Consider the following 268,580-nt stretch of genomic DNA (forward strand, 5'->3'; position numbering starts at 1 on the left):
TTTTATGGTAATGAATGACAAAGATATTTTAAATATGTTCATAAAAAATTAATACAATAATCACAAATGATGGAAAGGCCCTCTTGATAAAATTCCAATGTCAAGATAAAAAAACAAATAGCCTGAGACTGAGCAGTGAGCTCCAAGGACTTTGTTGCTGCTGTGAGCACATCTGGAACTGATTCAGTTCAAGGGAGTATTTTCAAAACCTTTGTAAAAAGGAAACACCTTTTTTGCTTTTAAAATTGTTAAATATTGTTGAAGAGTTTTTAAATATTCATTATTATAAACATAACCTTTTGTTGTGTTATTACATGACATGCATTCCTTGCTTCTCATGTGCATGAGGGTTCATTTTTCTAAGCTAAAGCGATGCATATTAATTGCAGCATGGCTCTTCTGAGCGGAGCCTGGCTCTAGCCCAAGAAACAAAATGTACTTGAACTCATTCCAGCAAAAGTTAACTACAGTGCAAAGTAAATTTAATCTCCTAAAAAGATTCACCACACCGAAAAAAATGTGTCAACTTTAAAGTTAACTCCCTCCAAAGTCTTCCAAATGGTTTGGCTTTAAATTGCATCAGACATCTTGACAATTATGAGCAGCAAGCTAGCAGTTTTGCCAGGGTAATTTTCAAATTCAGGAAGCATTTCTGAATGTTAAAGAATAATATTGCAATCTAATTATCATCCAGCTATGTTTAATCTAGGGTGGAAGTATTTGTTTTTCCATTTTGAAGGGTAAGGTATTAGTCACTTTTCATGCCAGAGGCAGATGCATATAAACAGAAATGAGTGGTTAACAGTTTAGATAGAGACTTTGAGGTCTATTTCTGGAGAAAGGAATTACTGTATATTTAAATATAGGTATTCAGATAATGTTTATTTCCAGCAAAACGTATGTATGAGGATAAACATATTGTATGCATTGTATGTACAGTATGTATTTAGTAGATATTACAAGACATTTACCATGTTATTACAGGCATTCACTTATTACTATAGTTCTAATGCTTTTTCTGATGCATACTAGTACAGTAACTACAAAATCAAAATCAACTAACCTAAAGAAATATTTTGTTTTAAACTGATAACTTTGCATGGCCCTGGACTATTGATAACCTACTGAGATCTGTGCTACTTCTACTGTTTGGAGGGCTCTTCATCCCCAAAAAGAAAAAAATAAATTATGATGCTCATTCTACTATTTCATTCCCCCTTGACCTTATTAACTTGTATTTGTATATCATTATTTATTGTTCTTTTTAATAAAGCAACATCGCAAGAAAGTGAACTTGTGGAAGTGACAGAGAAGATGACTTAGACAGCGGCATGCCACTGTTAGTTGTTCCATGATAATGAGAAGCTGGGATGGAGGGCATGGCTTTCATTTCGTTTTGCCCTTACTGTAACATTGAGTAAAACAAAGTGCATAATAAAGCTTACTTCTAATGAAGGTGTCAACACAGGCTGCATAGCATAAACCAGATTTATTGTTTTGTTTTTGCACTGACTACAAAACTCAGTCCACTGAAGAGGTAAATAGTGCTATCACACTGTTCACATTTGCAATGCATTTAAGAGTTTTGAGGCTAGTTAAGTAGAAAATAATCTAAAATTCATCTAAGCAATTAATCTAGTTAATTAAGGCTATTTTATTCCATCTATTGTACCTTTTTCCTTTCTTCATCAGGAAACAAAATTGTCTGGGCAATTATTTCACTTCGAAGTAGAAGTTATGCACATAGAATCGTCTATACAGCATTCTGAAAAAAAGAAAACAGTTTATTCATTTTGTCCATGTGGGAGAATAAAAGTGTATATGTTGCTAAAAAACAAACAAACAAAGCTTTCATCCTGTGGGAATCTGTCCTTCTTGGCAACTAGTCACTCACAAAACTTCATCATGCTATTTTTGGCTGATCACCCTTTGTGAGAATTCAACTCTCCTCTGAATTTTGCAATCTGGGATAGATTTGTATCTCAGAATAAGACTGGGCCCTCTTTTGATTTTACAGGAGGTTGTCTAGTTTATTTACATTTTAGGAAGATTAAAGGCTTATGCTGCCTGTGAGGCTCAGTCAGTGATGTCTAATTGAGCGATTCAGGTCAGAAGAAGCCTGCTGTCTAGTCTTTGTGTAAAACCCTGCCATGCAGGACCTTTGACTCCATTACTGCATCATGGAAGATGACATCTGATATATGGTCTTTAATTGTTTTCTGCCCTACTTAATTGGACCCCCTTATGAAATAATATTTAAGAGGATTAGAGCATTTTTCATTGTAATACAGTAATAACCCACTAAACGGTATTACAAAACTATGGGTGCAACTAACCCTCATTATTACATCTTTGGCATCGACTCTATCCATTATTAAAGTCACGCTTCATACACACTGCCTTCTAATTGTGAGCAAATTAGGACATTTAAACACCCAGTTTACCACAGATGTGGGAAAAAAGTAGGCTCTCCTCTTCTGGTTTTTTGTATAGTTAGTTTCATGGTAGTAATAACAGAATCCATACTTACAAGTGTATCAACGTCTCATACCTAACAGAAATACATTTTGTTCAAGGTTTCAAGTGACCCAATTTTAATTTCAAGATCTGGAACCTTAGTACACACTAAAAAAGAAAGGCTAACTGGCAAATCTCAGTTGTATAAAAGGTGTAAGATCATTGATAAACATAGCCACCACATAAATTATCCCTTGATACAGCTATTGATATACTGTACTGTAGTTTCAGAAAACAGATTAAGTGATTAAGTGCAAGCTTTAACAGCTCTAAACTTACTTTTGGGAGTGGTGTGTTGAGAACAAAATCTTATAAAATGTGTTGAGGAGCAGGTTATTTCATGTTATGATTATATTTTGTAAATCTGTTCTCCAGAAAGAAAGATTACTATCAAAATGTCATACTGTATTACGTCTAGATTACTTTCTTCCATATTAAATGATCGAAATAACTAAGATCTTGAATGGAACAAGAGGGATAAAATCAAATTTCTTAGATATGAGTGAATTTTTTAAGCTGACTGAAATCAGAAATCCGTTTACATAACCGGGAAAATTTAATTATTGTTTAGTAAACTTCAAGTGTTTTAATGCACTTTCTCAACCACATACAGTACAGGCTTGAGTAAAGATAGGAAAGAAATCGTGCACCATCACCATCACGTACAATATTGCTTATATACCGTATAAAGAACGATATCCAGATTTTGGGTCACCAGACCAACCAATCTTTTAAAAAAGAAATCCTTTAAAAAGATCATTTAAAAAAGAAAATTATGATTCAAATGCATGTTGACTCTTCGAACTCATTAAAACCATTGCCTTTTAATAAAGATGCAATTTAATCTGTTCCGTAAGATATTCTATTTATATAACGTCTATTCTTTTCCACGTATTTGAAAAATTGAAGTTGCGTAACTAATGAACGTGTACACAACTGTCATTTCAGAAAGAAAGATGTGAGACAAGAAAGTCAAGTCTGATGTGTCAGCAGCGCCACCATTTGGCTTTTGCATGAATTTCAGTTTTGTGCACAAAAACGGAATGTTACTGTAAATACACTGGTACTGCAGTTAATCGAAATCGAAAGTATTTATACTTGCTTAATTAGCTATTTCTGATAAGAACCCCCGTTTTTCTAGGTTATTGTCTAAAGAAGTTATTATCTGTATTATAAGTTATATTATATATTTATAAGTATTTTATAAATATTTTGAGAGTCAGGGTGCACATCTGACCATTTTCAATGTGACTTACACTGTATTGACCCAAGGGCCCCAGGGCGGTGAAGCTGCAATGTTAAACACTCCACCACCAAACCACCAATAAAGAGAAAATGTGTGGTGAAAAGAGGGTAACATTTAAATTAAATAAACAGTGTCAATTAGGACACAGCACATCACAGAGCTTTGGATATGACTGACCTTAAACCTATTAAAAATTACACTTAAAGTTACAGGAAACAAGTTGCAAAAATGTTGTCTGCTTCAAACAGGCACATACTGTATTATGTAGTAAATCAGTACAGAAATGGGCCACAATTGCATCAGGAGATCATTGAAAGTTAAATTTCTCAAAATGTCGCAGAATAACTTTAAAGAAATAAGAGGTATACTCCTATGAAAGCACTTCCAAATGCATTGCATGTTTCTGTAAAAGGGGCACTCATCCCATTATTGCTGGAGGATACTGCATGTCTAGTGACTTTTTCCAGTTTCCCTAAAATCACAAATTTTAGTTGGGGCCTTTGTCCCTCTAATGCATGTACTTAATTAAATTAACCAAAAATAATCTATTTACATAGCAGAAAGACTACTGAAACAGAGTTGAATTAATGAATACAATGTAATCTAAAGGGGATTACTAAGAATTAGACATTAGGCAAAATTAACATACTGTAAAATCATTTACTCTGTCAAGAGAGGATTTCTTCAGCAGGGCTGTCTCATGCTAGTTTAAGCTGTGCTGCTACTCTCTGAAGTAAATGATCTTTAATCTATTTTACAATAGTAATCAATTTTGGTTTTTACAAGGTTATCATAACATTTTTTTAAGAAGAATTCAGAGGCAGCATTACTGTAAAACATGTAAAACATGACTTACAATAATAATTTTTGCAGTATCCAAAAATTGTGAGGTTCTGTAATCGCATAAGCAAGTGTAGTATCCTTTTCTTAAGGACTGTTGTTAAGACTTGTTAAGACTTGTCTGCAGGTAAACAAGCTACGTATTTACTGTAAATGTGAAGTGAAGGAATTAGAAGTACAAAGAAACTGTTAACATGACATTTAGAAAATTATCTTTAATCTTGAGCTAGTGTTCTACTGTATTATTTTTAGAAACTGTCAGATTGTATCTCCAAAATATGACCCGATCATGAAGCAAGATTGAAAAAAAATATGTCCCTGTAAGATATGCAGAACCTCTTCATTCTGCGTTTGTGAGATGTCTGATTAACACAATTTCAGGGCAGAATGTGATCTGAACAAAAAAAAACAGTAAAGTTTGCAAACAAAGTGACCATTCCGTCCAAACAGCTTATTTGGTTACTTGCAATTGTGTTTTTCTTATTGAAAGTATCAATAGAATCAGTTTCAACACCACGATTGGTTTAATGTAAGTCAGAATCAGAAACTATATAAAGTACTTTTACTTTTCTCTTTTTTTTTTGCTGTTTACATAGAAAAGAACCAAAAGAACTACAGTAGATGCACACAACTGCCGCCTCTCATTTTACTTTTTTTTAGGTTCCAAGCAGAAGTCAAGAAGGTGGATAATCAATTCAGGAGAGGCTGTTGCATTTTAAATATTGTAATTTTGATGTCTGATTTGTCAGGTACAGTAACTGACAGTATGAATCTGAAGCAAATGCTATTTTAGTAATTGCCTGGAGGCCTGATATGGCTTGGTATTGTAATAGCAGACAGGGGAGAAAATGCGGTGGAGAATGTCAATTATTCAATACTGTATATCTGGCTCTTTTGGCTTTGTAGCACTAGGTGTTTCTGATGAAGATCAAAAGTCATGTCTTTATGACACTGAAGGTGATATAGATCCCTCTGATGGACACAGTTCCTGACTTTTATTTAACAGCTGTGCATCATCTGCAGAAATTATTATTCACCGGTTGGTGTTAAAATATGATGTTCTATTCATCAAAACATTGAATTTTCTTGATTCTACCCTTTGCAAGGTCTTAACTATTAAAACTGTCAAAAATATTATCTTTTTATCTTTCACTTACAGTATAGCTAGTTAATTTATTATAAAAAATAAAAATAATATTTAAAATAATGTAATAAAAAGCTGGGCCTATGTAACTTGTATTATATTCTTATTTCTTCAAATGAATCAGATTAGTTGTAAAACCCATAACCACAAATACAACCCTGGTAATTAATCCTGGATTAATACTATTTCATGGTTCATATTTGAAACATTTCTTTAACATTATCTTTCTGTCACATGAAGACATCTAGTGGTATGTTGAATATTACAGTAGTTCTTTACAAAATCAATGTGGTATTTTAGAAAACTCCAGAATGTACAGCATATACTGTACAGTGCGTTCCCATGCAAATTCACTTTTAAAACCACAAGCTCTGAGGAACTACTCTGCAGTATTGTATAAATCAATGTAGTATTGTTTTAAATCTTCTTCCTCCCCATAACAAAAAGCTGAGCAGAACCATGGGAATTAATAAACTAGATACATACAGTACCTCATAAACAACACTACAGAATAATAAAGTCATGCAGTATAGTCCAGGCAGATTGGGAAATTATTGGTGGAAGGAGTCATAACCCCAGAGGTTAAATATATATCCATCCATATATTTTCTAGCTGCTTTATCCAATATGAGGTACTAGGGGAGCTAGAGCCAATCCTGGCAAGCAATACAGTACTGTAAGTGCAAGAGGATACACTCTGGACAGGACACCAGTCTACCACAGTGCACACACTCAAAATAATTTTCCAAGAAGCCAATCAACCTACCAGTATGTCTTTGGATACTGGGAAGAAACTAGAACAACTGGAGGAAACCCATGCAAACACAGGGGGAACATACAGTACAGACTCCATGCAGATATCACCTTAGGTCTAGAATTGAACCCATTGCCCCAGGGACATGAGGCAGTAAAGCTAACCACTGCACCATGGTGTTGCCCATTAGCAAAACCTTAAAAAAGTGATTAGCAACACTATGGCTACATTTGTTTCCAAACTGCAGAATATGGATTTTAGTCTGAGATGTCCAGAAACAAAAGATATTTTAATCATTTAATCCTTGTGCACAACATAAAAACTTATTTTTCTTTTAAAAACACACACAAATAAAATTAGTGCCCTTCTGTGGTTGCAATTAACTTCCACCATACCTGGAAGGGACAACTGATCAAAGGTACAGTAGCTACAGTATGTCATGCTAATAAGTCCTAATCAAGGCAAAACACCTGTCTGTGGCTGCTGATATTGAATTTAAAGTGCCATGCAAGAGCATTCAGACTCTTGAACAGTTTTTGCATTTCGTTGCTTAAAAACTAGTAGTCTTGAAAAGTAGTAATTAATAATTGTTATGTACTGTACACAACCTGCATATTCAAAGCAAACCTAAACTAGGTGGTAAACCTAAATTACACCTATTCCTACGTATAGTATACCTGTCTTAGTGTACCCTCAGTCAGGTAGAGCATTTCAAGCAAAGATTCAACAATTGAGACAAAGGAGCTTTCAAAACCATTCAGAGATATACTGTAGATAGCTGAAAAATATAATAACATTTCAAAGACTGTTAATATCTCATTGAACTTAAAGTTATTAAGTAGTAAAAGCCACCCTGATACTACCAAGATCAGGCTATTACTCCAAAGTGAGTAGCCAGGCAAGGAGGAAACTGGTTAGGGATGCCACTGTGAAGAGGCTCCTTTGAAAGAGTTACAGTTCAGTGGACGAGATGGGACAAAATGTACTTGGGTCAACAATATCCTTGTTACTTCACATACTATAGGTGGCTTGTATGCAACTGGGAAGAAAACCTGCATTAGGTTTGAAACAAAGCACTTAAATGATACTGAAAACTTGAGGAATAAGGTTGTGTGGTCAGATAAAATAAGAACTGTTTTAGTTTAAATGCAAACCATTGCATCAGACACAAACACAACATCACCCAGTCAAAACCATCCCTGCAGTTAAACAAGCGATGGGGATGCTTGTCCTCAGCAGGGACTGGGAAGGTTGTAAAGACTGAAAGAAAAATTGACGGAACTAAGTACTAAAATAAAACCAGTTTTGGTCTACGAAGGACTTAAAACACAGGAGCAAAAATTTACCTTTTAGCAGAACAATGACCCAAAGGCCACAGCTACACTGTAGTAACTTCAGAGTACGAAAGTGAATGTTCATCAGTGACCTAGTTAAGGTCCTGACTCGAATCCTATTGAGAATCTGTGAAAAGGCTTGGTAGAGATTTTCCCACAACATCTGTGGCTGTAATTGCAGTCAAGATTCAAATTTTTCCCCCTCTGAGCACAAAGTATCCGTATAACTGCAATATCACTTACTCTACCACTCAATCCAGAAGTTATATCCACATGTTGTCTTCATCTCTTCTGTCACAACTTAAAGCAGAAATCTGAGATAATTAACAACCAGAAAAAATTTAAACTGGCCATTTTTGAAAAAGGTTATTTCTAAGAAATACCATTTGGTAAATTTCCGTGTTGGCCATACAGTATACTGTAACTGGATGTAAAAATAAGACCATTAATTCCATGACACACTAACATTATGACCAAAAGGGCTTTATCAGAGTGGTTTCCTCAGAGTAATAGCAAGTATTGCATGTGGTAGAATCTTATTTTTATTTAAACTTCTTTCTAAAATATTGCATTGAATATTTCTAAGCCTTGGTAGCCATTTAGGGAAAACTTCAGAGGTTATCCAGTTTTTGACTGTATATCACCAAAACGGTAACACAATAGTAGCAATAACGTTGTAAATTGTGAAATTACCATAATGGAAAAAGGGGTTTTTGATTTTAGCTCACAGCAATAATCCCAGGAAGGACTTTATGGCCACTCTTTCTTTATGGTTCAGAGACTCATACTGTACATACATAGTTTGTACTTCTACTTTTTGTTTCAGCTTCTGCTTTTGTACTTCCCTCCTTTTTTGTACTTCCACAAAAAAACTTGAATCAGTTTATTTCAATATTGAAAAATGACATGAGGATGGCTGCTCTCGGTCTATCTATTTTTTCAATGCTTTTGTCCCAATGAATCAGACCCGCTCTCAGGAATGTCAGGTGTTGAGGTAGGTACTCAAAAATAAAAATCTTTTGTTCTACTTTTCTAATGCAGTATTGTACGTAAGAATTGTTGAGAATGTTAAAGTCACAAAGATGTATTAAAAAGCCATTTACTATAAACAATTTTTAGAAATTATAGTTGAAATGTGAATAATAAATCCATAATCCGTAATTGTTCAACACTGCTTGTATATTGCAATATATGTTATATACAGTATAAAGGTGCATACTGTATAATATATAGTTTTGTGTCTTTAAAGGAAAGATCACAGATAAGTTGCATTTTTTAGATAAATATGTCAAACAAGTAGCTTGAGTCAAGGCAAAAAAAAATTGAAATGAATGGTACTTTGCTTATAAATGAGGTAATTTTCAAGATTTTAGATTCTATTGGTAGATTCTAAAAAAACTGATTGATCAACACAAGCTTTCAAAAAGTGATTAAAATTGTATTTTTCATTGTATAATATACAGTAATTGCTGAAAATATAAACTACTTAAAAACATATGTATACATTTTAGCTACAGGTCTCTGGCAGATCTGATAGCCAGCATCTACTACTGTATGACAACATTCAGCTGCAAAGGACAGCGTGTTCAGCCCTTTTGGTCATAATAGTGTGTTTTTTGTAACCTTTTGGGCTTTATGAGTTATGGGGTACCTGCATCACACTAACTTCCTGTAAAGTAAAGACCCCCCTGAGAGATACTGTTCAGGAGAGAGCACCCCCAATGTAAACTATTCAAATGATGCTCTCTCACTACAGAGCTGTCTCTGATCAACTTGGGTAGTATTTTCACCCCAAGTATCATATCACAGCACATTTTGGCCATGCATTGTTTGTATACAAGTTTTTGACAGGAGAGGTTGTCAGCAGAATTGTTGAGTACAATGAGACAGAAATCAGGGATGTGTTAATGTTGAAATCAGTCAAACGGATCTTGTATTGCAAGTACCTGTAATTACAGTGATAAAACCCTTACATTTCTGCCCAAGTTAGTCTTTTATATAGTCAAATCTTGCAGAAAATCTTTCATCCAATCAGACAGATGCATTGTTCTGAACAGGTGGTCCCTGGCACTGAAAACGATTGCAGTGGTCATGGGATGCAACATATTCCCAAAGAAATTCCGCCATCTACTAAATCTCTGGATTTTAGCTTCAACTATCTTCCCTCCATTTACAGCTCCATGTTTATCAAACTGAACGGTCTCAACTCCCTGGATTTAACAAGGTAAACCGCAGGTTTTGCTAAATTAACAGAGCAAATCAAACAGACCCTATTCTGAAAATAAACATAAAAGCTGACCCTACAGGTTTCAGGTGCAGGGTTGTGGTGCCTGTAAGATGTTAAGAAAAACCACTGGCTCAAAGAAGGGCAGGTTGATCTACATACAGTCCCAGGGATCATAGCTGTGAGCCACGATGTGAGAAACACACTTCCAGACCAGATTTACAGATTTAACAGAATTAATATAGGACAGAGTAATATGAAAATGCTACAATGTAAACCTAGTTCCTCATAATGTATTATGTTGGCGATCCGCATTCACAAAAAAAGGTAGAAAATAACATTTTTAAAACAAAATATTGCTTTTCTTGTATATTCCTACAGTATGTCCTAAGTAGCAAGTAGCTGTCAATGTAACTGTATAATACATACCAGACACAAGGTTAAAACCTAGAACAGAATGGATCCCAGAGTTCCAATGCTGGTGTAGTCCATGCACAATATACTGACACAGACAAGTCACAACATTTGAGACTGTTTTGCTTTTTTAAATTTTTGTCTTTCTGAGAACAAATAAAGTATTGTACTGAATTACATTTTTGAGGCTACAGAATTCTAAGCTGAAGGAAATTAAAGAAGGCACCACCAGGAAACCATTAAAAGTAGAGCTGGGGTGCCCTGTGACTGCGGAGAGTGACAGAAACATCATTGGTGTGCAGGAATTGGCCTTGTAACATCAGTTTATTATGTGTTGCAGCTGATCAGACTTTATTTTACAATACTGAGTTTAGTCCTTGCAGTGTTGCAAATTTTCATCTCAAAAAATACCAGACCATTTCCTTTATTCATAGTCTACTGTTTAAAGTGTTTTATAAGCACCAACTATAACAATACTATACCTCAACTCTTTGTACTACTTATTATACTGTACAACTGCCAGTTTTATTTTAAACTGTTAACAATGTTACAGAAAAGCAATGTGCAAGGAAAGAGAACAGAACTAAACACGCTGGAATGATATCTGACAAGTTTAGACTTCATTGTTCGTTTTTTACAACAGAAGCAATCTTAAAGTTTAGAAGAAAAGTATTGTACAGTAGGTTTGTTTGCATTTTAGGAGAATGTTGCATCAAGGAGAATGTTATCTTTTCATGAAAGGTAATATTCTTTTTTCCAAAAGTGGAGTTTTTGTGTAAGCCATTTTTTTTAAATTGAGAAGAGTAGATTATTTTGGTTCATGTACAGTAGTACCACCATCTTGGCTGATTTATTTTCAATCAGTATTTAATAGAAGCATCAGGATTCTGTTCTAATGTTGTTTTTTCTTTCTTCCATGACATACAGTATGCTGTTATGAATGTCAGATGTGGCATTAACTGGATAACAACATAAACTCCTCGCAGAACCTCAGTAGTTTCACTATGCAAAGGCTAAAGAGTCTTGATTTCCAGATTAATGATATTCAGAGAATATCAGATGTTGAGGTATCTACACCACTGGTCTCACATTGAACTTTAGGGGCAATAACATTGTTTGTATTGAGCCAAACACATTTGAATCATGAAATTTCAACGGTTTAGATGTCAGTGGTGGCTTTGCAGGGTCTCCATAATTTTAACAGGGTTAAAGGGACTGAGCACTAATATCCTTAATCTTGGATCCTATGTGCAAGTCAAGAGAGCCCATATCGCTCCTGATTCTCTTCAGGGTTTATGTAATATAACTGTAAAGGAGCTTAATTTGAGGTTGCAGTATTTTGAAACCTTCAGCAACGAAACCTTTTAAGTGCTTCAGTGGAGTTCAAAAGCTAGACCTCATTAGTGCATTTCCCCATATCATCAGAAACATGGAATTTCTCACTCATTTAATATTAAATGAAAACAGTTTTGTTGATATCTATTCAGCCTCTGCTCACAACATTCCTGCTCTGACATATCTTTCCATAAGAGGGATTCAGAAAAATGGAAGGGTAAAATTCCAGAAAAGCTGTTTGAAGGAGCTTTCTAAACTTGAATACCTACAGTAGATATCAGCCACAATGACCTTCACACAGGTGCACAATGCTGTGGTAGGCAACTTGAAGGTCTGGTAAATCATCTTTTGAATCTTAGCTATAACAGAAAGATAGTATTAGAAGATCTCCCATTCAGCCAAACTCTAGAACTAAGGATTCTAGAATTACTGTAAGTCATTTAACAGTGACCTTCAACTCAAGGGCCTTTTTTCAAATTTGCACAAGCTCCAGACTCTTAACTTTTCATGGACTGAGGTTAATATGAGCAATACATACATTCTGGAAGGCCTGCAAAACCTACAACTTCTCAGTCTGCAGGGTAACTTATTTGTGTCTGGGGCCTTAACTGACAAAGGGATATTTAAGCATGTTCCTAAATTGGAGGTGTTAATCTTATCTGAATGTCAAATCACAGTCATTGCAGACAAAATATCTGATACCCTTACACATCCCAGGTATGCTGACCTCAGCAAGAACTGTCTTGTTACATTTAATGGCAATGCCTTCTACTCTCTGAAAAATATAAATTTGAATTTTGCAACAAACCAGATAGAAATTATAGCAGTTGACAACATCAAAGGCATTGAGAAAACTAGTAAAATTTTTCTTAGCTACAATTGTCTAGTATACAATTGTTCCAATGTTGATTTTATCAGCTGGTATGAGCACAACCTTGATAAAATGATAAATTCTGAAGACACAGTATGTGGTCTACCTGTGACAAACTTTTGCACCTGTAGTGCTGGCTGCCCTAATCCTTGTCATAGTTTTAGTTTGCCTTGTAGCAAAACCTTGACAAATATTCCACACTAGAGTACTTTCTCTTAACCACAGCACGCACTCATATGAAGGATTACGTTTGTTGATGAATTAGGTTTGTGGGATACAAAACATGTAGCCAGGTAATGAAATCAGAGATTGCAAATTGTCTTTATTCCTTTTGTTCCAAGAGCAACTTTGAATTCCTACTGTAAAATAATTCAAAAGGGTATACCAGTTTTTTTAATACTTCAGAATGAAACAGAGTACTTATTGTACATTATTTTTTATTTAATAGAAAAATACTCTTTTTTTAACTTCAAAAGTAGTATACAGTAACTGTGCGTGTATGTTTTAGAGAAATAAAGTATACAGTCTATTTTTGGTGTCATTTTGATTATCAGTCCTGACTAAATATCTTTTTTTTTAACACTTGAATGACTCTGTTACATACAGTAAACCATAAATCAAATTATCTGTAAATAGATTCAGCACAGGTGATGAGGGGACCTGTTGAATGTCAAGCCTGGTGAAAATTACAGAAAGAAAACAATACACCCCATTTATCAAGAGAACGTCAATGTTGTGGAGGCTGGAATATTTTGAAATAACAATCAGCACACTGTTATTCGCCATTTGGGGTATTCACACCAATTTCTAACCTGGCAAGATGTTACTGTCAAATACAGAAACGGGCAATGATGTGTCAAGACTGACATATTATCATGATCTACTGCAACAGAAAAAACAGCTCACAAGTCATCGATGTCAACATGCCTGCACAGCTCAGCACTGTTCTCATCTGGGGCCTCACTTGCTGTTCGTCCTCGCAGTTGCTTCCACTAGAGGCCGCCTCAGAAACAGTTTTAAGCTATACATTTGCAAATAAAGCTCACTTGATGTATTAAAAATGATGTAATACACATTGTTAGTAGTGTGAGGGCACTGTGCAGTAGTAAATGTTAGAATATTTGAGGAGTGGTGATATCCACTGTCTTTTAAGCTCGTATCGTTTGTCATTTTTACTAATTATTTTTAATGTGTTAGAATTTCTTTAAAAATAAAGCAGGGATACTTCATGGACCACTAAACATTTGAGTTCAGAGTATTTCATGTGTAGTTGTTCCCAGTGTCAGATAGCAAAAGGTAGGATTTTCTGCAATATATAGTATATTCCTTTCACTGGTTATGTGACACTAACGAACAAAACAGGTATTTGTGGCTGCACATAATGGCTTTATACTGTATATGTGAAGTGGAATTTGAAGTCTGTTTAGATGGTTCAGAATCCTAAACTTCTGATACTAACAATTTTTATGTCTGAAGTCATGTCTTTTGATTTAATAAAGAATAAGTTTACTTAAATTTCAAAACATGTACCATTTATGATAGCCTTTGATCAGATTTAATGTCCAGTGGACATTTAACTGAACTGAAAAAAATGGCTTACACTAGTTACACTAGTGATGGATTATGTGTTTGCTCTTTTTTTATTTACAACACAAAACCTTCTTGGAACGTCACAGGCAAAACCTCAATTTTAAGATTTAATTCTCTCTTTTGGTAAGTGAAGCTAGGAAGTACAGTATGTATCACTTCAGTAATGAGTAACAGTACCTGTGTATTTACAGTATATCGGCAGGAGCTCATTGTGGGCAGTTAGACAGAATAAATCAAACGGATACGAATGAAGAAAAAAACAGTATGAAGCAATAAATATGGATATAGAACACCCACACTGATATAAATCAAAACTGACATCAACAGTACAAAAGTTCTCTGCAACAGCTAATATTTTGTTGAGCTGAGAGTGACAAATTATTTTTCAGTTCATTTTCTTTCACAGGCTTCTCCATGAAGAATGTTCCCCAGAATGTTGTGCAGAGTGAGATGCCGCCCTCTGTCATCTCAATAGTTGTGAGAAGATGACTGGTCAATTAATTAATTTTGAAAATTAGGAAGTTGATGCTTCCAAATGTCGGTTTTGATCAGCCATCTGAGGACAAAGGGAAGATCCTCTGGGTGCAACATCCACCAGAGGGAAGTGCAAAGGAAGAAACCAACCAAAGGACCAAGGAAAGTGTCATTTAAAGTTTGGAAGAACAGCCTTGGGGAGAGACTGAAATTTGGGAGAGACTGTTTCGGAAATTTGATGTTTTAGGATGCCAGCAAGCAGCTTAGCTGCCTGGGTACCTAAAGCACAAGACTTGTGTAGAGTCAAGGTAGTAACTCAAAAAGGAAACTGTAAATAAAGTTCACTGGTTTTTACCTGACTGCTACATTTATGCATTTTCCTTTTCTAAAATTCCTGTTACAACACACATGCCCTGTTGTGTCACAAGTTGTACAACCGTAGATGAGATAGTGTCACTCTTCAGCCCAAAATTTTATGATTGCATAATGAACATACTGTAAGTCATGAAAACAATTTCTCCATTGAAATAATGCCTATATTATAAAGGTGAGTGCAGTTCCTAATCACGCACTTGATAAAAATGACTTACTGTAAATACAATTTAAAATATGCACTGTACTTTCACTGTACTTGGATATTTAAAATAATTCTTTTTAAAAATATTGAGTGATGTATGTAAATTACAGTGGTTTGTTTTAAAGACCTATATAACCGTTAAAGACCTATAACGGAATGTACATATAAAAAATGAGCACAAATCAGACGAGGCCATGTGAATTCTTCATGCTTTTTATTTTTAGTGTTATGCGACTTTAGAAGTATAAATATTTGTTTAATATACAACATCTATGACATCCATAGAGATTTCCTTGGGGAAAATACAAAATGCAAACACTTTTATTGCACAGATCGTAAAAGACAAAGCATTTATAAGCTGGTTCATCTAATACTAGTCAACACGTTGAGAAAGCGAAAAAAAACATTTATAACATGACGGATCATTACACAGAGACTTGAACTGGATACCACACAGACCAACACAGTCTTTTACTTAACAGCTGGCTGGTAAAATGAATCACAGACTATACTATCACACGACACTTTCTGTGAAATTTTCAAATGCAGCACAGAGATTTGGCAAAGTAATAATGCAATATACAAATTGTACATCCATGATGTATCTGTAAACAAATGTAAAATGTGCTTTAAGAATTTAAACAGGACAATCTTCAAAACATAGGCATGGGAACCAAAAGGAGACATCCTAATGTTCTGATGACATTTAAATCAGCATTATTGTGCTACCTTTTTGTGATGTAGTAATTAAATAAAAATGCCTTTTTCCCTTCAAGCGGAAAAACAGATGATAGAAATAGATACAGTACAAATATACCCTACGGGACTTTTATCTTGTTTCTACATAATTGTCTGTTAAAGAATTGAAGTAGGACAGAAATTTATCATTAAATGAATATCACTATATTTTCAACTAAGGTGCATTGCTACAGTTCACCCATGATCAAGATACAAGGGGTCTTAAGTAAAGATGGTCCTAAAATGAAGTATAATGAAAACTACAACTACACCTGCCCTCTGAAATGTTCAGTTAAATATTTTTTTCTTAAGAGTGCATTTCTAAAATGCTACATGCCAGTTTTATGTAGTATTCTTTATTTTTTGCTCTACCAAAGTACAATTAATACCTGCATAATCACTAATGTGTCTAATATACTGGAAATATGTGTTTAATCTTTACTCCTCTCTCTAATTACAATAAAATATTGAAGGAAATCTCTTTTTAAAGGGATGTTTAAACAACCAAATGAATATCAACAAAGCACAAACCAGAACAAAAATGAATAATTATTTCCTTCCTCTTATTTTTCATCTGAATAGTTGTAAACTTAAACTGGCACACCCTCCTATCTTTGCAACCCAGATAGCTTTAAATTGGGAACATTTATTGCAATTGCAGGAAATGCTTCTCATCTAGTTTGAAAGTATTAATACATGTTGTGAACTACTTTTACTCATTTTACTTTAATCACATTTTGGCTTAATAAATTCAGATGTTTAAAAACAGTAGTTCTTAGCATAAATCAAAACTATATTTACTGAGAAGATTTCTTCATGTACTGTACATCACAAGCATTTCCTAAGCGGTGACAGAGTTTGGCGCATTGAAAAGACAGAGTAGGCCAATATTTTTCTATTACTGCACCTACAGTACCTTCCCTACTGGTGTAACTAAAACACATTCTTGTAAAACATTGCATTTTATTTTTTTGAAAGCAAGAGCCTGTACACTAGGAAATCTGTGACTCCCTCAACTATCCACTTCTTTACCATTATGATCAGCCCCGGCAACCTCTGAGCTTCCATTTCAGTTGTCATGACAATGAGCAACTTGTATATGAAATGAGTCACTAAAGGCTCTGTTCAGTTCACTTTAAACCAGGTGTCTGTCTTTAGGAGATCTGTGTATTTATTGCGCTTTTAAAGGAGATGAATGAATAGTTTCCCACAATGTTTCAGATAAGCGTAAAAATAATATGAACATTGGTTTTGCAGTATGTCCTGCTTCAATACAAGTAAAAATCAAAAGTCAAAGCTACAAAGTGCTAAAAATTGACCAATTCATATAGCTCTCCTTGACTCTGATGTTGTTTTCAAACAGAAGTGAAACTTACAATAGCAAAGGAACAAAAAGGCCAAGAATAAGAAGGAATATGGCAGAACTAATTAGTTCCTTAATATACAGTACAAACATAAAAGCTAGCAAAATATATATAAAAAGAAACAAAAAACATTCAAGCTTGAAGTAAGCCCATTAACCCCGTTTTATACAATTAGTAGTGTCTTATTTACATTATTTTGCATAAAAATTAAACTTTTAGAAATGTAAAAGAGATGTATGTGAAAGGAATGTGAATTTCACCAAAACTTGCTAAAAACAGCAAGTACCACACCCCAAAACCATAAGGCCTCTTCCACTACATACAGTAGGTTTCAATGAACTAAAAGAAAATTAACATGATTCGATATTAAATTGTTCCAGGTGAGTGACACAGTAAACTGTGGCTTCCTTTTGCTATACTACTACGAAAAGCAAAACTACTTTCTTTTCGAGAGAAAAACACAGTAATGAATGAAAACAGTTTGGTGACATTCTCTTTATTTTATTTGTATAATTCCCTGACTGATGATTGCAAACAATGACATATTTAGTCTCTTGATGGTTCAAAAGTTTAAGAACACTGCAATTTTACAACCAGGAAAGTTTTTCCAAGTGAAAATAACCTAAAGTGATTAATCGGGACTGAAATGGATTTTGACAACTCAAATGCTGTAGTTTGTATTTCAGGTGGTCCCAGACAAGTGCTCAAGAGTGCAATTCAAAAAACAACTCAGCATTGGCACAATTGTTTTAAACCTTAAAAAGGCCCCTTCAGAATGCAGGTAACAAACCAATTACGCAAACTTCTGACATCACTAAAATATATTTTCTTTCGCAATACAAATTTGACACAGTTTTGACCTCCCCCCCTCAGCAGAGTACTTTTTTTAAAGGAACTAAGTTACCAACATTAAAAATAAAAATTTGGTAAATGATGAAAATCAGCAGCAAATTATGTAATCTACATTCAGTTTTAAATTCAATAGTCTTGTTTCGTATATTTACAGAAAACTCTCCTTATGCACACACACACGCACACGCGCAGATATCATGCAGACTCTGGCATATTGGTTATGCTGTACAAATACTATATGGTAACAGTTTCACCGGTTCTTAATAAAGAAGGCATGTTGAAAGAGTGAATTTTTACTACTACAATTAAAATGATACTGTGCAACAAAAACTGCTAGTCCTGTTTGTTTTCTCGTACAGCACAGTACAGGAAAAAGAAGAATAAATACACATGACAGCTGACCTGGCTGATCTTATTTCTCTTCTTCTCTTTTTTACTAAGATTTTTTGTGTGCACTGCCACGTGCTGGTTCTTTAAGTTGTTTCTGCCGACCAGAGTCTTTCTCTGAAGATGTACCATCTTGTAAAGAAGAGGACATTTTTTTTGACTCAGGTGTCTGCTCTTGGGCCACTTCTTTTCCTCTAAGCTCAACTGTTTCTTTTTTATGAGGGGTCAAAACCTTATCAGAGCACCCTGTTTTAGAGTCAGAAGCCCCTTGCTTTAGTTCACATTTTGCAGTGCTGGGAGCTCCCCGCATTTCTCCAGTGTGTCTCTGAGAATCCCACTTAGGGCCTTCAGCATGGCTTCTGACAACGCCTTCCTTGCCCATATGTGCACATTTATCGTCTATTGTGTTAACCTTGACTGAAAGTGCTTCATTGTGCATCTGTGCTTCTTTTTTTTTCTCCCCAGATGCCGGCTTCTGCAGAGGTGCCACATTTGGAAAAACAGTTTGCCCACTGCAGGGCAGCTTTGTTGACTCTTTCTGAGGAGGCATCTTACTGGGGATTAACGAAGACGTTGGCTCCTTCTGTTTCGCGTCAAGCACCTCCTTAACTGTTGACTTTTCTGCACTTTTTGCATCACAAATCCTGGACTCCCCCTCTGCTTTACTGGCACTGCTTGGAGTACACAACATTTCAACTCTCGTCTTGGTTTTGGAACTTTTTTCCTTTAAATTTGCCTGCCTCCCAGCATCTGTCCCAGACCGTGATTGACCATCTGCTGTAGAATGACATTTTATTGTTTGCACATGAGATAGAGGCTCCTTATTTTTAATGTCGGGTGTTTGCCTTTTCTGTAATGGGCTTTCATTATCAAGTCCTACCACTTTAGTTGCACAGTGCTTTACCTGAGCCCTTGACTCTACTGTTTTAGCTTTCATTTCTTCTCCAGTCTCTCCTGCCTTAGTACTACATGTCTTTGTCTTTGGTGGATTGTTTTGCCTCAAGATCACATTGGCCTCTGCCTGATTAACACTGCTACAGGTGTCTTTCTTTTGATCAGACACCATTTTGAGCGAATTACATGATGGGGTACTGCAGCTCTCTTTAGATTTAGTGCATTTTCCTTCTGACTTTGTATTTTGCTCTTTGACTTCAGCCTTCCTATCCCCAGAACCTTTAGAGACTTTTGGTTCTTTTATAAAAGACAAACTAGCAGAACCAGTGTCATCTTTTAAAACTGATGTGCTTGTTTGGAATTTGTCGGTGCTTTGAGCTTTGGAATTACTATGTTGTTCCTGTAAGGCATGTGTAGTACCTGTTCTGTCTGCAGAGCCTACATCTGAAATAAAAGAAGTCCTTTGGGGTACTAGGGTTTTTGTATTACTTCTAACAGATTTGTGTTGTGTTTGGCTCTGTGCTGTCACTTCAGATGTCACTTCTGAGAGAAATCTCTGTTTCTCATTGTTTTTTTCCTGTCTTGCAGGAGAAAGCTTAGAACTGAGCATAGTGGTTGGTAAATCTTTTATAGTGGGCTCCTCACTGTTAATACCTGTCTGTGTATTAATGCACTGCTTATTTGTGCTTAGCTGCTGGATAGATGTTTCATGCTTCATGCAGGTATTGGATATCTCACTCTTAGCAGACAGCTGTCCTTTTGGACTTCCTGATTTAGAAGTACTTGGAACAGAGGTCTGTTTAGAAGCCTCTTTGATGTTTTCAGTCTTTAAATGAAGTCTTTCCTGGGGCTTCAGTTCTGCCACTTTTCCAACTTGCATTTCATTATGAGCCTCTGTTGCTGAAGGGCTTTTCCCAGGGCAAGACTGCCCTGCAGGGCTAGAAGCATACAGATCGTGTACACCTCTCTGGTTTGCTTTTGTGTTAATCTGGGTGTCTCTGTTTGCATGTGTTTGACCTATATCAGAAGTCTCTTTCTTTGGAGGACAACTGGCTATCTCACTTGTTTGATCAATTGTTCTTCTGCTGCTATTAGACTGCCTCTTATGCTCGATGCTTCCTTTTTCAATTTTAGATTCTTCGTTTAAAGGGCTTTTGCAGATCATTGTTACTGAAGGCTCAGTGCTCACAAAACACACTGAAACTCCTAACTGCTTCTCCGCCTTTGGCTTCTGTTGTGACAATTCCCTCTCACTGCAGCCCTGCTTTGGCACCACTGAGGCCGCAAGAGTGCTGCCATTTTGGTTTTCTGCCATTTTAGACAAACAGGTTTCAGTTTTTGATGTCCTTGGCCCAGAGAGCATTCCAATGTCCAGTGTGCCTTCTAGTGGTTTTAAAGATGAGACTAACCGCCCCTCTAGTTTATACTCAGAGGAAGTCTTCCTGATGGGGCCCTCAGTAGATGAGATTAACTGAAGCTTTTCCACAGCACTTTCACCTCTCGCACTCATCAATTTTGGAGCCAATGATTCAGTGTTAATCACAGGAGCTGTGTGGACACTGCCGATTGCTCCTTTAACATGGTCCAGAACCGAAGAAGAGTCTAGTTGCAAGCTTTTGGATCTTGTTGCACTGAGATGAAGACCATCATGAACTGTGGGAGTTATCCTGCTCTTAGGGACAGGGCAGATACAGTCCTCTCTTTCATCAAAAGACTGCTTCTTTCTGGCAAGTTCGATATTAGGAACCTTGATATCCAATCTTTCAGATTTGTTGCTTTCCTTTGCTTGTCTTGATAACATCTCCACATGGTCTCTGTATTGTCTCTCTGCTTTTGAAGGGGTCCAGTCTTGCAGCACTGAACTTGATGGGGATCTACTACACTCATTAAGCATGGATACAGACTCATTTCCCCTGCTCAAAACAACACAGTATGAGCCTTGTGTTTCAGGAATATTTTCACTCACTCTTGTGTTCAATTTCTTATACAGAGTGTCTTTCAGTGTATTACTGGCCATGTGAGGTTCACACATAACTGCTTCGGGACTGCCCATTGTTCTGCTACTAGCTCTTTGAGAAAAGCATTTGTCTTTATCATCTGAACAAGTGGAGGACACATGCTCAGGTTCAAAACTGGATTCTTGCAGGGCATCCTGTTTCTGCAAGGACTCACGCCTCTCCGTCCAGTCTTGTCTCTTCATAACCACCTTCGCCTTCAGCTTTTCCTTGTCCAGGTCATCAATGGATTCTTGCCTCCCTATTTTGCGGGTGGCTGGGCGCTTCAAACAGCCTTGCTCTGCAGGCCGGACGCGTGTCACCGTGGGAGTCTCACATGCCGTCTCCTCCAGATTCTGCAAACTGGGGTCTTTCTGAACGGGTTCTTTCTGGGACTCTTCCTGGGTCACCTCCAGGCTGTGCTTGCGAGGGCACAAGTGCTTTTTATCACTGCTGTAGGAAGGGGAGAGTTTCTCCTCAGACTGTACACGCTTGAGCAGGGGGGACCTTGGAGGCTCGGCACTTTTGGGCCTCACCATATGTCTGACAATAGTTGGGGGGGAATGCATCTTCCCCGGGAAGGTTTGTGTCGTCTTGGAGCTTCCAACTGAGTGCCCCAGCAGAGGGGAGGGTGATCGCTGAGGAGAAGTGGGCTGAGGTGTCGGGGAAGGCGTGCGGGCCAGCGGAGAAAGGGGAATGCTGCCGGCGGACTTTCGCCGCCCTTGCCTGTACCTCTGCCCAGTCAGCTTTGGACCCAGGCCATGGAGAGTGCTCGGTCTGATGTGGCCAGAGCCAGCAGGAGAGTTTGGAGCACTTGAACTGGGAGAGCTGCTCTGGGAGGAGGTAGCACCTGCATAGAGGGAAAAAAAAACAGAATAGAATAGAATGATATACCCTGGTATCAACAGAAATCTTTTAGTTTTGTTCATCAATTATTACAGAATTGCAAGTTATTTATAGCTTCATTTATTATTAATGTATTTTATTAATTACATTTTATTAAATTAATAATTAGGTTATTAATTGAGGTAGAAAATGGCAGTTTAAGTAGTATCTCAAATGAGAAAGGCATTGTAAAAATGTAACATTTTTAAACAACTTAGCAGCATTGGTTATAATTGAATTCATAACTACAGAACATTTGAACTGGACGAATAATGAAGGAACATTGACTATAGTGCTCCTGCGCACACACCTGACTGACTGAAGTCTGGGGTGGAGCGGAAGGCTGTAGTGGGAGATCTGGGAGACAGGCTGTGTGTCGGGGAGCCAGGCAGACTCTCTCCTGAAGACAGCGAGCGGTTCAGTGAGGAGAAACTCCGACTGGTGTGCAGCAAAGGTGAAGGCTGCATGGCGAAGCGCCGAAAAAGGGAACGTCTCCTGTAACAGAGAAATTTTAATTGGCTTTTTTTTCACAGAACTGAAAAGAGTGAAAAAAAAGAGATATCTCCATAATTCTCCCAACTCACGGTCTAGCAAATAAACATTTCATTTTATTATTTGAAAATAACTACATTTTACTGAAAGCTACAGTACAGTGACACCCTGTGGGAAGAAAAAAAGAAAAAACAGCACACAGTTTTAAAAGAGAGCAGCACTAAATTTCTTCCATATTTTGGTGACATCGGGAAGAACACTGCACATAATGTAGCGAGAAATGACTACTGTTATTTCTTCATCTCCTAGTGCCATTTACAGATGTGCGGTAACAGACCAATATACTGCACAGTTACACTAATATTTCAACACTGATTTAAATGCGTAAACATTTTCCTTGTTACTGCTCTTACTATCAGGACAACTTAAATTTAAGATAGCATACTAAATTTTGTTTAGTCCTCAAATGTGCATACGGGGTTGCAGTTGATTATTTTTTACATGAACCACCCAAAAGGTTGTGCTAACCTTTCCTGAGTCTCCTTCTTCTTGGGTTTCTTGCTGCGACGCACCATCTTGCTTCTGTAACTGTTTCTCCGTGCAGGGCCAGTTTTGATGGAGGTATTCTCAAATGGAGTTGTTGTGATGGCTACTTTGCTTCCACTCTGCAACAAAGTGCAATAAAAGTAGCTGATGATGCTATGATAATATGGCACGCTGCACTTTCCCAAAAACAAAAGGTGCATATTATAAAACATATACCCTGGAGACTCCCTTTTCTTGTTTAAGATATGAAAACTACCTCACCTTTAACAGCAGCTCCACAACTTCAGTATGAACAAGTCCGTGCACAGGTTCCCCATTCACGTGAGTGATGAGGTCTCCAGCTTTCAGCCCAGCTAAGTGGGCTGGGCCGCCATCCTCCACATTCTGAAACAGTAGCGTAATGCACAAGTGATCAGCTGCTTCCATCCCTTGTTATTCCTAATTAGCTTTCATTATCAATCAAACCTTTATTGGCTATAGTGCCCTTTGCCACATTTAACCACAGAGTGTTATATAGAATTCCATAATGGCTAATAATATTGCACAGCCGCAGCTGACCATGTGGGCAATGAGGAGAGACATTGTCACTAGGCATTGCGATTTCTTATGACTTTCATAGAGACTGATTAAAGTGACAAATTGCTCCTAATTGCATCCTATGCCATCTGTAGCAAGCTGTTTACTGCAGTGTTTTTTCACAGGTGATTATTTTAATGTTTTTCACACGGGAGTCTCCTTAAGTTTCCATACTTCAGAATTTGGCAGCTGGAATACTGACTACAGTAGGTCATGTGCATTCAATGTGCTTTCACTGGCTTCCTGTCAGATTTCAAATTCATTTTCAAGTACTTTTACTGCTCTTGAAAGTCGTTCTTTTATTTATTTATATCCCATCATGTGACCGTCATTCTAATTGCGGTTTATCATTTGTTCTCAGAATTCATTTATATTCTGTGGGTGATGGGGTCTTTGACTGTTATGCCCTGAAGCTCTAGGACACCTTCCTAAAAGAAATCAGGGACTCAGATCCAGTCTGAAAAAACATTCAGAAATAAGTTATACAGTATCTACTGTATGCCTGCTTTGTTTTCACATGTAGGTCAATAATCTTACTTTTTATTTTAAGAGGTTTGCAATAATGCTGTCAGATGACTGCTTATAAAGGCATTATGTAAAATAAAGATTTTAACACTGAACGTGATGAACAGCAGGGTTTTGCTACTGTTAGTCATGTTTTCTATAGCCAGAAATCATGTATCCATGTAATGGTACTGCTACAGGATGTAATGGTAAAAGATTGGAGAGTGATTTTTAATATTGTGTACTTATTGTATTTTAATAAGTACAGTTTGTAAACCAGAGGATATTTTTTAGACTTTTTTCCCAACAAGCTACCTCAAGATAAATCTCTGAAAGTTTCATCTGTTAAAATAACTTGCAATCTACTTTTTTTTTTCGTTCACAGCCTCCAAATTTGAATTTATTATTGAATTAATTAGTTTAATATATGTACGTTTAAAAACAAAGGTTATGAAATACAAACAGTAAAATTGTCATGTTAACATTAAGCAGTTCAGGTGGGTAGCTGCGTCAGCATGTGTAGGGTGCAAAGGAACAAGTAATAGATTTATTCCATGCTGAAAAAAAAGAAGAAAGAAAACACAACGTTTTGGCCGTGGAGCCTTCTTCAGGTGTTTTACCTTCCTAAAGGCTCCACGGCTGAAACATTGTGTTTTCTTTCTTCTTTTTTTCAGCATGGAATAAACTTATTACATGTTAACATTAATCTGAGTGAAAAGATAGATCACTAAAATATACACACACAAGGAGACACAACAGCTAGCCTCCTTACCCAGACCATGTGGTACACTGTATAGATGTCACTGTCACAGGCGTATACTCGGATGGCGCGCAGCGTGAAGCCAAACTTCTTGCCAGAGCTGTGAATGACGACAGGCTGCCGAGGACTGACTGCGCAGAGGGACGAATCCCGGCTAGGAGACGAGTCTCTTGAGGAAGGGTCCGAGGACAGGGAATGAGGGGACATTGGGCTGCCAAGAGGGGACACACCAAAAACATCTACGGGCGCAAGGGAAGGCAAAAGGAAAGGAAACGCCGTTGTGTAATTGCAAAGGTTTTGAAAAAAAAACTCAATAAAACATTACTATGAAGATGACACATCAAAGTACATAAAAATGTTCCCATTCCATAACTTCAGATTACTGTATATTATAAATAAATCCACTGAGAAAGATTTGACCAATTAATATTAGAAAAAGTAAAAGGAGAACTGGTAGAGACATACAGTACCAAGAAAAATATTTGTTGGCTCCTTTAGAGTCAGTCTCAAATAAATTAAGTCATTGTCCACAATATACTGTATAATTCAAACCTGCTCCCCCTTTCTGACGGATGTTTGTTCTAACTGCAACTGAGACCAATGGATATATTTTTTCTCTCCGCACAAATGTGAAATGAAGACTCTTTTCATTCCGTTTTCAGTGAACTGTGATTTTGCACCAGCAAAGGTGACTCTTCAGAAGTTCGAACATGCATTTTAATAAAGGGCTTCTAAAGGGAGTCATACAGTAGCATGCGATTTCATGGCTTATATATTTCTCCTCACCTCCTGGGATCATAAGGGAGAGAGCGCTGGCGGAGACAGACTTGGTGACTTTGGTGGGGATTTTCTGTTTCTCTGTGCTTTCCGGACACTGATGAGCCAAGTGAGAACCCAGAGCTCCCGATGCCTTTGAAGCGTTATCTGGGCTTTCCACACCTTCTCCACGTGTATGGATCTGATCAAGATGTTCAGAGAAGCTGCCTACTAAAAAGAGGTTTAGAAACAAAGGCAATATCAAAATAAATCAGAGTGGCATTCTTTGTAACTTCTTGAAACCCTAACGAAATGCTGCCTTTAACGAGTCCTTTGAAACATGCACTTAACATAACCATGTCATTCAACTTTAAGGATTAGTTATTTTAAGATGGGGAGGACTTTCAGTATGAGATTCTTCTCTTCTACCAAATTATTTATTAAGCCAGCACACACTTTTTCATGAGATCCCAAACATTTGGAAATGGTGTCTGAGCAGTTTGTGTGCAAGTTCCCCAGTACAAAGGTGTTCAAACAACACTCGGTTATTAGGCAGGGAAGTGAGAGGTCAATGTACCAGAGAGAGTGGAGCCACTCAAGGTGCTGGCAGGAGTGGTGGCTTCGGGCTCATCCTGCGGCGGCTCACCGATGGTGAAAGCTACTTTCTGAGCGTCACCAAGGGCCACGGACTCGTCACCCTCCTCCATCTCAGCGGAGATGGCAAACTTCGGCAGCAGCCCCGAGCGCCGGCTGAGACTGGTGCTCTCAGCGTCCGAGGAATGAGACAAAGAGGGCCTGTGAAGGAGAGGTCGTGTTGAAAAACAAAACAAATTCAAGTCGAAACTTCACTTTTGTACGCCAGACTTACTCTAGAAGTCAAACTTTTATTTACCAAACGCCCTCCATTCTATAAATGCTTCATTTATAACCTGTTTTACATTATTTCAGAGCCTTTCAGACTATATAAATCAGAGTGAAACATACAGTATGTTTCTTCCTTCAGAGGTGGATCTAGAAAGATTTTGTCTATACAGTTGTAAAACTAGGAATCTTGCTGCACTGGTCGTCAGCATCGCAGAGACCATGATCTCCTGAAGAAATTTTGAAGTGTCTCCAGTGCCAGTATGAACACCCTTTTATCTGCAATATAATGTAAAAGACTATGGCAATAGCACAATTATGCTGCACTCAATATTTGGTGCCAAGGTACTCATGTCTATTATACTATTGCAAAAATATTAAAAACTGCCATTCAAGTTAAACTTTCTTAGTGGCAGGCAACATGTGGAGAACAAAGAGGTAGACCTTTACTGGCCAGAACATTCCTTAAATCTTAACACTGAAGAACTGATGAGATATAAATTTCATATCACTAGCCCCTCCCTATACTGTAAGCATGGTTTAAAAACATCCTTCAAGAATAATGGTATTGTCCCACTAATTTAATGTAGACCAAGCCGACTTGAAATACATAGATGCAACTCCATCTTGCAAAAAGCCAAACGCAGTTTATACATTGAAGTCTGCTAGAACATCACTTTGGATTAATCTGCACTTGTATTCCAGATCTGGAAAACTCAAGGATTCCAATATATTGTTTAATGTAATGGTGGATTTATACCCATTTAAAAAAATAGATAGTATAGTATGTCTGCTCACAGACATATGCTGCCATGGCCATCTGCATTTTGGTAAAAATTTGCTCACATTACACAAACATGCTGGTGCTGTAGTGTGACATCAAGACAGAGCACAGTAAACGTACCAAAATGATATCAGAAGTTTAGATATCATAATAAATAGCAGTTACATTAAATATCATATATGCCATTGGGGTATAGCTCAGTGGTAGAGCATTTGACTGTAGATCAAGAGGTCCCTGGTTCAAATCCAGGTGCCCCCTCTGTATGTGACTCTTGTTTCCTACCTGTGAACACCTTGTTCATCAATTTCCCTTCGGGATCAATAAAGTCTTACCTATCTATATCTTTTCATTTTATAATAATGAGATAACGTTGAAATGGCCTTTTAAATTGAAGCTCCTCTTTGAAATCAAGTGTCAGAGTGAATTAGGTGATGAAAGTAATGTGACGGTGTTGCTCGTTGGTGTACCTCACCCCAGAGAAACTCTCAACTTGATCTGGAAGTTCAGACTACAGACTTTTAGAAGTTACAGACTTGTTCCAGTAAATCCAACTGTAACAAGATGCATCTTCAGATTTTGTGGAGGTAAAAAGGATGCAGAAAACATTTAGTAATGTAATTGTTCAAGTGGGAGATCAGGCCTATATTTCTGTGACTTACATTTCACTGAACTCGGGCGTCCAGCTGAGAGAGTCCACAGTCAGAGGACTTCCGCTCTTCGTCTTCTCACCCAGCTCTCCCTTCTCCTCTACTTGGCTGCGGGACACCAAGTCCATGCTGCTGAAGACCTGGCATCGAAATCAGACAAAAAAGCAAGACTACAGCTTTGGAGAGCAATGATATTGCCCATTTCTAAAAAGACTGATCAGAAGGATAAAAACAATTGCTGATAAAATGAAAAGCAGTCTTTGATAAGAGCTAGGACTTACTTAGCACTTATGGGTATAAGCACCCACACTGTATTACTGCTAGAAACACATCTAATAATCAGTATTAGCTTAGCAGGTTTCATACAGTATACCTCTTAGATTGTAATAATTGTAACTAGGAGATCTTTGATTTGACATGTTTCTATTCCTGATAAAGTTTCAGTCTAAATTAATCTCAAATTAAGCAAATGTCACTTTCTCACTTTGCACTGCTGTAAAGAGGACGATTGTGTTAAAACTTTGGATGCACATATATCTTAAAATTTATCATCCTGTGTGGTTGACTGTAAATTAATTCTCTCAAGCATTCAAAAAACAATACCTTATGCATGTGATAGTACATACAAGTCAGTGATTTATAGTTCATCTAGTTAACATATTGCATAACTACTGCTCAATTCAAAGAGAATAACATGTCATACCAATATATAACTACAGACATGTTTCTGTAGCTGTAATGTTTTATGCAAAAGAAAACACAAGCTGTGCTTAAAACATGACTTACTTTAGAGAATCTGTGAGAGCAGGAGGAGAATTGCCTTATCTCCACATTAAAGTCTTCATCATTTGTGTCATCCTCCTCCTCAGTTTCCAAATGATGGTACCTTTCTGATCGAGCTGTGTGTAGGAATGGAGTTGGTTCAAAGAACTGCTTACAGTACGCAACAAAAATGTGAAGAACTAGCAGTAACTTATTTTGTGCTCATCAGACCTTATTGTGGAACTTGTCTCAGAAAGGAATTGCAAAACTAGATAACCACAGCATGTTGTAAAGGAAACTGAGGACCAACTCTACACACAGGTACTTACTATCAAAATAGCTGGTGTCATCTTCTGACTCCAGTTGTGGGATGAACTCAGCCTTCTGTCTCAGAAGACTGTTCCAGTCCAGATTGTGAAAAAACTGATGCTGCTTAACTTCATAGGCTCCACCTCAAAGAAGAACAAAGCAAACAAAGCAATTTCAGCAGTGTGGTAACTTAAATGAAGAAATGTGAAGAGACGTGCAGGTGATTCTTCTAAATATTTAGGAACTGAAAGAAAAAAAAACAGAAAACATATACTGTATATATATTATGGATTAATCCAGTAAAACACACAGTTGTAAAACTGGGTACCTGTATATATGGAAGTCACATAGAATAAAACAATCAGCCAAATACATTCTTTAACACAATATTATTCAAAAATAACTGAAATGCCACTGCTCTTAAAAGGTTAATATTCCTGAAAATGTCTCTTTTTAAAGAGAAGGGTCTCCATTTGAACACAGATTCTGTTAAATCTTAAATCTTCTCATAAGATTAAAATACATGCTTATTGGTTTTGATTTAATCAAGTTTAAGGCAGACAGCTGACAAAGTGGCAATCTTTTTGCTTACACTCAGGTCAGGCTTAAGCATACAAAATATTTCTTCCACCAGCATGACGTACATTAATGCTGTCTATGATGATCTTATCTGTTTTATGAATGGAAAAGGGAAATTCTAAAAACAACCCCCTATGGAAACAGTTCCCAATGTAATTGCAGCATATATAAAAGGATTCCAGTAAACCCAAGAAAACTGAGAACCTGGGTCTTGACTGCAGTTTTTTACCTCAGTGAGTGTCAATTAACAATTAACTGATCACAAGAATGACACTAATAAATACAGCATGTATTTATAATAAAAACATAATCAGTACAACATATTTTGAAGATATCAAACTTACAACAGACTTTTATAAGCTTGACCTTGGTAAGTGATAAATGCCGTGAACAGAACAGCTGTATGTAATTTTGAGGTAATGGATATAATCACAGATATGTCCATTACAGTTAATCCTAGCATCCCTGTTGGTTGTTTTGGTACAGTGGGAGTTGTGAAATATACTGCAGCTGCACTTGCATGACAGTCCAGACTTACCTGTGCCCATTCTCTCCAGGGGGTTCTGTCTGAGCAGCAGCGTGATGAGTTCCTGGGCATCAGGGGGAGGAGCTTCCTCCCCTTCAGGCCAGTTAATCTCATCTGGTTGAGGACAGGCAGGGCAAAGGATGTAATTACAAAACACCCGGTTACTGGTGTGGAGAAAATCATCTTAAGCGACTTTCAAATTAGAAAAAAAGCAATGGTACAGTGCTATATATCATAACATTGTAGAAGGAAGCCCATAGTATTCAATTCAGCTACCTTAGATTCAGTTAGAAATTCACTGGGAATTTTTTCTACTTTGCTCAAACTAAAGCAGTCTGAATCCTTTTATTTCCACTTCACAGGCTTCGTTACTATCTTCCTGTGGTCATGGGTGAGTGGCATGTTCCGTTCCTGTGTTTTTCACACTGAAATTACCATTGTTCACTTCTGAAACACAGAGATCTCATTACTACTTTACTTCTTTTATCTCAAGACTGACTTAGTTCCTGACTTAGGTCACTCTCCAGTGCATGAACCTTTTAAATATCTTCTGGCATCCAGAAATGCAAGAAGACATTAGGTTATATGTATGCTGTGATACTCGACTGATTTCTGAACAATGAAGAATCACTAAATTAATAAAACATGCAGTTTAAACAACAGAAATAGGGCCCTTTTATATTTACTGTAGCAAACAGGAAAGCATTTGTATGCACTTGTGAAAGAGTGCCTGAGGACGTGTGAGGCAAACCAATTAGAAAATTGAGTTATTTCCATGATTGTCTAGCCAGCAGCTTGTACCACAGATTTTAATCAGATTTGGAAGAAAAACATGAATATGCATTTGAACCTTAAGGCCATGGCAGCAGTTCTAAGTGCGTTCTTCTTCCCTTAATTAACCATCTATTCCCTTGCCCTTTAAAGCCAAACTAAAAAAATACAATATAAATCCATTCATTTACATAGTGCTGCATAATAGGGAGCTAAACTCTGTTCCCTGTTTATACAGTTGCTTGCTGTGCTTAATGAATCTCAGTACAGCAACTGAGTTGACTTCAAAAAATTGATGGGGATTGCCCACATCGCCTTCAGGAGGACTCTAAAGATACCCGTGCTGTTTTCAAAAACACAACCAGGACAGCTCAAAGTACAAACCGCTTGTGGAACACATCATTACGAGGAAAATAATTGGGCTTTTATTTCCTTCTGAACTTTGGGGGGCATACAATGGAAAGCTGGGGATTTCAAAAACTGTGAGGGAACTCTGAAAACAGCAGGTGAGAGGGCTGGGGAGTCTATTCAATTACCATCTAGCTTCGCTGCAAGGCCTCCACAGCCATACGGGTTGGCTTAGGGGCTTATGTTTGAAAGGTTATTGAATTTTAGATGTGGAGGGAACAGCTGCTCCATCTTCAAACAAACAGCACTACACCCCTTTCCTTTTATACATTAAATAAACACATACTGTTTTTTTTATTTAGCAAAGAAATCTTTTAGTGATGGCTAAAGAATACAGAATTGAAATCCAGTGTTTTAAGTGCAGTTTGATTTGTATTTTATCCCTTTTTAAGAGATCATTTGCAGGAACTGAATATTCAGTTAACCTTGATCATACTTTCAACGAGTACTTAACATCCTTCTTTTTAATTACGAGTCTAAATTGTTTAACCAAAGGAAATGTAAGGAATAAAGCAGTTTTTGGTCTTGAAGTAAAAAGTATGTACTTCTCTTCATGGACTGTTTATCTTGAAATAAAAAATGTGAAACTTAATCTCCCCAAAATGAATACGTGCAAGAGAACAAATACAGTTTTTGTTCAGGTGGGTAGCTGTGTCAGCATGCGTAGGCAGCAAAGGAACAAGTAATGTCAGTGTCAGGTGTGCCACACACCTGAAGAAGGCTCCACGGCTGAAACGTTGTGTTTTCTTTCTTCTCCTCTCAGCATGGAATTAACCTATTACTTGTTCAAATACAGTTTTTGCCACACTAGTCTAAGTCTCTGAAACCTGAGGCCTGGAATGGTGCTTCAAGCCCTATTGCTTTAGCTCTTGTCTGGAACCTTCCAGATCAGCGATTAGAATTCAGGCCTCATAAGTGACACTAAAGGCACAATTATTTAACCTGCTAGAATATAGACATACTACACCTTTAGAAATGATCATCTTTGCATAGCAATTACCCCAAATACACACTAGAGTACATATTATTTTAGTCTACCATCTGTACAGTACACGTACATATTCTCTGGAAAGCTTGATCTGCATAATGAACAAGAAATGCACTTGCCACTAATAACTTGTCCAAACAGTTCTTCGGGAGTGTCTCCAAAGAAGGGCACACAGCCAACCAGAAATTCATACAGGATGATTCCCATGGCCCACCAGTCGACTGGTTTTCCATAACCCTGCCGCAGAATCACCTCTGGAGCTATGTACTCTGGAGTTCCACACACCTGCAAACAACACAACAACACAACATTTACAACAAGGGAAGAGCTGGCACTTATGGGCTCTTTCATAAACATGGAGGAGTTTCTTTGTACAGTATCTTTGAGAGTGATAAGACCAATATCTTACCCCTCATACCACAGCCATTTCTTAACTAGTAAAATCTAAAGAAGGAAAATGTTCCAGAAGAATCTTGTGGAGTATTAAAAAACAATGGCAAGTGCAGTGCCTGCTGCTAATTAAGATGTATGGAGGAACCCAATCATTTTGGAATTCCATTGTAGGCTCATTCGTAATAATTTAGCGGGACAAAACATTTATAAAAGCATTCCATTTCTAGGTGCTGTTTATTAATGAAAAACTGCACTGCATTTAAATCTGAAATATACACTAACATTCACAGCACTCAAAATCACAATACCAGCAGTTTTATCAGTTACTTTCTTGCAAGGACATTTAGAGTGTCGTTTCTACTTTTAGCAGTGCAAATAACTGTATGGTGTCTAATTTGCAATACCATTTATATACTGAAAGCAAAAGTGTGATGTGCACTAGATGGCACTTATACCTTTTAACTGGAAGTTGAAATATAATATTTGTATAATGTGCATTGCTGAAAACTGTGTGGTTAGGAGAAGAATACAGACTATAGCCAATGGATGCAAAGGGAATCGATTCTCTGATGGACAGACTAGATTAATGAAGCATGGCCCAGCGTCAAAGTGTTGAACTCTTCCAGTCAACATTACGAGTGCCTTAGATTATCTTAGATGTGAACTGAAAAACTCTGTTTTTTTTAAAGAGTTTTGAATAGCTCTGTAAATAACCTTGTAAAGCAAGTCTGTGTGACCTTGTTTGGTCTCTGTGACAGGTGCAATCATAGCCATCAGCCAGGATTCAGTTTGCATCTTGTCTAAGCCAGCATACCCCACACATGAAGCAGGTGCACTTGGTGAAGTTGGACTGTAAAGTAGTGTAGTCTTGTAGTCAACGCTGCAATCTACAGCAACAGCGAGTCCAGCGCATTAGCAGTGCAGCAGAGTGAGAGACCCCACTTTTATGTGTCTATGCAAATTGAGTGGAACATAAAAAATGCATACAATAACTGCAGAATGCAATGCAGATATTTCTATTTTTTATTATACCATCCAATGATCATGTCCTAATAGTCCGGTACCCCAAACATTCTAGGATGCTTTCAAGGGTGTTAATAGTTTCCCTAAGCTGTCATTTCAGAATCTTGTGGATACAGTGCTTGATCAGCTGATGAGGTCACAGACCAGGTAGACAATGATAATGTGTGAAACTACATCTTGGATCCTGAAGGAATGGGATCTCGTAGACAGTTGGTGAGTTTCATTCTGAAAACTAGCTTATTAAGTATGCAAGCAGAATGCACATGTACCAGAAGCAGTGAATTTTGCTTAACAGTTTTGTATACTTGCCATTCCCTTTGGTTCTCTGGCTCTGTTCAATCCTGACTGATATCAGAGATCTGGGTTAGAGGAGCATGTCTTTGTACTGTACACACACTTTCTCATAACTCCTAGTACAATACAACAGGCATCTACTGTACTCCCCAAAGAACAACAGCAATAGTTATAGAAGTTAATTTATTGCTGTTTTTTAATACTGCTATCTACCAAATAAAGCAGTTCACATTTTAAATTTTTTTTGGGGGGGGAACACAACAATTCTTTAACATTGCCTTCTGCTGATTCAATTTCATTCAAAGACAGGGTGAATGATAACTAATTATACAGTAAGTTAGTGTTACCTGTCCCTTAAGCAGAGTATATACAGTAGGCGATTCTGATCACTAATCCCAGATGGAATATAATTTGCATTTCAGTCTTGCAGTTTACCAACTGATACACATATTCGCTCATCTCTTTCTCTATATTAGGTCATTTGTCCCTCAAAACTGTTCATTATAAGAAATTTCATACATTAAAAATGAAATTCTTTAACACTTTTAGGTTTATGATAATTAGTTTGTTTAACTTAGTATAGCAGTTAACATTATACATGAAATGCAGGAAAAGTGTAACTTTTGTTGAAAAGATACCATACAACTATGTTCGAAGTAACGCAAATGCATTTTGAACACTCAGGTTTTACAGTCAGTGAAAATGCTTTGCTTATTTTCTTTTCTTTTGTGAAGTCTGAGGCATTGGCAACATGCTCTGCTCACATAATGTTAAAAATAAGAACTATGTTCAATGATAAGAATCACTAAGTTAGATAAATGGAAGGTAGCTACAAGGAGAGAAGGCTTGAAAATAACTGTCAATTATTCAACTGTAAAGAACTGTCAAATGTCAGAGGGGTGAAGGTACATAGTTTTAATTTCATTTTTGACAGTTCTTGAATGAAACATCTCAACAATATTATTTTCAACATAACAGAGGTAATCTTGAATAGTCACAAACTAAAATGTTTAAATATAGCTAATAATCGCACATATCCTGTAGCCAGAATTCAAGAAGCAAACTAAAATGGCATGTAGTGAAGATGCAATAGATGCTTATTGGTACAGTAGGTATCATTGTATCATACACACCAACACACCACTGATAGATATATTACAGTATGTAATGTTTATTCCTAGTATTTTAATAATTTATAGTACGAACATCCTGTTTGAAGTACTGTACATTAAAATCAAATCTGGCACACACTACCCAGATTTTGAAACTCTTAATATAATTTGCTCTGGGATGCTGTAGCACACAGAGCATTTTATAAAATGTGCAGAAGACAATCACTTGTCGCATTTTTCTGTTTTACAACTATACTGTACCTTAAGTCATTTACACAACATACAAAGGTATTAAGAAAGATTTTGTAATACTCTTGACTTGTCTTATTGAATTAAGAGAATTCTAATCTAAAACTATATTTAAAATATTAGCTATACCCACATACCTGTTTGTCTAGAAACTCTCTTGCGTCTTTCTCAATGTGCCCCTCATACAGGTTAGTTGTCATGTTCATTAATCCCACCTTGGACAGTCCAAAGTCTGTGAGCTTGATGTGCCCCATGGATGTTACTAGCAAACTAAGAAAGAAAAAAAAAGATTATTATGTTAGAAAAATGAGAAATGGCTGCATAGAGCTGATGAGGCTAAATGAACATCTTTATACATGCATCCGTTAGGGCTAATTTCATCATCTAGGGTGAAGTGGTTGAATAATTGTGAACTGTGCTCATTAAAACTGTGCTGACTCACTCTAAAGCTGCTTTAAAACTCAGGAGCACCATAGCTTAGAGAAAGCAGTATTGTACAAGCTGTTTATCCTCCTGTCATGAAGCAGAGAGACCCTGCTTCAAACTTCAAACCAGTTTCATAACCTTCGTGGTAAAAAAATAAAAAAAATGTTCCTATTGAAAAGACAAGCAGTCTATTGAATAGAAGCAATTTATATACTCATGAGAATCCCATACTGGCTAAAATAAATTGCCTCAGGAGTGTGACTAATACAATCAGAGATGGAACATTTCAAAGAGTGCATTTAATGTTTTTAGTTCAATTTAAAATATAATTCATAACAGCATCACGCCTAATAGAAATAAGGTTAATTCAAGGGTAGCTCTCAAAAAGGCTGAAATGTGACAGTATTATTCCAGTTCTGCCTACATGTAAAACTTAGCTCATAACTCAATAAGATGATTCCAAATGAAACCATTACAAAATTACTGATTTCACAGAAATGTAATTTCCTGTGTGAATGTAAGTACTAAGAACTCAGATATTTTAAATTAACAGATTAATATATGTAATTACACTGCCATGGTCTTCAAAAGAAGAAAAACATCAAAAATTACTTAACCCAAACCCAAACATACAGTGCCTTAAAGAGTATTCAGATCTTTGTACAGTTTTCACATTTAGTTGCTTTAAAGCTTACAGTCACAACACTTTGAAGTAGCAATTAATGTTAGTTATACTGTATATACAGAAGTATTCAAACACTTTGATGTAGCAATCCTAAATTAATTTAGGTGAACAAAATTAATCCACAGAATTACAGTAGGTCTGTTGTCTCTGTGTTCAATAATAGCAGTTTTCATTAGTTCAGAATAAAAACTGGGAGGTTCCTTGGTCAGATAGAGCATTTTAAGCAAAGTCCCACCCATGAACACTAAGGATCTTTTAAAGCAAGGCACTGTCATTGAAAAGCACTGATCATGAGAAGAGTGCAAAAATGTTTATGTCACACTGGCGTATTCTTCAAATCATCAAGAACAGAAAGGTGCATTACATTACTGAGATCCTGCTTAATCACATCTTTTCTCTAAACTGAGCAGCCAGGTTAGAAAGATGAGGAGTTACTTAGTTCAATGGCTGAGATGGGGAATAATGTGCATCAGTCAGTAATATCCCAGTCACACCACAAAATTGTACGGCATAGTGAAAAACCCATCTGATATCCTGAACGAGGTTGGCAACAAATCACCTATGTCATCCTGCAAAAATGTGGCAAGAGGTATTGTGTTCAAATTAGATTAAATTGGCACTTTGTGCTCTAAATACCAAGTGTTATGTTTGGTGCAGACCCAAAAGAACATGTCTTCCAGTCAACACCATTCCTACAGATATGGTTGTGTCGGCATCACTTTATGCAAATGCTTCTCCTCAGCAGGGACTGGAAAGCTTATTCGGATTGAAGGAAAAATGGACAGAACGAAGCATAGACAAATACTAAAGGAGAACCTGTTTCAGTGTACTAAAGGCTTAAAACTAAAGGCTTGGGGTGAAAATACACCTAACAGTAAGACGGATGATTCAAAGCATAAGGCCAAAGCTTCATTGGAGTGGCATACTCTAGGAATAAGAAAGTGAAAGTCCTTGACCAGCCCAGTCAAAGTCTCGACTTCAGTCCTATTGGGAATCTGCAGAATGGTTGGAAAACTGCCTCAAGGTCTCTCAAGTTGCTTGGGGATCACTTAAGAATAGCAACTTTGTTAGGAAGGATAGGCAGAAATTGCACCAACACAGCACACAGTTGGTAGAGACTTAGCCAAAAAGACTTGCAACTATAATTGCTGCCAAAGGTGCTTCCAACATATATTGAGTTTTTAGGTCTAAAAACTTATCAACAGAAACAGTTTCTCTTTTGTTTTTAGTCTTTAGACTCAAAGACAGTTTGAGCATCCAGGTTTAGAATAAAAAATAATATTTTAAAGTACATGTATCATTTTGTAATTTTACTAAATTGGACACCATAGCAAGGGTCTGAATATTTTTTGCAAGCCACTGTATATGGGAATGGCAAGATTAAACAGGGCTGCAAGTAAACAACCTAAAATGCAGACTCATTTTATTTCCAGCACTTTTTGTCTAATAAGAATACATTAAAAGAAGAAAACGGCCAACTATTTAGCAGTTCAGTTGTTTGTTTTAAGCCAGTGAGTTAAAAATCTGTGACAATACCGTTGAACAAATATTAAACAAGAACACAAAGACTCCAATTTATACTGTACTAAAAATAAGACCTTTAATGTATCAAAACGTTCTTGACATTGGTAAAGAAATGGGTTTCTAGCACATCTCAGCTTTGTTTTTTCTCTAATCAAAGAATATAAGGAATGCTTATTTACGTACTTGTCTGGCTTCAAATCTCTGTGGACTATTCCATAATTATGGAGGTACTCAAGGGCCAGAACTGTCTCTGCAAAATACATCCTGGCCATATCCACTGGCAGAGGGCCCATGTTCTTTAATAAAGTGGCACAGTCACCTCCTGTGGCACAAGAAAGAGAGAGGTCATTTTAGCTGTGGGCATGACTTTGCTAAAACACAAATCTAATAGGTTTCAGCAGTCTGTGAGACCACACATTATAAGATTCCAAAACGTACTGCAAGACACTCAAAAGAAAATAAAAATACATCCTATACAACAATCTTCATTTTCATATAACAATATAAACATTACATTTTCAGATCGCAATACTATCATTTCTACCAAAAGAAAAAAACATCACTGCATTATATGTTTAAAAATGTGACTGTGATAGAAGTGCTTTGTGTATCTCCTGTTTAAAGTTCCCATATTCTTTTCAGCACTTGTATGCTTTAATTGTACATAAAACTGCAGAAGCAGATAATAATGGATCTTTAAAATTAATAGTACAGTTTCTGGTGACACCAAATGCCATATGCTGTAAAAAAAGACAAGAAACAGAAAATCTGACAAACCTTCAACATATTCCATCACCATACAAAGGTGTCGCTTGGTCTCAAAGGAGCAATACATGCTCACTACAAATGGATTTTCTGCAAATGTCAAGATGTCTCTTTCTACAAAGGCTTGCTGGATCTGGTTTCTCAGGATTAGATTTTGCTTATTAATTTTCTTCATTGCAAATCGCTGTTTTGTCTCCTTGTGACGAACTAAATAAACAGCACTGCGTAAAAAGAAAAAAAATACACATTTTAAGTTCGCCTTTACCTACTTATTCTATTTCGATTGTTTCCTTAGTTATCTCTTATAAGACAAAATAGCAACATCTGAACAATTTGACAACATTTTCATCCCACTTTTTCCACATAAAACGTCAATTTTCAAAGTGCCTGTTCACTTCCTATTTCCACTTCACTTGTACACAAATGTGAAAAAAATATTTTAAGCAGTGAGCAAAATCAATTAATCTACATCTTGAAATATTTTATTTCAGGTACAGAAATTCTGGGGTCCAATTTCTGCAACTCATGAATAACCAGCTGAAAAATAGTGGTTAGGCTCCAGAACTTGCTGGCAGAGTCCATCCTCTATGTTTTTGTTGCCTAAATGAAAAGTACTACAGTACCTTGCCCCACTAACAAATATAAACTACCCCTAATAGTGGATCAGTCCATCTCCATTATGAATTACATTTGCACACACTGCATGTTTTATTCCACCAGATGATTTCAGAAATCTATGGAGATATGAACACACTGTAGCCAGCAACAATTGACATAGCTCTGCATGGAAATGAGAGTAGCGTATCCACCATACACTGCATTGCCTATTGCCAGTAAACCCTGAGGCTGTCTGAATTGACATATTAGCCAAATCGGCTTTTTCCTTCAGCGATACATACTGTACACAAAGAATCATTATTCATGCAAGGTCATTTACAGCAGCCTTGCTTTCCATAACAAAGCACACTGAAGAAAAGCCTGGTCTGCTGTTACTTTGCAGTCCTTAAGGATCATTGTACTTACCACATGTTGGCCAATTATGTAGTGTAGAAGAAATTGGGTCACTCTTTCGCAACATGGCATTCACTAATATTTTGACGGGGGTCACTTTTTTGGAACATGGTATTCTCTAATACTGTATTTTGATGGGGGCAGTGTGTCTAGTACTTTACATTAGGAGTGTCAGAATCATATTTATTATACTAGCAAATTAACAGGTAAAATCAATGTTTATTTTTTGAAGCATTAACCACTGCTGTGCAGTAGTTATTTTTTTGTTCGATCAATGAATCGGTGAAATCAACATTTGATGCTCTTAAAGCAACTTTTTACTGTATCCTACTTGGAAACATCTCATTTAATAACATTTTAAACAACCATCATGAAATTAAAACACGTCTATCAACAGTCTAATTTAACATCTATTTTATTAATAATATCAGTTATCCTTATTATCATTGTTATCATCCAATTACTTAGCTGTGCTTTTTTTTATAGGTAATTATTCAAATACTGTACAGTGTTAATTTACACAACCTTGGGTACAACAAAGTTAAAGATTCAACTATGTAAAATAAAAAAAAATCCCACATTTAAATGCATACATGTTTTTGTACTTCAAATGTATTAGTGACTTCTAAATCACCAATGAAAAAACATACTATGTAAATACAAGGAACTTTGTAGAGATGCAGTTTCTTCTTACCCATAAGCGCCATTGCTAATCAGTTTGATCATTTCAAAATCCGTTTCACAGGGCTTACGTCGAGACTTTAGTGGTACACTAACACTCTGGGAACACAGAAACCAAACAATACACAGCAGTATATCAAAACATCTTACAGTATCTGAGATATATTTGGAGCAATACTTTAAATACTGTATTTAGTCTCTTTACTCACAAAGGATCTAATCCTAAATCACAGGTACAGTATATGCAGATTATAATCAGATGTACTATTCATACAGACTCTCTGGATGTGCTCATTTTTGGACAATATATCACAGAAACATTTGAGCAAAACTCAGTTACTTTGGTGGAACACAGTTCTATAACTGAAAGCTGAAATCTTAAAGCTGTTATAAATCACAAAACATATTTTTGAGCTGCACTTCACAGTACAATTCCCGTGAATTGCTGCTCTTGTCTAAGAAGCAGTTCTTAGAATGTAGTACGACAACATACGTCTTCTTGTCTGCTTTAATCTCTGATTTTGCAAGGCACCGTTATTACACTTCAAGACCAAGGTGTCTAAGCTACTTACACTCAAAGATTCATCAGTCTCAGGAGTTTCTGCAATTCCGCTGTCATAGCTGGCCAACTGTGCAATTTCTGAGGAAGAGTTGCAAAAGTCAATATTGGTCTCATATTATAAAAACATCTCATAGAAACATTTAGGTTTAGAAAAAAAATCTCAAATCTAATATCCCACTTACTAATAATCTGTCACCAATATTTCTGTAAAAATGGCATTACTATCATTTTTACAGATAATAAAATAACTTCTAGAAATAAACAGTTTCTACTTTAACCTGCAATAATTCGATCTTGCTGAATCCTATGATTTACCCTAGTGCAGAAAACAGATATTCAATGTACAGACTGAAATCCATCCAAGACTATTTCATGACCCACACTGCATACAGTATCTCTTAATTAGCCCGTCTTTTTGATATCCTAGACATAACGCTTTCAAAAAGAGCCGTATTTTTACTTTTTCAAAGCACTGAGCTAGAGAAGCTGACGTCAAAGCTCTTCTCAATGAGCGCAATGGGGTGGAAAAGAGCTGAACACGTGTAGAATATCTTTAAGAAAATCACAACTCCAGAACAAATCATTATCACAAATTATCTAAAGTCTAATAGTCTGCAAACTGTAGGGAGTAATAGATGTGCTGCAGGAGTCAGCAATGCGAGTGCCAAGTTAAACGACCATTTTACTGTCCCCACAGAGACTAATATACATTTAAAATGCCATTAACCATCTGTCCCCTTTTTATTCAGTTGATTTCTGCCCTTTTGTGAAAGCTGTGCTGAAAAAGAAGACAGAAACACTCATTTGAAAAGAATGGAGAAATCTCTCTCATGGGAGCTGGAGAGCTGCAGTGCTACTTGTCCGGTAGTGTGTGAATCTGTTGAGGTATTTCTTTTTGTGGAAAGCAAATTTACAATTACCAATAATTAATGCAGCATTTCACAAGCAGAGATGAAGTGCAGTGTCAGTAACAATCTGTTCAACACAATACGCACAAAATCGCTATTCACCAAGTGCTCATGCTTTCAGACTAGACACTATTCAGTCTGCAAACCTTAGCAGCTTCTGTCCACCAAAACTCAAGAGGAACACAATATGGGAGTAAACTGAAACTGTATAATTAAGCATTTTTAATCAGGAAACCTAACACTTAAAATTACTATTGGATTTCATTAGAACAGTAATACGATCGGACTCCAAGAGCAGCAATTCACAATATAAAGAAACAGCCAGTAGAATACATGGTTTTCTTTACTCCATCCTGGTGAAGTATAACACTGCAAACCTGAAGGACATGAACTTAAACTGCAATTTAATGTTTATAGCATTTTCTAATATAAAGAAATACAGGTATGTGGTTTAAAGTTTAACAAGATGTTTTTGGCTATTCTTAAATTTAGCTCCACAAAAATAGTTTAACTACAGTGAAACTCTACTTGCAGATAGAACACGGGTTTTGAAATTTATTTCATAACACTCGGCTCTTGGCATAGTGCGTAAGCCATGTTCATAACCAAAATGAACTTGGCTTACGATTTTGCTAAATACAGTAGCTTAATTAATTATTAAGCCTTCAATGAATATAAATAAAACTGACCTCAGACATTTTAGTAGTGTTAATGATGTTATCAATATTGTTTTCAATTGCCAACAATTTTAATTATGTTATTTTACTATTTTACTTTACTATATTTTATATTTTATATATTACTATTTTACTATTACTATTTTACTATTTTACTAGAACTATTGTTAGACTCCCCCCATAAAAAAGCAGAGACACTGATCATCAATTCAGGTGGTCCAGGTTCCAGCAGAAACTGCGAACAGCCGATCAGTACTAGTTTTACCGGTTTGGACGATTAGAACCAACATGAGTTTAGCAAATACATAAAGCTTTATTTATACACAAATGCTTTTCAGTTCAAAATCCCATCTCAAACAGTTACGGAGCAAACAAGCCACATGGAAGTGTGATACTGCAGTTTTAGCTATTGCAATTCTGAAGTGATAAATTCAGCCCTTTTCCACACTGAAAACTATTTTTAAACCTTGGAAGAATCAAGCTGTGCCACATTCACCACAAAAACTGACTTAGTCCCCATAATGTCCTCTCTGCAGATCACTCAGAGGCGTCTTTACCTTCCAGGGGGTCCCTGGTGAGGCCGAGCTGACTGATGATGTAGCGCGGGATGTCTGTCTTGATCCCTTGCCCTTCTTTGGCGTGACCTTCCGCTGCTTCCAGAAGGTGGTAAAACTCTTCAGGGTCAAACTCCTGAAAAGATGACAACAAAATAAGTTAGAAGAACAGGCCAGTCAGTATAGTTTGGGATTCATGTGGAACATAGATCAGAGCAGAGTATCTTTTACAAATGCCCAAATGCAACAACTGTTTTTCACACTGTACTGTAAATGGGACAAGAGCTAAACAATGCTATCACAGTGGTAAGTAAAAAAAACAACAACTCAAAAACTGTTAAGTGAATGAGGTTGAAAGTGAGGTTGCCCAGCAGCTTTGCACAGTGCACTGTTACAGGATTGTGTGGATCGTCCTGAGCCTGTAAACGAACATGCCACCTGGTCATAGGAGCTGGCATAGCACATAGTAGATTAACAATAGCTGATCAGCTCCTGGAGACACACAGCCTTCATTTCATGTCACAAAGAGAAGAGTGGTGCAATGCTTTCAATCACGGTGTGAGGCCTCCTGGCACTCAGTGATTTTGATCTCTTTCTATGATTTCTATCGACTGACAGGGACATGCAGTAGGTAGGTAAGTCCTGGCTCCAGGCTTGACAAGGATTTCTACTATGCAGGATTCAATGAGTTACTGTGTCCTTGGGTTAAAGTCTCCATACTGGTTTAGACATATGTGGAAAAGGAGATGTGTGCTGTTTCCTAAATATTGATTATACACAAGGCTATACACAGTGCATTTCTGCAAGGACTCATTAACCTTACTTATTGCAATCTCATAGTAAGAGGAGCAGCCTATCAAATTGAATTCATAATACTTACAATTTAAGCAGGATCCATTGTTAAAACCACAGTTATTATTATCATTATTGTTGTTACCATTATTATTTACATAGTTACTTTATCCGATATTAGATGTACTGTAGTTTATTATTAATGCTAACTTTTACTACAGAAGTAGTAGTAGATAAGGAAAAACCTTAGAAGCAAAAGCAGTGGGGAGATGAAAGGAGAAATTAAGCTCATATTCCTGAAGCAGCGCTGTACTGCCACTCTGTACTGCACTGTACACCAGCAGCCTGTGTGGAGGAGGAATCCTCATTCTGCCATCTCTCAGAGAGCTCAAATGAAAGAGCATGGTAATCTGCTGCTCACTGAGAGAGCCGCGTGTAGGATGCAATTCAGCACATGGCCCAGGGCCATAACGATAGGTGCTGGGGTATAATACAATTTCTACCAGGCTCTTTTGATTTTTTTGGATTTATGTCAACACAAAATCACAGATTATCAAGTGCATTTATATTGATTTTATAAAAGAAAACTGACATACTCGGAATTCAAACTAAAACCGCTGTGCAATAATAATGTGGCAGAATGTGGAATGTATTCAAGGTTCATATGAATAAGTAAAATCTGGAAGAAGTACTTTTATAAGATTGACTGCTGTGCACTACCAGAAAGCCTTTAATTTAAAGAACAAAGAAGGGCTGTAAGTACAGTATATGACTAGAAATCATGGAGAAGAAGCATTACAGATGTCCATTGCACCACTCTCAATGTATAGTACCGTAATAATTCTTTATATAATAGATCAGGTAGCGCTTTAATTGTTTTGTAGCTATAATGGAAATTAGCATGTTATATCAGACACTAAAGAAGTAAAGGCTGATACAGGGTATATGCAAATTCATTTAAATGGAATGCTTACTAATTGAACACTTACCAAACACTCAAGAAGACGAGCAGGTCTGGCGATTACTATTAGAATCTTCTTAACCAGTTCTTTGATAAAAGTTACCTCTCCACTCTCTGAACGCTCGTGTGACTATGCAGTGAAATAAGAACAAAAAAAAACCCAAAAAATTATACTTCCAGCATCAAATCTTAGGTTACATGAACATTTTCTTATTGGGTTTCATAAAATTAGGAAAGAGATCCCCTCAATATCTCGGTTTGTCACAGACTTTTTAAATCAAAGTACTTGCACATTTGTGATTTACTAATCCAATTAATGGTGAAGTTGGAAGGTCAGGAGTTTCCTTGTCTATCCTCTAACCTTCCCACCCAATATATCATTTAGTTTCTAGCACCTGATAGGAGGGTTAGTGTCGCCTGCAGCAGCAGAGATTCCCTCACTGATGTCACTGCAAACCTGAAGTTGCACAAGAAGTTGCAGGACTTGGGTTTCTTCATTAACTGAAAAGAACCTGGATGACTTATCTCAAACCTACCTGTGGTACTGCAGAGTCATGGTAAAAAACTTTTAGGGGACAGTAAAATTGTATTAAGAAAAAGCAGGTTTTACTTAACTAACTTTTTAGAGGGTTTTCAACAGCAGCAGCAATAGATACAAACAGAGCATATGAAATAGTTTATTCTTTCACAAGACTTTTGAAATTCCTAAATTGCAAGTGGTACACAAGGTAATGAACATATCTGAACTGAATTTAATGAATTGACAAAAGAATAATAAGGGGAAAAGGCTCAAATTTGAGTTATAAAATTTGCTGGAGTACTGCAGGGATCAATAATAGGAACACTGCTGTTTTTTCACTTCAATATGTGATTTAGACTCTGAAATAGTTAATAAACTAGTAAAGTTTGCAACTTAAGATTTAACCAGTCATTGAAAAGTAGTTGCAAAGGAAAGTTCTTCATTCATATAACTAGACCATCTCTCAAATAAATTAGGTTTAGCCAAACTATCAATAAATTGAAACATTTTTTAAATTAAATAATTTCATCAATAAATGCTCTTTCTTTTGCAAATGTATTATTTGATTTTGTCAGCATCTTCTGAGTGCACATTATCAGTAATGTTTGCTAGCTTTACACTACAACATTGTCTATGACAATAACATCATATTAGCCTTTCTGTGGTAAATAAGGATTTAAATTATTAAGTTAACATAAATGTGGAGTATTGTTTATGGCTATGGTTCCCAGATTGCAGTATTGTGGATTCAAATCCCAGGTGGAATGCTGCTGTTGTGCCCTTCAGCCCAAAATCACTCCATTAAGTTCCTACAGAGAAATGGTTCTTAAATTACTCACCTTGATAAAAATGAATTAAAAAAAACTATTTCTTATGCCCAAAGACACAAATGTATAGTATGTGTGAGAAAGAACATTTTGAACTAAAAATGCATAATTAAATTGCCATGATTTATGCAACCTTTTTTCCTGAGCAAGCAAGCACAGTTACTAAACAGGCAGAACTGCTGTTTTATTTCAGTTGTTGCAGAATGTGGTGACAAAGTTTGACGGCATAAAAAAGATGCACTTGCATAATTTGGGGAAGGCCTGGTGCTCAGGGACTAAATCACAGAACAGCATTAACTCTTGCCATTGAAAAGAAGGTTTTACAAAAAGAGAAAAATACATTGGTGGAGGTTGGGGGGGGGGGGTGTTGGTCTTTCATTTCAAATCGACCTTGATCCATGAAAAGCAAAGACTGGCACTTAAATGGAGCTCTGCAGTTCACCAGGGATTACTTCCCTTTTTCATCCCAGCAGAAATTGTGATGAACCCAGAGCAACCACAGACAGGAGGGAGAACAGTTCAATGTCATTGTGAGATGAAACAGAGGCATCAAACAGCATACACGAATCTTCAGCGGGGGCATACCAGCTTTCCGCACAAGGAATCTGTAAATAGGGGCTACAGAAAAGTCTTTCACCAGACAATTCTGCTTGTTTTTTTATTCTAAAAGTTTGTCCTTCCCACAAAAAAAGGCTGGCCACCCCACTTGTTTTAAATATCCTGTTGGTTCCCAGGCTTTATGATAAAAGAATCTGTGAACTGGTAAATATCATGATCTTAAAATTGATTTTCATCAGTCCCGTTTTCCAACATTTAGATAACTATTATTAGCCAACTATATTTTTACACACCCACCCAATGCGAAATCGTCAGTTGTATCTTAATGCAGTATCTCAGCTCACACTAATAACCCCTGTACGTACACTTGGAGAAAGAAGGGTTCTCCGAAAAGCCTACACATGAAGCCATTCACCCTTTAGCTCAAGCTTCTTAGCAACTGACAGGAGCACAGACGAGAGGCCAGGTGTGTCACCCTTGCATTTCACATCAAGTCTATAGGTGCATCAAAGGGCGCAGGGGTCATGGTGTCACTAGGAGCAGAGAAAGTCCTGGCTGACTAATCTCAACCCAACCCCGAGTGGAGCTGAGCCTACTGTTACTGCCACTTGGTGATTTCTGTTCTCAGATCAACAGTGACATGACCCAAGCTTGTACTGTCTGCATCACAGAGCTCGTCCTGTGCCTGGAGTTAGCATATTTTTTTTTCGCCGAGTCATTCAGAAGGCCTTAATTCCATGTCAGAACCATTAAATACCGTACATTTGAAAACAGCCTCTTCAGGGAGTTGGGTTATAAGTTATTAATCAATACTAGAACATGGATAGGAACATCTATTTAACAAACCTTACAAGAAAATGTTCCATTAAGTAAAAGAACACATTTGAATGCAAATAAGTAACACATTTTACAGTTTATGAGTCAGAAACATACGGAAACATGGTCTATGGTACAAATTTAAAAAGCCTAGAGTACAAATTAGAATGACTATTACAAGAAATCACTGCATTTTAAAGAAATGTTCTTCAAAAAAGTGTCTCTCTTCTGACTGACCTAGTTTCACAGCCAACTGGGACCAACACATTACAGGTGCATATGAAAATCTGACCAGGCACATGTAGGCTACCAGCTGCCACAATTTGAGGAAAGGGATTTTTTTTTATTTTAATTTAAATCTTTCATAGTCTTTTATTTTCCATAAACGAATCACTGTCCCGAGACTTAATTCATAAATGCCGACACAAGGAATTTGTTCTATCTTTGGTCACAGAACATTGACACGAACCTCTTGGTACAACTTTTCCAGTTTCTCCTGCAGCTCACAGAAGTACCGAGATGTGATGAGTCCCTGGCGGGATTTATCCAGGCAGTCTCGTGCCAGCTCAATGATCTGATGGTGAGCAAAGCTGAGGACTCCATCTGCCAAGGGGAGCACACTGTCTGGGGAGTTGGTTCGGATAATTTCCTGGATTCTCTCTTCCATTTGAGCAGTCGCCTAATTGAAAATTAAATATATATATATATAAAAAAACATAGGGTAAAATATACCTCAAAGATCATAACATCCTAAAATGTATGTGTGATTAAAAACCTCTATAACATGGACCATTAAAACACTACCACCTTCATGGTACAAAGCCGTGTTTTTCATTCAAATTGAAGAGAAACAAATTAAGAAAAGCTTATTTAACAAAAAGAAAATGTGAAAAATTTCATTTTAAAGTACCAGCATTTGCACTGCATTCCAGGTGCCACTCAGACCCAAAATAATGCCAGGCCGTGAGTTAAGAAAGTTTGCTCCCTATACAGCAAGTGTAAAAGATGTTTCTTTAGCGGAAGGTAATAGCAGTGATTCAAGGGCAGATGTAGGTGACACATTTTATAAATTACATCCATCCACTGCTTGAAATCTTTTGGAAAATGCTAGCTGTAAAGAAATTCAATAAATGCTGATACATAGTTCCATACTATGTAATACACATAAATCTCTTTCATAATCTTTACAGAAAAAAATAATGATAGATTCTTCTAGATGTGTCTTCTAGTTGTACCATCTTCCAGAATAATGTCCTTATAACTCTTTATTTACATTCTTGTCTTCAAATTCAAATTCAGAGGCCAGCACATCCCTGTAATGTTTTTTTCCAGCTTTATCCTACAAACCCCTTTGCCTTCATATTCATTTGAGCTGTAATTTGATTTCAAGTTAGAGAAGCTAAAGTAACTTGCAGTAAGTTAAGATCAGCTATACAAAATCCATCACTTTACACCTCAAAGTTCATTGTTTTAATTGCAAAGTACTGTATAATCGAACCTGATGCAAAACCTTTTTTTCTTCATCATACTGACTATAACATCTCACCTCATCTTATATTATTTTGCAACTAATATTATTAGGATAGTTTTCACTATCAACATGAACCTTCTACAAGTTTCAATTGTGGTCTTTAATATTAGACTGCAAGGGAAAGCATCAACAGTCCTAGCTTGATATTGAAATGAGGATCTTTTCACAAAATCTTAGTAGTAAAAATAGTAGTAAAATAGTATTAAATATAGAGTTGTTAAAATCACAAAAGTGGGTCATGCATTAGAGATGTCTCTTTAAGAACTCAACTGCAAGGCTCTTGACAGAAGAAAATGTATCCATTTACCTAATAAGTATTTTCAAGACTTTTATCCAAAAAATACATTTTTTTTACATTTTTTGTGCATTTCACAAAAAACACTTATAAAAGAAAATAGAAAACAGGTCCCCCATCTTCTACTTAAGAAGAATTCTAGTACCGTTTAAACCCTGTAGGAATGTATAACTATAGCAAACAGAGTACATTGTTGTGTACATAAATAACATGTTAAGACACTTTTTCAAGGTGATTTAGCAATCAAAGTTTTAAGAAATTCAAGTTCAATGGCAATTTGGATAACTGTAAATAATTTTGATAAAGTAAAATAAGTAAAATGTGGCTGCCTGGTGGTGTGTAAGATTCTTTAAGATGGTTTCCAGCTTTATGGTTTTATTAGGAAAATAATGCTCACCTTAGGAAACCTTTCTTTGTAGACATGATTCATCATAATAATTTCATGATCACAGCATGATGGAGATCGTCCAGGACTAGAAAGACACAAAAACAGCACATACATTCAAATTAAATATTTATTAATGAGTTAGGAGATCTAGCCATGTTTGTTTCCATATTTGTATTCTACTGTAGATGTTGTAGCACTTACATGGGGTTCATACAGATTTTTTTTTCTTTGTGCATGAAATGGAATTTATAAAGGCAGGATTCTCTTACTAATGGACACTGCTTAGCATTTGTTTCATATAGTCAAAAGGGGGCTTTGATTGTTTTAATGATCAAAGAGCAATTTAACTACCAGTTTTAGAATAAAGATTAAAACCAAGTTATGATTGTCATCCAGTAAATACTGGCAAGGATAGACATTGCCAGTATTTACAGTATTAGAATATATTTAGCAGTTTGTTTTAAATATTCAAATTAGGTAATTATCAAACGGTCCTAATTATGGTAACTTCTGGTTCTCCAGGTTATGTATGTGCCTTGTTACTTCAAGTTGCCACTGTAGTTTATTATACCAGTCCACACAAATAAAGACAGAGCAGCTAGGATTTATTTTCTGTAGGGACTTGTTTTAACGAATCTCCAGCACAATTTCCAAATAATAAGTACTTAAATGATTTCCTGTGTCAGGCTAAATCATATACAACATTTACAGCTTGACAGTTAAAAATAAACTATTTCTGACAAATAAATAAGGAAGAAGAAAATATTACACCATACACAATATACTGTATCTCAAAAGCCTTTACCAACAGATTTCTAGACTGAAGTACAATTACTTTCTGAAAAGTTATTTGATAGCAATTACAACTGTTGTAAAAATTGTTATTCCCCATCTTGTTTTTCGAAAGGACAGTGAATTATTTACTTCCTCTACCCCAACTTCACTGACAAATTAACACTATGTTATACATACTGTAAGCTCAGGTAATAGAATCCTGGTTTTAATAGCATTAAATAAGGGATCCAGGGGGAAGAAAACTGTAATATCTTTGCAGCACTTCCGACTTTTCCATGACAGTGTGAAAAAATAAAATTATCTTTACGTTTCAGTTTGTCAGTTTTTTAATCGTGAAACCCTCTATACTATACTGTACATGTACTGTATGGGACCTTTTATTGTCACAATAAGGTAGCTGCAGCTTTCGTGTCATCGTTAATAAAGCTTTTATTTCTTGGTACCTGAGGCTCCTGGACCGCGGACGCATTGGAGTGGCTCTCCTTCGGTCATCACCGGTGATGCTCTCGGTGCAGAAATGCTTGGAAAGGAAGTGCAGCTCATCGGGCGTAGGCTGAAATGGCAGCTGGTGCAGTTTCTCCTGTGATGAACAGGATGACTGGAAATGAAATGAAAATATATTGAAAAAGAAAAGAAAAAAGCTGACTACAGTGTGGACTTGTTTCCTGGTCTGGCTAATATGTCCGAGGTACAGTATGCAGGAGCAGAGAGAGAACTGCGTGAGCAGGGCCACAGATAACAGTGTTACTGTGTGAATTCCAGCCCCCTCCTTAATTACCGGTACTATCGTAGGCCTCCAAATGGTTTAACTAAAAAAGGGATTCTTTCCAGTACGTAGGCTGGGCCCTACAGTCCACAGACCACTGGGCCACATGATTAACTAGTCAAGTCCAGCTAGTCTAGGCCTCTTTGGTTTGCCACACAACAGAGACCTCTGCGGCTGCCCAGGCATCTAGGAAATTGCAATGTCTTCAGCAACAGGTGTTCAAATGCCCAGCACTGTTGTTTACTCTGGAGGCAAATTTACTGACAGTATGTTTAGGCCAATGTGTATTTGATATCTTTCCATCCTGTGCTGGTCAACTGTATAGGATTTGTGGACAGAGAACCAAGTGGAGTAATTCCTAGGGATTTGTAAATTGAGAAGAAAAAAAAAGAATATTGCATTCACTGTTGTCTATTCAAATTTAATATTACAGTATCTGGACTTTTCAGCTTGGCCAAATAAAAGGCTTGGGCCAAGTAGGCAGGTTTCTGTATTGAATTATTTTCTCTGTGAACAGTTTTATATATGTTTTTCTCATACATTTTTGTTCCTGTCAAGCTCTGCCACTGCAGTTTCAAGACACAATGAAACACGTTTTTGAAAAAGACCCTTTGGACATCCATATAATGTATGACATATTGAATATTTACAATAAAGCTTTCATCAACACATTTCTTTTTAAGTGTATGTTTTTATATTATTGTGTTTCATGAAGCCCTGATATTAGAACACCAAGCCCCATGAGAACCAATTATTTCTATCTACTGTCTACCTAATAAGCAACATTTGCAGTCCACAGATACTCAATCCCAGGCAGCTGTAGCAGAAACTGCAGTGGCAGAAATGATAGGCCAGTTCCTTATACTTTTAACTCAAAATCAGATAAAAAAAATATCACCAATGATATTTTTTTAATGATAATCACCATACAAACATGAATTGTATTACAGTTGTCATTCTTTTATTAGAATATTATTTTTTATCAATTTTTATTAGAATATTATTTTTATCAATTTTGACTGCTGTTACCTTAACTAATAGAAGACAAGATGAAACTGATTACATTTTTTAGTAGTGGTGTTTTCATTAATGTCATATTTTGTACTGTTTTTTTTATTTAAAGTGTGTTAAAAGAAAATATTTTCATACTGAATAGGAAGAAGTATTTGATTGTATGCCATCTCTGCAACCTCAGTTTTTGTACCGACAATAAACAAATCAGAGGAGCTATAGAGGAGAGTACTAAGAGTGGGTTGGTTGGCTGAAAGAGAATATCTTCCAAAAAATGTTATTCCACAACAAAGCTGCTGGTGGGATGATTCACTCTTATTGAACTTCATGCTACAATCTGTTATAGAAACATCAAATCTAGAGCACAACATTGCTTACATAGTGTAGTCCATAGACATGCTGAACAATACTAGTTAAATATCTCATAACTAAAGCATTTTCCATTTAATGTTTTCTATAGTACTCTTAGACTACAATCTGAATAATAATAATAATAATAATAATAATAATAATAATAATAATAGAATAACTTTCTTTCTTACTTTCTTTCTCTGTATGAATTTGATCACACATGACTATGCTCTTCTGTGAGACAGGCATGCTAAAGTAATTTGTCAAAACGCTGACATGAAAAACAAAATTATCACAGTCGGTGGGTGTGCATATGGCATTACTGCCACACATACAGTACATACAGTATTGTAACAGGAACACAAACATGTTTAGTCTGTTGGGAAGCTTTCAATATGTCAAGAAGCATGTAGGATACACATGAATGTTATAATATGAGCTGTAAATCCCAACTCTAATCTTCAGCAAAGACATGGGATGATTTTTTAATCAATCTACAATGGCCAACCATTTTCTCAAAGCTGTAGACTCATAAATAATGTTTCCACCCTTGTGTTGTTTATGCTGAAGGAATAGTATGGGAATCATATTTTGACTCATAGTTAATACAAATGCCATTTCCCAACCTCTGTCATAATGGTGCAAATGTTGTCATTTGCTATTCAGGTCACTTGCTGTCTTGCATTTGGAAATCTGGACTGAAAGTCACAGCAGTTAAACATGGCAGTAATTGCAAAATACTATAGGTCAGTTATGTGGAAATAATTCACAATGAGCAATGAGAAGGGCAACAAAATTCGTCTACTTGCAAATGAGCAATTTTAGGTTGAATACTTATCAACATAAAACTGGTGATTAATTCCCTTTTAATGATTTCTTAAGTAATATATAAACTACACACAGCTGCCTCAGTCATAAAATGCATATCTCAGTCTTCACAGAGCAGTGACTCCCAGTTTTGTTTTCCTAACTAAAGAAGGTCTCCGTCACAGCTACTGGACTAGAAATAATATCAGACTTACAGAAACAGTAGAGCTTGGGGTGTTGGTCCCATAACCTGAAGAGGGAAGAGATGCCAAAGACCAGCGGCGCCCATCAGTCCTATTCGGAGAAGACAAGTGTCTCATTAATGACTCCCCCCCATGAAAAAGCCTGACACAAAGGATGGCAGAACATAGGGAAACACCAATGGCCATGTTGCGAGCTTTGTTAAGGTTTTTTGTTTTTGTTTTTCATTAGTTTCCTTAGACATGGCTCTGCAGCTTTGAAGAATGAACAATGATTTTCTGTAAGACTAACCCAATGGGTGTGATACACCCTGTGTGGGAATGTGTCAATCCGTCCATTATCAGAAAGGTCTTATTCTTGGATATACTAATATCCAAACTAATAGCTTTGTTAAGGTTTTTTGTTTTTCATTAGTTTCCTTAGACAAATGCTCTGTAGCTTTGAGGAATAAACAATGATTTTCTGTAAGACTAATCCAATGGGTGTGATACACCCTGTGTGGGAATGTGTCAATCCATCCACTATCAGAAAGTTCTTATTCTTGGAAAGAATACCCTACCGTACCTTTAGTGTGAGCCTATACAGTACATACAAGCACACAGTGACAATTCAGAGATCCCAGCTAACCTAACCACAAAGGTAAGAGGAAACAAAGATTGAAAAACATGTAAGCTCCGCACAGAAGGTAGCCCTAGCCACAGTAAGGCAGTTCTACACTAAATGCCATTCCATCCTGCCTCCTGGAACAAACCAAAATCTTGGTAAAACATTGATTAAAATAAAAAGAGATAAGAGGATAAAGATGTATAGTTGACAACACTGAAAATATTACTTTTAACATTCTTGCAGATGATTTAGGTACTGTACACTATACAGAATTAAAAACGCAGTTCAACATAACATACTGTACGCACTACTGCACATGCCGTATATAAATCTATACTGTTTTTTCTTATCTTTGTACTATGGAACACTACATTCTGGAGACTCAAATGCTTATGCCACACAGATAATATAGCTGCAGGCAACACAAATATTTAAAAAAGAACTACTAACAGAGAAGATAAAAGAGTGATTATCATGCTAATAAACTAAATGAAAACAAATGAAAGAAAATACACAGCTGTAATCATACTAAGTAGTTTGTTTCCAAGGAGAGAATTTTGAAAATGAAATGATAAAGTGAAACACAAGAAAACTATGCATGTACAATATACAGTATACAGAAACAAACAAGACAAAAATTTACTAAGGGACCACACCGTATTTACCTGTCAGGTCTGTGGCCATGACTGACGAAAATCATCAAAATCACGATAAATTGGAAGAATGAGGGGAAAAAGAGAACAAGTAATTCTAAGCCATTCAATAAACTACAAGAGCCCTTTAAACGCAAGTTTAACTTTTAAAACAACTTGTGTTTTTGTATGGTTTGAAAATCAATACAAACCATACCGTGTAGCAGAAAATACAAATGTAGAGACTTTAATTGGTCAAAATCCTGAATCCACTTCACTCAAATTAAAACTTAATTATCCCCCTTTGTCTTTCTACAATTTGAAAGAACCTGTCTGGTATACTTTTTCATTATCAGGTCCTTACAGATGACAACAGCATAACATTGAATACTAATTACAAATACTGCAGCTTCATAACATAGTTGTCTATTTCCTGCCTATAAAAATATGAGGTAACAGTGAAAGGGATGAGAAACTACTTGGAAAAGAACAAAGCATTTCCAATGGGCAATTCATGATTCATGATTCAACACAAACCACTGCTCTAAAAATTCCAATTTAAGAAAAATAAAATCTCATTAATTTGTAGAAACAATAAAGTCTTTCAGCAGTATATTCTGCTAAAAGCAATGTTTTCTTCAGATTTTGTGGCAGAATAGAATCTTAAATACCTGTATGCAAATTTAATGAGAAAATGAGAAAATGGAGATGTGGAAAAGGAAAATAGAAATCTATTATGAAAATATTTGAAAATTGCAGATGCCTGCCACTGCCCAAGTTCTATTATTTATTATTATAAGTTATTACTGATAATTACTATTAGGAGTAGCAAATTACATTATTAAGTTAACTTTTATCCTCTCACGCTACCTACCTGAAGACTTGACCAGAAAGTTTGTACCAATGTTTTGCAACCTCTTATCATCAACTAGCTACTAGAAACGAAACATGCTACAGTAGATACAGTAGGCTAAATGTTCTCTTGTCCTTCATGATGTTCATGTTATTAACTTACATTCTTAACTCCTTGTGAGGGTTGAGGGTGTGTGTGGGTAAAATATGTGTGCCCACTGTGTGGCATGAGCTGGTACAGGGACGTACTGTAACTTGACTGGCCTGGTCAAGTACCGTGTATGCAAATTCCTGTAAAAGCAAACAAGACAAAAATACCAGCTACTGGCATTCAGTCCCTCAACTAATGTATGGAGGTAGGAGAAAGGTACAGTATGACTAGTGTGCCCTTCTTTGATTCTGACATGCGAGAGAAAGAGCAAGTAAATGTACAATACATTGAAGGAGGGGAGGGACTTCTCTTCCTTTCTATGGGAAGCTACAGTAAATAGATGTATTTGCTTGAGACCAGTCCCGTGAATCCAAGCGGCTTTTCTATTCCCATTTACCAGGATGAGTTCTGGATTTAAGACACTGATATAAACTGTACAGTAGAATACAAACAGGGAAATGGTCTACACATCTCAAGAATTGAGACCTTGACAAGTACTATCAGACATAAGGGATCATTATGCTATCAGATTGATGTGAGGATTTCAGGATGACTAAATGCATGTAAAAAGATGCTTGCCCCGCTATATATTTAGATGTCAGTTTAACCCATCTTAATTTCTTCAAAACTATTTTGCATGAAATGTCTAAACAGACATTTATGTTAAGTGGCTTTGTGTTTGTTATTTTACATTAAATCACTTGTAAAGTACATACTTCAAAAATAAAATAATTTTGACAAGTTTTCCCAGGCTCAGTTAAAGTTATTTGGAAACATTTAATGAACATTAAATGGAAAATGTTAATGTTAAAGTTATCTTATCATCAATATTGGAAATGTGTAAGCAGGATTATGTAGTCTGTAGACTGCTAAAAAAAACTCACATTCTTGTTAGTGATATAAATTCAACAGAGTCAAATTCTGTTTCATTACATAATGAAAAGTGAGAATAAATCAGCAGGTTTGAAGTTTAACCTGGTTTTATTTTCTATCATAATTCTAGCCTTCTGCAGGTCTTTGATAAACTTAAAGAAGAAATAATGACAACTGAGGGAAAGTATACATGGGTCTTAGGGCTCCAATTAATTGCTTTTGATAATTGATATAGCCCATCTGATAAAGCAGAAGTGGATTTCTATTGACAAGTGGAATTCTGCATTCTGATAAATTAAAATGTGTTTAAGGATAAGGATATTAAGGATACAATATTATCAGTATAGTTGAAAGTTTTGAAGGAATCTTAAAGCCCACTCTATCAGGACGCATCACAAGGAGGCAGTGTTGTCCTGAGGGGACAGGGCCAGTTTATATATACTATTACATTTCCACACTTTTTCTTTCATATAAATACATTCCCCCTACTACTTTAAGAAAAAAACTAAACTGATTCAGAGGCCCCCCACGTCAGATATGACATCAAAGTAGTCATTCTTTTATGTTAGATGTACTTTAGTGTAATTCAACAACTATTCTTCGTTGACTGCTCACTTTTGGTGCACTTAATACAATTTGCTAAGAAAATGTCTGAACACTATTTGGAACATTCTTAAAATCCTCAAAAGGAGGAGAAAAGCTTTTTCTTACCTCCGAGCAAAGGAGAAATGGGCTGAGGCACTAGGAGAGAAATTCCTTGGACTGTCTTGAGGACTGGTTCCTACAGGATGAAGCAATCAAAAAAGGCAAAAAGATTAAACTAGAAGGCTCTGAGTGTAAAACTGTACTGTAAACATCCCAATAGATTTGATATGGCATCATAACATTTTTATTACAGAAAAACATAAAAAAACACTGTAGTATGTAGATATATACTATATTCTTAGGTTTATTCCATGCTGAAAAGAGAAGAAAGTAAACACAACGTTTCGGCCGTAGAGCCTTTTTCGGGTGTGAGCTCTATACTAGGGATTCTATATTATATTTTTTTCTGTATATTCAGTTGGTTGTGTGCTTCTTTCCCTGCACAGTCTGTCAATGGACCTCCCAGCACTTCACAGGGAAAAAAAAGCTTTTTTCCCCCAAGTTTCTAAACTTTTAATGAAAGTAAATAGGAAAATGTACCATAAATTAATCCTTAGCTTATGCAAACTAATCTGACATATTAATTTAAAAACATCTTATCTATCTTGTGAGTACAGTTACTGATTTGGAATATGAAATTCCACTCAAATTATTCTCAGACTCAACAGCATAATGGATTTATATGCTGAAATATATGCTGTCAAACATTTCTACAATGTTTCTACAACAAAAGTGGCACCTACTTTGTTTTCCATAATAAGTATTCTAGGTACTAAAAAGAACATGAAAAATTGAATGTTTCGTTTCAATATTTCTTTTATTTTCATTGTTAATTAAAGGCTCCCCCTGGTCAAAAGGGTCCATTTCCATGTCATTTAGCTGGAATATCCAACAGCCAATACCTTCATCACCTGACCTTGGTCAGTCACAGTGGTAACTCTCCTCAGGACCGTGACTAACACAAAATAAATGTCCAGCACACAGATTTCCTTTCACTTGCTTTTTCTTTATGAAGATACCATATGTAAGGACACATTTTGCCTAAAATTTTCATTTTCATAGGTACCCATTTCATTAAAAAATGTATTGTGCTGTTTAACCTTGACCTTCAACTTTTATCATCAGAATTGACTCTAGTCTTTACACTTCATCAGTGGCCTTAGCTTGACAATTTTATACCAAACTGCAATTTTATTAGTTGCAGGAAAACCTCATTGTCCTTTTGATTGAGTACATAGCTTAAAGCTAGGAAAAACCTAAACAAAATCAAAGGTTTATAACTCTTAACATGTACTCTCCAGGCAATAATTTAATTTCACCTTGAAGACCTAGAGGTCTTCATCATATCATCATATCTTTACCCAGAGGTCTTCAATATATCTTGCTACCACTTCATTATTAATCAGACAACATGATCTGATACAGACTGCAGAATACCCATCTGCCTTCAAAATATTGTCCTGTCAGAAATCTGTAGATCAGGCTTTTACTGCAACTACAGACATTAAATTTGTGAAGATGTACCTTGACGTTTAGTAACAGAATTCCACACCACGCAAATCAGCTTCAAGACAGAACTCACTGAAGTCTGCAGCCAAATTATACACTATCAAGCAGAGATTAGGTTTACCTCCCTTATGTCATGAAAATGCATCAATACAGAGAGAGACGCACAGACATATTTACATTTGGCAATAATATCACATTCAATCCACAGACTTTTAAAAAAACATTTGGAAATAGTATTGTTCTCTTTGTTAAGTTTCACAAAAGATATAGTATGAATCATCCCTGCACACAATTTCTGAAAAAAAAAACAGGCAGATTCAAAGGCTACTTTTTTTCTGCAGTGCAAAAAGAGTCCCACTGCTTCCACCTAAATCTGAGTGAAATTATCCCTTCTATATTACCATTTTCCATATGTGTGCTATGTCTTTTGCTAAATTTGTACTTTGAAATATTTCCAAGCACTTGCAGAACACAGAGCAGCAAACTCTTTTGAAAAACTCCTTGTTATCAAACTAACACACCATTTGTATGCAGGATAACAAAATGAGAGCATATAATGTAAAAAAAAACCCAGAAAAAAACTCTTCTTTGGATCGTTATTTACAGGTTTCACTGTGCCCTGATTCTAGAGAAATCCACATCAGTGCCTTTGTGTTGTTCGTTACTCCCATGAGGAAAGAAGCCTGCTTTACCTGTCAAGAACCCCTGACTTTCTGTTCCCCCTATTTATCACAACTAAATTAAGTTCTTTCTTTACAGGTCCAGATATGGCTTTTTATACACCTCAGGGCAACAGAATTTTCCAGTCGTCCCCACACCCCTCCCCTCCTGTTTCCTTCTGCCGCTGGCAGCCTATGACAGAAATCTCAAGACAGAATTATTGCCTTAAGAAATTCAGGGTAAATTCTCATTCATTTAATGACATGGCTGATATTTGTGGATCAGAGGTCACGTCCACTTTCAGAGGATTAAAAGATTAAACAGAAGTGCAGTCTTTCCTATTTCAAGCCAATTAGTACCATTTTCCCCACACGCAAAAATAATAGCATAGATCCTGGATTTCAGCCTATAGTACCAGCGTCTTGTTCTCATAAGCTTAGGAAAAGCATAAGCAGAACCTGTTCTGTTGTAACAACGTCATTTTTTTCTTTATTAACATCTTAGAACCACAGCCAAAATGTGAAATCTAACCAAAAACTGAAAGCATTTTAACATTTTTAACAATATGTGCTAGTGTAGTGCTGATTTGAATGCAGTTTGCCATCATTGACAGAAATATAATAGAAAATAGAAGAATAAAGCGTAATGTTGTCACAGATGAGAACTTAACTTTGACTTAACAGGTCAAAAATATTGCCTACTTCTAGCATTGTACTGTGTGTAACCATGTTGTGAAGAGGTAACAGGCAGAACTACAGAAGCTCATGTGAATAAGAATATAATGCTGATATTTGTATGCCTGCAAATAGATGGGTAAGAAAAGAACTCTGCAAGCTAAACAGTTCAGAGGAAACAAAAATAATAGATTTCATTGCCTAGTGTGACTACAATAACCCATCGACCAGGTTTAAAACAATGCCAAACTATTCATTCATTTCTGGTCCCAGAGCCTCCACAGTTTAGAAATACTACATTTACATTATATCTATCAATAACAGACAATAAATAAAACCTGTTCATTAAATATTAAAGGATATTTTCATTAACTGGGGCTCAGAGCAGTAGCATGAGGGCATTGAGTGATGGTCAATCAGCAGGAATAAAACACAAAATGAGTACCGCAAGCTTTTTGCCCAGGAGTAAACAGTGACTAATCAGTTGAAAGCCGGGTATGTTGAACCTAAGACTTTATGCACCCTTCATTTCTTCCAGCTGGGCTTGATGCATTTATCCACCCATCTGCAATTGCATACTGTACCTGGGAGACTTTAAAATGGAAAACCTGCATCTTCTAATTCTCTGTCCATATGTGCTGTACTCTCTTATTAGTAGAACCCCACTGCTTCTAGGGATTATGTCTGGCAATTTAACATTTCTAGCTCCGGATGTTTAATGCACTGCAGTGATTAGGGCGGGTGTTCCTTCCCTGATAAAGTAAGCCTTACTGCTCGCCCAACATTAAGAAAGTAATTAACTCTACTGCCATGGGGAGCAAACAGTTAATTAGCATATAAAAACAATAGCACTCCCCATAGTAGTAAAGAGGGTTCCTCATTTTTACATGCCTACTGATCAAGGGGGCCATATTATATTTTGATTAATTCAAGTCTTTTAATTGAGCTGTGATTCATATTTATGTATACCTCATGTAGAATATATTGACTGGATTAAGAGGAAGGCTAAAGAGTTTATCATGATTGGAGCGATTTTAAAGATGTCTTTAGAGAAATTGTTTTAATGTACAGTATATTCTATGTCGAGTTTGACTGATCTGTGATGCACTTCTAATCATGCATTAACAATGCTCACTACTGAAAGATTATAAAGAAAATGAATGTCTGTCTCTGGCAAACACATTCAGATATTGGACACAGAATAGTATTTCCCTTAAAATATTCTTCTGAACTAATGTTTTGCAGTGAGGCTGTGCTTCCTTGTAAACTATAATAAAAAATGCACTGCAAAAATATCAAAAGATGTTGCGCACCATATGTAGCAATGATCAATGTGAGCAAGAGTACTCATGGGGAATACTGTAATCTGCACACACTTCAACATTTGATGCTTTTACTTGCATAAAAAGACTTGAGAAAACTTTGTATCTCATTGAAATTCGATGGCTGGCATCCACTGAGGGTGGATGAGATTCTAGAGTTTAGAGAAACCTTCTGAATGTGCTGAAAAGGTAACTATCACAATGGAAGAACATTCTTTCCTGATTGATTGTGTGATGCAGAATTAAGTACTGTATATTCCAAATACAATCTTTATACTGCACATATTGCTATAGTTACAAAACCCACACTTGTTCTAGATGTGGCCAGTTTAATAAAGTTCCAAATCCATTGTCTAATCCCCTAAGGCAACTCCGAGCCATAAACAGACAAATAAATAATAATGTGCACTGTGCTATATAATATTTCATTGATAAGAGTCTAAAAAATTATGCTACTAAACAAAAGACTGCTTCTGTTAACATAAGCCGGAAAGTAACTCCCTTTCAAAAGTCACTTCTGCTCCTTCCTGCTCTTTCTAACAAACACATCCTGTAAACATTCAGGAGAAAACGTATTCAGGAGAAGCAGTGGAGAACAGTGACCAGGGCTTTAGACTCCCAGGTGAACTGCTGCAATGCCTTTGGTTAAGATTGCTCCAGCTGAATGAATGGATGCAAACTGTACATCAATTTGAATAAAAGCATCAGGCAAATAAATTATGTCTTTTCACATCTAAATAGCGATAAAGTACCACAGTACAGAATTCTCGCCAAGGTGCTCTGCTGCTCTTAACATTCTACGTACACATTTGAGCAACCTACAGAACTATATATAAAAACTTCAAATATAAGAGGGAGCAGTTTTCTCCTTTGATCTATTGATATCCTTTCACAATCGAGTTCATTTACATTTAAAATGAATTCAGAGGCTATGCATGCTGCTTCTCTTCAGTCGTGGTTTCTAAGAGCAAAAAAATGTACAGTACAGATAGTTGAAAAATCTGAGAATAAAATAGTTTTTTGAAGCAAAGCTGAAAAACTGTGCAGGTGCACTGAATAAGATTAAGATTAAGTTCAAGATTAATAATGGAAGAAACAAATGGATTTACAAACTGCAACGTTTTTTGAATAAGTTATTCTAAATTATTTTTGTGTTTATATATAGAAAAAATTCAGGTAATGGATTTTTTTTTACAAATTTTGCTAACAACATTTCTCTAAACAGAAGTAAAATAACATGATACAAAACTGTTAGAGAGTATGTCTTTTGTACACAGAAAATACAGGCAATTTAGGAATAAACTGAGCCAACAATTCTGTGACTATCAAGCCTGTCAAGTCCTACTTAATTTCCTTCAGACAACAGCACATTTTTCATTTATGATATGTGAATGATACGGTATGTGTTGATTTGAATGTATAAGCATTCTTTTTTAACAGGAACACTCTCGAGTGACAGAGACACACACCATGACTCAAGAGCTCTGTACCTGTATGTGCAGACAGTGGTGAATGTGGTCGGGGAAGAGCTGAAGACTGGCCGCTTCCAATCAGACTTTTTCTATTATTCGTCCTGCAGCTGAAAAACAAAGAAAGGTGTCAGTTGGACAGCAAGGAGAAAACATCATAGTGCTTCTCTCATAAAAGGTGAAGCTGAAAACCTATAGGAATTATTCTAAGACACACATTTTGTAATAATCTGACTGATAACACTGATGCTTCTCTTTCTTAATTCAACACAAAAATGGCAAATTGATTTGTCCTGTTCATTTGTAGCAAAAGCTTAGCAAAATTGTGGATCGACAGTGTCTTGTTTGGGGATCTATATTTTCCACTGAAGAAACATCATTTTCAGAAAAATGCCCAGCTATTTAATGGGTACCAATGTATGCTGCTTTGTAAAAAATGATATAATTGCATTTTTAATTATAACTATTTGTGGGAGTATTGAACAAGATACCCAGCAATATTGCTGAAGCTGATACCCTAGTTTCTTTGAGGGAATGTATCACTTATCTAGCCCATTCAGTTGCAGGAGATGGATTGCAGTATAATCCCATACCTAACACTGATGAGTGTGCAAGTACAAAAAGTCTTGGAAAAATTGAAAAAAAATGTTCTTAAGAAATGTGTCACACTCTGGTGTTATATGCAAGTACAACATGTGAATGCATCATGAAGAACTGATACACAAAAAATAGAAACCTATTAATTTAAAAACATAACGTATCTACAGTACGGCAAATTAACAACTGTATGCATGTGTGCGAGGGGTTTTGAAGTAATTGGTTTTCATTAGCCAACAAATCGATCAACACAACATGCATCACCACTTACATAATTACTTGGATTATTTTTCCTCCCTGGGTTGAAAAATAAATACAGTTTCAAAACAGGTGCACATATGATTGTTTCTTTTTTACTTTTAAACCATAAAGATGTTTTAAATTTAACTGAATACAAGAATTTCCCTAAGGATTTTCATTAAGTGCTGCCAGGGCCTGTCTCCTTTCATTGCCCTGTGTCAACATACTGAATATTTACAGATCTGTTTGCACACCATGCCCTGTTAGAATTTCACCAAAAAGACGGACGTATCAGCAGAAGAATGCGTTTAAAAACATATTATTTGAATACATGATGTTATTACAGTTTAATAGCTTCCAACAAATGTCTCTTTTGCACTGTGTTCATTTTGAAGCTACAGTAAATAGAGTACATTAAGCAGTAAGAAATGTAAAATCTAAAAGCCTTTTGGATCCAGGTAATATATTGTTGAATCAATTTCTAACAAAATGTTAGCCACATAGAAGCCAAAAGTGCATAGAGAATGAGCTGGTACTAAGTAATGTATGTCACAGGTAGAAAATGAGATATACAGGTACAGTATGTGTTCTAACCCATGTCTAATTTGTATAATTCACTAAACACTAATCTCTCATTAATACATCTAATTTTGCATAAGTAAACAAAATATGTAATATTCCACTGTATCCTTCAGACCATAAACCATAATTCAGTTTATAAAAGTAGAGACAGATACAGTATCCTTCCTCTGAGGAGCCATTGTTTTAAAATACAGTATAAATCGGCATATAAGTGCTAATGCTATAAATGTACATTACAAGTACATTGCTACTCTTACATTCACAATATTATATACAGGTTATAAAATATACCGAACAATTCCGCAAATTAGAATGGATATTGTGACTATCCAGAAAAGAGGAATCTTTTGTAAAATGTTTGGGGGGGGGGGGCAGAATAAAGGAGGAAACAGTACGAATGCAAGATAGGCAAAATTTTCTAAATTTTGATTTTACAACTATGGGAAATCTCCATCTGGGTCTTCAAAAGCCTGTGCGCGCACACAGTTTATAGTCATGAGCCGCATTAACAGCCTTGTCATTATGACTGATTAAACAGCTTCCAACATCAGGTGACCCTGTTCTTAATCATCATTTGAATTATTAATTAGCTTGTGTCAGCTTACACTGAGCTCAGATTTTTAAATATAGCAATCAGAAATATAGAAATATGTTCTACCACTTAGAACTGAAGCCAGGATTTCTATGAAATAGAAGTGATCAAATAAGGCCACTTTTCTTGCCTAGTTGCTATGATACAGGTTGAACATTTGTGTTTGACTATAGAAATAGTATATTAGAGGATAACAGGTCTTTTCTACTAATGCAGTAACACTATTACTTCATTTAACATCACCATTATTATTCACTGGGATTACTCCATGAGTAATTTACAACTAGTGGGTGTCATTTTAACGTTATTAGCGTGGATAAAGGACTTTATTTTTTTGGCAGAATTATCTACACCATTAAGCTGTGAATACAAAACTCATTAAAATTCATTCTGTATGGTGGGGATGCTCCAAATAGTTCCCCTTACTTCCTAATGTAAGAATTAAGAAGAGTAAAATGAAAAAAAACACTGTTTACTAAAATGAATACTTACCAAACCTACAGTACGAATTACTCTACATCATTTGGTAATGAGGACAAACTGAGCAGGCGACATCACAAAATTAATTTCTGTTGAAAACCCAATGAGTTTTTCTTTGATCACGTTTTTATTATCCCTTCTAAAATAAGAGTTACAACCTTATTTACCAACAAAATTAAAAGCTGCAATAACTCCAATTGAAAGAAAAACATTTTGTAAAGAACCTGCTGCCCTGGTTTTTCAATAAAACACTCAGTGCAAACGAATGTCTTACCGTCTAACTGTCCTTTTCCACAGCTTGTGCCACTTAGCATATCCTGTGTATTGCATTTCTCCAAATAAAGCTAGCCAAAACTGGAACCCAACACTTCAAGACTTCCTCCTCCCCAAAAAAAGTATATTGGTCCATTCAATTACAAATGTCTAGATTGCCTTCAAAAGAATGTTCAGTGTTTTTTTAAACAAGAAACACTCAATTACGCTCAGCTAACAAAACTGCAACATTCACAGTCTGTACTTCCCCTGAAGGACAGAGGCTGTGAACAGCAGTGTGTTTTAATAACATGCTTACTGTTCACAAAACAGATCCTCTTAGTTCCCAATAGGCTACACTGGATTAAAATGAAAAATTAAAATATGGCATTGCATAAACAAATTGCTCAGAACTTTATGAGTAACCACTTCTGAATTTATAATAGACAAAGTTTTAGCTAAGAACGTAAGGGAGCCCAGGGAGGAAAATAAAAAATCTACATCAATGACAAAGCACAAAATAATGCTTCACTCTCTAATCCTGTACCTTTCCAAATGAGAGACCAGCAGCTGGACTTGATTAAATATTTCAGGATTTTGATGAAAGTGTACTATGTTAAAGGATAACTTTAAGACAGAGAAACCCTAAGTGTTAAAAGCATATCATTAAAAAAACAAACTAAAAATTTTGTTTTGTAGTGTAAAACAGTCAAGCTAAAGTACTTTATTTACGAAGTCTGCCACATCATTTCTAGCCAATATTTATAACTTAAAATTCCAATTTGAAATCAATAAAATGATTTTCTTGGTGATTTTCAAACAAATTAGTGGAAACCTTAAAAAACGGGAGTCTGCATATTATGTTATGTACAGCAAACTAAATTTGATTCCATTGAACAAAGAAACCTTTACTGAGAAAGCACTGTGTTAAAATAACTAAAATTAGGGCTCATTCAGTGCTACTGTTTATAGATGATCACCGCATCTCCGAAAGGGAAAAGGCCAATTAATTATCAAAGACATCATGCTTAAAAGACTCCTGATCCTCTTGCCCATGCCAGATTATAACTGATACCCTTCTTACATCACTGGTGTCTGTTGACCTAGAAAACCAATACTGCCTGTTGCTGACATGCGTTTTAAAAAATGCAGTTCCTTCTTTGCTGTGACAATGAACCCTAACTTCTATTTATCTGTGTATTTCGTCAGTGTCAAATGTTCTAGCTCTTAAATATGAATATAATCTAGGGCAGTGTTTCACAGTCAACTACATGTAAGTAGGGAGAACTTTCGTGCTTGGATTTTTACCAAACATGAAACTTCTTGTTTCCACACACTTTAAAAAAAACAGCCCTTTGAAAATAATTTCTATTTACTGTACATACAGTATATAACTTTTGGAGGTGGCTGAAGTGCAGTGTACATATATTTAATTGAAAAAGATTTTTGATGTTGTAAACAAGGGCTTGTCCTCAATTTAAATTTTTCCTTTAATGGATTTGTTTTACGCTCAAGTTACAGGTATCAGGTTAGGAGCTACAAATTAGTTACAGATAGAGAACGTTTAACCAACAGTAAGAAACTCACAGACAACATTATTCCTCTAGTCCTCAATTACCATCCCACTAACAGAAAAGTAGAGATAATTATACAAAAAAAAATCAAATGCTACAGCAGCCATTATTAAACCACCACAGAGAAATGTCTCGCAGAAGGCCCAAGAACTTACATGAATACGTGGTCCATTTATAAAGCTTTTGAAAAGCACTTTTCCATTAAATAAACCAAGATGTACCACCTGCAACTACATCAGTCTCTCCACAGAAATCAAGGCTTTAAATCCTGTCGCCACTGCAAAACATTTATGCATGTTTAAAGGAGCACTTCACTTCACTACCTGTAAAAATTAAAATGCCGAAGGAGCTAAAAGGCCACTCATGGAACTACTGTATACAAACATTTAAATTAATCTTACAGCATTTTTTGTTTCCTGACACCTCAATAATGATAATCTCATGGCTGAAGACATCATCTGTGGAGTGAGTCAGTGTTATGGAACAAATGCTTCGCACAAACAAAAGAAGTGAGAACTGATCTTCAAACTGAGGACACTGGGAACATCTGGTGTTATATAAAGTAATTTTTTGAACAACACAAGCTATAGTTATATTTCATTCCAAACATTTTAAGAATGACTTTTAAATTATTTTAACCTAGTGTGCAATATGAAAATCTTTTATGAAAGTAGTTTCCCCAACTTTAACAAATTAAACAAAACAAAACACAAACCAAAACAAATTTCTTTAACAAAATTAACTTATTCATTCTAACCAAATTGTGAATACTGTAGGCAGTGAGCTACTTTCAGGCAAAGTATTTTTTTTATGATGAAGATCAGCATTGCACTGCTTTTATATCAAATTGTAGCTTAGTACATTAGCATTTAAATTACGCATGTTTGTGGGAGTGATTAGTATTTTTAAATTTAGCTTTACACATTGATTTCCTTGATTTTATCAAATCTTCACTTAGGCTTTGATTTCATAACTGACAATGAACAGAATTGTGATGGTGTAGAAATGAGTTTATGATGGAACAGCATTGCAAATTATTTTGGAGTTATATATATGCGCAGATCACTTAAGAGTTTAGTCACAGACAAAAGCTTAAGAAACACTAATATTTGACACTGATGCTATTGTCAACCTCAATATCACATTGCACAGTATTCTCCTGAATTCATCATTTTTGCCATGGGTTGTGACTGTAACAGTGGTACAAGGGTTTACAATGATTTGTCCTCCTTTTTATACTGAGTATAGCAAGAAAATCAGAGAAAATAATATGGATATCATCAAGCACAAAATATTATGCAACCAGTTCTGCACAGTATATTTACAGCTTAACCAATGTAGTGGATATCAGTCTTGTTTCTAACAAATATCTACAGCATATGGGGATGCCATAAAGCCATTTTCTGCACATTTGTGTATATACTATACAAGTACAAATCTTTATGAGAGTTGTACAGTATATTAGCTTAATGGAGAAAGAACAATTGTACAGTACAAAATGAAGGTGAAGAAAATTCTTTCCACAGTTGTTGGAAAGAGCACTGTAGTATTATGTACTGTATTCCTAACACTGGGCAGCATAGACATTTTTAGCTACTTTCACCAGATTTGTCCAGCGTGTAAGAATGTGCACATCACATTATGTATATATGTGCACATCACACGTATTTCTACACTTTTCTTCAGTCTTTTCCACATGTTAGCAGTTTAAATGCATATACTGTGGATATGCTTATTTAGAAAATAACTGCATAAAGATACTGAGGTTAATAAAATGTTCAGCTAAGGTGCCATACACTTTCTTTAAATATACAGTATAAAGTATAAGGTTGAATTACATATAGTAATACACAGCAGGAGACTCCTAATGAAGACAACAGAGAACCTGTTACTTCACTGCACTTTCCTACTCTTTTGAAATTCACAGCCTTTTTGCTTCCTATTTCAAAATATTGCTTGACTCTCTGTGATCCATGTAGCTTGTACTGTATATGAGCTTACCTCACAGATAAAATAGAATGAAACTTTATAAAGCAGGCCATTCTGCCCAGGTTTTTAGTTGCTAGATGCCTGTATAAATCCATTAAATTTATCTATTTAAAGTATGCTTATTCTCTTCTCACACCAGAAGAAGGTTCCACAGCTGAAACGTTGTGTTTTCTTCTCTTTTCAGCATGGAATAAACCCATTACTTATTTCTGCGTATTATTATTTAAAAAGACAGATTCCAGTGAATCAGATCCCAAAGTTGTTTTTTATGCTACCAGCTGAAATCATTACAAAGTGCCACACATCTGCAGTCCAAAAGGACAGCAAATTACTTGTTTGATCACAGGCATTACAATAAATTGAGAAAATTTGAAAGGAAATAAAAGGAGGAAGGCAAATTAGAAATTCATTTAATTAAATGTCCACACAATTTTGTTCCTTAATACGAAGCTGAGAATAAAATGGCAACAAATCTGTCCTGTTTCTCAACGTCAAAAAGACTGCAGTTTAACTGTACAGGTTCAAACTGAAGCTGTCCTTTTGTCCGAATGCACCAGCAATCGATCAAATGTCTGCAGCTCCCTAGAGCTGGTCTTTTTGGCCCTGCGGCACAAAGAAATGACTTTCCAGAGCCCTTGTGATTTTGATCTTAATGTCCCTACTACAAAGATCTATTGACACTTACAGTACTGAGACCCCTAGATTTCAGACAGCTTTTTTCTACTTTGTTACAATACTTTTGCATTCACATCTTACATTAGTGCTCATGCTCAACTGGCCACTGGGAAAATTAGCCCTGGTGTGAGTAAGAGAGTGTAAGAGAAAATGGGAGGCATCCTGTCTAGGGTGGATCCTGCCTTGCACCTGTTGCTTGACCCCGAAATGGATAAAGGAGTTAGAAAATGAATAGATAAATCAGAAACATTTAATAGGACATCAATGGATAGTAAATGTATAAATAATAGAATATTTATTAAACCTCAATATATAAAACTTAGTCTTAATCATGACTCAAACTGAAGTTCCTGTGGATCTCACAACATCATTAAAATAATCAGAAATAGTTATAAAATAATATACAGTAGTGATGGCCTGCTTGTAATCTTTTTAGTATCAAGAATTTGTATCTGGACATTTAAAAACTAATTTACATAACTGGTGACCCTGAATATAGTTAAATACAATTGCATATACATTTTGTATAGGTAGTTAAAAAGTATATATACTGTACATTTATTTAGACATGAAAAGCATATCATCAGTCATGCCTGACATGAGACAGAACACTTATGTAAAACATATCACAATCTTTTTTACAACATGATCCCCTTTCCTTTTCAGAAACAAATCTGCAAGTGTAACTGGGTAGAACCTACACAGAAACAAATGTTCTTTTGCAGTAGGAATTACAGCTCTTATTCCACACCACAGCTAAATTCGCAGATATACATTAAAGATTGAAAGTACTTTAGAAATTCCAAAATTAATTATATCAAAGTACTACAAGCAGGACTGTAACTCAAGGCAATAATGCATATTTGGAAGATTAATGTCCTTTCTTGAACTGAATTTAGATATCTACAACAAGTCCATGACTACCCTAGGCTGTAATTTAAAAAAGATGCTAATTAAAACCACAGATATCCCTTTCTATGGACAACCTGAACATAGAGTCTTTTGGTTATAAAACTGTTTAAAACACTTACATTTTATTGACTGAAACAGACAAATACTGTAGGAAAAATTGCTTTAAGATGATAGCTTTCCATCACTATAAATTTGGAATGATGATTTATAACCACGTTGTCAATAATGCAGATACAGTACTTTGTCACTGTCATTGAAAATCTAAAGCAACAACGAAAGGGTGTTAAGGTATTGTATACAGTATACACTATGCTTGAGTGAATAAATGTTAGGACACAGTTTAGCAATCTTCACAGTTTAAACATGTAAACAGAATACCTTCAGTAAAAAAAAAACAAACAAGAAATTTGATTCCAGTGATACCATTACACAAGCTGCCTCAAAATCAAACAACAAATCAAACACTTTTAACCACAACTGTGGGAAATTAAAATGTCTATGTAGATATTTTGGCATGTACTGTACTGTATGTTGATGCAAAACTGAAAATACTAAAAGCATCTGCTTCATGAATGACTGAACAACTCAAGATTTCAACATTACTTGAGAATATTTCAGGATATCCATTGCGACATATTTGAATCTCCTGTGAATTCCTGTAACATTGTTAAACAGCAGATTACAGCTGATCTTGGCTCCACATCCATACAAATGAAAGTCAATTACTCTCGTAAAACACTTATAAAAGTACTAAAAGACAGTCCTTTGCTGGACAATCCTGTAAACACTGCATTTTGTTCCAAAGAAGATTAATATGGTCTGACACGTTTCAATATATTTTGAAACTCTTTTAAAAAAGAAAACAATAGATGCTTATCATACAGTATGTTTATCAAAGACAAGGAAGAAAACTCAAAACAGTCATTAAGTGCTTCATACACTGAATGTCACATGTGGCTGAATCATTCAGACAACAGGAAGTAAGGTCAGTGACATCAGAAACCATAATGTCTCAAAATTGTTATCTTTAAAAGAAAGTACAACTTGCAATAGGGCTGTTCTCCAACCTGAATATGAAATTCACAGGAGAATTTCACATATAGCATCATCTTAGAAATAACATACAGTACAATAATGTTCTGCAAAGTGCAAGTGCATAATCAGCAATCAATTTGAATGATATACAAGTATGAGAATAACAACATGAACTTTGAAATGAATGAGGGCATATAGTAGCTAAACATCTCAAAAACAAATAATGCATTAAAATCAACCAAGATTCTACAGAGGAACCTAAAAAATTATTCAGTAACTGAAAAACAACACATACAGTATGCCAAATTAATTAAATAGGCCTACTTGAAGATTGACAGTAGGGATAGTAAGATTGGAATGACAGTATTTCCCAACACTGTCTACAGGCATGTATCTGACTGATCGGAGATTCAGTTAGTATTCTACAGGCAGATACTGTGACTCACTAACCCAGTTGCTCAGACACAAGCACTGCGAGTTGAGTCTTCTTCTAGCAAGGACTTATGATAAAGACTCAGGCTCATCAAGAACCAGGATGGACCCAACGCAGACTACACAGGGTCAGAGAGATTTCTACAATACAAAAAAAAAGGTTTCATAAATATCCTACAAAAAACTCAAATTCAATAAATTGAACTGAATAATTAAACTACAGGGGGCACAATGGATATTGTATTAATAATAATTTCTGAATTAAAAAATGTAATCTGGGAATTGTTTTAAAAGGGTATCTATACAATGATATGCTTATCTTTATTACAGAAATAACCAAAAGGACTGCTCCCAGGGGGAGGACTTGAAGCTAGCCCCTGTCTGCCCCCAGGATAAATCCTGTATTCCTAAAGTTTTAATCAAGTTTTATTTTGACTGACAAATAAACTGGATAGAGCATAAGAAAATTAGGATCATATCTAGAACATGAAAATGATGTGTCAACAACATATTTTTTAAAGGTAGCTTCTTTAAAATCAGGTTTTTTTTATAGGTTATGCTTTTGCTACCATTATGTACAGTACCTCTCTGCATCATCTGCTGGGTGTTTGGATAGTCCTTTTATTCTATCATTTTTTTTTTTGCTGAGTTTGTTTCAACTTCTACAGTGTTTGCCAATCCTCCTCTTTTGGTATCATACAGTATCTTAAGTTGACAGGAACTTTCACACCAGAATCTAAATCACTGATATAAATTGTAAGAACAGTCCTAATATAGATCCGAGTGGCAGTCCTGTCATTTTACCATCTCAGCAGGAGCAATCATCCCTTCTTCTCTGTAATTATTTAACTATTAAGCCATTTTTTTCAAATAAATATACAGTATCACATGCTCTGTGTCTGTCACTTACTGACGTTGCTTACTCATAAGCTAGATGATCTAATTTAGTTACAATTATTGTTTCTACAATCTAAAACCCTGATATGTAGAAGTAATTTTTTTGGTGTATAACCACTTGGTTTAGTTTTGTAAATTGCCTATGTATAAAATATATTGTCAGTTACTCTAGAAATGATATTTCTGAATTACATTTCACTATTATATAATTTAATCACATTTTATACGCAGTGTAAGAGTGCAACTAATATTTGTACCAGAATATTTGGTCTTTTCCCAAGGCATATAACATTGTCTGGTTATAAACAAAAAGCTTGTAATTTGAATTTATCCAATGAGTTAGTTGTTTATGGAAGAGAGTAATGCAATATTAATGTAATCAAGCAATTGTGTCAAGAAATATTTCAATAAGCGGTTATTTGTTAATTAATTTTATTGTATGGTGTCTTAAAAGGCTAAAATGTGTTCTGTTCTTCCATACTTCAGTGCACAAACAACCTCTAAACTACATAACTACAGCTTTCAGTTTTGATTCTGAGCAACACTGCCAATAAGTAAAATGTTATATGAAGTGCAAAAGCCTGAGGACAAAAGTTGATGTTCAAGTTCTCTTTAATCAGTTGCTGGATATAACAGAATGAATATTACATTTGGCACTGTAATTGCAGTACAATGTAGAAAGCAAAGTGTATGCATGGTTGTCTGGTAACCTGAAGCCCTTTCCAAACTTCCTCTTCACTATACAAGTGAAGAACAATGGAACAGCTTGTATACGCCCTATTGATTATTTTTCAACCTCAGGCAAAGAAAGGACTGACTTTCTCAAACGTCTGCTGAAATTTTCCATTCTCTTCTACTGATTTATGCAGCCACTATTTTGTGGAGATGATGCCAAGTTTCAGTTGTCAATGTCGCATCTTCAAATATATTCCTAGACACTTATGACTTTCATTTCCAGAGCGGCTGAAGTCTGTCTCATACTAACACCTTGGCAGACAAATGAGTCGTTCAGTTCAGAGGACTGTAAACGTCAATTTCTTAATCAAAAAGGAAAGTATTTTCCTCCTTTCTTGCCTATGATATGACTGGCAATTATAATACAATGTTAAATCTTGTTACAGACTTGTGAATTATCTGTGTTCTACTAGCCAAACAACAATGTGAAAATATGAAAACAAATGTTCACTTACTCCGTTTCATGTTGAATCTCTTTCAACTTACGGATCCATACATATTCTTAATCAGAAACTAAAGCACAAAATAATCAGTATAAAACCCCATCATCTACAGTATATAATAAGTAATGAAAACACATGAAACTTCACATACTGTAGTTTTTTTAGATGTATACCCATACCAATAAAGTGGTCACCAAACAGAATAAGTGCAGATCTGATTTAGACTCATGACTTAAATGATGATTTATGGCTCAGTGCTCAAAGATTATCTTAATAAAATTGAATGAAACGGAAACATCATACAGTATATAATTTACCCTGATGCTCATTATGAAAGTAAACATGACCATTAACCTGTCCATGAAACTCCAGATATGACTATTTTTTAGAGAAAAAAACTCATTCTTTTTTAAAGTAACCTGATATTAAAGTATATTTTGCATGATATTTAAGCACGAGAAAGAAATCTTTAATGTACGATGGCACCTAAGTGTGAAGACCAATACTTTTTTTTTTTACACTGGTCAGTGTGATACATTTATTGGTCACAGTGTCAGATGAGTTTAACCCCAAATACACTGTAAGTGACCCTGAGTTGTCATGGTTTTGTTCCCACCAGAAGATATCTCTATGCCAGATCAAAGTCATCATAATGTAAATGCAAACCAACCTAAGGCTGGTTCATACAAACGGGGTGATTCAAAACATGCCTTAAGCATGCATTAAAACTATTCAGATCACAACGCCTATTTCTTTGTCATATTTTTTGATGATATTTTTTTTCTGTGTTCTCCCCTAGCAATGGCAGGCTGTCTCTGTTTTTGGTGTTGACCAAATGTTACCTTTTTCAAATGAATACACAGTTAAAGAAACAGTCTTTATTATACTGTTAATATAATAAAAGTCTTCTCCACTTTTATAGGATACAATAGCAAGCTGCTATTTTTCCACCTTTGTGTTTTGGGTAAGAGTTGAGCCTTTCTTTCAGAGGGGTGAATATGATGTCTGCTTGTGTGTACTTTAATTAAGAGGATGTGTGCACACAGCTAAGCTAACCTACACTAAGATAGCTCAGTGACCCTACAGTGTAAATACAGCTACAAAAGTTGTAAAGACCCTTGCTATCAGTCAAACCTAAGCCAACTTTGGTCTAGGTTCACAGTACAGACACAGTATCAATGTGATCAATCTCATGTCAAAGCAGGGATTTTACAAACTGTCAAGTTTAGAAAGGAATTAGACACTTAAATATAAAAACAGAACCAGAATCTGGAGGTGCCTTTGTGCCAGCTCAAACTTAAAGGCAAACCAACCTAAAACACCATGTCCTGTAAAATATACCCATAATAAATTATGTTGTGGACTACAAAGAGAGATGTTAAAGGTATACAATTTTACAATTACACCTATGGATCCCAAAGTATTCTGCACAATTAAACCCCAACAATTACGAATACAGCTCAAAATGGTGGGGAAGACACTTGTATCTATGTTTGACTTCCACTCCATTTTTAAACATATAAAGGTACATCTATTTTTTGTCTGACCATTAAAATGTTGGCTAGTAACTTGTGTAGCCACTTCTGGAAGCAACACAATCCTTATATCGGTGACATACCTTTGACATACCTGTTTGCACATACAGTCACATAAGATTCTGTACCATTCCTGTACAAGCTTGTCCAGGCTCTGTGGGAAGACTTCACAATATTTCTGTTACAGTAACTGGTCTCTTGAGTCCTAGATGTCCCTTGTCTCCCAAGCTAATCCCACATAGGCACAATTGGGCTATTTGTGAGCATGTCATGTCTATTACAACAAAAGATAAATATTGGATCAAAGACATGAAACTAGTACAGAATGATAGAATGGTTCCCAGGTAATACTTATTAATACAAACTACATCTAATCCTGATAATTAAAAATACGAAATCCCTTACAAGAAAATGGCAGGTTACATCTTAACTTGTTAATTCTGTTCACTTTACAACAAGATCTTTCCATCAAAACCTACCCACACAGTATGGATAAAAGACAAATGACATACATACTGTACAGTACATTGTTTTAGAGGAATACAGCAATATGTATTTGAAAGGGAATTTATATGTCATATTATTGTTGTTTCCCTTAATTTAAACAATAAAGCAAAAACAAATGAGAACATTGCTTACAATGAGTGCAATATTTAGGTTAATTATTTCCACCCAGTTTCCTGATTTTGTTAGATCTCAGATGATATGCCAGCTTAGGCCTGGTCAAAAGTATGTGCATATGGGAGACCTCTATGGAAAACCAGTTTGGTGTTACCAGTGCAATTGGTGGAACAGTATACCACTCCATTCTCTGGATAACGTCCTGTGCTGTATGAGGTCCCGTCCTTCAGATACTATAAAGAAATCCCAACAACTCGGTTATTAGAGATCCCAACACACTAAATGCAAGACGATGACTCTTAACCCTGGTGTCCTAGATAAACTTCACTCTAGGCTTCTACAATCTGGCTTATTTAAACTTCTGATATTATTCAATTGGTGAAGAAATATGCAAACTTTTCTAACTTTCTACCTGTTGTGCTGTATAATGGAGCGGCCGATACATGTCGCTCTAATACAGTAGGTACTGCACTTTAGAAGTGGATGAACTCAGTTTCCACCTATTTTTGGGGGGTTTTGAGATCCCACCTAAGCATTCTGGAAAGGCAAGGAATTTAACAATAATAGTAGTCTTAACAGTAATATTATGTGGAATGTTCACAACAAAACCTTTATTTGAACTACATATAAGATGAGACAAAGGCTTTGACTGTAACTTTTTTTACAGAAGTCATTTGATTTAATAGTCTCAGCGTGTCTGCTGAAAACATGTGATAAAACCATATCCTGGTAATGACTGAAATAAATTAAAAGACAGAAAAACACAGCAGGAGTAGGAGCTGTAGCAAAAGGAGGGATACAAATTGGTACAGCTCTGCTTGTTCACGTTGTCTAAGTTAAGACATTACTATTGACTATGACTGTATTTTTATCAAACATTTTATTTTGCTCTCTGAATATTATTCAAACTATAACACAACTAAGCTCTAAAGTTCTAACCTATAATAGCAATAAACCCTGATTTAAGAGACACCATAAATAAGAATATCAATCTAAGGCCTAAACATTGGTTTAAGGCAGTAATTGAGCAGTAAAATAGAATTGATTTTACATTAACTTATACAATACTCGTGGTTCTTCACAACAGAATCTCGTAAAAATGCAGTAAAATGCCAAATGACCGAAACACCCATTATTGTTCCTATGAAATATTTTATGAGTAAAACTATAAAGTGTTTCCAAGGCATCCATTACCTATGAGGTGTACATCCTAAAAACCAGCAGTCAACTTAATAAAATCGGCAATACAGCTTATAACTGACCATCAAAACCTTTACTGGGAAGTAAAATGGGGATAAATTGACAGGAGATATTGCTTTTTACTTTATCCCTGGAAAAAGTACTTTGTTATTGCTGATATAAAGTCATGTTCCATATTTAAAGTGCTTCAATGTGTTTACTCTAGTAGCTGCTGCAGCACAACGCTAGATTTTTACTAAGAAATATTAACTTCAAAAGTATCAGAGAAGTGTTTCACCAGCTGGGAGAAAAATATCATACTTGACATCACCTGCCACTACAAAAGCAAGTTGTGATAAAAGAGATGCACATCTAAATGAGGTCTTACACTGAAATGAGGAAAAAAATAATTTAGCATCCTTCACCGAGGCATGATTTGAGTTTTGCCTCTTTTGTGAAACAAAGCAAAGACAAAATCATTTTAGGTGATTTTGAGATTTTAGGTGAGATTTTTTTCAGTAACTTTTTTGCCACAACAAACAATGTCTCCAACTGAAGAAAATGCACTTACAGAAAGAAGTTGAGTCCATCTTTCCTAAAATGTATCCTCCCACAATTTTAATAATTTGGATTTGCAAATTGTGGGCATTTTTTATGTTTGACTTTTGTTTTAACTAAGATTGTTATTTGATAAAATTGGCTTCTAGAAAGAGTTAACCAATCTGAAAATGGTATACAGAGCAAGAAAATTAGCAGGGAACATACAGTAGCTACTGTACTAAAAAAAATCCATAGAAAGTCTTGGATTGAAAGAAAGAATCAGTGTGAGAATGTGCGACTGACTTGCTGGCTAAAAGGTCCAATGGTAAAAATTGAGTTTAGTGAAAAGTTACCAGTGCATTTCAGCTCTGAGAAGTCCATTTCTTAAGTGTTTACCATTATAGTTATTTAAAAAGAAATAATCTGAAACAAATGCAAAAGATTAATGTAGATTCCTCTAAATAAGACAAAGCAAGAAAGAAGTAACTCCAGAACATTGTTTTTGTGAAAATGTCATTCTTTGTCCTTGTATCTGATGAAGGTGTTCCTATACTTAATGTAAATAAAGTCAATAAAAAAGTTGTAATAATTGTGATGGTGAACATGAAAGTGCTAATGTTGAAAATGTATATAATGGTAGTTCATTATACCTAGTTGTTTGCCAAACACACAATACAAAAATCACAAATGTTTATCTCTTGCATCAGGTGAAAAAGAAGTGTAAACCGCCTGAAGAAAAATAATTTAAGTTCTTTTGCTAAGTTGGGCAGAGCAAACCAGTGTGTAAGATCTACTGAAAGGTCCATGAAACATTCAACACAACAGCAGATAACGTCCTGTTTAAACGCATGGTGTTAAATGTTTAAAGCAGTCTAAAAATAAACAGCACACTGACCAGGATTAAGTCAGTCATCTTATTAAACAATATTTCAGAATACTTGTACCTACTATTAAATCTCACAATGTCATTTTTGCAACATCAATTAAGCACCTGTTAATTAAATCACGGAACACATGAAAAGAAATAAGCATCAGTAATTAACATTAAGCACTAGAGAAGAAAAACACCTCATTCTTTATTCTTCGAAAAGACATTGAAAATTCATCCTCTCCCTGACCACAGCAGGGTCTGTTAAAGTCCCACTTCATCTGCCTTAATAAAGCTGCCAGGTTCACAAAGCAGAAACAGCTACACATGCTTAACGAGCACACACCAGCTCAAATGTGCGGCTTCACCAGTTTGAAGGAAAAAAAAATGGGTTATGGACCACGTCTCATCTCTTTACCTTCAGTGGTTCTGAAGATGCATCTTTAATTGTCTAGCAAAATGCAGTTTAAATGGAAAAGTACTAAGACACCTTGGGCTCACATGATAATTGATATTTATAACACATTTAGCAGCAGGCAGAACCTCTCTGTCACACCAGAGGCTTTAAAATTAGAATGACTCCATGCATAACGTAATCCACACAGGCAAAGTCTATTTACCCAACTACAGTTTTACTCAAAATGTCTTTTTTATTTAAGGCCCTGACATACTGTACTATGCACTGTTGCAAGCATACAGTATAAGCAGTCTATCTTAATAGTGCATTGACCTTCATGGTTATTATTACTTCAAGCCCTTCTATCAAGGATTTACAGTTAGCTGAAAGAATAAAAACATTTCCTGACATTAAAATTAGTGCCGGTGACTCAACTCTATTAAAAAAAAGCCAGTAAAATCTTTGCACAAGCTTCTTTTAGAAGAAAAAAAAACTTCCGTCAGGAAAATGATTACACAACAGAGAAAAACAGAGACAATATGAATAAAGTAAATGAAAAAACTGTCATTACTTCCTAAGGAGTAATTAAGTATGACTGCCTAGGACAAACTCGTCAAACTGTAATAAGAGTTTAAAGAGACCAATGATTTTACTTTGTTTTTTGTACAGTAAGGCAAACAAATCCGTGACCAATTTGGTCTTAAAGGAAAAGGTTTACCCTTTTTTTTTCCATTTGAGGGAAACAAACATGTTGTATATTTCAAGTTATATCTTAAATAATATTTGAACTCAGAGCTGAAATTGATAAAAAAAATGCTTATCACAGATTACTAAATGTCAAATAAAGTAAAATGAAGGCATCTATCACTTTTAAGAAATCCATCTTATTTTTCGTATAATTTTAAATTTAGTATTGTTATTACTAACAGATAGTATAAAATCATTCACTTTTTAGAGATCTTAACTATGTTATTTGGAAACTACAAAAGGGAAGGTTGGTATAAAAAAACTTCTCTTCATCAGTGTTACAAGCTGATGTGTGCTTACTAACTTATTATTATTATTATTATTATTATTATTATTATTATTAAATCTCAGCTCGCTTCTAATACTTCATGCCATTATCACCAATACGTAGCAGTGAGGTCAGAGGGATTATTAGCCTGTGGACGTGGACGAAGGATTCCTGCACGCTTACTCGGACTCACAATTCTTTATTATTAAGGCTTAGCACACTGAGTAATAGGCTGGAGTTCTAGATGCTCTAAAGCACGCTTGAGACAAAGGTCAATGGGATTCCTGTCTTATGAATATTTTATAAATAACAGCTTGAGTGAGAAAGGATGCAGGAAGCAATCAGCAAATGTCCCCTGCACCATTTCATGCTGAAGTACTTTTTCAGGATAAGCAGGTGTCACTAACAGGCCCAAAGAATATCTTCTCAGAAAGAGATAAGGCAAATGTTTTGTCATTATTATTGCAGCTCTATGGTTATACAGTATGCAACATTTAACCCATTCTTCACATAACCTTTTGTAAACTACTTCTCAGACATATACAATATTTATAGTTTATGAATAGTGCTGTAACAAAAAAGCTTCATTCTGGCTTTTAACTGTTGACAACGTTTTTCAGAATAGAGGTTCATCTCAACAGAAATCTGAGTGTCTGGAGCACTATTTCATATAATAAGTGAAAAAATATGCAATCATGATGTATGTAAAATGTAATACATGTAAATGATTTAATACAAGAAAAATGTTTGGTTCATGCTGAGATACAGTACCTACAGTGATCAAAACCACTTCAAATAGCTCAAATCCTTGCTTCAGTTTCAGGAGGGACTGTGGCCAGGTAAAATAAAGACAATTTGTAAAAAAATCACTATTTCACTGGATGGATATTATTTTTCTTTCAATTTTATATACATATATTTGAGATATTTAATTAACCACATGTAGAATGTTTCCTTAAGAATTGCTAACACAAAACAAGCTAACATTTCTGTTTCCAAAGCATAACATGGATTAAATAAACTAATTGATTCCACATATTGGTTTGTTCAACTGAAACAGAACTTGCTCAACAGTGCCAGTCATTGAAACAATGATCACACCCGGGCCCAGCCAAATGCAAAAACATCCCATCTGCTAAAAATTACAAGTACACAACTCAACAATGACCTTCTTTTTGCCAGAACTTTGCTTTTTCCACTCAATGAAAGACCACCATCAAGAACTGGGTCTGCAAGTTAAACTGACTTTTTCATTTAAACCCGTCACTCAGGAAAATACAAGCAATTGACTATTCCCATACAGTAAGATTTAAAATGAATGCTTATAAGAGCATTTCAGGTATTGTAAAGTTGTTATAAAATGACTGTCCCTGGGGGACTCATCAAAATTCCCACTTCTGTTTTACCAAGTTTAAAACCGAGGCAGAAAAGGGCTCTCCTCAAAGGCCATAACCTAGAAAATTTTAAAGGTTTCCTCATATCATCAACACATAAAGACATTTGAAAAATGTTAAAATCTTAAATCGGTCCAATTAATTTAATGAATAATTCATCTATGCATTAAAAATCTGAATGGAGAGGGCTCAACCTGAAGAGACTGTGACCATCAGGGACCTGAGTCGTCCACCACACCACATGCGAAAGTTCATCAGGTTCACACAATGGGCATAACTTTATAAAGGGTCCAATCATTAGAAAATGAGGATCTGGGGGGAGGGGCTAATTCTAAAACATTAGAATTAGGTGGGAGGCCCACACAGAAAACTCTTAGGCTAGGCTTTGCATGGAAACACCAAATACTGCACATACGTGAAATGCATGGGCTATAGTTGCCCAGGTTTTTTAGATCACTTACAAAAAAGGTCAAGAAGGTTGGAGAAGGGTTGCCACTCTGACCACCCTTTCATACTATAGATGCATTCAAGGCCTGGCTACCTAGAGAAACTTTGAAACATCAAAATCATTCTTGAAACAAGATCACCAATATAATCAGTCTTGTAAATGCAGTTAGCAGAGCTACAACAATAAAGAAATGCAAAAAGAAATCATATATACATTAGAATTTAATTCAAGGTTGCATTGAACTTTGCAGACAAAACAATTTCTTTTGTAATTGCTTAATGGAAAATTACATACTCTATATTGTGTTCTATTAACGTTTTCTTATATCTTTATTATGCCATAATAGCCCCACCTTTCATGACTGTTTCTAAACACAAGAATTTAACAGTTACAAATGAGAGGAGGCCATTCTAGAGCATTAGTTTTGGTAGTTAAGTGCTTTAAGCACATCATCCAGCTGTTTCTTGAAGGAATTCAGGGTATGAAGCTTAGCAACATGGCTGGGCAGGTTGAGCCATAATTGCACAACCATTTAATACTTACCTGTAGGTGAACCTATACAAAACAAATGCCATTATAATATACTGTACTCTGGAAAATATGGAATATAACCTAAAATATAAAAACACTACATTATAATTTAGCCCACTTTCCTTTTCAGTATAAGCAGAGGGAGGTTGCCAGAGTCTTGGACTATAGGACTGATACACACAAATAAAAGTACTGATCAAATACAATTAACTTATTCACTACTAAAGGTGAAAGTGACGTGGAGGCAGGACAGCGGCAGTTACTTCCAAGTGTTTGTCTTGGATAGAAAGTACTAACTGCTCTCTTTAAGCGAATCAGAGCTTTTCTTTCTAAAGAAACGCTTTATTTTAAGTTTAAGGCACCTGTTCAGCATTTGTTAGGTGAAAATATATTGCAGCGTAAGTGTCAGAACTGTTCATGCTACAAAACAAATATTGGTCATACTAACTAAAAAAAGCATACTGGTCCTGCTTTGTTTTAAGCAACTGCATAACTCAATATTTTATACTGTACAGTACGTGCTCAAATCAGTGAATAGAATTTAACACCCCTCACCCCTCAAACAAATGGTACAATTACATAGAGTGTGTTAACCATTACCTTTTAGACCGACGGAGTCTTGTTCCTGTGAGGAAATGAGGCATAGAAAAGTTGGAGAGAACAGTCCAAAAGCTCGAGTCAGACATGACCAAACTTCATACCAGCCCAAGTTCAAGGGGATTTAAAAGCCACAGGATGAAACGCGTCCAGCGTTTGTAAGCGGAACGCCACCAACACTCCCCGCAGAACAATCAAAGAGCAACTTGATCTGTCTACGCACATCTGCAGCCAGCTATATGGTACAAGGCTTGTCAGAAGGGACACAGCGTCCTTTATTATCCTGTAATTGCTTCCAATGAATACCCAGCGGACGACAGCTACATGTTCTTGCCCTTTCTGTTGGACCCTCACCAGCTATACCACCAGCAGAGAACCACAACTAATTACTGATTTTTCTTTTTCTTTCTCCTTCTGAAAGGGAACTGCACTGTATCTCTGGGACTGCTTCTGCCAAACATACTCCATATCATCTAACAGGCAGCTACCACTTCACATCCTCAAGAGGGGGGTGGGGGGGTGGAGACACAGAGTAACACTGCATCACCACCAGCTGTTGCAAAGCATATCCAGCTTAGATAACCTGGTTCCTCTTTCCTCTTTCCTGACCGCTCTTTTAAATGCATTTAATACTTAAATGTGGTGTTTCTTTGCCGTCTTCTGTGCAAAACTTCTCTCCCCCCCTACAAACTATAAAAGAATATGCTGCTCTGCTGCAGGAGAGCTCATAGTAATTCAAGCACCTTTGATCTCCATTTACTCTCACTCTCCTGGCTTTTTGGCAGATAAGAAGCAAAACAATGTGAATCCAACTTAAAGGAGGAAGGGAAAAAGAAAAAGTTTGATATCCCTTAACAAGGCTGTTGTTAAATGATCCATCGTAATGCCCCATCTGCTGTTAAGCAAAGACAGCAGCAGGAAGGGTTTGTGGTTAAGAGAGCAGGCAGCAACATGCTTCTTTTCAGATGACAAGACAAGGGTGCACACAATGATCTCATCCTGGCTCTTACTGATGCCTTTCAAAGAAATAAAATGATCAGAGGAAAATGGCTTTAGAAAAAAAGTTAAATACAAATTTGGTGCCCGATGCAACAAAATACTATTTACAGCATTGGCATTCCGTAGTGAATTAGGACATATTTAAGGCCAGTGTCGTAACATGGCTTTTAAGTACTCTTTTTGGCCCCCAGTCTGTGAATTACACAATGAAATCTAAACTTGGCTGATGTTATACCTATCCTTGATTCTTTCTCAAGTTCCAAACACTCTGGAGGATTAGGCTGGCAGAGTGTGCTCTAATTAGGCTCCAGTGTAATTTCTTTGTTCTGATTAAAAAGGATAAGTCAAAGACACCTTTTACCAAGATGCCGAAGGTGGATGGTGTGAACTCCCACAACTTTCCGTTTTGAAAAATGTGGATGCTGAGGAGTGGAGACTCAAATGGAACATAAAATTCATTCTGATAGAGTGTCTGTATGCTTTGCAAACACTATGTGCCTATAAAAAACTACAATGAATAGTGCATAATGTTGACTATGAATTTGAATGATACATCTAAGTATAATATAGACCATTTAAAATGAGAAGTCCTGATAAGATACAACTGATCCAGATACAGAGTTGACAAGATTTTCTTGTCAGCATAAAAATAAAAATATTTTAAGTAAAAGAACAACGGTTTCCTGTCAAAATCCGAAAGAGAGGTACAGTATGTGAGCAGTTGGAGGAGTTAGTGAAGAAAGGAAGGACATGTGACTGAATTTAAAAGTCATACTGCAGTTGGAATGATTACATCTCACCTGACAAAAAACTGCAGCTGTACGGTATAACTTCTAGTGGAAACAGAGATCAACTTTTCTTTTGAAGCTGTACATTTTCTCAAAAAAAGAAAAGAGTTGGGATTTGGAAATCCACCCATATAAAAACTTTTTTTATGTGTTTGGGATGGCTGAACAGGGTCTTTGAAAACCCCCCCACAACTTATGAACATGTGGAATATGAATTAAAGATGCCCTGGGCTATGATTAGGGTGGTCCTTAGTCTGGTACAACTCCAGCATTGCACATCTTTCAGAAATCTTTGAATCTCTAAAGAACTTTGATTTCAGCCCCCAGAGGGCCTATTTCAATTTGGGCAGTCATTTCTACATCCTGAATGGATGAAAGTCTTATCATTGTTCCAATATCTCAAGAAAGATTTGTAGGACAGAGGTTTTTATGACACCTACAGAGCATTAGAATGTGAACAGATGGTTCCATCATATTGTTATGTTAAAGAAAAGTATTGTAACGCAACGGGGGCTCAGGCGGGCGCCCTTGCCGCATTAGGTCGGCCCCGCACTGTCCGGGGCTCGAACCCGGGACTCCCGCGTCACTCTGCAGCGACCCAGCCCGGTGAGCCAAAGAGAGATCTCTCTACAGCCCAGTAACTGTAGTCCTGCTATCACAGGGAAGGGCGGTGACGTCACCTGCTCTGGTACGCCGGCTCTTACACAGTGCCTGTCGGCCGTAAGCGTTACAGTATTTATTTTCGAAAACCCCAAGTAACACCAAAAACAAATCCAGAATTCAACACCTCAGTAGGAACAGATATGTGTCCATATCAAGCAAGTGGAAAGCTCAAAGATTTTGTTTTTATCCTTAAAATTAATCTTGGCTTCCCAAGCGATTTGTAAAGCCTTCTCTCAAAATGCTATGGCTGGCTTGTTATGGTTACATGTACTGTATCCTTTCGGGAACAAGCAGTGTGCGTGAATAAAAATTACAGAGCATTAAGCAAAAACATTTGTGTGAGTGTGTGGAAGCTGTGGTGTGTGGGTGTATCTGTGGCTCATCAAACTACTCCTCTGTCACCACTGTGTTGCAACTCTCTCTCTTCTCCATTTCAATGACCAGCAGGGGGAGGCACACCTGATAAGGTGGAAACTTGGTTCAAGCAATCTCTGTAATGAAATTCTGAATGCAACACATTGCTTTTAAAAAAATAGTTTAAGTGAAAGAAAACAACACATCTTTGTTTTGCTTTAGAACAGTTCCCAGCTTACCGAAAAATTGTCCCAAAAAAGGTTGTGCATATTTTTCTTAACTAGGCTGTCAAATATCTGGCTATTTTCGTGTAATCAACTGGGAAGAAAGATACAAATCTGTATGAGACTAGATATAAATATTTCAATTATTCCTTGTAATCCTTAACATTTTAAAAGCACATAATTCTTTTCCAGACTTTTACTGAATACTGTAGTTGTATGTATAAATGCTTGCATTATTTTATTCTGTTCCTTCAGTTATGTGAAACATGTACAGTATGTCCATAGTAAACTATCATTTTTCGAGTGTAATGTAATCTTCTCTTCTTTCTGCCTAATCTGTTCAAAAGTTTGAATTTATTGTCTTATATACAGTACCAGAGTACAGTTAAATGTTCATGTGTGTTTTCCTCACATTACAAAAGACATAGCACATGACAAAAAACTTGAACAATGCACTACCACAAAGGTGCTGAATGAAAAACTATATACAATAATAATATTTATTGTAAATAATATATATTTATTTACTATTTTTAAAAAGCTGTCATGCATAGACAACTGCACACAAAGAGCCTCCCTTTGGCCTTTATTTCTTACATTGCAAAATATTTATTGCATCTATCATACACATTTTATTTTCCCATTTCATTCCAATTCCATGTGTGTCGTATTTCACTACACTTCTTTCAATTTTGCAACTAGTTCCATCCTGTGAAGAACTAAAGTAGGTTTATAGCTTGAAAAGCCACTTTGCCTGAGGTACAGTATAATGCTATAGGACTTTCTTTTTCAGTTCTATATGAACCTTGGTCTCTGCTTTAGAAAATGGTCTCTTTATGACTCATCAGAACACTATCAACAAACAAATCAGGCCAGGCTAAGATATTTTTTTTTGTTATACTTCACACAGTCTGTGTTTAGCTGGAGTGTGCTCTCTCCAGAAGAAGACTACATATAGGCCTAAACCCTTTTCAGGTATTACTCCCTACTTTTATACACAGATGGTCACAAATACTTTCACAATTTCTCTGCAGCTAGCTGGAAAGTAGATCATTGCAGAAAAAATCAGGAGGGATTAGTCTTCCTCTTTTTACGGATACTTAAAAACAGGTGTTAATGATCTGGCAAGGATCCTGACTATACCAGTTTACTGAGTAATCGGCGAGTTTATTGATGTTCTCAGATCACCAAACATTCATGTTCACCTTTATTACCCTGGATTATCCTTATTTTGAATAATTTCAAGGAAATGTAATACTTTTATCTTTCAGCCTTGTGAGCCATTATAAACTTCGAAACTCCTGAATTTCAGAAACTGATCTGCTCTTTAATAAAGAACAATGTGTTGCTATGTGCGGAAAACAAACCTTGCATGAAAAGTACAAAGGGGGGTTCAAAATGCAGGCAAGCTGTTAAAAAAACAGAAGATGTTTTTATGTCGCACACATTTATTTGGAGACGTCCAAAGTTGTTGAGCCATCAGTAAGAAGAAATAACAAATAAGTGTTTCTCAGAGAACGATAATTTAAGAAAACTGCAGGCTCAAAGTTTATTTCCTCCTCACGCAACAATCTTGGCAACTTCCATACCTTTTCCATAACGTTTTCAAAATTGCCATTTTATTACCCATCTGCAAGTCATCCCGCTTCTGCTATACTCTTGGAGTATGGGAGGCCCATTCCTGGGACACATCATGGGAATATGGTACAAACTAACTGGCCATGTTGTTGAAGCAGATACCCTGGCTTCTTTCAAGAAAGAGCAGGATGAGATCCTTGGATCAGTTAATTACTAACAAACCAAATGTTCTCCTCTCGATAGAAACCTTTTTAAAGTTCTTATATGTATATATATTTTTTAATTTATCTTTTATTCTGCTAAGCACAGGTAGATCAGTGAGAGGAGTGGAATATAGCTGGTTTTGGTTCCATGCTGCTTATTCATGTTGTTAATCTAAAATTGAAAACGTTGTTTATACAAAACAAAATCAGATCTTTGAAAGGCAACAAGGTGAGCAAAAAATGAGAGAAAGTGACAGTAAATAATATACATTTATTGATTTTTATGATTAATACTTTTGGGTTGCAAGGTGGCACAGTGGTCAGCATTGGTACTTCGCAGTGGTGGGGTCCTGGGTTCAATTTTAGGGGTGCTGTTTGCATGGTGTTGGTACTGTATGTTCTCCCTATACTCGCATGAGATTTCTCTGAGTGCTGAGGTTTCCTCTCACAATCCAAAGCCATTATGGTACAGTAGGTTATTTGGCCTCTGGGGAAGTTGGCCCTGGTGTGAGTGTACGGTATGCATTTGTATGTCTGTCTGTATCCTGCAATGGACTGGTATCCCGCCCGGGTTGTATCCTGACCAGTGCCAAATGCTTCTAGGGTAGGCTCCAGACTATCAAGAGCCTGAACTGCATAAGCAGATACTGAAAATGATGATGTGATGCTAATTTAAAAGTATAAGCTCTATAGTAAATTAGTCAAAGTTCTCGAGGCACAACAGCATGGATTGTTTACATGCCACAAGACATTACTAATTAAGCAATACTAAACTAACGACACTTTGGAGAGGGGACCTGAAAAAGACGGTAGAACTCATCAGTATTTGGCAGCCATCCCTTTCTGCGGTCTTTCACCTTGCTGCACTCCATTTATCTGCAAGCTCGTGCCTGTGACTTTGACATTTCCCTCTTAACATTATCCCACAGGGGGATCAACTTGAGAAAAAAAAGTACCAAAGACATGGCGAGCTAGAGGAGAAAAGAATTCATATGAATTAATAACCTAGAAATTGAAAATGTGGCTCAATGTGAATTCCACTGAAAACTGACTAACTTAGAACTCTTTTTAAAGTATAAAGTTTCAGTATTTTCAGAGTATAAAGTCACAGTAAAAAGTAATGCAATGAGATTGCAACATGTCTCACTATACAATCATGCAGTAGCTGGAAAAAAATAGTAATTCTAAATTTGCTACTATATAAGCCCAAAAGACAGGAATACAGTAAGCACAAATATTAAAACGTATGTAAATGTAACTTAAGAAATGGTCAATATAATGTCCTTTATATACCATATATATGGTCCCAGCATGTAACCGGTGCTACAAAGAAGGCACAATAGCACCTTTACTTCCTCAGACAGTTGAAAAAATGTGGTCTATCTTCAACTGTCCTTACCACATTTTACTATTGAGAGAGTGTGCTCACGTGTGGTATTACAGTGTGGTTTGGCAGCAGCTGTTTGTCTGACAGGAAGGCATTACAGGGGGGTGATCAGGTCAGCCTAATCCATCATTAGAGTACAGCTCCCCTCTATTGTGGACATGTTTACAACTCGCTGTCTCAGGAAGGCTGGAAGTATTGCTAAGGATACCAGTCACCCTGGTTTTTCGTTTTTCTTCCCCCTTCCCTCTGGTAAGCGTTATAGGAGCATAAAGTTTCTTCCCACAGGCTGTCAGATTACTGAACTCTACCCCTTCTACTGACTCAGACTGATGGTTTTTTTTCAAGATGTATGTTATTTAACTTGTTGTTGTTGCTGGCACTGTTCTGTGTTTATGTTATTGGTGTTTCTTTAATGTCTTTTTATTGAAGCATACATTCAAATAAGCATTTTATAGCACTTCATAAGCAATGTATACGCATTGATTTTCATTTATATGCTCTTAATGATAACCATCAATGTAATTTTCCAAAAAGCTGGGGTAAGTATAACTCTAACACGAATCCTCTTTCTTAACAGAAGAATAGTACTGAGATGAGGTATAGTGCAGGACAATTTTTCCTTCATCATTTATCTTATTTTAGCCCTCCTTATATGAAACTCTTGCAGATTAGAATTAATTTGAAATTAATTAGTAACTGACACTTAATAAAGCTCCATTTTGAACAAAGGTCTTTTAGAGTTAATTGGACTTGAGGGTGTCTCAATTTTTGACGTCCTTTCAAAAATTAGTCAGATACTTCTTATAATCATCTTGAAAGTTTTCAATTTTAGCAAAAGACGCATTATTAGCAAAGTATGATAATTGTCCATTAAGTGAAAACCTTAAATTTGTTCACATATTACCTCTACGGTGATTCACTGAGCACAAAAAATTCTTTAAGGTGTTAAAGGCCCAGGAAGAGTAATACTTATTGATAATGGTGATGAGTATTAACATTTTAGTTTTGTGATATTTTGATATTGACCTCAGCCTAACAATTAAGAAAGAAAATGCATACAGTATACAGTATATATATAATACAGGTATATAAAAATACCTGCTGCATGAATATTCCTGGGAGAACAACGTACTAAAAACAAAATAGAAAAAAACTTCAACAATATTTTAATATTGATTATGGATCTAGAGTCAACATTTGCTCCAAAGCAAACACCACACAGGGACTATATATATGTATATAACATATACTGTGTTATACTGTATTTCCTGTGTCACAGTGAGATACAATTGTGTTAAAAACAACAATGTTTCATTGGTATATTAAGGGGCAGCATGGCGGCGAAGTGGTTTGCTCTGCTGTTTCGCCATTCTGGGGCTCTGGGTTCAATTACAGACCTAGAGTCTGCATGTTCACTCTATGTTTGTGTGGATTTTCGCCAGGTGCTCTGGTTTCTTCCCACAGTCCAAAGACATACTGTACTGGTACTGCAGGTTAATTGGCTTCTGTGAAAATTGGTGTAAGTGTGCATATCTGTGACTTTGAACGTTCTATGATATACTGGCATCCAGTCCTGGGTGTATCCTGCCTTGCATCCATTGTTTGCCAGGATAGACTCCGGCTTCCTCGTGAACTTGAATTGGATGAAGCAGTTAGAAAATAGATGGAGGGCATATTTAGGTATACCTGTATAGTGTTTATTCAGTAGCTTACAATTCAGCATGCTGAAATGAGCCAAAACCATGTTAACTATATGTTTATGTAATCAAATTAATTCTATACACTTTCACGTCACTGACAAAGAGCACATGCAAGAAAAAACCCTGCAATTTTTTTAAAGCTTTTGCCTGTTATCCTTTTCAACTTCAAACAGCAGTCAGTAACATATGCACATCAAAACTAATCTCATAAAATAAAACAAAGACAGAATTGTCTCTTATAAAAAGCAGCAAGTCAAGAAAAGTTTAGATTTACAAAAATTAACCAAGTTCATGAAAACTGATATTGTAGGTAATGCCAATGAACCACACTTAGTAAACTGTCAAACTCAAGAATAAGGAAACAAAAATGAGCTGTGGTATAGTATTTCCCTGGAAATCACACATGGTAGAATGCTTTAAAAATCAACCAACAGAAAACCTAAAAATTAAGTCCTATTCTTCTCACCCTAAGGCCATGTGGCTGACCCTCAGTCAAGCGAGTTAAGTCAAAACATATCATTCCTAACATTTAAGTAAACATTCTTCAGTGACTTTTCTTGATGGGAAATTTGTGAGGCGGTTGGGCACTAATCAGGAGAACAACACCTTCATAAGATCACTATGCTGGAGGCTGGACTAATTATAATGTATAGTGAAAGGCCCTATACAGTACACTATAAAATAAAGCTTATTAGTGTTATTATATTTATTTTTCATGATTAATTATATCACAAGTTGGATGTTCACAGTCAGCAGTTTTTATGCAGTCCATCAGCATTACATCACTCTGGGAGACCCTGAGCCAGGACACCTTGCCAAGATCGATAGGGAGGTTCAAGTGTGAGAGTCTGGGCAGGAGTGCCTGTTCGCCCCAGAACCCAGATGCAGTGAAGTGATTGATGATGACGTGGCTGCACAGCACCTATATTGATCACATCCTTTGTCCATACTTGCGACTCTGTCTGCGGACTCATCGCGACATGACACCACTCCAACAGGAAAGCACACCCTGTCTTGTGTAATAACGGCTTTCGTCTGAGATGAGAATGGGACAGCTATGCTACAGATGCACTAATTGCCAATCCTGAGCCCCGATGAACATTTGTGGGATGAGCTGGTATGATGTGGCATTTAGGGTTCAGAAAACAGTGAACAGGCATAGGCTTGTCCAGGATTAACAAGAATGATTTAGATTCCCACAGGACAGAACTGGCAACCTGGTATAACGCATGTCTCACACGGAAATCTTACATGATTTCCAATGGTGACCACACATGCTACTAAGCCTGTGACTGTCACAGTAGACTTCCCTGCTCATTACCAATATTAATCAGCATAATGAATTTTCCTTCTGCTCTGCCTGGTAAATAAAATGTCAGCCCACCTGTTGCAAATAACATTTGTCATTTTCCTAATAATAACTTTTGGAATTTGTTGCGATTTATTGGAAATTTGATTCTTTTTAGGTTCAGGATAGAAAATCACATTGAGAAAATTATAATGGAAATTTCAACAGAATAGCGAGTGTTCTGTTCCAGCTGTGCTGCTGAACCTGTTTGATTCTGAAAAGTTGCACTCTGCCTTCTTTCAGGAAAGACAGATACAGCTGGAAAATAAGGCGAGATGAAGCTGTGCAAACAAAACTGAAATTAGTATATAGAAAAGTAATCGATTAATATGTAATTTTTCCCAGCTGGGGGAAACCTATACAAATCACTGATAGTATACTAGGAAGGTCTTCAAAGGAAATGAAGGTAAGTATGCCAGTGACAGGCACATTATACATTATAATGACATTCCTTAAAACAACATTAATAAATAAAAAGGATAGGGGAAAGAGATACTGTATACATTATGTGTGACATTAATGCAATCCAGTCAAAAGATTTAATATCTAATTTTTAAAACTGGTGAATTCAAACAAATAAAATGTGTTCTTGAAAACTGCATTATCATTCACAAGACTAAAAAAACACTTAAAACAAGACTTTCACTGTAAATTAGCATTAATATATTTGAATGACTGAATAGTACTTCATAATAGTATTTCATAATTAATACAACTGATACTGTATATATATATTAAATTGATTTTATTTTTCAGTCACCTTTCGTGGAATTTCCCAACACTTCCAAAATTCAACACAAACTGTTGATTTTATTATTTTTTTCATTATTGTAACCAGTAATTACACAAAAAAATAACGGCAACAAAAGACCAAGGTTTCATAATCCATGTCATTTGCCCAAGGCCCGCTAGTCTGAAAGCAAAATGACTGCTTAGAGGAAGAAAAGGATTTTCTCTGGGACATTTACTGCATCAAACAACTACATCCTCACTGACTAGGCAAGACAAACCTAAGGCGTCCTGATAACTCAGCTTGTAACAATCAAACTCCATTGTTTTGACTTCCGATGCACACTTTATCATCAGCTGGTGATTGAGAGCTTCGTAATATGTTTACAACTTAGAAAAAAAACATATAATGTAGACCTGTTTGCTTTGCCGGGTATATAAAACCAGATGGTACACACCCACTTTTGACATACAATAATATCTTTGTCTAATATATCCACATATCCTACAGAAAAGACTAAAAAGGGGACCTGATATACAGTAATATACTAAATCCTAAAATGCATAGATAAAGTCAATCCAGCAGATGTCTTCAGAATGAATGTGGAAATACAAACCAAATATGAATGGGCACCAGTGGGAAATATGTGGGAGTTTAAAATGGAGAACTGAAGAACTTCTTTACCCAAAGGGTTGTAGGAGCATGTAACAAGTTACACAGCCATGCTGAAAAATCCATTACCCTGGTTTCTTTGAAGGAACAGTGGATGAAATCCTTGGATTAAATTACTATCAAATAGCCACAACTTATTTGCAGGCTTTCTTCGTTCTTAAGTATAGACACCAAGTAAAGACTGTAGAAATGCTCATAGAGCATTATTTCAGTGGTGGGTAAGTCTTTTTAAGGTGGGGCTGTTTATGTTTTATGAACCATATTGCAGGGTAAAATATTATTTCTCCCTAATTCTCACATGTCCAACACTATTACAGCATTTAATGATACTTTCATTTATGGTTTGTAATGAAAAGGAGCTCCACGTCATTTTATGAATAGAACCACGGAAAAGGAAAGAGAAAGGAAATGGCATCATGTGCCCTATCCTGCCGTTTTAAATCTGGATTTATAAGAATTTAGAAATCAAATATAATTGCCGCAATGCCAGAAGGGGAAAGTCAGGACAGTAACCACAAAAATTCGAATTCTCAGTCTGAAAGCATCTGGCAGCCGGCAAACTAACACCCCTTCCCTGACATTATCTTATAGCACATGAATAATTCCTTTGCTAAATACCAAGAGCAGCTTTGGAGAAGAATCTAAAGTTAATTCTTTACATTTGGACGCAGATGTCGAATGCTCTGTACAAATCCTACTTTTCACAAAAGATAGACTAGAAATAGATTTCAAATAGAAACAGAGGGAGAGGGAGAAAGTACCAAGACCAATTTAAAAGCACGGTGACCCCCCTCCCCTCATACCCACAACTCATCAAAGCAATCTCCAATGTTTATTTTTTTGCCTGTGGTTGCAGTTTTCCCGGCAAAGTCGAGAATAAAAAAAAGCCACTGTTTTCGATTCCACCAGTCACTACACAGTTCCATTCCAGTTCCATCGACAGCAGCTGTGCATGCATGGGCTTCGCTGCTCATCCTTTAACTGCTCCAAAACAAAATGGCTATTTTGTTGAGCTCTTACCTCCAGAAATGAAATGCGTGCAGGGGGCTGCATGGGCTGCAAGGACTTGTGGGAGTTGGGCTCAAGCTTCTTGGAGTGAGGCTGCAAGTTAAATTGAATTTAATAAACACGAAATCTCTTTGCAAAATCCCTGTAAGCTACATGCGCAGGAAGCTCTCTAGGTGGAGGGAGTTAAGCTTCCTGCAGCACAATGCAATTCCAAAAACGGCGTACCTGATATAATCAAGCACAATGAATCAGGGTGTAAAGCTCACTTTCACATGATGGTATGGCCCATTCTCAGAGAAATAAAACTTTAAAAAAAGCAATACTCCTTTCTTTGAGATCTCAGATGTGGATAGATCACTTTTTACTCTCAGGGGCAAAGACCATTTTGGCACTACTGAGTCAATTCTGTGGGACACAATTAAGGCGATTGAGGTCTTCTGTATTATCATCACAGAAAGAAGAGCTGAGAGATCAATATTAGGACATTTCCATTCATATGTCTGCAGAGCCTGTACAATTCATAAGCTACTTTGTGTAAGAAAAAAAAAACGAAACAGGTTTAACACTTGACCAAGGAATAAGACATACAGTACCTAGGATAAGACAGACAACTTTGACACTGTGCTGAAAATCACACAATTTAGTAGCTTTTTCAGGCCCATATAAATGGGAATATTTTATTATTGACTACTGATCCATAAATCCTTTATTAATACTGCCTTGTTTAAAAGCTAACAGTGATAAAACCACAATTTCGAAGGTTACTCAAGTCAATATTTTTCCTTAATTTATAACTCTAAAATAATGTGACTGAACATAAAAATATGCTAAAGAAAACATGTGACATCTTTACTTGTTTTGCTTGTGATTTTAACAAAATGTATCTCTTTTGGCTCGATATGAAACTGAATATTATTTCTAATGAGTTTTATTTTCCCAGACAGTGGCCTTATTATGGTAACCTACTGTATCTGAACTATTTACTAGAAACAGAAGACCTTTTGTTAGAGTCCTCCACATGCTAGAAACACAGTAACCGTGGCCTACCAAACAAGTAGTTTAACAACACACTGTCAAGATGATTATGCACTGTGCGTCTGTATCATTACCGGTAAACAGTGATGTTATTGTTGTGCCTCTGCTGCAGTATCCTGGCTTTAGGCTGCCATACACAGGCAAACAGACTGGCTGATGCTAGCTGCAGTGCATTTTAAATTACTCTTCCGCCACTCGCATCTGCTGTACTTGCTGATATCGGCACTGCTGACAACATTCACAAACGCTCACGGTTTTACAAAGGTACAGGAGGCAAGGAAACAAATATGAATCCTTAAAATGTTGAAGAAAGGGAAATACTTACTCCAAGGTCAGCCCCGGAATTCGCAGTCTCTCCCGCTGGGCTTTCATGGCTGCAGTATGTTAGCTCGCTCTATTGTAACCATAATGTATTCACTGCCAGCATCCAGGCACTGACAAAGAGCCAAAATGAACTACTATAAAGGAATGGACTAACAATCTCTCCAGGGGAGGGGGTGCAAGTTTGGGTCCTTCCACTTCCACCTCTAGCTGTCAGATAAGAATGTCAACTGCCTGTAGAGGCAGGAGATCCCCCCCCCCCCCCAACCAACACACACACACACCTCCCCCCAGCGGTGATTCTCTCCATCAACACAGCAGAGCCCAAGGCACTCTGAACCCTCATACTATATGCTTATCTAAAAACTGACATATTCACACGTATGCCAGATACTTCAGTCACTGCACGCATGCACAATTCTGCTCGGACAAATGAAAAGTCCTCTTCATCATGAAGACTGACAGCACTCCAGAGAGCAATTACAACACAATTGCAAGCTCCAGCGCTTTGCATTCCAACCTCTTCTAGAATCAACCATTTAACAGCCGTCTCTTTGCACTTCTCTTTCAATTGAATTTTCTATTGCTGCTTCCACCATTAAAGATTCAAAGGCTGTAATGGGAGACAGTTCCATGTGGGCACTTACATGTGTGCTTTTTTGAGTAGACATGAAATTTCCCCAAGCTTCTCACTCTCTTTTTCTTCCTAATGTTTGCAATGCTGACCCTTTAGCTTTCTTACATTTAAAACTATTAAACAACTTAAGCAGGGGTGGATATACTGTAAAGCACAAGTGCGAAAAATGGTCATTATCCCCATCACTTATATTGTCATTTCCACATATGGTTGAATATATTTGCTTGTGCACTTTTTCACTTTGTGTCTCCTTCCACGGTCCCTTTGGATTACCTCATGATATACAGAAGGAGAATTTGGGTTATTATCTGTCAAGTAAAGGGTTACATTGCAGGGGGTGGAAGTGACAGACAACAGCCCAAGGTTTCTGAGTTTGTAGGACTCATTCTATGGGATATCTGACAAATGTCCAAGAATCTCTCACTACTGATCTTAAAAAAGCAGAAAGCAGTGTTTATGTCTCTGTCTGTGATGGCACCGAATTCAAATGACATTTTTCTCATGTATTTCAAAACTTGAAAAATAACGTTATAATCTGTATAATTAGTTGGTTGAGAGCAGCTGTAAGAAGAGTGGAATTATCATTTCCCTAATGCTCTGATCAAACCCATCACTGCATTATCTTTGACTTATGTCTGCTCAAGATCCATTTCGTCTGTATTGACATCAAAATGCTGGAACAAGACATTGCAATTTGCCTTGCCAAAGTCTCAGAACTCTCTAACCCTGAACCTAAATATTCTTTGTCTTGAAGCTTGCGAGACAGACATTACTTATTTTTAATCATTCTAAATTAATCTAAACTTTAAATTAAAAGAAATGCAAACTACTCTCCCTGTGTTCGTTGGTACTACTTGGCCTACTTTCTGAAAAACTGTACTGGTTATAATCAGTTAATTTTAAAACCTTTTGGAAGCGGTTGTGGAAAAAACCTGGCAGATTTACAGATACATAGATAAAAAGGGTGTGGCTTCTAAGAAGGCAAACTCCATGGAATAATCTTTGTTTAATAGGTTTGTACATAATTAAACATATACTGTATGAATAAATGCAGCAGCATACCTATTTTATTCTAGTTACTGGAACTAAATTTACACAATTTCGTGTTTATTGTTTTCTGAATAGAATCTGGCAACTGAAAAGGAAGCGAAAGTTCATTTACAAGAAAACAGAAATAATATTCTGCACACAACACAAAACCAAGTAAGGCACCTGTTATAACTGAATGGCTATCAAAAGAGCCAGGCATAGAGAACGTCAGTCAAGGACTTGAGTTGGGGAGTCATGCTCATCCAGCATTTCTGGTGGAGAGGACTCAACAACAACAAAGAAAACCTGAACTCGATCCTGCACAGCTCTGGGACTCGGGATCTTGAAGATACTTTTATTTCCCATTCAGATCTAGTGTAAAATTTTGACTCTGAGGGAAGACCGGGAAAACATGACCAGTACATATTAAAAAGGCTTTGAACTACTGTAAGCTAATGATGTATTTCTCTACACTTTATGCCAGTCGTTACTGATTACAAGCAACATCAATGATGAAAAAGATGAAAATGTGTTAAAATCATATGAAAGAAATACTGATTAACAGAGAATGCCAGTGGATTGTACGCTACTAAACATTAGTTTTCAAAAAATAATATTTTAATATTTTTTGTGATCTGAACACCCATACAAACTATTGCACAATTACTAACCTAGCAGCAACTATAGTAAACTATTTTTTCCATTTCATTATCATTCAAATTCAGATCTTACAAGATAATAAGAAAAATCAGAGCACCAGCAGAAATCACATTAAAAGTAAAAGTCAGAAAAAAATATAAAAGTAGAAAAGTTACAGTATGTAAAGTATTTCTGATAGACGCCTCTCTCTTAAAAACATCTGAGATTGATCCACATACAGTAGATACAGTATCAACTATTCAGAAGGGTTTCCCGATGAATAGTAAAGTTCTGGTGATGATTCAAGCATTATATTCTCCTTTCAATCCTTTCATCTCTTCACTTTCTGTAGTAAATTCAAAATATTTTCCATAAATTTGATGCTGTAATATTTTTTTCTGAAGGATATTAAGTCATTAAACAACATAGTCATGCGTATAGTGTCAATAAAATAAACGTGGACAGACTGTGACCTAACAATGCAAAATTCAATTTCTTTGCATTTATTATATTAACAGTTTAATGAATGCTTCTAGTTAAATTTGTTAAGCGAATCAGGATTGCTGGAAAAAAATCCATAATATTTGTATTCTTTAAGACAAGAAGGATAAATGGAGAAGAAGGAAATGTCAATTACTATAGGTAAACTGTCCCACACAATTACTGCCAAAAACATTTAAAAAAAGAAATAATGCAGTACATTTATATTGTATTTTAATAGAAAGCCCATGCTGACTGTGGTGCCTCAGAATGTAGGTTGGACTTGAGAATTTATGGGTTGACTACAAGCATAAGAAGACCACAAAAAGAGTTTAAAATGCCAATTTTAAACAGATATGTTCTTTGACTATGTTCTTTAAAAAACAACACAAATGCTGCAGCACCTACACTACCTGGGCCAAGAACCAGAAGCAAGTAAGGCTGATGTTTACTGTAAGACCTATGAGAATTACAGTATCAATACATTACAACTCAGCTATCTGTTTCAGTAACTTTATCACTGGGCTGTGCAAGAAAAGTCTGCATTCTGAAATTTATGCACAGAATCTTATCTTCTTCATGCTATCTGGTCCGTGTCATCAACATATACATAAAGGGAAGAACTGAACTTGTTAAAAGATTTTGTTCATTTTATTTGCCCCTTTAATTAAATTACACCAGTTAAATTTAAGAACCTGTTCGCAGGTTTTGTACCGATGTGTGAAATTATTCAGAAGACTAGCAGATGTAAAGATAAGTGCAAACAGACACAGTAAATATGCGAAAAATAACAAATCTGGGAAAACGAGTCACAAATGTGGAAAGCGGAGCATGACATTTTAAATGAATGGCGAAATGACCAATGATCACTAGCCCTTCTCCAGACATGAGTTAAACTCGGCTCAAATTTGCATCCGATCCAGACTGAATTGCTCTATTTTAGTAGTGGCCACTTACCTTACCTATAAAAATTTCCAATGACTGCTTACCTCTCCTACTCTTTTTTTTTCTCCAACCTGGGATAGTCGTTGTTTCGGTACAGAGAACCCTGCATGCATTTCTACTGCAGAAGCATGTCTGCAAGAGTCTCACGGCATCTGGGCAAGAGTGTTGGTAACAAAAGACGGGGTCATGAAGCTCTAAACGGCATCAACACAAGCTCCCAGGCACCTCCCTAATCACAGGGGTCACTCTCATACAGCATATAAGGATATCCTGTTAAGACTCCAGGCCACCCAATGCCAGCAGTGCTTGACCAGTTGTGTACCACTAGTTAGCCACTGCCACAGCTCAAGCTCTAACCTGCAATGGTTGGCCTACAGGGTTCTGACCACATTCCAAACTAATATTTATTATTTAAGCCCCTTACATCTATGAAGCCTATAACCTGATAGAAAATCCTCTTATCTATGCTTTATGGAAATTTGCATGTTCAATTTCTCATTAAAAGAAAAACAACCTTAAACCTTCATGTTAACATGCCCAGGTTGTACTGCAGACACTTAAAAGCAGTGGTTCTCAAACTGTGGTATGCGTACCGGCAGTGGTACATGGAGTGCCGCCAGGTGGTACGCCAAATGACCCTGGAACTGAAAAATCGGGACGGGTTTTCATATTTTGTATTTTAATACGTGTCGAATACGCAGCCTACGTACTACGATACAGTGCGCGCTAATACTTCAGTGGACACAAGAGATACTCTGTAATTCTATACCACTCTATAGGAATGCGTGCTACAGATGCAAGTGACCAATTGTATTTAAAAAAAGCTACTGTATCTCCAGCAAATAGGGAGAAAGGAGAATGTGCGTGATTTTGGAACAATGCCAACGTTGTAAACACAGGAACGCATAGAAATACGTGCTACGAACGCAGGTAATCTTGTGAGCACACGAAAGCGTGATAACAGAAAAATATTTAAGAACTGTTCTAATTTGAGAAAAATACCCCGAGCGTCTCTGTTTCGCTCCCATGCGCATGAAATAAAAACTTTAAATAAATACGGAAATAAAAACGGAAACGCGGAAAAATGCAAGCTTGCGGATTGCTAAAGCAGGTAAGCTACACTATTTTTGAAGAACCTTATTTACCGTTGGCAAAAGAGCTGACACGTATTATGTGTAGAGAAAAAGCTGCTAAACAGCTCGACCTGCTGCCCCCCTCCCCCTGAAAGACACAGTCATTCATAGAATTACTGAAATGAAGGATTATATCAAAAGTACACTGATAGAGCGCGTTAAGATGAGCAGATGTTTTTCACTGCAATTAGATGAGTCTGTAGTCGATTTGGCCAATTTGCTCGTTTACGTTAGATACGAGTTTGAGGGCATGTCCCATGAAGACTTTCTGTTCTGTAAACCGCTACCAACAGGAACTACAGGAGAGCACATATTTCAGCTTCTGAATGAATTTATCGAAGAGAATGGCCTCGACTGGATAAAATGCGTCTGAGTTTGTACAGACGGTGCTAGAGCAATGACAAGCCGACATAACGGTGTAGTTGCACGAATTAGACAGGTTGCTCCAGAAATTAATGTACGCATTACAACATCCACCGCGAGACCTTTGCCGTCAAGAAAATGCCTGACGATTTAATATCTGTTCGACTCTGTTGTGAATTGTATCAAAGCTCGAAAAATTAATTCACATCTGCTTTGCTCAACTAAACAGGCTCACCCCTCTCACTGAAATGGTGCTTTTTTATTAGTTGTTGTTAATGTTTTTTTCTGTAAAACACTTTGAGAAGCCACCTTTAAAGGCGCTATATCATATAAAGTTTATTATTATAATATTTATTATATGTATGTGTGAGTGTGTGTGCACATGCGCTCATGTTGGTCATTGAGAATTTCTGGGGTCCTATGAGATGATGACTTGTAGGTGGTACTTGGATGCTTTGGTTGGATTAGGGGTGGTACTTGGTCCAAAAAGTTTGAGAACCACTGCTTTAAAGTATCTGTGAATCTTTGAGAGACAGGAAAAGACTGTTTTGCAAAACAAACAGCAGATGACAATCAATACAAACAAAAAAACATGGCAGCTTCTACAAACAACAATGGCTAAGGAAGGAGGAAAAAAAAAAAACTAAATGTCCAAAGCAAATAACTCATCAACTACCAATTTCATGTCTTGCCAAATCACCCGTGGGCAAAAACAGGAAAGTTTACAAAAATAGATATCATGTTAAAAAATATTTATATTAGAGAAATAAAAAACACCTAATATCGCCACTAAAACAAAAATATTCAATCCAAAATGTGTTAGTGAAGATTTGTACCCCGTTTCTGTTACCAGATGGATGTGTCCATCCTTGGCCTCATCGTCCACAGCCAGCCACTGGTGTATGGTTGGGCCCACACAGTTAATTTTTTTGGATTTTTTCAGCTCCAACAGACATAGGTAAGTGGGTGAACATGATGAGACTGTCAAGATTATGTGTAGTGCCCACAGTAAAAAATGAAGGTGAAAAAGTGAAAGTGTACCATTTTGCTATATATACAATAAATACTGTACTTTACAGACAAAATCACTCCACTGCTAAGTAAGTTTACATGCACCATCTTTGTTGTTGTTTACATTCCACCTACGGCAAACACAGAGGCAGCATGTGACGTCATAAACACAGTCACAGCCAGGCTACAAACAAAGCAACCTAGCGCTTTATAGCTATTTCAGGGGACTTTAAACACGTCTCTATTTCCACCACTTTGCCTACTTTCCACCAGTTTGTTAAGTGCCCGACCAGAGAAAACAAAACACTGTACTTATTATATGCCAATGCTAAGGATGCATATAGTTCCACAGCCCTTCCCCCCTTGGCAGATCAGATCACAACCTTGTCTTTCTTACACCACTATACACGCCTATTGTCCAGTGTCAACCTGCGACCATGAGGACTGTGAGGAGATGGTCTCAGGGGGCTATGGAGGATCTACGTGGTGCTTTGGAGGCTACCGACTGGGATGTGCTGTGCGAACCACATGGGGACAACATAGACAGCATGATGGACTGTGTCACTGACTACATTAACTTCTGCGTAGACAACACCATCCCCACCAAAGATGTACACTGCTTTTCCAATAACAAACCCTGGATCACCAGAGACCTGAAGGCTCTTCTGAATGACAAGAAGAGAGCCTTTAGGAGGGGGGATAAGGAAGAGGTCAAGCGTGTACAGAGGGAACTAAAGCAGAAGTTAAGAGAGAGCAAGGACGCCTACAGGAGGAAGGTAGAGGACAAGCTGCAAAGGAATAGGGTGAGAGATATATGGAGCAGCATGAGAGAGATCACTGGCTTCAAACAGGCTGGGGGTGCAACGGAGGGGAACCTGGAAATGGCCAACGAGTTGAACCAGTTTTTTAACAGGTTTGATTCAGGGCCCTCTGTGGATCAACACCCATCCCCCCACAGCCACATGCTCCCTAACCCTTCACAGCTGCGACTGCCCAACACCTCCTCCATCCCCCCACAATCATGGCCGCCTACAGCTACGACCCCCAACAGCTACTCACCCCCCCATCCCCCACAGCTGCCATTCTCCAACACCTCCACCATTAACACCTGCAGCACTGACAGCGCTATGAGCACCATCCCCCAGGCCAGGCTGACCATCACAGCTGACCAGGTGAAGAAGGAGCTGAAGAGGCTGCACCAGGGTAAGGCCAGAGTTCTGAGGGCCTGTGCTGATCAGCTGAGTGGAGTGCTCCAGCGACTGTTCAACCTGGGCCTGCGCTTGGAGAGAGTCCCTGTGCTCTGGAAGGCATCATGCCTGGTCCCGGTACCAAAGAAAGGGCGCCCCTCTGTCCTCAACGACTACAGACCAGTTGCACTGACTTCTCACATCATGAAGACACTGGAGAGGCTGGTCTTATCCCACCTGAGACCCCTGGTTAGCTCATCAGTGGACACCCCACAGTTTGCCTACCAGCCCAATGTTGGTGTGGAGGATACGATCATCTACATGCTGCAAAGGGCCTACTCACACCTGGACAGGGCTGGCAACACTGTAAGGATCATGTTTTTCGACTTCTCCAGTGCCTTCTATACCATCCAGCCCTTACTTCTAAGGAGGAAGCTGGAGGAGATGCAAGTCGATGCTTCCATGACTTCAGAACTGTGTGTCTGAACAGGTAGTATGTAACACAGGGGCTCCTCAGGGGACAGTTCTTTCTCCATTCCTCTTCACCCTCTATACTTCGGACTTTAAGTACAACTCAAAGTCATGGCACCTGCAGAATTTCTCAGATGACTCTGCAATTGTGGGATGCATCAAGGGTGGGCAGGAGGAGGAGTACAGAGGACTGGTCAGCAGCTTTGTGGAGTGGTGTGGGGAGAACCACTTGGAACTGAATGTAACAAAGACAAAGGAACTGGAGGTAGATTTCAGGAGGAAAAAGGTCAAACCTACGCCTGTCTAAATCCATGGGAGTGGCGTGGAGATGGTGGACTCAAGAACCTGGGAGTGCACATCGATGATAGACTGGAATGGTCTAAGAACATCGAGGCCATCTATAAGAAGGGACAGAGCCGACTTTACTTCTCGAGGAGGCTCAGGTCCTTCAACGTATGTAATAAGATGCTACATATGTTCTACCAGTCGGTGGTAGCGAGCGCCATTTTCTACGCAGTGGTATGCTGGGGCCCTGGGATAAGAGCAGTGGATTCTAAAAGGCTGAACAAGCTCATCAGGAGAGCAAGCTCTGTTATTGGGTCTGACCTGGACCCTTTGGAGGTAGTGGCTGAGAGGAGAATGGTGTCCAAACTAGAGGCCATCATGGACAACATCTCCCATCCCCTCTATGACAGGCTTTTAGAAATGAAGAGCATGTTCAGCAATAGAATGATTCATCCATGGTGCGACAGGGAGCGCTACAGGAGGTCATTCTTGCCTTTTGTCATTAGACTGTACAATGTATCCACCTTGCGTCTGGGCAGAGGCAACATTGACAGTGACCTGTTTCTGGACTGAACACATCTACACATCTACTGCTACATCTGTTCTTTTTCTTTTCCCGTTTACATCCGTTTTTTGTGCAATATATGCCAGGGACCCGTGCAATACATTTATATTTATATTATATATCTATATTTACATTCATATGTGCAATATGATTTTTCTACATACAGTACTGTTCTTTTCTAGTTTGTTCTTTGTGTGTCCTGGACTGTGAGTAACTCTTTTAGTGCACCCCTCACTGTACAGATTGTACTGTATTATTATTATTATTATTATTATTATTGTATCATTCGTTACACTGTGGCTGTGTTGTCTGTATTAAGCTGCTGTTGCACTGCAATTTCCCTCACGGGATCAATAAAGTATCTATCTAAAATAGAGTATCCCTCAGAATAATAACTTCTTAATTAAAGGCCTGTTTACCAGCATCATAATGTTCTTCAGCCTAGTGCACGCATGAAAAAAAAACCATGTGAAATGTATAAGCCAACTACTTTCTCATCTGACAAGGAAAGTCCAGTTTCTTTTATTATTAGGATAACTCCAGTATTTAAAAAGTGTTGCAATGCTCCAACATTACTCAGAAGGCTGTGTGTCACGAAGTGATCTTGTACCCTGCTTTGCAATGCCTTTACGAATCTATGGCTGTACTGTCATCCCACGTTTTGGGGTGGGAGCATTTTTAGAAAAGGATTCAAACATAATTGCATAGGGCTGGTTGAATCTTAGCACAAGAAAATCCTGCAACTCACTCTTGATGTCAAAACAACATGCAAAATAGATCTTAACACAGTTATTAACAATCTTGATAACTTAGTTACTTCATATACAGTAGCAGTCCTTGCTTTTCCTATGTTGTTGTATTATAAGAAGAGGCAATGCAGGCTGTCAAAGGACTATTATCTGTAAAGTTTGTTACTTTCCAATGTCATATTCATTATCACTATTTTTATTGCAAGTACTTATATTTATTCATCCATCCATTCATTTATTTTTGTTCCCTTTTCCTTGTCCTGGCGAAGATAACAGCGTGATCTATTCTAAACTATCGCATATTGAGCTTTGGTATTATTAAATTAAGTCCTTTTTAAAAATTAGGAATTACTCCTCAAATAAAAATAAAAAGGCAGTGGATTTTAAGGATGCTGACATTGCTATTGTGAATTCTCATTCACATTGCTATAATATTTTCTGCAGCAATAAGCCATTATAGCTTGTCATGCTGAAGAGGAGAGATCTTAACTCTGTAACAGCATACCCATACTAGAGTATTTTCAGGACTCTAAAAGGGTAGCAGCCTCCTTCATCTAATTCATTGCTTCATTCATCAGGTCACACAACTTAAACCCTGCTCTCCCTGACCCAGTGCTCTGCAGCTACTGAGATGCCTGCAGACAAGGTAGTGCACTCAGTAATAATAACCTGTGTCACCGAAGGATACTCTGCCTGAATCAGCCCAAAATATTGTTAGTCTGTTCAATTTCAATTTCCTTCTCGGCACTGGACCAGTGACACGGTTGAATGCCAGAATCCCACACAGGGGTTCAGCCCCCAAACCCCTCCCGCAATCTGCATCTGCCTCGAAAACGCAGTTCACCTCCAGCCCTGTCAGATCCTGACTGCCATCCTTCTTCCATTACTTCGGCCCGTCATCAGGCCATTTTGGCAATCTCCATCACTGTCCATGCACCTACTTGCTTCGACTATCTCTGCCTGCCTCATACTTTCTCCAAGCCCCACTGGGCTATTGCACTTGGATTTTCCATAAACACAGAAGTGTCTGTCTTCATGGGCAAGCCACATCATAACACATATGGTATACAACACCTCTGAAACTTTATTAAACACAACTTTATTATTCCTTAGGCCTTTCTAATAATAAAACCTCACTAGGTCACTTTGTATTTCCCAAAATTCATGCTGCAACTACAAACAAGAGGCAGTAAGCTAAGATTTGGGATTAAGAGCTTTAATAAAGAATTAATACTTTTTAATTGTGTAATTTATTACATAATTAATGTTTTTTTTAATTAATCAAGCCATTAAAATAGCATTTACAAGTTTACAACCATGCATGCTAACGTTGATAAATTACAATAAATAATTCACCTGTCTAATAACCATTATTTTTCAGATCATCTCCAATGTTTTTTCTACTTGCAAACAGACCTTTGGTCACTCATAAGCTTTGTTTCTTTATTCAATTTTGGTTTTGTGTTGGTTTTCTGCACTAGATCGCACTAAATCAATACAAAGTCTCCATTCATTCACAACAACTATATTCTTTACTGGCATGTCAATGTTTAGAAACAAGTATCTCTGCTGGTTGCATATTTCAGTCCTGCTAATTGCTGATTGGTCAGTACACTTCAGACAGATCTTGCTTTAGGCACTAAAACCTTCCAAAATGACATCAGTGCTATCAGTGGTTCAATGGAAGGCACAAAAACATCCTTGTGGGTTTTACCACACTCTAAAACAGTGGAGCACATTTTAAGTAAACTCACACAGTGATGGACAGGCCCCAGAGAAACAAACCACTTATAAAACCATAAAGCACAACAGATAAATGTCTATCTTTATTTTGAAACATTTAGTTGATAACAATAATGATTCCTACTGCAGGTTAAACCATTTCTTTCTACACCATGTTTAGATCAATCTTTTACTCATCATTGCCCAAAGACAACTATACGAATTAAATTGAATTATTTAATTATTGAATTAAAGCATGACTCACCTGTGGACAAGATTTAGCATCTCAGCACTGGGAACAATACTAATTACATTATAAAGCTGATGTGTGTCACAAAGAATTCATTACCTCTGATGTATTCTAATCACTATGCCTAGTGCTTGGTTATCTCAAAAGCTCTCAGGTTTGAATAATGTGGGTTCTCCAAGTTATTCTGAATTAAAGGTTCAAAGGGATACTCAATTCTTCTTAAGAGACCAAACTAGTGTTTTAAATACTAATTCTCATAAAACACTGCACTGCTAATTTGAGGTAATTTTAAATTTCTTATGCAAAGAGAAAGATGAGCAATTATACAGCTAAATATTATATTTAGTATGATTTTTTTACAGTATTTTAAAAATTGATATTAATAACTTATTTTTAATTACCCTTTCCAAAGGCTGCTTTCAAGGATGCTGTAAATAAAGAACAAAAGACAAAGTACAATAAAGTAGAATTAAAAAATAAACAAGAGCATACAGGACAGAGTATAGGGCAATCAGACATACAGTAGGCTCTGATACACAGGTGAATTTTAAGTTTATATTTTAAGAGAGTCAAAGAATTTGTCTCTTGAAGTGCCAGAGGAAGGACATTCCATAACAATGGAGCAGCAACAGAAAAGACACTGTCATCAAAAGTTCAAGATTTAGACCTGGGTACAGTGAGCAAAGGACCAGCCTCAACTAAACGGAGCCTATGGTAGGTAGTGTGAACATGGAGGAGTTCAGAGATGTATGATGGAGGCAGATTATTTAAAGCTTTAAAAGCCAGTAACAAAATTTTGTATTGTATACGGGACTTCATAGGCAGCCAATGTAGAGACTTCCAATGTAGATGTCTTTAGCAATTTTTTTACATGGGGTTCAAAAGACAGGAAAGGACCAAGTGTGACTGCTAGATTCCTACAACTACAGCTGATATGTGACTAGGGAAGCCATCCACAATTATTGCAAAGCTCTCCCGGCTTTCCAGCTAGCATTTCCTTCTCACCAGTACAATTTCTGATTTTTGTCAATATTTAGCTTCAGAGAATGTCAACTAGAGCTTGATGTCATGCAAACAAGAGGGAATTGACAGAGGAGGGGACTGGGGGGGACAAAGTTTTAACTTAAATGTAAATATAATCTGCATAACAATGAAACTGAAGTTAAAACTGTAACTGTCAAGATCAGTCAAAACGATCCAGCAGGAAAACTGACTGTGACACATCCAAAGGTCATCAAATAGAAAGCAATAAAAAGTACCACATACAGTATATATATAGGTGAAAGGCCACGAAAGTTAATTAGGTTACAAGGCTCACTCCAAATTGTTACTTACAGCTGATAAACTAGGAACTTGTGCAAAGCATATTAGAAAAGATGTATTGTATTGAATGGAACTACTGTAAGTATATTTAAATGGAACAAGCTAAGGAAGGCAAAAAGGGAATAGCAGCTGATTTAACTGAGAGAAATTATTCAAACTATACTGCCACTACTGAATTGCTGAGCATTGGACATGAAAAGCAGAATATTTAACATGAAATAAAACATAGAGCAGTAGTAGATACATTTCACATACTATGTGAAGGTCCTGAATAAGACAAGAAATGAAAATCACAAAACAAAGACATCATTACTAGGGAATACATTCAAAACCATCATTTCAGAGAAATACAGTATATACTGTATACTGTATAATTTGTATGGCTTCTGACAGTTAAGTGTGCTTAAAAATGTATTTCACCATCTGAAGAGGATGAACACAATGGGGCACAACTTGAGCTGCCCTGCTTTGCAAGTTCTTACAGCATGAGCAAAGAATGATTTCAAAGAATGAATAAAGCTATTAATAAGATTAATTTCTAATTCATACTTTGTAGCAGTTACCATGTGAAGCTTTTCTGAAGCAAAAGGGCACCATTAAACTGGTTTTCTGCTTCAGCAATAAAAATGTTAATGTTCTCTCAAGCGGATTGAAACAGTTTGCTGCTTCCACCTGCATCTCTGGGGGGCAAAACACACAGGCAGTTAACTTTTTTTCAGACAGAAAATTATCCACAATCTTCTAAAAAATTATAATTTTTAAATGCTTTAAGAAGAGTAGTCATAATGACCTACACCCACACAGTATACAGTACATTGTCAGATAATGAAAAAACAAAAGTACTGTGACATATTTTGGGCCTTTTAAAGTTTAAAGGATGAAGGAATATCCTTATACTGTATGATTAATTTCTTTGACATTTCACAATATGTTAAAACTTCCATTTTTCCTCTTCACATTGGAAAAATTTTCAGACACCCCTACTTACATTAAAACTGTACAAAAAGCAGACAGGTACCTCAGTTACCAGTGTTTTGAATGTCCTAGTCGCTATCCTTCCTTATCAAAGAACTATAATTTTGAAAAAAAATGAACTAAGCTAAGGTGCTTATATTCACTCCAAGCAGAACACCATATAGACTCTTCATAACATTTATCAGTTAACACTCTAGAAAAATTTTAGTCGAAATTACATCATGTACACTAGTCCAATTATGTTCTAAAAAACAATTTTTATATCAGCAGTGGAAAATCAAACAAAGGCTTAAGCAGCACCTCTGTGTGAAGGTACAGTATGAGGAAAGTAGTACTCTATATATACAAGGAATTGATACATGCAGAATCAGCCCTTTAGACTTGGCACAAGAGATGATACTTAAGAACTTAAGATCAACATAAAAACAGGTGGCAATAAGAGCTAAAGATAGGACAGAAGAGGTCAAACATCAAACAAGGCACATTACATGGGATTGAAGTATACAATGTTTTTTTCCCATCAAAGCCTGGGACAGATTCCAGTATAAATACATAAACCAAATAAAATAATTCACTATTGCAGAATTACTTGATGAAAAAAGAGCAAAGCAAAAAAAAAAGTCCAAATAAAGCCCTGGTACCAGCTGTTATGCTGGGAAGCTCTTGTAAGTTTTATTTTTTAAGGTGGGCAATGGTGGGGGGTGATGGCTACAGCACTTTCCTGGAAAAGCAGGTCTAAATATCGCTTCTCACCCCCTCACCCCCACTCCATAATTGGGCCCACTTCAAGATTTGTCCCGAGGGCTACAGTATTTAGATCCATTGCTTGCCAGCCCCTTGATGTCAACACTGTGGCAAAATAAATGCGACAATGCCATGTTTCTGTGTGAAAAGAAACTCCACCACTTGGTGTCAGGAGTGGGATGGGAAAGCCCTTCACCGGGGACAGCGAATTAAGTGGGGGAGAGTGTAACACATATGGCCAACATTACAGGCTATGCGAGCTGCCTTGCCAGTGCAGTGACGTAAATAGCAGGGACCTCAGCCACCATGCTGAAGGGAGTTCTCCATTTAGCTCTATTGGTTCGAGCCCCAGCAATGGAGGGCCGACCTGAGGTGGGAGCGGCGAGGGCGCTCACCCACAGGAACCTAACAGCACTACATCGGACCCGGAGCGGTAGCATTGTGGATAAGGATCTGCGCCGGTGGCTGGAAGGTTGCCAGTTCAAATCCCGCGGCCAGCAGAGGATTCCTACTCCGTTGGGCCCCTGAGCAAGGCCCTTAACCCCAGCTGCTCCAGGGGTGCCATATAAATGGCCACTCCCCAGTGCTCATACCTCAGATGATGTCTACACTCAGACCCTCCCCACACAGAAAATATCAAAGCAGCTATAGATATTGTAAATACATTTCTTAAACAGTAGAATATTACAAACAGAACTTCAGAGCAATCAATCAAAATGGGCTTCTGAGTTAAGCATTTATGTTTGTTGCTTGAGTGTTATATTCTGTTAATCCTAGGGCTGAATTATTTTCATTTTTTCCTAGGAAAAAAGTCAGTCTTAACTGTAGTCCCTGGATCTGAAGTTAAGAATCCCTCATGCTTGAGTGCATCTGTGCCACAGACCTAGGCACAGATGATACGTCAAGACCCGAGTCATCTTTGATAAGGACTTGTTCACCTGAACACAAAGAAATTTCACTTAGTGAAGGTGTACAGCAATAGCAGGTGGTACCAGTAAACGGCAATGCAATCCACAAAGGATTACTGTATTAACGAAATGAGAACCTGAATAAGTGGCTAAGATATCCTGCTCCGTTGTTGTACAAGAAAAGCCCCTAGCATCCAGTTTGCGATAATGTATGACCACATTTGTATTAAAAGTGTACGTGTTGTACCACACTGGCTTAGTACACTGTGTGCTCATAATGTTTGGTCTGCATAACCTGATAAACTGCTTTGAAAATCTGCTCAATGCACCACTGATGTAGACAGAATTGACTGAATTACAGTGCCTTGCGAAAGTATTCGGCCCCCTTGAACTTTTCAACCTTTTTCCACATTTCAGGCTTCAAACATAAAGATATAAATTTTTTATTTTATGTGAAGAATCACCAACAAGTGGGACACAATTGTGAAGTGGAACGAAATCTATTGGATTTTTGAAACTTTTTTAACTAATAAAAAAATGAAAAGTGGGGCGTGCAAAATTATTCGGCCCCTTTACTTTCAGTGCAGCAAACTCACTCCAGAAGTTCAGCGAGGATCTCTGAATGATCCAATGTTGTCCTAAATGACTGATGGTGATAAATAGAATCCACCTGTGTGTAATCAAGTCTCTGTATAAATGCACCTGCTCTGTGATAGTCTCAAGGTTCTGTTGAAAGCGCAGAGAGCATCATGAAGACCAAGGAACACACCAGGCAGGTCCGTAATACTGTTGTGGAGAAGTTTAAAGCCGGATTTGGATACAAAAAGATTTCCCAAGCTTCAAACATCCCAAGGAGCACTGTGCAAGCGATCATCTTGAAATGGAAGGAGTATCAGACCACTGCAAATCTACCAAGACCTGGCCGTCCCTCTAAACTTTCAGCTCAGACAAGGAGAAGACTGATCAGAGATGCAGCCAAGAGGCCCATGATCACTCTGGATGAACTGCAGAGAACTACAGCTAAGGTGGGAGAGTCTGTCCATAGGACAACAATCAGTCTTACACTGCACAAATCTGGCCTTTATGGAAGAGTGGCAAGAAGAAAGCCATTTCTCAAAGATATCCATAAAAAGTCTCGTCTAAAGTTTGCCACAAGCCACCTGGGAGACACCCCAAACATGTGGAAGAAGGTGCTCTGGTCAGATGAAACCAAAATCGAACTTTTTGGCCACAATGCAAAACGATATGTTTGGCGTAAAAGCAACACAGCTCATCACCCTCAACACACCATCCCCACTGTCAAACATGGTGGTGGCAGCATCATGGTTTGGGCCTGCTTTTCTTCAGCAGGGACAGGGAAGATGGTTAAAATTGAGGGGAAGATGGATGCAGCCAAATACAGGACCATTCTGGATGAAAACCTGTTGGAGTCTGCAAAAGACCTGAGACTGGGACGGAGATTTATCTTCCAACAAGACAGTGATCCCAAACATACAGCAAAATCTACAAAGGAATGGTTCACAAATAAACGTATCCAGGTGTTTGAATGGCCAAGTCAAAGTCCAGACCTGAATCCAATCGAGAATCTGTGGAAAGAGCTGAAAACTGCTGTTCACAAACGCTCTCCATCCAACCTCACTGAGCTCGAGCTGTTTTGCAAGGAAGAATGGGCAAGAATTTCAGTCTCTCGATGTGCAAAACTGATAGAGACATACCCCAAGCGACTTGCAGCTGTAATCGCAGCAAAAGGTGGCTCTACAAAGTATTAACGCAAGGGGGCCAAATAATTTTGCACGCCCCACTTTTCATTTTTTTATTAGTTAAAAAAGTTTCAAAAATCCAATAGATTTCGTTCCACTTCACAATTGTGTCCCACTTGTTGGTGATTCTTCACATAAAATAAAAAATTTATATCTTTATGTTTGAAGCCTGAAATGTGGCAAAAGGTTGAAAAGTTCAAGGGGGCCGAATACTTTCGCAAGGCACTGTATGCTCTACTCGACACCTACTCCCAGTCCATTTGGAGGTGATAACTTTAGGCAGTCAAGGACAGTTCTTTTCTATTGGTACAGTAGCACTTACTGTACCATGCTAACTTACAGGCATTTAGCAGCCACATTCTTGCAAACATATGAAATAAACTGCCGCACAGACATGGTAACAGCATGCAGAATGTAACAGCATGCAGACAATACGCCTGTAACCCAGATCATCTCACTTTCCATAACATGACCAAAATCAGCATGAATCAATACTGGTTATTCTAAATAGGTCATTTGAGGAAAAAAAGTGTGTCTAAAGCTGGTCACTTTGCTTTCTAGTACATTATCACTTAATGTATATGACAGTAGGCTCAGTTAAATTTATGTTTAATTCCCGCAGGTTTTAAATTCAACCAGCTGAGATTATCTTTATATTCCCATATGCAGTTTTTATGTACTAGAGGTAAAGATGAATTATATGATTCTTTTTTAAAAAGTGAGGTAAAGAAAAAATGTATGCACATTTAAGATGTCTTTAGTTTAAGGAGAACTGATAGCCCATAGAATATACACACCCTGGAGAAAAGATATGATATCATGCCATTTCCATGGCAACTTCAGAATCACAGGTTCTGGACTTCAAAGATATGCCATTTACAAAGGAGAGTTTTGTGCTTAGGCTGGGGTCATCGCTGCCTGGGGTTAGAACCCTTCTGCAAGAGTACTTACCCATGAAGCCAACAGACAGACAACGGGAAAGACAGTAAATCATAAGAGTGTGTTAAAGTGCTCAGGCAAAAACACACTCCATTGAAAAAGGCCTGGAATGCACAAGAATCAGCACTGATAGAGGATTTATAGCTGGAACCCAAACAGTCCACAGAGAGTCACTTTTATAGCACGATCTAGCCCCTGAACATAAAAGCTGATATTCCCTAATTTTTCACAGAATTTCGAGGCATAGGACTGCTTCTCTTTTTCCCACTCCCACCTTTGACATTAATGAATGAAACATCTAAAAGCTGAGCTATTCCATTAATTTCACTTGCCTAAGGTGCAAGAAACCATTCCACAAAGTCACCTATCCAACTATAGGCTAAAAAACACCCGGATTTTCATGACTGGTAGTTTAATTAAAATTCTTTGCTTTCTCTTGGCCCTCTTCCAAAAGTGTCAAAAATAATATATTCAGGACAGAGCACAGCAATAGGGACAGCATCTAAAGCATGGGTGAAATATATTAATAAACACTGATGTCATACACACAATATGGATTACCTGTCAACACAAAACACAATTTTGATCATTAAATATGTCATATATATGTAGATACTTTGTCTTTGTAACACCCCTTTCACATTACAACAATTAAGCTAAATATTAATATATAAGCTGTAAGATTTCACATTTTACTGCAACTCCTGACAGATCATCAGTCTCCAGACTTATCTCATGATTAAAAAGAGATTAACCTCTGCTGGTAAGCACTGTACCAGATAAGAGACACTGCAATTAATTTACTGTGGTTGTAAATGAAGGGCCAAGGACATTATAATGAAATGTTTTGGTTGTCATTTCCTGTTTATATTGCAAGACAGACACTAATCCAAGAAATTAAATAAGACTAACATTTTCTTTTCTGTACAATATAAGACTAAATTAAGTTAAATGTGTTCTAACACATATAGTCACTCAAATACATACTAAATTCAAGCTTTCCAGTAACGATGACATAATAACAAATTTTACTGGATTTAGTTTCATATGACTATGTGCTGATTTACGTTTAGCAAAAAAGTAAATTAAGAATAATAATTATAATAATTAATTGCTTACACTTATATAGCACTTTTCTGGACACTCCACTCAAAGCGCTTTACAGGTAATGGGGTCTCCCCTCCACCACCACCACCAATGTGCAGCATCCACCTGGATGATGCGACGGCAGCCATAGTGCGCCAGAACACTCACCACACATCAGCTATTAGTGGGGAGGAGAGCAGAGAGTAATGAAGCCAATTCATAGATGGGGATGGGGTAAGGGCCAATGGGAAATTTGGCCAGGACGCCGGGGTTACACCCCTACTCTTTTCGAGAAACGCCCTGGGATTTTTAATGACCACAGAATCAGAACCTCGGTTTTACGTCTCAAAGGACGGCACCTGTTTACAGTATAGTGTCCCCATCACTATACTGGGGCATTAGGACCTACGTGGACCACAGGGTGAGCGCCCCCTGCTGGCCCCACTAACACCTCTTCCAGCAGCAACCTTAGTTTTTCCCAGGAGGTCTCCCATCCAGGTACTGACCAGGCTCACACCCGCTTAGCTTCAGTGGGTTGCCAGTTATGAGTTGCAGGGTGATATGGCTGCTGGTAAAGGTTTCCAAAACAATTTAGACTTATTTTTATTAGTCAATGGATTTACAAGTAGCAGAAAACACATTCTATTTTGACATCCACAGAAAGTACAGTAACAGACCCTTGAGAACTATTGCCTACATTTACATCACAACTCCAGATGCTTGCTTTAGTTAATGAAAAAAAGCTAAATGAGATGCATCAACATACCTCATATCTTTAAAATAACCTTTCAAACAGACTATCTAAAATCCCAGAGGGATAAATTGTATTAGTATGTTATAACAATACTTACTGTACCTAAAGCATCTTGCAATAAATGCTCACTTTTGAAGCCGATGGGATACTTTGTTAGCAATGGTGAGAGTGTGTAATAAACTATATGAAGTGCACTAGTGAAACCTCATGCAGATGCAGCAATGTGAAAACTGGACTGTATTTGTGCTGCTGTGAAATAGCCTATTGTTTTGGAGGTAAATGGTTGAACTGATAAATAATACAATTTGAAGTGGCATAAAAAAGGAGTGCACTCTGAAGCTACATTTTGAACTGGCAAAGTTGATTTGGCACTACAGTAATCCCTATAGAAACTGTTTATAAACCACTATACAAACTGTCATGTAGTAAATGCTACCTTAGCAGATTTTCATTTCCCACCCTGAGCTTGGCTCTCATAGAGCATTGCTGAGATTCTTCCTTTCTAGTTTTTTCTCAGGTAAGTAATTTGCTTTACATTTTTTATTACATTTGTGTGTAATAAAAATTAAAAAAATTACAAGTGTGTGTTAAGTTAATATAATACAGAATAGTACCTAATGTTTATGCTTTTGTTAACAACTCTAACGATGGAGCTACAGTACTGTACCATAAGTGAGTGTGAATGTTATTTTCTACCTCTTGTTTATGCATCAGATAATGACTTTAAGCACGTTACTAGAATTATTAACCGGGGATATTAGTTTTTATACTTAGTTAACAGTCTGTGTGTATTAAGGTAAAGTTTGGATGTGTGAGAAAACTTTTTTGTTTGAGAAGCTCAGGAACCAAACAGAAATTATACCATAGGGATCAATAAGAATTTCAATTATATGAGTTTTCACCTTACAAGCACTTCAAGGAATAAATTAAGCTTGTTAAAAGAGGGATTGGTATACTTGCCTCACTCTCTCTGTAAGTAAACTACCTAGTCCACAGGGAATCATTTACAAAGGGGAGGCCTTTTGGGCCATCTTGCTTGCTTGATTACTGGTCTAATGGTCATCTAGACATTTCCTGAACCTCCCAAACAGCCCTCTTCAACAACATGGCTTGATAGCTTATTCTAAACCATCGGGAGCCTATCAGTTCCCTCATTTCATGTCCTACATGTACTCCCTAAAGCATTTTCTTTCCACAGGCAATATCAGACCAAAGGCTTCACAATGCTACCCAACATCAAGATATAAATGCAATGGTAAACCTTACATGTAAAGCTGACTGTATCCCCTGACTACTGCATAAGAACATAAAGATTACAAGCAAGAGGTGGCCAAGAGATCCATTTAGCCCATTCAGTAGTTAATTGCTCCAAGAATATCATCCTGCTGTTTATTGTAAAAATAAAGAAACAGATTATTGACTTCAGCATTCCAGGGACATAAACTAGGCCTTGGAAATAATGAGCTCAAATTGTGAAAACTATTTTTCAGATACGTTGTACCCATTATTCTCATTTTATACCAAACATGGATTTGTGTGAGGAACGCCGCACTGCAAATGGCATTACAAGGCTGATTCTCAGTTTATAATCCCTCCTGCACATGAGTGAGCCAGCGCCAGACCACCAGAATGGGTAGTCAAGCACACATTCAATCACAGCCACTTCTGTCACGGATAGCACCCCATTGAGCACACTGCATTCCAAGCACAGTGTGATTCTAGGAGAATTTTATTTCTTTATTTCTTCTCACTATAGGAATCAACTTAAAACTCTTAAGGACATGCCATTTGGCCTTTGGAAAGCAAACATAATCAAGCCTAGACAGATCTTGATCGGTTTCAGGTCAGGTGAGTGCCATGAATCAGCTTAATTTTAAGCTTTGAAGGAGCTAGCGTAAGTCAAAGAGCATCCAACATTGTGCACCTGAGTCAATCATGAAAAGAAAACCCACTGCTTTCTCTAAATGGATAGATGGCAATTTCTTTACAGTTATATACAGCTCAGTGAGCCTAATGCAGCTCTCCTTTATAATAACAACAAGGTTTTTACTTCAGATTCAAAGCATTTGCTCAATGTTATCCACTAAATACAAACACTTATAACTTAAAAATTATCCATTTTAGGATAACAGACATTGTTTTACCAAAGTAAAATGTCCATTAAATTTGAAAATAATTCCCAGTTTAAAATGACAGTTTACAAAGAACCTTAATATTTCTGTTTTTCCACTGTACAAGAAACCATACTTACCTTACAATTTCCTTCAATTTTCAATTAACATCTGTACTTGAATAGAGTACGTACTGTATTTGTTTGCTGTGAGTATAATTATACTTGTAATTGCCAATGTACAGCACTTGTTTTAAACAAATCCATTAATACAACAAATAAAAATAAAAATAAATTCTAAAACGCATGATCCCCAAAAAGTTAGGCTACCCAGTTGACGGATGGATGTCAAGTATCAGAAAGAGTTACAACCAATGACAAACATTGGATAATGCGACTTGTTCGAAATATTTCATGAAAAGTTATTCAGTGTTATAATAGCATTTCACAAAGCAAAGTCATATTATCAATTAATTGAATTCCAGAAAGCACAAGGGTCACATTTATTCACATCTCTAAGTCTTGCGCAACAGTACAGTATATACAGTAAAATTCAACAAAAAAAAATGTGCAGCAACATTGTTACTATCCTGAACTATACTGAACATTCTGAACTATACAGACGCCTCTAAGGATTTCTTGTTTCCCTGGGACATACAAGGAGGTACATAGATCATGGTTAAGGTCAAATAACTCTTCAAAGACTGAAGACAAATGGACACCGACCTCCGCAATTAATGGGATAGATAGAAAATAATCCACTCAAACCTGAGTTTCCCACTCTGTACTATAGTGGTTCATTATTAAGAAATGTAAGGCCATTGGGATGGTGACAACTATGAGGCAAGTAGTTTGCAGCTATAAATTCAAAAGCAAACGTTGGAGATCTCCAACACAAATTGCATAAACGTCTAATGAAGAATATGCCAGGTAGCCATAAAAATAGGATCCAAGCAAAAACATATCTCTTCACAAAATACAGTGATTAAAAAATTAAAATACTGTATGATACATTTTCTGATTTAAAAAGAGCAACCGTATTTGTGAAATGTACAGAACAAGGGGGTAGTACAGGTAGAGTGATATATCTATCAGCAGTATATTGTACACAGAACAAGTCAGGAAATTAGCAAATGTGGAACAAAATGGCAGAAAACAAGCCATGTTACTTACAAACTTCCTCTTCTTGGAAGGCTCAGTTCCTTCTGTAAAGGAAAAGAAAAGAGTATGATGTTAAACTAATCTTAAATCACTTATATGACCAAAAAAGAAACTAAAAAAGATTAATCTGTAGTCATCACTGGGTTAATCTTGCCACTTCACCTGGTTTCAGATGCCTCCATTATGCTGGAGCCACCTCACTTTCTGTCTACTGCGATTATACATGCCAAGACCACAGAGGAGGCAGTGAATGACATTTGAGTGACCCACAGTTCTGGAATCTGTCAAGCCTGAACCAAGTATCCACTCAGATACACTCACAGTCTGAGTGTGGTGTCTGAGTACAAGACTGAAAACAGCATAGAAACTTCTGGCCCTCCAGGACACATGAAGTTCAACCTAATTAAAGCTATTTCCCTTCATAAATGATTGGTCCTTTTAATAGTACTTGGGCAAGTACTATTGAGTGGGCTAAATGGTGACACTTAAGTCCTTCTGAAAAGATAAATCGTATGATAAACTTTATTGATATTTATTTTTCCAATTAATTTTTATCTTTCAGGCTTCCTCTCCTTTTAGATCTTTCTGAAGAAATCCTGGTTTGAAAGCATAAAGCACACAGAAGTCAAACACTTAGCACATAGTGGATTCAAAGTTTTTTTTTATCTAAATCACATAAAAGTTCATTTTTATCGCATAACCATTCATTTTATTGAAAACTTAAATGCTCCAACTGATGATGTCTAAGGGTAAGATAAACTACCATACATGTCAGTACGGTAAATTTAAGAGCTAAACAAAAAAAAGCAATTTAAATGCAATACATAGAGGAACTTCTGTTCTGAATCAGCAAAAACAATGTTCTGTAAAAGCTTACATATTTTAACGAATGACAAACTTTATACAAGCATTGAATTTGTAAGCTTTTAGCCCAGGGACCTCAATATTTGAGTATCAACATCACTGGCACCAATAACAGCCGTAAGACTTTTTAGGGAAAGTCTCTACCAGCTTTGTGCTCCAGTTTGGTGCAATTTGTGTGTATTCTTCTTGGAAGATTTGACCAGGTTTTCTTGGTCATGGACAGCAGATTTCAGCTCTTTCCACATATCCCCAGCAAGACTTTGACAAGCCCACGCAAGGACATTTAATTCCTTTGTTCTTAAGTTATTCCACTCTAACTTTGGCCTTGAGCTTAGGATCATTTTCCTCCAAATTTTTGTCCCCGGTTTAGGTCTGAAGCCAATTTTCTTCTAAAATCTGCCAGTGTTACGCTTCCCAGTCACCTAAGAGGAGCAAAGCTATAACAATCTTTTTGTTTTAGATTTTTTTTTGCTTTGAATGTGTGGAGAGGGCTGATTATATAACAGATACTTTTACCTCACGATGCCATGACTGCAATTTTTTTAGACAAGAAGATGCGACAACTGTGTAAGAGTGTGAAGGCTTCTGCGAGGAGCCATATGGGGTGGATTGGGTCTGCGGCGGTCATTCGCACTTGTGCTTGAAAAGACTGTCTTTCCCCCTTTGTGAAATTAGATAAAATGTCTTTAGAGCATAAAAAGCAGGGCCACCTATTAAAAAGGAAAACGTAGGCTCTGAAGTGGTATAAAATGCACAGTAATTCATCCATCTATAAACACTAAATTGCTGCAGACTCTCAATATTGATTGGTGGGGAGGGAGGCTTTTGTGGAAGGGAAAGCCATGTGGCCCTTCAGCCGGTTACGGGGTCCAATTCAAAGCAATCAATAGGAGCTAAAATGTTTATTAGAAACTGAAGTGACAATTAGTATTGATCCCTGGGAATTTCATGGGGCTAATGTCCAAGCCAAATGCACAGTCTTTCAACTGTATGGTTGTTTTAAAACAGTTATGAGCTATGGGGGAAAAAAAAGAAATAAATACCATATTGGTTACCACCATGTAGTGGGATCTTGTCGGATCTCAGAAGCTGAGCAAGATTGGTCAGTACTGGAATGGGAGTCCTCCAAAGAAAACACTGTTTCTGCTCCGAGTGCTGTAGATGGGATTCTAGTTGACTCAGTTTGGCTCTCTTCCCTCTGGACCAGAATTTCCCAAATCAAAGTCCCTGCATAGTCACCGGGGGCACTGTGCTGTACAAGGCACCAACCTTCAAATGGGATTTTAAACCAAGGTCCTGTTTGCTTGGCCTTTCCAGATACCATGACACTGTTTTTCAACTCAGTTCAAGCTTTATCATCTCCTAGGCGAAATCTGTTTTATGGTAGAGTCCCATCACTCCAATGCAACAAAAACAAACATCACAAACAAAGTACAACAGTGTTACAGGAGATAAAAGAGTTCTTTTACATTGAGAAGGAAACTGCAGAGGGAGTGAAAGATTTCTTTATTACTGTTACACCTAGCTGCACAGAAGCCCCTCCCAGATGACAGCGTACATTCACAGTGGAGGGGGTGTGCCACACACTCCACAACACTCTTAGCCTTCTTTAAAACCACATTTGTGGAGGGCATTTAGGTTGATCTGATCTGCCCCCAATGATTTCACTGCTTTTCTTCACTTTTAATAAAAGATTGGCAGAAAAGAGTTTGAAAGGATAAGGTAGTGAACCCCAGTTTCCTGACTAAATTCTCCTGTGGGCATGAAAAATCATCCCCAGATTGAGTTGCACTTTATATATGGATAAAGTGGGTCCCTGTATGTACAAAGCACTTTGGGAACCTTTGGGATGACTATTTATCCCCCTGGATCCATGTGGGACACAAAGCAGCAACAATATGCCTCCATGAATTCCTCCCGTCTTGTGCGATACCTTTTGCCTCACCCCATGTAAGCCCCATCTCTTCCAGTTTAGTTTCCTGACTCCTGTGTCATGTGGGTTTTGGTTTGTGGTTTTTCTACTTTTCTCAGCTGGAGTCCATATTAGAGCAACCATGGAATTCTGGGAAACAACATGCATTTTCTGCTTGTTGATATCGACACTAATCTGTTTTGCATGTACAGTATGCTGTGTTGGAGGGGAGTATGAATTGAGGTTTGGGATGAAAAGGCGCTACATAAACACAGCTAATAATGAAAAAATGCTAGCAGTACTAGATAATAAAATGAGCCAAGAACACTGACTCTTTGGGGATGTTCAAAATTAATTTAAAATAAAAAGATACCACGGAACACAGAGTCTTTCCACTTTTTGTTTTTTGTGTTTTAATAAAAACATTTTTATTATTATGGTAAAAGTATTAAAAAAGCCATTCTAATATATTTTAATGAATAATTATTTTATTATAATATAATTTTAATAATTTTTTCTGATTCTGAATTACTTTTTGAAGGTTAAATGTGAGATTCATTTGTTGTAATATCTTCCTTTGATACAAGTGCAACCCTTGTCAAAGGAAAAATTATCAGACCTCATAGCAATGCTAGACCTTAAATATTTTACACGAGGGTATAGCCAGTTTATCATTCACTGTGTAAAGTATGGGGTTGTATTACACTGGTGTGTGGATTGTTGAGTCTTCTTCAGACACACCTGAAGCTTTGTGTTTTTGCTCTCTTTCAGTCTGGAATTAACAATTACTTGTATGTTTCCACCCAGAGCACACTGAAGCAACTCACCACTCGAACCTCTCTTTAAAAATACAATCTACAATTGAGAAAGTATAATGTTTGACAAGTATAATTAACAACTTTAGGTTTACGCAAAATTAATTTTATACTGACACTAAGTATAGCTTTAATTTGATTTCAGTAGGTTGATTTGATAATCTTGAAAAACTTTTCTGTTAAACCTGCAGTTATGTCTTAAAATTACCACATAAAAAATACAGTGCAATCATACACTTTCAGCTGTTCAGAGCACACCAAGAGGGATTTTTTTTCTAAGCATTACCAATAATTTTTACTTGATGTATTACACCATTAATAGCAGCAATATCAATAATTGCAATTATAACTGCATATAATACCAATGTAAGCCCAATAGAGGGCGATATTTAAGCTCTTCAGTAAAACCTTTACTAAAAGGTGTTCCTAATAAAAAAAATCGAACAGAAACATAGAATATGGGACCTACATCCACAAGGAATGGGGTTTTGAATTCATCTGCGTAAAAAAAATACTTGTTTTAAAACTCTTCATTCTAAAGAGAATCCCAATTTAAACAATTTTATAGTGAATCCAAAAATGGCTTAATTAAAATGGTCAAATTAAAAGTTTTACTGAAAGGAAACAGATCAAAGGGGGCTTTGTGTGGGGAAGCAAAATATTACGTTCCAGTTTTCTTTTTGTATTTTGCTTTAAAACTTTATACAATAAACTATAATCACAAAAAGTTGCCTTCCAAAATGCAAATAGTTTGGAAAATGATCATTTGACATTAAATGTTTCTGGAAATCCAAATAAAGTACTTAATATTATATTGATCGATACTATATACATGAGCCCCTTATATACTGTTAATGGGTTAACAGCTGGTACCGTCAGTGGTTTCCAAGTATATACCCAGCTCTCGGTCTCTCTCCTCTTCCATTAACTTCATGTCTGGCACCACCTGCTGGTTTCCACTGGAATGGGGCAGCATTCAATAACGAAAACTAACTGCATTTCAGATTGTGCACTTACTGAGGTGGTGTGATTAATATAAACTGGGGACGTTCAAAATTCCATTTTCTAAGCAAACAGGCCAAAAGGATTTATAAACCTAGTTCCCAAAGCAGCAGTATTCTGTCCCAAAAGCCCTCTTCAGCATCTGGTGTGGAAATTAGTTTGAGAATTTTTCACACACTATAAAACTGAATATCCGTCTGTAGTGTAACCTTCAAGAGATATATTCAGTTGTATTGTGGAATATAAAATAGAAACAATACTATTAGTGATTTCATCCAATTACAGTGAACTTTCTGAAATGAATAGAATAATCTTGACTTGTTAGCAAACAGAGCCTATGGGACAAAGTGACAGTACCTGGATGTGTGGTTTTATAATCCCAAGTTAAGTTTCCTTAGTCAGCCTTTTGAAAATCAGTTAAATTAAAATAGAGCCATGGTAAAACTGAAAAAAAGGATTACAATCTAAGAGACCTGTGTCATTGTGGAACCCTCTAAGAGCAAGACTCCATTCAAGGTTCACTTGCAATTGAACACGTTTAGATGCAGCTCACTTCTCACAAACAAAATCCATTCAAACCTCAACTTGGTTGTGTTGGGGTCACACTGCACTGTTGCCAACACACTTACTTTTCTTGCCATTTACCAGAGCAGAAGATGTCGTCAAAAAAACTCATATTGGAATCACAGTGCAACCTGCAGTGCTCTTTGGTTACCTATGGTGTTTGTGCTGCTTATATCAAATAATTAACTAGGTGTACAATGTAATTTCTCTGAGAAGTGCTGTCTTCCTGGAGGAAAATCATGAGCTACTTTTATAGAAGGTTCACAGAAAGGCACTGTTACAGAGGCATGGCCATTTTGTGTTGCGTTCCTAGTACAATTGCTCAGATTATCCTTTACTGTGCAATTATGTATGCCATTTTGTACATCCAAAATTAATTAGGATGTTAGAATTCTCTAAATTCACTTGTTGTAAATGGGGACTTGTAATCGTTATTGTGATCACAATCACTAATGCTATTTATTGTAGCTATCATTTGTCTGTGTTGCCAGTGATTGACAATGGGAAAAACACTACTATTGTGCTTGTTCAAAAACATCACTTCCATAGCCATGACGCTTGTTTTGTGTGGCTCCTTCCCAAGTGAAACACAATAATGGCTACACATTGCATAAACAAATGACGAACACCAAACAGGAATACATCCCCTATAAACATAAACCATTTTAAGGGATCTTGGCCCATTTCTGAAGCAAACCTCTTGGCTGTCAGAGGTTTCACATATAGCTGTAAACCACACTTCAATTTGGATCGCACTGAAAAAAACAACTACAAAAAAGAAAATGGTGTAACTCTGCTATTACAAAAGAAAACTTAATCTGGACCCTGAGCAACATTTTATTTATTATTACAATTTAATAAAAAAATGGAAGCTTTTTTTAAGCGCTGATCTTTTGTCCAACTCAACATCAACTAATATATTCCTGAATATAACCTAACATATAACCTTATATTCTACAGTACGTGTCCTCGTCTTGAATCTTTATGAAGTGTGCACTACAGGAGGTGTTTCCAATTAAAACAGCAAGCGTAGGTAGATGAACAGTTGCGTGACACCAGAAAAATAGCTTTTTGTGTTATCTACCTTTTAGATTGGATGAACTAATGAGAAAAGAGTGATTTTATTCAGCGGTGGTAGGCTGTTATTCACCCTCTTTGTGTATTCAGGGTCACACTGTATCACCTGAGCAAGCTGCCACTGACAGGAGTCTAGCAGATGGACTAAAGCCATGAAGTACTTTATCATCCATGTGTCTATGCTATGAGTAATGAGGCCCAAAGATGAAGCAAGTGCATATAGACTGAAGCTGTCATATCTTTGCAACAGAAAGTCATTAGTGGTTAGGGTCACTGTCTTGTTGTTTCCAGTCCTTATAAATGAAGCATTAACTAAATACAAGGCATGGGAACACAAAGTCACCATGGGAAATTAACAAGCTTAATGACTATTTTTCCTAAACTCCACATTTTCAGAAAACAAAACTTAGCCACGTTCTTCCTGGGGTGGCAAAATTAAAGAGAACCCTTCTGCTGTCACATAAAACTCAATTTACTGAAAGCCAAAAAATCTGTTATAGGAAAACATTTTGGTTTAAGCCAGAAATCATAGCAGGTTAATGCATGAAATATGAAGTCTGTGTACTGAAGAAACCAAACACATATCACAGTCGAGCACATTTACAGCTTGGGTGTACAGATATAAATTAAATGCATAGTCCCTGGTATCACTGTATTAGTCAAATGTGAAGGAGATCCATTTGACAGGAACTCAAATCATGTCATTTTTATGCCTTGCCAACTCTGCATGTCAAAGGAAAACAATTCATAAACTAAAAGAAGGGTTTTTGAAAAACATCTTAAAGCTGGAAAGAAAAATAATATGAAATAAGGTGTATTTCACATCTATTTTTGCATCATATTTTTAAAAAATTTTAAATCCGGTATAAGTGTACCAATTTCGTAGTTTACACTGAGATACCAAAGGCTGTATGCAAAGGATGTTCATGACAACATACTGAAAGGCACCTCAATTTGCAAAAATAAACTTGAGTGAAATAATTTTATTACTACTCTGAGTGCATGTGTTTCAGATTGAAGTGCATACCATAAAGATAGATAAGAAGTGGATTTTCATTACTTTTGTGTGGCATAAACTCCACATTTTCCATAAATAAAAGCAGAATTTAATCTAAAGGCGATGATTGACAAAACCTCAGTGGAATTCAATGCAGACAATTGTATGCAGATTTGCAGGGTTTTTCATGTAAAATACTACTCTGGATTGACAAAAGACATCAATAAAAGCTGCCAGATTAAAGATATCTACTTCAGCGTCTATACCAATTTTAAAGGCTATAAAACACTTTTCCTGTAGTTGTTTCTCCAGCTTATTTTTATAGCAAAACAACAGCAGGAAAGCTTGAAAACTATTTTCAGAAGACAGCTGTTTCTTCTATGAGACTAACCTCTACAGGGTGTAAATATTCTGCAGTATTGTATAGTAGATTTTGGCTTCTAGCCTGCTGTAAAGGCTGGGCTGCTGTGGCCACTGCTTCAGCCATATTTCCACCATGAGAGTTGCTTTGTGTCACTAAATGACCTCCAAGGTAGAATCCCTAAGCCCCAAGTCATGTCATCAAAGAGGCAGCAATGTCTGTTAAAAGGCCCACTCTGCAGGATTTATTAATAATTCTGCTTTATTTCTTGTTTTCTTATCTATCTAAAGAGGAAGAAGTGTACTTTGAATGAATTAGCAAAATGCTGAGTTGCCAAAAAGAACACAGCATCCCTTTGAAAACCATCATCCTCCATCCTTTCTTCATTTTTACCACTCAGGTAAAGAGACATCTCTGAGCCGCGCTTCATCTAAAATATTCACAAGAATAAAGGAACATCAAAGGCCGATTTTTTGCCACACATCTAGCTCTAAATCGATGTGCAGCAAGCAGACACTCACCAGGCTTAGCTGTCTAAAACAAGATAACCATATGATAAAATACAAACCAGCCTGGCCTTGGTCTAAAAAGCTTAAATTAATGTGTTTTAATAAGAGTTTTAATAAAACATTTAAGCCTAATGTTTTGGCCATGTATAAGAATGTTTCTTAGTTACCCTTTAAAACAAACGGTGATGATTCAGAGTACTATTCCAAAGACCTTAAAACTGAAGTTTAATTTCATTTTCTAATGAGAAGATTTTAAATCTGCACCTGATTTTAGACCTTTCAAAAGCAACAACCAGAATGGCAGAACACTGTTATGCTGTTCATACAGAACACTTTAATTCTGTTTTTTCTTTGCCCCTGAAAATACCTTAATACATCACTGAAGTATAAATAAATCACTGTGATAGTATGTGCCAGTGTTCACTACCAACAATCTGAATTCAGAAAACAACTACTGTACATCAGAAAGATACAGGGGAAGCCTTTTCAATCAGATTATCTAGCCAAGCGATGCCGGTTGTGCGCTGTCAAAGACATATTAATGTACAAATGTAAATGAAAATCTGCAACATTATATTAACAGGATAGACGTACACAAGATAAAGGCAAAGCAATGCTTCCCCTGAAAATGAGAAACCTCCCTCTGAAATCAAACTGCCAGTCATTTCCTTGTATGTTTATCACTACAATGACATACATTAATAATAATGACAGCACCTAAACAAGGATATGGCAACAAGGTACAATGTTTTTTCTCAATCTAAGCACATTGTGGTCCACAAGCTTTAACCAGAGGTGCACTAAACATGTGGTTTGGTATCATGTTATTATTTTCAAATATTTTATTTCTATTTGAGTAGAAGTAAAATCTTCAATTACCTACTCTACTCTTATCGCTGGGACATCCTTATTATTATATAGAGCTCAAAAATAAAAAATTCTGTAAATATGTAAGAAAATAATTATTGCCTTTGAAAAGAACATGTAAAAATTGAAAATATCAAATGCAAAAACAAACAATAATGGAACTCATTTCTTGTGCGAGAAGTTAAGACTTTCAGGCAACAGCGACAAACGTACTGAAAGGTCTTTTGAGCTGAAGTACAGTGAGGCTTAAAAATAGAATCACTTCTTTTAAAAAAACACCAGCAAACCAGTTTAGATCAAAGAAAAACAGCTTAAATCCCAAGAGACTAAATACATCTCGCACAACTGAAATGTTCAAGAACACATTTTGCATTCCTGTTATTTTAAAATTATTTCTGCAGCTACCTGATATTGTCATGCAATGCAGCCTAAGTATAATAATTTTCATGGATTAACAGTAGACTAGAATCATTATAAAGTTATTATACTAAATATAGTACTATACTTAATAATAGATATATTTTTATTATAAATTAGTTTTGAAAAATATATTCTAACCTACTGTAAATCTTCACGTGTCCTAAAATTCTTGTTCAAGTACTATATTTTAAAAAAATCATATAGTTCAAATCACTGCAACCTCTACTTAAGTAATTATTACAACAAGCATAACATATTAAAAGTTTGTACTTTCCATTTAAATTGAGATTAGATTATGAATACTGGCAACATGAAGAGATGGCCCGTCCTTCACAGAAGAAGCACAAAGGACTGTGCTTCACATGAGCAACTATCAGAGACAAGGCTGCTTTTCCAAACAGCATCCCTAGAGACCACCATGACTAACAATTTGCATTAGGATTGCCAAAGACGTCTGTTCATGGAAGAATCCCAAGAATTCCATTCCAGGATCATCAGGGGATCAAGAGAAGATCAAAGATCATTTAGGGAACACACTACATGTCAGTGGATGATATTTGCATTCTCACATTTACACTTTTCATCACAAAGCACAAACTGCAACAACACAGTGCACTTGAGTAAAATTCTCTTTAAAAATATTTTTTAACTATCACCTTCATTTTAACGATCACCTAACATGCCCTGAAGTAGGAACTGTTTTTTAAAGTCTAATTACACTGACGATGTGTAATTTAATAATGATATGCTTACATTAAAGATCAAAATATAAATCTAATCTTAAACTGACAAATTCCCAGCACCATCATATTTCTTTAACCAAAATTAACAGTAGAGAACATTCATTTGAAATGAAACTTTTTTTTTCTACTGCCTCTTCATTCATTTACATGGGGAGAATTTTCTAAATGCTTCCTTTTTTAATGTACAGGTATTAGACATACAGTAAGCCTAAAACATACTGTACAGAAACTGTAATTCATGGATTATACCATTAGAGAGGGATATTGACAGTGACTTCTGTGCTCAAGATGGACCACACATCCAAAACAAGCAAACACACGCAGCCAATCATCTGGTCTTAACTAAGAGGTGTCTTGCCTAATAGAGTAAGGTTATGGCAATATTTATGCCACAAAAGAATGACATCATTGTAAAAGTCAATTTATGCAATGGCATTCATGAGTTAAAACGTTGTTTATTCAGTTTTTAATATTTGTAGGGATAGTAAGCGCTATGAATACATCTTTTTCTGTCCCTATATGCATAAACCGCATAAAGATGTTTAAGTAACTGGAAAAAACATGGGTGTTTATTCTTCCTGAAATGTAATCATTTCTCTGTGACAGATGGGGGGAAAAAAAAACTCTCCGACTGTGTCAGCCGCTAAGGGCAGCAGTGGTTAAGGCTCTGGAGCTGTAACGGTAAAGCTATGGGTTCAAATCCCAGGTGCGGTACCTCTCTTATACCCTTGAACAAGGTACTTTACTCAGACTACTCCAGTAAAACACCCTGCTGTATAAATGCGCACTTGTAATTGTATAGTAGGTATTCATTGCAAATGGACTTGTCTGGTTAAATAAAGGTACATATATAATTCTAATCGGGCAGTGAAGTGAGTCTCAATGAAGGATTGAGCGAAGGCACCAAGATCAATACCACATGTGATCTTCATAACATGTGATGTGGGATTTATAGACTGTAAATCCAAGCCTAGACATGCATTTTATCTGCCCCATCAATGGGACCTCTAATAAATTTCTTCAAAACAGGCAATCCAAAGTGTGTGGCTTGAAGCTGACAATGAAAAGATGCAACACTAATGATTTTATTTGCATCATCTTCAGCAGAGCAGAGTCATTGTCAAATGTCCTTCTTTTTCAAATTACTTTTTACATTGAGTGAATGTGGGAATCCTGTGGGGGGGGAAAAGCCTTCATACACAAGACATCTTCCTTTTGTTTTATTCTGAAAGCCATTACTTTACTCCCTAAATGGCTACATCAATGGGCTCCAGCAAAGATTTATAAAAGTCTTTTAACTGATACGGACAACAACAAAATGTTTGATTCCTATTTTCTTTTCTTCCCTGTTCTTATTCCTATGAATGCATGCTCCCAGAAAGTCTAACCATCCTGGTTATGGCTTATTATGCTGTCGGTGCAATAGTAGTAGAATTAATAGCAAGTACGAAGCATTAAATAAAGACGGGTTGGCAGTTTAAATTGGTTTGAGCTGGTTGACAATGAACAAAGCTCTTCTTCAATGGTTACAAGCCAACTGTGCTTACCAAACAGTATGTCACAAATTTTGTCAAACCCCAAAACACCTCCTGTACTTGCTGATTTTTGCTATTATTTGAAGATATTTAGTAAATAAACTGAATTGGAGATTAAAAAAATGTTGCAGAGGAGAAAAATAAGTCAGTGGGAGTAATTGGCCCTTTAACCTGCACAAAGCAGATGGGATCCTGACGTTTCATTGCATCCTTGGAGACTGCAGTAACCCTATTATCGGCACCGTGCCCTAAGCGTGTGTAGAGTGTGGGGGCTCTGGTGAATGATGTATGTTCAGACTATCCCCTGGCAGGTTTTAAACCTGTGACCTTCTGGTACAAATTATGCCCCCTGCTCCCTACGCTATTCACTCAGAGCCTAAAGAAATGGGAACCAGGGGCCTCCTCAGCTAGATGAGTACAAGCAGTTTCAAAAATAATAAAAGTTAATCCGAAAAACAAACACTTCAGCATCTGCATCACTTATAAGGCTTCCCTTTAGTGATAACCTTTGAAGTCATGGTGTGGGTCACACAATTAACAGACTATTCAAAACAAAAGCCTTTTATCCACCCCAGAGGTTTTCTTGCTATATTGGGTAAAAAGAAGACAAATTCAGTGACAACAAACATAGGCACACCTCAGAAACCCAAAATGTAACCTTGACTAAAACATGACCTTTTTGCAATTTATAACAGACAGGGCAATATTGCACATGAAATGAAAGATTCTGCTTTGCTTCTTCCATTGTTGTTTGTGTATTAAGAAGGATATGTTCAGAGAACCACTGTCCTCAGTATCCGAAGATTTATTCAGCCGTGGGTAGCACCTGTGAAATGAATAATTTATCGCTGGCTACTCTTCGGAATGATCTCGATCTGTCTAATGTCTCTTAGCCCCGGTTCACAGCAGAGCCAAAGCAGTGTATGGGTACTGTCTTGTAAAGAGTTCACAGCCTTAAAGGCAAAAGAAAATTATCAGAAATGTACTCAACTATATTTCTATTCTCTCCCACAGTGTCCTATTATTTCAACTACACACAGACCGAAAGAACAATTTTTATTTTATCTGCTGATGGGAAATAGAAAATCGATACATTACAGGAGCACACATGCATGGTACTTCTGAATTCTTCATGTCCTGTTTTTCAAAGCTTTAGACATCGTTTTCCAGTTAGAAACCATTCTAGGGAAGCATTGGAAATGCTTCACTGAACTTCTTCTGGCACCGAATATCTTGATTTTCTTTATACATGGTAGCCAGTCAAAATTACAGGGACACAATTTTACTGAAATGCAAGTAGGAAAGGAAGGAGCAGCATAAAAAAGCTGTTTTATATGAAAGTTTATTAACCGTCTCAACAGTGTGGAAGAATCTCAATTTCCTGGGGAATTCGACTCCTTGTTCCTGGAAAACTTGTTGATATACACGTGTACAGTAGTGTGTATACAGTATGTGCATTTACAGTATGATAGATACAAAAAAGTAAGAATTCTTTCATCACGTTTTTATTCTTTTCCTGCTTGGAAAACCAAAATCTTTCATTCTTCACAATCGTCTTATGTGCAAATTGTCAAAAGAAAGTGAATCATGAATTATCCTTGCTATAGGCAGCAATTGGCAGCTACTGTGCACAATGTTAAGACTGTGCCATTCTATGATTATCCATTGAGCTAAACATTACCCATGGTGTATTTATGATGGTATATCTTTTCCTATCTTAGCTTTTCTGTGAGACCCATCCCACTACACTACTACTGTATGCGACTTACTGTAAATTCTTTGTCAAAACCCAACTTTCTTTTTTCTATTTTTTTTTTTACTTAAACAATTTTTATCCATATAGTTATATATTCAGGATTGTCATAATGTGGGGGAAAACCTTTATCCATGAGACATCTTCCTTTTGTTTGTTTTATTCATAGTGCATAACATAAATCGCATTCCCTCACAAACATTAAAAACTGAAGTTTTACCTTCACAACATTCTCATATTCTCATATCAGCCTCATTCCAAATGCACATGCGCACAGAACAAACTAGCAAAATGTCCCGTTCAAATGTTTATTTGCGGAGATTAAAGGGAGAAAAAAATGTTTTAACCAAAAAAGGGCATTCCTCAGTGAAGTGTTTGTTGCTGTGCTGTCTTTTTAACATTTAAAGGTAAAGACATGAACAAGATGTTTTGCTAATTTGTTAATTTATGAGTGCAAACATCTGGAATGATGGGAATATACAGCAGATGATAAAACTCAACATAAAAAATACTTTAACTTTCAAAACTGCAATACCATTATCCACACAAAAAATCAATTTAGAACATAAATTATAAAATCCCTGAAACATTTAAGGACACTAAGCAACCAGTCAAATAGAAAATAGTTTTTCAATGTTAGATCTTAAAACTGCTGTCCTGATGACCTCAGAAGATCAAATTGGTTAAATATTCATACCAGATAGCTGAAACAGAAATCAAGTGCCATCTTAATATTTGAACAAAATGCAACCTATATTTATGAATTTTCATATCTGCATGCATATATATATATATTTTAGGCTGCAGAGTAACAAGTAATATGTTTATTCCATGTTGAAAAGAAAAGAAAGAAAACACAACGTTTCGGCCATGGAGCCTTCTTCGGGTGTGAGGAAGGCTCCACAAGGAAGGCTTGTATTTTCTTTCTTCTCTTTTCAGCATGAAATAAACCTATTACTTGTTCCTTTGCAGCTACCCACCTGAACTATACAGTATATTTTAGGTCCATATTTTTCACTTCTATTTTTGTTAAAACAAGTCAATTTCAACAGTTTATGAGAAACTTAAACAAAATATTAAATTGAGGGGTTAAAATAAGGAACTGAGGGGGACAATTCAGTTTGAAGTCATTCACACTGTATCTGCTTTGAAACTGAGAGTGAAATGCAATGTATTCCTTGTCTATTGTAATACATGTAAAAAACTCCAACTGTATTCACACAGAAAAAAAAAACAGAAAACAAATTTAGGATGCCAGACACAAGCACTCTTGTATTGATTTTTGTATTTTCTACGGAGGATAAGGTGATCTCTATGGTAAACCGCACTATTACTGTGGAGACGGTTCTTTGATACAATATGCCACCAGTTTAACATTTCACCTGATGAAACGTTACTGTCTGTGACATATATATCAATGAGCCACTTACAGAATCCCAGGATGATTAATCCTTATTTTTACTCGCAACAATGGATTCTTCGGCAGGAGTTCCTTCCCTATCAGTGCTTATGCTCCACATTTCTAAAAGCCAGGTGTAGCTATTTGATTTCCAGGCAGGTCATTTATCCTCCTCGAAGCAAGAGTAAAAGAAAATATATAGCCGAAGAACAAAATGGAAACCTAAATGAGCAGAAAAATAACTCTCACAGGAAGAAAACAAGTGAACTGATTTGATTTTTAAGTGTCATAAAGATTAATTTGATCCAAAATTAGACATACTTTAAAGGACCCTGATAATGTTTTATTTCAGTTGACTATCTACAGATTGTTGGATTTTAGCTGAGAGTGGCATTCCTTACAACAAAAATCAAAATACCCATTTGAATTGGAAACACTAAATATATTGAGAAATTATAGAATGCAGTATATAAACGTCAGTATTAAATGTATGAGATGATGCACATTTTTGCCTTTTTACAACAGCATCTATTTAAAAACAATTTTCAAAAATCATTTTTTTCAAAATCAATTTCAGTCATTCAAAATCAAATCTTCCATTACTGTCTTAAAACATTTCATACTTTGGAAGACATCGCTCTAACTACTGCACTTTTGATATACTGTACAGTATTACATATATCAAATTTAGGTTAACTTAACATTAATGGAAAATAAACCTAAAAAATGTACTGTAGGATAATATTGTATACCGTAGGAAGGTGAAACATTCTAGCTTTTAGTATTTTGCATTTAAATTCTGAGTTCTACAAGTATTTCTCTCAGGTTTTCCCATTAAAAATCAATATTAGTGAAGTAGATCAAATTCACCATGCATCTCAACTTGATTTTTTTAATATTAATATAACACTGATTACAAATTGCCTCCAGATTAAAAAGTATGAACAGCAACACATACAATTTCAATTAGGACATAAGGAAAACAGTATATACATTTTCCTGAGATGTACTCCATTTCACCATGTGAAAGTGTCATTTACATCACACCATATTTTTAAGAATGGCACCAGCCAAACCACTTGTAATGGCTAACCTAGGTACTGTACCTAGAAAGCAAAGCTGTACAATTTTGCACCAAATACAATGGCGATTCATAATGTTCTCGATAGTTAGGGCTCAACATTCACTCAACGCTACAGGAAGACAGTTGGACTGTTTTATATCTGGTATAGGTCTAAAGGTGGATGAACTTGATTTGCTAAGGCTTTGTGTCCAATTCCCCTTGGGTGTGTGTTAAATGTAGAAGGATAATGAACTGCTCTAGAAATATAAACTTTTGAGTCAATAACATACTGTACAACAGTGGAAATCTATATCAGTGGCTCCTTTTGGGAGAACTGTAATAATGGCAATAACAACCCACACAAAGAGTATAGAGGAGAGAGCACTACATCCCAATTTTCTTTTGACACTAAAATTGGTTTTGACCCTGCATGCCACTAAATCTTAGCATTCTCTCTTCTACTCTATTTGATACAACTAGTCTCTGGAAGAACTACCACACACACACTTCATAGCAATACACCACAGCTGTATTAAAAAAGAATGGGAAATCTCAGTGAATATTCTCTTTCCAAAGCAGTAGGCAAAAACGTCTCCCTGCGTTAAAAAAAAAGTTTACAACTGTTGCTTTTTTCATATAATATTCTTAAAGGATCAGCTCTTACGTGTATTAAGATATTCACTGGAGTTATTAAACTGGTTTCCCTTTGGGCTTTTAGGTTTCAATATTCAGTGTGATATACTAATGCCTGTAAGGAAGCAATAAAGGAGAAAGATTTAACAATAACTTAAGCTCAGGAGATAGTGTATGTACCTTCAATAAGCTATTTCTCTTCTACAACAAACTTTAAAATGTAAAGGGGTGGGGTTTGTTTATATTCAGCACAGTATCATGCTGTGTGGCATGGCGTGCAACTGTTAGACCAAACAGAAGGACTAATGATAGTGGTAAGAGTCTGATACCAAAGTCTTCTGCACAGGCAAATAGTCTCTCAGGAGTAACAAGTAAGAGCATCTAGACACTTCTGCACATACTGTACTTCTCTACAGAACAAATTAAAACAATATGGGAAAATCTTTTAAAAAGGACGGTGTTTTTACAAGCTTATCCAAACCTTTTGACAATATACTATACAGTATCTCTGTTAAACTGTTACAGAAATTAAGACTAATCTTTCATTTGTGGCGAACAAAAATCTTTCATTTTAAGACAAGTCACTAATAATTGTCAAAATTAATTTAAAAATGTAAGATTTTTCTTATCTGAAATGCAACTGAATAGACCTCTTCAATACTCTGTATAAGTGATTTTTATCATTGTACCTCCCACCATTTTATCTTAAAAGGGTATCCTCATTACTTCAGTGAAAAGAAATGCTGTGGTACGCATGTGTACAGTATGCATCTGTCATACTTCTAGCTCTAAAATGTAAAATACTTGAGAGTGCGTGCTTCGTTTCTCCCAATTCTGTTACTTTAATTAGGCTTTGCTTTATTCATAAACTTAAATTAATTTATATTCCCACTCACAGGATTTTAACTCCTGCCTAAAGCCCCTTTATCTCATGCATTTCAATCTGATTATGCCAGTCTAACAGCCTGATACCAAAGTCTGCTGCATTAGGCAAACAATCCCTCCAGAGTACAGGTAAGGGCAGCTAGACACTTTTTGCATATACTGTACTATACATCCCTGCAGAACAATACTGAAACTCCTGTGTTTTCTTCTTCCAGAATGTATTTATGTACATAGCAATTGGATTTATTCCTCAGTAAATTTCTTTAACACTTCAGACAGGGCAGAACTTGTCACGTCTTTAAAAAAAGAGGAGAAACGGGGGATATGAAAGCAGTGAATTCCCAAGATGGCTTTGATTTACTTTAGTTTTGCACTGCATGTGCCATTTCTGCCAGATGTCTTAAAACCCATCCAATTACCATCAAAACTGCAACTCCATTAGCCAGAGGAGTTCCTGAACTGTCTCTGTAGGCATGGTGTACTCCAGCTCTTGGTTACACACAGCAGTCCTGCTATAGATTTTCAGACAAACTGTTGAACGGAGGCATGGGGACTACAGAAAATATCCAGAGATCTAGTTGTTGCTCACCTCGCTGATTAATGGCAGTTTTCCTCTGATTAGAATATTATAAGAGCACTATTAAGTACAATTTTTTTTTGTAACGGTCTGTTTTAGAGAATATTCATCATTTTGGAAGCAATGCTCCTATAAGAAAAGTTACCTGCCCTCTATAAAAATTCTCTCGTGTCTTTTTCTTAGTAAGAGGAACTAACGATACAGAAAAAAACAACTATGCAGGCATAAGTCAATGCCACCACAAATTACCTCATAACTCATCAGCCTCTATTTAGTATCAAAATGAAACACCCATGTAGGCACCATAATTAAGAAATTACTTTTGCCACAGCTATTTTTTTTAATATCTGTTATAACAGAAAATACATTTGTCAATACATTATTACAGTTGCAAGTAATGAAATTGATATAAATGTGCCACAAAATGAGGGTATTTTTACACAGTTGCCTCTGCTAAAACAAGACTTAAAATGTCAATAGCATATTCTAAAAAGCTATTAGAACAATAAATCAAATTCAATTACATTTTCATTTTCCTGTTTAGAACATCAATGAAAACATGTTCTATGCTGCCCATAAATGTAACAGTAAGCCACTTGAGAATTCTAGTGTGCTTATTTCTGAAACTTTAATTATACATCTTATATCATGCAACAATCTATTTATAATAATTAAGCTTCAGCAAAAAAGTACTGGATCTAATGGCTAGGTTAATACTAATCCTTAATGCTGGAGACTCTCCAGAGTGTGTCTGATGTGGAGCTATGCCAGTTGTACAGGAAATGCCACTGATTTCAAAAGAAAGGACAACTTTAAAGGCAAAGCAATGAATGCAAATTAACTTTTCTTTCTTGAAGTGAGTGTGTATGCTACAGGTTTTAGCCACAGTGAAATAACTGCAGTAATGAAAGCATTTGATTAAATCCCCATGCATCTTTAAGATCAGGAATTTTTTCTCCCACTGTTAGAATCTTCTGTCTTAGTGCTTATTAAAATATTTCAGACTCTGATAAACAAAATCTCATGTTACCAAAAACATTGAGGCAAAAGAACAGATCTGTGGAAAACTAAACAACAGGTAATAAACCTTGTAGTACTGTACAAATTGCACTAAATTCTAAAACAAGAATTTGATGTGCCAACATCTTTAGTCAGTAATATGAGGGTCTATGCTGGATTATATCCTAAATATCCCAAATGTTTCTACAGCCTTATCTAAGTGAAGGTCAGAGTTCTAATTTCAGCAGTGCTGAACGATACAGTGACTGGGTTACTCTTGCCCTGCTTGCAAAAATAACCACAGCTTCCTCCACAGCACAGCTGTTTAATTCAACACTGTAAAGCATTAATAATCAAAGACTTCCGCTTCACCAAGCTCTCTTCTCCTGTACAGTATGTGCAATGCATCTGGTTATAGTAAAAGGTAACACTGTCAATTTTAGCTCATGCAACTGTCAAGCAAGCTTTAAATCTCCATCCTAACTTCACTGCATAATCTATACCACAAGTTGTTGACAAGAAGAGCCATACAGTGTTACTACCAGCTACTTGATCTTATCAGTCAAAATAAAGTATAAGAAAGCACTTTAGAAATGCAACAATATCAACCTTATCATGTAAAAGCAACCAATTAACCGATATGATGATGAGATGGAAAAAGTTTGTAGAAACGATCCTCACATCTTCTCTTCTAAATCTCATTACCTCAGAGAATGAAATGGTAAAGGATGTGACAACCCTGACAACCCATGCAAAGCAAGAAATATGTGATTGTGAGCTTGAACCTGGAGAGGGTATGTTTGCATGTGAGATCTGCTGGTTTGGCATGGGGGAAAGAAAGGGAATTCGCTATGGAACAATTTCCTTCATACGGGTCCATTCATTCATTCATTCATTCATTCATGGGCTAAATGGCCTCCTCTCCTTTGTAACCTTTCCTAGGTTCTTATAACTGACACTGATCTAGGTAACTGTGTACAATGTTCCATTGATTCTGATCATCAGATTTGGTTATTGCAATAGTCTTCTATGATGCCCTCTTTTAGTATGGCTAATCAGTCCTGTTAGGCACCTCTGCATGACTACAGCTCTCACAAATTAATGACATTTCCAATGATACCGGTAAGGGAGGCATTTTCTTAAGATTCTGATGATCATTGTCTCATTTTCATAGGGCAGCGCACAAGTGCAAAGGAGAAAACGCACAACCTGCAATCAAAGTTCACCAAGGTCCACGTTTCCAGAGAGCAACATTGTTTTGATGGGAGCAGGAATGTAATTCTTTTCGGTCCCATTCACGCTGTTACAGCAGACAACAAAAACTGTAACAGCAGACAAAAATTGGCACACAAAAAAAAGTTTGTTGACCACAAATCAGCACTTTTTCAGAGCATATGAAAATATATGTAAAATACAGTAAAATACAGTAGACTAACAGGGGCAGTTAAGTGTACATTGGGCCCAAGATCTAAAATTAAAAGCACATTTTAAATGACAGGCATTAATCTCAGGAATACAGAAGAGCATCAAACAGCAGGTCAATAGTTGGTGAAGTCTGTCTATTTTCATGATAATATCTAACGAGTTATGTTTTCCATGAAAAGTGAAAACAATTGCTGACATAGCATGCCAGTTCTAGTTTAACTAGGATAATCTTCATTGCTTTTTATGAGGAGATTCGGGTGATGGTGAACAGAGGATTATGTTTATGATTTCACAAAAAAATCTAAAAAAGCTCAATTCTGTTTCAGGGACTGCAATTCAAAATTTAAAAACAATTTGCAAAATGCCACAGAGCATTTTAATTTCTGAGCTGCAATAAAATCACACCAACAGTAGCTTTCTTCTCTTTTTCTCCATACATATGCCTACACTGAAGTCATTTCTAAGCAACCTGACCTCTAAGGACATGTGCACAGCTGGTGTGGCCTCTTATTAACTTGACTTCGGCAGGAGCCCTGTCAATGAGGGTCACCATGGCAAGGTAAAGCAGGCAAGTTTCAGTCTGTCTTTCCAAACTACACAGTTAAAATGTCTGAGAAATGACTGTAAAAGGGAGACAGTAAAATAGTGGGATTAATACTGGGTGGTTGTAAATATGAATACACACAGTTTAAGACACACCAGAATACCTGGCAACTCACCAGTTTACATTCTACGAAGCAGCACAACCCTTCCAAATCAATGTCATTAACAGACTTTTCTTTCTAAACTATGAAATAATTTCTTCTTCTTTAGAAATTTCTCCACCTTGTCCCACCTCCTTGGGTGAAGTGCCCAAGGAGCTGTTTATTAAAACAGCTAAGATACTGTATGTCCCCTGGTTTGCACCACCTATTTCCTATTAACTTTGGATCAGGGGATTCTAAGTGTTGCTTGACATTTTCATTTTTTTCATTAATTTAGTATCTTCAGTTTTTTTTTATACCTGCCCTGATTTCAAATAGCCAATTGCGAGTTTCTCACAGCTTGGCTTACATGCTATGAACCCTGCGACCGCACACAGGGGAGAAAGAGGGAGTGGATGCAGGCTTCTCCCAATCCACCCAACTTCAAGCCCATCAGCAACACAGCCCTGTGCTTAAGCCTTAGTGCCCACTGGAGGAGAGGCTCAACTACAGCGCCGCCTTTCTTCCAGCTCCGGGGTCACCGTGTAGCCAAGAGCTCAGAGAGCTCCAGTAGAATAATCCCTTCCTACCCTATTGTGTGCTGCCACTTGGGATATCCCAGTCGTAATGGGCTAGCAGCAGGACTTGGTTTCAAAGAGATTGCCACAGAGCTCATCCTGCTCTTGTGTGAGTGTCTTGACCGTTTCTTTCGCTCAGGAGGTCCCCTGCCAGACGAGTTTCCCCGTGCAGTTCCTAGGGTATGCTGGCGACAACACTCCTTCTACCCAGGAAACACTGAGAATATTAATTCATTAAACCATCAGGCTTCATGAACTGCTTGCCTTCTACACAGGGCAATTCGGTTGCAACTGTTCTTCTGAAGACAATGAACTTAAGAAGTTAATTTGTTTGAAATTAGCATGTACAACAAAGAGGAGTAATTAGCTCCTTTTAATAAAATTACCAGTTGGTAGCACCTGATAAATGAATGTGCTAGTTCTGTTCAACTTTAATGGCTAGCATGGTTAAATGCCCTATAAGGGATAAAGAGCATTTTGAAAAGCAAAACATATCTCCTAATTTAATTGTGTGAAAAAATGACCTTCAAGTTAAAAAATAAAAAAGTGACTCTGTGGGAAGTTATCTGACTTGTCATAAGCATTTTTAATAACTGAATTAAAAGTAGAAAGGAAAGGAAACGTTCTTCAAAACCTAAATAGCACTGTTTACCTTATAGTTCCTTTCAAATTTTTAGGACACAGAAAATGAATTGGGGGATTTCAAAATCAATTTCTAAATGTAAAAATCTAATTTAATGAATATGCATTCTCTACCCCCCTCCCACAAACTACTCCTTTATAATATACTGTATATTTGCCACTGCTTGACCTTCTGAATTACCTTTCAATTTTAGATGCTATAAGATTGTAGTTACAATCCTCTTGATTCGGTCACAAAAGAAAAAAGTATGTTTAGTTACAAAATAACATTTAAAGAAAATGGCTAGCATTTAACTTCTAGAACCAAACAGGATTCCCTCCTTCAACCATAACAAGGATAAACATCCCATTCATAATTTAGAAATTCTACACCTTAACAGCTGTAACTGCTAATCCTGCTTTAAACTTGTTAGGATCTGTTTAAAATGCAGCTTGTGCTAAGCATAATCTGCCCAAAAAATGTACACTATCAAAGAAAAGCAAAAGTGGAAAAATAACTGAATGATGTATTATTAATAGTGACCTGGGTGCTGTGAAACGTGCATATTCAATACTGGCTCGGAAAATGAATGCAAACTTCTGACAGAGCTGTGATATCTTAACAATGACAACCATGTAACAACCGATACTTATATCTCCAATCACAAAAGAAACCCTTTCAACACTGAGACAAAGGCACCTTTAGTTTATTTACATTTATTCCAAATGTCATACAAATGTTTTCTAAGGCAGCCAAATAATTAAAATGTTTTTGAAAAACAACATTCCAGCATCAATACTTTCACTGAAAAGGCTTAAAGAATCATTAAAAGAAAGTGTACAGTATCTACAGGCAGTGCATATTACTCAGTCTCTCAGAGTCAGAAAAAAAGACAGTAGATTTTAAGTTTGCTACATATGAAAAACTTAAGTCATTTCATGTAATGAAAAGCATTATAGCTACAAATGTACAGTATATGGCTCTTGTTTTCTCTGTAATCCCTCCAATAAACATACAAACTATAAAATTATAAAATGACTTCAATGTGCAGGAACATTTGCCACTGTCCCCACACACACACTTAGAAGTACACATTTCATACCACATCTGAACCAGCAAGTGTTAACATAAAGGTTTAAAAGTCCTGACTGAAATCTATTCACACAACCCACCCCCTCGCTGCACTGAGCTCCTGAAAGAAGACAAGCGCACAGTAAAACGAGAACAATGTGGGCTGATCTGTTTCCTACCTGTAGCCCTCTGCGCCTCAGAATGCTCGACTCATCCATGCTAGTGTCTGGGTCCTCTCATTCCTCCCCACAACAGTATAGCCATGCTGCACTGCCTCAAGAGCTCTCCACGCTAAATCTGATCTTAGCAGCTGCTAAACACTTACATCACAGCTTATCTGATTGGAGACGGGAAGTCAGCTGATGCTCCCCTGGTTATTCTCTCCAGTAACTTCAGGACAGTGTCAGTGTCGGCTAGCAGTTGTGTTTAACACAGCAGCAAGTGGGCCCTTGCATCACACAGATACTGTCGACACACTTCTGCACGCTGGGTGACCATTAAATCAAAGGAAATCCTGCTCGGATTGTTTAGCTCCAGCAACAATGTAACTGACATCCTGTCTGACTGAGCTCTTACAGTGAACCTATTCTTTCTTCTCTCTCTAAAGATGGGGGGGGGGGTCAAATTTGTGGGTCAAACCGGACAAGTAAATCAGCCAGGAGACCTTCGGCACAGACAGCAGCTGGACCTGAAGAGGAAATAATCGGAATAAACACGGGGACACAGCTGGGCAGCCATCCTACACTTTCCCGGCATCGGTGTGTTTCAGGTGGCAAGTGAATAAGGGGGTCTCAGCAACTCTGACACTGCACACGACACTACAATAACCGACCATCACTTTCACATCAACGCTCGCATTCTCTCCATCCCTCTGAAACTCAAGTCATTTGCATAACTATATCTCTGGTGTCACTTTCAAGCAGCAGAATGCACCGGGTTTTTTTTTCAAACCATTACTCAGTCGCCGGTTATTCTAGCAACCTTGCCAGGATACATAATCAGCCTTCATATGCTGAATGTGAGCTCTCTCTGCTGCACGGCTAACCAATTTGAATTATTAGCATTTAGAAAAATAAGTTGTGTGATTTTCATCATGCAATTTCCATCCAGCAATTTCACAGTCTGTTTCAGCTTCTGTTTTCTTTGCTCTTTCTCCCGGTCTCATTTCAATTCATTGTGACCACACTCTGAATATTAAGTGGCCCCCCTGACTTGCACTGTCTTTCCAGCAGAGCTCAAATCATTTCTGTTATCGAGTGCTAACAAGAATGACAGCCACCTAGAGCTGAAAAACAAAGACAAAAGGTCAAAGAGGTGACCTGAACATAAACTTTTTCCCCACCTGGACTGTTTGTCTAGAGTAATAAGACTGATTAATACACAGGTCCCAGATATGGAAAAAAAGTCTTCATTAATTCAAAGCATGGTGGTGCCTAATATAAAGATTAATTTAACATGCTGAGCCTTCAATTAGATACAAACACAGATTAAGAGGACATCAGCTCTGTCTGTTTAAAGAGTTCATGACATCAAATAGCGCAGGAAATAAAAAAGGATTATTTAACAGCAAATGACTATTGGCAATAAGTACAGTAAATGTTCTCATATCACTGGCACTTAAAAGAAAAATTACACATACACATACAAAGAAATCTGGAAATATAACCATTTAATGACTAAAAGAAAAATCAGTGCAGCAAATTGATGTGCATTCCAAACAGGAAAACAAATCTCTTTGTGGAAGATCCTGACAAAAGTAAATAGCAAAATCTTTGCAAATCAACAGTTATGTCCGTTGTTCAAAGTCTATATTTTAACCCATTTGTCTTCCAAATTGTAAAAAAATCTAATTTGTCACAACAGAATAAATAATAAGGCATCGTCCGGGGGGTGGTGGACATTATCTGAACATAATTACAATTGTCAGAAGGGCAAATCTACTGTAACCAACAGGAAATCCCAACAGAGTGTACCGTTCATTAGTGGCCTGCTGCCACAAATTCAGACTCTTGGTGCCTTAATCGCATAGCAGAAGCATTGTTTTGCACTATTTCCCTGCAATCCAATGAGAAAGGGTGAGAACTGATTTGTGAACAGGGAAGTCAAGAGCTTCGGGATCATTTCCTCATCTCCTCACAGCGGGTGGGCTGCCTCTTCTGTGTGACGGCCAGAGTGGTTTCCCTCCACAGAAGAAAGGAAAAGGCCCTTTACACTGCTGAGCTGAAATGCGCGCCATAAAGAATGTCTGAATGAGTGTAGATATTCCATTCCCAGCTTCTTTTCTGCAGCAGTTCAAACTAATGGTGCTGCAGGAAGGGCATACCAAACAATAACAGTGAAACGGCATGGCTCAAAGTGCCCGAGGAACACTTTTATAATAAATCAACAGAAAAATAAATGTTCCTTCTACCTATTTTCCACCGCAATGCATTATGGTGATTACAAAAAGCATACAAATAAAAAAATATATACAGTATTTACCCTCATGAAGGCTTGTTACCCACAATCGTTAAATAAAATCTATATTGGAGTTGATTTTGAAAAAAACGATGCTGTAAATGCACTAAAGAAGCCCTCTGGTGCTTCACATTCAAAGGGCATTTAAATGCTGTCAGACAATGTCAACCTGTGCCTTTGTAAAATATTGAAATCCAAAGAAAAAAAAGACACTCATCACACAGCTGAGTAGTTTGTCAAGATAGCAATGTTTCAACTATAAATGCTTCATCAGTAAGTCATTTACTAAGATGTCAGTAAGTAATGTCAGGAAGACATTTTTCATTTACAGCCTGGTTCTATATACTTGCACCATACATGTACTGTATAGTCATTCAGATGTATTTGGTGTAAACCAGTTATTTTAAGATTGATTTCAAGGTTCTGTTCCTGGAAGGTGATCTTGAACGAGCAACACTGAAAGAAATTATTATTTTTTTAAGTTATGGAATAAGTGGCTATATGCAGTACTGTAAAATAGTAGCAATACCTTTCAGCTTAAAACATGTACATCAGGTGAATGAATGTGTACATACCAGTAATATAGAAGGAAGTTCAACAAGGAGCCAGAAGCAATCTATGAATATAGACTACCCATTTCTTGTCTGATTAAACCGTTATCCCAATTTATTTTCTAATTCTTTCTACTTATTGCTTTGCTAAAAAAAGCCTTTAAGGGTACTGCATAAGAAATATGGGGCCACGTAAGAAGTATAACTTGAAAACAGTAATTGTATGAACACAGAGTTACTGTGGATTATTTTATCCTTTAATAATGCACTCCCTTCTTGTGTCAGTTCTGTTTTCTTTGTACAAACAAACCAGTAGAAGAAAGCACTATCTGTTAAGGACATCGCCTGCAATAATAATGAAGGTGAATTGGCAGACATTGATGAAAGCTCAAGATGAGGATTATGACAATCTTATCTTCAAATCTGGCATGAAGAAAGTATTGATTTCCTGTCAGACTTTATCATGGTCAGGAGTGATGCATGCTGGACTGGAAGGAGTAGTACATACTTGGGGGTAAAAAGACAGACCAGGTTAATAAAAGCAGCCCAGCCACACCGCAGCAGATAAGGGGAGAAACACATAAAGCTGAAATATGTGCATGTACCTTATGACGATGCAAGTGACTCAAGATGCAAAATGTTGAAATACCATTCAACCACAAAACAAACAGGAAGTAAAGCAAGTTTTAAAAGCATAAAGTCACATGATGGAGAGGAAGTTGTGCTGACACATTTTTTCAGGTTTTCCCAAAAAACAACTACACTGTGTTTCTTGTTTTGGAGTTCTTTGAAATAGGAAATAAGAAGGCCAGCTGACAATGTTCACAGCTTGACATATATGCTTTTTAAACTGACATTACCCAGCTACATGTATGTGCTCACCAAAAATATATTAACACAAACAAGGCCAAAAATAGGTTTAGTTACTCAGGCGAAGGTGGTGGAAAAATAAAATGACTGGAAGGCAAAGTTATTTTTTGTCTCCCAAGAGTATCCCTATAACCAGGACAACCCATAATGGTGCTTTTGGATATAGATACTATTACTAGAAATGACTAGTAAGAAGACAGTACTAGAGGGTGTACGTGTTCTGTAGCACAGACTGTCCTCAAAAGACTTACTGAAAAAATAAACAGGATTACCATGGTGAATCTTTCATCATAAATTGTGTAACCAAATCATCTGCCAACTTAAAACAAATATAAAACAGGAAGAAATATGTTTGGAACAGCAAAAAAAACAACAGTTTTAGATGGCTAGGTTAAGATAGAAAGGAGGATGACCTAAAAAAAGGGCACAAACTAACCAGGAGACCCAGGAACATTTGCAAATGTGCCCCAACCACTTGTCATAATTCCTCTCCAAAATCTGAAAACCCTATAACAAGAGTTGACTGGTCCTTGCTGGTCAATGCCAGAGGAGCACATCTGTTCGACAACCCATACACACACATTTGCCCAGCGTCAGTCATCAAGGCCATTCCATCAGAACTGCATTCTCTCTGGTCCCTCCAGAAAAGCCCTCCTCAGAATAATTTGCTCCCGCTCATTTCACATTGAACAGTCCCAGCGCTGAAAACCATTAACAATGATAAAAACGGGGAGTGATGTCATTAATTGCACAGGACTGAACTCAACTATCATCACATGTGTCTGCTGGTAGCATGCACTGGTGGTATTTTTCTTTCTGTTGGTGCCATTCCAAATCTCAAGTGCACATCAGAAAAAAAAAGTCTTAAACACCAAAAAGAGCTACTTGATGTTCAGTTAAATAGTTAAAAAAAACTTTAGGCACTAATAAAATACTATTTTTCTGGATCATTTAAAAGATACTCAATCTTCTTAAAACTGATCATATTTGATTTAAAAAAAAAACTATTTGGGGCTCTTCCTAGTTTTTTTTTTTGTATTTTTCTAGAGGTTGAATGTCCTTGGGCTAAAATTCATGTTTTGCAATGATACCCAATAGTATTGCCATGGATTTATAGTGCTGCCTGAATTTCCATGCCCATTAAAGACAATACATTCTTGCCCTCTCTGACCTTAAAATAGACAGTAGCTATTTCAGTAGTGGAAAAAATAACGAAAGACTAGAAACATTTTCGTGCTCATACAGTATGCTGTACTTCATGTGATCGACTAGCAGACCAGCAGCAAATAAAAGAGATTGCAGCCAGGTTTGTGAGTAATAAACCACTGCCTTTGCACTGGCCTCACTACTCCGAGAAAACAGGTGGTCATTTGTGGTAACACCTGCTGCACCAGCGATTGCTGCTTAATTAGATTTCAATTTCTACATAAACCGTGCTATGGTGGGCCAAAAAGGCCTGCAACCATTTTTTATTCCCTGACATCAAGTTCTGATAAACCTGCAGAATACAAAACGTTCTTAGAAATGATATGAAGAACATTTCTGGATCTACACACCCTCAAAACAAAAGAAAAGCTTTCAAAACATATAGTTCAGCACTACACAACATATAAAACAAAGATAACACTTTAACCTGCATGTACATACAGTAAAATTAAATCTTTGTACAACTGAGATTCCATATACTTATTTTTTTCCTCAAATACCTTCGCAGTAATATTCTGTTCTGTTTTAATAATTTACTTTCAGAATTATGAAACAACTTAAATCTCAAGATACATTTGTGTTTTATATAGCACCTCCTAATTGAATTTCTTTCTTGCAAAACCACGTACCCCATGCATTATACAGCATGTTGCTAGACTACAGAACAAAGCTGATGGGGACAGACCAGTAGGAACTGAAGATTCTGTTTAAAAATAGATTTTAAAAAATAAAAAATATGAGCTCGGCTAGGAAAACGTGCCAGCATCTACTACCTTGCATTCCTTCTTCTTAAGTATATAATTTCCCGGATGGCGCAAAGGCTATTATTTATGTACAGGTCCATGTTGAATATGCATGCTATATAAATAATACTTACAAGAAAAACAGAGATTGCACTGAATCGCATTCAGCTAAACACCTGCTTCACTGTTCTGTGTGCACATTTTCCTCGTGAGCCACATGATTAGAAAAAGCAAAGAATTTCCGTTTATGACCCCACATCAAGACATCCAGAGTAGCTTAAACAAAGATGACCCTTATAACCATTTACATATAAAAAAGCAACTTTACACAAAGACATTAAAAGAAAAGAGATAAGGTAAGATCACTTTATTGGCCATGTACAATTTCTTGTATTAGGAATTTGTCTTTTCACATACCCCAACTTGCTCTCCATGAGACACACAGACGGGGAGAGAAGCTTGGGGTCAGAGCACAGGGTTAGCCATTTATATGGCACCCCTGGAGCTGTTAGGGTTAAGGGCCTTGCTCAGGGGCCCAATGGAGTAGGATTCCTCTGCTGGCCGCGGGATATGAACAGGCAAACTTCCAGCCACAGGCACAGAGCCTTAGCCACAGAGCCACTGCACTGCCCCAAAAGAATGCTTGTGTTGTCCAGCAAGCACTATGTTTTAATTGTGTGCATTAACGACAGATATACTGTAAAGTAATGTGGTTTATAAATACAGAACTGAAAGAATTCCAAAGGGGTGAGGCAAATAAAATTAAAAAGGGTTTTGTCTTCGTGGCCTCACATAGAGACATTCCATCTGTAGTTTACTGACCCTGTGCCTTCCCTAATTATTAATTTAAATCTAATCTTAGTTATACTGTACAGTTTTTTCTCAAGGGCTTCTGAGATTGTATTGAGGCTGTTTGAGGAAAATCAAGCATGGTCTTCCACATCAGGAAAACCTCTCGTTGGTAGCTGCCAGATCTCAAGGGGACAAAATGACATTAAGAACCTCAGTATTTTCCTTTCCAAGGGATTCAGCATCTCGAGCATTTGTAAGAAATCATCTTTAATATTAATGAAACATTCCTGGAAAGCCTATGGAATGAGAATTTCATTAATAAAAAATGGTCAATGGGGCCAGGGAATTTTTTTGAAAGAACACGTTATTAATTCTTATGAGGAAAAAGAGATTCTGCTTTCAGATATGGTTTAAGATTTCCACCTCAAGTTACAGTCACTTATCATAGCTGCAGAAAAAATAACTAACAGATTCTGTAAAGCCTAAAGGCTTGATCAGAAGATTGAGTTGGGAAATGGCGAGGAACTGTTAAAACTGAATGGTGTTTAGTGAATTATAAAAAATCAGATTCTATGTGTAAGTGTTGGACAGATTTGCAGGCAAATCTAAAATAACGACTTTTTCACACAACAAAAATTACACATTAAGCAGCAGCTTTGAACAAAGATGACTAGATTTCAATAGATGTTTGTCTGGAAAGTAGTTTGCACATGTCAGCTTGAAGCATTCAGACAAAATGTTTCTGTGGATGAAAACAATGTCAGGCCATTCTTTAATTGCCTTAAAAGCTTTAAGAATAATGTACAGTAATAGTGAACTACTGCACCAAACAAGTACAGTAGCAGCAAAAAGCTTAAATGTAGGTTGACTACCCATGAAAATTAAGTTTGCTACAGTAGGTACTGTATAATATATAAAAGTATCAATGAAATTATTGCTCAGTTTAACTGGAAATATTGGTTGCTGATGTTAACTGCTATGAGTTATTGCATAAATTGAATTGGAAGACAAAATCTAGTTCCCAACTATCTTACATCAGCTAGTGTTTTTTGACTACAATCACGTTTACCGACATTACATCTTGGATCTTTTTCTCAATTAGCACCATCATAAAACTGCATGCCAATTTTCAATTCTACATTGCTCATTCAAAAAAGTAATAAAAGCTAAAGAGCCAAGACTTAGCCTTGACTAATGGCTTACGGAACTTTACACTCTCTATTTAACTAGGCTTCTTTAATTTCTAAAAATATATATCATTGAAAAACAAATCAGTCTGCTTTACAGCATTTCCATTCCATCTGCATCGCACATAAAATCAGAATGATTTCCAAAAGCTTTAGAATGCAGAAGTGTTCATTTTAAATTCCAAGTTTAAGATACATTAAAACAGTCTTAATCTTTGAATAATCTTATGTAACATCATGGCGTCTATGAAAACCTCTAATGCAGTAGCCATTCCTAAAGTATTGCTACTTATTTCATTTTCTTTTTCATAATAAGGTATACCAGAAGCTTTTATTTTTAATGTAATTATGCTTCAAGTATCTGCCAGTTAACAAAGTGGTACAAAATTTTACTTTTAGGATTAAAACTGTTCAACGATTATTAAAATAAGCTCTCCAATGTCCACTGCAAAGAAGAAAAACAATTTCTGAATTACAGCATTTCCAAATAATCTTATGTCCACCAGATAGTGACTGGATAATTATTAGTCCATCATAATAAGAATAATTGAAAATATTTCTTACTCTAAACTTATATTTTCTGAAAATAAATGCAGGCTGAAAATCAATTAATTTTTTTCATAGTAAGCAAAAATAAATTAAGAAAAGCTAATTTCTTAAGCATTCAGTACAGTTATTCTGCATCTTTTAGAATATATATTGTACCATGGTGACTAGTAACTATTGGGAAAATAAATACTTTGTCAAAAATTGGATTAACCTATTTCCTTTAACTGTTTAGAATTTACCTGATGGTACTGTACCTCTGCAAGCTACTGTACATGTAATGATCATACACAAGTGACATAACAGACCACATGTGTCTGAGTGCAATGGAATGTACTTATCGCAGTAAATTAGTGATAATCTCCAAATACAATTACAATTTCAGTACTAATAGAAACTAGTACTCAGGATGTGCATCTTAGGCTTGCTTTCTCAATGCGCAATTTGAGTGTTGTCAGAGATTGAGTATGACAAAAAGACAGACCCAGGGGTACTTCAAAACCTAATATTGCATGTAAATTTACAATGCAAATAGGACTGAAAGGAAAACTATTATGAGAAGCTTAATGGAGGCTAACAAAGTGTCTCAAACAGGTTGTGCTACCATCTGGAGTAGACACTTTTCTAATTTTAACAAACTCAAGAATAATAGAAAGACAAACTGCATTTTACTAAAATCCCAGCAATATGTACAGTAGCTGAACATCACCCTCATACTGCATTGATTTGGGTGTGCAAGCGAGAAATAAGGCTCTCTGGATTTCCCAGCTATGAACATATATGAAGTAACCACTAAGGTCATAGTTACAGACTACTCATGTTCACTGTTCTTGTAAATGTACAATAGGTTTAATATAAATATTGTATAGTGGGGAATCTATTCCCCAGTCAGAAACGGTATACAGTACATAACATTAATTCATAGACACAAGCCTTCCAAAACCACTGGTGCTGAAAACTGGAGTTAATAAATTTCAGAACTGGACATATCTCAAACGTCAGACTTGCTCAGTCCTGATCCTGGAGTGTGGTGTGCCTGTAGGTTTTCATTACAGCTCATTTCCTAACGAGCTAAAGAAGACATTTACTGGCTTAATTGGACCAATTTAACACCTTTTTTTTCAGGGCCTTCGGATGCATTTTTATTAAAGAGACCTAGAAAATCTAAAGACGCAGGTCGTTCAGTACCAGAAAGGCACAGCTCTGATGTAGGGAAGAAAGCCATTTCTTCTAAATAGCATTTGGCCTTTGCAGAGACCATATTGTCTCAAAGAAATGATGGAATATACTGATTAATATCAGTAAAACAAAGTAGTGATGTCCACATGCCTTTTGTGACCACAGAATGCCACTGACAAAGAGAAGCTCAGACAATCTTGTAAATATTCACGTCTTTACATAATATTTTTTTCATTCATAGAAATGTTTAATTTTACCCATAGATGAAGTCAAGCACACCCCAGGTGTAATGGCTCTAAACAAAAATCTCCCCAAAAACCTCAATATGTCTGCTTCATATACTCCGTGGATATAGCATGCACTTGCACCCTCTAGTGTGGTCTGTGGAAATTACCAATCACTCCGCACCCACGCAAGCCATGTCCATCAATTTTCTAGTAAAGTCATTCAGTTTACTCCTTTGACTTTGTTTTGTAAACAGCTTGTGCTGCTGTTCCTCATCATCAACCTGACAATCAATAGCAATTTATTCCAATCAGTATTAAATCTCATAGCTCATGCAGCTTTCAGGCCTTTACACCGATGTAAAAAATGCACAGCCCTAACAGGAATATTGCTAGATTACTTTTTTTTCTTAAATTACCTCCTCAGGAATGGCTTGATCTGTTATCTGGGCTGTGTGATCTATTTAACCAACCTGAAACAGGACATTATTAAAAACTCTGTCATACTGAAAGTAGTATTGGACATGGACCTCTTGCAATCAGATTATACAAGAAAGGCTCCTAAGAGGATTTCCTCCATCTCTATTGAATGAAGTAGTGAGGTAGTAAAAGATATTATCATTGATGGAAAAAACAGCTTTTCATGGCTTGCTATGGCATATCATGTATAATTTAAGTCTCTTAGCTTTTGTCATATTTTGTTCTATAATGTACTACTTTACAGATATATATTTTGATGATTGTAGAATGATAAATTTTGAAACTTTAAAACTATAGAGAAAATACAAACAGCACATATTCAAATAAAGAGGACTCTGACATTATCTTAATACTTAGTTACAGAAAGGGATTTAGGAGAAAATGTTTTAAAAATGAATACTGGATATCTATGCTGAACGTTTTAGGGCTCAAAGCTGTGGTATGGTACCCTGTGACGAGAGTATCAAATATTTAAACCTATCTACCAGCTTAAAAAGCCAAAGTCATGAAAAGACCAGACTTCACATTCAGTGGCAAAAGAAACTTCGAACACTGCAAATGATAAATCTTAGTTCTTCCCAAGATGATAACTGTTGCAATCACATCACTAGACAAATATATCTGTCACATGAATTTGGAACGAATCATTTTTTTACTTCAATAACAGCGGTTCAAAGGTATAGCAAAGTGAAGATCCAAAGCAGCCACATTTCCTTGGTAGTTGCACTAAAAAAAAGTGTCAGTCCTTTCTGTAGGTTGATTCATAGCTTGTCAAAACTCTCATTATGGCTTGCTGCCTGGCGATGTCAAAATGCTTCGATGCACGCTAGCAAATTCAATTTGTTTTGTTTTTTTTGTTTGGCCTCATGGGTAAAAGGAAAAATAAAATGAGGCTGGCATCAGCACCGACACATGGTGTGCTGAACCACTGCGGACAATCCATACATCTTAACCACCATGGGTCTTCATCATTTAATTACAACACTTCATTTTAAATAATGTAATTTCACTTTCAAAAGCTCAGTTATCATGGCTGTCATTGTGCTGTAGCTATAGTTGGGCAACACCCATATTTAATTTGTTTTCCAGTCCCACTACAGTACCGTAATTAAATATCAATCAGCAGCAGATCGTTAAAGTCTTCGTGATATCTTTTAACAATTCAATTTTTTATGCCTGGTCTATAGTCTAATTGCAAGTATTTTTGTCTACTAAAAGCCATGCTTAAATTTTAATGTTTTTTTCAATGGTAACCAGACTATCTCTTAGCAGTATGTGCATTAAGTAAAACATGTATTTTTCATTCTTTTGCAGATTAACCCTACCGCATTTTAAAAAATTAAAACAGTAATGTAATACAATACTTTCAAAGAGGCACATTTAGTTAATTACAGTAGCTTGAAATATAAAAGCAAACATAACTCATCATTATACCTATACTTTAGCAGAAAACAAACACTTTATCAGCTTTTTAAAGGCTTCAGTTGCAAAACTACTGTTAAAGAGTCCCACTAGATTTTGTAATGAGTTAATTGCAGGTTGGGGGATCACATATTATAGTCTTTAGGTCAGTTTCACTGAAGCTGCTCAAATTAAAGTTTGAACTTTAGACTGAAACATGGGTTAGTCCGTCACCGAAGTTCACTTGCGAACTGCAGTGGTCTATGAAGTATGGCATAAAAACCCAGCCCCCTCCACCGTGTCAAGACTTATCTCGAGTCACCAGGCTTCTTGCATGTTGTAATGTTAGGAAATATCTGCTGTAGCCACCACTTCTGAGAATATCAAAATGAGGTTTTGATTTATACATCAAAAACAAGAAGATTGTTTGGTAGCCCAGCAGAATAACGTGATTAGTCTGCTGGAGATGAAAAGGCAGTTTCACAGCAGGGACGAGCTCCTGTTCTGGAGAAGGAAAAAAATCGGGTGAGGGCGTGTCTAAAAAAAATGCAAGAGAATAGGCCGGGGCTTTCACTGCGACCTCTCCACGGTGATGGGCATCATTGAAGTGGTCTAATGAGAAGGGGAGTATACTTACCAAACTAGCAGTGAGAGAGGGTGCTGACTGGCCCAAAGTCTGAGAACGCATGCGGACCAAATTGGAGGTCTCTGCTGGAGTCAGCCATGCCGGCTGAGTAGAAACGTAGGGTAGCAGATACTTCCCTGTAACAGAAATCAGAGATATTATATAATAAGTTGAGAGAAAAGAAATAACCTTTTTATAATAGAAGCAATACTATCATTTTTGATGGAAGCAACTATTATAAATCCAAAGCAAATTGGCTTATAAGTGGACTTGGCCCTGTTGTGAAGTAATGGCCTGCTAACTTACTGCCCCAGAGACCCGAGATCCAATGCAGCTGGCCCTCTGACCACTGAAAAACACATTGAGAAGCCAGAATCTGTTACTGAACATCATCACTATGCTTCACATACTGTAAACTTTGGAAAGTTGGGTCTTGAAACCTGTGAATGTAACCTTCGTGAATTTGCTTATTCGTGGTTCAGTCTGTCCGAAGGGGTCATGAATGGGAGAAGAGCAGAACGGGATGAAAACAAGCCGAAGGTTGCCAAGATCAACTTTCAAGTTAGCCGTGCAAACTGACTCAGAATTGCGAGATAAAGCCAGCAAGTGAGTAACCCTCTCCATGCCTCCTGCCCAACTACTGTATGTACTACCCAGAATCCTCATCTCAACCAGGTTTTGTTTTTGTAGTATAAAGACCTGGCTCAGGGCCAGCACCTTGCAGAATCACTTCCTGGAGACAACATCATAGCTCACTGACAGTTTTAACATCCTCTTCATTACAGTGCTATTCACAGAGCAGGGAAATAGCTGGTAAGACAAAGAGAGAGTGCAGGCATCCACTGGATGCAGAGGAGAGACTCATGTTGTTTATTTTAGCTGATTAACATACATGTAAGTTTGTGATTTCTATTGTTCGTTTTAGTTGGCCAATGTTACTTCAATTAAATTGAGGCCAATGCATTAGAACATTAATTATCATATAAAGGATAAGGATTACTTATGTCTTTTAAGCATAGATACTATATACTGCCATACAGTACACACTATATACTTTAGACAAATTCACATACTATATTGTCAAGAATTTCGAGACCCTAATGTACAAGGCTAAGAGCAAATTGGCACTTAGGTTACCCAATAGTCCTCAGACCCATGCAAAAGTCTGGTTTTCCAGGGTACATTTTCTGTATCACACCTGACCACAGCTGGCACGTCTGTGGTCTTTATTGTCCAGATTTGTCTGATTTTAATCTCCAAGTCTTCCTGTTGCGGTCTTTGATGAAAGTGTCCACCTAGAACACAATATCCTTATGCCTATAGCCAGTCATATCCCACAATATGATGGCCTCTTCACTTGATTCAACTGTGATTAAACTACAAACAAGTCAATCAGAACTTAACAAAATAGGTCACAGAGTTCACACACACAGATCGTATTTAATAACAACAAAATAATGCTGCATGCCATTATATCAAAAGATAACAGCTTACAAACACGAATGAAAACAAACAAGACCAAATGTATTCCTGATTTAATGTACGTCCTGGAAAACACGAGATTGGATGCACTATAGTATGTGACTTCAAGAGCAGTATTTCTGCAGTATTCCTGAGTATTGAGGTTAAAATAAAGCAATGGATGTCCTTGTGAATGACACAGTTATACAAAAACAGTTGGTAAGGATGAGCAATTAACCATCACTAAACATAAAATCTGTGGAAAATAAACTGATTTTATTTGTAAAGGCTAGAGAGAAAGGAATAACTTAAGTGAGTATCTCAGAAGGGCATCTGAGATATAAGCACACAATAACAGCTACTGCTTTTGTCTTGTTGAATACATTACTTTGTTCTAAATTACATTTAGGCCGTTTTAAGGAAATACATAAGGCACTGCTCTCATGTCTAGGTCTTGTCGGGAAAACTACCAAAATAGGGGGCTTGACTGTAAATTTATTGATTGTTATTCATAGCCTGAGTTTTACACACTCAATGAAACACACCATCTCATTAGAGTTCATGGTTTTCTGAGAAATCAGGATGCTCACAGCCGATTTTGAATTGATTTTTAAGCTATAACTTCAATTTAAATGTGTTTGTGTGCCACTTACTGCAGTTTTACTTATCAATCAAAACCCTAGCAGAGCCGAAAATTGCATTTGCCTAAGAAATCCCTGAAAAAACAGCAGAGGAGCTTCTACAGCAGGAGCATGAAACATCACAAGCACAGATGAAGATCAAGATGGTTTGGAAAATAGTAAAAACTAGTATTCTAGTAAGCTAGAATGATGTCTACACAACAAACAAGGAAGACAAAATTTAAGTAATAGGTATCTGAGTCATCATGGCCCATCAGTACAGAGGCTATCCTGTTCTCCATGCCATCAAGCAAACAGAGAGCATGTGATTCCCCCCTGGATGGGATTTCAGTCTATTGCAGAACCTACCCCTAGAAAAAGCTGATACCCATACAGCTGGTTGAATACAAATAATAATAAGTTTCTATGAAAACTGCAAAAGTCCATGCAATTGTCTCACATAGATATTCAATGACATTGAATGTACCATTTCAAGCAGAATTCTATGTAAAATGTCATAAAAATGCTTATACATATCTAGCAGCAATAAGTTGGGTTTTATAGACTTTGAAGTAAAACTCCATCTACAGAGCAGCTACTGTCATTATACCATACTGTATGTGATAACCCTGGATTTCCCAAAGAACTTAGCCTGCAACCCTTAACAGGAAAAGTGGACTGAAATGAAAGGATGACTAGAATATGCCACATTTCAAACAGTTCTGTAAAGGAAAACTAATAATTATTCATAAACCATGTGATTAACAAACCACAGATCTCCTAAATCACATATGGATGAAATAGGAAAAGCTGAGTATTAAAGATAATGGTGACAGGGTATATAGGCTCAACTTTCATTTTATGTTTCTATCATGCACTTTCTTATTTAAAAACAATTTTATGGACACACGGGGTGTCCAAGTTTTCAAAGCTACAGTATGATTAAAAACCACATTATATAGACGTTACTTAGATGAAAAGCAGTTGGTAAGGATGAAGAATTTGCCTTTCACAGAAAGACAAACTGTTTCATTAAGGATGTGGTTGTAAATTACAGACCAGTATTTTAATCACACAAAAATAAATATTACTTCTAGATACTGAAATACTAGGCTGCTTAACTCATTAACTTGCTATAATTCAATTTAAGAAAGCATAATAAGCACAATTACAGGCAATATCATTACACAGAAATTATGATGAAACCATAAGATACATAAGAAACAGGGTACACCTGTTTGTAAAAGAAAAACATTTCTCCTTTTTTACTTTTATCTTAAAGGGAATAAAAGCCACTAGCTGTGGAGTTTTTTTGTCCCAAGGTCAGACTTGACCATAGATCTTATACACATACTAACTGCAGGTCAATGCATGGGTGAATCAGTTTCCTACAGTTTCTGTCCTGACAATGCATAAAGAGTAGAAAACACTCCCTTACAGAATGTGGAAAAAACACATCATGAAAAACCTGGCACATCACGAACTGAAACTGCTGCCACTCAGCTGGACAGATCATCTTTCCATGGTAATCACTGTCTCTCTTTATAAGGGAACTTAGTAGACAATAGCTGTCACTGGGGGGTACCCTGTATCCACTCTTTAGCAAGGCCAGACGGGTGTAACAGTAATGAGAATAAACAACAAACTGAGATTCAGTTCCTGCTAAAGAGAATAAAAAAAAACATCATATCCAGAAAGCAAAACATAAAAGACATTCAGCTAAGACTTAATATACGAAAAAACAAAACATTGCTTCACTGGTGTCACAAACAGAATGGTTCCTATACTGCCAAAAAAACATGCAAATTAAAGAAAATTGTTCTGGAAAGAATCTTTGTCAATGAACTGCACATTCACTATGGTACATATGTCTCAACTATGAACTATGGTACAGAACCCAGGGCTGTGCAAATAAACCAAGAGGATTATTCAATTTTACCTTCTTTAGCATATATATATCCTACAGATTGAACTTTAGGATTGAGATATAGTGGTTTATTTGGAAAAGCAGTAATTAAGATTTAAAAAACCCAAACAAGTACATTTCAATCAAGTTATTTTTTTCCACCAAAGGGAAATGTTAAGAAATAGCGGTGAGAAGTAGAACTAAAATTAGATTTCAAGCTGTAATTAGTTTCTTTCTAGAAATCTGCATGACAAATGAATTCTCTAATCAAAAAAGCTACAAACCTATAGAGACTATTACATGAAATTTAAAGAAAATAAATAACAGTGTTTGCTGGCATATTTGAAGTACAAAAGTAAAGTGCAGTTAAATATTCTTGGTGCCATAAATCTTATCCCATTTGTAAGAAACGTATGGCAGCCAGGGGGTGCAGAGAACCCAGCTTATATCTTCAAAGCTTTCTGACATCTCCAGACAAACAATTAAAAGGCACCACTCTTTTTGGTGTGAAATACCCCACCCTTCAGAAACATCCTGTACCTCACCGAGCAGTTGGCTTATTAGTGAGAAAACAGGATACAAGCGAGGAAAAGTCAATACTTTCGCAGTGTGAACTTCTGTCCTTGCAGGCATCCATCATACTGCAGAGCAAGGAAATCCTTCCTTATGATCTGCGACGGAGCTGCTGTGCACCCGTCCCAGGCTTAAGAAAAGCATGCACTTATAATTGAAAAGAATGCACAATGTCTGATTCATCCGTGCAGTCTTTTCAGGTCAAAATGAATTCCCACAGGAAACGGGTTTCTCGAAGGTGCAAGACGACAGACAGTCAAAAACACACAAAAAAAATCCGGCAGACCATACAATACAGACACATGCACATACCAACAGGCAGACTAAGACAAAAAATATTGTTTGTAAAGACAGAATAACAAATGAGCACAAGTCTGAACAACGGCAAGCTATACAGTATAAACGTGCTTCTGGAACCTGTGCTTAGACACCCACCTGTCAGGGCTCCTCCGAGACTCCCCCTGCGCAGGTGTTTTCCATCTTCGCTCAGTTGCCGTTTGAATTTGAAAGCCTTTCCCGAGCCGTAGGACACCTCAGGGTTGCTGGACTTGCGTACCGGGATGGAGGGAGGATGTAAGATGTGATCCAACTGGGGAGACAAGGAATAAAACGTATCTCAGTATGAAACTCACACGGCTTCCCTGACAGAAAATAGAACACAAAGGAGCCCTTCTGATATGTTGTCAAGGGGCAAGAGAGAAAACCTGTCTTCTGACACTCAAATAAATGTCTCTGTTCTGAATGTATTTGTGCTTTCAGTTTTTAAGTATTGAAGAGCATTTTGCATTTCAACACACTATTGCAAACCCAGTGATACCTCTGTCTAACTTTACCTTGTGTAAACAATTTTACAGAGTAAAAAATATATCTTCCTCCTTGCAGCCTTGAAAACCATGAGCCCTAACAGATTTGTATCTTGTAATAGGATATAATTTACCTGGTTAAAACTGATGTCTAGGTTCATAGATGCCATAACGACCCATATTTATGTTTGACCTCTGAAGAAGAAGATAAATGAACTTTTCAAAGCCATCTTTTTTTCCTGTAGCCCAAGATCAGAGTATAAATTTCTTTCCTTGTTACTGAGTGAAAATACATGCCCATAAGTTTTGCTTCCAGCCACTGAAATACCATAAGTAATGACAAATGTCTCTTTAAAATGTGCATAAATAATGTGCTGCATGCTATGATTAAAATAATCTTTCAACAGAAAAAATATTAAGGGAACCTTTGGTCAAAAACAAATTGTGCAAGAAGACAGTTGGTATATTTAATATTTAAGTCTCTCTTCTGTAAAGGTCCATCATATCCACTTAAACTAACAGTAAGGCAAGAAAATCAATATTTAATATATTCAGTAGTCACATACTGTAGCTGTTTATATACTACTTGGAATAATCATGCTTAAATATGAAAATGTTTCTAATCTAAATTCAGTCTAGGATTTTCAAAATATTTTTGGATGCTTTTCAACCCATTTGGGAAAACAAAATTTTAGTTAAGAATTCAGATTTAATTACTGACAGAGACTAATCAGTGTGGCAGAAGAGTTTTGAAAACCACAGATCTTCAGCTATGTAATACCTTCAGCAAAAAAACTGAATGCTTGACATTCTGAAACCTGCATTTTAAAATTCCATGTATAATTGGAAACCGAATTATCCTCTTTTTGGTCTAGAAATACCTCTGCATTTTCTATTGAGACTTTCTACCCCATTCACTGTTCATTAACTCCAGCTTCAAGTACAAATAATTGAATCTTAACTTCACGAATGTGCAAAATATCTACAGTATGCTAAAATGTAGCATTGAAAAAAATAAATTAAGAAATGTTTTATTACAAATATTTGTACAGTATTTGCCCTATAATTTCTAGGTAATATGTAAAGATTTTGGATAAATGTCAAAAACAGGGATTTTAAGTGGTTTCCAACTTAATTAGTAAGACTAGGGATCCAATCATCCAGTGTGTCTGTGAAAGGAAACTCTGACACATAAGGGGATTAATTCACATCCTGAGGCCAGTGGAAATGAGACAAGAACAAACCATCCTAGCCATTTAAGCCCTAGAAGAAGTGTATTTAAAATCTGAATAACAAATATTTATAATGCTAAAAGGTAGACATTTTGTGAAGCCAAGAGCATAAAAAATAAGCATTCAAGTAATGAGTTCTCTCAACGAGATAGTTTAATCTCTCTTTCCATTTACAAAAATAAACACTTAAATGATTTAACATTAAACCTACCGATGGCCTCACAGCATCATCTCATGCTTTTAATCTTCCTAGGAAGCAGCCTTAATCTAAACTCCACATGAATGCACACAAATATCCATTCAGCCTGACTAAACCTCCATTTGTAAATATCATGCACACGTAGCGGAACACGTTATGAAAAGATACCGATTGTTCGAGTATAGTTATCCTATTTAATTTCTGTTCTATTCAAACTCACTTCTGCAGAACCGACTATTTCCTCAAGAACTCTTACAGAATGAAGGACTGGAGACATTAGTGGCCATTTTCATGTTTCCATGAAATCTGGGAGAGCTTGAAATGATAAAGTATTCAATACAAAACATCATACAAAGAAAGATAGTTACACTTCTAAGCATCCTGACAAACCACATACATTTTGCCTTATTTTCAGGGAAATATTATTTAATTTTAAATGATGTGAAACCTCACACGTAGGCTTAGTCTTAGGTGATAGTAATCTTTCATTTTCGCGATAACGTCTTATTCTGGCACCTAACCAGGAACATTACTAGTCTTGTACACTTTTGGATAACAGGTAATATAAATAAGAGAGCTCATCGTGCTTCTTCAGCTTATGAACACATCAAGTAGGAACTGACTACAACCGATGATCCCACTGTGCTTCAAATAAAAACAATTTCAAATTAAAATTGAGTTGTTTTTTTTTCTTAGAAATGAATCACATAAAAGTACATACAGTCTTTAACTAGGCTGTTATGCATGAACAAACCTAGCTAAACAGGAGCCCAAAAACTTTGTCTCTAAAGCCTGATCTTCGGTATAACTGACCAGCATTAAGAACATTAAGATAACTAAGATCTGAAATGTACTGATATTCAACATCCAGGAAACGGTGCATTAAAAATCTAGAATGCAAGGAGAAGGGCAGCTGTGGAATAGTACTGTCCTGTGATCCTCTTCCCTTCAGACCATTTAGCAAATGGAAAGGTAAACTGGGGAAAAGGGAAAGTGATCCCTCTAAGTTCTACTGCCATGTGTTACATGATGCACATTCCAGAAGGAAGGTGGAACAATAGTGGTCACATACTGTAGGAATGCTGATATTGTATCAAACAAGATCTCATTATTGCATTATTACTGGAGTATCTTCTCCCTCAGATTCCTTGAAATCTGACGATGCAGTAAGGAATGATGTAATTAGATTGCCTACTTTTTGTGGAAAATCTCATGGTAGACACTCATAACTACAGAACTAAAGAAACTAAAGAACAGCTCATAAAAGCCAAAGTGAAAAGAAAGTACCTGATTTGTTCATCTTTTATTGACCAGTTCCACTGTGTTCCGCAGAATACCGTTTTTCTTATATAAAAAAGCATGTTAACTAACAGTAAAATATCTGTTTGTAAACATAAGTATATATAATATTTTAATAAAATGTACACCTATTTGCTACTTCCTTGATATTCATATTCTCAACTTGATATTTATAACAATAAAAAGTGGCGATAACATTCAGCAGTAATTTCTCTGACAGCTAACCATTATATGTAATAATTATATATAATCATGTCCACATAAGTGATACAGTATTTCTTCTGTTGGAATGAAGGTTCCTCAGTTCATTTTGCATTAGGATTCGATTGCCTTTTACAAAACATAACTAACAAGTTATGGACAGACTGGAATAAACAAACTTTTTTCTTTTGCTTCCACCTACCGTACTACAGAAATGAACTATGTTCTATGAAGGCAGGGGGACTGCGTCTTGAGTTTGTGGAGGGACTGACTGACATCAGAAGGACTATAGGGATACCCTTGAAGGAGCCAGATTCTCCAGCTTATTCTAGTCTTATTGAGAGGAGTCACAGTGATCCTACAATCTTTTTCTTCACAATCAATAAAATGCTGAAATAAGACATTGAGTCTGCCCCCCTTCCCCCTCTTCTGAATAATGTAAAATTCATGTGATCGTTTCAGACCAACATAGATAATATGAAATATTAAGCAGTGGCCAACTTCTCTTCCTTCAGCTATGTGAACAGAGAAAGGTCTGACTGTTCATCTGCAGGCTTAGGAACAATATTAGTAGACCTTTCTTCTGTTACAGTCATATCAACGAAGCTGCACAGTCCTCATTTCCACTATCAAAAAATGTTCAAACCAGCTAGTCTAGCTTTCCTCTCTATGCAAAACTATATAACATACAACATTTATTAAATTTATTTTACACCAAAATACATCATATCCATATCCAACTGCTGACCTCATTCCTTGCACTCATGAGCACTGCTAACACTTGAATTTGAATTTGAGCTTGAATTTCTCTCACTTTATTTTTCTTGATGCTGTCTAAGAGGCAAATAGAATGTCTTATTGTTGTCTCATACTTGTTATATCTATGTCCAAAAACAATGTGTCCTGGGTCCTATCCCTACAACCTGAACTCAAAGCTTCTATTATCAACTTCAATGGATTCCTGAGATTTGGTTTTGTTTATATAGGCTTAATGTATGTTGCTAATAAAAAACTGTCCTGTGCTTAAAAACTAGCATCCTAATGCCAATTTGCATTTTCTCCCAAATATTTTGGGATGAGCAGTGATAAAATTACAATTTTATTTTGAACTAAATGAGACTTTGAACCTTGTCAGTCAGAGTTCAGACAGACAATACTGAAAACAGCCCTGGCTTTAATAATTTGCCGATGGCTTCTGATTTGATTGCTTTACATTCTCCTTCTGGGCTACAGTTTTCATTTCTGCCAATGACAATATCATTCTGGATGACTGATGCCGATTTACATGCCGATTAAAACAGATAGCTATGGCTTCTGCACTTTTCAAGTTTCAAGAGTTCTGTCATGGTTTAGGTTCATAGGCTCCCAACATCTGCCTCATAAAGATGGTGACTTTATGGCAGTTGACAGTGTTGGAATAAAACTGGAAGTAAAAACCTTGGTGTTGTCATTTGAAGCTCATCATCGGAACATCACAAGAGTATCTTTTTTACGGGCGGAGCGGCAGCTCTGTGGCTAAGGATCTGCGCCCGTGGCTGGAGGGTTGCCGGTTCAAATCCCGCGGCTGGCAGAGGAATCCTCCTCTGTTGGGCCCCTGAGCAAGGCCCTTAACCCCAGGTGCTCCAGGGGCGTCATATAAATGGCTGACCCTGCGCTCTGACCCCAAGCTTCTCTCTCCCCGTCTGTGTGCCTGTGTGTCTCATGGAGAGCAAGCTGGGGTATGTGAAAAGACACATTTCTAATGCAAGAAATTGTATATGGCTAATAAAGTGATCTTACCTTACAACTTTGTAACATTACTCAATTGAGAACCTCTTTTGTCTAACTCTTGTGTACCGACATAGTAATACATGTGTTTAATTCATAAAGACAGGATTAATATAATGCCCTTCTTCCTGGATTATCTTCTGAAGTACTAAATATATTTCAGAATGTCCAATGTTTCTGTGAAATAATAAAATAGTTCTCCCATCTCCTCATATTCAATGTACTGAAAGATCTAGCGCCAGGTTAAATTAAGGACTTATTGCATATATACAATTCAAATGCTAAATTGAGCCTGTTTCATCAAAGACCAGTTAAATTATAGAGTATTCCTGTGTGCAGCTATCACAATGAAACTCACTGCCCAAAACCATTATGGAATAGATTTTAATTCTTCTTAATATAAAATGCATATTAAAATGTATATTAAATTATTTTTAATGCACATTTACTTTGTATATTATATTTTTATGAATGTACACTGCTCTGAGATTCTTGAAAAAGTGCTTAGAACAATTCATTTTCATTTTTAAACTAATTTTGGGAATCTAAAAAGAACATGTACTGTAGAATCTATGTACTTTAGCTTATGAATGCTTCTGTATAGATAGCCAAGTAAATACTCTGCTCAGTAGCTACCAGTCTTGTAGTATTTCAACTGAATGCATCTGGGAACCGTAAATTAACAACTTATCCTTATATTATTTTCCAAGTGATTTTTTAATCACATCGAGTCAAAAATGTCCCTTATTCAAAATCTTGAGATGGGAATGTTCCTGAAATCTTACTCATCATAACATGGAATGATTTTAAAATATTCATGTTTTTTTACATCTCCAGTCCAATCCTATAAATGAGAATAAGAAAAAAGGCCGTCATTTGATCTGTAATGAAACGGCATGTTTTTAAATCTAATGAAAATCGAGTCATTAAACTGTTCGAATGTCCTTGATGTTATTAATTAGCATAGAGCCCCTTTCCTTTTTTTATGAGCACACTACAAACATTAAGTCAGATCTCCAAGGAAAAAAGAAAGGATTTGCATGTTGTTTCATTCTGATTAATGAGGTAATACTACTGTATTTGACATTTTGAGTTAAGAATGATTACATTAAACATCAAAAAACATTTTGAAGCAGTGGTGTGGACCAGTTGTTAGGGCTCCGTACTGGTAACTGGACAGCTTGAGTGAAATCCCAAGCGAGGCACTGTTATTGAGAAAAGGTTTTCAGTACAGCAGACAATACAATTGATATTAAATCAATTTTGACCAGTTAAAGAATTTAAACCTGTTCTTATTTACTGCAGTTTTTTTTTACATAATCAGTTCAGGCAAAGCACTGTTAACTGCAAGATCTGAGGCATTACTCACTCATTTGTTTCTGAGAAAGAGAAACTTAAGCACCTTGCTAATATTTCTCATGAAACGGTGAAATAACATACAAGTCTAAACACCTGCTTATGCCTGAAAAGTTAGAATGCTGAATGCTGACAAATTTGAAACAATCGTTGGTATTATTTAAGTCAAACATTTCATTCCTCTTCCTTTCAAAGACATTCTTAGACCAACTGGAATGGCAAAACTGAGTTTCTTATTAAACACAATCACAAATGGGTACAGGGCAGCGACTCTCATGACATGCATATTTGACTGCGTGATTCCATGTTTATAGATCAACAGACTGTTTGGAACCAAGTTCTGTTGTTATTTAAGATGAGATCTGAAAATGAGCTTGAGTGAAGGAAACGCTTAAAAACCATGGTTGATTTAATTACGAATTCAATCATCTTAATTAAGACATACCTGTAAGTTGGAACAAACATCAGAAGGTACAAAGGTATTCCAGTACCATGACTGCAAAACTAGACTAAGGAACCTTCTTTTTCCATACCATAAGATGTAAATATATCAAAGTAAACCACTGACATTGTGATTGGCACAGTACAAAGATGCCAAGCATATGAATGTATAATGTATAATTTGTGCCCAACACGCAACTTTTGTATACAACACAAAACACACAACATACAACTTTTGTGCCCATTTTCGTTAAAAAAAGGGATTCAATGACACTATTCAAATACAATAAAGGTGAACACAAGGAGAATGTTTAGCTTTCTCCTGTGTCACATCTTTGCAAATTGCAAACAGAGATGTCTGCTCACAGAACAGGATATAATTTGTGAGCTTTAAAATTCACGACATATGGCCTATTATGAACTGAAGAATAAAGAATATCCTTTGGCTTCCTTTAAATTAATGTGTTAATAACTCATCAAGAATGATAATACAGGTATATAAAAGTATGACATTTTAAGGATTTAGACTTTGAAATAATGATAATGTGTTGTTTGTGGTGTCAGTTTGTGTTAAACAGAATACAATTAGTAGTATACACAGTATGTAGTAAGTGTTTTGTTCATCAATTTTGATTGATTTTTAAATTAAAAAACATTGCACAACATGAGAAAAGCGGCAGACGGCCATTTTTCATTGAGAACATTCACTGAGCGCACTCTGCTTTTAAAACTTGGGGAAAAAAAAATAAAGTCACAAATAACAAGTTGTTTTAGTTTGTTCACTGGCCAGGGTGAATTAGAATTAGCATTCTAATTTGTGAATGGGCAGGTCGAGTGAAAGTGGGGGGGGGGGGGGGGGGGGGAGAGAAATGGTTTTAAACTTTTCAGAAATGAAATTCTAAGAGAACAATAATAGTGAAAAGGAAGAGGACTTCCCTTATTACACAAACACATGGAGTCAGACACTGGCTGATGTGCCGTCTCCGTCTGGTCAGGAACACCCTCTCCTCAGAGAGTATTAATCACGTCCCGTTTGCATTCGAGTCAGGAGTTAGCCTGCTTTGTGACTTGTGGATACTAAGGTACAGTATGGCAAGGAAACCAAAAATCGTAACCCAACAAGAGCCAAATGGAAAGAAATACTTCCTCTAGGAGTACCTAACAGTTTAATGATTCCATTGTGTTACAAACATGTCTTACATGTGTCCATTCATGGCAGTAACGTCAGATGAAGCTGGCTAAATGCTGACAACAAGATGGAGACTTAATACAGAGTTTTGTTTTTTGAGTCCATTAAATCCTTATTAAGCTCCACACAAACAAGTGCTTAAGGTGTTTTTTTCACAGCAAACAAAGGCTTTCAGCTTATTGATTGATTTAAAAAAAAAACTGATGCACTTTTTTAAAATCCTATCTATTGAAATATTACTACAGACAATAGTTAAAAAAAACTAATTTAAAGTAGTAGCATCTGACCCTCCAGTTTCATGGTATTTCTTTTAGTGTGGTGATTTATTATTGACGAGATCTAAATTCTTTCTAATTAAAAATAAGAAAAAGCATATATTTCACAAAGTTTAAGAGATATTACAGTTCTTTCAAAAGAAATGAGCATTATAATATGGTGGTAACTTTACTGCTGGCATGCAGCCTACAGCGTGCTTCCCCAGAAACATCACTTATTCCAACATAAAGGATCATCATGTTAACATCATGAAGGCTTTGTGATTTACAGTGAACTTCAAATCGAGCGAAGGCGGCACAATATCAGGAATATCACAATAAAAGGAAATAAAACCTCTTCACACCCTTCAGAAGCCATGCCGGCGTTTGCGGTACATGGCAGCTCGGCTGAAAGAGAAAACCCGGCTTTATCTGAAACTGCTTCAGTTACTCCTTTACAACATCCATTCAGCAAAACAAAATGCAGAAAAAAACCCTCTCGAACACCGAACAAAAGCACTGTGAGAGATAAAAGAAGGGGCTTCTCCTCCGCTGCTTTATGCTTATTAAAGCAATCACTCTCCAGTCTGCTGCAGACGTTCCTGACTAGAATACTGGCCAGTAAATATCAGTAGACAAACAACAACATTATTCTGTGGCAATAAAGAACAATGCTTGCATACAGTCATCTCAACAATGCTGAACATCATCCAGGCTGCTTGACATTTCAAACTCATTTAACAGAAACAGAAACTGGGTAGACCAGAAATTAAGATTAGGTAAACTGAGGTAAGGAACTTGCATTTAATTAAAATATATATACATTTACACTCCCTTATTTACAACTCCATGAAATAAATTTCACAATTGTGCAAATTAGCAAGAAATAGCAAAAGAGACAGATGGACGAAAGAGCCTCATGATTCTGACAATCTGATGCACCTTCACATACAAAAGAAAAGAAGCTTTAACAATAGCTACAAACAAACCATTTGAATGGCTTTCCATTGACATGAAATACTGAAGTAAAAAAGAGGTTAGGTTTCTACAGAACAGATGTAACCTATAAAGAACAATCTATAAAAATTGTATGGGTCTTCAGCAAAAAAAAAATTAGGTCGGGGCTCATATGTTTTTAGTGATAAACAAATGTGCTTCAGGTCAAAGACAGTAACTGAACCCTAACAAAAACATACAGCAGTACTGATGTTTAAACTGACAGAACTACAATGAATATACTCGTATCAGCCAGATTTAAAAAAATTGTTGCTGCATCTATAAAATGGTTTTGTTGTGTGTATATGGAAACTTAACTATTTCAAATATGCTGACTGTGAAAAAGTCACGTTTGATGTTTGCCATTTTTTCTACTGAACAACCACCAGGGGGCAGTACAAAGTTTTAGAATCAGTGCTTAGAGTAATAAATACCACACCAAGTTCTGAGTATGAGTATTGTAATCAGGAAATATGAAATAATTAATATTACTAAATTTACACATTTAATTGGATTCTCCCTAAGGCTTGATAATTAAAGTTGGACTTCAGGGATAGTTGAAGTGGGACCCCTCTATTATACAAGTCCTTTGAGATTCCATCAGATTGAAAGTGCTATATAACGCTAAAGCATCATTAATTACTACAAATTGCCAAACACATCAACAGTGGTCTGAAGTTTGTTGGAATTACTTTCATTTTGAAAACTTGCTACTCTGCACAAATGATTCCTGTAAGATGTTGATTTGACTGCCAAGAGTAAAATCAGAAAAGGTACTTTGAAATTTAAAAAAAAATAGCCCATTCAAGCCACTATTGCACTTTTTCCACATGAACAGGCTTTGAAAAGAAGCAGTTGAAATTTGTAGCTAGCTTCATGTCCTTTTCAGACATTTCAAGATTTTGTCATAGCAATTTACACTAAGCCAGCATGAAGCAAGGTTGGAAATCAGCCAAAGTTCAAATCAAATGGTTTAGGTGTTCTAAAGAGAAGGAGCTTTTGAAAATGTGGTGCACGTCACTGGTTTGGTTGATACTACTGCACAAATGTCACGTCAGTGAAGCAGGTTACAGAATATCAGAATATTTTTGAAGTTGATCAGTTACCCCGTGTTCAACGACGACCAGACTAAATGTTCAGACTAAATGACCACTGCCAGTCAGGCAACCCACCACATTGATCTAAACAGAACTCTCACCTGTATCATTTTGTATAAATACAAATGCAAATGTATAATTTCATTATGAGAATCATACCTACAGTACCTAATTTAAATGTCTCTTGGTGAAATGGGTTTAGAACAGGAGCAGCTCTGGTTTGAGCTGGGAATCGAGAATTTGACAGTTCAGTGTAGTTATAATTGTAACAAGGTGGTGAGAAATAAAGCAGAAGTAGGTATAGGTGATGATGCCAGGATTTCACAACCTGCCAGTTTAATCAGTGCTACAATCCCCAAAAAAATGATTGTGAAAGGTTTTGTGATGTGTGTCAGGCTGCAATCTTCATTCATATACTGTAGGTTCTCAGTTTATTTAATCTTACACCATGGCTCTAGAATTATGCCTGCCAATAGTTCTAGATAGACTACATGGCGATTGAAAGTGGCAAAGTGGCCAGTTTGAAATTTGAAGGAAAAATCCTTGCAAATCGCTAGGAGAAGCCTTATAAGCTGGGTCAGCTAGCTAATCTACTGTCTTTGTAGCTCTACAGTTCACCGTCTCTAAAGGGCACAAGACTGGTCATGCTTTTTTATGCACTAAACGATTTATGTGCACCCCATTAATTCTTGGAAAGCACTATATATAGTATTTTAGCTCCGCCATTTATATGAAACCACAGCATTTTCTTAGTTTCTTTCATCCTGGCAATTAAGAAACAAGTCATAGGATGTTTCATCTTTTCCTTAAACTGCAAAACAAACAAGTGGAAAGGAATAATACCTCCGGATAGCAGCCAAGATATCTCATGACTAGCACACACTTGCATTGGTAACTCCTATTGATAGTGCCTAAAGAAAAAGATTAAAACAATGTTGGCACCAATTGTGTCAACCAGAAAAGATATGAAGACAGAGAAAACAAAGTTGCCTTTTCAAAGATACTTGAAAGTACTCTAGTTGTTTCTTTTAATGAAACAGATATTATACAGTAAGTTAGGTACATACAGAAATTCTAAGAGAACAGGTAGGTGTGTCTGTACCTGCCTAAACGTCAAGATAATAATAATAATAATAATAATAATTACTTGCACTTATATAGCGCTTTTCTGGACACTCCACTCAAAGCGCTTTACAGATAATGGGGACTCCCCTCCACCACCACTAATGTGCAGCATCCACCTGGATGATGCAACTGCAGCCATAGTGCGCCAGAACACTCACCACACACCTGCTATCAGTGGGGAGGAGAGCAGAGTAATGAAGCCAATTCATAGGTGGGGATTATTAGGAGGCCATGATTGGTAAGGGCTAATGGGAAATTTGGCCAGGACGCCGGGGTTACACCCCTACTCTTTTCGAGAAACACCCTGGGATTTTTAATGACCACAGAGAGTCAGGACCTCGGTTTAACGTCTCATCTGAAGGACGGCGCCTGTTTTACAGTATAGTGTCCCCGTCACTATACTGGGGCATTAGGACCCACATGGGCCACAGGGAGCGCCCCCTGCTGGCCCCACTAACACCTCTTCCAGCAGCAACCTTAGTGTTTCCCAGGAGGTCTCTCATCCAGGTACTGACCAGGCTCACACCTGCTTAGCTTCAGTGGGTTGAAGATGAATTACTGCAGCAACAGCTTTTGATACAGAACACCAAAATAAGTTTTACAGTGAGCTTTAGGCTTTTACTATCTGCAGTTCATTCCTTAGTGACTTAAGTTTACATACTGTACCTGCCCTGCATCAGATCTGGCTATAGTTTTTCTGATCTCTGTTCTCCATTATACAGTATAGAGCTAACTAGAAAGCCCAGCAGCCATCATTTTCACAGTGGAGGAAGAGAAAAACATTTAATAACACAAAATTACATCCAAATAATCAGAAGTTTCATTGTAAATGTATTTTCACAGACATACTCTGTACTGGCAGATGTTGCAGTCTTTAGTCTGCAACAATGACATGACAGCTTAAGATTACCAATTTTTTCAAAGCTGGCTTCCAAAAATTCAGTTCTGTTATATAACATCCAGCTGGTGGATTAATCGCCATCTCAACCCATCAACTTAATGATGATAGGGAATTTAGTAAAAACAATGCCATAGAAACAAACAAATGAATGTATACATAAGTGGCTTAGCTGCAGAACTGACAACCAGTTAAAAATCGGGGAATGATCAAACAGAATACTCCAATAAAACATAATGCACACCTTTAAAGGAAATCGGAAATTCACATAATCTCCCAACTACCCCCATGTGAATTCCAAACAACACAATACACCTTAAAACTCTGGGGCACAGTGTAAAGAGGACTAAGCCATTTCACAAACTGACACACATAACAGCTTTTGAATTGGATGTTACAATTGATGATGGGAGTAGTAACTGTAGTGAGAACTGCTTTAATTACAACAAAAAAGAACAACCATGTTTAAACAACATTCAGTAAAGTGTCAGATTCAGAAAACAAGACTGGAGTGGGCCCTTTACAATCGTGAAAAATGCATTTAAAAATCCAAAGAAAATGACTTCTGATTATTTGTTAGAATTCTTCAAGAACTGTCATAATTAAAATCCTATGCTCCATCAGTGCATGGCTTTATGTACATAGTGCATCTCATAAAAATCTATTATAAATCTATTACAGTTACTTACCGTAACTGAAAACATTTCTGAAGCAAATGGTTATAAGAAATTAGACTATTAAGAAAATGTATCACCAGTTTTTTTAGAAATGGGATACTGGTTTGGACAGGATTTGTTTTTTGTCTTATTTCTGTTTACTCTTTATGTTCTTGATATTATCACTTGTTTCTAACTTCTTGCTACATACACTATGATTTATTTACATCCATTGTAAGTTTGGGGACAATTAATCTGTTTTTGAAGAATTTCATTAAACTATTAATTTAAATTTATAACATAAAACTGAGACAAAGCTGTATATGACTTGAAAAAATGCATAAAGTTGATGCTAAAAGTTAACACACAATAGAAAATTCAGGTTAAGAATTTCTTCCTTTCAATGTTTGTCAGAAAAAGCATCGACGTTTGACTGATGAACTTGCTCAAAAACGTTTTTTTCCATGTCTTAAAGGCCAACATTTTCCATCTTACTCAGAATGTCTTTAACACACTCAGACAAGTCAGAGTAATGTACTTTACATTCTGCTATCCTTTGCAATATTTTGTGCATACATATTAATGAAGATGACTAATAACATGTACCATGTGCTAATATGCCCTTATTAGGATTGCATAATAAAGTACAGCAAAGCCTTGAGCTATTTTGTTAAGGAAATAATAAAAGGGTAATAAATTGCTCCATAAACAATTAACCCATTGTTAAATGTATTCTCATTAACTTTGTAGTCTATATTTATATGCTTCTACTGTATACTTTATATAAAGAATATTTGCATCAGTACAGTATTAGAGATACTTCACATTTTGACCACATCTACAGAAATCCTCACCAACTCATACTGAAACGGACAATGGTGTATAGTGTATAGCGCTCCACCTATTCGACTCTACTCGGCTAACTTGCTTTCAACCTGGAAAGCTTTTGTTACCCTGTTTACTGAAGGTGTCTAAGAAAACACTGGGCTGGCATAACAGTCATAAGTAAAATGATTTTTAGAGAAAAAATAGTTTCAAACTTGGCCAGGAGGAACAGTTTTATTCTAATAATTTTCTATTAGTCATGAGAAGTCTCATTGTACAGATTATCTTATCTAGTTAAAGGTGAACTTATCTAGTTAAAGGTAAACTACAGTCCCAATTTCTCAGAGGGGTTATTAAATCGCAGTAACAAAATAAATGTATTGACTGTATCGCAAATTTTTAGGAAATCCAAATCAAGCAAAAAATCATGAACTTTGTAAACGTACTGTATGACTGCCATGTTGGTCGCAAACCAGTGGTCTCGCCATGGGCTTAGAGTGATAGTTTGCGAGAACTGTGACTTAAACCAGCCCTTCCTGCTCACTAGTTCCTGTAATGACTAATGTAATACGATTTACAAGAAAATAAGTGCAGGTTGCCAGCAGACATTTCACCGCAAAAATGTTTAAACGAGATCTGCACGCAGAGGTACTGTAACAAGTAAGTTGAATTTGTCTGAAAACCACCTTGAAGTGGAGAGCAATATTTTTGTTGGATTAAAAGAGTTGTAAATCTGCTTGTTTACAATGTAATAGGGCTGTTTTACCTCACTGGGTGCTTTGTTGCTTAATTCTGAATCACAGACAATGACAGCAACATGGCGATGTGTGTACTTGGAAATTTAGTCTATTTCGTTATGTAAATTTGAAGTTATACACATTACTGTGTATTTTTTACTTCCTTGTGGTTTGAAATGCACTCATCAATGCAAGATGTAGGGCAATGTATTTTCAAACCCTGTTTTAATGTCTTTTGGAAATAACCAAAACTTTTTCTCCCACATTGATAAATGATTTTCAAATTAGTTTTTAAAATAGTGAACTTCAGTGGATTCACTCTTGAAAATAAATCTATATCCTTAAATAATGCTCTACTTCTCCTGTGTTAAGAATCATGCAAGCAGGATCAAGCAACATATAAGCTGTCTAACGCTACAGTAACACTGTCAAGATCCATTATTTTAACAGCCCCTGAGGCACCACGGTTAGATTCTCATTGCTAGACTTGTCTCTCAACAGAATGAAGTCCACACTTTCAAATTAGAGCGAGGCATTGAAAAGGCTTGAGAAAACTTTTTACAGCTCATTTCTTCTCAGATGTGTCTGTCCATTTAGATGCCAAATAAAAACAAAAAAAGGTATAACCATTTGAATTGCAGAACACTATTTCTCAAAACCTTATGCAAACGAGATATCACTTAAGCTGTCCATACATCTTGAGCTATACAAGAAACTATTTATGTTTTAACACTAACTTCTTCACCTATGTATCACTACAATGATTTTGTGACTAAAGCACGTAATATGCTGTATTATAAAGGCTGACGGATTATTTGATGAAATGATGTTAGAAATATTACAATGATGTAAAGAGATATTTTCAAGACTGACTTTTCTGTGTGCACTGTAAGGGTTTGTGGTAACAGAAGGAATTATAACAGAAGGATATAATTTTGCTACATTATATTAAAAGATTAGAGTTCACCTATGGTAAGAGGCAACTCCAATCAGTGCTGAGAAAATGATACAGCTGTTAACTGTATCTGCCAACAGCCAAAAACAGTGCTGATCTATAGGGTGCTACAAGTTACAATTAAAAAATCTGCACTGTAGTAATTAAGAGAATAAGTTGTGATTAAGAGCTTGAATCTGTAGTATGTTCCACATGTTATGTCATCATTAGCCAGGAGCTGAGAGCTACACTCACTGAAAAACAATTTTCAAAAATACATTCCTATGAAATTTCTTTTTCCATTTGAAAACGTGAAAAAAATCTTTGATTTTTTAGCCCCTGGTAATTATTAGCAGATTCAAAGATAAGGTAGGTATGAAAAGCATTCTGTAGATTGGCTCATTCCTGGAATGTAAAGAATGTCCTGTGCTAGAAAGCTATAGTCTAGGCCATAATGAATCCTTGGTCGCCTAGAAGAGCTGGTCCCATCTGCATTGCGATTATGTGTTAAATGCTGCACTTGAGAGTTAACTGTGTTGGTTTTCCTCAAACACTGCCGCACTGTAAAGGGCAAACCATGTGTAAAAGGACTCAGTGTATAAGAACCTGCTACAGAGGGTGATGTCAGTCACCCCTTTGTAACCTATAGAGTGTAGAAATCTCCTCTAGAAGGAGGCCTTGTCTTCTGGAACAGTGATCAAGAAGAGGACTCAAAACAGCCAGAAACGGTTGTGTAGCAAACCATGCTTGGAGATACAATGCACGAGTTACTGTAAAGAACCAGTTAACAAGAACCAACAAAAGCAACTGTAAACCCAATGGCAGAGACCATAAGAAAATGTCAGGGGTTTCTATATTCTTCGTTTTGGAAATGCGGAAGTCGGACAATAACCAAATTAAATTATGACACTGATGTCAAAACCCCAAGGCAAATGCTACAATTTCACATTTACAGTGAAACTCTGCCTTATTAAATTAGTAATACCTAGGACGCTTATCACTTTGAAGCAAATAAATACAATTTTAATTTGTTTTTCCAGAGCTCTCCAGAAGTTCCTCAGTCCTGTAGCAGGAGAAAAAAGAAAGGGACAACATGTGTACATATTGCCTTTATGTATTTATAGGGGATTTTTCCATGTCTTTCTAGATTAGTTTTTAAACGTTGCAGCTTCCCAATTTTTATAGAGATCCATGTTGCTTTATAACAGCTCTTATTTCATCTTCAGATGATTAGAGACCAGAACAATAAATTCCAGAACGTTAATAACTTTTTTCTTATTTTAGACTACAGTCTGGATTCAGCACCTAGATGTGAAGCACAACTGATTTTTCTGATCAGAGCACTTAAATGTACAAAAGTAAAAGGTATATAACAAAAAACTGCAGCTGACAAATCTAAAACAAGTATTTTTCCCAAATGAGTGCATTTACGGCTAAAGCAGTATTTTTGGACATTAATAGTTAAGGATTTATCATCTAGCACTCATCTGAATTGTTTTTGTCAGATCTTACATACCTCCTGCTTTTAAACACTTACAGTACAGTAGGTGCTAAAAGAAGCGGAGAAGAAAAATCAGCCTTAACTGTACATTAACTGACACAGCGCAGACTTTCAAAATTTGGAGTTTCCACTAAAGTCCTAATGATATGTTTCATTGTTAAACATGTTTACATGGGATCCAAACTCTCAAGAGTCTCAAGCAGTACATGCACTCATTTGGAACAATGCTTGGTTATCCAATTGGCCAACTGTGGGAGCATGATTATACCCTGCTGGGGTTTTCCCAGATAGCCATGCAATTGCAATCCTTGGAACCTGCCACCCAGGAACCAGTGGTTCTGCATTGGCAACAGCAAGAAGTGCAGAACTCAAGATGTGCAGATTTGTCCCTACAGCATTTCAAATGTCAAACAGCTCAACAATGGATGTGTCAGGAGACGGCATTCGCAGCCCTTGTATCTCCCCAACCTCTGCTCACGTGGTATTCTATTATCCTGATTTCAAAAGAAAAAAACACAATTCCAAATACCTAAAGAAAAAATAGAAAATTCCCAAACTTTTTTAAAAGAATATTTACACCAACTTCTGTTTACACAGATGTGCGCTCAAATGTAATCAATCAGCCTTAGAATGGATGCAGGTTACATAGTCCTTGGAATAAATAAACACACGGTATTGATGTGTCTTTGGGGAATAGCACATTATTAACCTGAGGTGAAGTTCAAAAGTAGTACTACAGTAACACGCCAACACTGAAGGACAAAATAGACGTGCAGATATCAGGAATGCCTGAGGGAAGCTCCCGTGAGGTGTAGATGCAGATGTCAAAAGCTGTCAGCACGGGCTGCTCCCCCACAATATCAGACACTGGAGTGACATTTCTGAAGTAACTCAAGAGGAACAAAGTTTGAAGCTATTGCGGTGTGAAGTAAACCGTATAGTAGCAATTTATGTTTTTAAGAGATAATTATCGAGGGTGTGAAAACAATGATTCCCTTGATGCTTCGCTGAAAGACAGAGAGCTGAAAAAATGTATAGCCACCAATTTTAACATAACAGTATTTCTATGTGACTTTGTTCTTAACCGTCTCAACTGGCCTAATATAAAATGCTGCCTTCATTTTAAACATTATAGTTACAGCACAGTGTTAATCAGAAGGATGACTTAAATCAACATGCCTGCCAGGATCTACATTGGGATCAGTAGACACATGCTGGGTTCCCACATCCAAACATGCAGTATTCAGGCAACACCTTTTGTATCAAGACAATTCTTGAGTTTTGTATTATTTAAACACACAGCTATGGATTAATAAAGATAGAAAAAAAATCCACTGCCTTTGTGTAACTGCGCATTAAACAAAAATAGGGTGCTTACAGGTAAAAGATTTTTACAATTGCAGTGGTTCTGCTATCAGTGGCTTGATGAAGTGACTTCTGGAGTATCTGCAACAGCACATACAGAACAACAACATGGAGCAGTTTAGACCTTTGATGGTTTGTTATTCATATTTTAAAAATACTGACGTAAAAAACATACAATATACATTTATAAAGAGGTTTGGTTTTAGTAAAAATAAGTCAGATAAAACTATTATTAGTATATAAAACTTCTGCAAGGAGCAGAAATTACTATTGTTGATCTACACAGAGTATTGGTGTTAAAGAAGAAGCTATATCTCTGGAAAACAAAGATTAACACTGAGTTTTCCATTGGGGTCTTTGAATAATTACATTGAGGAAACAGAACTTTAGTTAGCCTTTGGCAAAAGTGTTCTGAAGTCAATAAAGGATCACTTGATTTTTTTCAGTGCCACTATGGACAAATATTTTACAAGAAAATACAGCTCTGAATGCCTGGAATTTGCATTCCGCAGTGAAGACATTAGCCTTATCCCTTTCAAATGACTTTTGAGAAGAGCCAATTCAGTTTCTGAGGGAAACAGTGAATTTGGAAGTGAAATAAAATAACAAAACTAGACAATCAGTCTTTGAGTGAGTCTGGGACAGTTGATCCAAGTGTAATGAACGATGCAACAATTTTGAACATGCAAATGGCCAGATTTTGAATTTTCAGCTTTTAAAAACTTTTGAGTATCAAAAACTCAATTTAAACATAGGCCTAAACTGGCACTTTCCATGGCTGTTTTGAAGGAGAAAGGTTACTACAAGCCGAATACGTGATCGCTTACAGAGCTTCTCAGTCTATCAGATTATAAGGAGTTTCAGTTTCCTTGCTGACCTCAAGCCAGCAGCATGTCTGGCTGAGTGCCATCTCACCGAAAGAAACCCAGACTTTAAACTCAGTAACTCCTAGAATCAATATGGCCATTATAATGAAGTACTGTATTTTGCAGTTTCAATACCAATTTGAACCAAACTGTTTAGTGTTTGTTTTGGTGTAAAATAAACAGAAGAAAGGTTACAAAAAAGAGACCATTCGGTCCATCTAGCACATTTGGTTGCAAAGTTAAATGATCCAAGGGTCTCATTCAGCTGTCTCTTCAAAAGCCAAGATACCACCTTCAACACCATGGCTGGGTCGCTTCTCACTTGAAACTTCCATTGCAGCTGTAAGGCCGTATTTTAAGGATCCTTTTCCTACTTAAGTATTTTTACGGATAAAGCCCAGACTTCAGTAGGTATTTTTAAGCTTCTGGAATGAATGTATTTCTTGCTTCATAATATAACTTAAAGCAGAAATTTTGTTACAGAGTAATGTAATATTGTAGTCAAAGCTAAAATGTATTTAGCAAATTCAAAACAAAAGTTTTTTTTAGTTAAGAACAACCAAGGGAACACAAATGTAAACCATGGGAAAACGCATTTCTTTTTACACAAAGGACAGTGGGAGTCAACAACTATGTCAGTACTCCAGCACTTCAAGCCTCCACAATATCCTCGGACCCAAGCAGTCAAAAGCTCCATATACTGTATATAATACTGGGAAACAGGATGCAGTAATATTGTAGATATGCAGATACACAGATACAGATACACCGATGACAGGACAGGGACACTTTTTGAAGATTAATAACACTTGCTAATTTTGGAATTTAGTCATTAACAATAGGAACAAAACAACAACTCCTTGTGGTGGAAGATACCACCCTCATTTTTTTCCTCCAAATGTACCATTTGTACTTCATCTATCATTTACGTGTTTTGCGTAAAGCAAAATGCATCTATGACGATCATTCACACCCCTTGTTTAATGAATTCCAATTACTCCCTTCAGAAAGCAGATACCGACTCCCCAATTCCAAAACCAACAGATTCAAGTTCTCATTCATACCTGTAGCCCTATCCTTACGTAACACTTGGTTTTCAATGCAAATAAATGTATGTTGTTATTTTTTTTCCTGTCCGTCTGTACACCAACACTACTGCTGTAAAAACAAATTGCATCCTCGGGGTTAAAACTGATTTGGCATCAAACCTGTTTTTTTCTGTGGTTGGTAATACTGTTTCTACAAAAGTTACACACTACAGTGAATATCTTGTTTACTCAACGCCTAAACAAATGTATTAAAAATATGCAGACTGTTTAAGATGAGCATACATGTATGCAAATGCTTATCTTTAATAGTGTTATTTACTCTAATGTCCTTTTTTATTGCAAGCATCATAAAAGTTGTAAATGTATGAAACTTATTACGCTCATTACTCTTACTGTATGTTCTTCTTAATATGCCACACTTCTTTCTGTAGCTGAGAAAAACAATTAATCAAAAAGTAATTACTGGCTAAAGATTAATTTTAAGCAGCCAGTTTATTACTTTTTAAACAGTGCTTTGACTTGACAAGTTCAACATATCTGTTTACCTTCCTAGTCTAACAGTGCTTCTGTTTACACTTTTGGCTTGCCAACAAGTAGAGGTGTATTTTTACCCACATATTCTGGCTAGTAAAATGATATAACTGTTAGAAGCTCTGGTCCTATAACTGTTGACCCTGGACAACATCTAAATGGTGGCCTAAACGTAATTCAAACCAGGGCCACCTTGTCATTTTTCCATGTTCACACTAGAAAAAAATGCAACTCTGGGCCAAGCTAATACACAAGTATGAAAGATCTCTATACACTATATTGCTTCCTGACATACATCAGAATACCATTAGGACCTAGAGATTTCTCTAGAACAACTAATGAATAATAAATCTACAATAGAAGTATTCAACTATTTATTTGATTGTATTTGACTTACTTCACACAGGGTGGAGCAAACCCCTTCCATTGTACTCGAGTATATATCTAGTGTAATCAAGATACAGTATTTGTATATCATACTTCATTTCTATTGCACTACAGTACATAACGTAAGACATTTTCTGTGATTTTAATTTTCCTTTTGTGTAAATAAAGCTTTTGCATTACAAAAACCGTAAACTTTCGAAGTTATTTTGGACAGCCTACTGAATAGAATTCTCTTTTGAAAATAACAGCCTCATTTTCTGCCAAGCTCTGTAAAATCCAGATGGATCCACACAGCAGCGCAGTGGAAGATGAGGTTGAGAATGGTTTTAAACAGTTCTGCACATGCAGGGAGAAGCAGTGACATTTGTCCTCTGCCATTCCTGCCCGCCTGCATTGCAGAACATTGCTGAGTTGTGCATTTTCAATGAAGCCCTCAAGAAAGCTGCAACTTCAGACACATAACTCTTTGTTTTGAACAATCAAGCATTTATTAAGTTAAAATACTGCTATTTCTTCAAAACAAACAATCTTGCCTTGTTGACAGCCAAAATATAAGGGGATATGAAGTCAAACCTAGGAATACATAGTTTAAATTGGCTTAATCTACACAAAATGATGTCACATCCCTATTATTTTTAAAAATGTACCTTACAATCATATTGCTTACAGCTGACAAAAGCTGACAAAGTCCCTCATTAAAAAGGTCTGCTTCGATTTCAGATTTGTAAACTAACCAAAATGCATGCAGGCAACATAGTATCCGATTAAAATAAAATGCATGTCTGCATTAAGTGTGCTCATTTCAAGCTCTGCTTCATTTGTGACATAACTAAAAACATTCTGGATTGTTCCAAACATCAAAATTGATCAAGCATCCTATGAATTTTTATTCAGTGCTCCAGGGAACTGGAAAGTGTTGTCAGAGGAACAGATAACCAGCCACATTTAAGTGGAGATAGAAGGAACTATGGGCTGTGAACATTTTTAATATTTGATACTGAAGGAACATTGTCTTTCTATTGTCATATTTCCTGAACCATGATGCCCCTCTTGACAATTTTATTTCACTGTCGATATTGTCACAAAAATGACAATACTATTACAAAATTACAGCTTTCTTATCTGGGTTTCTTTCACATGAACATAAACTATACAACAGCCAATAGGGGGACCAAGAATATATCTGCATTTAATAAAACCACCATACCATTAAACTCACAAGTGTAAAAACACAGAAGTATGAAGATTTTGATATACACATATCTTGCTGCTATGTGCACTGGATGTTTTAAATTGTGTTTATCACGTTCTAGTGGAAACTTTTGATTCCCCCATTTTAAACTGGGTGGATTAAAAGTCTGTGGGAACATTCAGTAGAAATCACCATTATTATAGGACAGAGCTTTTAATTGGACTCAAGCCCTGGATGAATAACAGCACTGAAAAGTACTCCTTGCAGACCCAACCATCACAGAAATGCGATTCTCATAAGCACCCTGCTGATACTATGGCTCAGAATGAAAGAATTAAAATAGCTAAACAGTCATTAACATGCTGTTATGAACATTACCAGGCATTATTTGAAACAGCAATGGTTGTCAAGTTATTTTCTTTAACTACAACAGTCTGGGTTTAACCAATATAGACAGATTTATACTAAAACCAAGCCCATTCATAAAACGAAATGATTAAATCAATTCTTGTGTTTGATCTTTGGTTTAGTGATCTTACAGGACCTGGGAACTTCTGTGGATTTTCAATATGCCGGAGGGAGAAATCAATTTGAAGATTTTCATTCAGCAAATATTGGGAACATCAGCCTTTTCGTAATCTTTTGATTTCAAAGTAAAGTAGATTTTTGCTTTTAAAACCCCCCAATTTAAATACGTATTATTTGGAGAAAAAATGTTTGAGTTAATACTTCAAAGACTGGACTCTTTTGTCAATCTATTAAGTATCAGTAAAAAAAGCACACAAGAGACTTTGTGAGGTGACATCTGACCAAAAGCTTTGTGTGTGCTCAGTGGATCTGTCAAATCTAAACTATTTACATAAAAGGGCACCAAGACTGAAACATAACAAAAAGCCTTACAGGGTGTGTTGATATTTAAAAAATAGCATATAATCCACATTTTATGGGGTATCAGTTGTCTTTTAACCTGTCCACTAAAAAACTTATTTACTACGGTCACAACTCTCTAGTATTTTAATAAATGAAACCAAATTCTGTCTGGTACAGATAATGTTTGTCTATCAATTATAAATCACTGCAGAAACCTAAAATTCAGGACAGTCAAAGAACAGTAAAATCATCTGCGGAGCAGTTTGCTCTAGAAGTCCAAACTCCAGGGTGAGAAATAGCCTGTGCATCTCCCCTGCAGGGAAATCTTCAAATCATGATACTGGGGCTGAACATGGCAGTGTTAAAAACCCCACTAGATGGAGACTTGTATGGCATAAAATGCTGCTTTTCATCTGTCTGTAATTAAGTGGGCATTATGAACAATATCTCTAAAACCAGATACAGATGTTATTATGGTATCACAGGAGAGGATTCTGGCTGGTGATGTCTTCACAATGACAAAACATCAATTGTAAACGGAGACATCAACTTCAAATGTAATCACACGTAAAATCAAACATCGATACGCAAAATGAGACCACCACATTTTACCACCTGGCTTCATTGACTGGACAATGTCTAATGCTTATGTTCACTATGTCATTGGGAAATCCCTAGTACACAGACAATTCTTCTTAATCCAATAGCGGGTGCAGCTGAGATCATTCTGTAGTTTTCTAGATATTTGAATATCCAATAATCTTCTACCAATTTCCCACTGATCAAGGTTGGAACTGCCAGCGGCTTATTATTTTGGCTTTATGCAACATAACCTGTGCCACACTGAGTGCACACTCCTCTGATCTGCTCACTTGTCACAGCCAGTCAGCGTTTCTAGGGTGACAATATTTCACAAAAGGTGAAGATGAGATGTTTGCGTATTTCACTGCCTGGGGTCACAGGAGCAGGTCAGCCTTCTACCTTAAAGATTTTGCTTTCCCCCTTATTAATCAATTCCTGTAGCAGAGGCTTGGCAGCTTTTCACTGTGCAAAATGAGGGGCCGTTACTATTTTTTTTCCACAAAAAACCCAGGAAGCCCTTGACAGATTGGACTGGACCCTGATCCAGGAGAAACAAGGCATGGTCACACTAGTCCACTGACAGACTGCAAGCTATGTACCATCTTTTCTGTCACCACAGCTCGTTCTATGCTGTGCAGAAAGTCACACTGGTTCAGCTCTAGGCTGCCCAAACAGCTAAAGATGTATCCCAGGCTCACACTATCTTTAAAATACATTTAAATGTATTTAAATCCATCTAAATCATTCTGTTATGAAGCAACAATTCAAGTTTTTAGTGAAAGACAAAAATCTCTATACAAGTATGACTGCATAATAAGACTTATTAATTCAGCTACCCTGCACAAAAGAAGAAAAATAGTCCCAAAAATTAAAACTAAGAACACTTCAGAAATATCAGTTTTCTGACAACACCATAAAAAACCTTATTAAGGAAGTATATACTGTGTATGTCCTAAAAAGGCCCACGCCAATCTATTTTTGCATCTATTTTGCAAGCAACAGTGGGAAACACACCACAATTCTAATCAGTGTTAAGCCTACAGTGAGGCACTTTGGAGCAACATATCAAATGATAAATGACTCAGACAGGTGGCCTCATCCTCTCCCATGCAGTATAGTGTTTGTAGCTATAAACCATATTGAAGAACAATTGGCACTTCCAAATTAAGAAGGTATAAAATGATTAGCAATTCTAAATTCAAGAACAGAAAAATTTCTACAACCACGGGCAGCAAACTGCAGGAAATAAGATGAATCCCAGGGGGATCTATCCCTCTACTATTGATTTTTCCACCCTCCAGCTATTTAGAAGCTAAACCATGTTTGTCTGGTTTGATATCATTACCATAAAGGCAAACGTATTTTGTTCTCAATGTGATCAGGGTTTGTTTATTTTGAAAGCCTAACAGCATCACAGACTGGTGCTGTTTGGGACAGTGGTCATGTTTTTTCAAACATTACAGGTGAAAGGTTAGCTCAACTCAGAACTAAAAACAATCACAAAGCATGCAACCTAAAGTAGACAGGATTAGGAAAGAAAGAGTGTAGGTGCAGGTGACTCAACCTGGAGTCTACTCACTAGAAAAAAGTCTGATGTCAGAACCTAGCTTGAGCCTCTCAATAAAGGGGTTCAAGGGGGTGTCCCATATTGTTGTACATCCCAGGCTAGCAGCTGAGTATTTAGCACACTACTGGCATACTTGAAGACCAAGGGTGTGAAATATAAGTCTTAAATACATTTCAAATACATGTAACTACTGTACATGAAGCTATCAAAAATATTCACCCTCTTGAACTTTTTCACATTTTACGGCCTTACGTAAATATGGAATCACAGTGTATTTATGTGGGATTTTTTGCCATTGATAAAATGAAGAAAAGAAAAACATTTCTGCTGAAACGTTGTGTTTCTTGTCTTCTCTTTTCACTATGGAATAAACCTTTACTTGTTCCTTTGCAGACTATGCATGCTGACAACAGCTACCTACAGTACATGGACTACTGATACAAAATACTCTATAATGTTAAAGTAAAAACAAAATTTGACAAATCCTCCAACATTTCTTATAAATATAAAATGTGATTATATACATATTTGCCCTCTTTACTATAACGCACATAAATAGGCTCTGGTTCAACCAAGGTTCTTTAGAAGTCACATAATTTGATGAACAGAGTCCGCCTGTGTGCAATTAGGGTGTTAAACATGAGCTCAGGATAAATATACCTATCTTAGTATAGCTCCCAATAAAAACTACATTATGAAGACAAAGGAACTTTCCAAATAAATTTGGGATAGGGTTATTGGAATGCACCAATCAGTGGAAGAATATAAGAATTTCCAAAACATTACATATCCCCCAAATGCACAGTAAAGTCTAATATAAAGAAATGGAGAAAATATGGCTGTCCAACTTTGAAGAAGAGGGTGTCCCCAGAAACTCAGTCTGGGAGGCCATTAATATGCCTGTGACAACGCTAAAGGAATTACAGTCTTTCATTCTAGATCGGGAGAAACTGTGCATATAGAGTATGACAAATACCTGGGTGCCTCACATATCTGGGCTTCATGGAAGATCAAATCTCCACTTCACATTCCAGAAGGTATGTGGAAGAAGACTGTATGGTCTGCCATTACCAAAATTGACCTTTTTGGCCTCAACTGCAAGCATGATGTTTGCCACAAAGGTAACAGTGAACTTCATCCTGATAACACCATCCCTACTGTGATGTATGTCTGTGACAGTATCATGCTATGGCGAAATGGGGCCTGGAAGACTTCAGGAAAAATAGAAGCAGCAATGAACAGAGAAATCCTGAAGGAAAACCTGCTGCAGTCTGCAAGAGACATGCGACTTGGGAGAAGATTCATCTTCCAGTAGGACAATGACACAAAACATATAGCCACACAGCCAAAGCCATGTTGGTTTAAAAAATAGGTCAATATTCTGGCCCAAAGAAAGCCTGGACCTCAACCATCAAGAATCAGTAGCAGGTGTTGAAAACTGCTGTTCACTAACGGTTGCCATCCAACCTGAGAGAGTTTGAGCAAGTGTGCAAACAAAATACAAGTGTCCAAATGTGCAGAGCTGGTAGTCAAGAATACCTATGGCTGTAATTGCTGCCAAACATTCCTCTACTAGATACCATCTCAAAGGGGGTGAATACTCATGCAATCAGGTATGTTCCATTTTTGTATTTATAATTAATTTAGGAGGATATCTAGAATGTTGTTTTCACTTTGACATTAACAATGTTTTCTGTCAATCAATAGCAAACATTCCCAGTTAACTACATTATGATTCCCTATTGTAACACAAATTGTAAAAAAAAATTTGATAGCCACTGTAAAACTAATAGGAAGAGTGTTTTGTGCAGTTGGTTACAGCAAGAAAAGTAAAAATTCAGTTTAAACTGATGGCAAATTAAGCCACAAGCCTCTGTTGATGTGGGAAAGAATATGGATTGAATTCTTATACATTGGTTAATATTTCTTTTTTTCATACCCACGCTGCTGCAAAATTGTATAAAAAACAATATTGTGGAAATCAAGACAGACTAAAATTTAAAAGTAAAACGTTTAGCAGACAGGTTATATCTACTGTATCGTGCACAGCTTACTCCATTAAAAAGGAGCGAGTATTTTATTGGATACCATCAGACCTTGAAATGTAATACCCACAAGTGTAATGGAATTAACCATTAGAAAATAACTTTAAAAGTACTTACCGACATCACTCTGCCATTATAATTGAACACCTCTCCAATAATGCAAAACCTTGTACAGTGTCCACTGTGATCTTATCTTACCTCATGTACCAAGCATTATAATGGTACATTTCTCACACATCCACTCATAAAGCCAGCTATAGCTTTCATTTTAAACACCACCCCCACTGCCTACAGAGCACATCAATCCATACAGTACTTTGATATGAGAGTAAACATCAAGGTTAAAGCCATTATCCATGGGTAAATTTTACAAAGTGAAGAAGCCTGGAATGTACAGCATTATAAATTGTTTACTGTGCTCACTGTTAATGTGAAATGTAAATAATTTCTATAGGAGCAAATTAATTCAATTGATTTTCCAGTAAGCCATCCAAGAGGCAATGGTCAAAAGCATTGTGTAAGACTACTGCAGGCTACAGGTAAATGATGCATGATATTATACATTTATACTGTATATAATTAGCGATCACTACAGTATTTGTTAAATTGAATGAATGGAGGGATGCTTGAAAGAATAGAATACTACAGGGTCAGCTTTAACTTATGAACATGGCTTTGTCCAGCAGGTCCACTGGGAAATGAAAGTCTAAATTATTTCTTTACAACAGAAATCATAAGTAATATATTACTTTACAAAAGTTCACAAGAAAAAGTCAATTATTTTTGCTCTTGGTTTGCTGAATGTGCTCTGCTCTTCCATACCTCCAAAAGAGGAGGTCATAAAGAAGTAACTGAAAGTTGAAGCAATCTAATCTAAGCAGTTCCTTCAACAAAACTGGAGCACCTTTAGTGAGGACTCAACTCTGACTCGATCACCTCAGGGCCGCACACATCACCAACAGGAAAAGCGTCATAAGATGTATGTTTTTGTGCATTTTTAAAAAAACAGACACATGCAACAGTTTTTTGCTTTGAGTTTCATCATGTGAAACTGAGAAACTTATATATTAACCTAATCTGTGGTTCACTCTCCATTTCAGTCCCAGGGGAAAATGAAAGTAACTTTAAAGTTGTAGTCATTATGGCAGAACAACAGATAATTTACAGATTACTTCTATTGTTCAGTGAATGATGAAAGAACATTGGCAATATATTACTTACCATTTCTGTTGCACTCACTGACTTGAAAGGTGTTTGGATTTAATGGACATGAACTGAATCAGGTGATAAATGACACATATTTAAAAAGACTATTAAGTGTTAGCATTTCCCTGGCTGCAGAGAAGCCAAGCTCAGCAGAGTTTGAGCAGATACATTAAAATTTCCACACTATAACAGTAAAACAACTGAAAATACTATACACAAGCTATGGATGGAGTGGTGGCTCTGTGGCTAAGGATCTGTGCCCGTGGCTGGAAGGTTGCCGGTTCAAATCCCACAACTGGCAGAGGAATCCTACTCCGTTGGGCTCCTGAGCAAGGCCCCAACTGCTCCAGGGGCACCGTACAATGGCAGACCCTGCGCTCTGACCCCAGGCTCTCTCCCTATCTGTGTGTCTGTGTGTCTCATGGAGAGCAAGCTGAGGTATGCGAAAAGATAATTCCTAATGCAAGAAATTATAAAGGGTTAATAAAGTGATATTATTATTAAGAAGGGAACATTTTTCTCATTTAATGTTTTGGACATATTTTTACGGGAAAAAAATGGAATTATTCTCAATAAGGTAATTAATGTGTGATAAGACTGGTTTTTTTCAGAACTGAACTGAGACCTTAATGCCTTCACCTGTCTTTAAATGAGAAATACTTTTAATTCAAACCAATACAATTACCACTTAGAATGTGTATATAACTACTGTGCATTGGAAAATCCACACAAATTAATTGATTGAATTATGAAGCAGGAAAAGTTCAATTACAGGATACAGTGCATTTCTGTTTTATTTCAAGAGTCTTTTGAATGAAAATGGTATTTCGAAAGATACTTTGGTAAGTCCAAAGCATTTCATCTCATATGACAAATTGTAACAGTGCTGACACCTGCTTCATGTAAAGGATGTACTGTATACAGTACATCTATACATACAGTATAGTCATAAGTAAGTGTTAATTAAAGCAGCATGTATTGAAAACAAGGCAGCCTGGCTTTTCTTATTTCCAGCTATGGTAGGCTCATTTATTAAGGGATGAATGATGCCAAATTAATTGAGTACAGTAGGTTGAGGATATCAGCAGTAGAGAGACAATTTCTATCTACTCTACTTTCTACTTTCTAAAAATGCCACTACACCTGTCTTATCCCTACTCACTTGAATACCTCTAAGAAATGTGAACAATTTTATTAAATTATTGGTTTCTTAATGTAGAAAAGATCATGCTTGGAATTAGAATCAATAATATTTTGTATGGGTCATTGCCAATCCCATACACCACTTTATACTGGCTTTTTCTTATTAATGAATACCACGTTTTTCTGTCAGTTTCACAAGTTAAGAACTGCACCTATGTTGCAGTTAGTTATGGTGTTCTAACATTACGGAGAGTGTTCAAAAGTCAGATATTACCATACCAGACAGGGTCAACCACTTACCTTAGATTTGTGCTCCATCTCAGCAGGATCAAATGCTATTGAACACAATTCTGAAGTCACAAGTACAGAATATGTTCCACATGTTATGAATGAGAACTTGCTTTCTGTGGCTATCAGTTTCACTCGACTTCTGTCCTTTGCATTCACCAACATTAAACCTGGTCACTGTTCCCTCACAAATACAGTATTAACTAAATGTGAATTATCACTACTGAGCTGCAATAGCTGCAATTATAAAATAATACTACCAGAAAGTGCTTAAATCAGAATATATAGTGGGGGGAAGTGTTCAGCAAAAACAAGAACATTTATGGCCAACAAAGTGGTTTCTTAGCGACCCTCTCTTTATTGCTATGGCAACTACTTAACTAGGTAGCTCATAACAATGAACCTTATGAATAGCAAGTGGACAGGAGAGCTGGCTTTCTTTGATCTACCCTCCTGATGTTCATCCTAGACTTTTTCCCCCCCCCAAAACAGACTGTTATCTATTGATTTTATTCCAGCCTTTCATTCCATTAAAAGAATTCTTTATGAGAAGTCTAAAAGGGAAGAAACAATAGTTTCTTTGTTTTTTATTTGCAATAGCATCTGTATTTATAAACAAAACCCTGACAAATGAGTCGACCTTAAAAAAACTATTTTTTTCCACAAAACACATCTGTGCTCAGCCTATAAATGTCATCATCTAGCATGAGCATCATTCAGGCCCTATGTCTTCTACTGACAATGAGTCTGAGAACTACTCCCAGAAAAACTCATGTCTTGGTTCCTAGTCTATGGCAATTTTAACAGCTGTATGAGCCCCAAAAGCTCGTATTGCTTTGTAAAAAGTAGAACCAAGCTACAACCTGTTCTCTCCTATATTTGAAATTTACCTTTAAATGTAACTAAACATAAATGTGTCCTCAAAAGAGTACACAAGGCTCAATAAAATGTTTACATAAATATGTAATATTTACATTAAATATTTTGATATAAAAACACCTACTGTATTTCACCCATGCATTTCAATCAATGGCATCATTGCCAGCAGCAGTTAAAGAACAAAAAAGTGGGTTATTGTTACTTTTGAAACCATTGTGATAAACATCTAGTACAGCAGTGCCAGTAAACCATTATAATGCACACTAGTATAGCAGTGCCAAAAAACTAGTATGATGCACAATAGTACAGCAGTGCCAGTAAACCATTATAATGCACACTAGTACAGCAGTGCCAATAAACCAGTGTTACAAACCTAATACAATAATGCCAGTAATTTAAGATACACATTATGATACAGACATACTAAAGCAGTGCCAGTTAACCACACCTAATACAGTGGTGGTAAAGGAGAGAAGCAAAACTAAAGTTGTGCACATAACCTAAAGATTTTGCTCAACATATAGACTATATGCTTCTCCCTAAAAGGGTCAAAGTTTGACCACATTCGCTGTATATTCCTGGGAACATACAGGCACATAGAAACAAATGATGCCCACTGCTCACTCTACAACTTTGACAAAATTAAATCAGCTCGGCGATGTACTGTAGCTTATACAGCCTGCAGTGTTAATGAGTCCCTCCGGGATGTAGCTCATGCCTGCTGGCAGGACAAAATGGTTAACTTAATACTCTATGTGTGGTTTATGCAGTAAACTTTTGACCGAAAGACTCTTGATTTAATCCTGTCAATACAAAGTCTTCACTGGGAAGTTCCAACATAAGAACATGCAGGCAGAGAAACAATGTGGTTATTATTAGAATCTGGGAAGAGGTGGGAATTCACTCAAATATTTTCTTTTGGAGCACAACACAGCTGTGAACAAAGGGGTTACCAGCCCACTAGGGGGCCTAAGCAGGCTTAAACCCCCTCCCCCAAACACACACAAACAATGCATGTTACAAAACTTTCCACATTAAATGAGACAAGCAATATAGGAAGCTAATTAAAACAGTCGTCTTTACACATCACAGGGTGTATTATAGCAAGTCAATGTAAACCACTGGTTAGGACACAGTAAAACCACAATACTAAATGATTCAGATGGGTAGCTGTGTCAGCATGTGATGTCTCACTTGCACTGATGACAGGTTCCTAGAATAAACTACACCTCTCAGAACACCATGGCGTATTTTCTTGCAAAAAATACATGGTAAAAATGCTAATCAAATAACTATATTTACTTTTACCCAGTTTGTGACAATTTACCCTTTGCATTCATTGCATTTAGTAGCAGAGCAATAAAATTCCTAATATGGCTTATAAAGTGATCTTAATGACATGAGATGTGGAAGATAACATGGGAATTACAATTCACACTTGATATTTGCTTGGGTTAGAACATGCTCAACAACAAGTGAAACATATTAACTTCTCACTTTACAACAATGCACAGGCCCACATCAACACGTACATTAGGAGAAATATAAGCCGAAAGAAAATGCTTTACAAAATGATTTAAAAAAAACAAGATCTAGTTAAGGACATGGAGTAAAATGAACTGAAGGATATGAAAAAGGATATTAAAAAAGCCAAATGAATGAGAACAGACTATTGCCACTCACAACTGCCTATTCAGTTCCTTCAATACTATTATCACACATAAGGACCCATTTCAAATGCTAATGTCTATTCATTCAAAATACTCTATTTTATCTCTGGTAACAATTGCACGTCTTTATCGCAAATGGCTTTTTCTATGTGAGAATGCAAGGAAATTGAACTGATAATCACTACATCTCCACACAACAGATTGTGAGGAAACAGTAGCCGTCTGTGACAACCACGGAGGAGGCAGACAGAAATGGACGTGGTGGTGGTCACGCTTAGGTTAAGCTCCTGATCAGCAACAAATATACTGTATCAGCGTGTTGTCTCAAATGAGAGTAGAGGAAAGATACCCGACCATGCCATAAACAGAGATCGGACAATCTGTGCAGCTGATTCTGATGTCCAACTAAAGATGCCAATCATAGCCTGCAGCAGGATATTTGAAGAATCTAAATGTACAGTATATAATACTGGAATTACTTGCTATATTATGGAAACTGCTGAATGTTCACATGGCCGAGCTGTTTGTGTGAAATCACTGTATTTGCATTGCACTTCTGAATTTCAAAATATAAAGCACTTAGTGGTAGACATGACAGAGCAAACGCTCAGTTGAAATAGTGCTGGCATAGGAATGACATCTGCTTAAAGCATATCCAGTTCATTATCATTACACACAACTCATCAAGAGGCTGGCGATATCAGCACAAACAATTGGATGCATTCTGCAAAGCATCAAGTAACTATGATTATATGTACTTGGTGCGTTTTCAAAGAAATGAACTTGTGGAGGCATTGCAATGTAAAAAAATGCAAGAGGCAGACATTTTGGAGGTCTTACAGTATTGGTAACAGTTGAACAGTGGGATGTTATGTAGATAAATACCATGTATACTGTATGTTGACTGGTATGTGAGCCATGTTCTACAGTACAATAGAGGGCTTGTGAAATATGAAACCACATCAATAGTGCTTTGATAAGTAATGTTCTGCTTTTACAGGTTAAAAGAACTGAATGAGTTTAGTCTTGAACAAAAAATACTACAAAGAGGATTCAAGTATTCCAAGTCCTCAAATATTGACAGTTAATGCATTCATGTCTTCAGTGAAACACAAACCAGACAACACAAGCAGAAACTAAGTGAAAGTGCGTTCAGTACCGAGATAAGTAGGTACAAAAGGATTTAGTAATCTGGCTGGGAAACTACCCAGCCATATTGTCTGTGCTGATACCCTACCTGCCTTGTCTCAACAAATAGATCAATTGGACCCATTAGCTACTAGGAACCAAATGATTGAAGTGTGTACTGTTTATATACTCCCATCTCAAGCAATTGCAAAGTTCGTTTTTGAAAATTTAGTGTTTTTTTATTTGTTGACTGGGACCATATAACAAACACACAAAACCTGAATCTACAGTCTGCTGATCTATGCAATTTGGACCAACCCACAGCTCATTAAGAATGAAAATAATTAGAATCAGAATAAAATGGAGCACAAAGCCATATTTAGTACCACAAGTTAAATGTACATTAGGTACTGTATAATTCTTTATTCAATGCCAAACTGCCAATCTTGAGAACCACTTGAGACGCAAACTGTCAATTACAGAGACAGTTTTGTTACAATGTCCACAGACATCTCTTGCAAATTCTGTTTGACATCTGCTGATGATACTGTGGAAGACAGTGGATTGACTATCTATCATTATCAAAGAATGATCGTACAAGTGACATACTGTACGCAACATACTGTAATACTGTCATTGAATGGAAGACTTGATAAGCAATGGTGCTGTGTAAGAACACGTCAGACTGTAAATTCTATTGCAATACAGATTGAACAAAACAAAATAATGTTACATATGAAAATGATCATTTTCAATTTTCAACAGAGAATGTAATTTTAAACTTCTTGCAAAATTATTTAAATGCTTCACCATTTTGCAGGAAACTACTTTTACATTTTTATGAAGTTTATTGAACATGTGATTATCTGTAATAAGGACAAAAACAATTCTCTCTTGCCATCTGTCTTATGTTTTTTCACTGCAGAGAGCTGAAGTGGAACTTGCCTTGTATACAATCCTTGTCATTTTCACCATTGTTTTTTAGCCTAGCTCTTATCAGAGAAAAAGCAGTTTCAGTGATACATTGCTCCAGTATTCCCTACAAAGTAAAACATTAACTATGCCTACATAAGTGCAGTAAGAACAGAGCATATTTCTCTATAATAAAGAGCTGATAAGTACAATGTTTCAGATCTACAGTACTGAGTAAACAAAGTGCCCTGTTCTTTCTTGGGCAACATACAGTATTTCACCAAATTCAAATGAAGCGAGGTGTAGACATTACAAAAGTTCAAGTTAAGTGAGGTATAAAGATAAAGCTTATTTTAAACACGAAAAAGATTCCATTATAAATTACTCATCCTGTACAGTAACACAGCTTCCACAAAGGCTCATGAAAGAAACCTGTACTTTCCCATGTTGTAATTAAAAAAACCACTGAAACAGACCTTGTCAAATTCTAGTAAAAATTTAAAAAATCGCCTCTGAAAATTCTCCTTCAACAGAATAGATAAGTGAATTCTTGCATTTGTTTCAGGAATATAAACCTTTATTCAACCAGTTAAGTCCATTAAAAAAAATTACAATTACCACTTGGGTACTCCCATTTAAAGACCAAGGCATGTTACCAGAGCAAATCAGAGTAAAGTGCTTTGTTAAAGGGCAAAACAGCAGGGGACCACCCTGGACTTTAGCCACACAACCTTCCAGTTACAGACAAGTCCAGAACCTTAACTACTTCTCCACACTGCCACGGTGGCCAGGTTTTCATTCAATAAATATGATTTAACACCTCAGTCACGTCTGGTTAAAGCACAGCTGTAGTTCCAGTAATATGATGACTACTTGTAGCCCATAACAAACGAAATTACAGTAGACAAAGCACAATTTAATCAGAAGGATATTAGGAGGAACTAAAACGCTTCAGTTGGTCATACAAAGATTTCCTGAAATCAAATTGTCTTTCCCAGGTAATGCATTCTTTGATGACCAAGTTGTCCTAACCCAATTCACCTTGCAGGGAATCCTAAAATGAGATGTTCACATTTTAACAATGCACTCTGCCTGCCCTGCATTACACACAATCTCCAACCTCAGATTCTGCTTAACAAAACCAAAGAAACTTGCTTACACCAAATGCAAATGCGTCATGCAATTAAATTGCTCAAGTGTTTCATTATTAATGATCTGTTATGAGTGATTTCATTAAATGTCACGAAAAATGACATCTCATTACATCCCTAAGTCTCTGAATTGTTCTATTGAGAATTACTTTGTAATTCCAGCTTTTCCCAATGTTTCAAACTAGCTCTGAGAAGTCTAACAACCATCTTTACACTGCCATACTGTAAAAAGGCAATCAAGAGAAGAAACATATTATCTTAATGATGTTTAAATCATCAGCATGTCTAGTCAGATTGTTCAATACAGTAACAGTAACAGAAAATGTTCTAATGCCACATTAAAATGCAGCAATCATTTTGTATTTTGACAAGCGCAAAAAGAGGAAGAAGGCTGGGTGTTTCTCAGTGTCTGTCCTGGTGCTGACAAAACAAGAGGACCTGCACAAAAAATTAAATCAGAGCACTACAGCACAAAAAAACAGACAAATACATTGATATGCTACCCAACGAGTAAAATTAATATTTTTGCTAAAATACATAATCCAAGCCTATATACTGCATACTCCATACTATATACAATTCTCCAGAGAATTAGCCAATTTCTATTACATTATACAAAAAGGGCTCACACATTGCATCAAATTTGACCATTTGAAAAGCTTCAGTTCCTTTACCCTGTCAGAGCAGGAGGTTGTTTTAAATTCTTGAATGTGTGGCAGCTCTTTTTTTTAAATGATTCCAAAGCAGAAATATATTTTTTGCCACATGGCAACCAAAATTGCACACAATATTCTACAAGAGTCCTTAGTAGTGCATTATGTAATTTTAAACATAACATCTCTTGATTTAATTTCTAAACCATTGACTAAATATTCTAGCAATTGTGATTAGATGTCCCAGACTAGAAAATTGTATTTTTGTTTTTATGAATTGTCTTTGTATATCCAAAATTCAGATAATGTACAGGGAAAGGAAATTAACAGACTTCACAAATCTCAATAAATAGCTTCTTTAATCCCTTCAGGTAATGCAGTATTGAAAAAATGGTGGCAGGAACAAAAATCACAGAAAACTGGATCAAGTTCATTTATCCCTGCAAGGTGTACTACGAGACAGAAAATCCATTTCAATTGATACAGTATGTAAACTACGACCAAGAGCTACAACCTCAATAGACAGGAGATGTGTATTAATACAGAAATAAATCAATATTAATTTAAAAGGTTTATATCATAATTAACTCAGATTAACCATATTGCTTATTTAGAATACATCATGGATTTATAATACTGTATACTTTTTATATTTTATACATGCTGATAAACTTGTCTTAGATTTTATTTACAAACGTGCTTGTGGTTTCTAATATTTAAAAGAATTTTCAGTTTCAAACTGGCTGTAACCAACAAAAAAAAAACATTAGTTTTATTCTTACAACTACAAAAGCCTATTTTTTTTTTAAATTAACGTCATTTACTCATGTTGAACTTGAAAGACAGTCAACCACAGCAAATCCCTGTACTCTGTTAACCTGCATGGGGAGGAAACTCACAACTATGGCACCTGGACGTGACACATGCCAGATTGCTGACATCTTTCCTAAGACTGTGCGGATGGGTTTTTCTTCCAGACTTGCCAGTCCTGTTGCAGCACTGGTATAAAAATAGCCTCTGGCCACAGGAGCTACAGTAACATGAGTCTGCCCATTACTACTGGAGACTACTCCCAGCAGGTGTTTGCCGAGTTAGATTTACAAAAGGAACATAAGTTACAAACTGGAGGAGACCAGGAACCTTACAGCCCTTGAGTCTTGGATTTGAGTCTGCCCTGGGGCATCCTCTGTTTGAAGTTTGCATGTTCTCTCCATGGCTGTGTGGGTTATCGCCATGTGCTCAGGTGTCCTCCCAGCATCCAACAACATTCTGTGTAGGTTAATTGGAAACTCTAAATTGCCCTCCCCTGCGGATGTGTGTTTTTTTACCTGCAATGGCCTGGCACCTCATCCTGGGTGTATCCTGCCTTGAACTCATTGCCTGGATTAGGCTCTAACTCTCCGTAGCCCTGTACTGAACTAAACTGATTCTGAAGAGGATTACATCTATAGGCTGCTAACTAAATATTTAGGGGTTATGATTAATGAACAATATTAGACTGATCTCCAAACTTATTTTTGAAAAAGTTTTTTCAAAAGCAAAATGATCATGCCTGGTGCCAACTTATGTCACACTGTTTCAAACAATCAATGGTAGGATCTCTGTATTGTTGAATTGCTGCCCCATGTAAAGAAAAGCCTCCAAAAGAAACCTTTACACTGAAGCTGCTTACACTCATTACACACAGCAGACTGTACTGCTGAGAAGCAGCCGTGCAAGACTTAATTAAAATAAGACAGCGGGCTTAAAGGCAGCCCTGCAGCATTTTCATTACGTGCTGTTTATTGATTAAACACAATTCATTAATTCAATCTGTACCTTTGTTTTGGTAGCAAAAGATGAAATATAAATCACCGCATATTACCCTAAAAGTCAATTGCAAAGTCAATTTCAAGAGAGACAGAGTGCGTTATTACTAAATTAAATGCTTTGTTAACCTGAAGTTCCCCTGTAGCTCCGCTGGCAGTTCCACTCACTGGAAGGGCAGGATGAGTCCTGTAGTTCAGGAATCTGAAGTAAGAACCTGTCAGGAGATAACCCTGCCCAAGCAGTAAATCGCAAATCACACCAACACAGAACAGTGAGAAAGTGAGAAAACACAACACCCAGAAAGAGTATCTTTTTTATTCGAAAGTGTTATAAAAAAATAAAGGCAATAAGAACAGATTTTAGCAGTTTCCCAATTCTCTAACCTCTGATCAGTGGAACTACAGTACTAGTGCATGCTATGCATCACTCACAGGGATGGATAAAGTGGGTCACATCCCATATGCGATCTTCTGTGAGGAGAAGTGCTATAAAAATGTAAAGAAGTAATTATTGCATCCTTTAAGGAAAGTAAATGCTGCTGGATACCACTGGAATCCACAAACACTACCCAATTTTGTTGTTCACATTCCTGGAGTGTCTGATACAATTAGCAATAAACAGTAAATCCTCTTCTGTTCTTGGATGGTTTCTCAGAACAGTATTTAGTGTAACATGTTAAATACTCTTTAAACTATGCTAATCTTAATTTGTAGTACTTACAAGATCTGACATGCAGGCTTGGCTCAGCACAAGGAAGGCAATCTGATGCCAGACCACTAGAATGATGAATTGGGTTATAACACTCCTGCTAGGTACAGGTCACCCCATTGAAATAAATCCTACCACTGGTTTTGTTTTGAGCACCATCTCCTGCTGTACTTCACACAACCTGCAGTGGGCTATTGTATGCTCTCCACCACAAACGTCCTCTTTTAGGTATGAAATGCTGTTACACAACTAGAAAGCAAAAGGCTCAGAACTGTATCTCACACTAAAGGCACTCGTGGCCTCTACTTAGTGCTTTAAATGGAACTGCATTCACTTTAACTAAAAATAGCCAGATGTAATTAATGGCGATGGTCAGGAAAGCAAAGACAGCAGTAAACCACTTTGAAATGGCAGACCACAGGATCTTTATTTAATCAAGAATGAAAGACTTTTTTTTATTTACTAACAAAGATTATTTATGAAAGTACAAACATAACTTGTCAGGTCGCTCAAAGTTGGTAAACAGATTTCTGCAATGTCTGAGACTAAACTGTTTTTTTTCCTGACCCCTTTCAGAATTAATCTCTTGTAGTGCACCAAATACAGCAATAATTAAAACTCAAACACTGAATGATGCACGATTTTTAAGAGAAAAATGTAGTTAGCCTCATTTAAATTAATATCATAAATACATCTAATAAATGAAAACTGTTTTGTTTCTGATGTAATATACCCACGGAGACAAATTTACTCTATAAACATCAAAACTGAACTAAGCAGATCAAAGAATACTTTTACATCACAGTTCTCTGAAACCAACACAAAACTGAGCATATTTTATTATTCTAATACCCTTTTTGAAAATGCAGTGAAAAAAAAAGATCATTAAGATAATATCCCCAATATCCTCCTGTTTCATTGTAGAAATAATATGAAAGGAAAGATACAAGAAAAAAAAATGTGACTCCAAGCTATGGTTCTGAAATGATACCTTCTAATCCGTTACATTCCAACACAAAATGCCCTATGTTTTGAACACACTATTCAAAAGAAAATGCTATCTTCTGGTAACCAAACTCCAAAATGATCTGAAATGAAACCGTAAACAAAATTCTACTAGTCTTTGTGAGGCTCTTGACATTTGCTCTGTTAAGAACGTGAAACTAAGAGACTTAAACAGACAAGAAATAACCCTGCGCCACTTTTCACAAGCAATTAACAAGAAATGCACTGAGCTCTTGGAAAAAAAAAACAAGAGAAAAATATATTATGGTGGAGCCAGGAATTATATTTTATGAGGGAATTAATTCTGGTTGCTTTCCGCTTTTTGTGTGCTCAAGAAATAAGAAATGCAAACATGCAATGCAAAATTTATATAGAAATATTCAAAGAAAATGCTTACTAATGGGTATGCAGATCTTTAATCAGACTACAAGAATCTATTGCATATTTAATTAGGATGAATATTATTGAAAACCCAGGACACCACTCCACTTTGCATAATATTATGCTAGAGAAACTCAAATCCCTGGCTAGAGACTAGTATTCTTAACCTGATGCATTTACTCAAATACCACCATGATTACTCAACTACATAAGGCTTTTACATTGCATAACCTTTCTCTATTGTCCTTATAGTGGGAAAATTATTTCCCCTGAAAGCCATCAGCTCTTCACAGAATATTGGGGTTGAGAGAAAGGAATGTCAAAAGGAATTGGGAATTAAAAGCATATGGGAAGTGAGCTGTTATTTGTCAAATTTTTATTTATTTATATATTCACATACCCCTAAAGATTTTCTGGAATTCCCGTATCTGTTTCTCAGGGTCCATTACATACCATATGGAGCACCTCATTGCATCTGTTCAACTTGCTTTCCCGATTTCTCTTCCACCAAAATCCCACACTTCTCTCAGAGGTTGGGGGGAATGTTTATGCTCAAACAGCCCCGATCAATCCAGCTCTAGTTCAAAAATTAATGTCTCTCAAACATTGTCAACAGAACCTTTTACAATTTGGCCGTTATTTGGATCAGTTAAGGACACCGGATTTCTATGGTAAAAGTGAAGATGCATTATCCTCCTAAAATGCCCCTAGTGGGATTTGAACTCTGTGCTCTGATACTCTCAATGGGAGACTGCTTCCTGTGTTAATCTAAATGATTACTGAAAAAAAAGCAGTAAAGAGAGCCAGACTCCTTTGTGGTTTAAACTGAATCCGCTAGCTGAAAAACATCCCAAGACTTGTGTGTCCCGATAGTTATCAAATAGAATTCTTGTCATGTGAAAGAGTCGTCACTGCAAGGACAAAGACAGAACTCATGAAACAAGGAAAAGTCCTACAATTTAGCACTGGTAATGCTTTTCATAGAATGGCTAATGTTTTCAAAAGGTTTGCATACATATTTATTTTACTACACAAGGATTTCTCAAGCACAGCTTGTATTCTGCTGTTGCAGGCCACATGATCCGTGTGCATTGTACTATGCCCATATGTCCTTGGAAGAATTGAATCTATTGATACAGTATGACACAGATCATCCACACACCTAACTATAATGAATGAACAGGTTTCTCTTCTGATGTTTTTTTTCCCCACACTGGGGAAGCTGTAGGATGAAAGGCAGAAATTGTTGAAAAGGTAGAAATCTGAAAATTGAAGTGAACCGTTTTTAATTTTAAATAAAGGTAATTTGAAAAGACCTAAAATTTGTATTGATGAATAATCAATATTTCCAGGAACATTGGCCAGTCTTATTCATCAGAAAGTTGCTGAGAAGGATGTCATCACAATCATGTGATAATGGCTCATATACATATTACACCACCAAAAACAAAATCATACTTTCACATCCTTTTTCTACGAGTTTAATGAAATGTGGCGACTTCATTGTTTCACATTTTTTTCCTCAACAGATGGTTTTCCTGAAATATGTACTTCTGCATTCTAATTGAAGTTTGTGTAGCATTTGGATTTAAACACAGACAGGCTTCACATTTTCTTGTATATGTTCAGATGATAGCAAAGGTTACTATTGCAACATTTAAGCTTGAACTTAAAATCAATATTGAGCTTGATTAACCATTTTTTTACAAATAAATATTGAATAAAATCCCTCAATCTATGTCTGAATTCATTTAAGCTTTCACATTATCCAAGATAAAAATCACTAGACATAGGTCACTTTCCTTATAGTGGCCATTGGTCTCTCTTCTAAGAAGAAGGCTTTTCTCTCTTCTTGTTTATACCAGAGGAATTGAACCAAATGAACAAGGTCATGTTCAAAAATGGTGGGAATGTACACTGTTCTTGGATGGATAAGTGCAAGAGCTCCTGTATTTTTGTCACAAAATGCATTAGCTAACAGTTCTGCCTTACAGCAAATACATTTACTAAATATTGTAGAAAACACTTTCAAGTTTCCAAATTTGCCTACTTACACAATGAAGAAGGAATTCAGGAAAACCTCATTTAATACTGATTATCTGAGTTGTCAGATTTTACTGTTTAGTTGAGATTTGAAGCACATCCATTCCTTCAGTATAAATTTGTAATAAGTATAATACACAATGTTTTTCAACAACCAATAGAAATGCTTTGTACAGTAAAAGAAAACAAGCCCCATTTGGTTGTATGCAAATTATATATGAAAATGATAGACAAAACATTTTTTTGCATGTGTGGAAGTTTCAATACTGCTTACCTGAGCTAACAATTAAACAAACTCAGTCCACACTGTGGAGAGACTCTGGCTCTTGATTCAGATTTTTCTACTCATTTAAGGATTTTCAGTTGCTATAGAGCACACACAGATAATTACAAACATTTTCTACCTTTTACCAATTTTTGGAAAAAATGATTCACAAAATATTTACATGCAACATCAACAATTTTTTTGCATTCGATAGATGAATACAGAAAATACTTCAACACCACAATTATATTGTTTCCCTTGTTGTAAATACATATTTCATTTGTACTGCTGCATAGCATTATTATGAACAGCAAATAGATCAACAGTCATACCTGTTGGAATTTATCAATTTCAAAACACATAGCCCGTGAAATCCCATTAAGTATCATGATATAGCCAAAACTGAATATCCCTTTTAGGATCTTGGGTGAAGCACCACATAATCTAGTCCATTTTCATTCAACTATTGTCCAATGCTTTCAAGGTGTCTGAGTGAGACCTTTAAACCAGAACCAGGGTAAGACATTAATACAGTTTCTGCCTCGTACAATTCCACCCATCACTCCACATTCTTACCTTATAGCCTTCAGAAGAAGCACAGCCAGGACTTGCAATGTTCCTGAGCAGTGCCATACCTGGTTTCAGATGGCCTCCTCTGGCTTAAAATAAGGCCAAGAAACCACAATTCACAGCAAGAAGCAGGAAAAGAATTTTAAAAAAATCATGGCATGACCACCCTGGCAGTAAGAAGAGACTTAAATGGATTTAAGATAATCTCCTTAACAAATAAGCCACTGAGTGACCCCGGACATCCCTTTTGGGAAGCCCTGCTCTATCAAAATACAATGCGAGCTATTTAAGAATGTTCTAATGCTACACTCTTATCCTTTATTAATATTTTAAATGGGTAGGTTTTGCAGATACAAAAGGCCGAGGGTTTTTACCCTCTTTTTTTCATGCTCATTAATTTCAAACATTTACAGTAAAACATAAAAAAGATTCAAGATCACCAATGCTTCAATAAATGTCTCATGTCTCATTTTATAACTCTGATGCTTTCTTGCCTTTAACTATGCGAAACCATTTTTAGATTTTGGGAACTGAAGTTTTACATCCACTTAAAAAATTATGTAAAAATAAAACGCATATACAATAAAAGGCAGTGTACAGAGACGACAGTAAATGTTCTACACTGAACACAAAGCTTTACATATCAGCCTTAAAGTTTCAATTCACATATGGTAAACTGTACATTACATTAATATATTAGTACATACAGCAGATCTGCTTTTCCATTAAGTGTTTCAGGATGTCCTCAAATAAATTAACGTGGCTTAACATAATAAAATGCAAAACACTGACAAGAAAAGCATTACAAAAGATTGACAGACATTTATTTCTGTATATTTTAATCTATTTATACAAAATGCATCATAGTGAGGTTAAGAGGTACTGCAAAAATGCCAACTATTGTGAACAGTATTTCACAATAGAAGAAAGTCCTTAATGTGATTTATCAAAAAAATCTCTGGAAAAAAAACTTTACAAAAGCATTAAATATTTCAGCCATCTATCAACTTTCAGCTACACACAATGTAATTTAAAGCTCTCTGAACAGAATTCCATGATAACATGCTGTGTATGTGTACAGTGCAGTTTCTCCAGAAAATCTACGTCAGTTATCAACTCTAGAGGGGTAAAAAAATCCCAAATGAACATACCACAATCTAATTAAAGAAGACACTAAATGAGTTCATTTTGTGCTACAGTTTAATATCTATCTTGAAAATGGAAATGGACTAGATCTCATAATATTAGGCAAGCAGGGCATATTAGGATTAGGAAGCATGTTACTATGCGCAGCTATCATGCTGTAGGTAGCCACTTCAAATTAAGATGACTGGTGTACAAATGAACTGCACACTAGGTGAAATGTCACATAAAATTCAGTATTCACAGACCAATGAGAAAATACTGTGTATTGGATACAAGCTGAAAATAGAATAACAAAGATGCATTAGAACTGTACTCCAGTGAATAACATGGGTAAATGTTGAGTTACATTTGTGAGGTCTTATTTTTCAACGGCATTTTGAACTTCTATAACAGAATACACACAAATATAAGGTACTGTATAAATGAGTGGACGTGAAATATATATATACATAAAAAGGGGGTTGGTCACTCTTACAATTCATTATGTTGAGAAGATATTTTTAAGTTCATTTGCAAATTTAAAAACCACATTTTTAACTAACAAACAAATCCAGCCACTTGCATGCAATAATTGAAATCTTCCGTTTTGATTGCAGTGATACTTTTACTTTAACCATTTGTTCCTTTATCACAAAATCAACTTTATTTAATCAGTACGTACAAACAAATGGAATTAATATTAGATTTCAAAATGGCTGGTTTCCTGTGATAAATGTCCTGTAGGTACTTGGGTTCTTTGAAGACTTTATTGATAAGCTGCAGTACCGTAATTTTATTCTAGTGCAATTAAATCCTTTTCAACCAGTTCCATAATCAAATATCTTTTCTACAGAATGCTAGAACACCTTCCATTTTGGTTTTGTATTGAATCATTAAAAAGTAGATTTATCAAAGAAGAAAATTATACAAAATTGGGGGTAAAAATGAATGATTTTGCAGTTTCTGAACTCCAAAATTACACTATCACAAAATAAGTTTTTTGATTTCTGACATTTCACAGAAATGTATTAATCAGAAACAAAATACCAGACTCCCGTCTTTACATTCACAGACATCTGCAATTTTCTGTATAATTTAAAAATCAATTCATGCTCATTATTTCATTGTTCCACTTTCTTTTGTAATATCTTGTGAATACAGGTAATTCTGCTTGAGCTGAGAGTGGTAAAATTACACAAAAAGAAAACCTTCATCCACACAAAATTTCTTTATAAATCATCTTGTAACAGCCATAGAATAACATAATACCGAACGCATAAACTTGCATACAAAGTTTCTGACCATGATAAGACCATTAAAGCTTTTTCCAGATGGAGTCAAAATTTATCAGCATATTTTATATACTATAATAGCATTAAGGTTGTGCCAGGATATCACAAAATAAATAAAAGTACCTTTTAATATAGTATTTCTTATCACATTAGAAAAGAAAAAGCCTTTAAATACTGTTTCTTCTGACTGGTGTAATACAGTATGTAAGTGACAGTTTCACTTTTAAATATAGTACCATTTTTAAACACTTTGCTTAAAACAATCAGAAATTACTATAAACTATGGATGTCTTTATATTTTGTGACTGTCTTTGCCAGGAATTTATAGCTGTAAGCAACTGTAGCTAACAATTTATGTATACATAATGGCTATAGTCAAGCAGTAGAATTCAGCATTATAGCCACGTCCCAGCACTGAGATTAGGCAGGATTGAAAAAGTCAATAGTCTCACACTGGGAAAATACGTGAAGTCGGTGATAAGAAAAAATATACATGGATATACACCCATCCATCCATTTCTATCCTTTATATCCTGTAAAGGGTCACAGGGGGCATCGGAGCCAAACCCAGCAAGCAATGGGTGCAAGGCAGTATACATCCTGGATGGGCCAGGTATATACCAATCTACCTTTAAAACCTCCAGCTTTTGAGTGATGAATTGGATTTGTGAGTAATGCTGCACAATCTGCTTAAGACATGTCTTTTTTAAACTTTAATATGTTACATGACCAATAGATTATATATGGTAACAATGTCTTGTCACACCAAGTGTTCAAAAAAAAATTAGAAAGATTACGATACAAAAAATTGGCAAGTTTTGCACTATGATAAACCAAAATCATGCATCTGTTCTTAGATTACCCTTTGGTTATTTTATAATTCGGGTTTAACTTAGTTTTAAACTTAGTTTAACTGAGACCATTTAGTTAAGACAAACTGTCTTCATCTATACATGTTGGGAACACTTGGCTACTGGTATAACTAAAATAATAGACTTTAAAACAATAGATACCATGTCAACAGTGTGCAATGTAATAGTAATACTTCATCTAGAATCCTATCTACTGTTGCTGTTACAGTGCAACAAAACCCATTCTGTTTTTGTAAATTGCTGCTCTGGAATCAATCCAGAGAAGAGCACTCAGATAAGTTGTGGGCCTCAAATGAATGTCCTGCTCTGACAGGATAAAGGAACTCAACCTTTTTAGTCTTGAACAGAGAAGACTGTGTGGGGATCTACTTCATGTATTCAAAACAAAGTCAACCATATGGTAGGTAGGTATATCCCTTTTCAGGCCATAAAGGCCCATGGGGGAATGGGGGCAAGGGCACCATTTTTCTTGACCATCCAATACTGAAGGTGAAGGTGGAGGTGATGTGGTCAGCATCACACCCCGGCCGGCCTATTACCCCCGGAAGGATTAACCCCCAGAACTCATTTGGAAAGCAGGCTGAGGGGACCTGGAAGCCGTCTGGAAGTAATTAGAGCAAGCTACATCGCTTACCCCTACCTGGGATTGAACCCGGGACCTTCCAGTCAGGAGCTAGACGCCCTTGCCGTCTGAGCTACCACAGCTCCAAAGTCAACCATATGGGCTTCTTCAAAACCAACAGTGAAACATACAGTTAACCAGAGAACACAAGAAGTAACTACATGGAAGTGCATTTGAAGCTGAAAACAGGAAGAGGGTTGTGAAAATATGGAATAAACTGCTCAACCATATTTTACTAAAACCCTGGCTTCCTTTATGAATTGCCTTCATGAGATTCTTAGATTTTCAACTACTGAAAAAAGAGATAGCAGGGCCATATAAACCGTTCTTAAGTTCTTGCTTTTTGCAGGCTTTCATTCTGAAAGCACATTTCTATTACTTCATTTGTAAAAGTTCACACCAGACACAGGCAAATTGTAATCAGATAAGTCAAAAACTAAGTAAATTGGTTCAATGTAGCAACTGGACCTTTAAACACCTACAAAAAAAGCTGAGCACACCATCAAGGACGCAACTAAATAGTACCATCTGAATAACTCTCATAAACAGTGCATGATAAGAAAGGCTTACAGCCTAGGAGTCAAAGGCTTTTGACAGTTGCTACTATAAAATGAATTTCATTAAACTTTTTAAAACATATAATTGTAGTTAAGATACAGTAAAGATACAGTCTGAAGAGTCTACAGCATGAGAAATACTGAAACTAAATTCTCCACAATACTTCCAATTGCAAATCTTGACATAGCCCAACTAGATCTCACAGTAAATTAGCCTAGGATATAGGAAAGAAAATGATATGCACAAACCAAGTCTCTCAAAATGAAATTCCACAAAGGCCCCTAAGAAAGACTTTATTTAATTTTTTTAGAAACGAACAATATGAGGGGGCAGACATTCGTCAGGTCACAGCAGAAAGATAAGGAAAACCGTGTCCTTTAAACCCAAGGGTGAAATGGTGGCTTTGGTGTACTGGTGGCTAATAAGACCATCTGCACTCAAGAAAGAATGCAAAACCAGAGGCCCATCAGTAGCTAAATGAAAATGAAATGACCTGTGTCCAGTTCTGCTACCGAGTCTGCAATAGTGCCCCAGTTAACCTTCACAACAGGCCTTAGAATTTTAAACACTGTAATTTAATCAAATCTCTTAATCTTCTTTGTTTTCCAAAGACAAATATACTGGTATCGTTAGCCTGTCTGTATATAACAAAGCTGGAGACCAGAAATATATCTTTTTTGCTCTTCTTGGAACTCTTTTTAAGGCTATATTTGTTGCGATTTGGTAACCAAAACTGAAAAGAAAATTCTAAAAGAGATCTTTGTAGTGCTTTGTAGCAGTTGGGCATAACTTCCCCTAGTAGTTCAAGTAGGTAGCTGCGTCAGCATGCGTAGGCTGCAAAGGAACAAGTAAAGGTTTATTCCATGCTGAAAAGAGAAGAAAGAAAACACAACGTTTCGGCTGTGGAGCCTCACACCTAAAGATCGCTCCACAGCCGAAACGTTGCGTTTTCTTTCTTCTCTTTTCAGCATGGAATAAACCTTTACTTGTTCCATAACTTCCCCTATACTCTTATTCAACACATTTAGTGCTCTATACCCAAACATATCGCTGGCTTCTGTATTGCTTCCCAACATTGTCCCAATGAGGACATAAAAAGAATTTATATAAACACCCAGGTTTCTTTCATGCATAAATTACTGCTGCTCAGAATTAGACATACAGTATTTATTGCATGTTCCTGCTACCCATGTGGACCACATTGCATTTATCAATGTTAAATTTCATTTGCCCAGAATCACTCCAAACCATGGTTTTGTTTATGCCTTGTTGTAGTTCCCTAGTGCTTGGCATTCACACTACCCAATTTTGCCATCATCTACACATTTAACTAGTTTAACTATACCAAACAAACTGATATGAGTAATCAGAAAAAGTAACAGGGGTAAAATGGATCCCTGAGACACACCACTGATGATATCAGCCCAAATATGAATTTCCAATTCACTCACCATCTCTCAATCCATGTGCATACATTACCCCACTGCTTTCCCATTAAAAATTAACCTTTTATGATGGATTAAATTAAACACTTTATGGAAAGCTAAACAAAGTATGTCATAATGTACTGTAAACATTAGTTATCAGCTGCCCTTATTGTTCCTTCATTTTTGTCAATAACAATTCTAGTGAACTTCTACTTTAGCTCTACCATAAGTACCAAAATTAAGACTGATTGGTCCACAAATTCAATGACCAAAAAGTAATGAAAGCTTTCCTGTAGTGTGAACTTACTACAGATAGCTTTCCTTGACAAATACATTACTACTAATTAATTTATTTATTTTGCACCGTTGTCTGTTGAAGCCTGTTCACAAGGAATTGTTTTCCACATCTGTCAATAGCAAACCTATAATGATGCTGACAACTAGCGGAATTCAGTTTATTCGAGGAAAACCAGTGATAACCAGCCTATTTTACTTGGTTTCGGTGTAATTTAATGGTTGTTTGTCCATTGTTTTGTTTTTCTGTGCTTTATTAAATTACACATTTGAGCTGCATCACCAGAAAACACATGAAGAACTACATTCATAGTACAGTATGGGTAAAGCCATATATCATAGATATTACCACCTTTGAGCTAGAAGGAGTTCAGAAAGCTATCAGTCCCATCACATTGCATCATGCTTCCTGGGTAACTCAGGCTGCTTGGTGGCTTAATGAGTTGTCAAAATGCAATACTGATCAACCTGAACTCTTCACAGTACTTTAATGTGTTTGAGGTAGAATTAAAGGGCACTAAAGGTCAGATTAAACAGTCAAGTCCACATTTGAGAAAGGAATGATTTATGGTGTTCAGAAAACACTGTATTAACAATCACCCAAATTCATGTTTTCAGCTATCAATTTATTTACTCCTCTTAATCTCACATCACATGTTCCAAAGTACAGGTAATAAGACACGAAAAGAACAATGTGCACTTAAAAAAAATGTTTTCTTATCAGACCAAAACAATCACTGCTTTGGACTCCATGTAAAGTATAATATTGTATACAATACCTTGACCTTTACAGACTTGAGTAAAAATCTATAAAAACTATAAGCTTGAGCTTTAGCTATGTCAAGGGTTTTTTTTTTTCCATTGATTCATTCATTGAAATAATACTTGGAACCTTCTTTTGTTACCACCATCTGTGCTGTATGCAATCTGAACTGACGTCAGTGTATCTGGTAACAAGAATAACGAAAGGAAATAAAGATATAGTAATTTAGGTCAGCAAAGCAAGCAAGTCGGTAGCAATGTTACAAACACTCCTGTAGTCAGTACAGTTACATCCAACAACCTGCAGAGGTACAAGAGCCTGGAAAGTCTGTAACATCATTAAGTAAAGGCAAAATAGATATAATTTATAATACAGTCAAATGTGATAAAATCGGGGATATGTACAGGCAGAACTGTGGAAGATTTCTTTCTTTATTTGATATATTTCCAACATACTGCCACGCTCACAAAGTGGATACTTGATCCTTTAGCTACTGTATTAGCAACTAAACAAGCTAGTTCTACAGTAGCTATGGCCTGATTGTAACAGCTCTTATGCTCTTATGTTCAAAGAGTCAGTCAATGGCTCACCTTGAGTAGGCTGTACAGTAAAAGTTGACCATAACTTCATATTTGTACAGTATATACTGAGGCAGTAGTGCCATGTATCAGAAACACGTTTGCTCGTTATTTTTTGCAACAATTTTATCATCACTTCTTTTGCCTCTAATCTTAATCTCAAGTTTTATGATCAGATTTAAAGTTTAAACCTGCAACTGTACGGGACATAGAGGATAACGCATGGCCCCTTTGACAGCTCTCGATAGATTCATTACTCTAAGTGCAAATGTCAATGATTCAAATCTCTGGTAAAAAATTCAACTGTAGTAGGCTACTAATCTTGGCTTAGAAATAACAGAATGATGTTCCGATTTTCTCTTTTAAGAAAATGTTTCACTTAACAGCCACCTGGTAGGATCAAGAAGAGAACCCATAGAATGTGATGCATCTTCAAGAGGCTTAATATCTGTGCCACTCACAGTACAATGATATACAATAGAGTACAGGGTCAGAAGAGGTTGTGACTAGACCTCATTAGCTTCTACCTTCCCACTCTCAAGGGTGGCAGTAGAGGATAAAGCTGGAGTCATGCAATCCAAAATGTGAAGAGAAAAAACAAAACATTTATATTTGCATTTTAAAGCCAACACCATACCTTTTTTGAAGTATTTCCAAAAAAACAACTTTGAAATTCAGAGGCTATTCCAAATAATGTACAAAATACTAATTGGAGAACCAAAGCTTATCTCTAGAGCAAATTCTAATGGTACTAAAGATCTCCCAAAAAATAACCCTAAGAAGCCTAATGAAACATAAGTTTATAAAATATACATTATGTCAACTCCAATAAAACGTTTTCTGCCAATTACATCTGCACTTCCTTTTGAAACTTTTGAATAAAAAAGAAACCCAGCTTTTCATTTAAATGGGTTTTAATATTCAAAAGCAATTTATCAGATGTAGTAAAGCAAAGAATAAGAACTGTTTTCTTTGTTTGTGTTTTATGGTAAATTATAATTCTCTATGTTTGAGTAGACCTATATGAAATAGCGCAAACCTGAAAACATGCTTGTGCCAGTTCATGTACAAGATCAGCTCAAGTGTGTATTGATGCCTCTACTTAATTTACTGCATACAACAACACGGGGACATACAAACCTGTTATTAGCAGATCTCCACTATGAACTATTGTTTTCTACAGCTAATTTAAACACCACTCTTTTTAAAGATTCTTCTAATAGAGTATTATAGTGAAAACAGTTCACTAATTGAACAGTCCAAATAGTTATTCCTTTCCAAAGATTCCTATTTGTTTGTTGTTACAATTTTCTTTTGACATTTGAAAACATAAGATGGGGTGTTCTTTTAATTACTATGACAAAGAGGCCCCACTAAACATAACTTATTCCACAACTGAGCACACTGGAGAAACCATACAAAGAATCTTGGTGAACTGGACTTAGCAAAGGACAAAAGTATTTTTTTCCTTCATGATGAAAATCCATAATCACTGGCAAAATATTCTGGGATTATGCGTATCACAGCAATCTGTCTATAGAGACTTGCATGATAAGAACACAAGAGAAAAGACAGACCCAGTACACCACTTGCTCTTTAAATATCCACTATACAATAACAATGCTGACTTTTGTGGTTAATATCCCAAAGGACAGAAATTCATCTGTTATGACAGGTGAACATATTCGTGGTTATGGATCACTACTTATACATCACTAAACTGAAGAGGGTCTTCAACAGAAATTTTACTAAACCAAGGTGTTCTACCAATTGAACAAATCAACCACAACAACAAAGTGACAGTTGTTCAGTTCTCAACAATAAAAGTTAAAAAATTACCAAAGATGTCAAATCTGCTAGAATTATCTTTAAATGCTGAATTAAAAGTCAACTTTAATGCTGCTTAAAAGGTATACCTAAGACATCGATAAATTCTGTACTAATAATACTAGACAGCTGGAATTTTTACAATGACATTCATTGTTGATGACTACCCACATTCAGCAATGTTGTTTTAAAACATGCACACAAGCTTACAATTTTTGTAATCAATAAAGAAATACTGAATTTTGTAACTTTTAACCATTCGTTAATCCTAACAGCAATAAACCTTTTCGAAGCGCTACGCTAACACCCCATGTTTCTATAATATTACTTAAGTTCTTCGAATTCATAGAGCAAAAACGGACTTGCAAGTTTCCATAAAATAAGGAAAGCACTTCGAAAGCACAATTAACAGTTGAAAAAGCTGCTTTGTTGTAATCTTGCACATACTGCCATGATTTACAGTATAGTCATCATGTTTTAGTGCGGGTATAGGCGATAGCAATTCTCTAACACTTGCTTAGTGACCTTAGTGATAAGACTATGGAGCTGGCAATGATTGAGCCGTAAGTTACTTAATATCCAATAAACCACAAACATAAAAACACCACTTATCTTGTGTTCCCTAGTAGGAGTGGTGTTTCGCTCAGCTACCTAAATAAGGGGCTCGCTGGTTATTGTCATTAAATATTAGGTATATGAAAAGGGACTTAATTTAAAATTTTCACTTGCAGATAGTAAGCAGCCTAGAACCCCTCAGTTAAACGCTGGAGAAAAGCACCTTTTGTATGCGACAAGAACACCTTCACCACTCCATACACCACCTGGTGATCAGTTATAAATACCCCATCTAATAATGAAAGCGCTATTCCTTAAACACTGCAAGACATTTCACGGACTTTGAAACAGATATTTGTTTGATTCCATTTGTTCTCAGAGTTATTTACTTATTTCACTACAATACAGTATTTGCATTGCTTTAGAAATCACAGCTCACCTGTCTAAGCCCCACCCCACACACCCGAGACGATGCTAGAAAATAGCAATGCACTTCTTTTGCACTGGTTTGTTCGCAATTATAAAATATGCTAATTGAATATAAATTACCATTTCGTCTTCTTCTTCTTCGATGGGATCTTCCTTATTTCCAGAACCCCCGTTTCCCAAGCTCTCCCTCATTTCTCTTTTTTCGCTTTCCTTCTCGGTTCTGGCTTGCGATTCGGTGTCTGAACAAGAGTCGCTACAGCTACTGTTAACATCCTTATCATGTGTAGCATCAGGACAAACATGCTTCATTTCGCCTTCCGAAAGGGTATCCGAGTCCGAAGAGGTCTTGCTTTCATTGCTTTTACCAGTAGCGAACCTAACGCAAACTTTTCCGTCCATTGCTTAAAGAAGTGTCGTACGGCTTGTTAATTCCGAGCAATGCATAGGCAACAGAAAAGTTGTTTTATTGTTTAACTGGGTCCACCCAGATAAGTGTGCAGGCCGTGAAGGTTGCCGATTTCATCTTTCAGCATTTCAGCGAGTATTCCGCGCTCGCAGCAGGTATGTCCAGCTCATAACTTAGTTCAGTCACGGAGCAACACCATCTGATTAACTCTGGTCTGAGCAGCAGTGCCGCAGCTACTATGTTTCAGATCTACTCTTATGAGTCTCCGCCCACGGGACTTGAGCGAGGAATCCTCCGTAGAAACCCACAGGCAGCCTTTACAACAGTCAACGGAACAGGCACGCCAGCGTTAAAAAAGACTACTGTTAAGACTTTCAAACGCTGCTCTTAATTATTTTATCTACCAGTTGAACCGAAAGTTAGAGCAATGTATTAAATAACCTTTAAGCCAAACGTATTCTGAATTAGAAGGTATACTCTCAAGTGAGAACTCTCCACTCTTCAAAGAAATAAACACATGTTCAGTATGGTAAATTCTTCAAATGCTGCAAAAACATCTGTGGCTTTCTGCATTAGTGACTTTTAACCTATCTGAAAATTATCAAATTCTAATACAATAACTATAATAATCACCACTGTCATGAAGCATTACGGCATGCAACATGAATTTGTAGGACTATTCCCAAACCACAATGCTTTCCTCTACAATGCAAGCAACCACTTGTTGATGTACTTGAGGGTAAAACAGTAAAATTAAGGATGATTATTAACCTGCTTTCAATTTGAAATAGCATAATTAACTGATTTTTTTACATTCAGTGTTGATGACATCATAAAACAACCCAACATTTGCACAGGGGCTGTTGCACAGTACAAAATCTTCAGTTAACAACTTAATTGTATGAGTAGCCACACAATTCCCACACTAGCATTTAGTACAGATCTGTTGGAATTAACAGAGCTCCCCAAAACAACATATTTGTTGCAGTATTGGCTGTTCTCTTTTAGCATGTGATACTCATGTGACAGCTTGAAGAAGAAATCAGTGCCATATATATTGAGCCTTGGGATATTTCAAACTGAAGTCTGGAACTAACCAAGCAAGTAAAGGTGTGGTTAGCATGAGCTGTGACCTGTTTATGAGTACATAGCTATAGAGGATATTGATCCTGTTGATCAGTTCAGCAAGTGGGCTTAGCAATGCCCGTGGCCCCTTATGTCTGTGCAGATAGGAAAAAGAGAATTTGCCCCCCAAATAAACATTTTATTAGTGTTGCATCATGCAGATGTAGATTAAATCCCTAACAATAATTCCAACAGCATGGGAATTTCATGTAAAAATTAAATGAAAATTACAAAACAAAGATTATCTCTACACAAAGTAAATCCCTTACAAGCCAATACTTAAATGTCAAAGGATTTAAACCAGCATTACCATTGCATGTGAAATGTTTTGTGAGACAGTTTCTTTTCTTCCAGCCAAAGATTAACCTGGCTTGTTTGCTAATGGTGGAGAACTGGCACTGAATAGTACTTTGCTGGACCAAAAGACACAGAGCAAGAGCAAAAAGAATACTCCCAGTAACACCAAATATGTCTAATGGAAACATGTTCTTAGCCATAATGCATGTTTCTACAGAGCAATTTTGCTCTTTTTGCTCCTTGGTGCTAAAGTTCTAAAGTTATAAAGTTATATTCTGAAGTGATGCTTCCAAATCACTAATGTTTGTTCTGCATTTGATGCTCTCTAAGTTAATGCTGAAGATAAAAGTCCACAAATGTATAGAAATAAAATAAATACAGTTTGTATATTCAGTTTAGATATCTACTGTATATTTTTGGGTGATAGAATGACATTCTGTCCAGGCTGTATCCTGCCTTGAGTCCACTGCTTGCCAGGATAGGCTCCATCTCCCCTGTAACCCTAATTTGGATGAAGCAGTTAGAAAACAGATAGATGAATGTTGTTGTATTGCTTGACTTGCGCCTTTAAAGGTTTGAAACTGCATGCTGAAAGTCAGGAGAGACATCTGTTGCGGAGCTAACAGTTCTAATGATTTTTCCCGTTGAAGTTTTAGCTGGCTGATCAGTTGAACAATTCAGAACATTTTTGTTTGTTTCATGGAAGGGTTGAAATACTAAACATTATTTGAAATGAGGTTATGTAATTGGCGTCCAGTGCTGTTGAACGCATTTTTCGTATTTTGGTGAACAACCTTCACCCTTGGATTCCTGTTAACATGCAAACTAGTTAAATACAGGATCTGTATTAAAACCCATTTTTCATTAATTTCAAGATTTTGGCAATTCCAGTTTTATTTGGAAAATTTTCTCAGATTAGGGGTGGTGCAATTCTATTGTTCACAGAACTAAAGACACTGAAATGTCTATCAAAACCGTCACCAGTTATTTTAGAGAACAATTCCATCACCATTTTTTTTTTGTTATAGCCTTACAACTTGGAATAGCACATTGAGTATTATTCACATCTCAGCTTGTGCTGCAGCTACAACCCATGCAGTGTAGGAAGTGTAGGCAGACTCCTCTGTCCTGTCCACCCTCGAGCCACTCATCTTTGAACACATCACAGGCACTACAGCCCTGTACCAGAGAATCAGTGCCCAATGGAGGAGAGGCACCTACAGTACCTCGCAAGTACCACATGCCTGCAAACCCCCAGGAGGCCACAAGGGGTCACTGTGTCACTGAGAGCAAAAAAAGCTAATTCCCCCATAACTGTAGTAGTGCACAGCCAATTCTGCACTACCACTTGGGGAATCCCAGTCACAATCGGCTACTGATACGACCCAGGCTCAAACCTGTGACCATGGGACCTGCTGTCAGTTCAAAAGGTGCCTTCAAAAGTTGAGTCACTATGTAGGAGACAGGTTTTAAGAAAACTGTAACAGACTCCAGTTTGGACAGCAAAACATTACAGACACAATAAAATAAAACAATATGTAGCAATACAAATTGCAAATTAAGAAATTAATACCAGCCATCAGGTTGTCAGCAGCACTGCTGCAATCGGTGACCAGAAGCAGAATCTGACCTGTGATAGTCAAATCTAAATACAGTGCTAATGAACTGCAGACAATTACAGCAACACAAGGTCTTGCAGCGATGCCAGATCTTTAAAACTGTGTTCTACCCTGCCTGAGCAGCTGCTGATGGCTTGCTACAATGCATTGATGTAATAATCTGTTTGTTTTCTGCACTGATCCCCATAATAAGATCCTTCGACCTTAATAACTCTTTTATTCTCCGATTTTCCTTTTGTAAAAATAACTACTAACAAAAACTGAAGGTGATCTTTAAACATCTGCTAATATAACTGAGGTGCATTACAGAGGACAGACCTTTTTGCAGCACTAAATTCTTGAAAATATTTGAGACTGTGTACAAAAAATCTAAACCACCATCAAATAAGCTCTGCAGAAATTAACTACAATGTTATGGGTGTTATGCTTCACTTGGTACTGTATGTGGTATGAAAACTGTTAGTCTACCCATTTTCCTGTCAGTCTTCTTGTACTGTATGTTGTCCCCTCTTCTCTGTACTCTAAAACTTATTTTCGCCATTTCCTTGTTGCTTAATTTCATGGTTGCTCTACACTGTTGCTCCTGAAAACAACATTTGCCTTATGGTATTTTCATTGAAGACATTGCAAAAAAGGCAATCAGCTACACTAAGCTCACATGATACATTAATAAATTAATAAAAAAACATCAGTTCCATATGATTTTTTATATTATCCATTAACTGCCTAAAGTGTAATGTATAATGCTTTTAATCTCCTTCAAATATATTGCTCAAGCACATTCTTGTATTTATGCATGCTTATGCCATAATAGCCATGTAAGTACAAATCAGAATGAACCTGGCACCCATGAATGATATATGTTATTAAAATCTATTGAGATTAATATTAAGTGGAGCGTTTTAAATAAGCTTGAGGTTTTAGTCGTCATTACATAACGAAATGCAGGCTGGCCCTAAAAATAGCAGGCTGCCAGCTTGTGATGTAATATTTTTCATCAAAAGCAATTGCGAAAGTGGAATTGCGTATAGATGTTTTGTCAAAATGGTTACAAGACCATAATAAATGAAAAATAAAATAAAGAAACAACAAATATATAACTGAAAGCATGATCAAGTCACATTTTAACAATTAGTGTTTATTTTTTGAATGGTTTAAAAATGAAAGGTTTAGTATTTTAAATTATATCATCATTTCATGAAGGTTGCCAATATTATTTGATATCCCAGTTCAGTTGCTCATGCTACACACAGTAGTTCTGCAGGATTGTCTTAACTACCAGTAATTTTCATCAATGAGAAGCCTGTTTAATTCTGTAGCATTGTCACATAGCTCAGGGATCCAGGTGATTATTTTAGTCCATGGCCAAAATGTGTTGTTTTACCTCTCAGACTACTACAGTTGTAGTTGTACTAAAATGCATATCAAAAACCGTCTGGAAACAAAAGTGACAAATTAAGAGAATGCTTAGTTTGGAATCATTGGGAGTACGCAATTGAAAGCAAAAAAAAGTATGACATTAATCAGAGGAGACTAAAACGAATGTGCATGAGAACTACAGTCTAATTTATATTCAAAGCATAGAGTTAAGGGATACTACATTACAATTGCACAATTCTCTAATGAGACCTCCTTTAGATTATTATAGTCAGTTTTGGTCACAACAATACAAAAAAGACATTGCTGCTCTAGAATCAGCCCAGAGAAGAGCAAGCAGGTACATCTCCAGGCTCGGAGGAATGACTTGCAGTGCACTGACACCATAAAAGAACAATATTTTTTTAGTCTCTCACAAAGACTAAAAGAGCACCTCATTCAAGAACTGTATTCAAAATTCTCATAGGCACTGATAAGGTTAACGAAATGGACTTCTACAACAGCCAAACACAAACCAGACTAAAAGCTATGTGGAAGTGCATTTAAAACTAAAACAGGAAACACTTTTTACATAAAGGGTTGTGGGGGTCTGGAACAAAGAGCCATGTTATCAAAGCTGTTACTCTTACTTTTTTAAAGAAACTATAGTATGAGGTCCTTAGACTAATTGGCTACTAGCAACTATCTGAAAAAAGCTACATACATGTTTGGAACTGCCAGTATTTCTACAGCTACCTCCACCACTGCTACTAGTTTTCCTTGAGTTTTTACAGTGCTTTTCTTCCCTAAATTATCCCAGGCTGCTTTAAATATATGATTGGACTCTTATCAATCAAGGTGCAGATCCCACATTAATCATACAGTGATCATTCTGCCAGAAGCCTCACTACACAGCAGATCAGGTAGAGATGTGAGAGATAACTTCACTAGTTGAATTACGGGGGAAAATTAGGGAGACCACATTTGACCAAACCCAAAGTGAATTGTAGGCAGGACTCCCAGTTTAACATATTTAGTCTCAATGCCATGGGGTTTTTAATGACCAGGTATTCAATTCCTCAGCTAAACATCAGCAACTCCACCAACAATAGTTCTTAGTCCTGTTCTTGTGGAACTGCTAGTGTATGTCTTCTAGGTTTTGCTACAATTAAGTGCTCACAGGCACAGGAAAGCTGCTTTATTATCTTCAATTTTAGGAAAGGTTTTACATGTTCTCTCAGTTGTAAGTGGGTTGTTATTGGTATCAATGCAGTCCCAATTTGGAAGTTTCAGTATACACCTCATTCCTGTGTGTTAGAGGAAATATAACCTTTTGATCAAATACTAATTGTAGAAGTTGTTTGATACCTTGTCATTCCTGCCTGTGTTTGTTCATTATAATGTAAACTGATCGCCTATTAAGAGCCTTTTAGTTAGAAAAAAAGGAGAAAATTCTTAATAAAAATGTTCAGCAGTGTCACACTGCAGTGCTGAGTATGGGCAGACAAGGGTGGAAGTAATTAAAAAAATAACTTAAAAATGGGTCTCTTTTTGCCACAAATGATGGACAAGATAGCACTTGGGTGCAAAGAAGTTTAATGATTCCTGCTCCCAAAAACTAACAAAAACCATCAAATGTGCTGAACACCCGGTGGCAAAACCTTTACATGGTTGAATATACGCAAATGAAAAAAAAAATACCTTTAATATAAAGTATCACATATGCTACTCTATCCAGATTCCCTTACTCAAATTCAATCTGTCCAGAGAGCAAGCTCTTTTCTATAATCTTCTATTCTCTTTTCTATAAGCCACCTCCCATAAGAGAGACTTTCTTATGCAGGAATCTATAAAGACAGCCTCCTCTAGAGGCTCTGTTTTTGGGCCTAAAGAAGAGGATGTAAAATGATGGATGATGTTTGCAAGTATGTATATTATGTGTATTACGTTAACGTCTACATAGCAGTGTATCCAGAGATCAGCTTTGAAATAAATCACTAGATGCCAAGCAGTAAAAGTTAGTGAGATAAATTAAGTGTTTATTAAAATAGTGGCCTTGTTGTGAAGTATATGTAGTGGTGTACTGTAGGTATGCTACAGTGGACAGGGGACAGAGCATTCTGTCACAAGCAGACTGCATAAAGTCCTGCATGCTGAAGCTGTCTGAAATAATATACTTAGGGTATTTTTGAAACTAAGGTCTAAGTACAGAAAAAAAATCTAAGCAGATCAATTACATGCACCAGTTAACACTGGTGATTACAGACCCTGTTGCAGTGAAAATAAGCAGACAGAGCAGTCTCTTAGGACCTGGGGTTCCCAGTCACTATAGTGGGGTATTGGATTGGAAATTCTGGTGTAGAGGACAGAGACACCTTCTGGTTCATCAACAACTTGTACAAGACAATCCTACCTTTCCTTTAGAGGTTACCTACTCAAGTTCTTACCAGAACCAGGCATGCTTAGCTTCTGACATCTGTCAATATTAGGCTACAAGAAGAGCATAATGTTGTTGCTGTTCTATTTTTGTTACACAGTACCCTCCCAGTATCCTGGAATAGCCAGCTGTTTAAGACTTTTCTATATGACTGTGACTGTGACAGTACTGTGTGGAAACATGCTTGTTTGACAAACACCTGTCAGAACCATTCCTCTTTTGACATGTTGCCTGCTCAACAGTGCCTTCTACAGAAGTGTCAACTTCAATTTGAAGAGCAAAACATCTCTCACTGATGTTACTGCAAGTCGGCAGGTTCCTGGCAAGTTTGGCTGAGAGTCAAGGTGATCCCCTGGCTGGCTAATACCCACCTTACTCTGGTGGTGCTTGGCTAATTGTGCGGTCACGGGTGGCTAATGGCTAGGCCCAGGCTCAAACCAAGGACATTGGGGCCTTTCGGTTCCACTGTAGCTGAATATACAACAGTTTGGAGAAGAAACCTAAATCACAATGAAGCCATACTCTTAGAAACTACACAAAACTGGAACTGAAGTAAATGTACAGTATGAGCCACAACTGCCAGTAGGCTCTGTTCATGGATCGTAAATTTTAATGTTATCGCATGAAATGTTATAATTGTCTAAAGTTTAAAAAAGGTGTCCCATTTATATTTGACACATTTTATTTAACAAATATATTTAACGTATCTGAGCATAGTTAACCATTGACTCGTTTTAGTTTTTTGTTTTACTGGTGAACTTAAAAATTGAAATGATGCATCTTTATCATGTGACATCATGAATGAAACTTCTTGAACTCTACTTTAAGCATGGTATTATTGTAGCACAGCAGTTGGAACATCATTTAAGGAATGGATTGTGTTTAGTGTATAGTAAAACAAGACTCCAGCCTTTGTACTTCAATGTAATGTAGGTCTTTTTTTATCAACCTTTGCTTCATTACACAAATGTGTGTCATACAGTATATGCAGTACATTAAATGGGACACCTTGTATTAACAGGGAGAAGTTTGAAACTAAAAAAAAGAATGAAAAATATTACAAAGTTTCATCTATGGAGAATTAAGCTCTATTTGTTGTTTTGCAGCCTGCACAATAACACAGCTTGCAGCTCTAACACATTATTTTTCTTCTAAATTTATGGCTTAATGCTATATACATTTGTAAGCTCACATCATTTCTTGTGAAATGTCATTTGCATTTGTTCTGGAATGCTATGGCACTCAAAAACATATTTATAAGAACCTCCCCCCAAGTCACACACAAATCACGGATACAACTGGACATGTATGTCTGGTCATTCCTGTTCCTACTTTCTAACAGGATTCTGTTTCCTTCATAATCAATTTGAATACCTTTGGGCTCTACTGAGAAACAAATGAAAGTACACAAGAAAGAACATGTACTTGATAAATCCTCTTGCTATATAATATCAGGAAAAGATTTTTCTTTCTAAAAATTGCCTTCAAAATAAACTCCATTTGTAGTATTAATGGAATTTTTCAAAAACAAAAGAATATTTGTTTTTCTAGAGAAAATGCATTAATACATTGCATCCAGGCCCCCCATAGCTGAACATGACTAATTCAGATGTATTCATTACATAGTGGATCCTGTTTAATGGACATACACTTCCATATATTATTTTGGGCAATAATAGGGGGATTTGTTAAACACTTTGCTCCAGACTAGAATTTCCTCTTATTTTACTTATTTTAAGAAAATGAAAGTTGAATTAAGAGAGACAACGTGGAGCAGTTATCAACTGGAGCAAAATACTTTGAAAGCAGTCCTTGCCATATGCATCTTACACTTTGTACCCTTCTCAAGTGTATAGGTCTCAGTTTGAAAATGTTTCAGTTTGTTAATTTTCCTCTCTAATCTCCTAATCTAAGCCTATTCTAATATGGGTCATTTATAAAAAAAAATATATGCAAAACCTTGCTCATGTGAAATAACTGGAAAAGCTGCCAAAATGTCTTTAAATACTAAATCTTTCAATGTACACCAAGGTTTTGATGCATACAAAAGCAGTATTGTTTAATTGTGTAGCTATGAATACTACAATGTCCCCACAAATATAGCAGTACATACTAAATATAGCTCTTGACAAACGAAAGTGAAAGTGAATTTCATATGAACTAAATGCCTTCTTTTTAAAAAAATCTATATGTTATATAAGTACCAAAACTATATGTTATGGGGTCTGATTTTACCTTGTGTTGATTTTTATTTTGGCAGAGAGGAGGACAGCAAATAAAAATAGAATGGAAATGAATGGGAGGTCCACACATAGGCAGAAAAACAAATGTGTGCACGTATGCTCAAGGATGAAGTGCATTTCCATCTGATCTCTGCGGCTTAGGAGCATAAGAGTTTAGAGTTTGAAGAGTTTTTCTATGCTGCATCCTGTTCAGTCGGGACTAGAAATGGATAAAAACCATATCCCCTGGGTTAGCAATAATAATGGGGACATTGAATGGAGTACAGTTATTCAGAGTATGTTTGTGTACATAAACTGTAGATCTATTGACTATATGCAAATGCAGTGGAGTTCCCTTGTGAGAAGTCTGCCTTATAATTTGTATACATGAATATTTTCTTTCATTCTGGAAATATGGATCACAACTTTGATTCCCAGTTGGAAATGAGATTTACAATGAGAGATTTCTTGTAACTTCAGAAACAATGTAGGCAGAATAAGATTAATCAAAAAGCCTATTCAAAAAGAGAAATAATCTCATTAAAAGAGTACTGAGATGCTCCCCATTAGTAACAATGTGAATCTTTTCCTGAGGCATGTAGCATAAAAAACACATGAAAATTTGAACACATGCAAAAATATAAAATTGTCATTTTATTTAGTATATCAGTGGGTTATTGTACTTATTCTTTATCCGATTATTTCAAGCCCTGTCCATTTTCAGAAATCCTCTCTTTTAGTGAGCAATTTTAGTTGACATCCCCTATATTTCTCTCATTGATGTACTGTACAGCCACTTGCTCTTCCTTCAGGTAAGATATAAAACAACTTGGACTGCTTGATTATTACAGATCCCATGGGGGTGGAAACAACTCCTTCTTGACTAAATTCCACTTTAGATTTGTACAAGGTGTCCTACTGTACCTAAAGTCCCCTTTCAGCTCAATTAGGGAAGCAATTTTGCATTTTTCCACCTGATCTGTTGGTAGTGGCGCTGCTGGCACAAAATCGTTGTTTCTCAGGCAGGTGTTGCACTTCAGTGTTGCCCCTTGTACATAAATAACACTGAGAACCTCTGGGATGAAAAGCACCATATCAACACAATTATTATTTGTATTAGCAGTAGTGCAACGATGCTTGAAGAGCTTAGCAGGGCTAATATCGGTTCTTTCTTCCTTATGATTTCAGAGGGAAGCTCTACATCTGAACTACAGTTATTTTACAGAACGGCAAAGGACTGTAAAAAAAGATAATGTCATTTCTGGGGAGTGCAGCTAAAGGTCTTACTAATAAGGACATACTGTGTGTCTTGCCTTTACATGAAAATGCAGCGAAATCTTGAAAGCCAAAGCTGACAATGAAAACACGTGGCAGTGTATATGGCTCCCCTTACCCTAATTTAGTTTTCTCTCCCTGTTCCCTCGTTTGGACTGGAGTTTTATTTACACAGTTAAAACTGAAAATACATTGACATTATTGTTCTGTTATTGCTTCTGATGGTGCCTTGATAAGCTCCAGCTTGTTGGTTGATTACTATAAACTTCCAAAGACAGGGAGGTTTATTACTGTACTAGGACATTCTTGAGCTAACCTGGGCCAAATATACTTCTTTAAAACCAGTCTTCAACATGTTTACCGTTTAATGATGTAAAGACAACTAGGAAAAGAAGGAAATAAATGCCTATTAATTCATGATCTGAACTTTCACATTTACAGACATTTACAGACATGGCTGCAAATTGAAATAAATGATCATAGTGATTAAGTATAAACTATGTGAATCTTTTGTGTGTTTATTTTTTAATTACCTTTTAACCAGAATAACAATATGATCTGGATAATTCTGCTTTTTGTAGTTTCAGAAATTTAAACAATGGCACATATTCTGTTTATTCGGTTTGTTTCCTATTTGGATAACCTCTATTTGTATACGAGGTTTCTTCTACTCTTTTGAAGATCTTGTTACGCAAATAAAATCAGTACTAGGACCTGCAGGCCCATCAGAAACAGCAAAAGAAAGAGTCATACAATCAGAAATACTAATTATACTTCTACTTGTTTATATCTGTTGAGTCACACAAGCAGTACTTTCTAGGTAATGGGTAATGATGCATTCGATAAAATGTTTGAAAACTAGTATTTGTTGTGTACACTAATCTGTTTTCATGACATAAAATTAAAACAAAGCCTTACAAAAACAATAATACTCAAGTGTTTGTTATGCCCATGTTAAAACAGCTGTTGTTGATACATAAATCAAATCTGCTTTATACCGTGCCCCTATTCTTGTTTTTTTAGACAAAGCACCATTGACTGGAAGTTAAGGGAAGGAAGAAGCTCTAATTTAATATATTAATTCTGAGGAAATATACTGTATGTATGGTACCAGGTCATGACTGGCATAGTGGGGCCGTGGTATCAGTTGCAGCAGGCTATAGACACCATGCAAAATGTAAATTTTCAGTTTGTCAAAACAACTGGCCAGTCAGATAGGAGCAGATGTAACTTTACATCACTTGTATCTTGTGGGTTTTTTTTGCAAATTGAGTAGTCAAACAATCATTTAACCTTATTATTTTCTAAATTCGACACATATCAGATTTTTTTTTTGAAGATATTAAAGGTACAGTTACTTATAAATCACTTCAGATCTTGGGTAGAAGTATCACGATTATGCTGCTAATTAAATTATAAGACCAATTATGTAATGTGAACGTGGTTGGAGCAAAAACCAGAACATACTAGGCACTCCAGAAATTCAGTTTGAGACCCTTGCTCTGTACAGGCTACCTGTCAGCTCGCAGCGTGATGCACCAGAATATTTACAGTATGTTATATACAGGATCTAGATCACCAGACAACCAAAACTGTGTATATACTTTTGTCCCTACTAAATGAATTAAATCTCCTATATGCTGAATTATTTCCTGATTCCGATCTTAAGCATCAGTTTAAGTCCTACATGTTAGTATTACTCTCAATGACAAATGATAAAAAGTGACATTTCTTCACAAATATGCAATGATTTCAGTTAAAAGCTACAGACAAATGTGATTTGACTAGCGTAACTACTCATAAACTTTACATATATAGTATGCGACAACCTGAGTTTGAGTTTGGTTTTTCTAAAAGCATTCTGGATCTTAAAAGAAAGGGGTTCAGTACTCAGTACTATTTAAAAGAATAAGTTCTAGAACAGGGACATCTGCTGGTGGAGATAGAGTATTGGAACTAAGAAATTACATGCTTTAAGACTAGGTGAAATAGGAAAATATAAATATTTCCTTCATCTGAGATGTGGAATTCCATTGTTTATTATGAATGAAAGCCCAGACATTCATTCACATCAGTTAAACAGCATAGTGTATTAAGTGACACTCCAGTAACTACATTATGTGAGTCAAGAAAAGATAGACATTTTAAATTCTTACTTGTCATAATTTTAAAGTGGTTACATTTTGCATTTGATTAATTGAATGTTCTGCAAGTGTCAGTTGACCCCTAATTACAATGATATCTGTGTAATAAATATTCTAAAATGGAAAAAAAACCTAAAATCTAATCAAAAATTTTAATTTTACATTGTTTCTATATTTGTGGATTGCTTTTTTAACAAACAGTTAAACAAAAAAGATAGTTTCTATATTTAATTCTATTGAGGTAATGATCAGCATTTTCTTAACCAGCTCTGAAATATTAGATGTGTATACAGGGCCCTACAAAGTATATATACAGCAAATGGTAAGAGTTATTTTTCTTTACAGCTAAGTTAATTTGAATAGTGATCATAAGATGAATGATAAGTATAATATAATATAGTAAATTTTTATATTTGTACTTCCATGCAATATAATCTCTTACAATTATTGGCCTATGCACAAAGTGTGATTTTTTTTTTTATTAAATGTACTGTATGCATGTAATTACTCAAAAACTAAGTGGATATCATATTGTACATCTAAAGATAACAAATGCAAATTGCTTGATTGTAAAGCAAAAATAACAGTTTTATTTCTGCCCTTATACTTGTGGAGTACACTGTATTTAGATCAAACCTAAATAGTTTGACAGGTTTCAAAAAAGCTGTGCAGAAATCCAAGCCATGCTACTTTACTTTAAGTATTTGCCTTTTTTAATTAGAAACACAAATCTGTGCTGATCGTCTGCTGAATTTGTACCAGTTTTCTTTTAGCATAACAGTTATTCTTGATAGATTTGCATTTTGTAGAACAAAAGGTACAGTAGCCTTTTAGTTTTGTAAATATCTAGAGGAACAAATAATCTTAGTTATGAGGAACAGCTGACAATGAGTCACTTAGATTTGATTAAGACATATGATAGATTATCTGCTATTGCACTTTGTTCTGACTGCTATACTTCACCTTGAGTTGTTGTGACCAGGTCTTTGAAGATTTTCGTCTGTGCATTTTAAGATTGCTCAATTTTAATGTTTTACATTTTCTAGAGCTCTGTACTGCTTCTGCTTTTTCTATTTCCTGTGCCTTTCATATAGGGTTAAACTAATGTAAGGTATTACTGACTGTTAAATTATATTGACCACTTGATTTAATACATACAATGGATTTAACATACTGTAGCATAACTGAAAAAACACAACTAAATGAACAGAATTTCATGTTCTAAGAACATAAATTTCTCAAACAAGCTACCAAAAATGTACTTCACTCAAGATGAGTACCCCCCCACCAAAAAAAAAAAACTGGGTGGAAGCAACTATTTTAGGAGAAATTCCATGAGTGCCTGAAAGAAAATTTGCAAAAGAAAATTTGTGTGTGCAAAGCTCAATGAACAAAAGTAGCCTCAGCCGCTCAATATACAGTACTACCATATAAAATAAAATGTGTTTATTTTTACACATTGGGATTCTTTCACGGATAATCTTAGTTCCTTCCAGATTAACAAAATATTGCTCACAGAAACATTTGATATCCTCACTAAAATAGTAATCAATAAGAGCAATTTAAAGGTGAAATAAATGAGAGCACTATTAAACGTGATATAATATAGACAGCAGACTGCCAAGATGATATCAGCATAGCGCTTCTTTCATGTTCTAGTTTTGCGCCCAAAGAAACGTCCTTCTTCCACAAGATGGCAATGAAAGTCTTGTCTAGAAATTTGACTGTAGGGGTCTTAGATTATGCCGTCATAGAAATTCATATCATGACTGCACAATAAAGTGTACTTTATTAATAAATAAATACATAATATATATACTGTACAAATGTTAAAATATATGTTATGAGATTTGTAATATATATATAATGAAAAACTGAGATATGTAATGTTTTTGTTTGTTGACCTTTATTTGAGTGGTGAGGTCTACCCATTCATTTCAAAACAAGGACAAGATCTTGTGAGGAAGACAGAGTGCTACTGTATATAATCCTCCTTATCTGTATTTTGATGTTTTTTACATGAACTTTGTCTTGTTCCGATTAAGAAGAAATAAAACGTTTCAATGGAACACAACATTGTATGGAATGTAGTCCCACATACATATATATAGTATATATATTGGAAAAAGCTTATTGGTGCCATTTTAATTTATAGATTTTATAATTTTATACAAATGTACAGAAAGCATGTATGACATTTGTAGAGTATTAATAAATACTTTAAACCTTGAATTTGGTTTTGATTGAGCCTTGGAGGTTTCAATTAGAAGGGGTGGAAGAAGTGGAAGAATTAAAAAATATCCATTTGTTCTGGAGTTGTTTCTTCATAGTTAGTTCCTTTGCATGCATATACTTTTTATTATTTTGCCAACAATGGTGGTGCATTTAGGCAATAATTATAAATATATTAATATATTACATTACCTTTTTTGACCTTGTAACTAAAGGTAAATATGCAAACATGTTTTAATTAGAATTAATTTGTCTTAAATATCTAATATTCTTCTTCATTGCAAGAAAAACAGGTATTAAACCATGTGGACAGATTCAGCATTCTCTCTGACTCACATATTGCTTTCCCTTAGGGGTTTAAACAGTCACTTGGGTGGGGGAATTTTCACCTACTGTACATCTACCAGCAATTAAAATAGTTAAACTTTTCCACCTGGCCTAGTGATGAGTCTAGTGATGGAAAAGTGTACTTGAAAAAAATGTCAAACTTTTTGTGCGTCAAAAGAATATATCTTTATCACACTGAAGAACCAGAATTAAAAGATCATTAAACATTGGGGGAAATATGTTCTTCTACTCCACTATGCATGTGCTGTACTGAATTTTAAACATTAATTAGGATAAAAAGCCATGATTGATAAAAAGCATTCCATTAGTGTTATTAACTCAATGTTACAAAGTTAGGGTTCACATAATTTTCAAAATACATTAGGAAGCACACAGTGCTGCTAACTGTTCAAACCCAAAAAGCTGTTCATTTTTTAATGAAAATCCCTTATTAATAATCAGCAAAAACTATCACAATTAATTAAATGTATTTTTGAAAATGTCTAGAATATTATCAACTAATTTATATATAATAAATATACATTTTGTTTGTTGTATTCCCTTTGTAACAAAAGTCAATATTAAGCTTCAACTCTTTTTTATAAGGGAGAATCCATGTGCAAATATCAACACAGAAAGAAAGAGCAATAACAATGCAAAAAAAAACTGCTCATCCTTTTAAAAGCATTTTACAGAAGGGAATAAATAGTTATACTAATGGGGATTAGTAATGTCAACAATAATATTATCAGAGAAGGGACAGGGAGCTACAGAAGAACTGAACTGTAAGGTGGAAGAAAATAATGAGTACTGAAAAGATGCTAAAGTAGTGACAATTGATCTTCTGACATTTAAAATATATAGATAAATATAATCAAAAATATTTTTGTGCCAGAAACAAGTACAAGTTCATTAGTTTGTCTCGTAATCACACTTTGTTGGCAAATAGATTTTAATTGAGATTAGATGTGTGTTGATCTCTGTAACCACTTTATCACGAAATATTGTAAAAATCTCTTTATTTCCTTGTTAAATACATTGTAACCACAAATTTGGTGTGACCTGAGAAGTGTCAAAAATATTCTTCAAATAATTCTACCTTTTTATGAAATTGGTAAATTTAACTTTGTTCACCGTCATGACTGCATCATCAACTTATCATCTCCATACTTAGCTTTTTAAAAGTGGATTTTTAAAACACATTTCTTCTCAATTTCTGAACTGAATTTTTGAAGGTTTCTACTTATTATTCACTAAAATTGAGAGTCTTTTTCCCCCTGATTGTCATACCCTTGATTTTTAGTTAATCTGACCGCAGAAGAAAACTGTAATAACTCATCAGAATCCAAATTGACTCAGCAAGGGCACTAATTGTAGCAGTGCTTTTTTCTGTTTTCTGAGAAACGTGTTAGCCTATTTGACATGTTCATTATAATGAATAATAGTAGAAAAAAGAAGAGTTTCTTTCAAGAGGGATGGAAGGGACTCAAGGCTCAATAACTTAGTCTACAAATTCAGATTTTTTTTCTCTAAACTGACAATACCAGAGACTATAATTCACATTTTTGAATAATTCGTAAGAACTCCTAAGACAGGGTTCAATGTTTTAAAAGCAGGTCCTTCTATATATTAAGGAAATTCACTTATCCCCAAAGAAAATGTGGAATCATTAAAAGAAGGATAATTTCCTATAGTCCTAATAAATGTAATTGAAATAAAGGGAATTTCTTAAGGTAAGTAACGTCACCAAAATTAGTGATTTATTCTCAAGAGGGTAATTAGTTGAATAAGAAATATCACATTAATGTCATGTGATTAAGAGAAATGCATACATTCATTCAAATTCCATAAGTGTAATGTAACAAAATAATTACTTTAAAGAAATTTACTTCAGCACTTTTGTCTGTAATTCTCATTATGATCATTGTAATGCCTTATTTATCAGACTTTCAAATACCCAGGCTGAGCAACACAGCAAACAGCACACTTAACTGATTTATCCAGTGCTGTATTATGAATAAAAGATAATTAGTGGAAACCATATGCTTTGCTTAATTTTCTATGGAGTGACCTAAGGTTTATTAGTTTAACAAAATGTCTTAACATTACAAATCACAACATCAATAACAAAAAAAAACTAGGACAGTTAACACAGTTCTAAATGTTTAAGGGTTATCTCTCTTTTTCTCATATGATCTTTGACAGGAAGATGTCATAACAGTTCTGAGAACCTTATCTAAATTGTACATCTCTATGGTGTGAATTACAAGAATCAACTTGGATGAAACAAGGTGATGGGCATATAAGGCTGATTTATACGTTAGGTTTACACCTTTTCAAAACACTAGCAGAGATTTCTATTTAGTAAAAATGCAACATTATGCACAATAATTCTTGGTGTGAACTGGTTGCTACCTCATGATGAAACCCAAGTGAGACTAAAGCAATCACTTGTTGAAAAAGATGACCTATTTTAACATTTTTACCACATATTCATACTCTTATTCTTATTTACAGTATGTCTTACCATTATTTTTAATTCTTTAATTTCTTTTATATTTCATTTTAAGTTTAAAGAATTGCAGAAAATGTTAAGAAATCTCACACATTTTTTCATGCAATGCTTGGGAAAATAATACTATTTACATTCTTAAAAGACAGTGTCGAAAAGCCGAACGTATACGGTGAAAAAGAAAGTTGCAGGTTTATGCTAACATTCTCAAGGAGGAAACTACTAACTATAATAGAGCCTTTCAAAAGGAAAGACAAGTTTATTTTTCCAAAATTATTGTTGGCAATGGAAGTAATCCAAGAATATTGTTTTCTCCTATTAATAGTTTGATAAATCCGTCTTCAGTGAATGACTGGCAAAACCAAGTCTCATCACGAAAATGTGAAGAATTTGCATTATATTTTCAAAACAAAATCTTAAGTATACGATCTTGCATTGTGCAGACCTCAGATGTAGCAGACATCTTTTTTCTAAGATAGAAACATACTTAAAAATGTAGTCTTACAGACTTAATCATCTACTTGCTGTTTTGACCCTATTCCAACTAGGTTTTTTTTTTGGGAATGCAAATTTTTGGGATCTTTTAGATTCTTTCAGCAAGTATGATCTTAATGTCTTGAATTTAAGTTGAATTTCCTCCTTATAGCAACTGCATACCTGTAAGGCAGTGGTTCTCAAACTGTGGTACGCGTACCTGCAGTGGTACGCGGAGTGCCGCCAGGTGGTACGCCAAATGACCCTGGAACTGTATTGTGTGCGCTGAAAAATCGGGACGGGTTTTCATATTTTGTATTTTTATACATGTTGAATACGCAGCCTACGTACAACGATACAGTGCGCGCTTATACTTCAGTGGACACAAGAGATACTTTGTAATTTTATACTGCTCTATAGGAATGAGTGCTACGGACGCAAGTGACCAATTGTATTTATTGAAATGAAGGATTATATCAAAAGTACGCTGACAGAGCGCGTTAAAATGAGAAGATGTTTTTCACTGCAATTAGATGAGTCTGTAGTCGATTTGGCCAATTTGCTCGTTTACGTTAGATACGAGTTTGAGGGTACGTCCCGTGAGGACTTTCTGTTCTGTAGGCCGCTACCAACAGGAACTACAGGAGAGCACGTATTTCAGCTTCTGAATGAATTTATCGAAGAGAATGGCATCGACTGGATAAAATGTGTCGGAGTTTGTACAGACGGTGCTAGAGCAATGACAAGCCGACACAGCGGTGTAGTTGCACAAATTAGACAGGTTGCTCCAGAAATTAATGGTTTCATTGCAACATCCACCGCGAGACCTTTGCCGTCAAGAAAATGCCTGATGATTTAAAATCTGTTAGACTGTTGTGAATTGTATCAAGGCTCGAAAAATTAATTCACATCTGCTTTGCTCGACTAAACAGGCTCACCCCTCTCACTGAAATGGTGCTTTTTTATTTTTATTTGTTGTTGTTTTTTTTCTGTAAAACACTATGAGAAGCCAAGTTTTTTATATCAAACAAAGTTTATTATTATAATATTTATTATATGTATGTGTGAGTGTGTGTGCACATGCGCTCATGTTGGTCATTGAGAATTTCTGGGGTTCCTATGAGATGATGACTTGTAGGTGGTACTTTGATGCTTTGGTTGGATTAGGGGTGGTACTTAGTCCAAAAAGTTTGAGAACCACTGCTGTAAGGCAATGCCACACTTTAGTTAACAGCCTTTCTGCCTAAATTCATACTGAAAACAACTTTCTGCTAGTTTTCCATAATCGTAGTCTGGCTGTGGGATGTATAGTTTGTACATAAAACCTTCTCCACCCAGATCTCCATCCAGAGAGAACTGTCCAACTTTCCTTTACAGGCACATTAATTTTAAAAAAACATCCTTAACTTTTGACCAGATCACAGATCTGGAGATCATGATTTCAGCAGATAAAAAAATAAACATATAATTCATACATTTCACTGTTTAAAGACACAGAATTAGTTCAGGTTTAGGATTCATATTTCCCAGACTCTGCAAATAACCTAATTCTTTACAGCAATAGAAGAGAATAAAAATAAACAAAAGACACAGACAAAATCAATCCTATGAACTTCTTCAGAATAAAGAGTGACACATCACGCAGGGGAGTGGATCCAAATGGAAATTGACATTAAGCACATTTAAAATGACGAGCATGGGGCACTACTTTACACAAAGGGCTGTGGGAGTCGACTGTGCCATTCTGTCGCTTCATTGAAGAAATTACCAGCTGAGATCCTCTGATCAATTAACTGCTTACAAACAAACAAACTCATTGGGCCAAATATTTTTCCCTTGTTTGCAAACTGTGTTATCTTCTTACAAAAGTAGACTTGATTCTGGTCAAAAACCCCTCATCACACATCTTTGAAAGCACAAGGGAATTTCTGTTTATTCACGGGTGGAGTACAGGATGTTTAATTTTACTCTGAAAATAACACAACAAAGACATTAAACTCCTTGAACAGCTGCACTTCCTACTACTGCATTACAACTGACTATGAGCCAAGCAACTGACATCATAAGTAGAACATATTATGACCAAATCACCAGATCTCCTGTCCGGCTGCAGGATGTACTGTATATTCTGTATATGAGGCCTTCTCCACCCAAGTCACCATCCAGAGAGACAAGTCTAACCTTCCTTTGCAAGCACATCTATTTTAAAAGAAACGCTTCTGAAAGAAGGATTGGCAGACAGCCTCAATATTTTCTTAGACACTACATATAATTGTGCCAGCACTACTTTAAGAGTTCTTATAACACTACTCAGAGGAAATCTTTCATTATGACATAACATTAATAACACAAACACCATCACCAAGTTAAAGGATCTATGTATCTTCCTAACTATGAGTAAATATTTGCACAATTTAAATATTTGAAAATTATACACACTTTGTGCATTTAAAAATGCGCATGTATTTTCATTGAAATATCAATCGGTTAAGCAAAAGCATGCCTGAATTATTTAGAAACTAAATATTCAATGAGAGGTAACCTACTGTACATTCCAAAATTTATAAAGAAAATTGTGCTTATTTCAGTGTTACAAGAGAAAAGAAATAAGGTTTCAACTAAAGCATAGGTGTAAGTGGAGGAATGTCTTCATATCATGCCAAAGAGCTTTAAAAACATACAAGATCAGATGTTTTAAAGATATTAGATATGATATGTGAAATCTGTTCCTTTGACTGACTGCCAAAACATGGTGTTTACTGCAATTGTTTTGACTGTGGTTTGCTATTATACATTGCAGCAAAATAAATCCACATTGGCCTAGTTTTGTGTTTCTTAATGCTTCAAAGCCCCAATTTGCAATTTTCTATGAATGAAACAGGAATCAAGGGGAAAACCCCAAGTGCTTTGTGGAAAATATATTCAAAAGCTTCTAAGTGAAGATTTCTTGCCACGTTCATACTGAGGAATATTGAAAGTGCTCTAAGTACTTCCGTAAGAGACACAAACTCACTCACGAATCAATAGTGTTATTTATTTAAGCAGCACGATCTTGAATCAGAAGTGTTATTTACTTTAACTTGCTCTTGAATCTGCAGCATGCTCTCAAATGAATAGTGGTATTCACAAGTAGCAGGCTCTTGAATCAGCAGTGGTGTTCACCAGCAGCACAGTCTCGAATCAGTGCTGGTATTCAATTGCAGCGCAAATCAGTCTTGAATCAGTAGTGTATGCATGCATTACTGTGCAAAAGTCTTAGATATTATGCATTTCCCTGTTCCTCCAACTAAGTGTTTTCCCTGCTTTATGCAGAACAAATTCTATAGTGATTTTCTACTGAAAATTTAGTCATTCTGTTTAAAGCCAAGAGTTAATCCTTATGGACTTCTTACTTTGTAGTACAAAAGTAGAGATTAAGCTCAATGGATGTGTAGAAGAGAATAAATGATGTACATGAGTCAATGATATTTAATTGGGAAATGTGATGGATTTTCCCCTACAATGCAAAGGATTGCTCATTGCTTTCCATGTCTTGGAACAATTTCTTATATCAGTAAGTTACTTGTAGTAGAGGTCGCACACCAAGAAACAGTCTGCAACAGGATGATACAAACACATAATTGTCCTATTAAAAACATCCTGTACAGAGTTCCAAAATCAAATCTTACAAAAAATCCAAGAAAACATCCAGTAACTTCTTTATAGTTCAGTCCATTGGGTAATCAGAAGACATCTAAATCTGAAATTAACTTTCTCTTTCTTCAAAATGCTCAGGAATTTGTTATGTCATTCTCTTCTTTTGCTAGAAAACCTTTGCTGAAAACTTCAGCCATGTCTTAAATAGAGGAGAGTTGTGATTCCCCAGAAATGGCAGGTATATGCAATGAGTGGCCCAAGAGCTCTTCACAGCCAGAGTGACCTGTGGTGAGCTGGTGACATCACCTTCTTCCATGGTTTACACACCAAGAAACACTGGCCAAACCAGACATCATGTCCTTGTTTACATTATTCTTCTCTGACCATTTTTACACAGAAAAACAAAAAGATGGCAGAGAAAAAATATATTTCTCAGATTGGGGTTATGACCTTTTGGAGAGTGGCATGGTGGATTTTAGTGTAAAAACATGTCCCTACTGTTCCAATCTGTTTAATGACTAAACACCTTGGCAGCGATCAGAAACTCAAAAATCGAATAGGGTGTTTTCCAATGAAATGCTTAAGTAGTTTTAAGTCCCTGAAATAGTGCCTCACGCATCAGGGACCATTTGATGCTCACCTTCCCCCTCCCTTTTTTGAAACTCTGAGGGGGTTCCTGCATGACCCAGAACAGCTGAAGATATAATGTGCTGAAAAATGGCTCCTGTTGTCTTGATATTTTCCTAGAAAGAACACTGTGTTGTCACAAGGGGCTATCTGTACAGACATTATGGATTTCATCAGTCTGGCTAACAGAAAGCAATGGTGAAGAATACAGTATTAGCAGATCCACGGCATTTCAGAGAAACAGGGAAGATGGAGGTGGAGGTATATAACACTACACATGAAGATCATTCAGACAAGAGAGATGTAACCTAAAAGGATCAAGGGTGTCAGATTCAGTCTGAATATTTCTGATTGAAGAAAAAATTATTCAAAATATATAGTATTAGAAGTGTGCTATAGAACAGAGGAGGTCATTCAGCCCATCTAGCTCAGCTGTTTTTTTGAAGCTAAGTGGTCCAAGGGTCTCATCCAGCTAGCCTGAAAGAGTTTGACACTCTTTTGAGCCTGGGAAGTAGAAGAATCTTTGTCTCTCAGGTAGCCACACAAGCTAAATTCACCATAGCAACAGACGTTGAAATATAAAAAAAACTAACTTGCAGTTGAGTCTTTTCTAATCAAGTAGAAAAAATCAAATCCTATATTATTGACCTCCAGACACTCTGGGTTTGCATTCTCCAATGGTTCCACAGTGATCTAAGGAAATGTAACATTTGTTTTATATACAACATATTAATGTGGATTATAAATCTAAAGGAAAATGACTGCAGTTAATAAAATTATTTGCCTTGGACTTTCTAGTACTGAAAGTGGTTTAACCTTCCATCTTAATGCATTCTCCCCTCTTCTTTGTGTGTATAGCTATCATTTTTTCCTCCCTTTGTGGATTGTGTGGATTTGGCCGACACATCAACTCCATCACAGAACGCAATCTGAAGATACAGAATGAAATGCAAGGTAGGTATTAATAAATAACCATCACCATATTTTATCTCTTTCTTTTGAACCTTACAGTAACACTCTTATCCATACACCTTTATAGTGTCTACTGTACAATTTGAGTATGTAAACATAAAGGTTTAATGTTGCTTTGCCAGAAGAGAGCTTTTCAAAGACATAATAGTTCTCCAGTCTTCAATCCTTAATACCTGCAGGACTCCAAGCTTTAGACAAAGGGTTTGTTTTTCAGTAAGCTGGAGATTTACAGTACATAACCATTAACCATCTATTGAAGATCATCTGGACTGTAGCTGACAGCATGTGGGAGATAAAAGATATAAAAGAGATAACCAACAACACTGTGCTTTAGCTCAAACGTGAAATTTCTATAGTAAAATGTTATAGCATTCATAATAAGAGAACTACTGCGACACACTGAAAGTGTCTGTTTTTTTCAGCTCTCTAAATGCCACGGGAATGTCATCTGTAAAATGGGTGATGTGTAGGAAATCATTAACCTGAACTTTTGAATAATTAGTCTATCTTCAATTTTAACTGTTCACCCCATAATTTTGAGGAGCAGTTTTATTAAATTCAAAAACTGTAAAGTAAATTAAAAATTCAGATGATACTTCTAACCTTTTTTTTCATTTTAGATTTTATTTGTGCTGTTCTATCTCTTTGACTACGTAAGATTATACTATATTAAAAAACCTTTGCACTGCTAAATGTTAGATAGTCCACAAACATAAAACATTTTTAAAACTGTAAAGGTAATTGGTACATTATTAATCATATTTTATCTGTAATCGTTTTTAGCTAGAAATGCCAAAGCAGCAAATGTGATTTATTTGGACTCTGAACTCATACCGAAAGTTTTGCTGGTTTAAGGAGACAACCCAATGTCTGGTTTCTTAATGTGTGGTCTAGCATTGTATATGCAATGTGAATTTATTTCTTTGTATTAAACCAAACACCACTAAGAAGTAAATGGTTTTCAATTCAGTGAAGTAAAAGGACTTGGATGTACTGTATTTAACTCACTGGTTAAAAAGAATGTGAAGATGAATTCATCTAATCAGTTTTGCATTTAGTAAGTAAATACTGAGATGAAATATTGGGGGAAAAAGGTTTACAGAAAATGGCCTTGAAATTGAAAATGTTTCAGAGAGTGTTCCACCCCTGTATGCATTTACATTTGTAAAACATTTTTTTCCAAATCAAATATGAGAGTCTGGCTGTTATTTAGACCTCAATTTTCATGCTAAAGGAACCCAATATCTTTAAACATCTTACAATTTATTAGTCTTAGCCTTGTTTTGTACTTTTTTTTCACTTTTTTCTCCTTAAATAGTCAAATACCATTATAACGTCTGAATATGATATTTTTCTAAGCAGAAATGACAATGTACATAGCATGACACATACCAGCAGAACTGTATTCTTTATTGAGCAGAGTCAAATTTATTTTTAGAGAGAAGAAGTGAAACTACTTTTTTGATAACTTTGAGAAAACAGTTACATTTACTTATTACTAAAAGCACTTCTGAAGTAAAATTCAAAATTCTGCATTTTTTCTAATTAGTCATAAAACCTATCTCCATTGATATTAGGTATCATTTTCAAAGCATTTAATTGTAATGCATGTTACAAATATTAATTATGGGAAACAACACTGCCGTGAAAACATGCTGTTTAGAATTAAAGGAAGAGTATGAGATGATAGGTAATAGTATATAATTACTACTAGAATATTACAATGTGGTATAATACCATATTACTAGAGCAATAGCAGGAAGACTAAAAGTATAATCAGAAAAAGAGGAGAATTAAACAGTTTTTATTCTTTGGCCAGGGTTGCCAAAATTCCCAATTAATGATCATTAGCACCGATTTCATTTTGATTTATACCTTTATTTATGCAAAGTATGTTATACTATGAGTATACATACTCACAGTGTAGTGTGAGTACACAGTATACAGTATTTTGCCAGAGACTCCAGTGAGTTGTTAATGGCAAGCACCTCAGGGGAACCATACTCTCTATAACATGAAATTTTTTTCATGGCTTCTGAGAACACATTGTCATTGCTGCACCCCTGCATTACACATACTCTATTTTTTCACACTTTACAGCCACACATTAATTCTGAAATGTGACAGCCCTTTTACCAGTAAACCACAGACAGGATATTCACTTCCCAGAAGCATGGTGCTACCAAGAGATAACTTAGCACAGTTAGTTTTCTCCACTCCACAACTTTCATGCCAGGAAACTGCCATTCACAACATTGTCATTTTCAGTGTCAATTTGGCACCTGATATTAGAATTAAACCTCCAAACCGCCAAACCTCTAAATAAACATTTACACTAGTATTCTGTGCACAGTTGAAGGTAGAAAAACATGTTAAATCTTGGTAAAAGCATGTGAAATTATACTGACGTATAGGAAGGTATGATATCACCTATGGAAAACCATGGCAAAGCATAGAAAAAACCACTATGCAAATTTACAGTGGTTATTTTTCATAAGTGAAGAAATGATATGACTGTTAACTTACAGGAATATAGTAAGATGAAGCTTTTATCTGTGTTGCTGATCCTAAATGTTCTGAGAATGCTGAGGAGAGTGCCAAAGTAGTAAATTAGTGCTTACAGCTCCATGAATCTGGAAACAGCTCACGACTGAGGTACAACTTCCTATCATGTGGTATTCCTCACATTCACAGAGGTCCCCTAAAGGTAACCCAGTGTGGTTATATGAGGTGTTGGTTCACACTGCTGTGGCGTTGTCTGAAAACATCCCCAGGCTTCATCATACAAAACCTATAGATAAGGATGCAATAGCTTATAAATAAAATAGCTCTAAAAATACTGAAAATAATACAATGCAGGTAAATGGATTTCTATATAAAATTTCCTGGTTTCATCCACCAAAAACATCTTTTTAATGGATAAAGGTGATGGTCAAGCTTTGAAATTCTGATAAAAACATCTAAAATATGGTCCTACTGTACATTAATAACCATCTAAACAATCATGAACGATTATTACTGTGTTAGCTTTAGGACTTTCATTTGAACTGGCTTGTAGATTGGTAAAGATTTAAAGTCACAAAGTTCATTGTGCAGAATCTATTCAGTTTGCTCATGTAGGTCATAGCTAAATCATTATTAAATGATTAATTAATTAAATTTTGCTATATTTTTGTTATAAACAACATTCATGTAATAAATGACCCCCCTGCTTTAAACACACATACTGTATGCACATAAAATAGTAAGTAAAAAAAATTGAATCCTTTGCTTTGAAGCCTGTGACAGGTAGACATATAGCTTTGAAGGGCTTTTTAAAATCATAACGATTAAAGAAGAAAAGTTCAAATGTGGAAGATAAATTGCAGGAGGTCAGTAGGTTTCTGCATAAAGAAAGCATTAAACTTGCCTGATAATTTGAAGGGCTGTGATTGGATGCTGCTTTATAATGTTATGCGATATTTGTTTCCCCTACTCTTATTGCCTTTCTTATACTCTCCATGGTTTGAGAACCGTATTCTTCAGATTCAGTGCTCCGGCTGTTCATTTCAAGAGTTTTCTCTAAATATCTAAGTAAAGTTGCTTCTTCTGTACTTGTTGACGGTATTAAACAATTAAGTCGTTTTTTCAACTTCCTTTATGTCAGTTCTGGCTTTTGCATATTTAAAATAGATAAAATACATTTTGCAAATTATATTTACAGTTTTGGACGCCAGTGCATCTTTAAAATAGCAAAAAAACAGTAACACTCTTTTCACAGGAACATGCATAACATAGCCAGCCCTGCCCCTTTCTGTCCTTCTGTGTGTATGTATACAAGTGCAGCTTATTGCAGCACTTTCTTCTTTCTTTCGCTTTACTCAGCTAAAGTCATTCGCAGCCAACAAGATGAAGAGCCTATTGGAAAGAGGCAGTGCTGGAGTTTGTACAGTGTGACATCTTCACAATGTGACAGAAAAAAAGCTGATAATGAAGCATCCGGCTTTAATGAGATTGCTTTGTGTGGAGATAGGTAAGTCAACTTCAGCTGTTTAACTTGGAAAATAAGTAATGCCAGGAGCAGTAAAGTTTAGACTTGACTTGAAAGTAATGCCAGCATAGGTCCGGGACTTGAACATTAAAATTAACTTGGTAGCAGAGGGCTTCAAAGTAAATTTAGAAATAAATCAGTTCTACTTCTTATGTGAGGCATTTTACATTACCGAAGCAATTGAATATATGTTTTTAAAACTTAGTCTGTCTGTCCATTTTCTAAACCGCTTTATCCAGGAGTTGCAAGCTGTGAAAGCAGATAAATATCTCCTCATGCAAATCATATAAGGAAATAATTAAGGATGTAATTTCAATATAACTAAATAAAAAACTTTTTAAACACATAAATGTGAAGTAAACTATGACAACTGTGACTTGTTTTTCTATTTTTTTTCCATTCAGGTATTGTTTGTGCTGGTTTCTTTGTCTCTGTGCAATGTCAGACATTTAAAGGTGTGTTTGATCTTTTTCTCTATATAATTCCCATTACTCTTTGGATATAAGAACTGCCTTTGGTAATTTAAACAGTTAATATACAGTATTTGTACAGTTGTCAGATAATTGAGGCATATTTGGTGTGCTTACATTTTATTTACTTTACACTTTTTACTTGCCCAGTACACATCAGTCGTGGATGTTATATCAACAGGCTTTTTTTAGTACTTTTGACCAGTTTCTGCAAAATAGTTTGAATTGGGCAATTGTAGATATGAGTTATTTTAAATGATAATATATTCATTGGGTTTCACATTGATTTTGCTCAATATACTGTAATTACTTATACATACCATATTTAAATATGTACCGTATACATAAAACTCTGCACTGTATGTCCTGCTATAAGAAGCTTTGTGATTGTAGATGTGTTGTGGCAGAGAAAACAAATCTTGTAGTTTATTTAGCCATATCCTCATTCCATAATCCACACCATTTTGTACTTGATCTTTATTTCTTGATTAACCAGAAATACTAATACTAGCGACAGACTGAAAATGGATCGCAGAGTAACAGATCGCTCAGCTCTGTTACTCTGTAAAAAAAGTAAGAATGCAAAAAGTAAGAATGTATTGATGTCTTTTTTTTTCGTCTTAGCAATGAGTTGCCATAGATTCTGGTGCCACATGAAAACAACCTTAGCTTTTAAATTCTACTCTACAGCATAATTGACTTACCTTGTGCAGTCCAGCTTTAAGCAATATGGCATGCCCTTTCTTCTTTTTTGAAATCCAGAATCATAGATTACAGTATATGTTTTACGCCCCCTCACTCTCCCACACACAAGTTGTAATTTCCAATTGTAGCACATTGCTAAACCACTGCAAAAAGCATAGAAGACTGGAGTATAATGTTCTGCACATGCATCTCTGGAAAGGTGCAGTCTCAGGCTTTTACCACATACTGACCAACAAAGCACCAACAGTGGAGCTGAGGCATCGGACAGTGTTCCAGAGGGACAGATCCATTTCTTTCCAATGATACTGCCGGGTCACAGGTGCCGTTAGATTGCACTTGAAAGCCAAGGAAACCGAGACTAGAATTAGGGATCTCTGGACCATAGGATTCAGTTTGCAAACTATGCAATCTTTGCAAACAAGTGCCTGTATTTGTTGTGCCTCTTTGAAGCCTACAAGTTTGCAGAAGCTGAGCTGGAGAGCGTGTCACGTACAGTAGTTTTGGTAAATCATACCAGAATGTATATTCGAAGACCACTTTAAATGCCACAGTCTCAACTGTTATTTTTTTTCCTTGTCTATTAGGGGTTGATGTTAAACTTTGATGTTTTTTTTTAAGTTCGTAGATTGGTATTGAAACAAAATTGTATAATTTATGTGATGAACTGTAATAATATGGAGAATGCAACGTTTAACACATTAAGGTATTTTTTTTATTAAGAATATTTTAAGACATCTGTTTTATATTGAACCAATTTTTAAATTAGCGGAACGCCACTGAGATGCCTCCACAGTCATGCCTTTAAATCATGTGTGCAAATTACTTGAAATACTCAGGCAGAGTTGAATAAATAAATTAAATTTGAGTATAAAAAAGTCATTGAGGATAATTATAACTGCAAAAGGGTAATAGTAAATGCAAAAGTAGTGCAATGAGGTATTGAATTGTTTCAAATGTGAGTAGATTGAAAGATTGAAAGCACACAGCTGTATTTTACATTCAACATTCACATTGATCATATTATGATTAAGTCCATAGGGGCACAAAGATCAGCTCTGCTCACATCTAAAATACCTGTGCTGTTCACACAGTGCATTGTCTGTTTTTGGTGCAGAGTGCAAGCAAAGTTTGTCGACCAAGTTGTTTGTTATTTCATTACGATACATCACAAAACATCCCCTGAAGCTGACATTTAAGCATGCTTACAAATGATTGAAAGCACTCTCTAAGAATGTGAGAAACTGCAACAAAGCGTTTGAAGTAAAACAGCAAAAGTTACAGCATTTTGTACATCCATTATAATTAAAAATGTTTTTTTTCTCAGGCCTTTAATGTGTTTCTTTTTTATTTGCAGAGAACAATGTTACCTCTTGTTTAAATTATCATCACTGCCAGTCTTCTCAAAGTAAGTGTTTTGGTTTCCCATAAGAAATAAGTTTTGTTTTTGTTTCATTGTTACAGTGTTTTTTAGTATTTAAATATCATTTTCAGATTGTCGCTTCTGGTATGATTTACAAAACGTTTACCTGTCCCCCCTCAAAACAACATTTCTCACCCAGGTTAGAGATGCCTTGCTTTAGATTTAACATAATTGCAGACAAATTTTCATTGTTGCTCATACCATTTTATTTATTTTATATGCATCATCAGGTTCTCATATTAATGGTGTTCCACTTCAAAGAGCACATTAAGAGTCAAACTAAAGTAAAAGAATACTTGCAATTATAATACAAGGAATTTGTTGGTATAATTTTTATAATTGATATTCTCACCGCTGCAGATATTTATACTATGCAGAAGTATAGAGAATCTCTTTTGTAGTAATAGCCAATGCCTTGATTTTTTTGTACTAAAGAACAAAATCAAATAATGCAATAAATATGATATGATGCATTTTAAAAAAAAATGTTAAATCTTTAAACTGCAAGCTACAGTATCACATTTTAAGACTTTTGTCCCTTATGGTGACAACATTTAGGAATCTAAAACTGTATTTAATTTAAGGAAATTTGCATGATTAGTACTTTCATAAAGACAATTCGGTCAATTCAAGCCACAGAGTTTCAGAAAACATAGGCTGGTTTTACTACTTATGCATTTCGGTATTAGCCAGCTCTGAATACTGAATAATGGGGAAAGTATATCTGTTGGCTAAATGATGTCATGAGTGAAGCTCAAAGGAAAACACAAACAATCACTACGACTGCAGTGTTCAAATACTTTTTTGATGGATTCAGTTATCAGACAAGGTATAAAATGGTGTTATTTAACAGAAGTTTGAGAGGTGGTCAAATTCTAATCTTGGACTTCCACTCTCCTATGAATAAGTGCTCATGGGTTGCACAATACGTTGCACACTTTGGTGCTTTTTCTAGCACCACTCGCTCCACCACAACTTCACCTTTGCAGCTGCCTCCCTGATTTCTTCATAAGTATTTAGTATGTTAAATATTTATATATTGTGGTCTTGATTTGTTGGTATTAGCATTTGACCAAATTAATTAAATACAAATTGCAGCACAATATCAGTCCTTTGACAAGATGTTTTTTCATTACTGCACTGAAATTTGGTTACATTTGGCTACATTCCTTCAGGAAACTTCTACTTTAATCACTTTTATTTTGGATGAAGCATAGACTTTGAACTTAAAAGTATCCAGTGCGGCACTAATGGGACACTAATGGGAGACTTTTTTATTACCCTGTTCATTACAAATACAGACCTCATATCTCCTGATTCAAGGAGCATTTGTCTGCTTTACTATGGATGTAACTCAGTGGCAACAATGGCCACATTGTCAACACATCACACCTCAGTCAGATTACAATGTTTTTACTCATGAGTGTTACTACTGGAGGAGTCCTCATTATTCATGTCATCATCAGACCGATGCCTTTTCCATCCTTCACATATTTTGCATTAACTTACTCTTAAATTGTGAAACTTAAAATGTATAATAGGATAGACAAGCAGAAGCAGAATTTTACATTTACAAAAAATGTAAAAGAGGGTTTGTCTCTGCTATATACTGTACTTCTGTGTTTTATGATGTTTTGGGATTTTTATGTATCTTAAAATAAAGGGGAAAATCACTTTTCTAAGAATTTTACTTAAATTTAATTTCAGAATGGATACACGTCTTTCTGTGTCTGCAAAATGAATTATCTAGGACGTACCTTTTCAGATTTAAGAGTGAATCAGCCTTTAAAATAGTATTGCATTTGCCTTTTGGATTCTAGGTAAATACCAACTTATTAACATGCATCCATGCATAATTATTCTGATATGGTTGAAGTAACAAAGAAGAAGTGATGAGCTGTTTTCTTTCAGTAATGTATTAAAATGCATCTCAAACCTTTTTTTCCTAATAAACCAATGAGGAACATTCAGTTGACATGGCCGTAACAAGTTTAATCAATTATTTGAATCAGTGTTTAAAGCAGGCACTTCTATTTTATATCACTCTTTACCACTTCAGTGTTTAGGAGAGTCGTGGTGGCGTAAATTGTAGACACAAAGAGATGCCTATCATAGAGATATCATCTATACAAAGAAAGTAGTATATTTTGCAATTTGATTGATTTAACCACATCCTATTCTTTTTATTTTTAAAAAACAGAGCTTGCTCTCAGTCATCACGTATTGTGTTGATCATAGATTTTGTGGATTCAGTTGTGTTATCAGTTCAGGGGAAATGTAATAACTGCCATCCTGTGAATTGATGGAGGGACTGAGAGAGAAACAGTATGGTGTGGGTAGTTTTACGAAACATCTTGTGGACATATCGCAGAAACCGAAGTGCTGAGCCGAAGTGAATACAGAAAGACAGGGAGCCATGGGTTGGGTTGCTAGTAAACAAACTCCCGTGAGTGTTTCCCCCAAGCAGAGCCTCTTTCTGCATTGTGAACTTACAGATGTTAGGCCTACCATTTTCTAGATAACAAGACTTGTTTCCTTCTCCGGGCAACATAAATATTAATAATACAATTGTATTTCTATCATTTTTATACATTTCTAGGTTTCTAGGTGCTTTTCCAGCAACCCAAAGCATTGAAGAATTGTGAGGTCTTGCCTACTCAACTCGTCAAAGCTCTTAGAAAAAGCACCGACAATAATGGATACACAAACAGCATACGAAATGCTGTTTAGATTTTCAGAAGGCTTTTGATAAAGCTCCTCATTAAAGCCTAAATCCTACAAGTGGTAGGCATTCAGGAAACGTCATGTAATTTGGATTGACAATTGACGAATAAATAGATGAAAGAAAATACAGATAGGAAGTGAGGCTCAAATCAGGGTAATGTTATTACATGTTATTATAAAGATCTGTACGGGGACCACTAACCTTCCTAATTTAAATCAGTAATGTAGATTCGGGTGTAATTAGTAAACTAATCAGATTTGAAGATAATGTGAGATTAGGAGGATTAGCAAATACTGGAGTAGAAGTATATAGCATTCCAAAAGCTCTAGATAAAATTCAAGACTGAGCAAAGACCTTGGTAGATGATATTCAATGAAGACAAGAACAGGGTTTCACATGAGCAAAAAGATAATAAATACAAAATGGGAAACATACACAGGTGTTAATGTTCACACACCATTTTCATTGTCTAGAAAATTATGAAGGCAAGCAAAACATTAGGGTACATAGTTAAAAGCAAATAACTTAACTTAAAGGGCCCTTATGCTAAGTGTGTATAATGCTGTGCAACTGTATAAGGCCTTGTGTAGAATATCATGTACAATTTTGGTGTCCATGTTATTTAAAACATATTCCTGCTCTGGATTTGTCACAGGTACTGTAGCCGATTTATTTTACAGCTGATGTAAATACAATGATTATAATCTCATATCCAAGATTATAATTAAGATGCCATTGTCCATCCCATAATTATAATATATATAAGCCGGAAATAAGACCTACTAATAAGTATCTTAAGCATCCAGGCTAGATTTCTTCACAGATATGTGAGATCAACCAGATTGAAGGCTACAGCTGTAAATCTATATGTTCGTGATTCATTGAGCAGATGGACAGAGATGGACAGGTCTTGAGTAGGGCCATAGATATAGGATTCAAAACAAAGGTAGTAGGTCTCATTTTAGCCACATAACTCCCTCTGAACCAGATGTCAGCCTGCATTTACTTTGAACTTGTAATATATTTTGTCACAGTAATAAAACTAGAACTCTGGCATTTATAATCTAATCTGAGATCCAGCTACCATATTCACCTCCACTACGCATTCCACGTGCTGGCCAGGTGTAGATGTTCCACTTACTGGATTTAACTCTTCCAGTCCTTTGTGCAATTCTGTTAAATCATGTTAAATCATGACCTTTCTTTTTTCCTTACTGAATTTGACCACAACATAATTTCCTGTTGTACAGACGTACATTTCTGTACCTTCAGCTCTTAGTATGAATGTTTTTTAGAGATTGCATTCAGTTTGTGACGTCACTTTCTTGCTGGCTTTCCTTAAGTGTGAGCAAAGAAATATTACTCTGGGTGCCCGGTGACTCACTGTACGTTTAAAGAAATAATGTAATTACTTATTATCAACAATTATTTACAGGAATTTCCTGATAGCTGAGGTTTGAGCTTTCCTGCTGCAAATTGTTTTGCTACAGTTTTTACATGTCTGTTAGTAATGAGAACCCAGACTAACACAGGAAAACATGGTGATATTAATAGACTGTTTTGTAAAACTGCTTCAGCATAACACTTTTATCCTCTTGTTAAGTTTCTCTGAAGAGGACCTCTACACCTTTGGCATTTACAGATATATGTGTTTCATCTATATTACCCTTCTTCATTTTTCCCAAGATGAACCAAGATGTTTTTGGTTTGTTTTTATGTGTTGAAATTAAAATACCAGATGTGGCAATTATCTTTGAAATCTGTTACCACCCATTTTGTTCCTTTCTCACTTGCCCTTTAACAAAATACAGGTTAGAGAGATGTAGAACACATTGTAAAATGTTTGATTGTAATTCAAGTGTACTGTCCAGAATGTATACTGCCTTGTGTCTCTGCCTGTTGCTTGCTGGGATAGGCTCTGGCTCCCTGTGACCTGTATTGGATGACAAATGGATAGATAGACTGATAATTGAAGACGAAGACATTGAAGGTTAACTTAACCCAGATGGCTGAAGATTAAAGAGAGAGAAGTTTAGAAGATATAGTTTCTAAGGTGGAAATGGAGGAGAGGATGGCAGCAAGAGAGAGGGGCTTGTTGATTATTTATAGTCTTTATTTTCAGGAAATTATGTCATGGAGAATTAGTGTGAGTTAGAGTAGCAGATTTGGTTGCTGCCACCTCTGCCATACTTTTGCTAGTGACCCCATTTATTCATGAATTTCTTTAAGAGTTTTAAAACGTAATACAGTATATATGTCAAACTAAAAAAACAATATGTAGGTTAGTGCTTATTTGACTACTCAGAATGGAACAAAACCCTGAAGACAAAGACACTCCAGGAACTGAGTCTGATGTCCCTAACTTAAACAAAGCAGAAACCACCAGTGAAAGAGCTGAATGACTCAGTGAAAAGTACTGTGTTAGCTATTATTGATAAACACATGAAAACAAGAACTTCTGCAGTTATTTTCAGGCATGGAGGACTAACATTTTCAGAAAATATGTAAGGAGAACTATTTGGTCAGTGTGACAAAATCCACAGATTACTGCAAACATATGAATTACAAATTGAATATTTAAAGAAACCTGTTAATTTCTTTACACAAATAATGGGGCTAGATAGGGCTCACAGCAGGATTGATAGAAGAGAGAAAGATGTATCTTGCCCAGGTGTTAAACATGACAGCTATTTATAGATTGTTTGTCTTCCTTAGAGACGAAAGACCAGTGAAGTCTGTGAAAAATAAAATAAAAAAATCCGCATCACATGTCCCCAGTGCTAGAAAGCTTGCCAAGAAGCTCTGGGGTCACTTTAGAACTAAAAGTAAGAGGTGGGAATTTTGATGACAAATCTCCGAACGAGCATCTCGCCATCACCCTGAAGACCACAGACGCATATTACTGTACCTGATACCTCCAAATGAGGTATTGACCATCCCTAACAACAAAGCCAATTGCCCAGACTTGGTCATGCAGTATAATACTGTTGGTAGTTGATGTCAAAACCCAAGGCAGTTATATTCTGAATAAAAAGCAAAAAGCAAAAATATCTCCTGAAAGATGACAGGAAATATTGCAGATTCAAAAGACTCCAAGGTTTAATGGAATAAAGGGGTAGGTACTATAGGAAGTATGAAGAGTATGAAGTAAATGTAAGCATTTTTTTTTATTTTATGCATGCTATGTAATGTGTTGTTGTTTTATTCTAAAGTTGTTTTAGTTCATGCCTTGAAAAAACAAAGTCTGAATCTGTAGGCATTAGTTTGGTTTGTGTTTTTTCAATTTTGTTAATTGTCTAAATACTTTAATACTGTTGTCTGCAAAAATACTGTATGTTACAGTATGTACTGTAGCACTTGATAACAAGTATTTGAAAATGCCCAACTCCTTTAATTTTTTTTTAATTCTGTTTAATTTTTATCTTCTTTGCATGCAATGGAATTAAAATTATTTTGTTCCTAAGCTGCAAAGTTTAAACTGAAAAATCTAAATAGTACAGTTCTTTAAGTTGGGTAGTACTGTATTTGATTTTTTTTTACTGTACCATTTCAACCTTTCGCATTGCATTAGGATTAAGTTTATTTTGTCATATTTCTAAGGAATTGAACTACTGATTAACTTTGAATGTAGATTTACATTATAAAACCAAACTAAAATATTAGAACATACTGCAACACAAAAAGCTGACGAACAGGAGGAGACCATTTTGGTGTGTCTAGCTCATTTGATTGTTAGTAATCCATCTGTTTATTATATGTCAAGCATGGTGATGCAGTGGTCAGAATTGCTGCCTTCCAACACTGGGGTCCTGTGTTCAGTTCTGCACCCATGGTGTTATCTGCATGGAGTTTGTATGTTCTCCTGTATTTGCCTTGGTTTCCTCTCATAGTCAAGAAACATACAGGTGATAGATAGGTGAGCCCTAAATTCACTATTTTTGATTTGTGCACAGTTACACCATCAAGCAATTATAAGGACTTTTAGGACCCCTTTTTCTTCTAATACATCTTTTTATCACCTAGAACCACCAATGGATCCACAAACTAGACAAGACAGTTGACACCTATAATATTCCATTGATAGTGTTTCAGTCTTCCCATTACACAAATGTAACCCCATAAGACAGCAATTCCTATGCTGCCCACCCAACGTACAGAACATTTGACATGATTTACTCATAGAGCAGTCCAAGAACCTCAGTTACCAGAACCAAAAGTCCCCAATGAACAGATTGGCTTTGCCATTCTCCGGAACCAACTCTGGTCACGCCTCCTTACACCATAGAGAAGAAACAGTGAAATTCCAGGCATCTTCCTCAATGTACCAGTGTCCTGCACAATGTGCCCCTGGTGATTCCCCCTTCTAGCCTGTTTGTCTCTAAATCCAATTTTTGTAGAGAGGGGTGGAAGATGATGCTGTATCTTTCCTCCACTGATCCCAGCCCCTGATCTCTGAGTAAAGTCCTCTCCCGTGTACAACCGCTGCAATCTCTCTCGCAGTTCTTAGCAAGGGCTCATAAGTCATTCTTGTCATGAGTTGTTGTTTGGAAGAGCCAGCTTCTCGGAGCCCATTGAGGAACTGGCTGTATGCGCATTGCCAGGTGTAACGATGCATTGTGTATTCACACCCCGTTCCAGACCCCACCTCCAGCTCAATGGAAAGCTTAAGAACTGAGGCCAGAAATATCAATGCACCACCCTTATAGAGGCACTGGCCATTCAATGCCCACTTAAGATCAATCAGCTCCAGACACCATTCATCCCACACTAGTTGTTTTTTTTTTATTCTGTGACAGATACTGGTAGGTTAATTGGCTTCTGGGAAAATTGGCCCTGGTGTGAGTGTAGGCCCGTCTGTGTCTGTGTCTGTCTGCCCTGTGATTGACTGGAGTCACGTCCAGGATGTACCCTGCTTTGCACCCATTGTTTGCCAAGATAGGGTTTTTGGCTGCCTCACAACTCTGAATTGGATGAAGTGGTAAGAAAATGTCACATTGGTGATATAATGGAACAAGTATTAGGTTTATTCCATGCTGAAAAAAAGAAGAAAGAGAACACAGCGTTTCGGCTGTGGAGCCTTCTCCACCTGAACTACTTGGTGATATAATGTCACATTCCGGCTCATTAAACATTTGTTTAAAGAACTATCTTCTATTTGCAGTATTCTTATTTTCAATTGTGTCCCTATGTCCGACTTGTTTTGATTGTTCGCTATGCAAATCCCAAAGTCGCACATTTAATCTACAATTTTGATTGATTATGAATTTAAAATCTATTCTCTACAGCAAAAATTATTCCAAAAATCTACACAAATAAAAAATTAGTTCACTTTTTATTATGTTCTTAAATAATAACTTCACTGTGCTATATTTAATGTAATCAATTATGCAATATGCAATTAATTGAAAATAAAAGAAATTAATGCACAGCTTAAAAAAAAGTGTGTTGATGGTTAATTTGTGGTTTTTAAAAATAAGTGTATATTTGTCCACTGTCTATTGCTCAGCAGTTTTGTTTGACTTGCTCCTTGATAACCAAACAACCATGCTATGTTCTTCACCATACTGTACATGGGTTTTGCACGAGCAGCCAGCAATTTCATACAGGCCCTTTGGCCAAAAAGGGTTTTTGTCAGGCCAGGGCATGAATAATAATAATAATAATTGCTTACACTTATACAGTGCTTTTCTGGACACTCCACTCAAAGCGCTTTACAGGTAATGGGGACTCCCCTCCACCACCACCAATGTGCAGCATCCACCTGGATGATGCGACGGCAGCCATAGTGTGCCAGAACGTGCCAGAATAGCACACCAGCTATCAGTGGGGAGGAGAGCAGAGTTATGAAGCCAATTCATAGATTCATAGATGAAGAAATAACATGCACATGTTAAGGATACCTCAAAATCAGAGTGATGAGCTGCACATTTTACATTCATACTGTATATATAGAGGAGAAACAGTGAAACAACTGGAACAATATGGATTTCACAATGTACCATGATGGAAGGGGCAGAAAAATATTCTATTCACATTTAGAGATTTTATGTCCTTACTGCAGTGCCCATTCTTTGCTTTACTTGTTGAAACCCTTAATAGCCATTAACAACGCTTCCAACTTTAAAATTCAGATTGTTACTCTTTTATGTTGTCTGCGATGTGATAATGATACTACTAGTAATAATAAATAATTCCTTATGACCCAAGAGACAGGTTAACATTGGTGAGTCACAGGTTAGAACACGTCTAACTAGTTCCACTAATGCTCTTAACTTTATTCAGTAATTGTAAGAATTAAGTAATGGATGCCTTGTTTGGTGAAAAAGTATCATTGTTGATTTTCATTTTTTGCATGAACTATAACAAAAGTACAACATGAATCAGAAAGGACTTCAGCTGTTTGACTAAAACCAAGAAAGGAGTACTTAAGTACTTACTGTAATCAATCCAAATGTTTTTAAAGGACTTACTTTGGACTGAAATACTGAAATACCTGTTTTATTTGCCTAATGAACTAGTCATGCCAAATGGTTGTTTAAACAACAAGCCAATATCTTCTACAGGAATAACACCATGGAAGTTAGTATATCTACTTTTATTGTAGCATAAAATCATATCACTACTACTATGATGACTGTGAAAAATAATAGTAGTGGCAGTAATAAGATTAAGAATAAAGGTACACTAATGCTACTTCTCAGGGTAAAGTACAGAAAGTGACACCAAGACTGAGCAACTAATTCCAGTATTCAAAATCCTCAAAGGTGTTGAAGTCAGCTCAGTGGACTTTTCTGTAGTGAAATACAAACTAGAGTACACAGGGAACAAAGACATTTCAGGAATAACTTACATAGCAGCATTGTCGAACAGTTTGTTGAGATCCTTAGACGACTTAATGCCTAGTAAGCAAACAAGCTACTGTAAGATGTTCCTCTCCACTCTAACCTATCTTATTGTCTAATGTAGATGCTACCGACTTTCATTTTTTTTAAAGTATTAAGTTAGAGTAACCAATTACAATTTTTTGTTCTATCAGCTCAAAACTCCATCAAGACTGTCAAGGTTAAGGTGAAACAATGTGTAACTAATATTCCAAGTAGTTTGATGGAAACCCTATGCAGAAACTTTAAAGAAAAAAGTCTCTCAGAAATATATTTATCTGTTTATTATTACATGGGTTATTACAGATGGAGTCCAAGACTTAGACTGTTTCAAAAAATCAAAAAAAGATCCTTTGACTTGCTACTGGAGATCTGGGTCCAGTGCTTCAAACACTACAACGTACACACTCATAATTGCGCAGTAAGTTCTGGAAGTACTTTGTTTTCTTTTATCTACACCAGGAAAAACCACATTTGTTTGAAGATACATTCAGACAATTGGGTTTTTCATGATCTACATTTCATCAGATTTATCAGATTTGCACAATGTTGTAATGTAATGTCCAGTAATCCATTCCTGAGAATTTTATGCTTTCTGAACAACAAAAAACTCACTGCAAAATATAGTTGTGTATCCAGAGTACAGAATTCCCCAGGCATGGTAGAAATGAAGAACTGTGTATGTCGTTAGTCATGTTTGATAGACCATTGAAATGCTCTGCACTGCTGCCTCTGTTGATTGCTATTTCTTCTTTTTGATACTCTATGTACAGGATATAAGTCTATATGAATTCTTTTGTTAAAGATAGAAATACAAATTCAATTCACAATTAGAAACTATGAGCAAATATGGTAAATGATTACTGTTCTCTTTTTACTTTTTAATTGATCTGCCAAAGTTTCCTAATATCATTGCATGTTTAAACATATTTGTATCACCCTAAATACATCACTTTAAAGACTTACTTGTAGTTTGACTAAAGCTTAAAACAAGTAATAGGTTTATTCCATGCTGAAAAAAAGAAGAAAGAGAACACAACGTTTCGGCCGTGGAGCCTTCTTCAGGTGTGACACCTGAAGAAGGCTCCACGGCCGAAACGTTGTGTTCTCTTTCTTCTTTTTTTCAGCATGGAATAAACCTATTACTTGTTCCTTTGCAGCCTACGCATGCTGACGCAGCTACCCACCTGAACTAAAGCTTAAAACACTGTATTGCCTTACTTTTTTCAATTTTGGATTTTAGCATTCTACAGTGTGCTCGGTTAATAATTTCTAGAATTGTAACTATGACTCTTTAATTAAATTGATTATTATTAAATTGAAATTATTTTGTTTTTATGTTGAAATAATTGCGTATTTCATGTTTTTTTTCCAAGGGAGGTCAGAGATTACTGTAAAATACACCACAACATTTCCAAAACATTCCATTCCATTGAAGTTTTTGGTAAATATGAAATGAATGCTTGGGTAATAGATGAAAGCTCACAAAACAGAAATTGTTCAAAAACGTTTTTCAGAGGCATTCCTAACAATCTGAGTAAGTTACATTTATTTTTCATTGATTGATTAATTGCTTAATTGAACCCATTAATAAAAAGAAGAAATACTGTATTTACTTTTTAGAAAGATTTACATATCATTGCCCATTCAAAGATAGGAAATATTCTCATTGTTTCTGAGAACATTTTCAGGTATTTGCAGCCACTTGGAAAAGGTTTAAAATTGTAGCAACATAAAACTAAGTTATTACTAAACATTTTAAATCCAGAATGCTTAAAATCTATTAAGTATTTATCTACAGTCTTTTTCTACATCTCTGAAATATGAACAAGTAACAAAGGACACACAGGTATCAGACTTGTACTGCATAACAAATGGTAAGTATAGAGTATATTGTGTATTTTCTTTGTCTCTGTTTCAGTTCGTTGTGATCCACCTACAGAAATAATGTTTAAACGAGATAGTGGAAAGATTTATATATCTTGGATGGAACAAAAACACATTAAGAAGTACAATATCCAGCTTAGAGAATCTGGCCATCCATCTTGGAAAACGGTAAGAAAAAAAGAATTCGTGAGTTTCACGTGAATATTAATAGGCTCTCGTTGCATATTCCTACACATAACTCAGTTATTTAATATATTGAAGGGATGCAAAGGAACAAGTAAAGGTTTATTCCATGCTGAAAAGATTAGAAAAGAAACACAACGTGTCTGCTGTGGAGCCTCCTTCGGGTGTGCCATATTGAATTGATAGTATATTGATACCTTTTGATCCTAAAAGAACATTAAATTATCAAGTGAAAAAATCTATATTTGTTGATCCTACACTGACTTTTAAATGCGCAGGTGAAATCTACATACTGTATTAAGGTGTCCTCATTTCATCATTGCAATATTACCCATTAGACTTTAACATATTTTAACTAAGGTTGATAAACTGATCTACATACTTGTTGCACTTTGAATTGATAACTGCAATGGCCTTGTTGCTGGTTTACCTTAGAATCTCTTTAAAATATGCTTTTTCGGTTGTAGTTACAAAGCATGACTGTTAAGTTAAATATGTTCCATGAGCATGTAAAATTAATTTGGACTCATTTTACTTGGTTATGTTTTAATACTTGTTTATAAAGCATTCAATGAAGTACTGTAGATGCTTTTGTTGAGTTCAAAACTGAGAGAGCTTGAGCTATTAAATGTTTCTCTGTTTTTTTTAAAAAAACTTGCTATAGCCTGACAGGTATCACTTAAAAGAGAAAGAAAACTGTTAAAACCATAGACTTTAATCTGTTCTAGATTTCTAGTGCTCTAGTTTTAGAACTGGATTGACTGAACTGGGCTTGGAAAATCACTGACGTAGAGCATTATCACTATTGAGTATTAAACATATTTGAAAGTCATAATACTCTATCTGGACTTTGGTATAAGAACAAACAATTCTTGCTATCATCATTTGTGAAGCTGATAAACAAGCGATATCTGAAATCAGACTATTTTAATGGCATTGTCAAGGGCAAAAGAAAGCCCTCCATATAGGGAACATTTTCTAGCTAATTTACCAAGTCTTTTTATGCCCTTGGCTGTAGTCAAGGGAGGTCTTATATCTGACACATTCTTGCCTGCAGTACACTGCTCTTTTCCATTCACCTCACTCTACAGGCTACAGTATGTGGTTGATCTGGTAGTTCCTGGAAACAGATGTATTTAGAAGTACATTTGGGTTTTACTACTGATGATTTTTCCTATTCTCACAGGGGTTGTACATGTAAATAAGTCTCTCACAAGAGAAATAACATTGACAAGCTTGGATGATCACTGTGTTCTGTTCCTTGATAGATATATTTTACAGTATGTGCATATATGGCTATATACTGTATACTGTGTGTATTCATATGAGTATGCAACATGAGGCCACAGCCATTTGCCCAGGTATTGAAGTTGCAAAGCTTTAAATATTATTAATATTCTGAAAACCATGTATACCCATATGCTTTAACCAAATGAGACCTTTGTCAGTTCCCAACTGGAATGACGTGCCCTCAAACATTTTGAAATACCTCTGGACGTTTCTACAATAGAAGCCTGGTTTATGGTTTAAATTAAAGCTAAACAATGTTTTCAAGATTGAAATATACAATTAGGAAAAAATACTTTTTTCTTCATAAAAATAGTGATGCCAATTTTTCTCCTGTTCTTGGTATCCGTCCATTGAGCTGGAATGTGTTTCTTTGCAGGTGGTTTCCGAAGAGAATGCCAAATATACGTTATTTGAAGGGCTCAATCCCTCACTCTCCTATGAAGTTCAGGTGCAGTGTGCACCAAACCAAAAGTGTCCTCAGTGTTCATGGAGTGAAATGTTTCTTGTGCCTGCAGGTGAGTCGCAAGCAGTATATTTTGCATATATATAAGTGCAAAATCTGTTCTTCCTTTTCTATTAAAAAATGGGCATTAAGTGAAAATGTGATTTTAATTATAACAAACATTATAAAGGATGGAAGCATTATCATGTCAAGAAGTTCTCAGAGTAAAAAATAAACTAACTGTAACTGTAACTGTAAAAATAACTTTTCCAGATGTCACTCACATTGAGTAGTTTACTTACATCTAATTTAAAGCCTCTAAAAATGTCATTAAAATCCTTTATGGATGTCACATACTACTCCGTGACACCTCACATAAACATCAAGTTTATTAACAGTTTTACTGTTAATAAGAAACAACTTCTGATTTCAGGTTTCAGCTTCTCTGTCCTCACCGCTACCCTCCATCAGCAGCTAGAAAACATTTTCCCTTTTTCAGCTGAATGTTATTAGTAAATTGTGTAAAAACTATTCTATATAGGTGGTAAATATGGAGATGTGAGAAATGCTGTAATAGTGACTTTCATCTGTTATCAAAAAGCTGCTTATTCCTAGTGAGTGAGCACTAACGTGGAGCCTGTCTCAGGTGTACAGAGATGTGAGTTCCTGAGGGAACACACTGTCTGCTGGTTTTCATTCCATCTGAGCTCTAAATGTGTCTGTTTATGACTTAATTGATCTTCTTGCTTGTTTAGACATTTAACTTGTTTATTGTCATGAGTGTCACAGTTACTATTTTCAACAACTTCAACAAACAGAACTTTACAGTGACTCTCCTCAAATTGCTTTCCATTATTTCTGACTACACATCTCTTACTAATTGATCAATCTATGATGATCACACACCCATAGAAATGATACTGTATCAGAGACTCACATAATGAACAGAGGCTTACTGTATATTTCAGGCAAAGAGCGCAGTTCTGAAACTCAGAAATTGGTACAGGTTGATAATAATTCCAAATTCCAAGTTATATTTGACCTGAAAGCAAATTTACAAATTGAAATTGTCATGGGTGCATCTGAATAGTATGGAATGTGACCTTTTGGCATATATTTCCAATTATGTTTTTAAATATTTTTAAATAGAGTTTCCAGTTATTTCATTTTTATAAGTCAATGTTTAGTAGTACTTTTCAAGTCGTCCAACTACCAATCAGTCAGGGAGAAATATGTTTTACCTTTTAATTTAGATTTAAAATGGAAAAACATAACATCTCCCTAATGGATTTGAGAAATATTATTTCTCTGCAATATAGCTTGAATATGCATAGCAGTTCTTTAATTACATTATTTTTTCAAATGCTATTACAGTTTCAATAGTTTTCCTTTTTTGCAATATTTCCTTTTTGCAGAGTTGACAAAGAAGCCAGTTATTGTAAAATTTCAAACTAATCCAGTGAAAAGAGGACAACGATCATTCTTCATAAGCTGGACGGTATTTAATGAAATGAATATTCTTGAAAAGCATTTAGTAGAAATATGCTGCCATTTGAGTCTGTAACACACTTTGTTTTACAGGTTTTATCAAAGAAAAAACATATATACATATATGTATAACATATTTATATAATATATAAAAATATATATTTTTAAAAAGTCTTTTCTAATTTTACTTAAGGCACACAAAAAATTAAGAGCAACATTTTTTTATTGAAAGGCTTCAAAACATTTTAAAACATGGATTTAAATTCCTTTGTGTTTTGTAAATAAGATCTAGTACCTCTGTATTTTAGAAACAATATGGTTATTTCATCTAAACTGTTGCATGTTGTTCATATCCTATATGTTTCAATTCTCACATTTATACAATTTTCTAGTTTGCCCAAAATGCGACTGTGGATGGTTATACTGTGACTGTAAGAAAGGAATCAAGAGAGTTCAATCAGATTTTAAACACTACACTCCCAGAACTGTATCTGACTCTCTCTGGATCTTCTTATCTGGTCAGCGTGATGGCTTTCAACAGTGCTGGAAGTTCTCCACAAGCCGAAAGAAAACTACCAGCACTTCAAAACATTGGTAAATTACAGTCTATTAATAAAATTCTTGTATTATAAGAATGTTATTCTACATAAAATTATATGTATTATATGTATATAAAATTTCTTCTTAACTAAATTTGGTTTTGCAATCATAGCCACAAGTTCCAAAATCCAATTGCACTTGCAGTAAATGTTTTCTATTTGCATTAAAACTCAACAAAAAAGCAGATCTTTATCTCTATAAAATTTAAATCTAGCTTAATTTCTAAAAATGTAAGAATGTTGAATAAAATTTATATTTGTTTACTTTTAACGGGATTATATTTGATGGGCAGAAAACATACTGTTTTTCTTTTAAAAATACTTCCGTTTAAAACATCAATGCACGAATTTAGTATATAAATATAAAATTAAAGGTAAATGAGGTATATTCCAAGATTTAGATTACACCTTACCTATACATACTCAGAACTCAACTAAGTAAATCTTACATTTGTTATCATCTTCAATTTTAGACATTGCACTCCCTAGTGAAATTACACTTTGCTTTTATAAATGCTGATGTCTGTATGCTTTAATTATGTATTTTCAGACTTACTTGATCAGATAAATGTAACTGCAGCATTCAACAAGAGTTTCATCATTTCCTGGGATCCCAAAATGAAATATTCTTACAGATGCTATTCTATTGAATGGGGTCTGGTCAATCAAACATTGTCACACATAACATTTTATCTAGCGAATGAAAACAGTCGTGAAATAAAAGGTACAGTATATCTTTCTTTTACATGTGTAAAACATGAATTGTATTATGACTGTCAAGTGTAGTGTATAATTAGGAAATGTAGGTTATTTCAGCACCTGCTCCTCATCATTTAAGTATATTATTTAGTATTTTCAATTCTAAGTGTATTATAGATGTGTAGTGACAGACTCCAAAGAAAATGTTTTCCACATTACCAGAGCATCCGTCAGAATCAATAGCAAAATATAAAAGGAGAATTTGTAATATCTCTTGATCTGTGTCTCAATTTCTGTTAAAACGACACTGAGCGTATCCTTACAAAGTCACTTTAAAAACATATCTCTGTGTTCGGTTCATAATACAGATCATTTCGAACCCTTCAAGAGATACCAGTTCATTCTACATATAAGACCCTATAAAGACACATGTAACTTGAGGCATGTGAATAACAGCGAGACAACGTATGCAATAGCAGAAGCCTACATCTCTGAAGGACGTAAGCCAATACATATATTTTTTTAATTACACATGATCTCTTTAGTGCCATGATTTATAAGAAAATAAACTTTGTTTCTTTTCTGTTTCCGGCTCAATTCTGTAGGACCTGTAAGTGCCCCCAATGGAACCTATCACAATGTTACAAAACATTCAGCTGTGATTGAATGGACTACAGTCCCTGAAGAAGACTTACATGGATTTCTCCAGGGCTACGTCATTCACTATGGAGTCAGCTACCAGGAAGACGCTATCTCAAGTAATTTAATAACGTAAACATACAGCAATGTTAACATCCAGTTTCTGTCAGAGTGCTAATCTTGTTTGACCAAAAATTCAGAAACAGATTTTTTTTTAGACTGGCATTGAACTAATCCAGCAACGCAAACTTCAGATTTTTTTTTTACACATTTGTATTCCTTTCTCTTTCCTTTTGGCCTTCACTTTTCACCTTTGGTACATTGTAGAGGTGGAAAGGTGTAGTTTTATTAGAAGTTGCATCCTTGTTTGTGGATGTACAATATTCAACACATAAAGACATAGTAAAATATCTACAAATCCATTCTTTTGCAGGTGGGTTGAAATTGTTCAATTGAAAAGTTGTTAACTGAGAAGCTATCAGATTATTCATAGGAATGCCTTGGTCTCATTAATGACAATTCGCCAGGAGTCTGGAATTGTCTCTTAATGCAGCCCTTCCGATCTCTTGTATGAATATATTATAATCAGCTGCCTCAATGCTCAATGAGTGTTATACTGTATTAAAAAAGCATTGAAATCAGTTTCCCAGATTGCATTTGAAAGTGCTCATATGAACCTGTTATGTTCTTGTGTTTGTGCCTTTATTTTTGTAACATGGCATTTCCAATTACTGGTTGTACCCACCTGATCAATGATGTAACAGGTTGGTTTAATGCTTGATGTGTTACATTTTGCATGCTCTACAATGACATGCATGTTGCCAAGGTGTTTAAGCATGTAAATAAAGCTGTTAAATAGTTCTTCTCCTCTTTATAGAGGCCTAAATATGAAGCCAGCTCTGCAACGTGGTGCATTTTTTAGGCCAACACAAAGACTATTTAGTTGTGTCTTGGTTACAATAGCTGTAAAGTGGGGCAATACCTACTGTACTGGATAATTGGCTAGAAAATAGATTAATGGTTAATCAGAAGGCTTTATTCTCTTGTAAAATTAATGAAAACCACCTTTTTTTTCCATCCCTCTAGGAATCACTGTTAATTCCTCCACAAACACCTACAAGTTATCTAACCTAACAAGAAATACTGTATACAAAGTACAAGTGTCTGCTTTAACAAGTGCTGGAGAAGGAAAGAAAAGTCACTTTATTATTTTTAAAACACAACAATACGGTAATTTGTTTTCTAAATTTCGGGGGGCAGAGAGATAAAACAAATGTGATTTACATGACTGAATCACATGTAACAGTAAATAACACTTGTAATGAATTTATGGCTTTCTAAAATATTTTTTTCAAACTTTACTTTTAAGTATATATTGTTCTTATTGAAACTTTATACAGCTGTATTAACACAGTGGAACTATGACAAATAATGGTAAAATATTCACAAAGGTACAGTAATGCATACTTTGCAGAGTACTGTAAATCTGTACATTTTTCATCTTTTTCAGAATGTAGGGAAAAAGTTGGTTACTTGATTTGTGGCAATAATGCTGAAAAGAAGGATATTAAAAATTAAATTATGACCTGGGATGCATACTTTTGTTTTTCTCTGCAGATCCTCTTACAATATCCTTGTTTGTTTTCGGCACGCTCATTGGAATAATATTGGGATTGTTTGCTGTAGTTTGCACATGTTCTAAAGCCCTTAAATGGTAAGGAGACAAACTCTGCAGTTACATGTGTTTTTTATAATGACATTCTCCTTCACATTGGGTTAAAAGAGAGCACTTATATTTATATTAATCTATAATCCTGTTTTTTTCTTAAAGAAAATGTATCCTTCATTATCTTGCTCCTTTTCAAGCTTGTCACAGGCAGAGTTTGGAGGAAGAGTTGTTCTTCTTCAACACACTTTATTTATTTTTAGTGTACTGCATATATAATATTACAGATTTCCTTAATCTTTTTCTTCCCTTTTTTAAAAACCTGGTGACCTATAGGAAAACAATAGAGGAAAACCTAGAGGAAAACAAAAGGCAATGTCAACCTTGTTCTTACATTTATTTCCAAATTATTAATGTTGTTGTATAATATGATCTTCTACACAGGTTCTTCACTGCTAATTCTTTCTTAGGTTGACATTACAGATTGTGTCAAAATATTTCACCTACTGAGCTAAATAATGGGACAATTCTGTTCAAAATTGGACAAAGTGCACCAAACAGGGATTTCTGTTATTCTAATATTACATATTACTCTAGTATCTATGGAATTCCTCAGATGGATAACTAAAAGTGCCAGTGGTGTGGATATAAACACCAAGACATGAGCAATCTGACACAAAGCAAAAAAAAAAACACCTTTTGGGGTCATACACGACTGGTTTAAGTACAATCTTATATTTATTATTAAGAGGGGCCTCCCAAGTGGCTCAATCAATAACGGCACACAGGTTGAGCTCTATAGTCATGGGTTTAAATCTGGGTCATGCCACACAATTGGGTATTACAAATCAGGTAGGTATAACAAAACAATATTGATGGCTCTAAGAGGTTTTTTTAAATAATAATAAGTTTACTGAAAATAATAGTGTTAAGAAAGGTTTCAAATGAGAGGTGGCTACTTTGTTCATTTTGTTGATAGAAACTTAAAGATTCAAAAATGCCATCAAGTTCCTATGGTATCTGTGGAAGTTTCTCCTGTTTTCTGTTCTTAAACATACTTTCTGCTTGTGTCCATTGGTTTTTGCAACATTTTGGATCTTGAAAATGTCCTCTGATTTTGTCTTGGTCAAATTTAAAATTTTCAGCATTTTGAATACTTGAACCATGTCCTCCTGTAATCCAGTCAGCTGCTTGCTTAGGTTCATTTTATTGAATTTGTCTGAACAGATCTGCCACCTTCATATTAGAAAATTAATCTGCATTGCTCTCTTTTGTACTACAACTAGAGCAGCAACATATTTCTTGCACTGGGGTCACCAGATCTGATCACAATAATCCAGTTGTAGTCTCTTCAATGCATGAAATGGTACAAATTAAATTCTACAATTATAGCAGTGCAGTTTGAGGTATCAGAACATTTTGGTATTTTCTTTTTATTATTTATTTTGTTGGCCTTTTCTCTTGCTTCCACAGACTGTCTAGATGAGAACTCCTAAATCTCTCATGCACTGTTCATTCTAATTCTAATCCACTTATTTGCTTTTTTACATGTACTTTATGCATTTTTCAGGGCAAAGAAATTGTTCTGGCCAAATATACCTAATCCAGGCAACAGCAATGCCATCCAGAAAATTGATGGCACCCATGCACTGGTGCGTACTTTCGAAGGAAAACGTCCTAGTTTAAATTAACTAATCTATTAGTGTATTTTACTGCATTCAATAATTGCATTCCCTAAACATTTACTAAGATATTTCATTAATATTGCTATTTACTGCACACTTCGCTTTTCATTTGGTAATTTTTTTTATAGAACATCATATCACATCACATTCATTAACTGCTTATCCAATCCAGGGTCACGGTAACCTGCAGTTTATTCTGGAAATTCTTAGGCACCCTGGACAGGATGCCAGTCCATTGCGGGACACACACAGAAACAAACACACACCCTCGAACCAGGGAAAATTTTCCCAGAGGCTAATTAACCTATTGTATTTTGTCTTTGGATTGGAGCACCTGGTGGAAACCCACACAAATGTGGGGAGAACATACAAACTCCACACAGATAGGACCCCTGCAATTGAACCCATGGCCCTAGTACTGTTAGGCAGCAATGCTAACTGCTGTGCCATCTGCAGCCCTTCTTTATAAAACATTGAAGTTTCATTTCTTCATTTAGAAGCTTTTACAAATAAGAACTTAGAATCTGTTTATGTGCTTCACTGCTTCAAGACTGACCTATAATATTTTTTCTCACCCTTGTCAGGATGTTTTGGAACCCAAAGTGACTTTGTATTTACCTCCAACAGAAGGCAGCGACACCAACAGTGTGCATATTATTGAGGAGGCAGCGGAAATGCTGACTGAAAGTGATTTACCAGTAGCACAAGAATGTGAAGAGTTGTATCGAGGACTCCTCAATGAAGAGGAAGATAATGAAAACACTACTTACACTACAGGATGCACAGAAACCAATCAGGGTCCCAGTGTGCACAGGGAAACGGCACCATTTGTAAGTGATTATACGACCATGGAAACCTTCCAACAAACAATGCCTCAGCTGCCTGTAGCAAACCCCCAACCAGGGGACAGCAATGAAAAAGATGTTACTTCTCCAAGGTCAGACCAAGACTATGTCAAGCAAACACATTGCCATCTGTAGCCTCCACCAGTGAAATCCCTTCTGTCACACAGAGACACAAGTGGAACTTTATTCCTCTACCTGGCACAAAATAAGCTCCAAAGCACTGGATGCTGCAGGTGCAGCTGTTCTGCAGGTTCCTCTGTGAAGGCTCCTACTGTACATATTGATGAAGAAAACATAATACCTCTACACTTGCTTGAGACAATATGGCTTCCCTCTTTTTTATCATGGGTCCAAAAATACATTCTTTCTTAATATATATATAAATAGAAATTCACAAATTTCAGTTGACTGTTTAATTTTTTAAGTTTCAATGTGTCCTGAAAAATTATTTTTTAAGTTGTTTACCATGAGTTCTAAAACACATATTTTTCTAAATATATACTGTATAAACTGAAATGCACACATGTCAATTGATTGTTTTTTTTTCAAAAAAAGTTTCAAAATGTGTATAAAAAAGCTGTTTTTTAAGTTATTCCAACATTTATGCTTGTACTGGAGTGCAGTTCAGCACTAACATGGATTCTGAGGGAGGGAGTCATTACACAACTTAGCCTTGGCTTAATCAGCATGGTGTGTGCTGCTTCTACACAAGGAGAAAGGCACAGAAAAGAGAGAAACAAGTACCTCACACAATTACCCAATACAGAGTTGCAGTGGAGCCAGAGCCTATCCCAGCAAGGAGCAGGCAAAAGGCAGGATACACCCTGGATGGGACACCAGTCCATCTGAGACACATACAGACATGCACACCCTCACACCAGGGCCAATTTTCCCACTAGTAAGCCTTTGGACTGTTTAAACTCCACACAGATAGCACTGCTGGAACTGAACCCATGATAGCTTCTATGATATGATGAAGGATATACGGTATACAGTATACAGTATGATAGCTTCTTCTTGTAAAGGGTTTTAGTAGACAAACTAAAGGGTGTCAAAAACTGCAGAAAAAAACATAATAGAGGTTGACAGCTGGAAACATGCCATTCGCTCACACTATCTAGCCCATAAGAGGAGTAAGAAGGAGGAAGTGGAGAAAAACACAAGAATACAAAGTTTGCAAGGGAGAGCATGTCCACAGGGTGAACATTCAGTGCAGAAGGACAGAGAGAAGACTAGGAGTACAGAGAAGAGCGAGGATGATAGTAGGAAGTGGCTTTAAGAATTTTTTTGTTATTAGACCTAATACACTTAAAATATCTTTGATCATCCTAGAAAAGACCATAGCTAGAATGATGCATTTGCACATTTGCAATGCAGCAAAGTGTTTCAAAACCTTGCACAACATTCACAAATACTGTATTTCACACCTTCTCAAACTGCATTTCCTTTCTAGCCTAACAACGTGAGGTAAATTATAAAAGACTCAAATGGGGGAAGGTTCCTTTTGATGCTGAGAGTAAATGTGAAAGATGATACTCTGTCACCTAACATCTTTTTGATTTCAACATGAAATGCACAAACCAAAAATATCTCAGGATGATCATATTTGCTATTTGGCTGAATTTGAAGTAATTCTATGGAGAAAACAATCCTACAGTAGGTCTTGGAACACAACAGGACAAGAACCAGCATTTTCATTTTCCCCCAATATTTTTTTAAAATAACAATTCGATTTGAAAGTGATTTAAAAGGTAAGACTGAGATTTGAAAGGAAATACTTACTGGTCTGTAGTTGCCTGGTTCAGTTATGCCCTCCTTTTAATGGACTGGTACATTCTATTCTTCAAACACCGAGCACACTTTATATTTTGAGTGACCACTGAAATTGTGCAGTTAATGGTTAATGTTCGAGGAAACTTAAACACAATACCAACGGTAGCCAAGCAACAAGTCTCTGTAAAACTTGTCTTTTTAAGAATTTAAAAAGAATAATTACAATTGATGTAAAAGCTGATACAGTATCTCTCCCTGTATATACAATATATATTAAGATGACAGCCCTTATTGTGGACCACATTCCACATAACTGTGTAGGGAATGAGTGGCTGCTGGTTAGGTGTCAGTTTCTAAAGCTAGAAGAAAAGGCTTCCAAGGTCGTTGGTTGATCTGTTGTCTGAGGGACAGAAGACGGATTGTCTGTATGCTGTAATTAGCAAAAGGACAAGGAAATCACAGACCATGTGGCTATGACTCACAGTCTCAGAGAGGGGCCATTTTAAAGCCTATAAGATCACTCTTGCTTGCTCTCCATGAGACACACAGACAGGGAGAGAAGCTTGGGGTCAGAGCGCAGGGTCAGCCATTTATACGGCATCCCTGGAGCAGTTGGGGTTAAGGGCCTTGCTCTGGGGCCCAACAGAGTAGGATTCCTCTGCCAGCCACGGGATACAAACCAGCAACCTTCCAGCCACAGGCGCAGATCCTTAGCCACAGTGCCACTGCTCCACCCGTAATAGGCAGCCTAGCTGCCCATTATAAAAGAGAATAACTTTGGAAGAAGTCTATTTAATGGCTCAAAAAAGAGCTTAGGTTTTTGTT

At 36.2% G+C, this 268,580-nt stretch overlaps 3 protein-coding genes and 1 non-coding gene across 11 annotated transcripts; 3 read left to right on the forward strand and 1 right to left on the reverse strand.

Annotated features, from left to right (window-relative positions):
* The first annotated feature begins 9,848 nt into the window (after positions 1 to 9,848).
* On the forward strand, positions 9,849 to 14,920 carry cd180 (CD180 molecule). The gene is given in 5 exon segments (XM_088911145.1): positions 9,849 to 10,059; positions 11,658 to 11,835; positions 11,837 to 12,078; positions 12,256 to 12,525; positions 14,788 to 14,920. Coding segments are annotated over 5 exon segments (1,008 nt in total). The 5' UTR covers positions 9,849 to 9,874.
* A 597-nt stretch (positions 14,921 to 15,517) lies between these two features.
* mast4 (microtubule associated serine/threonine kinase family member 4) lies at positions 15,518 to 215,240 on the reverse strand. Of its 8 annotated transcripts, XM_088911341.1 has the most exons (31): positions 214,788 to 215,240; positions 160,986 to 161,139; positions 156,003 to 156,127; positions 120,388 to 120,419; positions 63,601 to 63,689; positions 58,012 to 58,081; positions 55,458 to 55,478; positions 54,201 to 54,279; positions 51,494 to 51,648; positions 50,265 to 50,340; positions 48,511 to 48,720; positions 45,349 to 45,450; positions 43,571 to 43,703; positions 41,439 to 41,506; positions 40,880 to 40,965; positions 39,187 to 39,395; positions 38,593 to 38,731; positions 35,912 to 36,044; positions 34,429 to 34,464; positions 32,823 to 32,988; positions 30,549 to 30,650; positions 29,452 to 29,574; positions 29,147 to 29,259; positions 28,373 to 28,500; positions 26,646 to 26,863; positions 26,099 to 26,299; positions 25,325 to 25,551; positions 23,734 to 23,856; positions 23,455 to 23,591; positions 22,745 to 22,929; positions 15,518 to 22,399 (listed from the first exon to the last, which is right to left on the reverse strand). In XM_088911341.1, exons 1-31 carry the CDS (start codon positions 215,064 to 215,066, stop codon positions 18,711 to 18,713), a joined length of 7,608 nt encoding a protein of 2,535 aa, XP_088767467.1. In that variant the 5' UTR covers positions 215,067 to 215,240; the 3' UTR covers positions 15,518 to 18,710. The 8 variants fall into 8 exon arrangements, with proteins under 8 accessions (XP_088767467.1, XP_088767459.1, XP_088767465.1 ...); XM_088911333.1 differs by lacking the exon at positions 34,429 to 34,464; XM_088911339.1 differs by lacking the exons at positions 34,429 to 34,464; positions 214,788 to 215,240 and adding an exon at positions 179,456 to 179,485.
* trnay-gua (transfer RNA tyrosine (anticodon GUA)) lies at positions 27,900 to 27,971 on the forward strand. The gene has a single exon. It is a non-coding gene; the product is annotated as a tRNA-Tyr (tRNA).
* A 26,927-nt stretch (positions 215,241 to 242,167) lies between the features above and the next one.
* Positions 242,168 to 266,850, forward strand: LOC148837862 (interleukin-31 receptor subunit alpha). The gene is made up of 16 exons (XM_088909890.1): positions 242,168 to 242,340; positions 242,763 to 242,813; positions 244,888 to 244,938; positions 254,866 to 254,980; positions 255,936 to 256,096; positions 256,481 to 256,614; positions 258,296 to 258,434; positions 259,777 to 259,859; positions 260,242 to 260,443; positions 260,999 to 261,172; positions 261,516 to 261,647; positions 261,753 to 261,905; positions 262,873 to 263,016; positions 263,404 to 263,500; positions 265,023 to 265,104; positions 265,722 to 266,850. The coding sequence occupies exons 1-16, from the start codon at positions 242,298 to 242,300 to the stop codon at positions 266,115 to 266,117; spliced, it is 2,157 nt and encodes a 718-aa protein (XP_088766016.1). The 5' UTR covers positions 242,168 to 242,297; the 3' UTR covers positions 266,118 to 266,850.
* Positions 266,851 to 268,580: the final 1,730 nt, after the last annotated feature.

This window comes from Atractosteus spatula, chromosome 3 (genome assembly GCF_055471065.1).
Source record: "Atractosteus spatula isolate fAtrSpa1 chromosome 3, fAtrSpa1.hap1, whole genome shotgun sequence".
In the NCBI taxonomy this organism is placed as follows: domain Eukaryota; kingdom Metazoa; phylum Chordata; class Actinopteri; order Semionotiformes; family Lepisosteidae; genus Atractosteus; species Atractosteus spatula.

Bases quoted from the DNA above. Each gene is read 5' to 3' on its own strand.
- mast4 (XM_088911341.1), bottom strand. From the start codon at position 215,066: ATGGACGGAAAAGTTTGCGTTAGGTTCGCTACTGGTAAAAGCAATGAA. The intron at 63,690-120,387 runs GTAAGTAACATG...TTTGTTTTTCAG, and splicing joins CTTCCAAGAAGAGGAAGTTT to CTGCAGGACGAATAATAGAA. The intron at 39,396-40,879 runs GTAAGAAGAAAC...CTTTTTACGCAG, and splicing joins ATTAGCAATGGCGCTTATGG to TGCTGTTTATTTAGTTCGTC.
- LOC148837862 (XM_088909890.1), top strand. From the start codon at position 242,298: ATGAAGCATCCGGCTTTAATGAGATTGCTTTGTGTGGAGATAG. The intron at 259,860-260,241 runs GTATTTAATGAA...ACAATTTTCTAG, and splicing joins CATTCTTCATAAGCTGGACG to TTTGCCCAAAATGCGACTGT. The intron at 263,017-263,403 runs GTAATTTGTTTT...TTTTCTCTGCAG, and splicing joins TTTTAAAACACAACAATACG to ATCCTCTTACAATATCCTTG.